Source organism: Rattus norvegicus, chromosome 6 (genome assembly GCF_036323735.1).
Source record: "Rattus norvegicus strain BN/NHsdMcwi chromosome 6, GRCr8, whole genome shotgun sequence".
NCBI lineage: Eukaryota > Metazoa > Chordata > Mammalia > Rodentia > Muridae > Rattus > Rattus norvegicus.
In genome coordinates, this window is record NC_086024.1 from 45732881 (window position 1) to 46021238 (window position 288358).

At 46.0% G+C, this 288358-nt stretch overlaps 4 protein-coding genes and 1 pseudogene across 23 annotated transcripts; 4 read left to right on the top strand and 1 right to left on the bottom strand.

Moving 5' to 3' along the window:
• The first annotated feature begins 58823 nt into the window (after positions 1-58823).
• Positions 58824-76067, top strand: Pdia6 (protein disulfide isomerase family A, member 6). Its single transcript, NM_001004442.1, is given in 13 exon segments — positions 58824-58875; positions 62279-62420; positions 65758-65815; positions 66225-66351; positions 69267-69373; positions 70608-70738; positions 70998-71112; positions 71779-71919; positions 72569-72653; positions 72757-72829; positions 73112-73270; positions 74867-74963; positions 75634-76067. Coding segments are annotated over 13 exon segments (1338 nt in total). The 5' UTR covers positions 58824-58841; the 3' UTR covers positions 75703-76067.
• A 321-nt stretch (positions 76068-76388) lies between these two features.
• On the bottom strand, positions 76389-140034 carry Atp6v1c2 (ATPase H+ transporting V1 subunit C2). 17 transcript variants are annotated; one of them, XM_063262165.1, is made up of 18 exons: positions 139896-139992; positions 137540-137678; positions 122139-122251; positions 116285-116388; positions 114913-115045; positions 114506-114678; positions 112528-112595; positions 99996-100150; positions 92847-92941; positions 89491-89582; positions 86815-86913; positions 86227-86295; positions 82801-82893; positions 82612-82705; positions 80194-80325; positions 79290-79387; positions 76804-76936; positions 76409-76635 (listed from the first exon to the last, which is right to left on the bottom strand). In XM_063262165.1, the coding sequence occupies exons 6-18, from the start codon at positions 114632-114634 to the stop codon at positions 76546-76548; spliced, it is 1347 nt and encodes a 448-aa protein (XP_063118235.1). In that variant the 5' UTR covers positions 114635-114678; positions 114913-115045; positions 116285-116388; positions 122139-122251; positions 137540-137678; positions 139896-139992; the 3' UTR covers positions 76409-76545. The 17 variants fall into 17 exon arrangements, with proteins under 17 accessions (NP_001014221.1, XP_063118235.1, XP_063118239.1 ...); XM_063262169.1 differs by lacking the exon at positions 114913-115045 and having other exon boundaries at positions 99996-100081; positions 139896-139985; XM_063262175.1 differs by lacking the exon at positions 80194-80325 and having other exon boundaries at positions 99996-100081; positions 139896-139985.
• Nol10 (nucleolar protein 10) lies at positions 128893-221187 on the top strand. 4 transcript variants are annotated; one of them, XM_063261889.1, is made up of 23 exons: positions 128893-129334; positions 132843-132876; positions 133096-140239; positions 142311-142356; positions 144351-144449; positions 147335-147412; positions 148915-148952; positions 150055-150191; positions 150866-150931; positions 152810-152870; positions 154526-154611; positions 160020-160098; positions 161177-161326; positions 165110-165176; positions 171333-171385; positions 193204-193330; positions 196251-196330; positions 196536-196634; positions 197974-198063; positions 206954-207127; positions 207680-207927; positions 215769-215871; positions 220387-221187. In XM_063261889.1, exons 3-23 carry the CDS (start codon positions 140174-140176, stop codon positions 220504-220506), a joined length of 2067 nt encoding a protein of 688 aa, XP_063117959.1. In that variant the 5' UTR covers positions 128893-129334; positions 132843-132876; positions 133096-140173; the 3' UTR covers positions 220507-221187. The 4 variants fall into 4 exon arrangements, 3 of the variants coding, with proteins under 3 accessions (XP_063117959.1, NP_001014098.1, XP_063117960.1); NM_001014076.1 differs by lacking the exons at positions 128893-129334; positions 132843-132876 and having other exon boundaries at positions 140101-140239; XR_005505511.2 differs by lacking the exons at positions 128893-129334; positions 132843-132876; positions 171333-171385; ... (3 more) ...; positions 215769-215871; positions 220387-221187 and having other exon boundaries at positions 140061-140239; positions 196536-196564.
• Positions 221188-250502: 29315 nt separating this feature from the next.
• On the top strand, positions 250503-251703 carry Cfdp1l1 (craniofacial development protein 1 like 1). The gene has a single exon (XM_039078182.2). It carries the CDS (start codon positions 250611-250613, stop codon positions 251496-251498), a length of 888 nt encoding a protein of 295 aa, XP_038934110.1. The 5' UTR covers positions 250503-250610; the 3' UTR covers positions 251499-251703.
• A 14312-nt stretch (positions 251704-266015) lies between these two features.
• Positions 266016-267072, top strand: Psme3-ps2 (proteasome activator subunit 3, pseudogene 2; annotated as a pseudogene).
• Positions 267073-288358: the final 21286 nt, after the last annotated feature.

Here is a 288358-nt window from a genome sequence, read left to right on the forward strand (position 1 = left end):
TAGAAGAGACAATCTCAGGAGCAGAAGATTCCATAGAAATCACCGACTCAACTGTGAAAGATAATGTAAAGCAGAAAAAGCTACTGGTCCAAAACATACAGGAAATCCAGGACTCAATGAGAAGATCAAACCTAAGGATAATAGGTATAGAAGAGAGTGAAGACTCCCAGCTCAAAGGACCAGTAAATATCTTCAACAAAATCATAGAAGAAAACTTCCCTAACCTAAAGAAAGAGATACCCATAAGCATACAAGAAGCATACAGAACTCCAAATAGATTGGACCAGAAAAGAAATTCCTCCCATCACATAATAGTCAAAACACCAAATGCACAAAATAAAGAAAGAATATTAAAAACAGTAAAGGAAAAAGGTCAAGTAACATATAAAGGCAGACCTATCAGAATCACACTAGACTTTTAGCAAGAGACTATGAAAGCCAGAAAATCCTGGACAGATGTCATACAGACCCTAAGAGAACACAAATGCCAGACCAAGTTACTGTATCCTGCAAAACTCTCAATTAACATAGATGGAGAAACCAAGATATTCCATGACAAAACCAAATTTACACAATATCTTTCTACAAATCCAGCACTACAAAGGATAATAAATGGTAAAGCCCAACATAAGGAGGCAAGCTATACCCTAGAAGAAGCAAGAAACTAATCGTCTTGGCAACAAAACAAAGAGAAGAAAAGCACACAAACATAACCTCATATCCAAATATGAATATAACAGGAAGCAATAGTCACTATTCCTTATATCTCTCAACATCAATGGCCTCAACTCCCCAATAAAAAGACATAGATTAACAAACTGGATACACAATGAGGACCCTGCATTCTGCTGCCTACAGGAAACACACCTCAGAGACAAAGACAGAAACTACCTCAGAGTGAAAGGCTGGAAAACAACTTTCCAAGCAAATGGCCGCAAGAAGCAAGCTGGAGTAGCCATTCTAATATCAAATAAAATCAATTTTCAACTAAAAGTCATCAAAAAAGATAAGGAAGGACACTTCATATTCATCAAAGGAAAAATCCACCAAGATGAACTCTCAATCCTAAATATCTATGCCCCAAATACAAGGGTACCTACATACATAAAAGAAACCTTACCAAAGCTCAAAACACACATTGCACCTCACACAATAATAGTAGGAGATTTCAACACCCCACTCTCATCAATGGACAGATCATGGAAACAGAAATTAAACAGAGACGTAGACAGACTAAGAGAAGTCATGAGTCAAATGGACTTAACAGATATTTATAGAACATTCTATCCTAAAGCAAAAGGATATACCTTCTTCTCTGCTCCTCATGGTACTTTCTCCAAATTTGACCATATAATTGGTCAAAAAACGGGCCTCAACAGGTACAGAAAGATAGAAATAATCCCATGTGTGCTATCGGACCACCATGGCCTAAAACTGGTCTTCAATAACAATAAGGGAAGAACGCCCACATATACATGGAAGTTGAACAATGCTCTACTCAACGATAACCTGGTCAAGGAAGAAATAAAGAAAGAAATTAAAAACTTTTTAGAATTTAATGAAAATGAAGGTACAACATACCCAAACTTATGGGACACAATGAAAGCTGTGCTAAGAGGAAAACTCATAGCTCTGAATGCCTGCAGAAAGAAACAGGAGAGAGCATATATCAGCAGCTTGACAGCACACTTAAAAGCTCCAGAACAAAAAGAAGCAAATACACCCAGGAGGAGTAGAAGGCAGGAAATAATCAAACTCAGAGCTGAAATCAACCAAGTAGAAACAAAAAGGACCATAAAAAGAATCAACAGAACCAAAGGTTGGTTCTTTGAGAAAATCAACAAGATAGATAAACCCTTAGCCAGACTAACGAGAGGACACAGAGAGTGTGTCCAAATTAACAAAATCAGAAATGAAAAGGGAGACATAACAACAGAATCAGAGGAAATTAAAAAAAAATCATCAGATCTTACTATAAAAGCCTATATTCAACAAAACTTGAAAATCTTCAGGAAATGGACAATTTCCTAGACAGATACCAGGTACCGAAGTTAAATCAGGAACAGATAAACCAGTTAAACAACCCCATAACTCCTAAGGAAATAGAAGCAGTCATTAAAGGTCTCCCAACCAAAAAGAGCCCAGGTCCAGACAGGTTTAGTGCAGAATTCTATCAGACCTTCATAGAAGACCTCATACCAAAATACTATCCAAACTATTCCACAAAATTGAAACAGATGGAGCACTACCGAATTCCTTCTATGAAGCCACAATTACTCTTATACCTAAACCACACAAAGACACAACAAAGAAAGAGAACTTCAGACCAATTTCCCTTATGAATATCAACGCAAAAATATTCAATAAAATTCTGGCAAACCGAATCCAAGAGCACATCAAAACAATCATCCACCATGACCAAGTAGGCTTCATCCCAGGCATGCAGGGATGGCTTAATATACGGAAAACCATCAACGTGATCCATTATATAAACAAACTGAAAGAACAAAACCACATGATCATTTCATTAGATGCTGAGAAAGCATTTGACAAAATTCAACACCCCTTCATGATAAAAATCCTGGAAAGAATAGGAATTCAAGGCCCATACCTGAACATAGTAAAAGCCATATACAGCAAACCAGTTGCTAACATTAAACTAAATGGAGAGAAACTTGAAGCAATCCCACTAAAATCAGGGACTAGACAAGGCTGCCCACTCTCTCCCTACTTATTCAATATAGTTCTTGAAGTTCTAGCCAGAGCAATCAGACAACAAAAGGAGGTCAAGGGGATACAGATTGGAAAAGAAGAAGTCAAAATATCACTATTTGCAGATGATATGATAGTATATTTAGATCCCAAAATTTCCACCAGAGAACTCCTAAAGCTGATAAACAACTTCAGCAAAGTGGCTGTGTATAAAATTAACTCAAATAAATCAGTAGCCTTCCTCTACACAAAAGAGAAACAAGCCGAGAAAGAAATTAGGGAAACAACACCCTTCATAATAGACCCAAATAATATAAAGTACCTCAGTGTGACTTTAACCAAGCAAGTAAAAGATCTGTACAATAAGAACTTCAAGACACTGAGGAAAGAAATTGAAGAAGACCTCAGAAGATGGAAAGATCTCCCATGCTTATGGATTGGCAGGATTAATATAGTAAAAATGGCCATTCTACCAAAAGTGATCTACAGATTCAATGCAATCCCCATCAAAATACCAATCCATTTCTTCAGAGTTAGACAGAACAATTTGCAAATTCATCTGGAATAACAAAAAACCCAGGATAGCTAAAACTATCCTCAACAATAAAAGGACTTCAGGGGGAATCACTATCCCTGAACTCAAGCAGTATTACAGAGCAATAGTGATAAAAACTGCATGGTATTGGTACAGAGACAGACAGACAGACCAATGGAACAGAATTGAAGACCCAGAAATGAACCCACACACCTATGGTCACTTGATTTTTGACAAAGGAGCCAAAACCATCCAATGGAAAAAAGATAGCATTTTCAGCAAATGGTGTTGGTTCAACTGGAGGTCAACATGTAGAAGAATGCAGATCGATCCATGCTTATCACCCTGTACAAAGCTTACGTCCAAGTGGATCAAGGACCTCCACATCAAACCAGATACACTCAAACTAATAGAAGAAAAACTGGGGCAGCATCTGGAACACATGGGCACTGGAAAAAATTTCCTGAACAAAACACCAATGGCTTATGCTCTGAGATCAAGAATCGACAAATGGGATCCCATAAAACTGCAAAGCTTCTGTAAGGCAAAGGACACTGTGGTTAGGACAAAACGGCAACCAACAGATTGGGAAAAGATCTTTACCAATCCTATAACAGATAGAGGCCTTATATCCAAAATATACAAAGAACTCAAGAAGTTAGACCGCAGGGAAACAAATAACCCTATTAAAAAATGGGGTTCAGAGCTAAACAAAGAATTCACAGCTGAGGAATGCCGAATGGCTGAGAAACACCTAAAGAAATGTTTAACATCTTTAGTCATAAGGGAAATGCAAATCAAAACAACCCTGAGATTTCACCTCACACCAGTGAGAATGGCTAAGATCAAAAACTCAGGGGACAGCAGATGCTGGCGAGGATGTGGAGAAAGAGAAACACTCCTCCATTGTTGGTGGGATTGCAGACTGGTACAACCATTCTGGAAATCAGTCTGGAGGATCCTCAGAAAATTGGACATTGAACTGCCTGAGGATCCAGCTATACCTCTCTTGGGCATTTACCCAAAAGATGCCCCAACATATAAAAAAGACACGTGCTCCACTATGTTCATTGCAGCCTTATTTATAATAGCCAGAAGCTGGAAAGAACCCAGATGCCCTTCAACAGAGGAATGGATACAGAAAATGTGGTACATCTACACAATGGAATATTACTCAGCTATCAAAAAGAATGACTTTATGAAATTCATAGGCAAATGGTTGGAACTGGAAAATATCATCCTGAGTGAGGTAATCCAATCACAGGAAAACACACATGGTATGCACTCATTGATAACTGACTATTAGCCCAAATGCTTGAATTGCCCTAGATGCACAGAACACATGAAACTCAAGACGGATGATCAAAATGTGAATGCTTCACTCCTTCTTTAAAAGGGGAACAAGAATACCCTTGGCAGGGAAGAGAGAGGCAAAGATTAAAACAGAGACAGAAGGAACACCATTCACAGCCTGCCCCACATGTGGCCCATACATATACAGCCACCTAATTAGACAAGATGGATGAAGCAAAGAAGTGCAGACCGACAGGAGCCGGATGTAGATCTCTCCTGAGAGACACAGCCAGAATACAGCAAATACAGAGGTGAATGCCAGCAGCAAACCACTGAACTGAGAACAGGACCCCCGTTGAAGGAATCAGAGAAAGAACTGGAAGAGCTTGAAGGGGCTCGAGACCCCATATGAACAACAATGCCAAGCAACCAGAGCTTCCAGGGACTAAGCCACTACCTAAAGACTATACATGGACTGACCCTGGACTCTGACCTCATAGGTAGCATTGAATATCCTAGTAAGAGCACCAGTGGAAGGGGAAGCCCTGGATCCTGCTAAGACTGAACCCCCAGTGAACATGATTGTTGGGGGGAGGGCGGCAATGGGGGGAGGATGGGGAGGGGAACACCCATAAAGAAGGGGAGGGGGGGTTAGGGGGATGTTTGCCCGGAAACTGGGAAAGGGAATAACATTCGAAATGTAAATAAATACTCAAGTTAATAAAAAAAATTAAAAAAATAGTCTTTAATTTCAACATTTAAAAAAGGTTTGTTTTTTAAAATCTAAATTTCACTTAATCACTCACGTATTTGGAGTGTTAGGGATCAAGCCCTGAGCCTAGCACATGGTAGGCAAGTGCTCTCTCTGCCATGCGTCACGTTGTGTCCTGAACAAACGGAACTCGTTTTTTAAGTTTGGCATTTAGTTGACCCTTCTCTGAAGAAGAAATCTGAGGGGTAAGTAAACATGAAAAGTGTTTAACGTTATTCGACACTGGAAAATACGGGTTAGAGCTACAATGAGAGGCCACTATGCCCATGGAGGGATGGCCACATTTAAATGGAGTCTCGGAAAAGGAGTGGTCAGAACAATGCAGGGTAGCTGGAACTCTTATAGAAGCCGAACTATCAGAAGAAGGCAGAAGATACCTAAAGCTAGATATATAAGTGGTTGTGAGCGACCCTACACAGGTGCTAGGATTTAGGTCCTCTGTAAGAGCAGTGCACACTCTTAACTGCTGAGCTCTCTCTCTAGCCCTGAGAATATTTTTAACATTTCATTTAAAAAAGATAAGACCACTAAAGAGAGATATCCAGTTGATGGCTCCCAGGAGCTGGATGGCAAGAGAGAGATTGCCTTCAAGAGAGAACTGTGAGATACTCTGTGTACATGCAAGAGATGAGGACACATCCAATTATGTATGGCCAATCTCAGTAAACTGTGCCTGGATTTTTCATTATGTGAACTCCATTCAGATCACCCTTAATTTTAAAACTTTGTATCACCACCATCCTATTCAGAACTTACTTGCTTCTCTTTCTAGCAGAAGTTTATTGTTAGATGGAAGGAAAGGGGGCATTATTTATTCCACTTGTCTCTGATTAATACATGACTAAATACCATACTTTGTATAGCAGGAGCTATAAATACTAAGGCTCTCACCCAGCCGCATAGAGCATGGTACACATCGTACCTGACAAGAGCTTTTAAAATCTCGCTTCTATAATAATCCCCGGGACAGAACAAAGGTGAGAAAAGTTGCAGTCATGTCTATTATTATTCTGTTCTTTACGTGCATCTCTAACCACAGCCAGGGCAGGTGGGCAGGGCCAGGATGGTTACCTCTGTGTTCTATGAATATATACAGAAGCCCAAGAACACGCTACAGAAGCTGGAGAGCGCTCAGGGGTTAAGTGCACTGGCTGCCCTTGCAGAGGACCCCTGTGTTGTTCCCAGCACCCACATGGCAGCTCATGGCCAACCATAACTCCAGCATTCCCACGGGGCCTCCATGAGCAACACACACACACATACACACACTCACACACACACACACACACACACTCACACACATACACTCACTCACACACACACATATACTCACACTCTCACACATAAACACACACACTCACACATAAACACACACACTCTCACACACAAACACACACACTCACACTCTCACACACAAACACACACACTCACACTCTCACGCACAAACATACACACTCACACACACAAACACACACACTCACACACAAACACACACACTCACACACAAACACACACACACATACACACACACTCAGACACACACACACACACACACACACACACACACACACACCAAACAAATTTTAAAATAATTAAAGAACCTGCCACATCTCCCACATGAGTTAATGGTAATCCCTGAACTTGAATCCTTGTCCTTTTTTTTTTTTTTTTACCATATTTAAGTTTTCCTTAATCTTTCTCTCTGAAGGCAAAGAATGGGCAGTGGCCAGAGTGAGCCAAAGCAGAGCCCGCTGAGAAAACTGATGGGCAGGAGGGAAACTTGTTTTCAAACCTGTGATCTTTTTTCAGTCACTTGAAAGGGCCTGTAAATAAATCTGAAAAGGCTGTCTATACCTTCAAGCTGGAAGGTGGAGAGATGTGGGTTCAGATGTGACAGGAACCAGGACATGACCTCCACACGCCCATGAGGTAGACAAAGCCCTTTGAAGCTACATGCCCAGAACACAAATTCATCCCCATCCAGCCCATAATAGCCTTTATCAGCCCTGGAGTCCAGGACAACAGGGAAGGGAGGGACCCTCAGGCAGATGCTCCCATCCCTGGGCAGGCAGAAGGTCCTTCCCCTACGGACTGGAGAAGCCAGCATTCTGTGGAGACACTGCCTTCCCTAGGTCACAGGAGTAGACTCCTCTTTGTCCCTTCCACTCCTGAAGCTTTTCCTCTGTGGCCACTTTCCTGTGGTTGACTCTATCTTGATCTTTCAGTGGGGCTGCTTGAGGCCTAGCATGCTGCAGGGTGTGTCAGCCCTTTCTGATGGCTCCAGAGTACTTACTGCCTATAACAGCCACTCTGACAATCCTCGTCCTGGCCCCTGCACCGTCACCTGGATCACAGCCCACAAGGCAAGGAGCTCAGGAAGCCGAACCCTGAGAGGTATACATGCATACAGAGGTCTGCCCAATCATTCCCATGCAGGCTAGGAGAACAGAGAGCATTTCCGATTTCAAGTGTCCATTTATTGAAACAAACCACTTAGATGTTTTGGGACCGGAGCCCACTTAGAAGAAGTACCTGCAAGCCCAGTGGGTTGAAAAGCTGCCCTGATGGCTCCAGGCTGCTTGCTGCAGAAGAGGAAGGTCCAGCCTTTCGTGTATTGTAGCTGCCTAAGTTTCCAAACCCATCTGTAGCTAGAAGCCACCCATGGAAACATGCACACAGCAGCTTCACCACAGGCTCTGCAGAGGGGAAGCTCCTTCAGATTAAGGTGACAGACACCTATAATCCAGCACTTGGGAGGCTGAAGCAAGAAGATCCCTGAGAGGTCAGCCTGGGTTAGAGTGAGACCCTGTCTCAAGAAATGAGACCCTGTCTCAAGAGAACCTAAAACCTTAGTTAAGTACTAATGGTTAGAACAAGAATGTTTCTGAACTCGATGGAAGTTTGTTTTTCTCTTATGAAAACAATTCAGGCACTATTCCACAAAGTCATTCAGGGAACCCCACTACTCCTTTATAGTATACCCATTACTCCATACAAGTAAAATGCAGAACCTTGACAGGCTAGTTCAGGGGATCTGTCCATCCATCATCCACTTTCTTTTCTCTCCTCCTTCCCTCCCATTTCTTCCTCTCCTTCACCAAGAGTAACTAGTTACAAGGCACTGAACCTCCTTCCTCCCCATCCCTCTGTCTTCCTGTCTTAGTGATTTTCACGTTCATGCCCTGGTCTCCCTTCACTCATGGCTTTGCCTCCATATTCAAGCCTGTAAGAAAGCAGGGAGAAGACACATGGGACAACAGAGAGGCCTGGAGGCTGTGCACTGTTTCATTCCATTTGGCAACTCTGGGTCATGTGACCGTGTGGGCTGCAGGATATCAGGGGAAATCCTTTTAACAGGGCATCACATGTATCTGAAGACTTCATGAGGCTCTGTTATAAGAGAAGTGAGATGAGAATAAAAACCAGGACTGCAGAACAACTGAAGTCAGTGCCCAGCATCCACACCAGAGAGCTCACGGTCACCTACAACTCCAGCTGCAGAGGACCCAACACCCTCTCTGGAATATCTCGAGTACCACATACCTGTTGAAAAACTCATGTAATAAACACGAGTTTTCAAACAAACATTTTTTTAAAGACTTATATGTTGCTAAATTTCAACTATTGAAGAGGAGGTAAGGATCAGAACATAAGAGATTTAATAAACTATCCAGGAAACATGTTTACATTTCTATTCCCTTAAGCCCACTCCCAAGTGCAGTGTCTGCCCCAATAATTCACCAAGTAGCACATTGAGGATGCCCCTTGTGACTTCCTTCCCACAGGTGACAGTTCACCAATGAGGCCCAGCTGGGTTGGGTCTAATTCTGAATGAGTTATGGTTTCTTCAAAGATTTTATATTCTAAATTATTCATTTATTCATTCAATGAACACTTTCTGAGCAGCCACTCTGCCTGAATAAACAACAAGGGTGCCACAGTGAGCAAAAACAAAGTGAAATTCCTGCTGCCCAAGAGAGCACTTGGTGGCATTTAAATGCAAGTGGAGGGGGCAGCCATTGTCCTGGCTTCATTTCTGTTCCTGTGAATATATATCCCCTGACAAAAACAACCTCTAGAAAGGGTTGGGGACTGGAGAAGTGGCTCGGTGATTAAGTTAGAAGTTAGGCCTGGTTCCGCCTCCCAGCCCCATCTCCTCAGACTCAAAGTATATTCACATAGAGCTGGGTCATATGATAGATAGGCTCCACTCTGACTAGACCATAACTAAAGATAACTCACGTATTTTAACCCACATTCTGCCACATGCCTGGTTACCTCTACTCAGGTACTGTGTGTCTGTCTCCTCAAATCTTTCTGGGCAGATCTCCCTGTGCCTGGCTCTATCCCATAATTCTTTCTTCTACCAAATGCTCCACCTCCTGTTTCCTGCCTAGGCCATAGGCCATCAGATTTATTATTGACAGGCATCCCATCCAAACAGACATAAGATATTCTCTCTATAGTTAAGAGCATTTGCTGCTCTTACAGCGTACTGAATTCAGTTCCCAGCACCCATATGGTCACTTACAACTAACAGTAACTCCTGTTCCAATGGATCCAGTGACCTCTTCTGACATATTCAGGCAGGCAGTGCATATGTGTGGTACAAACATATGTATGTAGGCAAAACACTCATACACATAAAATAAAATAAATCTTTAGGAGAGAGGAAAGGTTGGTGCTGAAGAGATGGCTTAGTATAGTTAAGAACAAGTACTGCCCTTTCAGAGGACTTGAATTTTCTAGCACCCAGGTCTGGTGATTCACAACCACCTGCAACTCAAAAATCTAGGGGTACATGACACCTCTGGCCTCCATAGATACCTACACACACACACACACACACACACACACACACACACACACACACACTGAGAGAGAGAGAGAGAGAGAGAGAGAGAGAGAGAGAGAGAGAGAGAGAGAGAAATTATAAAAAATAAAACAGAGATACGGGCTGGAGAGATGGCTCAGCAGTTAAGGGCACTTGCAGTCTTCCAGAGGGCCTGAGTTCAATTCCTACCAATCACATGGTGGCTCACAACCATATGTAAAGGGATCCAATGACCTCTTCTGGCGTGTCTGATGACATCGACAGTGTACTCATATACATAAAAATACAAATAAATAAATAAATCTTTTAAAAATGAGAAATAAAGTAGGGCTTAAAATTCCAAATTATAACCTACCATCTCAGGTAAATCAAGGCCTAAATTGGAAGCAGCTAGCTATAGTCACAGAGCAAAAAGCAGATGAATGTGTGCATGTGTACTCATGCTCAGCCTCTGCTCCACACTTATATAGTCCAAGAACACCTCCCTAGGGAATAGTGCCACCCACAGTGGGCTGGCTCTTACTATGTCAGCTAACCCTAGTAGTAGTCAGTCCCCCACATACATGTTCCCAAGTCAGCCTGATCTAAACAGCCTTGTTGAGATTCTATTCTCAGAGGAGTCTAAATTCTATCAAGTTGACAATTAAAACCAACTATTACTGATATTAGTCAAAGAATGAGATCAATCTGTGGCTTCCTGTTCCAAAGGAAAAGAACACGTTGCCTAGGGAGCAAGACAGACAGCTGGAAGTAGGCAGTGATGGATGAGGCCTCTCTGGGGACTAGTGAGTAGGCTGAGGACGGATGTGCTGCTGCTCATGCAGAAGAGGGTCATGGTCACTGTGTGTCCTCTTCCTCCTCCCTCTGCTGGAGACAGTCAAGGCCAGCTACCCCACTCACTGACCAGCAGCAGGAACTAGGTGGAGAGCTCTTGACAAGGGACAGAGATAAGCATAAAGGTTTGCTGTTCTAGGGAAGGGAGAGAAGCTGAGTTAGTAAGAGACTCTTCTGTCAGATTCTATAAACCGAGGGGCAGTCAAAGCCCACAAATAAAATCTTTACAGTTTGGCCGAGACACAGCTTTCTTCAGGCAGACTCAGACTTGCTAGGAGAAGGGATTTCCCATGCTTCTGACCCCAGATCACTGAACTTCTCTTCCCTGGGGACATAGAGCACTTTCAACCTTGTGTCCTGGGTGACTTTTCTATTCTTCTCCCTACCTGGAATAGGTGCTATCAACATTTAACCAAAGGAAGGTCAGAGAACTGGGCTGCTCCACTGGGGCAGACCTGAGTAATGAGCCAATTCTGTCTAGACAATCCCAAGGTCTAAGCCCCTGGTAGTTCATCTTTAGATCAACAGAAAGTCTCATGGGGGGAAGGATGACCCTTTCTTTTAAAATACCATTCGAGGGCTGGTGAGATGGCTCAGCAGGTAGGGAGACCTGTCACCAACCTGACCTGAGTTTGATCCCATGACTCACAGGATAGAAGGAGAGAACCAACTTCTTTAAATTGTCCTCTGATCTCCACACATACATACTGTGACATGTACATGCCCACACTTGTGCACCCAAAGATGAATAAAATGTTTTTTAATGTCATACAAGTTCAAAGTCCTCATACTGCCCAAAAAATCTATGTGGAATCCTCGACTCCTTAAACACCAAAGTTATTGGAAATCTACTTTGCACATATACCCATGTACACTATATATATTCATATATATGACTCATATCACATCTATATCTAGAATCCTTAAGCTATTGGCATAAGCAGTAACATCTTCAAGTTCTGTAGCTAAGGGATTCAGAGACAATTAAAGCCTTAAATAAGAATTTCTAAAAGAGGGGTTGGGGATTTAGCTCAGTGGTAGAGCGCTTGCCTAGCAAGCACAAGGCCCTGGGTTCGGTCCCCAGCTCCGAAAAAAAGAAACAAAAAAAAAAAAAGAATTTCTAAAAGAAAGTTCTATTCTGAGTGTGGCCATGCAAGGAATGAGGGGATCTGCTACTGATAAAATTTGTTTTTAAAAAAGAATGTTTATCCCAGCACTTAGGCAGCTGAGACAGGAAAACAGAGTCTGATGTCAGCCAGGGCTGTATAGTGAGTGAAACAAACAAACAAGGCTGGGTGGTGGTAGCACACGCCTTTAAGGCCAGCACTCAGGTGGATCTTTGTGAGTTCGAGGCCAATCTAGTGTACAGTCCAAGTTCCAGGACAGCCAGATCTACAGAGAAACCATGTGGGGGGGGGGGGTTAGTCTCTTTGGAAATGATCCTAAAGGTGCTTATCAAATAAAGAGACATTTAAGAAACTCTATAGAATTCAGCAAAAGGGATGAAAATCTGACATTTGAACCTAAGTTCGGTGCCTTCATTCCAATTCAGCTCAAGGTTGCTGTGACTCTGCTCCCAAGACTCAGGGTTCTGGCCACTCCCCCTCTTTCAATGGAAGCCCCCAGGCCATGGTATCTTCCAGCCTGCCTAGAAAAGACAAGCAGTGTTTCTCATCCTGCCTCGGACCTCTGTCACAGAAATGAGTACTGCAGAGAGGTGCGGCTCCCTTCAAGACCAAGGGTGTTCTTGAATGCAGTGGATGCTGCAGTTCTATGTCATCCAGAGAAGCCTGGCACACTCAGGAGATATTAGTAAGTCTAGGCTAGTGAGGTTTCCTGGGAGAGCCAGGGAAGCAGAGGGTTAAGGAGGAGTCAGAGCAAACCTTAACTGAGCATGGGCCTCAGAAGCTCTCCCCAAAAGCACCTAATGGAATCCATCGCTAGGCTGATTTCAGGGTGAGGTGAAAGGCCAGGCAGTGATTTGTGAACCTTAACATGTGTGTGGTCAAAGAGAGAGATAGTTAAAGGGCACTGCCAAGCATGCACCAACCCCAGACTGCCACGTTCACACAAGGCTCGTGCTGAGCAACTGATGGTTGGGAGAGCCATCGTAACAGTACTTAGCTCCGACATGAACACATCCCCGAGAATCAATACCCAGACCTGTAGATTATCTAAGGGGTTCAATTACCAGATCTGACCAGATCCATCCTCCCTGAGGATGAGCTTTCCTAACAACGAAAGGTACTGTGCAGCTGCCAAAGGGGACTGTCCATGAAGAGATGGACATTTCAAAACGATTCTAAGTGGGGAAGCCTGGGTTGTGAAGTGTAGGCCCAACAATAGACTTCGCTTGGCAAAAGAACTGCCGAACACCGGTGCTGGGGAAACAGAGCCCTTCCTGACTTCAGGTCTCAGCATGGCAGCACAGGAAAACACAATCAGCTTGAGGAGTTGTAACAGAGATTATGCAACTTGAAGAGAAAAATGAATGTGGATTGTCTCCCCGCCCCTGAAAAGTGGGTTACCATTCATTATAGCAGCCGACATATAAAGGAATTACCAAAGAGAAGAAAGGGGGATAAAATATTCAAGTAAATAATGCCAGGCTGGAACAATGGCTCAGTGGACAAAAGCAGCTGTCACCAAGCCTGACAACCTGAATTCCATCACTGAGACCCACACAATGGACGGAGAACTGACTCCAAGTTGTTCTTTGATCCTCACACATGTGCTGAGGCACACAAACATGACTACACACACACACATACACACAAATACACACATGCACACACACATACACACATACACATACCACATACACACACACACACACATACACAGACAATTAATACACAAATGTTGAAACATGTTAAGGAAATGACATCCCTAGATTCTCCAAACTTGAGAAACATTAACTGACATATCTGAAAAGCTGAGTAAACTGTGGGATACACAGAAGATCCACAAACAAACACAAGAATAGAAGATGCTTCAGGCTGGAGCAAGAAGACAGCCTTAAAATCAGCAGCAGAGTAGAGAAAACCTCAGAGGGGGACCTCACTGTGACTTCTTATTAGAAACAATGGCGACCAGGCCACAATGGAACAATACTAAAAGCACTCAAACAAAACAGCGTCACCCCTTACACGCACGCGCACACACACACACACACACACACACACACAGAGAGAGAGAGAGAGAGAGAGAGAGAGAGAGAGAGAGAGACAGTAGTTTAATCAGCAAAGCTATCTTCCAAAGCCAAAGACATCAGCAGATGAAACATAACGCCTGGTTTACAAGAAGGATCAAGACAAGTCCTTCACACTACACACAAGCAACCCAAAGAGGTGGCTCAAATCTGCATGAGGAGTTAAGCACACGGGCAGAGATAACCCAGTCAGTATGAGAAACAGTAGAAAGGCCCTGTTCTCTGTTGCACTCACTGCCCCAGCTTGCATCTTTATAGCTACACCGTAAAGACGTGAAATGTACCCAGCAGCAGCACAGGGAGCCAGCTAGTGAGAGCAAAGACATGCTAAGCGAGGAAAGCAACTTCACGTGGCAACACCATTAACAGGAACAGACAAAGAGAACCAGAAATAGGGAACGTGGCAGTTAATATAATGAAGGCTATAAACATATACTTATTTGCTCTTCTTTCTTCTCCCAGACTCTTTAAAAGACATTAAATTATATAACATAATAATATAACCTCACATTATAGGGTTTGTAACGCATGTAGGTGTAACACTGTTGAACAGTAATGCCAGGAAAAGATGAATTTGGTTGAATTATACCAAATGAAATTCCTACATCTGTCACCAGATTGTCTAATAAAGTAGACTCTGATTGAATATCTTACACACACACACACACAACACACATACAACACACACAACATACACACAAACACTCACATACATACACACAACACACATACAACACACACAACATACACACAACACGCAACACACATAGACACACACAACACACACATAGACACATACAGAGACACACACATTCACAGACACACACACAACACACTCACACACATAGACACATACAGAGACACACACACATAGACACATACAGACATATACACACTCATACAACACACAACACACACACATAGACACATACAGAGACACACACATACACACTCACACACATAGACATATACACAGACATACACACACACTCACACACACAATCATAGACACATACAGAGACACACACATACATACTCATACACATAGACACACAGAGACACACATACACAGTCACACACACTCACAGAGACACACACATGTACACTTATATACATAGACACATACCCATAGACACAAACAAAAACACATGAATGTACACAAACACACAGCATACATACATAGACACACACAGAAACACTCAGAGACAGAAACATACACATATAGATACATTCACACATACATACATACACACATACATACATACACACATATATACATTTACATATACATACATACACACATACATACACACATATATACATTTACATATACATACATACACACATACATACACACATACATACATTTACATATACATACATACATACATACACACACACCCCACACCCTGACTGCTAAGGAAATAACTTCAGAAGAATTTATAGGAGGAGGTCATAGATTAGCTCTGTTCTCACCTTGATCAAAGAAGCTTCTTTTGTAGCGGGCAGCAGTTAATGCCAAGACTTATAACTAACTGCTCAAAGTGCTAAGACTACATGACTGCATAGTTCTCAACCCCAGTGGCCAATCTACATCAACCCTCAGAGGAAGGAGTGAGAAGAATGTGAGGCAGGAAAGAGAGCTATGGAGTGCCGATCTCTGGACATGACATGGCTGTCACATGCATGAACTCACAGCAGTCCCCGTTACCTGTGCATAAGACAGAGCTGGACAATAGTTCCAGCATGGACAGGGGCTGTCACACGAGGCTCTGACCATAGCTGAGGAGTCTTTGGGAACTGATGGGCTTGGAGGAGAGGGCAGGTCATTTTTCTTCAGGGTCATGGCCATGCATACCCCTGAAGAATGTGGTTGTGCATGCTTATGTGGGCAGCACTAATTAAATTCAACGGGTCATAGAAATTAAATCAAAGGGCATGGAAGTGGGAGGCGCATTTTGGGGAAGTCTGGGAGAATTGAAGGGGGAAGTTAGGATGGATGTGATCAATATATATTCTATATATGTGAATATATGTATGAAATTGTCAACAGAGAAATTCGAACTTTTTAAATTTAGGGGCAAATAATTAAACTACCAGATTGAAGAATATTCACTGAATCTAAATGAAAGATATCCAGGAATAATTGAGCATGAACAACTTGAGACAAATAGAAAACCAAAAGTACAATGTCAGAGAGGGGGCTTACTACAATCACCTGGTCAGGAACACCACTGGTCCTGTCAGATCACAGTGGTGATGACAATGTCCTTCCTAGTAATGTCACAGTCACTGTGTCATTGTAAAGTGACACATTCTTCTTGAGTTTGGGGCAATGCTGGTGTAAACAGACCTACTGTGCTTCATCTTCTAGAAACCCAGACTGTACTCAATAACATGTACACAATACTTGATAATACACAGCTATGCTTCTGACTGTGTAGTAACTGTAGTGTACTTCATATGACTGGTGGGTATGGTGCTCTCTCTTTCTCTCTCTCCTCTGTCTCTGTCTCTGTCTGCCTCTCTGCCTCTCTGCCTCTCTGTCTCTGCCTCTCTGTCTCTGTCTCTGTCTCTCTCTCTCTCTCTCTCTCTCAAACACACACACACACACACACACACACACACACACACTTGCGTGTGAATACAGGTGCATATCATAGACTGTCAAACCTTTCTAATCATTTGCCTGTGCCACCTAGCAAGTCCCCAGCAAAGCTGGGACCAGATGGTTTTCCCATCCCTTAGTGCAAAGCACCTTCTGCTACAATGCAAAATGTATCAACAAAGGAGGCTCCTTAGTTCCCGTGAGCATGTTTGTTACAAATGGAATGCCCAGTCCGGGCTGAGGCTTAGGAAGTGGCTCTGTGACTCATGGAGACCTGAGCAGGCTGCCTCGAGGACACCAAAACAGGAGATGCTCTGAGAGATGCATAGCTAGAAGTTGAGCTGGCATTTGATGAGATGCCAGGGACTTAGGCAAGAATTCCTGCACACCCAAGTTGGGGCACCCCTCCCAGAGGGATGGACTGGCAGGCGCCAGCAGGGCCCAGTGATGTATACTGCTGTGCAACAGCAAATCTGCAGAGGCCCTCCACAGATATGAGCCCAGCATCCCTTAGAAAGCCCCCATCCTCATTCTCACAGGTCTGGAGGTGAGGTCTCTGGGAGCCAAGCAAGGCCCTGGAGCCCCCAGTCTGTGTGGCTGAGCATTTTCCTTTTTATAGATGGTGATCAAGGTTCCTGCCCAGGTTTTTGGAGATGAACAAAATAAAATCACGCATAAAAGTCCCAATAGGTTGCTGGGCACAGCTGACTGCTTCAGGGACCTCAAGCACACAGCAGCTCCAAAACCCAACGACAGGCATTTGACTCAGTCCATCCAAGACCACAGCTTCCAAGGCTGGCTTAGGGGGAGCCAAAGACAGAACACCCACAACTTTTGGCTTTTCTTAGATCAAGAGCAAGATGGAGAGCCTGAGAAATAATCTGTCCCGGATCTGTGAGTCTGAGAAACACTCCTCTGGTGAACACAGCATGGCTTGGGCTAAACCACATGTAATGATTTCTGAGTCCTCATACAGCTTTTGTCTTATTTTAAAATCCCCCTTTTTTCTTCTTCTTCCTAATTATTCAAAATTATTCAGTTTTGCATTCAAAATTGTCCTTCATAATTATCCACTAATGCGCCCTTTCTTCCCTAATTCAAAGTCCCTTTAAAAAAATGGGACCGTGGGCCAGAGAGAGATACAGATTGAGAACATGTATTGATCTTGCAGAGGACCTGGGTTCAATTCCCAGCACCCACGTGCCTGCCCAAAACCATCTATAATTCCAGTCCCAGGTATCTAATACCCAACTCTGGCCTCCACAACCACCATTTATGCATGTGGTACACATTCATATCTGCATGCAAACATTCCCACACATGAAATAAAATCTTTTGACTAGAGTATGCACTGTGCCTGTCTAGTCTCTGCTGTATCCCCCATGCCTGGCACACAGCAGGGTTTGCTGAGCGTTTGGTGGCCCACATCTTCCCAAGCCTGCTTCCTCCTCTGTAGCTGCAGACATAGTACAAGAACCAGGGCCGAGCACCATGTCCCAGAAAGACCAGGATTTCTACATAGTGTATCCTTGTCGGTTTACTGAGCTTTAGAGCTAGGGACACTTAACCTTACCAGAGACAGAAACCACTATGCTGTGACCTTACAAACACTGAGTCCCAACATGGAGGAGCAAATGTGGGACCTGAGACCGCCACTTTCAGCCTGTCCAGGACAAGCACAAACAGAAAGCTGTTCAGCCGCAGAGGGGAATAGTGCTTCCCCCTGTAGGTCAATAGCTATAATTTTTGGTACCTCATCGGTTGGTGTTAACCCTAATACACTAAGATGGTGAGCCTTCTCCTCTTAGGATCAGAAAAATGAACACGTCGTTCCAAGCATCCCCTCAACTATAGGCAGCAGGGAAGGTTCTGAACGTGGAGCACTTGAATCCTAGACTCCAGATCCATTCACCTTTGCAGTCCTGACACCGCACCTCTTCTGGGAGGGACAGTGTCCCAAATCCTTATTATGAAGCTGGGGCATCTTCTACCTTCAGACTGTAGTGGAGACAGAGCCTCTGAGGAGGAGATTAGTGTGGGAAAGGTCGTGGGGTGCAGCCCCCACCTAGCAGAATTGGTGCCCTTTTAAAAGGTGGTGCTGAGGGCTGGGGTAGTGGTTCAATAGGTAAAGCGCAGACCCTGCGTGCACAAGGAGCTGAAATGAAGTCCTGGCCACCCGTATGAAAAGTCAGGTGTGGTGGCATGGACTTGCAATCCCAGCACTGAAGTGGCAGAGACACTAGCTAGGAAATTCACAACAGTGGTTCTCAATGCTGCAACACTTGAATACATTTTCTCATGTTGCCGTGACCCCCAAACCTCAAATTACTTTTGTTGCTACTTTATAACTATAATTTTGCTACTTTTATGAGTTGTTATGTAAATAAATATCTTTTCAGATGTTTTTAGATGGTCTTCAGTGACCCCTGTAACCTTGCCCCTCCTCCCTCAACGGGTTAAGACCCACAGGTTGAGAACCTCTGATCTAGACAATCGGTGAACTACAGAGTCAGGAAGGAGACCCTGACTCAAAAAATAAGAGACTTAATAGAGAAAGGCACCCAGTGTTGACCTCTGGCTTCCAAACACACGTACATGTACATGCATGTGAGCTCACATGTGCGCTCGCGTGCACACACACACACACACACACACACACACACACACAGTCATTCTCTCTGTCCACAGAGTGAACACACATTAAGAAGGTGGCATCTGGAATCCAGATGGAGTCTTCATTGGAATTCAGACACGTTAGTACCCTGGTATCAAACTTCCAACCTCCAAAACTGTAAGTATTCAAACCTCTCACATTATTATGACAGCCCAGGATAACTAGCACAAAAAAAAAAAAAATTCAAAACCCAAATAGTTCCGTGTTGCATGAACAAGCTCTCTACTCAGGAGACCCCCCCCTTTCCCTATTGCTCAGTCTTTTAGAGAGAAAGAAAAAGGAAAGCTTAATATCTCCCAAGGACATCATAGAGTTTACAAAGGAACTGGGAACTGGGGGCCATTGGTTTAAGTGCCTCGTAAAGAATTAATGAGGCATTAGTGCTCCCAGGAGCTGTAAGAAACCCTTAAAGCCATTCTTCCCAGTCTCATGGCTCTGCCTCACCAATGTCTAGGCCCTCTTCAGCCCTGTCCCCGAAGGCTGGTTTCTATACCATTACACTGAGTCTTGGGGTGGGGGTGGGGGGTTCATCTTCCCCTTTCTCACAGTCAGGAAGCTGGGGCAGAGGGTCAGCTGACTTGCTGTTCAACATCTGTCTTTGACTTCCATCCATCCCTTCCTCTAGTTTCCATATCAGCCCAATAGTGAGCAATACAGGGGCACAGTGTAAACATGTACATTTGAATAAATTTTGTTAAACAAACGAATCCATTTATGGGCAAACAATTAGCTGAAAAATGACAACTAAATAATTAGAGCTATTTGAACAACAGCCAGAAACAGAAATAACCCAAAAATAAGGAGGAAAGTGGGGGAGAAGCAAGAAGGGGGAACTAAAGGGGGAGAAAGAGAGGGTTTTGCTCTCTCCTATTGATCAGTGGCTCCTGGTTTTTTGGCCATTGATCAATTCTATTCTACTTGCAATCATTGGCAGAAGACTGATGGACACTCACTGGGCTACTGCTAAGCCTCAAAGATGAGTTGGCCAAAGTCTCCTGAAGACTCACTATGCTTTATGGCAATTCCACTAAACTGTGCTAATTATCTAGGCAGAACCTGTGAGTGGGAAGGCACAGCTGCCAGGGAGGCAGGGGTGCAGGGAACCCCTCTATCACCACGAGGCTGTGGCCTGAATACAGAGCTCCCCAACATTCCCATCCTAACAACCTCAGAGCCTATGAGGAGTCCTGGAGTGTGTGCAGCATGCCTCGTCGTGTACAAAGGGCCTCTACGATCTTTGTCATATGGTTGCCTCAACACACACTTGGGAAGTGGTGCAGTGTGGTAGTCGGTGTTCACTGTCAGCCTCACAGAACCTAGAATCACTTGGGAGACCAGGTCACAGGCAGGTCTGGGAGGGTTGCTTTGACCACCTTGATTAACGTGGGAACATGCTCATCTTAATCATGGGTAGGATGTGGGCTATGGAAGAACAAAAAAGCACTAGCTGCACTCACTTTTGTGCCCTGTTTCTGATGATGGATTTGGTGTGGCCTGCTTCCTCAAGTTCCTGCCACTGTGGTCTCCTTGGTACAGTGGATTGTAACTGGGAACTGTGAGCTGACAGAAACCTTTTCTCCCTTGATGCTTTTGTCAGCATCCTATCACAGCACAGGAAGGAAAAGAAAAGCTAGTACATATGGTACCTGGGTCTGCTTGCAGAGGTAGGCCATGATAGTTAACCCTCACTGTCTACTTGACTGGGTTTAGACTCACCTAGGAGATTGGTGAGGCACACTTCTGGGTTTAGAATCACCTAGGAGATTAGGGAGATGCATTTCTGGGTGTTTCTGTTTCTAGACAGTAGTAGCTGAGTGAGAGACACTGAAGTTGAGAATATGACACACCACCCCAAGGGCTGGTTGTCCATACTCTGTATCCTCTCCACCATGATGTGAACTGCCCTGCTCTACCATGCTATCCCTGCTGTGATAGCCTGAACTCTGAGCAAAATAAGCAAAGTAATACTTCTCTTAGTTGTCTGTCAGGTACCTTGGTGGCAGTAAGTAAAAGCTGGCTAACTCGGACAGTGTGTCTCCCAGATATCAAGGAACTTGCCCAAGGTCACATAGCTAGTAAGCTAGGAGGTCTGAATCCTCATCTTCCTGATTCCAAACCCACGCTCTTGCCAAGGGGCTCCTGAGTTTCCTGGCAGAAACTCCATCTATCCCTGGACACATATGTCCAGCCTGGCACATCATCTGGGCAAATTTGGATCTAGACTCCTCTTACATTCACCCTGGAACTGTGAGCAATCCGTGTCCTTTGAAGGAAACTATTTGCACCTGTCACTGCAGGCCATCTGAAACTGGCAAATGCCGGAGATGAGTCCTGCAATCTGCTGAACCACGCAAACATGGGCCACTGCCAAGGGCGAGATCACCCTGTGCCTGCTGACCAGCAGGAAATCTGTACACGGAGTCATGGAGCAAGGCCTACAGGGATCTCTCCAGATGCTACCCAGTGAGCCTCCGTCCCGTCCCTGCTGTGGCTTCACTGCAGCCAACGCCTCTGCTTCTGTCTCAGCATAGGTATAACTTACTCGATGCTTCTCAGCAGAGAACAGAGCGGACCCCAGCCCCTTGTCAGGGGTCAGTACCTCAGGAGCATCATACACTTCTCCAAATCGAAAGCTGCTTTTAACCTTCTACATAAACATGAACACAGCCATAGAGTTGCAGATCTGCCTTCCAGAATGTTTCTGAAGGCAGTCTGATGGAAACACAAACACTCTTGCTGCTCCCTAAAATGCGCAGACAGCCTCTTCATGAGATCTGAGGCGTCTCGGGTTCAGGGGAGCATGGTGCGATTTACATGGGACCCACTTACAAATGTTTCTTCCCCAATATCTAATTATCCCATTCAAACCCCAGTACATTGTCTTCTAAATTTCTAAGTGGTTTAATAATAGAATTGCTTCATTAACTCTGATATGTGCTTGGGAATCAGGCAAAGAAATTTAAAAACAGCTAAAAAAACAAGCAACTGCAGACACGTGCATCCGTGAACTTCAAACATTTATGGACTTGGCAGCGGGGACTGTTCTAAGAACGAGCTAGGGCTTTGACAGAGTGGTCACACAGGATGCTCCCAACCTCTCTGCCCACCCCCAATCAGGTCTTGCTTCCTCACAGAAATGAGTTACGGGGCAGGGTGGGGTGCAGGTGGGCACGCACTGTAAGGAAGAAGCTAAGCATCCCTCAGAGCCACGTGGGGAGCAGGAAGAAAGAGGAATTATGAAAAAAAAGCCTTATTTCTAGCCCCTGGTTGGTCTTCCAGTGGATGTTGGTGATCTTATTTTGATGCCTACTCTCTGGATTGGGTTGGGTTTTGTTTGGTTTGGAGACAAGTTTCCCATAGTCTAGGCTGGTCTCAAACTTGCTATGTAACCAATGCTGCCCCTGAACTCCTGATCCTCCTGCCTCTACTTCCTAAGTACTGGGACTACAGGGATGCACCACCACCAGCACAGTGCAGGTCCTGCAAACTCCCTCGAACCACTTACTTCCTCAGAGCTCTCGACATCCCCCCAATCCTCCTGAACTCAACATCTTTCCCATCACTCCAGGTCAAACAAGAGCCCGACTTCTCCCCTAATGGCCTGGTACTTAGGATCCAGACTCACTCCTACAGATCTCACCCAGATGCCTTCTACCCAGCTACCTCCTGCCTCCTCCAGTCTCAGAACATCCATCAGCAGTTGCTCCTGATCACTGGCCATTCCTTCCCCCTACACCACAGTTTCAGATCCCCCTAATGTGCGTTTTTGTCACTGAGGGTCCCTCTGTACCACACTGTTGAGCTCAGGGTGCAGAGAGTTAGCAGCCACATCATAGCTACTTCCCGGGATTTCGGTTCCAAAGCTTACTCAACACCATTGTGGATGTCCGTGGGACAGAAGCAAGACTCCACATCCTTCCACACCTTTGCTGGAATTATTTCCACACTGCAAAGGGGTTTCGTGTGTAGAACTCCACAAGCCCAGCCTTGACGACTTCAAGGGATACGAGGGACGCTGTCATACTTCTGCAAAGTAGGACACTGGGAACTTCCCAACAAACTTCACGGGGTCCCTCTCGATGGGGTCTGGAAGCCTCCCACCAGAGACCGCTAAATGTTTGGAGAACCAGCCCAGCTCTCAGTGACCTTTCTATGCCTCCAGTTATGTAAAGACTAGACTAGGGGAAGCGTGTGAGGAACAGACGGCCAGAGCCGAGAGGCTCCTGGCCCAATTCGAAGTGAAGGCCACGGTTGAATAGAACTCTGGTGGCCTGCAGGAAGCCACCGGTGCAGCATCAGGGACCCAATGAGACACTGTTAGAGGAAGGGATCCTGACTTCAAAGCCATCTCCACCTCCACTTAGCGTGACCAGCAGTGCTCCTCCTCGAGACCACCAAATAGGTGACATCGCTCACACAAAGAATCCTTGCTGGGGAAGGAAGTTGTTCCTGGTGATGCCTTTTACAGAGAAATGCCAGTTCCCCCTGAAGATCAGCTCCCACCTCCTTTGGCTGGGGCCCGTCACCTGTGTACTAGCCAGAGGAGAAGATTTATCATTATAGTTAGTCCACCTTCACCTCTGGGCTAGGAAGGGTCCTAAAAACATTCACCCCTCTGCATCTGTAAGAACCTCAGCTTTTGAGTCTAGAAGATGAAGATGGCACCCACTGGAGTCTGGAGGGTGGGATGGCACCCACAGACAAGCAAAACCTCAATACAGCCCACCCTAGCCACGGGGCCAACTAGATTCAGCACTTCCTCCTATGATAAGAAAGGCAGGCAGAGTTGGGAGAAGGCAGGATTCTGGCCAATGATCTCAGGGTCTGGGGGGGGGGGGGTTTGTTGTTGTAGTTATTGTTGTTGTTGTGCTGGTGGTGGTGCTGGTGCTGGTGGTGTCTATGGCTGCTGCTTCTCTTTCACTTCTGAGACCGGCCAATCACCTGAGCAGGCCCTTTCTCTCTCCCTGAACCTATGTTGTTCTCACCTGTGAGGCAGAGACTAATCCTTCACCCGATGCTTCTCAAACTCAGGTGAGGAAGGGTACTGTCCACATTGTGTAACCTTCAGTGATGTAAAGGGGCCCCTTCCCTTCTCCTCAAAACATGTAAAAACGATTGTGCTGTGGATGCAGATCCCTGGCTGGCACCAGTCGAGGCTATTTTGGGAGGCGTGGTTACTAAGAAACAGTAGGCTCTGGTTGCCTTGGCAACCATGGGTAAGATGGAAGCATGGTACACCAGCCTTCTGTATTCTATCCTTGTCTCCTCACAAAGTGGGATGCCTGGTGATTCATTTATGAGCAAAGGTGTCTCCCAGCAGGGCATTAGCCTGGCTAACCTGCTCCTGGCCAAAGGATCCAGATGGGCTCTAGAAGAACGTAGTTCCTGAGTCCTATGGTCACTGCGAGAAAGTTGGAGACAGCCTCCCGGGGAGCCTGCTTTCTGCTTCCCTCCTTGGAATGGCCCTGTTATAGTGATACAAATACCATATGTAGAAATAAAGGCTGGAGGATAGAGCAGTTGTTCTCAACTTCCTGATGCTATGGCCTTTCAGTGCAGTTCGTGTAGTGGGAACCCCAAGCATAATTCATCGTTAACTTCATAAGTGTAATTTTGCTAACATTACGGATTGTAATATAAATATCTGATATGCAGGCTATCTGACATGCAATCCCAGAAATGTCGAAACCCCAAGGTTGAGAACCACTGCAATAGATCAAGTGGGAGAGCAGTTACAAGAGGTGGGCAGGTCTGCCCAAGGACCCCCCAATCGCAACGCGCCCTTCCAGATGCAAGTGCTCGAACCACCATTTGTATTGAGTAGATAGAAATGATATTACTAGGTGTACAAAGCAGGGTATGGCTATACACCTGGCAATGTCTGTCTGTCACAGGAGTCTGTTGTAAAGGCAAGTGAGAGATTAAAGCCTATTACCACAAAACAGGAAGACAAAGATCACTTCAAAAGGAGTGATAATTCAACTAAGATTTCTCCTCTCCTTTTACAAATACACACACACACACACACACACACACACACACACACACACACACACACACCCATGCGCTGAGGCTGAGACAAAGTGTGCGAGTTTCAGCCTGGCTTGGGGAGGACCCCCATCCCACAGAAAAGTGGGGCATGGTGAAAACAGACGCGGGCACAAATGGCAGTTCTAACATTTGTCTCCAGTGAGTCTTCTTGCGCATGCCCACTCAGGAGGCGGCATCCTGATACTATACCGAAAGCCCCTTTCATCCTACAAGGAGCACTCTCCATGCAGGATTATGAGTGAGCCCAGAGCCTAGGGTAGAGAAGGGGTAGCTCTGGGGACCCGTTATCCAGCCCAACTCTACATTCTGTTAGGAAACGCCTGAGAACTATGGCTCAGTCAAGGCCTCTTGGACATGGAGTTCTCAGCTTCTCTGCCCGCTTACTTTTAACTAAGCCACACAAACGTTTCCCCTGTAAAGACTTGGTCACAGTCAAGCAGGTCTTTCCTGCTGAGTGGGCCCCACATTCTCGTTTTAGGAACAGTTGCAGAAGCTGAGTTTCCGTAGTCCTATCTCCTTTGCCATAATCCCTATATTAGAAATATCCCTGCTTCTGTTTTGAAAGATTATTCTGTATTATGGGATCAGCCAGGTAAGAAAGGACATCTCAAGTCCTTTCCGATGGTGTTAAATTTAACACACCAATTCTGCTGATCTTGATTGATCCACTTCGATCAAGGAGACAATAGTAACACACCTCATTTTGATAATCTTGCTACAAAACAGATCCTAGCACTTGAGGGGCTAAGACGGGAAGATACCACAAGTTGGAGGACAGCCTGGGCTAGCTACAGAATGAACACCAGGCCATCTTAGGCTATAAAGTGAAGATCTCATCTTAAACAAAAGGTGGGTCTAAAAATAGGCCTTGTTGGTGAAGAACATTTACTGCTCTTCCAGGGGAGCAGTTGGATTCCCAGAACAACATATATCAGACTTTCATGGACACACACACACACACACACAGCATATATAAACACACATATACACATAAATAAAAATAAATATTTAAAAGGAAGTTATTTCAGAAGGAAGAGGGAGGTAAGAAAGGAACCAAGGGAGAGGTGAAGGAAGGAGAGAGGGAGAGGTGAAAGGAAAAGGGGAGAGAAGAGAGGAAAGGAGGGAGGTAGTAGAAAGGGAGGTAGAAAGTGGGGAGGGGGAAAAATTATAGATATGGACCAGAGCCCGTAGGGCACCCACTGAGATGTCAAGGTTCTTGTGTACCAGGAAAAAAAATCTCTGATCTAGGGACACATGGATATTGATGGAAATTAAAAGTTAATTAAGAAAGAGAAATACTGCACACACATTTGTACGAAATGTATGTAGACATGAGTGTGTGCCCATAAAGGTCACACATGCACACGCACACACACACACAAACACACAATAATTTTTTAAGAGAGAAAGAGAAAAACACTCCTGACAGTGGAAGTGGGCCAGAGGACTGGGAAAGGTCTGAGGCTCACAGACCTGGGCTATGGGTCTCTGTCCTTTCTGACATTTCCAACGTGGCCAGTCTTTGGAGAAGGACCTTTGTCCTTCATACGCTGTTTGGTTACGTGGAGACCATGGTCAGAAGGGCTCCCAGCTGTCCTCTGACACTAGGGGCTTTCCTAGGTGTTACTCTTGATGCCTCTCTCCTACATCAAAGAAAAGGAGTGGGGAGAGGAGAGGAAGGCCTAGTCAGATCTGTACTAGAGGAAGGTAGGCACCTGAAAGTTGCAAGCCTTGGTTGGCAAGGCCTGTGGTAATGGGCATGGCCAGAACATGAACCAAGCTCTTTAGCCCCAAATCCTCACTGCCCTCCTCCCCTGCTGGCTCTACCCCAGGGTCAGGGCAGCAGCAGTGACTCAGACTCTAGCAGGAGGGATATTGCGGGTGCTATCATAGCCCGTAATTACAATACAGAACGGCTATGACTTCAATACCATATTTAATTTTTTTTGCAAATACTTGGCTTTTTCATTGCATCTGAATAAAAATGCCCATTACCCTAACCAGATACCTAGAATTAGAAAATAAGACATTTTTTTAAAGACTTGAAACATCTACCAGTGTATAATTACTCACTGCCTACAGACTATACTTTTAAAAATAGTCGCAAGGCGCATGAATAATTGAGCTGGCACAACTGCTCCTACATTAGAGCAGCATTGTGTCTCATCCCGCAGTTAACAAATTCCCTTCGTGATTGAAGCTGGAGTGCCCATCGGGAGTAGCTGGATCCCAGGGTCAGTCACAGGAGAAGGTAACTAGAAGCAGGGTTTTGATTAAATAAAATGCAGGGACTGGCAGCATGAAAACACTGTCGTGGACATCCACAAGGTAGAGTGTGAGTGAGGGGAAGCACACTGGGGGGTGCAGGCAGTCACCCCCTTGAAGCAACATGAAAAATTTCAAAGAAAGAGAAACCCTAGGACAAGAACAAATGGCAAACGTGAAGCAGGCTGCCTTAGGCAGCATCTGAAGCCAGGCCTCCGGCGGCTAAAAACACAAAGCTGGCACATTCCCACAGCCGAGAACTTTACTCCAACACCGGACAGGGCCCCAGACACAAGCCATGACCAGAACGAGATGGGACTAGGAATGTGGCTCAGTTCAAGCACTGCTACACATGTCTAGGGCTTAAGTTTGGTCTGGTGGCACACACTGTAATCAGGTCCTGGGGAGGCAAAGACAGGTAGATCTCTGGGGTTTGCTTGCCAAACTGCCCAACTTAACTGCTAAGCCCCAGGCCAGTAGGAGACCTTGGTACCCTGAGGACCTCTGACACACACACAGGTGCACATATACCTACACATGTATATACACAAACATGTACACTTGTACACACACACACACATATACATACATACATACCACAAACATATACACAGACCACACACATACACACACACCACACACATACACACACACCACAAACACACCACATATACATACACACTATACACACACACCACACACACATACACACACCACACACACATACACACACCACACACATACACACATCATATACACATACATACATACACACACACCACACACACATACACACCACACATACACACACCACACACATACACATACCATGCACACATACACACAGACCACACACATACACATACCATGCACACATACACACAGACCACACTTAGACTATACACACATACACACGTACACACCACATACACACCACACACCACACACATACACACACACCACACACACATACACACACACTTACACACACCACATACACATCACACATACATACACACATCACACATACATACACACATCACACATACATACACACATCACATATACACACACATACACACACACTCACACACACCACATGCACACACACACACACACGTACACACACACCACACTCATATACACACATACCACACACACATACACACATACCACACATACACACACCACACACATACACATACCATGCACACATACACACATACCACACTTAGACTACACACACATACACACATACATACATAACACACACACACCACACACATACACATACCATGCACACATACACACAGACCACACTTAGACTACACACACATACACACATACATACATACCACACACAGACCACACACCACACACACACACACACACACAGACACACACACACGGAAAGTCAAAACTGATTTAAGTTGGGTCTTTCACATATGGAAAACCCCATAGGCATTAAGTAGCAGCCACAACAGCCACAGCTGATAGAAACATCAAAGTAAGGTTGAACTCAAATACAACCCACTGATATTTTCCATTGAGCAGTCCACCAACTGTTCTTCCTGAAAATCTTGGGAGAACCATCAGAGCTGTGCTGGGGAGTCTGGAAAATAAAACTATTAAATGACCGGAGAGTAACACCAAGGTGCTTACTGTGAAAGCTGACGGTGGTTCCAGTTCCGATGTTGGATGATGGCCTAAGATGCTGCAGCCTAAGGGATAAACAGTGAGAAACATAGAAGAGAGGGCAGAGGAGTGGCTGTGTTCTCTCTCTCTCTCTCTCTCTCTCTCTCTCTCTCTCTCTCTCACACACACACACACACACACACACACACACACACTCACGCACACATTTCCTTTTATTTTATGTGTGTGGATGTTTGCCTGCATGTGCATGTAGTGGCCACAGAGGCCGGAAGAGGGCACTAGACCGTAGTTAAACACATTTGGTAGCCAGCGTTTGGCTGGGAATCAGACCCAGAACCTCTAGAGGAGCACGGAGTGCTTTTAACCACGAGCCACCTCTCTAGCCCAGGAGAGCAGGGTGGGGGAGGCTCTTAATTTGGATCTGTCCCTTGCTACTATGAGCCTTTGTTCGGTCACTTCCTGACTTTCCTGAGAGGCTACTGCGTCTAGAATCTGAAAGGATAACAAATAAAAGCAGGGGCCTTTCTGGGACCTGACAAAAACAGGTGATGACGGAGACCCTACACCCACCCACAGGCACCCCAAGGTGCAGCCACACAGCTGAATCATCTGAAGGGATGGCTGTCCCAAGTTTTCTCTTCCCTGATGGGTCAGAGGTACAGCATTTACCAGAGCAGGGGTCACGCAGGAAGATGACACACAGGAGAGGCTCCCAAGCCCAGTCTCCCCCCTACCCCTGTGCTCTCTCTATAGCACTCTCTGACCAGCAGATGTTCCACCCTAGACTCTGCCTACCAATCTGAGCTGCCTGTACACGGAATAACGGACTCCTGAGCTCACAGGTTAAAGCAACCAGAGTTCCAAAGAGGATAGCACGGAAACCAAAAGAGTCTGTGGGCATTGCTCACTGGTGAAGCAGATGTATTGTAAGGCGACATGTTTGATGGAGCGGAATACCAAATGTAGCCAAGATGATGAAACCAGGTGTGGGGCCATCCACTTGTAAGCCCAGCCTTTTAGTCTAATGCAGGGGATAGTGACTAGAAACCCAATCCGGGGTTACAGTATGAGGCTCTACCTCAAAACTGCAAACAGATTAATCAGTGCCAAACGGTCAGCCTGAAAACACATCCAAACAATGGGTTATAATTAGGAATATGTCTGTATACACATATATGTGCATGAGAAATCAACAAAAAAAGAGACCATGGATTTGACGGAGAGCAGCAAAAGTTAATACGGAAGCATTTGGAGGAAGGAAAGGAGAGAAATGCTGTAATCATATTATTAATATAATTGCGATTGTAATTATTAAACATTGAATAATTAATTGCTAATTCTAATTATAGACTCAACATAAAGATAAAATAACAGCAATAATGATAATTCATAAAAATCAAGGAAGAATTAATAAGAATCATTTGTAAGAGTATGAAATTCTTTATTATTATTTGTGTGTGTGTGTGTGTGTGTGAGAGAGAGAGGGGGGGGTATATGCATTTCCAAGTGTGCAGAGAGCTCGCAGGGAAAGCGCTTGCCATGCAAGCCTGATCATCAGAATTCAATTCCCAGAACTCACTTAAAGGTAAAAGGAGAGGACCAGCTCCATAAAGCTGTCCTCTGACCTCCAACCCACAGGCCCACACTCCCACGCCATACAGACACGGCAATAATTAAAATATGTGTTTAAAATGAACAAAACACATTTCTAATTTAATTAAGCAAATGAAGGGCTAAGGACTTGAACTGACGTTTACCAAAGCAGGTGTACAACTATGGCCAATGAGCGTAGGGAAAGATGCTCAACGTCAGTTGTCACTAGGGAAAAGCAAATCAAAGCCACGATGAGAGGGCTGGAGAGACGGCTCAGCAGTTAAGAGCACTGGCTGCTCTTACAGGGGACCTGGGTTTGGTGACCCAGAGCAGCCTCTAACTCTAGTCCCAAAGAATCCGATGCCCTCTTCTGGCCTTCAGAAGTACTAGGCACACCCCGGTATGTATACATGATGCAGATCTACACACATATGGATTTAAGGAAAAAAACTGGTGTCACTACATGCCCAGTCAGTTGGCTGTTACTCTTAAAAATTGAAAGAGCAAGTGTGAATGAGGATGTGGAGAAGTTAGAAACCTTTGTCCTTTGCTGGTAGGAGCCATCACAATACAACTACTATGGAAAACAACCCTTCAAACCCTGAAGAAAGTTTAACATAAAATTACCACCTTTAATCCCAGCACTCCAGAGGCAAAGGCAGGTGCATCTCTTAAGTTCAAGACCAGCCTGGTCTACAGATCAAGTTCCAGAACAGCCAGAGCAACACAGAGAAACCTTGTCTTGAAAAACAAAGTGGAAAAATTTTAAATGAAAGATTATCACGTGATCCAGCAATCCCATGTGTAAGCGGGCAACTAAAAGAAACAGACGCCATCCCATTCCTCTCCTCACCTCCTCTCCTACACAGTTCCCTCTCTCCATCCATCTCTGATGACGATTTAGTTTCCCCTTTTAAGTGAGATCCAAACATCTTCTCTTGGGACCTCCTTATTAGCCAGTCTCTATAGTCTGTGGATTTCGGCATGGTTGTCCTCCACTGTATGGGGGGAGAGGCTGGGCTTAACACTGCATGCATGTACATACTGCGTGTGTGTGTGTGTGTGTGTGTGTGTGTGTGTGTGTGTCCTGGAGATTTTGTTCCTGTTAGGATTCGAAGTGATTCAAGAGATGAGATTAAAGGCATCACTTATCTCTGAGCCTTCTGCCAAAGTGCAGACACAAAGGGAAGGCAGAGGTGGGCAGCTTCCTCCTGCTTTAATTACCTCATGGGTCTGAGTTAGGGGGTCACGGCTTTTTGCAAAAGTGGCTTTTAAGAGCATGTCTAAACTATAGTGAGTGAGTGTCTAAATGGAATGCAGTGGCTGCACACCTAGCTGGTGTCTAGAGAATCAGAGGACTGGCTGTTGTTGTTGTTTGTTGTTTGTTGTTGTTGAAGACAGCTCCTCCAACCCCAGTTGATATCAGAAGCATTTTGTGTAAAGAGAGACCCCAGTGTGAGGTTGACTAGGTTTCAGAGTTTTACCCACCACATTGTGTTTCTTTATTCGTCTGCTAGTGGACCCAGGTTATTTCTACATTCGATTGCTGTGAATAATGGTGACGTGAGCATAGACGTACGAATAGCTGTTTAATTCCTGGCATCTGTTTCCTCCCTTTTTTTTTTTTAAATTCACTTTACTTCATGATCACAGTCCTCATTTTTTCCACACTTACAAGTTACTTCCCCCATTGCCCTCTCCCCTTCACCTCGGAGAAGGGGGCTTCCCTTGGGTATCACCCTACCCTGAGACATCTAGTCCCAGCAAGACTAAGAACATCCTCTCCCACTGAGGCCCAACCAGGCAGGCCAAGTAAGGGAAAGGATCCAATGGCAGGGAACAGAGACGGAGACAACCCCTGCTTTACTTGCTAGGTAACCCACTTGAAGGCCAAGCTGCACATCTGCTACAGATGTGTAAGTAGGGGTCTAGGTTCAGCTCCTGTCTGCATTCTGGTTAGCATTCCAGGTTCTGTGAGCCCCCACGGTCCCAGGTTAGTTGCCTCCGTGGGTCTTTTTGTGGTGTCCCTGGTCCCTCTGACACTTCTATCCCCCACTCTTCCACAAGATTCCCCGGACTGCGCCTGGTGTTTGGCTGCGAGTCTCTGCATCTGCATCCATCTGTTGCCTTCCTCTGCTGCCTCTCGGGAGACAGTTATACTAGGCTCTTGTCTGTAAGCCTAGCAGGGCATCATTAATAGTGTCAGGGGTTGGCTCTCTCCCATGGGATGGGTCTCAAGTAGGGGCGGGCATTGGTTGGCTGTTCCCCCAGTCTCTGCTCTGTCTTTATCCCTGCGCATCTTCTAGGTAAGACAAATTTTGGGTTGAAGGTTTGATGGATTGATTGACATCCCCCTCTCTCTTCTGGAAGTCCTGCCTGGCTATAGGAGGTGGCCACTTCAGTCTCTATATCCCCCTCTGGTAGGAATCTCAGCAAGGGTCATCCCCATAGACTCCCTGTATCCTCTCCCATCCCAGGCCTTCAGCTAGTCACCAGAGATGCTTTCCCCTCACTGATTTCCATTCTCACTCCCAGCCCTCTCCTGCTCACCCCCTTTCCACACCTGCTCAGAATACATTGGTACAGGAGACAACTTCCTGAATAGAACACCAATGACTCAGGCTCTAAGATCAACAATTGATAAATGGGACCTCACGAAACTGAAAATCTTGTGTAAGGCAAAGGACGCCATCAATAGGACAAAACAGCAGTCTGCAGATTGGGGAAGGATCTTCACCAACCATACATCTGCAGGAATTACATCCCTTTAAACCCAGCACTCATGGATGGAAATACCATGCAGAGCATGACTACATTTGGTGAGTTCTAACCCTGCCTTCATGAGAATCCAGGACAGCCCTACGGTCTTAGCCACTTCCATATGAAGGCTGTGGGGAACCAGGGCAGACAGACCTTATTCAGGATCACACAGGCTGGCCAAGACCTGAGCCCAAGGTCCTCTCTGGATACTTTCTCACCTAGCAATGCCACCAGGCAGCATGGCCCCCCTCCCCCAACAGCAGAACTTCTGCCCCCACAGAGCCCTGTGATCCACTTCTAATGAAGTTCACAAAAAAACTTCCTGCAGGGAAATTCTAACCCAGTGATTAGCAGCCCTGATTGGCGTTAATTGCCTGTTAGTTTCCATGGTTATGTCTAACTTTGTTCCCTCTTGGGGCCCAAACAGGAACAAACCCCAGCTATTCCCCCACTGGTTCAGTGGGAGGAAAACAGCCCAGCAGACACGAGCTGAGCTGTTTGTAGAACTGGTCTGGTATCTACATTTCCGAGAAGGCTCTCACTCAGAAATAGATACCAAAATGCCTAAGGAACACTTTCCTAGTATCCTGAGCCACAAGCCACTTGTGTGTAGGGCTAGCAATGGGCCAGCTTGCTTTCTGCTAATGTTTCCCATAGAGACCGATGTGCCATCTTGTATTGAACATTACGTCTCAAATATCTCAAATTAAACTGGTTTTGTTTCTGTTCAAAACAGGTTAGCTGGGCCTGGTGGTGCATGCCTGCAATCCCAGCTACTTAGGAAGCTGAAGCAGGAGAACAGAGAGTTCCAGGTCAGCTTGGGCTACCTAGTTTCAGGCTAGCCTATGCTACACAGTGGGACTCTGTCTCAAACAAAATAAAACACCTGACCATCACTTCACTGCAGCTTTCTCATCTGAGGTTTCCCTGAAATCTCGGTCATCTAGACCACGAAGCACAGTCCGGAGTCAAAAACCTCAGAGTCTTCCCCAAGTCTGCCATGAAGTCGCCCTCAAATACAGATCTTCACTGTTCGTTTAAACTCAAAGCCCTGAGTTCATACTTGAGGCCAGTGTTTCTTCTTGGAGCCAAATCAGCAAGTCTCTTGGTATTTCAGCTTATATAGAGAGAAATGCAGGTTACACTGAGAGTCAGTATTAACTGGTGCATGTGTGCGTGTGCGTGTGTGTGTTTGCACATGTGTGCTGCTCACACATGCATGCATCAGTGATTATTGTCCCAGAATGAAGAGTCAAACTTGCTCACTTTAGCATGCGCTCATTTGCATACGTGAGCACCCCTCCTCCAAAGACCATGCAAGTGCCTTTGGCTAATCATACGGAGTGGCCTCAGTCTCTTGGCCAACAGCTCCTGTAAATGCACCATCAAGAGCTGGAGACTCTTCAGCCACAATGGATAACCCTTTTGGGTCAGCGCCATTGCCTCCTGGTATGGACTCTCAGAGTTAGAGGTGCCAGCCATTGTACGCACCCGGGACACACGCATCCCTGGCTGGTGAAGTCTCTGGATCCAGTTCCGCCTCTCCTACCTTGACTACCTTCCTGAGCTCACTCCTCCCTCCTCCCCCGCTCTCCTGCTACCCCATCTGAAACTGGGGCTGTCTTCCTTCCCTACACACCATTTGAGTGCCCGCCTACCAGAGAATTCTTGCTTTTTGACAGCAGACCTCAGTGGTCCCTTATGCCCAGGAAACCTGAAACATGGTTCCATTTTCCTTCAGAACAACTGCAGTCCAGTGTCCTATTTCATGAGACAGAATACTCAAATCCCTTCCTTCCTGGGGCAGCGAAGTTTCACATTAAAATAGACTGAACATTTCTGTCTTGCTATCACTTTTTTGAGCGCCTACTGTGTGTATGCTAGTTGTAGGCACTCAGCCCAGCCTCTCTCCCCTTCTCCCCTACCCCCCCTCTCTCTCACACACACACACACCACACCATACACACCACACCATACACACACCACACACACACCACACACACACCACACACCACACACACCATACACCACACACCATACACCACACACACACCACACACACACCACACACACCACACACACACCACACACCACACACATCATACACCACACACCATACACCATACACCACACACCATACCATACACACACCACACACCACACACACCACACACACCACACACACCACACACACCACACACACCACACACCACACACACCACACACACACCACACACACCACACACCACACACCACACACCACACACACACCACACACCACACACACCATACACACACCACACCATACACACACCACACCATACACACACCACACACACACCACACACACCACACACCACACACACACACACCACACACACACACCACACACACCACACACCACACACACACACACACACACACCACACACCACACACACACCACACACACACACAACACACACACACACCACACACACCACACACCACACACACACACACACACACACACACCACACACACACACCACACACCACACACACCACACACACCACACACCACACACACCACACACCACACACCACACACACACACCACACACACACACACACCACACACACACACCACACACCACACACCATACACCACACACACACACACCACACACACACCACACACACACCACACACCACACACACACCACACACCACACACCACACACACACCACACACCACACACACACCACACACACCACACACACCACACACACCACACACACCACACACACATCACACACCACACACCATACACCATACACCACACACCATACCATACACACACCACACACACACCACACACACCACACACCACACACCACACACACCATACACCACACACCATACACCACACACCATACCATACACACACCACACACACACCACACACACACCACACACACACCACACACACACCACACACACCACACACCACACACCACACACCACACACCACACACACCATACACCACACACCATACACCACACACCATACCATACACACACCACACACACACCACACACACACCACACACACACCACACACACCACACACCACACACACCACACACACCACACACACCACACACACCACACACACCACACACACACCACACACACCACACACCACACACACCACACACACACACACACACACACACACACACACACACACACACTTACATAATCCAGCCCTCACTCCTAGATAGTGCCCTGTGCTGGGGAGTTACTGAAGTCCTAAGGTTCCAGCAAGTTTGTTGTCAGTGTAGCAACTGGAATGCCCGCCCAGACAAGCAGAGAGAGATGCAGACATGTTCATGAGCCTAAGACTGTCGTGAGGGTATCATACCTTGTGACTAGGTAGAAATTGTACTAGAAAAAGGTGGGTGTTCTACAAGGAAATCAGAAGGGGAGGAGAAACCAGGATATCCTGAGACAGCTGGAACTTGACAACCACTTTAGGTGGGACCAAGGGCCTGGCTATCAAGACACAGATGGAGAAATAGCCTGAAGATACCCTGACACTCAGGGGTCACCTAGCACTGTCTAGAGCAGTTCTCAACCTTCCTAATGCTGTGACCCTTTAATACAGTTCCTCATGTTGTGGTGACCCACAGCTATAAAACTATTTTGTTGCTACTTCATGATTATAATTTCCTAGGTATGAATTGCAATATAAACATCTTATATATTACCCCAAGGGAGTTGAGAACCACAGGTTGACAACAGCTGGCATGGAGGCCTTGAGTTACAGCCATAGCAACTGGACATGGGCCAAAGGGGCCTCAGCTTTCCCATGGATCTGAACAGAGCTGGGGACTCTGTGATACCCAAGAGACCAGGCAATGAGGTGTGTGGAAAAGACTTGGAAAACAGAACAGCATGAAGAAAGAGGTGAAATTAGAGCCCTCTGGGGTTTTTTGAACATCAGAAAATGAACTTGAGTTAAATCTACCACAGGTGGGGAGGACTCCAAAGGGGGAGAGAGGTGCGCATTGTCAACGTTCTCCAGAGAACAGTGGGTGACACTGTGTAAAAGGTTCAGATGTGTAGACATTCAGCTAGGCTCATCTCGTTTTACCCTGTCTACCCGGCCTGACTTTGATAACAGCAAAGCCCTTAAAATCTATTACCGCTATGTGTGCCTGCCACCGGCTACCTGGAAATGTAAGAGGAGAGAGGGTCATGGGTAATTTCACTTAATCTCCTGAGTAAGAGAGGGCCAGATGACTTACACCGGCATTCTAGAACACCGTGTTCCTGTATAATTTGATGCTGCATCTAGAACGTTTACCCTGTTGTGAGCACACTGGTGCTAGGAGACAGCCAATGAGCAAACGCCCTGACTTTCTATTATTGTCATTGCGGCATAGACCATCTGAGTCTCAGTGGCTATAAAGCCACCAGCGTTATACCAGCGTGATACCTGCGCTATACCAGCGGCCCCGAGGTGCCAACTAATGGTTACTTGTTAGTTCAACTAGAACATTCTTAGCCTACACTGACCACAACATCTCCCTCCCAGGTCTTCCTTCACCCATTTCTGCCTTCTGAAGTCCACCTCTCAGCCTGTTTCCCAAATTCAGGGCTGAACCCAACATCCACCACCAACAAAGCTGGGATGGGGTAGGGTAAAGCAGGCTTCAGCATCAGTAAAATGAAGCCTCAATTCAGGTCTGTTTGAGGCCTCAGACTAAGTATTCAAATTCAGACCTCGTGTTCAGGTGCTGCTCCACCCTGCCCCACACCCCAAAGCTCCTGGTATGTCCCAGCCCAGTCTTAGCCCTGCCGCCTTCCTAAGTTCCCCCACAGATCTCAAGGCTGCACCCTCCACACCCACCCACAGGGCTTTACTAGCTTCTGTCTGCAGCCCTCAGCTGTTCCACAGTGCCACTCCTGATTTTTGGATCCCTCCACCTGGTTCACCTCCTGGGTACCATCCTTGTCACCCCAACAACCCTACCTACCTCCTACTCTGCTCTCCCAAGCACACCTCACAACTGATGTATCAGCACTCTGCTCGAGTTCCCATAACTGCCTAGTCAAACATGGTGGCTGTCTTAGGGTTTTATTGCTGTGAACAGACACCATGACCCATGCAAGTTTTATAAAGGACAACATTTTATTGGGGCTGGCTTACAGGTTCAGAGGTTCAGTCTATTATCATCAAGGTGGGAACATGGCAGCATCTAGACAGGCATGGTGCAGGAGGAGCTGAGCTCTACATCTTCACCCAAAGGAAGTCAGGAATAGACTGAGCATCCTCAGGCAGCAAGGAGGAGGGTCTCCAAGCCCACCCCACAGTGACACACTTCCTCCAACAAGGCCACTCCCTGGGCCAAGCACATACAAACCATCACAGTGGCACATGCATCTGGAGTGGGAGGTCAGAGGATCTGTAGTTCAACCATCCTCAGCTACATAGCAAGGTTGAGGCCCTTCCACTCAGCAAAGCCATTTCAGGAGGTCCATTCTACCAACACATTTCCCTGCATATAGGTATCTATTGTGCCATTGTTGTCATGGTGAGAGATTAAAACCATCTCAATGTCTACAGGTAGGGAAGGTGGTTCAATATGTTGGATCCATGGAGCACATTATGAACAATAAAAAGATTGAGGCTGCTCTAGGGCTCACGAGTATAGAAAGGCCTTTGGGGACCACAAATAAAAAGCAAGGTACAGAGAAGGGGAGAGATACAAAATTAGAAATCAGATATAGGTGAGTTCTTGTGTTCTGACTGGCCCAGGATTTAAACTTGTGATAATGGTTGCTTCTAAGAACGGGACCTGGGCTTCCTCCATCAGGAAAAAGGGGAACTGGCTAGCCTATGTGTGCTTTTCTACCAGCTCAGTTCTCCGTGTGGAGCACAAATTATCTTTCTATAAAGATGCATTTGAAAAGCTTGTCTTAGTTAGGGTTTCTCTTGCTGTGATAAAATACCATGACCAAAAAAACAAGTTGAGGAGAAAGGGTTTATTTGGCTTATGCTTCCATAACATAGTCCCATCACTGAAGAAAGTTGGAACAGGAACTCAAACAGGGCTGGAACCTGGAGGCAGGAGCTGATGTAAAGGCATGGAGGGGCGCAGAGTACTGGCTTGCTCAGCCTGCTTTCTTACAGAACCCAGGGCCACCAGCTCAGGGATGGCACCACTCACGTGTGCTGGGCCCCATCCATCAATCACTATTTGAGAAAATGCCCTACAGGGTAACCTGCAGCCCAATCTCATGGAGGGATTTTCTTAATTGAGGTTCCCTCCTCTCAGATGGCTTTATGTTGTGTCAAGTTAAAATGAAATTATCCAGCACAATTGATCCCTTGTCAACACGAACACAAACACATCACTGTTAAGCCACAACCTTTCCTTTCTCATTCATCCCCCAAGATCTCACACTAAGACTTTAAAAATCCCAGTCTTTGCAAATTCAAACACTTTTAAAAAGTTCAGTCTCTTTACAATAGACCGTCTCTTTTAAAAATCCAAAGTCTATTAAAATTCAAAGTCTCTCCACTATGGGCCTCTAAAATCGAAACAATGAGATATTTTCTTAGTTCGAGAGGGGAAGAACCAGGACATGCTCACAATCAAAGCAAAGTAAATCCAAACTCCAACAGTGTAAATAACTAAGACCCAATGTCTGGGATTAACTCACCGTCCCCTGGGCTCCTCTGAGGGGCTTGGGTCACTTGGCCAGCTCTGCCCTCTGCAGCATACACAGGTTGTCTCCTAGGATCTGGCTGACTCTACTCCATAGCTGCTGCCGTTCTTGGTGCTCACCCCATGGTACTGGCATCTCCAAAATGCACAGGGTTTTCTGCTGTAACTAGGCTTCACCAATAGGCTCTCTTCATGGTGCCAAGCCTCAGCTTCTCTGCAGGATCCCTTCAATCCTGGGCCTTCAACTGCCACTGAGGCTGCACTTTCACAAAATGGCCTCTCCTAGCCTCTCAGTGCCAAGTCTCAGCTGCTCTTCATGCCTTCAAAACCAGTACCACTGGGTTACTCTTTTGCTACAAGAAGCTGCCAGCACAAGATACAACCTTGGCTACCTCCAGAACACAGCTTCTGTGAGCTGACTCTAAGGATCACTTCCCAGGAGATTTTACAACATCACCACTGGTCTCTTCTCAATCAACTTCATCAGCTCCAGCTGACAGGCATCAAGTACCCTAGCAAAGCAAAGGTTTCTCTTTAGTGGCTAATCACAGCTGATTCTTCAGCCCCAGCTAGCCAGAAACACAGGGTCTTAATTCACAATAACAAATGGACCCATAGAGTTTTAAAACTCCCCTCTGAAACATCACAAGCCAGGCCTCCAGCCACACACACACACACACACACACACACACACACACACACACACACAAGAGAGAATAAACAAATGTAAAAACAATGTGCATTCCATTGTCTTGTTGCTATAAGCAGCAACCTTAGAGAGTAAATCCCCTCAGGACACCCCCCTGCTTTACCTCCCCAGGGACTCTATATAAGGATGTCTCAGGGGGGCCACAGTTTATATAGCTTGCCAGAGCAATTAATACCTGTTAATTATTTTTTTAGCACCTTCTTATTTTCAAAAGCATCCTGGTGATGACAATAAATTAAATTTCTACTCTCTAGTGTCCCTCCAGATAAAATCCACCCACCTCACCAAGGACATGCCCCGCCCACCCTCAGAATCACCCTATCCCAGCCCTGGCCAGCTCCAACAGCCCCAGGCACACTAACCTAGGGCTTGCCTGCATACAGTCTATTTCTGACCCTTCAGCCTTTGCTTACTCCGTACCTTCCTCTTGGAATGCCTGGCATACCTGCCCAGTCCCAGCTCAGGAAACACCCTGCCACATGCCCTTCAGAACATTGACATTACCTTGACACCTCTACCTGCCCTGCTCAGAAGCCCCCCCCATCCCCGCCCCAGTCCTAACAGCCAGCACACCTCTTATAGAAGTGTCACACACCCATTTCCTCCCTTCCTGTTCAAGTCACAATGGCGTCTTGCTTGAAATGGAAGGAAAGAGTGCACTGAATTGGGCTAGCCTGGAGGTCATGGCCCTTGGCTTTAGACCCTGCATCTGCCACTTACTCACCATGCAAACTCAAGCCAGTTCCTTAAACTCCCTGAAGCATCCTTTCTGCTGATCTTAGTTGTTTCCCTATTGCCATGATAAAACACCCTGGAGTAAGCGACTTAAGGAAGAAAGTTTTGTCTTGGCTCATAGTTTGAGGGTGCACAGTACATCACAACAGGAATTCTCCGCACAGGAGCGAGAGGCAGCTAGTCACGTGACATCCGCAGCTAGGGAGCACAGAGGGATGAACACCGGGGTTCTGCTCGCTTTCTCTCATTCAGCCTAGGGCCTCAGACCATGAGACGATATCGGCCACCTTTAGGGTGGGTTGTCCCACCGTGATCAACCTAATGAAGAAAATCCCTCCCAGGCACATCCAGAAACCCCGTCCTACTTCTCTCTAGGTCCTGTCAGGTTGACAATCAATACAGACCGTCACACTGCAACTCTGTCATTTTATATTACTAATGCTGTAGTTGTTGTTTTGGTCTAAGAATGTACGCGCACACGGGAGGGGTTGGTTTGTTTTGCTCAGTGGTAACAAACATGACTTAACCAGGATTCTGGCTGTTTCCCCTCTCAGGTACTCCCATCCTGACACGGTCACTGCATATCCACAACTCACCCTTCATCCGACATGGGTGTGCTTTCTTCTCTCCCTGACTTTTGCACTGTCTGCTTTTCTTCTCTTCTTTCTCACTGCGTTATCTCAAATGCTTTGGGGTGAGGCAGACTGACATAAGCAAGCAAACACTACCAAATACCAGGTGAGATCTCCGAGATAGTGGCGCAGAGAAAGAGGTGATGAGCTGACCAGACATCAGAGGTGACCCCTGGAACCTTTTCCCTTGTAGTTTGTATGTGTGTGCACGTGTGTGTGTGTGTGTGTGTGTGTGTGTGTGTGTGTGTGTTGAGAAGTTGTCTTTTTCATTTTTTTGGTGTTTTATTTTAGTTTTGAAATATCTCACGGTGTTAAGGCTAAAACAATCCTCCTGTCTCAGTCCCTCACACCCCATGGATGAGTACATACAGCTATGCCTGATTGCTTGGGGATTACTCAACTTCCTCAGCTTCTTCATGTTGAAATACGGATGCTAGCCATGCCAGCACCATGGAGCTGTTGTGATTGAAGAGTCCATGAAGCCCAGCCCCTAGCAGGTGCAATGCATATCAGCAAACATAGTGATGACTGGGGAGCTGGAATGATTCTTAAAGGTCTCCTGGATGAGACTGGCTCCACTGACCTCAGGGTCCAGGCAGCAGTAGGAATGTCCCCCAAAGGGTACAGCTGCAACCTTGTCTTCTGAAGCCGTCACATCTTACACAGGCTCTCTCCACAGAGGGCTGGATCTCTCCAGAAGGGTCAACTCTCCTCCTTCCCAGAGGCTGGGATATCTGACCCAAGACTCTCAGCCAGACCCTTCTGTACTTAGGACCAGTCCATCCCTGAACCTTTTGGGTCTTTTTCTAGCTGCTGACCAGAAGCCAAATGGATCGTGTCCTTAAGGACAGGATACCGGGGATGCCTCCAACTACTTTCCGAGGAAACACCCTTCCATTATTAAGAGGCGAATACCCTTGTGGGTAATCATGAGAAGTGAATCAGACCCACATAAAGCTGTGGCTCCCATTCCTGTGTTCCTGACCCTGATCCTGAGCTCCCAGAACTTGTGGCAGGCTCTGCTCTAGCACTGTGCCGTGCGGTGTGCCGTGGGATGGCAGGTGTCAGAGATCCTCTAACCTCCTCAGCTATTGGATCCCCTGAGCCTAAGGGTGAGAGGCCAGGGTCCCCACTGGTTAGGCCCCATGTGGGCAGCAGAGAGGGCCATGCCACAAAAAAGGGACAAAGTGAAGGCCGCAGGAAGTTCTCAAGATAGAGTACCAGGCCTGGTGGCCCTCCATGACAGTGACATCAGGGTGCAGCAGAAAGGACAGAATTTCCAAAAGCAGAGAGCAGTACCTTAGGAATGACGGCATGACTTCGAGCACACCATTCAAGGTCTCTGTGCCTCTCTTCACTCACCCGTATAGCGTGAATAATAGTGATCCTATGGGGGAAAAAGACAGATCAGAGCAGGAGACATATAGTGGGGCTAAATACTACGTAGTTCATCGTACCATATTAAGTGTGCGCAGCCATGAGAACAGCACGGCTCTTGCCCTCTCATTTGTGCTCCTCACCTCTCTTGTCACCTCTGCCAGTTGTCACTTCATTAACCCTTCAAATGCACCCTTTCTTCACCTGCTGTAGGATGCTGGAGTTGGGTCCCTTGAACCTTCCCCTTTGCCTGCCGGTGCAATGCTAGGTTTTGTCTGTAGAGGGCGGTGAAGAGAGACCACCCGGTCTTGGAGGAGGGATGAGCGGCTCTCCCTGGTGCCTGGTAGGAAAAGCCACAATTTCTCCCCAGCACAGGGGCTAGCAGGATGATGCTGGAGCACTAGCAAATCTGGCAAGTCACTCCTTCCTCATGGTAACCCTTCAGATGGGGACTGCTACCATCTCCACAGGACAGACCACAAGGTGTGTAGGCACAGGAGAGCTACAAAAGCTGCCGGGGGCTTCCTGATCTTGAGTAAAAGAATTCAGGGCAACCTGGTCTTGATTGCAGGCTCTAAAGTTTGCCTGACCTACAGAAAGCCCCCATGGCTTTCTGGAAGTCCTATTACCTGAGGGAACTCACCATCCAAGTGGGACCGACTGCTTTCGGTGCAGCCTGGGAGGCTAGCTGAGGTGGACCCCTGTGGTTCAACAGAATAGACACAAACACATTAGAATTGGCAATGTTCCTTGCTGTCCTCCCACAGGGCGAGTTCACACTATAATCAAACAGTGTAAATTTAATTCCCTTATCTCTTCTAGAGTCTGCTGTGCAGGTTATGTTTAAAGCATGGCAGGAAGAAATCCATCTCCTTTGTGGTTTTTTAAAAAGACAGCCTTAGGCCAAGGGAATGTTGTCCATCATCCAGTGAGCCTATATTTTCAGACGCCCTGGGTCCTGGGTCCATGACCAGCATTTGGGAACTGAGGAAGACTTCACTTCTCAGAGCCTGTCTGAAGGAATGAGAGACAAGGCCATAGGGTCAATGTCTACCAGTGGTCCGTTATAGATTATTGTGTGTGGAGTGGGGCGGGGAGATCCAGAAGGCTCCAGAATGTTCCCTGCCAATTACGAGTATTTTTTTTTCTCTGAAGCACAGTGCTGAGGGCAGCGTCCCTGGCCCACATAGAGCACTTGCTTTTGATCTAGCATGAGATACTTTTACATTTTAAATCACAGATCACAAGTGGAGCCCCAAAAGCACCCGGAGGAGCTAGCTGTCTTGCTTTGAAAGCCTGCCGCCCGAGGCTGCCAAACATAGACAATTCAGTGGGGACTTTTCTCCCAGATCTGTGCTGTGCTCGCTGTGTAAGCTGCTGGGATTTTGGGACAGTGGGTAGAAAATTCCTAAGCTGCTGGAATTTTGGGACAGTGGGTAGAAAATTCCTAATGCCCAGTTTAATCCGCCTTCAGAAGTGTGCGGAGGTTGGAAAGGGGGAGGAGTTTATTTTGGGATTCAGTTTCCCTGCGGCAGCATCAAAGGGTCATGAAATAGACGCTCTCATGAAAACTTGAGAGAGCAGGTGTTTCTACAAGTAGAGAGACCCAGGTGTGACAAACCAGGTCCTGACGCCTGGTGGTGTCGCGCCTCGGGGATATCACTTCACCGGTCTAACCTTCATTCCCACGTCTTTTATGCCACGGAATACATTGTGTGCCAGGCACTCCACCCAGGGACACACGTGAGTGTTCTGCTTACCCTTCCTGAGCTCTGACCATCCATTCCTGTGAGAAGGGTGTGTCTACACTCATGGGTGCAGGTACACCAGCATTCCTGGAATTTCTAAGAGACCGAAACATAGCCTAGATGGTGGTGACCTTGTCCTCTCTTCCCGACGGAATTAGAAGGACATGCCCTCTGGGGTTCCTGCAATGACCAACTAGAAGTCCCAGGGTGAAGTGGGAGTGGAAGTGAGCGCGTGTGTGCGCGCGCACGTGCGTGTACACACACACACACACACACACACACCAGCTAAAAACCAGCCTGGTCTCATTCCAAGGGGAGGTAACTGCAGAGGGAGAGGATGTGGGAGGAGAAAGTTGCTTCTGAGTGTGTCTGGTGCAGCTTGATGTCTGCCCCTCTGTGAAGCTGGCCTATCAGAAGCTGAGTGGGTAGGGCAATAGCCTCAGCTGTCCTAAATATATAGCCAGGGTCTGCGTCTGACCTTGCCCCAAGAGGGTGAAGGGGATGTCTAGGGGTGCTATACCCCGGGAGAATGAGGACTCCTGGGTTCTTTCCATACCCTCAAACCACCCATGCCCTCACTCTCTTGCTGTATTCTCTCCCCTCACCCACTCTCCACAATCTTACATGAAAAGTTACCCAGAGAGCTGGTGTTCTGGGAACACCTCTCCCCCAGGACTCTGACTCCCATGTCTCTGGGTTTCTGTAACTACAGGGGGTCAGATAAACCCTAGATTAGAGTCTACCTTACATTTCCTGGGTCCCCAAGATGGCCCTGGACATCTCAGTTTCTCCTCACAGCTCCTTGCTCTATTCTTGACCTTTCCAGCCACCCTCTCCTCCTGACAGGATGCCTCATCTCCCCTGGACCCAGCTTCCAGATCCTACGACACTGAAGAAGATGCTGACAATAGAATTCAGCCAAGCCAGGACGCTGAGGTTGAGACCACACTGTGTAGCATAAATGGTTTGAAATCTCTACCACAGCATCTATTCTATGACGTAAATATTTTATTAAAGCCTGGCACGCAAAGAAAAATGTGCACCAGTCATGGGCAGACAGTCCAGTTTCCACAAGCAGATCGGGCTGAGTAACAAAGCAAGCGGAAGCGCCTCCTGGTGGTCTGTCCCCGTCATTACTTCCTCCAGGGTATCTGCTTCAACTTCTCAGTTCGTCTCTGCTGGCTGTTTTGAGCACACGATTTGATAATGTTTCGCTGTCTGACTATCTGCTAACTTGCTAGTTATTCTTTTACCCTGGGCTTGCTATATACTTAGTAAGTTCACTCATTCAACACCGGAAGTGTGACGATTGAAGATCATTCTCGGGATTGAACAGAACACCCCCACATCCAAGTCTCCCGAAGAAGGTGCCTGTGTGGGAAGGAAGCCTTCTCTGAAAGAAAAGAGGCTGTGTAGGGAAGGTCAAAGATGTTCCGTTATTAAAAGCTCTGAGTGGCTCCACAGCCGGAGGAGACAAGTTTTCCTTCTGCTCCTGCACAGTTAGACAGTCAAGGGGACACAGGGTAGCAGCCCCCTTCTAGCCTATTTGGTACAGGTGTGTGCATGTGGCCAGGTTTGTAGGTAGACCCTCTCAGTGGCTGCAGCACGAGTGGTGTGAGCCTCGTAAGAGCAGAAAGGCCAGCAGTTTCTCCCTAAGAGACACCCAAGCTAATTTCTCCCCCTTAGTGAACCGAAACGACTCTTAACAAAACCATTGTCCTTCCACAGGCTGGATGTGGGGTTCGAGATTTTAGGAAAAGCTCCTGAAATCAACCTAGGAAAAATCATTTGGAGAGGCCGATGAGATGGTTCAATCAGGACAGTGCTTGCTCTGTAAGCATGAGGCCCTGAGTTACGTCCCCAGAACCCACACCAAAATGCTAGTGTTTGTGTTGCATGCTTTGAAGCCCAACTCTGGGGAGACCAGAACAGATGGCTCACAAGGGCTGGCTTGCCTGCCAGTCTTTGATGAACTGGTGAGCTCCAGGCCAACAAGAGATAGTATTTCTGAGGACACTAGAGGTTATTCTCTGGACTCCGAATCCACACACACGAATACACATGTGCCTGAATTTAGAAGAAGGATGTGGGGCCGTGAGGTAGCTCAGGAGGTAAAGGTGCTGCAAAGACCTGAGTTCAATCCCCAAGACCCAAAAGGTAGGAGAGAATCAACTCCCCAAAGTTCAAAAGTTGTGCTTCAACCTCCATGCACATTCTCTGGCCCATGTGTACCCACACACACATACACGCAAACAAACAGGCAAGCAAGCAAGCAAACAAGTATAATTATGTTTTAAATGAAAGAAAAGGAAAAATCAACTGTTCTTCCTAATGATGTTCCCGGGGCTCTGCAAAAGGCAAGGCGTGAAACTTTCCTGCATAGGGTACTTGGCGCCACCTAGTGGTCTTTATGATTATACCACCAGTGCGATACCTCCCCCAGCCGGTTCCTTTCCCTCCTCCTTTGAGAAGGGAGAACCCCCGCTCTAGGTATCACCTCCCTATCCACACCCTTCCGTTCCCCCAGAACCCCCCAGCCCTGGCTCATCAGGTTGCTGCAGGACTAGGTAAATACTCTCCCACTGAGGTCAGGAAAAGTAGTCCATTTAAGGAAACGGGCTCCGCAGGCAGGCAAGCAAGCAACGGATTCAGGGAGAAGCCCCGCTCCCGTTGTTGAGGACCGAGCTGCTTGTTTGCTACATATGTGCAGGAGGCCTAGGTCCAGCCCGTGCTCGCTCTTTGGTTGGTGATTCAGAAGGAGGGACGCTTTCTGAAAGAGGTGACAGGTTAACATCTGGGCTTACATTTAAAAGATTAATGAGAGTCAGCCGAGGGCAAGGAGGGGCCCAGCAGCTATATTGGAACAGACAAAGAGGGCTTCCTTTCAAGACTTCAGAAGGACCCTTGGCTGAGGTTGGCAGCTTTCCCTCAATGAAGCAACCAAGCCACAGAAAATGGTGTGTGCCCTTCCAGATGGCCTGAAGGCCCATTTAGCCAGACTTCTCAGCTTCAAAAGACTCCATGGTTCATCTGTTCCAAGTGAGAGCGTGGAAACACAAGGACAAACTGGCAGAGTGGAAAGAGGCCAGTTGACTGTGCTCCTATGGATTGGTGTCCCCGGCAGGTCACCTGGTTTGCTTTCTGCAACTGTCTTTTTTTTTTTTTTTTTTTTTTGGACTGGACACTCAGATAAAAAACCCATCCCTTTCATTTAAAGAACCGATTCTGCTCAAAATAAACACAGAATCTATCATGGGACTGGGTATAGCTCAGCTCTTGCCATGGGTTTAATCCCCAGAGCACAAAATAAAGCAGTCATAACCTTTACCATACTTTGGCATACTTTTAGTGATTAGAATGTTAAAAAAAAAAATAAAACAAGGGTAGGGCAAGGTCTCCCTCAATCTCCAGAAAGTCCCGGGGAAGTTACAAGGGAAAGAAACAGAAATGGAGGAGGGAGCCTTTGAAGTGTCGAGGCTAGAAATGTCAAAAGATTTATGAGGTTTGTGGTGATTTGGCTTTTGTTGTTGTTATTGTTTAGAAGTTCTTTCTAATTACATGTGTGTATATTTGTATTGTTTATGTGTATGAATGTGAATATGTGTACATGTATGTATATGCGTGTGTGTATGTTTTTGTGTGCATATGTATGTGTCTGTGTGTTTTGTGTGTATATGTATGTATATGCATGTAGGGATGTGTGTCTGTGTTGTGTGTGTGTGTTTTGTGTGTTTGTGTGTATGTACGTGCATGTACGTGTGTATGTGTGTGTGTGTGTGAGAAAGAGAGAGAGAGAGAGAGAGAGAGAGAGAGAGAGAGAGAGAGAGCGCATGCCTGTGGAGGACTGAAAATAACTTTCAGGAGTTCTCTCCTTCCTTTCTGAAAGCCCCAGTTGAATAGCCTTTCAGAAAATGCTTTTGCTCTTTGAGAAGTCCTATTGGTCCCTGTTTTTGTAATTTTTGTCTTTTTTGAGACAAGGTCTACCTATGTAGTTCTGGCTGGCCAGGTACTGAATATATAGACCAGTATGCCTGGCTCAGTTTTTGTTTTCTGTTTTGTTTTGTTTTGTTTTGACAGGATCACAGATAGCCAGGCTAGCCTCCAGCTTACTAGGTAGCCAAGAATGACCTTGGAGTCCTGATCCTCCTGCCTCCACCTCCTGAGTGCTAGGATATAGGCATGTGTCACCCTGCCTGGGTTTGTGTGATGCTGGTGGTCCAACCCAGGCCTTCCTGCATGCTAGGCAAGCACTCTGACAACTGAAGCAGAATTTGTCCGCATAGGAAGGAGAAAGATCTGCTAATGTTTCAGCTCTGTGAACAGGGAAGAAAATGATGTGTAATGCACTGTATCTCTGACACGAGTTAGATCCTGATACATCAGGATCTTTTGTTTGCAAAGCTCAAAGTCAACATCCTGGTTGTTGTGGCTTTTGGCAAAGATCCAGGCCATGGCAGGGAAAACAGGTGTGTGTATGTGAGCTCAGAGGACTGGGGTTCTGGCTGCTTGGCCAAGGGGCACAGTTAGACATCATAGAAGAACCACTGTCTTTGGTGCCCTCCAAAAGAGGATGTGTTGATTATTTTACTTGGTACTGTGACAAAAGCAACTGGATAAAGGAGGGTTTATTTTGGCTCACAGTTTGAGGGCACCGTCCATGGCAGGAAAGGCATAACGGCATGACAGCAGGCGTGTGCAGCAGCTGGCTGAACTGCATCGCAGTCAGGAGTAGAGAAAGTTGATGCAGGTGCTCAGCTTGATTTCTGGACTTTATCCCAACCCCAGGGGATGGTGCTGCCCCCATCGAGAGTGGATCTCCCCACATCTTGTAACCCAATCTAGAAACTCCTTCACAGACGTGTGTCCATGGTGATTCTAGATCCTGTGGACTAACAATATTAACCAGTACACACACACACACACACACACACACACACACACACACACACGTCACACACACACCACACACACCACACACCACACACACACACACACACACACCCCACACACATAAACACACACACACATACACACACAGTTTTTAAAGAAAAATAACACACAAATACAAACTAAAAACAAAACAAACAAACCAAGTCAAACCTGATAGCTTATACTTGTAATCCCAGCACTAGAGAGCATGAGGCAGGGGAATCACCAATTTAGTTTGAGGAGAGTCTAGGCTTCTTAGCCAGACCCTATCTCAAAATACTGAAAGCTAGAAAGAAAAGGAGGGAGGGAAGAAAGGTGGGGGAGAGGGAAGGCAGGAGGGAAACCAGTACAAATATTCCATTGTAAACAAAATCTTTATTTAAAAGCAGATTTTTTTCCCATTAAAAAAGGCCAAGAGGCTGGGGAAATGACTCACTAGGTAAGAGCATTTTGCTTCAAAAGCATGAGATCCTGAGGTCTGATCATCAGCGCTCTCATGAAAAGTTGAGCAGAGCTGCGTGTACTTGTAATCCCAGCAATGGAGAAGAGAAGTGGCCAGAGACAAGAGGACCACTGGTCCTCTCTGGACAGCCAGCATAGCTGGAAAACCTGTGTGCTCTAAGGTTAGTGGGAGATTCTTTCTCAAGGAAACAATATGGAGGGCAATGGAGGAAGACACTTGACAGCCTGTTTCCCTGTGGGTATTAGTACATAGGAACACATGCACACACACTCTGTGCTGGTTTGGATAGGTTTGACTCCATATAGATTCATGTGTTTGAGTGCTTGGCCATAGGGAGTGACACTATTAGGAGGTGTGACCTTATTGGAGGAGGCGTGTCCTTGTTGGAGGAAGTGTGTCACTCTGGGGGCGGGCTTTGAGGTCTCCCATGCTCAGTCTGCCCAGTGCAGAAGAAAGTGTCCTTGCTGCCTGAGGATCAAGAGGTAGAACTCTCAGCTCCTCCAGTACTATGTCTGCCTGCACACTGCCATGCTTCCCACTGTGATGATAGTGGACTAAACCTCTGAAACTATAAACCAGACCCAATTAAATGTTGTCGTTTATAAGAGTTGCCTTGGTCATGGTGTCTGTTCACAGCAGTAAAACCCTAACTAAGACACACCCATACAACTTTAAAAAACAGAGTATTACTTTTCCTTTTATCCTTTTGGCCCAAACTCTGCTATTATTTCAGAGAGCACTGCAATGAGATTTCAAGCTTGTTAACAGCCTCACAGATAGGATATAATTATTACAATATTTACTCGGCAGCTATGGAAGCTGAGGCCTAGAAAGTCTGGAGTCCAGGGGGCCACTGCTGATGAAGAACAGAGTCAGCACTGGAAGCAGGTAGTCTAACAGCAGGACCTAGCTGAGCTCTTTTTCTGTCAGGTCCCTGAATGAGTTCACTCATCCCCCCAGAGAAGAAGGTCGCTTTGCCTGTCTCTTGCCTCCATAGAAGGCACTGTGCTTCATCAACCTCAGAGTCCACATGCCGGTATGAACAAGAGGATCAAGGCCAAGGAGCCCTGTGCATTCTGTAGGGCCAGAATGAATGGCGGACCTGGATACAGGAAGGGAGTAGAGTCTTGAGGTGGTGGCCTCACGTCACTCCCCTTCAAGGGCTTTCCATGGTGTGAGACCTTATTGGTGTCCTATTCATTGTTCTTTGCTGTGAAGAGACACCATGACCACATTGACTCTTATAAAAGACAACATTTAACTGGGGCTGGCCTACACACACAGAGGTTTAGTCCATTATCATCATGGCAGGAATCAGGGTAACACACAGGCAAACATGGTGCTGAAGAAGTAGCTGAGAGTTCTACATCCCTGGTCTACAGGCAGCAGGAAGAGGGAATGGCACTGGGTTTAGCTTGGGCTTTTGAAACATCCAAGTGCACTCCCAGTGACGTGCTTCCACCAATAAGGCCACACATCCTAATCCCTTCAAATGATGCCACTCCCTGGTGACCAGGTCTTCAGATATGTGAGCCTATAGGAGCCATTCTTATTCAAACCACCACACTTGGTCAGCAAATTCAGCAACTCAAAGGTCCGCACTCTATGTGTCTCTGTTGATGGGCACTTGGGTGGCTTCCCTAACCCATCAGCAGGCTGGCAGAGCAATGGCAAAAGGCCCAGACACACAATCTTCCTGCCCATCCACAGGCCATTAGCAAAGAGATGCATCATGCGTGACAGACTGTTTGCCTTCCAGCTTAAGAGGCCCAGCTCTGGCAATACCTTCCAAACACACCACAGTGTAGGAAAACGTATACAAATCCTTAGCCTGGGGCCATTGATAAATGATTGTCTTTATCAGGGTTTCCACTGCTGTTAAGACACCATGACCAAAGCAACTCTTCTTATAAAGGACATTTAATTGGGGTTGCCTTGCTGGTTCAGAGGTTCAGCTCATTATTATCAAGGTAGGAGCATGGCAGCATCCAGGAAGATGTGGGGCTGAAGGACCCAAAAATTCTGCATCTTGAGCCAAAGGCAGATAGGAGAAGATTGTCTCCCATGTGGCTAGGAGGAGGGTCTCAAGGCCTACCTATACAGCAACACACTTCCTCCAACAAAGCCACACCTCCATATAGAGCCACTCCCTGGACCAAGCATATTCAAACCACCACAGTGACTACCACAGCAAAGGGTTACATTAAATTATGACAGAAGTGGCTGAATCATAGAAGGAGACACATTGGCTGTTCTGCAACAGGTATGGTTCTAGATGCTATTGGAAACGTGAAAGAAATCAAAAGTTTCTACTAATACTTGACTATAATCTAGAATGATCAGGTTCTTTTTAAACAAAGCCTTTGCATCTGAAAGTTGAAATATAAAAGAGACTTTGACTACAAGTACAAAAGAAACCCCTTACCCATGAATTACTTATCTCCCTCTGTGATTAGGAAAACTACCAAACTGACACATCCTAAAATCCCCTGAGAAGAGAATTTCAGTGAGGTATTGTCTGTATCAAGGTAGTCTGAGGGCATGTTTGGGGAATTATCTTGATTGTATTCTTTTTTTTTTTTTTTTTTTTGGTTTTTTTTTTTTTTTTTTTTCGGAGCTGGGGACCGAACCCAGGGCCTTGCGCTTCTCTAGGCAAGCGCTCTGCCACTGAGCTAAATCCCCAACCCCGATTGTATTCTTTAAGGTAGGAAAACATGCCCACTTTGGGTGGCACCATTCCCTATACAGGAAATCCTGAACTGTATATAAGTAGAAAAAGTAAGTTGAATGCAGGCATGAATGTATTTACTCTCTGTCATTATTGAACAGTACAGAAAGTATCACAAGAAGAAAGAGTGAACTTTTTACAGAAATCTTTAACAGAGTTTACAAGGGACTAAGTCTCTGATTCCAACTGACCCAAACAATAAACAGTACTATAAAGATCATTATTTATCAACCAATATCTATAAATGAATATTCACAATAGAAAAATGGCTTTCAAATGTTTCATGCTATTTATGCAGTTCTGGAGACCAAACCCAGGACCTCCTAGCAAGTGAGGAAAGCACTCCATCATCTGAGCTATTTGTCTCATTTGTAAAGTCCATGAAGCCAAACACATGGTGCAGAGCACAGTTGCGGTGCACAGCAGGCATTCAGGAAATCTGTGCTGAGTGAAAGAATCAATTCTAGTGGGAAGGAATGACCACATCTCTTTTATACTTAAGAAAAAAAGAATGGGGTGGGGCTGGGGCTGGGGCTAGGGATGCATCTGGTATCCCCGAGCCTGGAAGCTCAGATGCAACAATAGTCAGGATGGGCTGAGGTTTGCTACAGTAAGCACAGAGCCAAACTTTGGTGGCTTATTTCTCTGAAAGGCGTTTCTCTCCCATTTAGTGTGTCTCTCGTAGCCCAGCTTCCACTCAGCTCCATCGGGCATCATGGGGCCTGGGGATGGAGTACTCCCTATGAGAGAACTGCTGATCTCATGGAAGCGAGGAAAGACACCCACAGCCCAGCCCCACACTGGTTCTCAATCTGCTTAGAGGCCACACTTGACTTCTACTCACAATGATGTAATTAAGCAGGATACAAATTATACGTTGCCAGCAGCAGTATCAAGTGTAGCCACTCCTATGAAAAACATTGTAACAATGTCTCTAACATAAATCACAGAAATACCACAGGAATGGGCAATTGCATTCCTAGTTATATTCTCTAAGAACTGAAGATACTTGACCATTAATGACCACAGGAACCTTAACACTGAAAGAGGAAAAGGCCCCAAATGTCTATCAACAGAGGAATGGGTAAAGAGAACAGGGTGCATCTCTGCAACAGAAAACTATCCAGCCTTAGAAAGAAATTAAATTCTAACACATGCTACAACATGGAGAGACTTTGAAAACATGCACGGCAGCATGCATATGCCATTTGGATATAAAAATTAGGACAGAATCTAAAAGGGCAGAATTGATCTAGCCTGTATGAAGCATTTAGATTGGGCAAATTTTTTTAAAATGAAAAGTATGATGACCAGGACTGAGGGGGAAATATGAAGTTCCTGTAGTCAGAATTTTGTTTGCAACAATGAAAACTCTGGATGTAGATATTGGTGGTGGCTGCATAGCATTGTGAATGGAGGCTGGGGGTGTGGCTCCAAGGCAGAGAGCTTGCTAGCATGTGTGAAGCCTTGGGTCTGATCCTGGGCACTGTGAAAAAAAAAAAATCCAAAGCAGCAAATTGTATGTACATTTTACCACAGTGAGGAAGCAAACAAAAAAGAGATTAATTCTGGGTTCCATGGTACCAAGGTCTTCACTGAATCGGGACCCAAGAAGCACAGCAATATAATGTGCCTTTGTCTCCATGTCCTCTGTGTAGGCTGTGTGCTCCCTGGCAGCGGCTGTGCCTCCGAAAGGACCTAGCACAGTTAGGCTGTGTCTCAGGTTTTTGTTTGTTTGCTGGGGGTTTGTTTGTTTGCTTGTTTTCCTGTTGTGATAAAAACTGACCGCAAGCAACTTGTAAGGAGAAGGTGAATTTGGGTTACGGTTACAGTTCATCCTCAAGAGGCACAAAGGCAGGAAGCCAAGGGCAGGAACTGAAGCAGAGAGCACAAAGGAACTCTGCCTCCTGGCTTGCTTCCTAGCTCAGGTTCAGTTATCTTTCTTCTACAATCTGGGACCACCCACCCAGGGAAGGCTGGGCCCTCCTCCATGGATTAGCAATTAAAAAGGAAAAAAGAAATGCCTTTGCAGACATACGCACTGGCCATACTGATAAAGGGTTCCCTCTTCCCAGGTATCTAGCTGGGGTTGGGATGACAAAAACTAGCGAGCATAGACCGTTAATACATGCTTTGCTTCTGATGAAAGGGAATGGACCGTACTTATTCTGGTACACATTTGCAAGCCAGTCTCTGTGTACAGCGTGCTTCATGGGAAGGTCCACATTCGTCTTGCTCCGGGACAGATTGGATGGGGACCTCCTGAGTCATGAAATGCACCAAAAGTATTTCGACTGACTGGACTGTTTCAGAGTAGGACTACGGTGTTCACACCGCAGGCCTGAAGAGGTAGAGTCAGCTAGTAACGTCAGAATGCGTGCTCCTTTTTAATGTGCCGTGGAAGCTTGGTGGTCCATGTGAGGAGGGGGGGGAGGAGGAGGAGGAGGAGGAGGAGGAGGAGGAGGAGGAGGAGGAGGAGGAGGAGGAGGAGGAGGAGGAGGAGGAGGAGGAGGAGGAGGAGGAGGAGGAGGAGGAGGAGGAGGAGGAGGAGGAGGAGGAGGAGGAGGAGGAGGAAAGGCAGGAAGGGGAGGAGTCTGGGTTAAGGAATAAGAAATGAGGGGACTCCCTGCAGGTGATCAGAATTAAATTCCTACATCTGGATGAAAACGAGATTTCCCTTACGCCTCAAGCAAGGGGAAGGATCGCACCGGAATTCTGCTCTCCACAGCTGCATATTTCAGGGGGAAATAGAAGGCTGAGGCCGGCCTCAGGAAAACAAATAGCATTTCACCTCAGGGCCCTCCAGGAGAACACACTGGCCCAACTATGTTTCTCCACAGACCTCACGCCTCTGCTCTGACCCCACACAGAACTCTGTGGTCACTGGTGGGTGTTCTCCAAGCACCCTCCCACAAAGGTGGAGCTAACCAAGGTTCCAGAGGGACTTCCTGTCCCAAATAAGCATTGTGCCTGCTGTGGATGGAAAAGCTTGCCTATGGCTTAAAAGAGTCAACCTCATGGTTCTGGTGCTCCTCGGAGCTTCCTTTGCCTGCCAGTTTCTCCAAAGGCACTTCTAGGGCTACATCTTCCAATTGGGTACCACTTCGTCTGGAACCCTTTGCCCACCAGAGTTCTGGCCAGGGTCAGCATTGTTTTGGTCATTCAGCAGTACAAAGAAGCTGGAAACAACAAACTACCAGAACAACAAAGAGTATTGGGGTTGGAGAGATGGCTCAGTGGTTAAGAGCATTGACTGCTCTTCCAGAGGTCCTGAGTTCAATTCCCAGCAACCATATGGTGGCTCACAACCATCTGTAATGAGGTCTGATGTCCTCTTCTGGTGTGTCTGAGAACAGCTACACCGTACTCATATATAAAATAAATAGATAAATTAAAAAAAAAAAACACAAAAAATGAAGAGTGTTCACAGCCACTCCAAAGATCTGGGGGGAAGAGGGTAGTGTCAGAGGGAAAGATAGTGGTTTCACTATTATTAATATTATTATCATTATTATTAAAATTTTTGTTAGCATTTTAAAAATGTAAACAGGACCTCATGTAGGCCAGGCTGGCTACAAATTCATGACATAGTCAAAGCTAACCTTGAATTCTTGATTCTCTTGCTTCCTTTTCTTTAGCGCTGGGACTACAGGTGGGTCACTGTTTTAGTTAAGGTTACTATCATTGTGATGAAACACGATGACCAAAGCAACTTGGGGAGGAAAGGGTTTATTTGGTTTATGCCCCCAAGTTTATTCTTCAAGAAAGTCAGGGCAGGAAGGCAAACAGGGCAGGAGCCTGGAAGCAGGAACTGATGCAGAGGCCATGGAGGGGTGCTGCTTACTGACTTGTTCCTCATGGCTTGCTCAGCCTGCTTTCTTTTTTTGTTTGTTTTTTCTTTTTTTCTTTTTTTCGGAGCTGGGGACTGAACCCAGGGCCTTGTGCTTTCTAGGCAAGCGCTCTACCACTGAGCTAAATCCCCAACCCCTCAGCCTGCTTTCTTATAGAACCCAGGACCACCAGCCAGGGATGATACCACCCACAATGGACTGAGCCCTCCCCTATCAATCACTAATTGAGAAAATGCTGTACTGTTGGATCATGTAGAAGCACTTTCTCTTCCTCAACTGAGGTTCCCTCTAGCTTGAGCCAAGTTGCTGGAAAACTAGCCAGCATAGTCACCATACTGTGTTCCTGTGGTGCCAGGGATCCAACCCAGGGCTTTATGCATGTTAGTCAAGCACTCACACCAACAGAGAGACATGCCCTGCCATTATTTTTCGATTGCTTCTTACTCTATTAGTTTTAAACGCCTTTGTAAATATTGCAAAGCAATACATTTTAGAACTCATCCCCAGAGCCAAGAAGGATGTTAATCCTGAAGTTTAAACTCTGAGGGTCTAGGGGTCACATGAGTGACCAATGCTTTGCAGTAAATTTAACAAAATAAAGAAGTTTGTTATGATGATATGTACAGAATAAGTTTGGCAAATGATTTTCACTGAATATTGAGTCCACGTATGAAAGAATAAATAAGTCTCAAACACACTGAAGACCTGGTATTCTCCCGACATAGAGAGACAGGTTCAAGGTATAAGGGCTGGAAAAGGGAATGAGGGTCTGGAAGAAGTGAAGACCCCTTAGCTCTGAGTTTTTTCAGCTAACCCAGAAAAAAATTAGGGGAACAAGGGGTACCCCACAGGGACAAGGTCGGAGGTCCTCTGACCCCGCCCCTTCATTCCCGCCCATCCTCGCCCTGCCCCGCTCCGCCCCGTTCCACAGCTCACCCCCGCCCCCACAGAAAAAAAAAAAACAAACCGGTAACCTCTACCCGGCCACTTTCAATTGGCCGTGCACATGAGCGAAATCCACAGAGACCAATGAACGGCGGCCACGGCGTGGCGAGCCCTTCCGGCCCGCCTCCGCGCGCCGGCGCACCGCCCGCTAGAAGCAGAGGGCGGGACGTGGGCGCGGCAGAGCCGAGGCGGCGGCGGCTCGGGCAGAATGCGGGTGATCAGCATGGCTCGACTAGTGCTCGGTAAGTGCGGGCCTGCAGTAAGAAGCCGGGCGGAGGTGGCCTGAGGGGCCAGGGCCGGGAAGCAGACTCGAGTGGAGGAGCGGGATGCCGGACCAGCTTAGGGACTTGGCGGCGAGCTAGGTGGAAGAGGCCAGGTCCGGCCCTCTAGAGGAGGCCCCGGGGAGTCGGAGACTTGCAGCCTCTGCTCCCCTCGAGTGCGCTCCGCCACCGTTCCAGCTCAGCCTTCACTTTTAGGGCGAATAGCAGAGGCCGGTCCTGAAGGTGTCTTAGAAGTGGGCAGTGCCCTCTGAGGGAGGCCTCACATCTCCTGAGCACTTCAGATGCTATTGAACGTCCACCCAGTTGTCCAGAATGATGTTTAGCGATTCGGTGGGCGAATTTGAGGATCCCTTTATTTCCCGGCTTGCCTCACAAGTGGGCCTATAGTTTCTGACATTAGTTAACTCAGCCGATCCTGGCTAAAAAGTAGGAGAGGGAGGTGGTCCCTTCACTCCTCCTCCCTCCGTTTACTAGTTGAGACCCGCAGCATATTTTCTCACCTCTCTGCCAGTTTTTTTTCAACCGTGTTCACCCCGTGACCTGTAGTACATATTTAAAGAGAGTAAGCAAGAAAAATACTACTTTCTGGGTTACTGTAGAGAGCAGATGAGAGGGAAAGGTTTAATCTTTAGTTTTCAAATGAGTGGCTATGAAAGAGTGATTCTATCAATTAACTCATTATTTTAATAAGGTAGGGAGCTTTTTTTTTGGCCACCCTGCTGTGGCCGGGTGCCAGGCAGAAATGTTACTGGTGTGAATTTATAACACCCTTAACTGCTACAGAGATTGAATGGGAAGCCACAGATGGCAAAACCATCTGCACGCATAGATTGTGGACCCTGGGAGTTCTTTTTTTTCCCCCAGTAGTGCTCATTATCAATGTGTAGAGTGGCCATGTGAATTTTAGAAGCAGGATTTGATGGGTCAGCATTGACCTATTCAGCCATAATAAATCACTCACCCCCTGGGGATGGGGGTGGGATTGTTCCTTGGGGAGCAAGTGCAAAGAGCAGTGTATTTGAGTCTTCCTAACCCTGTTAAGTCATCTTAGAGCCATCGCTTGGTAGACTTAGGCAGACTGGGTGGTTCTGCTTCTCTTGGCCATTAGGGCAGCAGGAGAGCATGCATGGTCTCTGCAGGCATCCACAGGGATGGAGGGAGGCTCCATGCCTCAGGAAGGCCTCTCTCTTCCCTGGACAATTGTTTTCCTAGATATTGTGGTAAGTGTAGACATCCTACACTTTTCCTAGTTCTCTCAAGAGCTTCCCTTAACAGATGGCTACCCAATAAAAACACTCTGTCAAAGGTCTAAGATGCAAACACCTTAAAAGTTAGGATGGCCATCAGTCAGGTAGGTTGCACAAAGTTACATGGGAGGTGCTAGTCCATAATGACTTTACTTACAAAGTCTCCATAACTTTTTACCCACCTTTGAATCTTCATAAGACTCAAGTGTATTGAGCAAGTATGAATTCGTAACAGTTTCATAAACCAGAGGAACCTACTGGGTGTAGTAGCACATGTCTTTAATCCCAGCACTCCAGAGACAATCTCTGTTATTCCTTTTACTGAGCAGCACCACCCAATAGAAATACAAGGCAAACTCTGCAATGTCCTAAGTTTTGTAGGAGCCACAAATAAAAAGGCAAAGCAGAACAGATAACAGTGCTTTGAATTAAGCTTACATAGAAACTGCATTTATGATGGCAACTCCATTGGATTATATCCCCCAAATGATAAGCTAGCTGTCCCTCTTTGTGGCTTTGACACAGTGGTGCGAGTCTCCATGCTTCTTTGCACACATCCTTTCTTTAAGCCACACTCGTGTACTTAACCATCATGATTTCAGGGCATAATTGGTATGAAAATATTAATAAAATTGTTTTTGTTTTTCTTCAAGTCTTTGGAACCAATATGAGTCCTTACCATTGGAGAAGCTCTCGGTTTGGGGTGGCCACATGTGGCCAGTGGCTCTCATGAGGGAGAGTAGTTTGAGGGGACAGCCCCACTGGCTGAGCCAGCATCTAAACATACTCATCCTGTCCCACCTAGTGAAGTAGATGGAAGCCTTGCCGAGCTCCTGACTCGGAGCTGTTTGCTCAGATCCTCCGTGTCCTCAGCCTCTCCCACTGTGCATACATATCCACACAACCACTCGCATCTCTAGGAGATGCTCCCTCCACCCCACACAGCTCATGCTCTTCCCAGTCTTCATAATGAAACTCATTTAAGCAGTTGTCTGTTCTCTAGACTTATTCCCTCCACTTCTCCAATCCTCTGCCCTCGGCTCCTGGCTATTTTCACTATCACATTAGCTCAGGTGCTCACAGACAACGTTGCCATTAAATGCCGTGGCAGCTTCGGCCTTCCCTGCTTTGCCTTCTGGGTATAAGCTAGGTGTTCAATTCAAATGCAGCATACTTCTTAGACGTTTGTAGTAGCATATGCTCACTGTACAGAATGGTAGATTTCCTTGTGACATTTTCATACATGTACATGGTGTACTTTGACTATATTTACTACACACAACTCGTTACCCATTGTCTCTCTGGTCCCATTTCCCTTTCTCAGTAGTTCCCTTCTGTTACGTCTTTGTATTTGTATGTAATGTGGGTGGGCGTATATGGCATATTCTCTGAGTGTAGAGCTGTATACACCCATGCCTGAACCTGCAGAGACCAAAGGGGCATGCTGAGTGCCTTCCTCTATCTACCTTATTCCCTCGAGAGAGGGTCTGTAACTGAACTAAAAGCTCACCTTTCAACTCTGTTGGTTGGCCAGCAGACTTTCATGATCCTCCCACCTCTGCCTCTCTCCTCCTCCACAGTGGTATTACAGACATACAAGCCATGCTCAGCTCTACGTGGACACTAAGGATACATGGATGCTAATGCTTGCCTAGCAAGTGCTCTTACTCACTGAGCCATCAACCCGGCTTTCACATCTTTAAAACAAAAGGGGGGGGGGAGTGGTTTCCATCAGATACAGTGTTCTTGACTAATGTATCTGTTTACTCATGCCAAGACATACTGAATCAACATCTTGGAAACAAGTTAGAGAGTTGCTCTGCCACTTGATGTATTTGCATTGAGTATACATAGGCATTTTCTTCCTGTGTTTGCTTATTTAAAAACAGGATGATGCCTAGATTCTAGCTAGCTGCGAAGAACCAAGTGATTTCACTTGGAACTAGAAGCAGCAACTGCCGTGGTCTTGAGCTCCATGCCCATCATGCTCAGCACTGCAATGGGAAGAACAGAAGAGCGGGAGGCAGGGCTGGCCATCCTTCTGTGCGGGCTTTGGTTGGGGAGATCCCTGTGCTGTGGACTGTGCCATCACTGCTGCCTTTCTGTCATTTGTCCAGGTCTGGTGAGCTGTACCTTCTTTCTAGCGGTCAGTGCTCTCTATTCCTCCAGTGATGATGTCATCGAGTTAACGCCATCAAATTTCAACAGAGAAGTTATTCAGAGTGATAGTCTGTGGCTTGTAGAATTTTATGCACCATGGTACGTATTATAAAATAGTTACGCTTTTTAAAGACTTATTTTGTTTTGAGACAGGATCACTAACTGTGGCTGACCTGGAACTCACTCTGTAGACCAGGCTGGCCTTGAACTTGCTGAGATCTGCCTATCTCTGCCTCCAGAGTGCTAGGATTGAAGGTGTGCACTACCAGTCCTGCACATGAGTGCAGGTGTTCTGTGTAGTCTAGGTTGGTCTGGAACTCCACTATGTATCCCAGGCTGGCCTAGAACTTACTACATGTTCCTGAGAACTGAGATTACAGGTCTATACCACTATATCCAAGTAGTGAGGAAACAGAGAATAGGAGACAGCCCTGCACATGCCAGGTCTCTTGGAAGCCATGGAGACTGAGTCAGTTGTGGGTGGTCTGGGAAGGGGTCTGAGTGGGTAAGGTGCTGCCGTGCTTGGTGGCCTGATTTTACTCCTTGGGACCCACTTGGTGGAAGGAGACCTGGGGCTTTCTGCATACACAGTCTGTAAACATACAATGTTTCCATGCATAGTAAACTGTTGCATTATTTACTAGTTAAAGCACTTGATGAAATGATGAGTGGAAACTATGAAATGCTCAGGGTTGTAGTTGTAAAGGAACAGACTGTAAGACCCCTGAGAGAAGTTAGTCTGTAAACTGCATGCCTCTGAAAATGAGGTAACACAGGGGCTTGGATTCCCAAAAGTGAACAGCATCTTGTAAGCTTTGGAAAGTGATGTTCTTAGTTACTTTTTTATTGCTGTGGTAAAACACCATGACCAACCAGCTTTTAAAATAAGGAATTTGTGTAGACTTATAGCTCCAGAGGGTTAGAGGCAGCACAGAAAAGGCATGGTACTAGAGCAACAGAGAGCCAACTAGAGATGGTCTAAACTTTCAAAGCCTGCCCCAGTGATACACTTCCTCAAGGCTGCACCTCCTAAGCCTGTCCAAACAGCGTCACCTACTGTGAACGGAGTATTTTAGTGCCAGAAACTAGGGGAGGAGTATCTCATTAGAACCACCACAGCATATGACATGGATTTTGTTTAATTTCAAGGCAGGTTCTTACCAGGTTGCCTAGGCTGGCCTTGAACTCACTTCCAAATCTCGGGGAACCCTTGAACTTGTTCCTTTCCCTCAACCTCCCAAATTGCTGGCATCACAGACCTGTGCTACATGACCTGGGCTCACATGAAAATCTTACCAGTGAATTGTGAAGTCCTGAGTGGGTGTATTTTTTTTTTTCTTTTTTCTTTTTTTCAGAGCTGGGGACCGAACCCAAGGCCTTGTGCTCGCTAGGCAAGCGCTCTACCGCTGAGCTAAATCCCCAACCCCGAGTGGGTGTATTTTGGGATGTGCCTGTTGAAGGTTCTGTGGTGGTTTCTAAAATAGCTCTAGAAACTTAGCAGTGCCTCCCAGCAGATTATTTAAGGGCCAGCGTAGAAAGTGGAGGTGTGGTGTCAGACATTCATGCCAACATATTGCAAATTTGGCTCTTTTTTTAATGCTTTGACTATCTTATAAAGGTACTTAGGCTTTTAAATCCAGTTGTTGGTTTCCGTGGTAGCCATCTATATTAGTACAGGCAGATAACTACTTGTATAGGCTGTTGATAGTTGGCTCTATGAGATGTTTTTCACATTCAGCTTCTTATCCCTCATGTTGTGGGTAGTTGATTTGTTTCTGAGAGCTGCAGTGCAGTTTTCCTGGGAAACTTTACCTGATGGTATGATTTTGAAGGTTCTGGGTGTGGTGGGTAATGATTATGCTGGCAGTTTATGCATAGTATTCTAAGTAAGAAATGTCTAGTTAGAACAGTCACTTCAGCCTTTTTATGTTTGCATTCTTATCATCATAGTGCTTCTTTCACAGAGTAAAGGCTTTAGACATTGAGCAGAGCATTAGAGTCAGGCACCGTTAGTTCTAGCTCTCTGGAAGCTGAGGTGGGAGCACTGTAAGTAGTTCCAGGGCTACACAGCAAAGCCTTTTCTTAAAAAAGAATTTAAAAAACAAAGCAAAACACTTGGGAGGTTTAGGCAAGGGAATCAAAAGTTCAGCATCAACCTCGGGACCATATGAGACTCGAAAAAGAAAGAAAGAATGGAGAGACAGCATACATGATAGAGTGCATATTGATCTCCTGTCCAGAATGCCTGGGGCCAAAGGTGTTGGGAGCTTCCCAAATTTTGAAATATTTAGACAGATTTTACCACTGAACAACTGTAATCTAAAATTGAAAGCCCAAAGTGCTCAGAAGGTTTCCTATTTGGTGGTTTTGCTTGATTTCACTCTTTGCAGTGTTAGGAAGAGAACCAAGGCCTTGCTCACACTAGGCCCTGAGCTACATCAGAAATTACAATTTCAGCATGATGGACACTTCACTTGCACTTCTCTTCTAGAGTAACAGATGCCAGTAAGTCTAACACGATGTAGTTCTAAAGTTGTCTGTATGATAATATTAGAATGTCTGCAGCAATTGTTATTGTTTATGATAAGAATAGCTGTGGTTTTTATTCATGGCAGCCATTAAGTAGTAATTTCATCAACTGTGGGATGTTTACATTTATACTAGAAAGAACTCCTACGTTTTCTATTACAACTTAGCAAAAACAGATTCCTTTTTATGTAGTCTTGGCTAAGTAAGCCTTATGGAAATTTGACTTCTGGATTGCAAGTGTCTCACCCAAACAACAAAGCATAAGTAAGCATGTCGAAGCACCAGTTCAGGGGATTGCCCCAAAGTGATCTTACATAGGTCCAGTGATGTCCTTTGCGAAAGTGAAGGTAGAAGAGACTAGTAAAACCTTTTTAGAATATGCACCGTATTGCCTATAGATAAACGATACTGTCTGCATACAGTGGGCATTATACAGCAGTGAGAATGAACAGCACAGTTGCCCATGGCGTCATTGAATAATAGAAGTGAGTTTCTGGCTGTCATATAGTATGCTTAGCCTTGAAGAGGTCCTCCTGCCTCTGCCACTTCAATGCCAGCATGACTGGTGTGCCACCCTGCCTGACGCCTGGCTTACAGTGAGTTCTGTTTGGTAGTTGTTCACAGTCAGTGCCTACAAAACAAAGGCCTTTCCCCTGTGTTCTAATAGGCCTGTCCCAGGTAGTGGACAAGAGATGGACTCTGCTTAATGGTTATGGCTTACTAGAGCTTTTATTAGGTTGATGAAAAGCCAGTGTCCTGTGTCCAGTCATTGGGTACCTTGTACTTGTCTTCCTTGCAGGCTTCCAGCCCAGGGCATCCTCTTGGGAAGACCCTGGCAGCTGTTTTAAGAGCTAAAGGCCAAAACAAAGGGTTTAACTGTCATTGTGTTTGTGTTTTATCTTTAAAGGTGTGGTCATTGCCAAAGGTTAACACCAGAGTGGAAGAAAGCAGCAAGTGCACTGAAAGTGAGTCTCTGAGAGGGTCTCTCTCACCTGTGTGTGTTCAAATTTGGAGGTGGTTTAGTTTACCTTGGGAAGGTAATTTGCATAATCAAAATCCTGAATGCTGGTGGTGTTGCCTGACACCATGCTGGGGAAGGGTGTGGGGCAGATGCTACTGCTCCAGTTGTCTGGCTTTCTCCTCTCTGTATCCAAACTAAATTATGTAGTTATCTTAGCCATGCAGGTTCTGAAGGCTTTGTGCCCTGTCCTCCACAGTTTCTCTCCTGACTAGACTTGCCCTTCTCTCCTAGTTGTCAAGGCCAAAGTCTGCAGGGGTCCTTACAACTGTACTCAGCCCTTCTTTACCTGTATACTTGAATCTGATGAGGTTGTAGTAACAGGAAAAGGAGGTGACCTTTCTGTATTATTTCAGGATGTTGTTAAAGTCGGTGCAGTCAATGCAGATAAACATCAGTCCCTGGGAGGTCAGTATGGTGTCCAGGGATTTCCTACCATCAAGATATTTGGAGCTAACAAAAACAAACCAGAAGATTACCAGGGTAAGGATTCTTCCCACTCCATTCCCCTGTAGGCATTACCTTCTGAAACAGTTAGCCAGGCTCCTGCAGTATCTTAACATTGATTCTGTAATTGCATAGAACTTAGTACCTCCTCCATGTTTTAAGCATTAACTTGTAGGTAAGGTATGTGTGCTTGACTTATTTAGGGTAGTGGAGACCCACACCTTTTTACCTCCCTGCCTTTTTCATTACAGCTGTTTAATATTTGATGAAGATCCGTTTTCCTCCCTTTACTGTAAGGCTAGGGTCTGGCAAAACATGCATGGTTTGTCCCATAATCTGTATGCCTTATGTGCATGTGCAGTTGACTACGAAACTATTATTAGTGTCAAAATCTATTGGCAATAGGTACTCAATTCTCCCTGTTCTAGAGATGCAAATTTATGAATGTCTGTTAGGAGTCACAGAGGCAACCAAGGAGAGTGCTGGCCCTGAACTCTGGGGAATAAATGTTGTTTTAGTCACACTGCTCTTCCTGAAGCATCTCGGGACTGTGGTGGCTGAGTGGTAAGCTGTGCTCAGACATGCAAGGTCCTCCATTTGTCATTAGGTACATCCACACAATGTCTAATCAGAATTGTTGGATTGGAGCAAATTGTGGTCCTAATGAAAGTATTGCATAATCTTTATGGCAGATTTGGGGGCTTGTGGGCTGAGTAAGAGAATCACAGTTAAACACAGGCTGGGGAAGGCTGAAGGTTATGAAATCTGAAGTAAACTCAAGGCAGCAAACTGCCATGACTGCCCTACCTCTCCGTGCTTAGGCCTCTGGTCCACACAGCACTTACTGCTCTGCCTTGCTTCTTTTTTCTGTAAACAGAGTGGTAAAGCCTGCTCCAGGCTACCAGAAGTATAATTAAAATAGTACATGCAGGGCTGGAGAGATGGCTCAGTGGTTAAGAGCACTGACTGCTCTTCCAGAGGTCCTGAGTTCAGTTCCCAGCAACCACATGGTGGCTCACAGCCATTTGTTATGGGATCTGATGCCCTCTTCTGGTGCGTCTGAAGACAGTGACAGTGTAGTCACATACATAAGATAAATAAATTAAAAAAATAGTACCTGCCAAGGATGGAAGACTCATACCTGGGAACAGGTACCAGTCTGCTTGGTAAATCTCCATACTTGGGAGGTAGAATCCTTGGAGATAATGCTTTGGGTGCATCATTTCTTCTAGATGCCCAAACTGCAAAGAGCGTGAAATAATGAAATGTTGTTTTCCAGAGTAAACATCCTGTCTTTTTTCTTTGGGGTGATAATTGGTTATAGTTTTGCCGTTTGACAAAAATAGAATGCTTAGAGCATTCTTCTACTGCCATATTTACTTGTAAATGAGGTTGTTTTGTTGCTTGTATTCATTGGTGGCGTTTATGGACTTCAGTGCTCACATGAAGGTCATAGGACCAGTTTCAAGAGTTCTCACCTATCATGCAGGTCTCAGAAATTAAACTCAGCTTGTCAGACTTGGTGCCAAGCACCTTTACCTGCTGAGCCATCTCATCTGCCCTTGATAAGGTGTTTGGGACCTGGCTGTACCTGGAGCTTTGTGGATTTGCAAGGTTGCTTTTGCGCAGAACAGCAGGGCTGAGTGGCAGCAGGAGGTAGTGTGTCCTCAAAGCTGGAGAGTACTTGCATGCATGTGGCCCGTTATAGGAAAATCAGGTCTATACTAGTGCACAGTGGGAAACCCTCTTTCCCTAGATGAGCTCTGCTTCGGTATATTCTGTACAAAAGGTGGGACAAGGACTGGCTGGGACATAGAGCTGTGCAGTCAGAGTGCAAGACTGCTCTCATACTGGCCCTTCAGTTAGCTGAGCACTTCCTGTGAGTGCTTCCTCTGTACACTTGGTATAAGACTCCTAGTAGATGCCTGACCACAGAAAGTCTGTGTAGACTTTTCCTATCCATAAATTAGGCAGTAGGAGATTAACAGCAATAACAGTAAAATAGAGCAATAAAAGTCAGTGACTGGTCTCACTTGAAACCATAGACAAACCATATTCTTGGACTGTGGTTAAGTAAACCATAGAAGATGGGAACTGTGGATCAGGGTGGCTCCTGTAGTGTTTTCCTTCTAATGTGATGTTGGAAAATCCATTAGACCTGGGCCTTTGAAGATGGCTTCAAGGCATGCATTGCCCTTGCTCCTCTGGGCCAGTTAGCAGCCCTGGGGTCTTTACCAGCCCTGGGGTCTTACATCTGTAGTTTTGGGCAGACTTCCATACTTACTGCATTCTTGTATGGTTGAGGTTTGGTTTGGTTTGGTTTCTTTTTTTTGTTTTTCGGGTTTTGTTTTGGTTTTGGTTTTTTGTTTGTTGTTGTTGTTGTTGTTGTTGTTGTTGTTGTTGTTTTTGAGTTAGGGTTCCATGTAGCCCTAGCTACTTACTGAGTTTTAATGAGGTTGTCACTTAGGATTGAGTTGCTCTTAACAGCCAGCTAAACTGGAAGCAAAAAAGAAGAGAGGCCTTGAAAGTTTTCTCATGACTTGGCTTCAGAGATGTCTCCTGTTCTACTCTTCCTACACATTTCTGTCTACTCTTCATGTCTTAGAAAAAGGGTTGTTGCCTTCCCCCCGCCATGTATTTGGGAATTTTCCCCATTTTTCTGTCTAGAATCTCAGCTTCTCTTCTGTGTCTGTGCAGTCTGTGCAGTAAACATGACATTTTCTTATTAGAAGATGTTGTTTTCCAGACAGAGAACAGAAAGGTCTCGTTCACGTCAGTAACAGTAAACTAAGGAAAGAGCACGCTGCAGTGAGTGTGTACAACACCTAATTGCCACCAGTTGCCTCTGACAGATGTATAGTTCCGAGTCTTCAAGGCTTCAGAGGGGCGCTCGTGCAGAAGCCAGCCTGAGGTGGCCTGCCTTTACCTCCCCGTCTTTTGCTGTCCCACAGGTGGCAGAACTGGAGAAGCCATTGTAGATGCCGCCCTCAGTGCTTTGCGCCAGCTTGTGAAGGATCGCCTTGGTGGGCGAAGTGGCGGGTACAGTTCTGGAAAGCAGGTAAGGCTGTACAATACCAATTTCAATGTGCCTTGCTTTCTGCCTGGATGTGTGTATATTCCTTATACAAGGTGTCGTGTAACCTAGGCTAGCCTTGGATGACCTGAAACTCCTAATTCTACTTTTACCTCCCACGTTCTAGAATTGCAGGAGTGAACAGTTCCTGTCCAGTTCCCCCTGATATTATAAATTGGTAAACTTTCTATTAAAATATTATTAAGAATGGTTCACCAGATCTCAGAGAAAAAAAAAATCAGCCACCCAGCCTGTTCATTGCCGTCCATACAGTCACAGGGCAATCCCTAGTCAGCCCCAGAACATCTTGCCACAGTCTGATAATGAGGTTCCCAAGCAGGTGTCTGGGCCCTGGGCTGGATTGGAGAGTTGGAACTACAGAGAGTGAAGGTGCTCCAGGCCAACGGCAGCAGGCTCTGAGATCTCGTGACCTTCACAGTCCCAAGAGGAGAGTCACGACTCACTTTCCAGATTGCCTCTGCAGGAGCTCTGGCCTGTCTCTGTAGCAGGGAGTCTGAAACACGTGGGGCATTCTGTAGGATAAAGAGAAAGAGACTCTCCTGTTCTAGGGGTTGCTGTTTTCATGCTTTCGTATAAAGCATGAAGCTTGTCTGTGATGCTGATGCATCCTTAGAAGTGCAGTGTTAAAGTTCTTTATAAAACGGCTCTCCACTCCCTCAAGAGGCCAGAAAAACTAGCTTGGGACAGTTTCAGCACCATCCAGTGGTGACCCTGTTGTCTTGCCCCTGCCAAGGCAGTTAGCCGGGTGACAGACACAGCACAGCAGAGCGGACGGTCCCATAGGTTCAGCTGGAGAAGACTGAGGTCTGAGGGTGTAGGTTCGTGGCAGAGCTTTTGCCTGTCATGTGCACAGCCTGGGGAGGAGGAGAAACATGAGGTGAAGCTATCTCCAGTGACCTGGCCTTGAGACTCGAACACGAGAAAAACAGTTGTGTTCACACAGAATGCTCTGTCGGTGTCTGCATTCATCCCTGCTGTAGGATACTTGAGCTTCCAGAAAATAGCAGATGCAGATCATAGGTTGTATAAATGTAGCGGGAACTGTTTAAGACTGTTATCGAGCCTCCGGTGCAATCATATTGAACAACGATTTCCGTTTGTTGGTGAACAAATAAAAAACGTGCTTACCTTGTGGAATGACTGTTTTGTCTGTACTTGTAGTAGGAGAGGTGTTCATGTTTGTCATGTTGTATGACAGGGCAGAGGTGATAGTTCAAGTAAGAAGGACGTGGTCGAGCTGACGGATGACACCTTTGATAAGAATGTCCTTGACAGTGAAGACGTTTGGATGGTTGAGTTTTATGCTCCATGGTGTGGACACTGCAAAAAGTAAGTGCCTTCTACCGAGTAGTATGGTCACTCACGGCCCTGCCCACGGTGTGGCTGTGGAGCTCTCCAGTAAGAGCTGCACTGTTCCAGATACGGCCAGGAGACTGGCTCGTGTCCAGACTTGGTATGAAGAGCATACTTGGGATAGCATCATCCCTTTGGTGAAGCTACCATGATGTGTTTGATTTGTGACATAAAACATGGATTAGGCTGTGCAGCTCAGGATAAGGACCTTGCTATGAGTTCACTATCTCTACAGCTTGGAGCCAGAATGGGCTGCTGCAGCCACAGAGGTAAAGGAGCAAACGAAGGGAAAGGTGAAATTGGCAGCCGTAGATGCCACCGTGAATCAGGTTCTGGCCAGCCGGTATGGGGTGAGTGTGTCTACAGCTCATTTACTTTGAGAAATACTCAAGATTTTCAACAGCTACTTGGCTCCTAGCCTCTCTTCAGATTAGGCAGGGAGATGTTCAACTGTTTTGTGAGGAAGTTGTGTCCCTCCCTGTCAAGTCGAGAACCCAGAACTTGTGAGTTCATTCGCCAGCACTCACTTGGCATTCGACGCCCTAGATTTGACAGATTCACTCACAAGGCTCTGAAAAGTTGGTCCTCTTGCTCTGGAGTACACACACTGTATCATTAAACACGCAGAGCCTGAACAGGGTTCGCCTGAATACCACAGTTAGTAAACCTCTGACTGCTTCCAGCTGCGATCCCCCCCATTTTTGGTGATATAAGCCATGTCTGACATGGTGGGCAAAGTGATCTACCGCAGAGCTATGGTCCCTATTCCCACATACTTGTTTTTGAGGGAGGGTTTCATTGAGTTGCTCAGAGTGGCCTCCAACATGTGGCCCTTGCTTTAGCTTCCCAAGTAGCTGGAATTACAGATGTCATGTTGCTTGGCTGGAGCATACTTTTGTAATAGTGAAATATCTATGAAGTGGTTTTAGAAAGCATAAAGATTGTGGGGTTTGGGTTGCTTTTTTTTTTTTTTTTTAAGTTTTCATTTAAATACTCTAATTGTTGAACTTTGATAGATTAAAGGATTCCCTACAATCAAGATATTTCAGAAAGGCGAGTCTCCTGTGGACTATGATGGTGGACGGACGAGATCTGACATAGTGTCAAGGGCCCTGGATTTGTTCTCTGATAATGCGCCACCCCCAGAGCTGCTCGAGGTAGAGCATTTTCCTTCCCCCGAGCAGTGAGGACGCTTTGGTCAGCTGACTGCAGCCACTGCAGCACTGAACCCCTTGCTCAAAGGAACTCTTCACTTTTTAGACAGTTTGACTGTGTAGCCCAGGCTAGCCTTGAATCACAGCAATCTTCCTGCTTCTGTCCCACAAGGCCTAAGATTATCAGCATGTACCCCCAGTAATTGACTCCTTTCCTCCTTTTTTAATTGACTCCTTTTCATAACTTTCTGGCATTAAAATACTTAGACTGTGAGCTAAAGCTCACTGAAGCTGCTTAAAAGTAAGTGTGGATTCAGTCATACTTGAGCTGTTGGAGCATGTGGTATGGCCGCCGCTCTGCCCTGGTGTATGCAGATGTTTTCAGTTCTTACAGCAGCACCAAAGGGGGAAAGACTTTTGGAGAAGCAGACAGCCAAGAGCCTCATACTGTGTAAATAGCCGTGCACAGATGTGTGGGCCGTGTGTTCAGCCGTGGCAAGCCAGGCTGCTGGGACAGAGCACTGTAATTACAGAGACTGCTAGGTGGCATAGGAATGAAGTGGCACTGTGTTGTAGCCGGTTCTAGATGGCGTGCCTGTACTAGGAGGCATCATGTGGAAGGAGTCTGAGAGTTGTGTTGTCTTCTGTGCAGATAATCAACGAAGACATAGCCAAGAAGACATGCGAGGAACACCAGCTCTGTGTGGTGGCCGTGCTGCCTCACATCCTGGACACCGGTGAGCACAGGCTTTTTTTCATTGCTGTCACTGCCGGCTGCTTAAAGCTCTTCCTAAGTGAACTCATGTTGTTTCACCTTCAAAATATTTTATTGTAACCCAGGAGCTACAGGTAGAAACTCTTACTTGGAAGTTCTTCTGAAACTGGCTGACAAGTACAAGAAGAAAATGTGGGGGTGAGTTCTGAGGCCCAGCTCACCCCTGAGAATGGGGCAGGCCTCGTGACTGCTGTGAGTGCTGCTGTAGCTTGTGCCTGAGTCTATCTGCTTGTTGCTCACCAGTCCTGAGCCTCGGGGTGCGCACAGTAACTAAGTTCAGGTGACACGGGAAGGAAGATGCAAGTGGACACTCTCGTGGGATCCGAGCACTCCCCATGCAACACTCCTTTCTAAAGGTTAAAATGTATTTTAGTCTAGTACAAAAAGCATCCTTACCCTAAAGCCAGTCTGCTTTCCCAGGTGGCTGTGGACGGAAGCTGGAGCCCAGTATGAGCTGGAGAACGCACTAGGGATCGGAGGGTTTGGGTACCCTGCCATGGCAGCCATCAATGCCCGCAAGATGAAGTTTGCTCTTCTCAAAGGCTCTTTCAGTGAACAAGGCATCAATGAGTTTCTCAGGTAATTTTTTTCAGTTGTTTATTGTTTTATCTGTTGGGCTTTGTTGGTTTTCATTGTCATGTGTAAGCCAGGGAGGACGTTTATAAAATTGAGCTTTTAAATCTTCCCTGTGGCAGTTGTTCATGTGCATGGTGAGGCTGTTTGTCCTATTGCACATTATCCCGGCCTCACTGGAACTCTCACAAAGCCTTAGACATGCTCAGGGCAGCCATGTCTCGCCCATTCCCACCCTCACCATGTACTTGGTATTTGTATGTGATCCCCTGGTGTGGGCTAACATGATGGATTCTTTAATTCAAAGCCAGTTTGCAGAGCTAGCTCTCCAGTCTGCCCTCTTCACCTCTTCCTCAGACTCACCCCATCAGTTCTTGGGCAAATACAAGGCACAGCATTGCCCTAAGAGATTGGGTTTCCCTGTCCCTGCTTTCTTCCTTGTTCATTTCTCGGCCGCCATGGGGAAGATGCCTGGCATAGAGGATACTTGAGAGCTCTGAACTTCTGTCTGACAGAGAAGGTTAGGGCTGCCTCTGTGCATAAACACACTGTCCCATGGTGTGCCGGACCAGGGGCCACACTGAGCATAAACACACTGTCTGTCCCATAGTGTGCCAGACCAGGGGCCACGCTGAGGTCTTTTTAAGACCCCACACTGTGATTATCAACACTGAGGGATGTTGCATTAAGAACTTTCCTGTAAGCCCTCTAACATCAGTAAAACATGAAATGAGAGTGTATACTTTCCTCAAACATGGTAATAAATGAACCCAAGTTAATGTTTTAAGGTTTCGATTGCTTGTCTGTTTTTGTGTGGTCTTTGTTTTGTTTTGTTAGCTGTCTTCAGACACACCAGAAGAGGGCATCAGATCTCATTACAGATGGTTGTGAGCCACCATGTGGTTGCTGGGAATTGATCCTCTGGAAGAGCAGAGAGTGCTCTTAACCACTGAGCCATCTCTCCAGCTCCTAGTTTTGCTTTTTGTTGTTGGTGGTGGTGGTGGAGTTTCTGCAAACAGAATAATCTCACTTGAATTTTTTGTCCTTGGCAGTTGATGCCACCTCAATTCTTGGCTTCCTTTCTTGCTGTCACCTTGTACTTTTGTGGGTTAGACAGACTGTGTATTCTGATAGTATTTTTGGTTTTCTAGTAGCCAGATTATAAGTTTTTTATGGATAGACTTTTGGGTCTCACTGCTAAGCTGCTTTGTGCACCAACATTCTCCTAGCACCAGGCTAGGTTGGTTAAAACCATTCACCTCACTGGAGATGCGCTCTTCCAGCACTTGGGCTGACAGACAAGGGTCATGGGCAGCCTTTCCAAGGATGAGCTTGGATAACATGTTCTCTTACGATGCACTTTCACAGTGCAGGGGTTTGGCTCTAACTTAGCAGCAGTGCTTTCTTTATCAGTGAGAGGCCTGAGACGTCGCTCCTGACTGATGTTACCAGTGGTTGAAAAGGCTCTTCAGGAGGTTATACTACAGCAAGGGGCAGTGCCTCCATGTCTCCATTCCTCTGTTCTTTAAAGATGCATTTCCTTTTGACAGCTTGCTCATTCATTGTTTACATCTAAATGCGTGTTTGGTATTTCTTCCCAAGGGAACTGTCTTTCGGGCGTGGCTCCACAGCACCCGTAGGGGGTGGTTCCTTCCCTAACATCACTCCCAGGGAGCCCTGGGATGGCAAGGATGGCGAGGTGAGTGGCTTCGAGGGGCTTTCTCCCCAGTTTGTGCATCTCTGGCAACCAAGTCCCCATCAGGCTCCTCCTGTCCTGCCTGGGGCATTGTCAGCATGCGTTTTACCTTTCCTTTAGAGAAAGAGTGTTCTACTAAGACCACAATTTACAACTAGAGAGGGGGCCTAGCACTAAAGAACCCTGGATACTGTTTCAATAGGACCAGGATTCAAGTCCCAGCACCCACGTAATGGCTTACAACGCTGTGTGACTTCAGACCTGGCAGGGACCCAGTGTGCTCTTCCAGCCTTCTAGGGCATCGAATGCACGTGGCGCACACACATACATGCAGGCAAGACACATACATTTTTAAGAAATCACAATTTAAAGGTCAAGTGAGCTTGGCTCTATGTCTATAATTGCACATATGCCACTTGAGGCTGAGGCAGGAGGATTGCCATGAGTTTGAGACCAGACTAGACTGAGCTAAAGAATGAAGCCCTGTTTTAAACAGAAAGCCTAGCTAGGTGAGGTACAGTCAGCTGTGGGAGTCGGGTGGTTGGATCTCTGGATTTCCATGGGGTTAGAGTTTGGTGCAAGAGCCAGGCTGGAATGTGGAACCCCTCTGGAATTTGCTTTTCTATTGAAACCTTTAGTCGTCTGAGGCTTTAACAGTCGTTCTGTGTCCTAGCTTCCTGTGGAGGACGACATTGACCTCAGTGATGTGGAGCTCGATGACCTAGAGAAGGACGAGTTGTGAGGGCCACAGCCCGGCCTTCAAATGTCTTTCCTTGGGAATGAGCAGTTTTCCAGCAGGAAGTTCTTCCGGTCAGCTGTCTGCGCTGGCCTTTCCGAGCAGTACTCGCCGGCCACTGGAAACTGCCAACAGTGAACCTCAGCGTCTCAAGAAAACACTGAAGAATTCTATGAATTGTAGCAGTGAATTGGATTGTATTCTCTGGCATATTTTGAAGAAAATTGGGCTATTGAAACATTTTTCCCTCCTGACTGCTGCTTGAATGTTCTTGGAAGCTGTTTCGTATGTATAGGGTTTTTAAAATGTGATTCCTTTGTTTGAATATTAATGGCTTTTTCCATTAAAGAATAAAATGATATTTTGGACAATGCTGATAAATGTATGGAATTAGTAGCACATCATAAAACCAGAGTCTGAGGTTTAGGCTGAAGACTACTAGCCCTGTGCCCTGACGGCTTACATCCCCACCTCCCTGTAGAAATGTCTCTTAAGTGGAAAACCAGACCTTTTGGCAAGGATGTGGTTCTGTGTAGGAAACTTAGTACCAAGTGAGAACAGCATTTTATGCCCCAAAGTCTGTCTTCAGTGTCACTGGTGACTGTTAGGCTCGGGTTTTCAGTGTGTTCTCATTATCTCCCATTAAAAACCCTAGTGGGCTGCCAAGTTATAAAGCACTTGAAAGTCTGGAGTTAACATTAGAACACAAGACTCAGGACTGAGTACTTTATTGTATCTTAAAAAAATAAATACACTCTAACTAATATCTGTGAGTATCTTCTGAGTCAGAATCCGGCAGGACTCAGTTGTCTGACAAGGTCTGAGGCTTGAGTGAAGCAGGCTGGCCAGCTAGTCAAGAAGGCTGAGGTCGATGTGGAAGTACACGTAGGGGAAATAGTCCTGGTTGCTGAGCTGCAGGCCAGGGATCTCCACGGATGCCTGCAGAGCAGCAGCGAAGATGGTTCTTGTTTTTAAGGGAACTCTTTTGGGCTCTGGGCATACAATCTGTCCTGTGCAGTTGCCCTGCCACCACACACATCCCCATGCTTAAAACTGACACCATGCAACCCTGTGGTGGTGGTGCATCTGCATCCCCATGATACCTACATCCAGTATGCTTGCTGCAGCAACTTCATCCAGGTGCCGGAAGACCGAATTGAGCACCTCTCTCAGGCGTTTGGTGGCAGACTTTTTATGGGGCTGCAGGAGCACAGCCTGGAAGTTCACTGGAAGTCCATACCTGCTCAGACAAGACAGGCCGGTTGGGTGCTTAGTGTAAATACCAGCCAAGAGGGTCTGGCCAAAGTCGAGGAGCAACTCAAGTGACATTGGATGGAGAGATGGCTCAGTGATTGAGTGCTTGTTCTACAGGGCTCCAACTCGGTTCCCAGGACCCATGTCAAGTGACTCAACAGCCTGTAACTCCAGCTCCAGGGAATCCTACAGCCTCTGACCTCTGAGCACCTGTATATGTGTCACAACACATTCACGCACACGTTCATAAAAATAAACCCTAAAAAATGAATGAATGGCCTGTAACCACAACTTAGAAAAGCAAAACTCTATATATATATATATATATATATATATATATATATATATATATATATCAGGCCAGGTAACGAAAGGCTAGAAATGATACTAACTGTATCAGGGTCTCTGAACTGTACAAACCATTTCTGAAGGTCACAGCTATGACAAGAACCAAGAGCTCATGGCCCCAGCCACCTGTACCAGAGTTGCAGCGGGTCTGAACTTTACAAGTCTCCATTATTTGTTATTTCCCACTAAAGGAGACAGCAAAAGTCCTGTTAAAGTATATTCCTCTTGCTCAGTTCTTGGGTGCATAGCAAAGAGCTTAAATCTGACGAATCATTTTCTCAAGAATCACTGCTGGGGTGTCCACTATTCCAGAATAGCATTCAAGTGCATCAGCGATCCAAGGTTCGACTTGCATGCCTGGCCAGTGTGACTGTGCTAGGCTATGCCTCAGATGAGTGTCCTTGGTGCCTGCTCTTACCTCGCACAGAATCTCCTAACCAGAGTGTGCTGTAGAAATGAGTTGGGCAAATCTGTGGATAGCATCAGCATGTCCATGGATTCCTCCCTGGTTCCTAAACATTCCCAGTCTTCGTTGTGGGCAAAATATTCCTGGGATATGACGGATGCTGCTCTTCCCACTATGTCTGCAGGGGCCACTGGTGCTTCTGCTTTTGTTGGCCAGAGAGGCCCCCTTGTACTGACTGCCCTTCCTCAAGGCAGCCAGCTGATCATAACAAATCCCAGGTGCTGACAGCCCAGTTGATTGTTTACAGACAAGTGATTGCTCTTCCAGCCCAAGTTGACCAGAAACATTAAATGATCTTCTTGCCTTGGCTGATTACAAGCATGAGTACAACATTTGGCTTCAGGGCCATCTCATCCTCCTAAGTCCTTACAGCTCTCTTGGCTTTTCTGTCAGTGACATCCAACCTGCCAACCCTCCTGTCACAGCTCTGAGGAACATCATCCCACCAGGACATGATTTCAGCCAGGCTGACCAGTTCTCCCATTGCCTGTCCTCAAGGCCAAAATACTCCCTTAGACTTCTCCATAGAGAAGCTGTCTCTAGTGAGGTCAGCACTAGATGGTGTCTTGCTGCTTCTGGGTGCAGGCTCCCCAATACCCTAATACCACTCCATCCCACTATGATTTAACACAAGTCTGCACACCCAATGTCCTGTGTCATTCATTCTTCAACCATTGCCCTCCTTGAAAAGCACTTGCTGTTTGATCCCCTTTCCATGAAAACACTGAGAATGATACACGTCTAAACACTAAATACTTGAACTGGGGGAACCAGAACCATAAAAACCATTTAAAAAAAGGGTTGGGGGGTTGGGGATTTAGCTCAGTGGTAGAGCGCTTGCTTAGCAAGCGCAAGGCCCTGGGTTCAGTCCCCAGCTCCGAAAAAAAGAAAAAAAAAAAAAAAAGCACACACTAAGATGTGTTGTTCTTAAAGCTATATATGCTTGGTTTGGTTTGCTCTATGACACTGGTGACTGAATTCTGGGCTCCATGCATGCCAGGCTGGCACTCTGCCAACCACTGAGCTACACTCCATCCCTGACAGGTGATTTGGATCCACACCTGCGCTAACCTATGGCTTCCACATTTTCCACAGTGGCTCTGTCTTCCTTTTATTTCAACATGATAGAAATTAAGACAAGCGTTTATTTGGGTGTAGCTTTCTTATTTTAGTGGAGAGCTACCTTGAAGACTCCCCTTGGAGAGTGGAGAAATAAGCAGCCTGGGAATGTCTCTAGGAACCACTGCGGCCCTGCAATAGCACAGAGGGTCTGTGTGGAGTACACAGGCGAGGGAGGCAGGTAGAGCACATGGATAAGTGGTAGGAGAGAGTGAGTCCTGAAGAGCAGAGCACATGTGGCCCAACTGCGATTCCTTTGACAGAATGGAGACAGTTGCTAAGACGCAGCCACGGAAAGCCACGGAAAGCAAAGGGCAGGAGGACGAGAGGTGGGAGCAGAGCATCCGAGCTTCCCCTCCAGGGCTTACCCCTCAATGCTACCCAGCCCAGCATCCCTGCCACGCACCTGAGCACAGACTCCACAAACACTCTCAGGGCCTTTATGTGGATCCAGGCAATAAAGGCCTCGCTGAAGTTCACCTTGAGCCAGCGCAGCAGAGGTCCCTGCAGAGATGGGAAAACTGCATGAGCCTCTGGACACTCGACTGATAAGTGCTATACACAGAGCAAGCCCTGAGACCAGGAGGAAGGCCCGGGAGCCAGCGGAAGCAGAGATGATTGGAAGAACCTAGGGAGGCTCAGGACCACTGCATGCAGGCACTGGACACTGGGGAAGCTCTAGGGACAGCCACTGGCACATGCGAGAGGCCACCTCAGACCAGCAGTGGGAAGCTAGGTAGCTCTTGACCAGCCTGTCACTGGCATCTGAAGGCTCTTGTCTGACACTGAACAGTAAAGAAGCCCACCTCATCAGAATATACTGTCCTCAGAGCCCAGCCCAACCACCCATGAGTTGCACCTGACAGGGCAAGAGCCCTGTCTAGGCCACAGCTGCTGCTGCTGCTGCTGCTGCTGCTGCTGCTGCTGCTGCTGCTGCACAGCCTGATGTGGTTGCTCCTAGGGGCAGCCCCACCTGACGTTTCTAACTGCGGGCGAGGCCAGAGATGGCCCTGCAGGACAATCAGGAGGGATGCTGAGCAACCGAACCACCCACCCTCCAGCCAGAGCCCTGCCCATCACCAGTCACCAGCACCAGCCACCGTCAGCCAGGGCACAGGCTCCCTGTCAGATGACAAGCCCCGTTCCCTGCCTAGAGAGTCAGCTCCAGAAAGTCCATGGATTCTAGGCTCCAGTTCCAGCCCTCACAAGCAAGAGGAAGCAACACCAAATGCATAGGTTTGATCCTTAGAAGAGCCTCAGCTAGGGGGAGAATTGAGCCAGGAACCCCCAGGGTTTCCTGGGGTGCTTACCTCACCCTCGCCCTCACTCTCTCTGTCGTTCTGCCCCGCAGTAGGCCTAGTAGGGTTACCTAGCGGGGTTACCTTAACCTTGTGGTCACGGTAGGTGGCTGATCCCTTTTTAAGAGCAACACAGGAAGTTTGCTAAAGGTACAGAAATGATTTATTAATCGTTCAGCAAGCATGTATCATGAACACAAATAATTCTCATGACCCGGAGAATAATATGCAAGCAAGGTCTGGAATCCCTGCTCACAGAAGGGTGTGGCAGGGGTGCCTGCTTGGATCAGGACCCCAGCGCAGCAAAGACAGTGCCTGGATGTACTATTGAGCTATTCTGACCTGGGGAGCTCATTTATCCGGCCTCATAACACTCAGGAACAACTTCATCTTTGTCATTTATAGAACATTTTGGCATATTGCATACAGGACACTAGAAAAACACAGCCAGGCCACTTCACCCTTTATCACCCTGCCTGCAGTTCAACCTGTGTTCCCAGAGCAAGCCAGCCCTAGCTTCCAGTGGGTCAGTAACTAAAGGATTTGGGACTCTTGGCTTCATCCACTCCCAGCCAGACCAAGTGAGAGAGATTCTCAGAGTGCTGGGGTGGGGTGGGGTTCTCACTAGCCCTCCCTGAAGCTCCATTCACCAGTGGTTTCTGAGTGTCTCCCAGGAACTCTGTTTCTCATATACATGGAAACTCTAGAAGGTTCTCTGGGGCAGTTGGGGCCACAGAAGTCTATGGGTAAAGACACCACCAAGTGGCAATCTAAGCCCTGAGGTGCAGGTGGCAGTTTCACTTGTGTCACTTAAACACACAGGGTGGGTAACAAATGTCCTACTTCACCTATAGGCAGGATCCTTGTAATCTGGCCCCATCCAGGGATACTGCAGGGACTCAATCAGGAGAGCAACAATCAAAAAAGCTCCACCTAAGGGCAAGGCTGTGGTGGACAGGGTTCCAGGAAGCTGAGGTCAGGCAAGGGCACCACTGGCTTCTGTTCTTATTGGTGATAGCCACTCCTGCCAGAATGTGCCATGTCTATGCCATTGCTCCAAGGAGCTGAGTACCCTCAGAAGCTCAGGGGCCAGGCCTCCGGCCATGTCTTCTGTCTTCAGGAGTCTGGGCTAGGATCCAGTTAACTCTGGATCTGGCCACTGTGGGTGTGGGCTCAGTGCATACACATGACATGTATGTGTACATGCATGGATGTGTGTGTGTGTGTGCGTGCGTGCGTGTGTGTATCCACATGGGCCTGAAGGTGAAGTTGTCATACTTGTCTATCCCACGCTTATAATCTCAGTACTTTGTAGGTGGAAGCAAGAAAATCAGAAGTTCAACACCATCCTCAGTTACATATCAAGTTAGAGAGGCCAGCCGTTGTCACATGAGACCCTCTCTCAAAAACAAACGAAAAACAACATAAAGTCTCCTGTGAACTACCTCCAGCTGCAGTTTCTGTTTGAGAAGGAAACAGTAGGCAGGTGGGACTCCAAGAACTATTTTGGGGGGACTCACAAAGCCTCTCACTCAGCAAGGTTAGCCTAGATATGCTCAAGCTATCTGCCCGATGTGTGAGGAGGCATGGGGCAAATGCCAAGCCACATGGGAAGCACTGCATCAGCACAGCAGCTCTGCTGTCCTCAGACACACTTATAGCTGTGGGTACACCGGCTTTCCTCTGAGGACTCAGGGACACTCTACTCACTCCTCCCACCTATCGCTGAAGTGCTACTAGAATGTAGTCTGATGAAGTCTCCCTCTGCAGAGGCTGGGAAGGAACCAGAAAATGGCCACCTAGACAAGTGCCCTGAGAGTGCGGAACTGAACCAGGCCCTGCCATCGCAGGACACCAGAGCCTTGGACACACTTTTGTAGAGCACTGGACTGATAGTCCCAGAGCTACAGGTTCCCAGTTTAATACAAAGCTCTCAGTTTTGCCCCAGTGACAGAGGCTGACATTTCCACAAAGTGTCTGTGGCCACAATGTCTCAGATAAGCACCCAGGCTCCTGGGAGCACATAGGTGGTAAGTACAGGCGCCAGGGGCAGCCTGAAGTCTATAGTCAGGATGAGGAAACCAGTGGCTGTGTGATCTCTGAGGCAGTGGCACTATCTACCCTGGGCACTGATGCTTCATCCTAGGGCCCCCTGCTCTGGCTGGTCTGTGGCAAAGTCCAGGGTGATCCCCTGGCCAGAGTTCACTTCAGCATCTCAACTCCAAGCTCTTCCAAGACAGTGACAGTGATCCTGGAGGCTGTGCGCGTGTCAGGGAGTGGAGCTCAGTACATACTCCATCTGAACTCACATGTACCCAGCATGAGCTCAGGAGATGGGAACCGTCAGACTGAGGAAGGGACTCGGACCTGCGGAACATTAGGGAGTGCATGCCATCCATCTAAAGAGCCCTCCTACACCCCAGTACTCACATACTGTTGTTTCTTATCAGACAGCAACCTGGTCATCTCTTCCCTCTCTCTTTTAATTTCTTTCTCATCATAGTAAAATTCCCGGACAATGAACCTTTAAGAAGAGCAACTAGAGCTGTAACTGGGCAGAATCTGGACTACCCAGGGATTCAGACCAATCCTGGGAGAACCCATGGCCCACACCCTTACTTGTTTTCTTTGGCTTTGACTTTGAAGTCTTCAATCACTTTTCGGAAAAGAGTCACTGTGAAGAGACCACCTTCATTGTCCTCAGCGATCAATCTAGTAAGGAGAAGCATTGTTAGCTGGATGATGTAGGATCACTCTCCCAAGCTCGGAGTTGAAGCTAGGCTCAGAAGAGCTCCTTGTCAACCTCAGGAGGCCATCCCCACTGGCAGTCAGGTTCCCTGGGCCTGATGGCCTATGCTTCAGTCCTTGGCTGGAACCAGGACCTGGGAACCAAGGGTGCCCTGATAACTTCCCACTACCCACTCCTTCAGGCTCAGTCTGCCTGCAAACTCCAGCAGAGACTGCTTGGGAGCAGCAACTTGTTTTGTCTTGTGCGCCATAAATGGTTGACTAATCCAGCTCCCCACAGGGCCCCAGACACTGTTGCTGGCTATGCAGGTTCCAGTAAAGCAAGTGGCAGAAGCCATTCCACATGGCTAATCCACTTCTGATACCATGAAGCCCTAACCGGACACGCCATTGCCAGCATGTGGCACAGGCTTTTGGAGTCAATGTCCTCAGCAACTCTGAGAAGTTTCTAGTCTTGAGGGCCTAGGCATGCCTTGTTTGACAGGTCACCTCATTTGTACTTCAGAGTCCATGCCCATAGGAACATTCCCTAAGCTTCAGACCTTTCCAAAATGGATTGGTGCAGACTTAGGTACTTTCTCAATCATGAGGAGCCTGAAGTCTCTGCTCTGTGTGGCCCAGCACCCTGCTGAGCTGGCCCTTTTCCGGAGGCAAGCCTCAAGAACAGAAGACACCTCTGCCTGCCAGGCACGCCATCTGGTGCTACCTGCCCAAAAAAAGATGCACCTCTTCAAGCTCTGTCTCTCCCAAGACCTTAGGCTGTGATTAATTTGTTCTTTGCAAACCCATAATGTAGCTCCTGGTGGCTGTGTCTTGGGAGTGAGTGATGTGCTCCTCAAGGCCAAGATTTCAGGAATGAATGGGTTGAGACAGGAAGTGGGGCTAGGGTGGGATGGGATTGGGGGACTGAATAAGACAGTATGGAGGGGGGGGGTTGGGGATTTAGCTCAGTGGTAGAGCGCTTGCCTAGGAAGCACAAGGCCCCGGGTTCGGTCCCCAGCTCCGAAAAAAATAACCAAAAAAAAAAAAAAAAAAAAGACAGTATGGAGGGTAGGGTGTGATGTGATAGAGGGGGGTGGGACATAGTAGGATGGGTAGGATACAAAGGGATGGTAGGGGATGGGATGAGATGGGGTGGAGTGAAGTAGATAGCTCTGGGTGTAGTGTGGTGGGGCAGATAATTGAGCTCATGTTACTTGTGGCTCATTCTCAAATTTCCTTTATGGAATCACAAATAAGTTCCATATGGTTAAGAGTCCCCTAGGCTCTGCCCAATAAACTAGGCTGGAGACTCCTGATCTCATCACCCTGCGTGTGGTTTTTTTCATCTCCACAGTCCCTGTGACTCTGCTGTATTTTGACCCAGGCACCGAGACATTCTTGTCACGTGATTTTTTATTCTAGATAAATTACATGGTTCTGTGTATACCTGCTGTGGTAATAGAGATGGCCCCCATAGGCTCGTATTACATGAATGCTTAGTCACCATAGAGTGGCACTGTTTGAGAAGGACTAGGAGACACGGCCTTGTTGGGTATGTGTAACCTGTTGAAGTGTGTCACTGGGGTGGGCTTTGAAGTTTCAAAAACCTGTGTCAGGCCAGTGTGCCTATGTTCATATTCTCCCTTCCCTCTGCCTGCCTGCCTGCCTGCCTGCCTGCCTCTCTGCTTATGGATAAGTATGTATCTCTGTGCTATTGTTACAGCACGATGCTCCTTGCCGTGATAAAAAATGGACTAAGCCTCTGAAACCATAAGCGAGCCCCCAATTAAATGCTTTCTCTTATAAGAGTTGCCCTGGTACTGCTCAGCTATTAAAAACAATGACTCCACGAAATTCTTAGGCAAATGAATTGAACTAGAAAATATCATCCTGAATAAGGTAACCTAGTCACAAAAGAACACACATGGTATGCACTCACTGATAAGTGGATATTAGCCCAAAAGCTCAGAATACCCAAGATAAAATTTACAAACCACATGAAGCTCAAGAAGAAGAATGACAAAAGTGTGGATGCTTTGGTATTTCTTAGAAGGGGAAACAAAATACTCACAGAAGGAAATACAGGGACAAAGTGTGGAGCAGAGACTGAAGGAAAGGCCATCCAAAGTCTGCCACACATGGGGATCCATCCCACATGCAGTCACCAAACCCAGATACTATTGCAGATGCCAAGGAGTACATGCTGACAGGAGCCTGATATAGCGGTCTCCTGAGAGGCTCTGCCACAGCCTGACAAACACAGAGGTGGATGCTTGCAGACAACCACTGGACTGAGAACGGGGTCCCCAATGGAGGAGTTAGAGAAAGGACTGAGGTAGCTAAGGGGGTTTGAAACCTCATAGGAAGAACAACAATATCAGCCAATTAGACGCCCCAGAGCTCCCAGTGGCTAAACCATCAACCAAAGAGTGCACATGGAGTGACCCATGACTCCATCCACATATGTAGCTGAAGATGGTGTTGTCAGGCATCAATGGGAGGAGAACCCCTTGGTCCTGTGAAGGTTTGATGCTTCGGTGTAGGAGAATGCCAGGGCGGGGAGGCGGGAGGGTGTGTGTGTGGGAGCACCCTTATGGAGGCAGGGGTGGGGGAATAGGATGGGGGGTTTCCAGAGGGGAAACTGGGAATGAGGATAACAATTGAAATGTAAATAAAGAAAATATCCAATAAAAGAAAAGAAAAAAAAAGGGTTGCCCTGGTCACGGTGTCTCTTCAGAGCAATAAAGCAGTGACTAGGACCTGTCCACAACTAACGCTTTGCCCATTCTCAAAGTGAGCTCTGATTGTGTGAAGCTGAGTTGTTGGTTTTCCATGGATTTCCATGACCTACACAGGTTCAATCCAGTCCTACACTTCATTTTTGCTGTACCCTCCTGACGTTCCTGTTCTGACCCAATTGGCCACAGTCTGAGACTGTCCTCCCTGCTCAGACTGTAGCTGGCCGCTGGGCTGCTGCTCTGTCCAGACATTTGCTGAACAATGTCTGCATCCTCCACTTAGGAGAGCAGAGTGGATATGAAGAAGAGAATACAGAGAAGACAGGCAGAGAACACATGGAAAGGCTCTGCTGAATGCAGCCAGAGCCAGAACAGCCTTCCCAGAGAAGGGACAAGGAAGTGGAGCTTTGAAAGACAACAGTAGAGAGGAATCCACCAAGAAGGGATTCCAGGCCACTTGGACTCAATGCACAGGTATGGTGCTGTGAGGTGTTCTGCCCTTGGCACGTGTCTGCTGCTCCATGAACATCTACACGTTCCTTTCTGGGAGCATAGACTAAGCTGAGGTCTCACTTACTTGGTTGACCGAGGGACCACCATGTCCGATAGGGACTCATATGTCTTCTGCCACTGTACATAGCTTGACCTGTGAGGACACAAACTGTGAGATGCTTTGGGAAAACAGGTCTCAGGAAACTGTCTGCACCTTCTCCAGAAGACTGAAAGTCATGAGATAGAACCAGGAAGTGTCCCCAACATCCCTAAAGGTCCTGCTGTGGCCGGGTGCCATGCTGAGCCCAGTCTGTGTGCAAGGGCCCACAGGACTTCCCAGAAGGTCGCCAGGTGGAAAGCCCAGGTATTGGTATGTTTTGAAGGTCACTAATTATTTTCTGATCCTGGTCCAGGTCACCTGGGCCCAGGTGAATAGCCCTTCTAGCTTCAGGTCAAAAGAAACAGTAGAGCTTAAAGTTCTTCTTCTGGGCACAGCACAAGAAGTACTCAATAAATGCTTTGCCATTGCTACCGTCTCCTTACTTCCGTGGAGACACTGGCCCTCTGTAGACCCTGTGCAGGAATGTCTGCTGACCTGTGGGCAGCAGGGCACAAGGGACCCACCTCACTTTCTATAAGAGCCAGGCACCCCAGAACCTTTCTATCCACATACTTGGGGACGATGACCAGCAGGGTTATGAGATATTCAGAATCGAGTACGAAGTCTTCCTTGCTGACAATATCACTCAGTGTCCGAGTGAAGAGGTTCCCCCTGGAATGTAGAAGGACAATGGATAAGACCATCAGAGAGAGGATCATTGACCCCATATGTCCTATAGCATCCAGACAAACAGCAGGAAATGGAGCAGGCTCAGGGGATATTTTGAACCCCGTCTGCCAGAGCCAGGTACAGCCAAATCGAAAGTGAGCTAGTACCTCTTCCCTCAGGGGCAGGGAGGTTGGCAAAGCCTCTGCAGCTATCGCCTGTCACTCAAGGGGCTGCTGAATTCAACACCTCAGTGACCTGCACTCTCCCCAAAAGCAAACCCAAGTGCTGGGAGGGGAACTCAGGTGGCAGGCAGCTACAGTTATTCAAGTATCAAGACAGCAGCCAAGTCTCTGAATTGCAGAGGACAGATAGGCCTAGATAGAACTAGCTCTGTGTCACTTTACACTGTTCAGTCCAGCAGCTGGGGACACTCGCCTGAAATAGCTTTGTCTATGCCACCAGCCCTGGATAGGATGAAGAGTACGGTATTATTATCATGCTGTCGCATGGACAGATGTGCCTACCAAGACATGGTGGATCCGCAGACTGCAGAGTCCTGGTCAGAGAGCCCAGAGAGCGTGGGGACTGCAGTGTTAGTCCATGGCTTCCCACTTCCCAGGCAGAGCCAAAGGCAACGCCTCAAAGGCAGTGTAAAAATCCCATCCTCCAAGGGCGTCTCCTCTCCTGCCTGGACCAACTCCACACAGCTGTGTGATCATGGACAAATGCCAGTGGATCCCCTCCAGAGATGCAGCCACCCTATCATCGCAGCACACACATTAGCCTGCTAGGAGACTTATCTCTGATTTATACTGCACCCAGCTCAAAGCAACAAACCCACAGGCCTGTTGAATGAGTAACTGTGACTTTTCAAGAGTAGAAACTGTCTCCACATGTTTGGTGAAGAGGTCGGAAGTAGAGACTGTATGGGAGAAGAGAACATGGACCAGTCATCTTTAAGATCCCAATTCTCTTTTTTTCTCTTTGGTTTTCTCAGACAGGGTTTCTTTGGGTAGCCCTGGAACTCACTCTGTAGACCAGGCTGACCTCAAAGTCTGCCTGAGTGCGGGGACTAAAGGCATGCACCACCATTGCCAGGTTCCTGATTCTCTTTCGAATTACACTTTGTATTTATTCATTCTCTCTCTCTCTCTCTCTCTCTCTCTCTCTCTCTCTCTCTCTCTCTCTCTCTCTCTCTCTGTGTGTGTGTGTGTGTGTGTGTGTGTCCCACATGTGCCTCAGAACATGTGTAGACGTCAGAAGACAACTTGCAGAAGTCAGCTCCCTCCTCCTATCAGATGGGCCCAGGGGTTGAGCTCAGATCATGCAGGTGGTAGGCATCTTTACCCACTGACGCATCTTGCCAGCTGACAAGCTGTCACAACTTGGTGAAGTGAGTACATGCCCACCATGGTCTGGACTCCAGCCTCAGGAGGGACCAACTATCCTGAGCTCAAGGTAACTTGTGCTCACCTAACAACTAGTATCCACCTTTCTCATGTCCAGTTACTCCGGGATGGACAGAGTCAGACAACTGACGCTGACCTTCTAACTGCAGATGGACAGCCTTCAGCACCCCTTCTGTTTGGACTTGGGGTGGTTTTGGACATGTGGGCGTTCTATTGGAGGCAGGAGGTAGTGTAAAGCAGAAGCCGACTGGTGTCATCTGTGCTCACACAGCAGGTGCAGGCATACATGGAGGTTTACTCTTTGTGGGGTGGCTGTGGCCAGAGCCATGAGGTCAGGTGCACAACTTTGCATTTCAAGAATCATAATGATGCTTAAAACTTTCCTCCTTTTGGGGGAAATTTTGAATTTTCAGATTAGAAATGGTCAACTTATGTTTTCTTTTGTGACTAGCAAATCTGGCCTAAAGAGGGAAGCTTAACTGGCGGAACCAAACGGAAGGAGGGACACTGGCCCTGAGCGCCTGGGCCACTCTGCTTTCCTGACCTTAGATTCGGAATCTAGGGGCAAGGGTTGGGCACCACTTCATGCTAATTGACCCTATTCATCCTTCCCTTTCACAAAGGAGCTTGCCTGGGTTCTTAATGTAACCATTTCTTCCAAGGTGCTCACTACCATCCCCAAGATAGTCCCTGCCATGATGGCCCTGAGCCTGCTTTTCTACTGATTCCACCACCTTGGAGCCTGGTCTGTCAGGAACCTGAACTATAAGACCAGCAGACACTTTTATGACCGAGTCCCTGCAGCTGTCCACCCTGGGTGGCTGCTAATCCTATCTTCCCCTTGAAGACGTTTGGGCTCTAACATCCCACCCTACCTGCTCCCCTGGGAGAGGAGGTGCAGTGAGAGGCCTGGGAAGGCCCCTCAGAGCCATATAAACTGAGTGACGAGTGGGGAAGAAGGAAAGAAGGAATGAGCGAAGAAACTTCATGTTCCTCTCTGTTCACAGGCAGGGCAGCCCCCTGCCTCACTCTGTTCTCTCTTCATCTGCTCCAGGGTCCTAGTGCATGGCCCCATCTGTCCACTTGGCTCAAGAGCCACAGCCATGCGGATGTTCCCCACACCAACCCCACCAGCTACATGTACAGAGAACGCAGTGGGCGCGGTACGCACGTGGATTTCTTCTCCAAGTTCTCCAGGTTGGCCTTCAGAACACTGTAGGCGGCTGTTCGCGACTTCAGGTCTGTCTCGATTTGTGCCAGTTGCTGGGAGGGAGGGGGGAGAGACGCTCCTGGTGACCTTGAAGAGTTAGTGAAACTCTTCAAACATCTCACCAAGCATCCGTGGGACACTTAACAACAGTGACCAAGCCAGCCATGGGTGCTCATGGCCACCACTTGGGAGGCAGAGACAGGAAGATCAGTTCAAGATCATCCTCCCCTAGATAGGCAACTTGAGGCCTAGGCTACAGGAAACCCTATCTCGGGGTAAAAAAAAGAAACAAAATGAAAAACAAAAAAGAAAAGAAAACCAGCAACCTGCTGACTCACCAGAGTGGTCCCATTTGTCTCCCTCTGACTCTCCCAACTCCCAAGCATCTGGCTCTCTTAGTCTCCACATGCGGAAGCAGAAGGGGACCAGACCTCACTTTATAGGTGCTCAGGTACCAGCCACACAGCTTGCCCAGCAACACTAGCTTGGGCTCCTTCCTAGCAAGCAATGCTGAACTGCCAGATGAGCAACCCCCACACAAACCTTCTTTGGCCCTGTTAGAGGGCAGCCAGTGATCTCTCCTGTCTTCTATAGTGACCCTCCATGGTCAGGTTCCTGACAGACCAACCTCCCAACCGTTGACCTCTCCAGGCTTGACTGCAGCCTCCTCATAAGCTGCAGAGGCACAATAACGGAGCGCCTCTGTTCCCTGCCTCAGGCTCCCATCTACCCAACAGAGGAGGAATGCCACCTTTAGAAGAGCCCCAGAACAGTTGGCCACAGTGAAGAGCAGTTCAAGAAGGCTATGGTAACTAAGCTGAGGCCAGAGGGCAGCAAGTGACTCAAAGCCACAGTGAGTCCCTTCCACAGGCTGAGCTCTGTGGTAATTTAAAGAAAGTCTGCCTCCCCAAGGGCTCTCACCTCTGTGAGCCGCTGGCCCTGCAAAGACACACCATGACAGTGAACAGTGCCCCGTAGCCATAACTACAAATGGGTGGGTGTGTATTTAATAATGCATGGATGTGTGTCAGCAGACAGACAGTGGTGGGTACTTCAGAACTGAGCATGTAGCCTGGTGGTTTTCAACCTATGGTTGTAATGCCTTTGGGAGTTGAATGACCCTTTTATGGGGTCACATATCAGATATCCTGTATAGCAGGTATTTATGTTACAATTCATAAAGTAGCAAAATTATAGTTATGAAGCAGCAGTGAAGATAACTTTATGGTTGGGGTGAGGGTGTCACCACAACACGAGGAACTGCATTAGAGGGCAGCAACATTAGGAAGGTTGAAAACCACTGCCGTAGCCTTAACGCACAAGCCATCTGCATCCCCTTGCTATTGTTCAGCAGTGGGCTGGGATGAGAGTGTGTGTCTATGCTATAGGGTAGGGCACGGTGCTGATGCAGGAGATGCTGAGATCATGAGATGAGACGCATGGCACTGTGGAAGCTCTGAGTTTAAATACTCAGAATAGACATCCAAAAAGGAGGGTCCTCTCTGAACCTTAGGCCCTGGTCACTGTTAGAGAGGGAAAGGGAACAGGAGTTGAAACAGTAGCAGACTTCCAATGTTCCTGTCTTTACCTTGATCATGGGGCTAGGGTTTATTTTTCCTTGCATTTTAAACACATTTTTCTTCAGAACGATGATGTTCCCAGGACATCACAAACACGAATCACCGAGACCCATGTGCCTTGTGGGGTTTTCTTCACTGATGGCATCCTACTCATCTGCACACTAGCCTACACAGGCTGCACGGCTGTACTGTACACTGGATCATACCACATGCCACACTCAAGGGTCAGCCACACCAACTGACTACAAAGACTGAAGACCCAATCTCCCATCCTCTGTCCAGCTAGCCTACAGGTTCCCTGTGGTGGACAGTGGAGCCACACACACACACAGCACAATTCGTGGGATTTGCTTTCTTAACCACATCCCCGCCCCCACCAGTTTGATGTTTCAACAGTTGTGCATTTGGGAACCCTGGACTAGAGAGGAGCCAGTACTCTTCTATGATTCTACTACTCTCTGACTCCCCCAAGCCAGGTCTAGTGCCCCAGGGACTCAAAATCCCAAGTTGGCATGCCCACTCATAAAAATGTATTCTCTGGTTCAGTAGTGGACAGGTGTGAGGCTCTCCTGAAAGCCATACCTGGCACAATGCCCAGGCTGCTCCTGTAGAAATACCTTTGAGAACCTCTGCCTGATTGTCTTGGAAGGGGATGTAAGCCCAAGGAGCCACACCCAGATTCCCAAGAAACCTGAAGAAGAAAAGGATTCAAAGCCACCCTTCCTGCCCTGCCCTGCCCTGCTCTGCCTACCACCCTCAAGGAAGCTCAGCTAGTTAGAGAACAGGGCAGCTTTGTTCAGAGTAGAGCTGGGATCTCCCCAGCCATCAGGCCGGTCAGAGACATGACACAGACTGGGTTCTGTATACACTGGGACCAGGGCAGGACAGTCTCATCCATGGTGAAGGCACATAGAAGCCACCTTGGCAATGGAATGCCCACAGTGTCCCTGCAGACCTCTCTGTATGGGGCTTGTACACAGTGTGGCAAGCTGGAGACCATGGCTCTGCAGATGGCACCCTTCATGGGGCTGCCTTGTCATTATCACAAGACACTTAGGGGATGTGTTGGCACAGCGTGACTGAGAGGTGGGGGTCCTCAGCCAAACTGTCTTCTAAAACAATGAGGTTTCTTCCCAGGGGAGCCAGGCTTGGCACCAATGCCTGTAATTCCAGCACCTAAGGAGGCTGAGACAGAAGGATCACGAGTTTTAGTCTAACTTGGGTTACAAAGCTGCTTTGAGGCCAGATTGGTCAACTTAGTGAGACCCAATTTCAAAATCAAAATTAAAAGGGGGCTGAAGTAGAATGCTTAGTATGTGAAAGATTCTGGGTTCCATATCCAGTACAACAAAATCAATCAATCAGCCATCAATCGATCATCCAAGGGGCACTAATGGCAGAATGAGGGAGGAAGGAGTAAGCCTTCCCATAGTGTTTTTAAAAGAAGTAGGGAGTGAACTGAACTGGTGTCTGGGTCTGAGGTCAAAAGTCAAATGCCTCAGGCCCATCCAGTGGACTGTCCTGTGAGACTATGATCAGCTTTCTGGGTGACAGGGACAGAGGAATACACACAAGTCTCTCCCGAGTTCTAACCTTACCTGGAGCATGGTAAGAGAAGACCTACCCAGGCTCACTCAGGGAGCTAATATCCCAGCATTTTGCCCTCCACCTTGTAGAGTCCCAACTCCATGCCCATCATCTTGGATGGTCAGAAGTCTGCAAGCAGACTCTCCTCACCTTGGCCAGTGTATCCACCACGCTCACCAGTGGCTGCTTGGCAGGATATTTGGCCATGTCCCACTCGAAGTGTGTCACAAAGGATGTCAGGTCAACTGGAAGAGCAAAGACAGCTTGACAAGTGAACACAGCCTTCCCACTTCCCAAGACTAAGACCGGAACCCAGAACCAAGCCGAGCTGAGACAAATTGAGCTTGTTGCTCACACTGAAGAAGCAGTCAGAGAGAAGCTGAGGAATAGGCAGGGACTCTGGAAGAGCAGAAGCTCCATGAGGGAGCCATCTGATTGACATCAAAACCCTCAAACGCTGAGGGAAGGACACTGAAGCAGGTGAACTGAGTCCCATGGTCTCCCTCTGCAGCTTCTGCCTCAAGTTTGCTATGAAGTCGCTCTCCCTAGAGGTTGAAACCAATAAGGTAACATTCTGTGGCCACTGGTAACTTTTCCACCTTCGAGGGTTGTTTGGCCTACCCTCCCCAGCTGGGTCAAAGCTGTTTTATGGCATTCCAAAGGCATACTGGAAAGCATTAAACTAGCCCCCTAAACTACACAGCCATGGCCTGTCACAGGTGCCACCTGTTTGGGGGATAGTCTCCCTGCTTCTTGAGTCTCAACAAGAGCAAGACAATGTTAACCCACATCACCTACTATTCAGAAGACCTCTCACAGCTCAGCCACACATTGGAGTTTGTGCCTCATTCAGTGTGTGTCTGTTGTGTGTGTTCACTAAAACCCAACAAATGCCACTGTAAAGACAGATGTTCCTGCCTACCCTAGCCAGCTGTGCAGAAGAGGAATGAGAGGAGCTGATGGTGGTCCAATTGAACTGATGAGTTTTAGTCCAAGAAGCCTGACTGATTATGATATTTAGGGGTATTTTGTTTTTATATGTTTGATTGTTTGTGACAGAGTCTCACTGTGTATCTCTGGCTAGCCTGGAACTCAATGTATAGACCATGCTGTCCTTGGACTCAAAGATTTGCCTGTCTCTGCTTCCCAGTAAGCCACCATGCTCAGCTGTGATACTTAGTTTCAATTGTTAACCAACACAATATAGAATCACATGGAAAGAGAATCAGTGAGGGACTGTCTGGATCAGGCTGGCCATGTAGATCTTCTTGATTAAGTAATTGATGTGGGAAGACCCGTCCACTGTGGGCAGTGCCATTCCCTTGGTTGGGGTCCTGGACTGTATAAGTGTGGAGAGGGAATTGAATTTAAGAAGTACGCATGAATTATTTTCTCTCTATTCTTGACTGAGGCTAATGGCTAGCTAATTCAAGTTTCTGCCTTGACTTTCCTTCAGTGTTGCACTGTGACCTTTGTCAGGAAAATAAACTTTCTCTATTAAAGTAGCTTTTGTCAAATTTTTATGATCACAAATTAAACTAGGACATTGATTTAAGCCCCAGACCCCAAGCAAGAGAAAAACTGAGTCACTGTTTCTCCTTGAGAAAGTGGTCAGATCACTCACCTCTTAGGGGCTTGCTTGTTTTGTTTTGAGACAATGTCTCACTATACAGTGCCAGCTAGTTTGGGACTCACTATGTAGATCAGACTGTAATCAAACTCCCAGAGAGCCACCTGTCTCTGCCTACCAAATGGTGAGATTAAAGGCATGCACCACCACATTTGGTCTAAGGGATTAATTGTTATTATATTCTGTAGATCCAGAGAGAGCTATGGGACCTTGTAACTTCTCCTTCCCCCTTTCTGTTCTTCCTGTCTCTCCTTCCTTCCTTCCTTCCTTCCTTCCTTCCTTCCTTCCTTCCTTCCTTCCTTCCTTCCTTCTTCCTTCCCTCCCTCCTTCCCTCCCTCCCTCTCTCCTTTCTCTTTATTTATTCCTTTTGACACTTCTTTGTGTGGCCCACCCTGGCCTAAACTCCTGGGTCCGAGGCACCCTCCTGCCTCAGTCAGTCTCCCAAGTAACTGGAATGACAAGTATGCAATACCACCCTTTGCTCTACATGTGGGGGATTCCCACCACAGGGTCTGTACATGCCAGCCCTTCCCTGTGTGTGCTTGTTCTTAAGCACATGGAGAGAACCTGTCATCACCCTCTGAACTTGTGTGGAATATGGCTTCCTGCTCTTGGGAATCCAGGGCAGACACCCTTTCCTCCCACCCCCAAGTGCTCATAAGTGTGCAGGGACAGTTAGGTAGGCAATGATAAGAGACAGTATCAGGTTCCCAGAGAAGCCACCATGGCTACAATTGGACAGGAACCCAAAAAAAAACCTGACAGACAGAGGCTGTTGTGTGTGGTTGTGAGAAGGTCAAGGGTCAGAATGACCATGATGGACACTTGAGAGGGTAATGTTAGAAGTCTAGAAGAAGCTGCTGGAGCAGAGAAGTGGGCAGGAGCTAGGCAGGAAGACAGACCAGGTATGAGGTCACATCTGTACCTTCATGTCTGGAGCTGACATAGAGAAGGAGGACAGGACTAAACACAGTGGGAGAGTCCATGCTTGGAGTGGACAGAAGCCAGTGGGGGTGTGGGAAAGGAAAAGCCAAGAAGGGCAAGAGAAACTCTGAGAGTAGAAAGGAGGAGACCCATTCAGATGGATGTAGGGCCAATGACACACATGGCATTAAGTAAAGTGATACCCACATTCCTAGGCTGGGTGGTGAGGGAGGGACACTAATTTACCTGGGAACCACAGAGCAGTGGAAGGGACAGGGTAGAGAGGTTAGATTCAGTTTGGGGAAAGTCCAACTTTGAAGATGGAAACCAAAGGAGATTCAAGAGGGAAGTGGTCCTGGTACTCAACAGGCAGGAATGCCTTAAAATAACAGAGATGATGGTGCTGACCAGTAAGGAGATGTGGACTGAGATACATGAATCATCTCATCTAATTTACTCTTCAGTCTTATTGAGAAATGACACTGTCTCCATGGGGAAACTCCATGAGTAAGCTCTAATACAGCAGGAACAAAGGAAACAGAGCACCCAGCACCCTGTCCATTATGAAGGAAGGTCCTTGATTCCTCTCTCCATCATGTCCAACTCCCCACCCTCACTGTCACCTCCAGCATCAGGGTACAGCTAAGTTGCAGGAGGAAGGAGGCTCTCCCCTCATCAGTCCCTGCACAAGATCCACACTCTTGATTTTTTTTCTAGAGTGGCTGGACTTGGCAGAGGCTGTGAAGAGAATCTCTGTGGGTAACCACACTGTAACCATTCAGTAACCACACTGGTGTTAGAATTTACAGAAAATCTCTAAGATGCTGGGGAACAGAACACCAATGGGAGTCATGTTCTTGAAAAGGGGACATCAGAGAGCTCTGCCCACACTCACTGCCTTCTGACACACAGCCAACCAAGGAAAGGCCATGAGGATACAGACAGTGGCCGCCCATAACCAGGAAGAGTCCTCATTCAAACCTGAACCTCCTGGCCAGGGGTGGTGGTGCACGGTCATAATCTCAACTCTCAGGAGGTTAAAGCAGGAGGTTTGCTTTGAATTTGAGCCTAGCATGGTGAGTTGTAGGCCAGTCTGGACCATAGAGTGAGAATGTGTTCTGGAAGCCTCCCGGTGTGAATTTTGGGAATGGTGATCAAATTAGACTGACAGATATTAATCTAGGCCTTAGCATTAGGACAAATTTTGTCCCTACCATGACCCAAAAACTAAACAAGGTCATAAGAAGCCTCTCTAGAGACAGCAGCGCTAATTGTGGGAGAGTATTGGGCAAGAGAAAGACCTCCCACTGGTGATCTTAAATCTTTCCTGGAGGTGAGGAACAGATGTCACAGTGATGTGTTTTCAGAGCCACTCCCTCCCCACCCTCACTGTCACCTCCAGCCAGGTCATCCTTCCACCCAGGCCATGTAGTGCCCAACCCTCACTCCTTCTGCCAGCTGCTGTGATCAGTCAATGAATGCTAAGATTGGGTCTGCTGCCTTAACTGACCCCTTCCCTCAGCGTCTCCAGAGCCTATCACAGGACCCCACAGAACCAAGCACTCCACAGCATGCTCAAGACACCAACAGCCATGCTCCTCCCAGCCAAGATAGCCATGGGAATTACACTCCACAGGACGCTTAGCAGAGACACTTCTGAGAGAGCTCTGTTCTTTATGCTTTGCCACCAAGTCTAAAGCCTCTATGGCTTTCACATTCTACTGCAGTGTGCAGGGCACTGTGGGTCTCTTTTCCACCACTTGTGAACTCCCAGGGACACTCTGGTGGAGGACATGAGCTCCTGCAGGAGCTCAGTGGGCCTCTGGGTTGGTGGCTTTACTCTCTTCATCCTTGATCCTCTGCCACGTCTCCCACTCTAGTGCTATGTCTGGACACTGACCTTTGCTCAGGATCACAGCCTGAAAATCCTTTCCGTCTATACCTTGGGCAGGAATATTGTTCCAGAGTGGCTTCTGCCACCTCAGCCTTCCTGCCCTCTCAAAACATACTCCCCACAGGCGGCTGCCTCTTGAGCAACAGTGACTTCATCTGAAAAACTGAGTCAAGGCCCTGCCAGCATATAGCATTCTGACTACATGGGCAGCAGGCCAATCCCTGGCTAGCCTGACAGGTCTTCCACAGCCCAAGCCACGCTGGTGCATGTCTGCTCTGCTTCTTCTGGATTCACATGTGTCTAGGGCTTACCATGCTCACACTTAACTGGTAGCCAAGCGAACAAAAAATAAAGGCTAAGGTCCTGGAATGTGACTGTTATTAGGTCCACTGCAAGTGAGAAAAGTAAGTCCCAGGGAGTTGACCAGCCAAGACCAGGATGGACAGCAAGACATGACCAGGTCTGACCACTTCAGGCCTCCATGATATCAATCCCCTAGATTCCCACTAAGGACAAAGGACTAAAATCCCATTTGCAGAACAACGAAGAACTCTAAGAAATTCTATCCCCAATTTGAGGGTGCCCTGCAGAAGAAACAGCTTCTGGGAGATTTTGGGTTGAGTGAAGTTTAAAACTTCTCTTGACCCTAGCTGGACTTTTTGGGAGGCACTGATGCTCAGATGTATGGTTAAGGTTGGGCTGCTACTGTAGGCACTGTCTCATGGTGCTGGTAGGCCTTTGGCAGGGTTGGTTCACAGAACATGCTCAGAAACAGCTTTGCAAGTGACTGGGACTAACCTACAGAGGCCTGGCAGGAGGTCTGGTGACAATGATACATGCTAACCAAGCAACAAAGACCAAGGTCCCTCCGTCTCTTAGTGCTGTCTCTTGGAAACAGTGTACCCAGACAGGGGCAGATCCCACACAGAACAGTGAAGTGGCATTAACTTTGAGGTGAAAGCTAAGTATATGGGCTTGTTTGCTTTCCATGGTTTGTTTGGTTTAGTGCCCTGTTAGGGTGGAACTCAGGGTCTGGCACTTTGCTAGGCAAACACAGATCATGATCCCTAGTCCCAGCCCTGGACCGTGCGAGCATCTTGATCAACATTTGAGTGGATGCTTAAATCCTGACTCTTCCTTCTTACTCAGAAGACCTTTTGCGATTTTAATGCAGAACAGAACCGCCTGGGCCTCTCAGTCTGCAGCCCTTCAAGTCGCCTGCTGGAAAACAGGATCAGTTGGTGAACTTCATGGAGCCTTCTGTTCTTAGGATTCTTACTCACTCTGAAACAACTTGCCTGGCCTTCGATGTAGCTCAATGTAGCCTGGCACGTACAAAGACCAGGGTTTCATCCCCAGCACCACGAGAACCGTAAGCCAGGTGTAGCGGGCATAGTTGTCAATCCCAACACTTGGGAGTGGAAACACACGGATCACCCCGAGCTACATAGCGAGTTTGAGACCAGCCTTGGCCATGTGACATTGTCTCAAGAGGTAAAATGAAATAATATTACTTGCTCTTCATTCTGCCAGTTACAGCAGATGAGAAAAAAATACAAAGTCAACAGTTCCTTCTGCCACACCAGGGGTAGCCTAGTCTAGAAGACTCATGATGTATGCAAGCCTCATTCAGGCCACATGAGCAAGGCCTGGCATCTGAGCTGGCATCCTTAGAGAGCAGGTGGGACACCAGAAACAGGCTTGGAGACCAGAAAGATAACAAGCAAAAGGACGCTGAGGTTCACCCAGACCCCACAGAGTTGATGCAGCCCAGTTTCCAGGTAACATGCAGGTTGCTCAAGAGAGGCAGAGGGGTATGGGAGGGAGAGGGAGATAGGAATGAAACAACTTCGAGCTGTATCATCTAGGGAGGGTAACCAAGCAGTAAAGTTGTTGCTTGAGAAACTGTTGGGGCCTGATCATGGTACCGCCACAACCAGCCTGAGGCCCCACCCTCCCAGGGACACGCAGCACCACACTGAGCACGCGCACAGCAAACAAGACACAACCTACTCTTCAAACATTTCATCTTTTCCTTCAGACCTGAAACATAATATGAGACTGGGTTATTAAACCAAAAAACATGCAAGCCCAGCTTCAGGATGGGGAGAGTGAGTATTTCCATTTGCCGATTTAAGTCAGTAAATGTAGAAGCCTTTTAATGTTAACAGGGGCATGTGTGTGTGTGTGTTCATAAATGTGATATTTATCCCAAATGATATAATTGCAAATATGTTCTCATTCTCATGTAGAGAGTCAGTAAATTGTCTCTTCAGATATGTAAATATTTAATTTTAGAGTTTTCAAAGTGTCCAGGTTTTTGCTGTGTGTGTGTGTGTAGTGTGTTACTTTTATATACATTCTGAGACAGAGCCTTACATAGCTTGGGCTGGCCTTGAACTTACTAAGTATCTCAGGATGACCTTGACAGCTTGATCTTCCCACCTACACTTCCCCAGTGGTAGGATTACATGTGTACACCACCACAACTGGACCCCAAAGTCTCCAAGTTATTGCTGCACATTGAAAATACAGCCCAAATGGCATGTGCACATTTAACAGCCAAAACATTGGATGGTATGGAATGTGTGTCCAGCAGCAAAATTTTGGAATGGGAACCCTCGGCAGGAAGTGTTCTGAGGTAGCCCTGCCCTCTCTGGCTGGAGGCAGTGCTTGGCACTCGGGCACTCCTCACACCTTGTTGGGTAAAAGAATGACAAGTAGGCAGAAGTGTGTGAGCGTTTCTATAAAGGGGACAGTTAGGGTTAACAGAGCTGGATATTCAGAGCTTCCATTGTGGCCATGGTGAGGGAAATGGCTCCATAGAAAGAAAAACCTGTCGTGGACCTACCTCCATTAGCCAGGAGGTTCTCGTGTACTTTTCCCTTGGAGTCTTCCATGACCTCCACCACACTCTGTGCCATTCTCTTTATGAGGCTTTGGGGAGAGAAGAAAGAGCCGGTGAGGCGAGGCGTGGAGGCTGGCAGGACCACTCCGCCCATCTTGCTGGCAGAGAAAGAAAAGAGTCCTCACAGCCGCTGGGGGCAGCAATTTAGCAATCTGTAAGGAGAGACTTAAAACATTAAGAACCTTTGAACCAGTCGTTCCACTTCTGGGAAACCATTTGAGGAAACAGGAAAAAAAATACAGAAAAGCTTTCTGAATAAACCATGTCCTTTGCGGCCCAGCCGCTGACAATAGAGAATTGTTTGAGGATGGTCTCTCCAGCAGAGGGATTATTAGGCAGACACTGAAAATAAGGTTCACAAAGAATTTCAAATACCGTGGAACAAGGCACGTATTATGATGTTAGATGGAAAAACACAAGACAGAAACTTAGACAGTAAGACGCTCACTGGCTGTGCTATGGGCAAATATTTCTACTTGATACTTTTTTTTTTATTATAATCTGGTAGTCATTTTATAAAAAAGCCAAACCTTGGGCCTCTAGTAAACATACTAAAAGAACCCAAGCCATATTTGATCTGATCATGGACAAGGGATGCAATACATTCTCTTTCATTCTCTCTCCCTCTCATTCTTTCCCCTGCTCTCCTTCTCTCTCACCATACTCCAACTGATACAAGGTTTCCTGTACCGCAGGATGTCCCCAAGGTTACTATGTATTTAAAAATGACCTTAAACTTCCCATCCTCCCGTCTTCACCTCCCCAGTGCTGGAAAAGCAGTCATATATCCCTATGCCTAGTTTTTGTGGTGCTGGGGATTGAACCCTGGGTCTTGTACTCTACCAACTGAGTTATGTCCCCAGTTCCAAGTCTTCCATCATTGGCAGGCACAAGTCCCACTGATCACTCATAGAAACTGAGGCAGAGGAACACCTTGAAAGACCCTGTTGTTGAGAGCGAGAAAGGGAAAAAGATAGGCATGTTCCCTTGACCACAGGAATAAAGCTGATGGCTGGCAGAAACTGGAAGACACAAGTAGAAAGTGGTTTATAATGAACAACCACAGCACCTGCCTAACCTGTGTGAGGCTTAGGATTTGATCCTCAGCGATGCTTAAAAATATATAAACAATCAAACAAACAAAAAGTAGACAGGTCTAGAGATACAGTTCAAATACTTGTCAGCAGATACAAAGCTCTGGTTCAGTCTCCAGCACCGTAAAGCATATGCAATGCCCGCACTCCAGGACTGGAAGCAGGAGGATCAAAAGTCCAAAGTCATCCCTGGCTACTTAGTAAAGCTGAGGCCAGTCTGAGCTACATTAAGACCTACTCTCAAAAATAAGTAAGCTTGGGCTTGGTGCTGTACTCCTTTAATCCCAGTATTTGGGAGTTGGAGGCAGGTGAATTTTCAGTTTGAGGCCTGCCTAGTCCACACAACAAGTTTCAGGCCAGCCAGGGCTGCATAATGAGAACTTCCCTTTAAAAAAGGCATATACATATGCATATGCATACACATACATATACATATAGTCAACCATTGTCCTCCAAGCACAGGAAACGCACCAGTTATGCATCCTTCCAGAGTCTACCTCCCATGTGGGTCAAGTGTGCTCAATGCTTCTCTTAATATTGACTCTCATCTGTAGATATAAACAGGTGTCACTTTTGCAATTTCCCTGTGATCATTGTTTTAGCCTCACGAGGTTCCTGGGAAGTTGAGTATCCCCCCCCTCTTCCATGAGGAAACTGAAACAATCCACTCACCCTCAAGTGTCTGCAAGTAGGCTTCAAAGACAAGGTTCTTGGCCACTATGTCATGCTGCACTGCAGACACTGTAGCCTGCCCTGCATTTAAATGCCCACCTGCATGCCTGCATCTCTTTAAATTGAGGTTAACAGTCTTACTTCTGACAGCGCTGGCCATGACCCTAGCTAAGCTGCTTTCCGGGGTTTAGTCTGGGGTGGTACCAACAGTGTCAAAGGTTCTTTTCAGAGAAAAGCTTGTGGTCTCAGGGTGTTGCTGTGAGAGACCAAGAGATGAGCTCTGGGCTCCTGGCTGACTGCTCTGGGTTCTCTGCCCGCTGGCTCCCAAGTGGGTTCAGCAGATCAAAGGGAGACCTAATGTCTAGTCTGCTTCCCTCCAGCAGAGCTCTCAGCTCCTGCAGCCTCAGGGTTGTCTCAGCCCAGGTCCCTTCATTGTCCAGTAAGACTCTGCTACAGTCCCACACAACGCTGTGTCTCTTGGTCACAAGAAGACCTCCTTCAGTTACCCTAAAATGAGTGTGCCTCCTGTCATCTGCTGGGACTCTGATTCAGTAAGAGATTTTTTATACTAACTTATCAGCTACTGTGCGCCAAGCACTATGTAGGTGCTGAGACTAAGCAAAGTCCCTGCTGTCACAGAACCTCAGCTTCAGTGCTACTGAAATCCTTTTTCTTTTTTTTTTCAAATCACCATAGTAACACATGCAAGTTGATCCTATTACTGCAGCCACTGCAACACATCCAGTAATTACCTATTTACATGCATGTGGTAAGACTCTGGCGCTACCATGTCACCTGGCTCAGCAGTGCTCAGCTATATCTGTTGGATGAATAAACAGAACCAGCACGTCACCTGTCCATGATTTTCGACCGTTCTCCATCTGGGCCCCTTTGAAGTGTCTCATTGTAGCAAATGTGGTCCCCCAGCAGGTACTTGAGTTCCGGAACGTCTCAGAATAGCATGCTCAGATGAAACTCAATGGCTAGAAAAGTCTCTTGTTCCACAGAACAAAAGCAACTTGCTGTCATCAGAAACTGCGGTCACCAGAGAATTACTATGTCACCTAACCAGAAGATTGTTTTTCCTAGCAAAAGGAATGTAAGGGTCTCGTGCCATTTTCAAAGTTCCTCTTCTCCTTTACACTACATATGTATATATCCTCTTCATGTCAGAAACGAACAGCTTTCTCATCTACACTGTAGAATCCCATCTCCCTGCAAGGCATTCCATAACGCTAGGTTGCTTCTCGTTTGAATTGATGTTGCAATGATCCATACATTTTACCCTCTTGTACAGGTGTGTGTGTGTGTGTGTGTGTGTGTGTGTGTGTGTGTGTGTGTGTGTGTGTGTGTGTGCATGTGTGTGTGTGAGAAAGGGGTTCTAGAAAACAGAAACTACTGGGATTAAAAAAAAAGAATGGTCATTTATAATGGCAAGTAAAGCCAAAGTCACCTCTAAACAGCACACAAGTGTTCATTCCCCCTGGGAGTGCAGAAGCCCGCCTGTGTCCCTAAACCCTCACCAACACTAGCCTTACGAATCCTTTTAGTCTCTGCCCATCTGATAGCTGGAAACCTACACCTCATTGTCATCCCAATTTGCATATTTGTGATCATCAGGGAGGCTGCAAGTCCCTCCCTCATCAGGCCTGCTGAATACATAAGGCTGCTTTCTTCTGTGAATCCCAATCTCTCTTGTTCTGTTTTCCTCTCTTGCTTCCTTCATTGATTTGTATGAGACTCCATGCTTTGGAGACCTGATTCTAATGACATAACTTTGCCACCTTTCCCTACAATATCCAACCAAAATGAATATTAAGGGTGGGAGGCATGGCTTAGTGGCCAAAGTTATCTGCCACCAAGCATAGAGACTCAATTCCTGTGAGACCCTCATGATAGAGGGAGAGAAAGAATTCCTTCGAGTTCCCCTCTGGCCTCCACACATGAACTATCACACACACACACACACACACACACACACACACACACACGCACACACACACTAAAATATAATTAATTTTTAAAAAAGTGTAGTGAGTGCTAGCCCACATGGGAAGATGTACAGATAACATTTCTAGTGAAAATCAACTGCAAAAAAAATAATGATTTTACTTGATCACATGAATATATATTTGTTAAAACTCACCAGTCTGTTTACTGAAGATGTACACATTTCACTGTATATAACCCTTCTCTCTCTTTTATGTGTGCATATGTGCATGCATGTTCATGTATGCTGTGCATATTCATATGTGTGCCTGTGTGTGTGAGCAGGCACATGAGAACATCTGGCCATATGTGCAAAGGACAGAGGTCAACCCTGGGTATCTTCCTCAATCACTCTACACCTTGTTTTTTAAGACAGTGTTTCTCACTGAACTTGGAGCTCAACTACTCAGTGAGACTGGTTGATCAATAAGCCCAAGGTCCTCCAGTTTATGTGCCATCCTTTGAAGTGTGATTACAGGCTTGAACCACTTACCCTGCCTGTATAAGGAAAAGGAAACCAAAATAATGGACAGTACTGGGGAGTGTGCCTGTAGCCTCCACAGGCACAGACGTCCACACACACGCACCCACAAAAACGCACACACATACATTCAAAGCTGCAAACATTTTTTTAAAGATACAAATCTGTTGAAAAGGAAAAGGAAAGGTGGACTGTTTTCAAAACATAAAATAGATTTTAAAACAATGTGTAATAATGCAATAATGCAGTTTTCTATAATTTTATTTTCAATATTTAGTTTATCTTTATTCAAGTGTCTGTATATATATATGCCTGTAAGTATAGGTGCCCACAGAATCTAGAAGAGGTCAGATCCCCTAAAGTTGAAATTACAGGGAGTTATAGTTGTGAGCTTACCTATGTGGGTGCTGGAACTTGAACTCAGGTTTTCTGAAAAGAACAGCAAGTACTCTTAACCATTAAGCCATCTCCCCAGATCTTGGCTTATTGTTTTGTTTTTTGAGACAGGGTTTCTCTGTGTAACCCTGGCTGTCCTGGAACTCTCTCTGTATACTGGGCTGGCCTTAACTATAACATCTGTCTGCCTCTGCTGAGTGCTGGGATTAAAGGCATGGGCAACCACCCTGGCTTATTTTAATATTCTCATTTGCACTATATCATGCACATTTACTGATTTATGACAGGATGTTTGTTTTAATTGTTGAATGATAATTCTACCAGTAAGAGTACACAGACACAGACACAGATACAGACACGGACACACACACACATATACAAAAACTAGATTATGGCCCCCAAAGTAGTTCATCCTCCCCAGGGGTACAAATGAACACCAGGTGGGAGAAATCTCAGCTCCCTAGCTTCTGTAACCACAAGCCAGGAAATTCCTGCTGTGCAGGGATGGGTCTGCTCAGGCCCTGTCAGTATGTAAGAGGGCAGAGGCTGCAGACTGGATGAATCTGGAAGGGAAGGCTCACACCTCAGCCCCTGAGTCACAGTTCCCAGGACCCAAGCACAGAGCAGATTCTTCCTAAGTGGCCTTAAGACACAGTGGCCCCAAGGGATCTCTCTGTGTATACTTTACAGCACAGTCCCAGTGTCTGAGCAGCTCTGCTAGACAAGCTGTCCTCTGGAACCCTGCCTGCCCCAGAAGCTGCAGCCCAGTCCTCTACCTTCTGGTAGGAAGTGTTAGCCTGCTCCATCTCTCAGGGTGGCAGATGCAAGATTCCAAGCTTCTGAGGGCAAATCTGAATTGCAAAAACCAGGCTTCAGAGTTAAGGACATGGTTCCTTGCCTCAAAGATCCCCAGAACCCATGCTAAATATAAAATAAACTAGTGTGATGGTGCATGTTTATAATCAGTACTGGGGAGGCAGAGGCAGGCAGGCTCCTCAGACATCCTGGCCGACCAGCCTAATGTACTTGGTGAGACAGACCCAGGTCCCAGTGAGAGGCTCTGTCTCAAAAGAAAAAAATGTGTATCTCCTGAGGAAGGAACACCCTGTGAGGTTGTGCTTTGGCCTACACACACACACACACACACACACACACACACACACACAGAGAGAGAGAGAGAGAGAGAGAGAGAGAGAGAGAGAGAGAGAGAGAGAGACCCTCTTCCCTCTCATTTTGGAGAATTTTAGCAAAGCAGGATAGAGTTGGTCTGAAATTGCCCAGATGCCCAGAGAAGAGAAAACAGGTTACAGGCCCCGAACCTTCTCAGGGTTTGAAGCACCAAGAACAAGTTCCACCTTGGGAGCCTTCTTCGGTCCACCAAAGGGACACTGCATAGCATCACCTGAATCCTCACTGAGCAAGACAAAGCCCAAGAATTGAGAGAACTGAGGCAGAGAGCCAGGAAAATTGACCCCAAGTTACACGTGCCCTGTCCTAAGCTCCATGAGTCTATCACAGAGACAGGTCTCCCTCTGCTACAGGTGCTCAAGTGTCCCCAGGGCAACCAAAAGCTCCAAAGGTCCCCTGTGTCCCACTCTTTCCTATGTCCAGATGGGGAAGGCCATACAGGAGAGGTGCCTGGCCCAAGAAGTGAGCCTAGAAGCTTCCACGGAGAGTGGGATGTGTGATTCACCCTAGTCTGTCTCTCTGCTTTCACCTTTGCCAAAGGACAACGGCATGCAGTCTCTAGCAAAGACTTCAGGAACAGGTAGCAAAGAGTTTCTTGATATAAAAACAAAGATCAGGGGCTGCAGAGATGGCTCAGTGGTTAAGAGCACCGATTGCTCTTCCAGAGGTCCTGAGTTCAATTCCCAGCAACCACATGGTGGCTCACAACCATCTGTAAAGTGATCTGATGCCCTCTTCTGGTGTATCTGAAGACAGCTACAGTGTACTTATATATAATAAATGAATAAATCTTTTAAAAAAAGAAACAAAGGTCAAAGGAAGCTTCTAGAGGTGTCTAGAGGTTCTCTGCTCCAGGGAGCTCTGGGCCCAGACACACCTTGCTTTAATTCCAACCAGCTTCCAGACACTGAACTTCTAAAGACACTGGAGATTTAAGGATGCTGGCTTTGGAGGGGCGTGCCTGTGATCCTGGCTACTCAAGAGGCTCATGGTAAAAAGATGGAGACCTCAAAGCCTGCCTGGATGTAAAGTGAGTTGAAGGGCAGGAAGTCCAGACAACTTTGTGAGATCTTCTTTGAGGGGAAAAAGGGAAAAATTCTGTGGACAGTCCTTCTCAGTGTTTGCCTAGTAAGCAAGCATGAAGCTGTAAGTTCAACTCCAGCGCGCGCTCTCTCTCTCTCTCTCTCTCTCTCTCTCTCTCTCTCTCTCTCTCTCTCTCTCACACACACACACACACACACACACACACACACACACACACACAAATAGCTTTTATAGAGATGCCCACCCTGAACACTGTAGAGTTACTCAACAAAATTGTCTTTGCCATGCAAAACAGAATTTTTTTTTTTTTTTTGGCTAGTTGGCATTCTAGAACTTGGATACAATGGCTCAGCAGAGTAAGCTCTCAGGATGTGGGGGAAGGAAGATCAGGAGTTTAAAGTCTTCCTTGGCTGTTAACAAGTTCAATGCCACCTGGGCTACATGAAACCTTGTCTCAAAAAGTAAAGACAAAAGAAAGTCAAAGCACCTTTGTTTGCTTGCCTCCAGAGGAGACACAGGCAAGGAAGGCTGCTAGATCTGAACTCAGCTCCCAGAGGACTGTGGAGAAATGTTCTGAGGTCCCAGGGCCTTTTAAGAAGAGTTTAGCACCCGCTAAACATCAAGAGAGGAAAGGGTCTTTACACAGACATTTATATTTTGAACACCAACCAGTACAATCACTGTGCCTTGACCCAGGGTCCTGTTCCCCTAGAGTTGGGCTCCAGGACACCCTAGGTGAAGGGCACCCTGGGGAGGTGCCCAGGGGCTGCATGAACAAACACAGGGAACAGGTAAAGCAAGAGAGCGGAACTACAGGTGGCTAATAGGCACTTGAAAGTGTTTAGTCTGGCTGGGAACCCAAGAAATATGCACGAAAACAATCACACAGCCTCCTCCTTCTGCCAGGTAAATGCGCTGTCTCTCAAGGGCACTTAGCTGATGGGGTGGGGAAAGGGCCTCTTGCCACACTACAGGAACAGTTTAGCAATGTGTACAAACAGCTTAAATATCCCATGTGGACTGTGTGTGTGTGTGTGTGTGTCTCACTGGGAATCAAACCCAAGGAGGACCTATAATTGCATTCTGAGGGTCTAATTTTAGGGTAATTAAAAACACAGAGTTACATTAATGATAAAAGCAATATCTAAAAGAACAAAGAGGGTTAACATACTCAATGTGTTAATTATAGTAGAATGAAATATGTATTCTATCACAAAGGAAGGAAGGAAGGAAGGAAGGAAGGAAGGAAGGAAGGAAGGACTGATACAAACCTATATAATCCTAGTGCTCAGGAGGCCGAGAGAGTAAGACTAGGAGAGTTCAAAGCTAGTCTGGGCTACATTATATGGGAGGCTCTGTCTTATAAAGCATAAGTGGAGGTTGGAGGATGGCTCAGCAGTTAAGCAGGCTTACTTTTCTCACAGAAGACTCAAGTGTGTTTCCCAGAACCCCTGCCAGGCGGCTTACAACTGCTTGTAACTCCAGATCCCTCCCAGGAATCTGAAGTCCTCTTCTGGCCTCCACAGGCACTACACACACGCACTACACACACACACACACACACACACACACACACACACACACACACACACACACACACGTACGTAAAATCTTTAAAAAAGAATCAGCAGTAGGTCAGGTAATGACAATTTCAGAATCTCAAAGGTAGAAGATATAGCTCTTGATTCATTCTTTAGCAACAAAGGAATAGAATCAAAATGAAAAACAGCAGAAATAACAATGTTAAAAAAATCAACCTTCCAAAGATATAAGGATTAAAAACTGCAGAATACCTAAATTAAAAATGAGACAGCATTTCCAGGCATGGTGGTACACACCATTAATCCCAGCACTCAGGAAGCAGAGGCAGGCCAGCCTGGTCTACAGAGAGAATCCCAGGCCAGCCAGGGTTACACAGAGAATCCCCATTGGAAAGTGAGGGGGTGGGAAGACAATCTAGTACATTGCAGTCGAAAGCATGGCGTGTAATATACAGAGGCTAAGTCTGCTGTGGTGGCTCAGCAGTTAAACCAGATGAACTAAGCTCCATCCCTGGGGCCCACATGGTGGAAAGGAAGAAAATGGCTCCCATAAGTTGTCCTTTCACCTATTTGTGCACACACACAACAAACAATATTGTAATAAAAAATTTAAACTGATCAAGCAATTCAATATGGTTTCTTAGAAAAAAAATAAAAGCACCCAATAAAAGTATCTAAAGCAAGAAGGGAACAAGATGATATGCAAATGTTTAAAAATTTTAGAAGTCATAGGTCACTCAGCCAGAGAAGGGAAGCCTAGAAACCTCTTTAGGAATCTATCCACACGCAATGCAGCATCCTCATGAGAGCTCTGTGGTATCGCTGTGCAGATGCCCACCCTCAGCCATGGAATCTTCCATCAGCCAACTCTGAGACAGCTTCGTGGAGTCACGCGGGAAAAGAAAAGCCACCAGTTAGTCCACATAACAGGTGACGCACCCAGGGGCAAGCGACAGGCAACAACATGTTAGAGGAGCCCACAGGCACAGCTGAGCGGCCGCACGCCTGTGAAATGCAATATGTCAACCAGCAGCACAGAGCAGGCGGAGGGTCTGTGAAGGACTCACCTCTGTAGAAAGGGAGGGAGGCCGTTTAGAGGTAAAATCAGTGGGTTTCTTAAATTATGTTTTAAAATGATTTACAGAGTAAACTAATATGGGCATTGTGAAGGAATAAACCTTTCTAAAACTGGAATGCTCTCTCATAAGAGAAAGCCTTGCAGCTACATGGAAAAACACTCTTGTGCTCAAGTAAATAAATAATAAAAGGATATGGAAACAATACACCTTGAAAACTGTCCCTTCTCTGTTCCCCTGGGCAGAGGCAGTGCTGACAGGTTCCTGCTGCATGACTTACAGGCCCCGTGAGCATTTATTTATCTAGTAACACTTGAGTACCATTCAGATGATGAGGGAGGCCATTCCAAAGGACCAAAGGACTTATGAGTCCATTCTTCTGCCCTAAGCTCTAGTACAGACTCGTAAGGCAAGACTCCTAAATACAGCCTGTATTTGAGGGTGCTCACAGCATACAACTGTCCTCTTTGCCCTGCAGGAAAGTGCCTGGGGATACACACACACACACACACACACACACACACACACACACCAAACCAAAAACAATACACAGTGCCTAGAAACTTCCATTTTTACCACACCTTCTGCCAGCTATTAAAGACAGTCTTACGGCATCTGTTTCCCAGTGACAGCCCTCCTCCTGCTTACATGTGTGTGCTTCTTAAGCGCATGCCGCATTTCCATCAGGGGAGACTTGCATAATCAAAAGGCAGAGAAGCAAGTATTTCCCCTGTTAGTGGGAAATAGCATGCAAACCAGAAAGTAACCGGAGAGTGAGAATCATCCTGCAGCAGAGCTTTAGCGCTGTCTGGGCTTCAGTGAGGGAGGGGGACACTAATCTATGTTCTGAGGGGCAGCTAACATCTCATGGTCTAGAAACAGGAACTGCTGAACACTGCTATTTCTGCAGCCATCGGGGAACAGCCCACGCTTCCTAAGCCAGCTATACATGGCAGTACACACTGCAGCCTGCACAGAGACAGAAAACTGAAAGCTCGAGGCAGTCTACAGCAGGGGGCTGCTCTCGTTCTTCAGATCCTCTGTGCAGATCACCCGTTTGACTGATTAGGACCTAGCCTTCCAGCTAGACATGAGTTATCTGGTGCAGCGCAGCCTCTAAAGGAAATTGGCACAAGGGGACTCTGTTCCTTTTTCCTGGGAGACTGATATGCTTTCACAGGTTCTAGACTGATATTATGTCTGTCCCCTTTGCTCAGCCATGGTAGCAGAGCAGTGGCCACAGTTATCTCAGCTGTTTTCATGGTTCGCGTTGTCTCATGGCTTTGCAAGCTACAGTGCTGAGGGCTGCCTCCCCCTATATGAAGCCAACCTCCCACACAGAGCAAAAAGACTGGTCAAGGATCAGAAAACCCAATTTTCTTGTTTGTTTTTTGAGACAGGGTTTCTCTGTGTAGCCCTGGCTATCCTGGAACTTGCTCTGTACACTAGGCTGGGGACTCAGAGATCCTTCTGACAGTACTGGGATTAAAGGTATGTGCCACCACTGTCTGGCAGAAAGTCCAATTCTTAGGCCATGATCTTCACAAATTTTGGTGAGAGTATAAATGGGATTGACAGATCTTCTAGGAGTAATAGGGGCGTACTTACTATTGTATAGGCATAGACTCTGTTTTCATCTCTTTACATGTACACAAAGGGCCAACGACTAGAAGACATAATCGTCCAGCAATAAAGAGGACAAGCGAGTCAGAGTACAGCAGTTCAAGGTAATGCTTCCAGAAACAAACAAACAAACAAACAAACAAACAAACAAACAAACAGGCAGCCAGTCATGAGCTAACATGAAACTTTCATTGAGGTACATTATTAAGCAAAAGGAAGGAAGAAGTGGGATACACGGTGTATGCTATCATTTACATACAAGCATTCTCAGGCTATCCAGTTTTATTTGTATAGTCTCTTGAGATGGTCTCAAGCATCCCAGGCTGACTTGGCTATGCAAAGGGGATGACCTTGAGTTATGGGCCCTCTTGTTTTTGCCTCCCACGAGTTGAGATTTTAAGCAAGTGCCATCATATCCAGCTAATTTTGTTACTGAAATCTTGCTATTTTGAGCTGAGTGTAGTGGTTCATGTCTTCAATCCCATCCCTAGGGAGGAGGCAGGCAGAGGCATTCAGATCTTTGTGAGTTCAAGACCAGCTTGGTCTACAAAGTGAGTTCCAGGACAGCCAAGGCTATGCAGAGAAACCATATCTTAAACTAAGAAAATCAAACAAATGAACAACAACAACAACAACACCCAAAACAAGAAAGAAAAAGGAAAAGGAAAAAAGAAATCTTGCTGTGTTGACATAGCTGGTTTTGAACTCATGGACTCAAGTAATCCTCTGACCTCAGTCTCCTGAGTGCTGGGCTTCAGGCATGTGTCACTGCACCCAGAAAGACCATCTACATGTATTGACTTGCACTTTCATAGGCTGCCTCTGGAAACCTCAGCTCATAAGTTATGATTACAAAACTTCAAGAGAGAGATAATAAGGAGATGAGGGAACATGGAGGAGACAAACAGATCCAAATAAAACTTAATCTCACTCTGTAGTCTTGTTTTTGATTTTTTCCTTATATTAAAAAACAAACTGTAGGCAGACATGTTGCCTTGGCTAGCACTTACCATGCTGAAGAAGTTTAAAGGCAGCCAGGCTACACAGTTGAAGGTCAATCTAGGCAACTTACAGAGATTCAGAACATAAGAAGGGGAGAAGAGAGAGGAAGGGAGGGAGGAAGGAAGGAATGAGGGAGAGAAAGAGGGAGGGAGGGAAGGAAGAAAGTCGTCTCCAAAAGTCAGAGCAACAAGGGACCCAGAGGACCCAGCACTATTGACACAACATGTCCAAGTGACCCTATGGGTTCTTCTGGCTTCTGAGACCAGGTTTAGACAAATCATACTTTGGTTTGGCCAAAGCAAGAACACTGTGTCCTCTGACAACAACATCAAATTCTTACTTGTATGTAGTAAATAAGAAATATTTTACCTTTCAGCAAAGGTATCGAGTTTCCCCAACTCATCAGAGAGACCAACAAGGGAATCCAAGGTCCCCACCTAGAAAAAAAAAAACATAAAGAAGTGAGGCTCATGTGCTTTCTGGCTAACAAATGTGAGGTGTTCTTGTAACAACTGCACAAGGGACTCTCACTTCACATCAAGTTGGCCATTTTTAGCCACAACCAGACTAAAATGTATAAAAACATTTTGGGGAAACATGTAGACTGAGGACTACATATTTCTATTGTTATCATCTGTGAGTGTGCACAGGTCAGTATGTACGTATGCGCAGATACTTATATATGTAGAGGTCAGAGGTCAACATAGAGTGTCATCCTCACTTTCTTTCATCTTGTTTTTTGGTACAGTCTCCCACTGAAACAGGGAGCTCACTGGGTCAGCTGGACTGGCTGACCAGGGACCTCTGCTTGCCCCATGCTGGAACTAAAGGCGCAGGCAGTGAGCCTGATACGGGTGCGAGGGACCCACACTTGGTGCCTTGCAGTTGTTTTTTTTTTTTTTTTTTTTTTTTGGGAGCTGGGGACCGAACCCAGGGCCTTGCGCTTCCTAGGCAAGCGCTCTACCACTGAGCTAAATCCCCAACCCGGTGCCTTGCAGTTGTACACAGAGCACTTTACTACATAAACTTATGGGGCAGAACGACAACAGAATACTGACATCTCTCTCTCGTAGGAAGGACTAACATGTCAGTGGCCTGACCTCGGGCCAGTTTTAGAGGTCCTTTTTGTATTATCTAAGGTGTATTTCTTACTATAAAACTGAAGGAAGTGTCTAAAGACCTTTTGAAGGGCCTTTTCAGAGAGATGGGAAGAAAAAGTCTGCTTCCTCAGAGCAGGATTACAAGTGAATCACACGCAGATTTCTACCTGGGTGCTGAGGCTTGAACTCGGGTTCTCAACTGACTGTAACCCAAGCTTTTCCCCTCCCTTCCTCTCCCCAGACCCCCCTCTCTGAGAAAGGGTCTCACAATTTAGCCCTGGAACTCCTTTTGTAGAGAAGGCTGGTCTAGAATTTATAGCAACCCTCTAGTCTGCCTCTAGAGTAAGGGCTTGTGGATGTGAGCCACCAGGACTTGCCTGGCCTAATCTTTTTGAAAAAGATTGTTTCTGGGGATGGAGAGATGGTTCAGTAGTTAAGAGTGCAGGCTGGGGGTTGGGGATTTAGCTCAGTGGTAGAGCGCTTGCCTAACAAGCGCAAGGCTCTGGGTTCGGTCCCCAGCTCCGAAAAAAGGAAAAAAAAAAAAAGAGTGCAGGCTGCTCTTCCAGAGGACCCAGGTTCCACTCCCAGCACCCACATGGCAGCTCACAACTGTTTGTAACTCTATGATGCCTGTGGGTACCAGACAAACACATGGTACACAAACATATATACAGGCAAACAAAAACATCGATATAAACAAAATAATAAAGTAATTTTTTAAAAAGATGGTTCCCATCTCAACATTTATTTCATCTTAACTTCCCTGTCTACAAGAGCCTTCTCAGATCTTGAAACCTCCACTGTATCTGCCCCCCCACAACAGAATCAGAAAGACCCCAGATGTCCTGGACTACCTCTAGGTCAACAAAACCATCAAAGCTCCTAAAGTACACATCCAGCTATGCCGTGGGTCTGTTTGGCTGCAGCAGACTCTGAGGACCACCCGAAGGATCAGAGTGTACATACACAGAGCCCTTCCTTCCGCTTCCCACCTGCCCTCTAGCCCCCAGCCTGCCCTGTTCATGCTTCTCTATAGCTTCAGGTTCAGAAAGGCCACCGTTAACCTGGGGCTGTGGCATAAAGTCCTACTGACCCCTCTGTCCATCTTCTAGCTCAGGCTTCCTCATGGTCCCTGTTCGACATTTGCTGTAAGTCCTTATCCCTGGCTTCTGAGAAGCTACCTCCTGCTCAGAAATCCCTGCCCTCCTCCAATCTGTAACCTCCTCCCCCCTCTTGGAAGAACTTACCTTGAAGTCTGGGATGGCAAATTTAGTGTTGTGGGACAGGTTAGACTTTGAAGTTACGCTGTTCATCCTCTCCAGAGCTTGTAAATTTTCCTTATCGCCAGGGGCCGAAATAAGCCAAAACTCGGACATGTTTGTAAGTCTTCTTGTTATCTAGTTACTGACAGGCACCAAGACTAATACACACAAACAGAAACAGGAGCAGAGATGTGTCTGGTGTCTACTTCACATTTCCTTACCTCAGAATTAATCCTCTCTGGGCCCTGTCACTCTTTCCATTTGTCATGCCTGGCTTCCTTGACCTTCTAGTTCATTTTCAGCAGCTTTAAGGACACCCATTTGCCGCCAAGCAATACATTCGTACCCCTGCCTTAGGGAAGCCCCAGGTCATAGGGAAACCTCTCACCTACCTTCCCTAGGTGCACTGATTGGCCCACATTGGTTCCTTGCACTCCCCAGCTCCAGTGTACAGCAGCAGCTCTAAGGTGGGCTGACAGTAAGCTAAGCATGGAAGGCTTCTGGGAGGATATTTTTTCATCTTGGCTTGTTGTATTTTATGAAATCCAGGAAGCGTGGATGAAGGTGGGAGACAAGGGTTTTTTCATAATACATCAGGTAAAGCCCAGATCTCAGCTGGTCAATCTTATGACAGGAAGTAGTTTTAGAAACAAACTTCAAAGAAGCTTTTCAAAGGGCTTCTTGAGTCTTCTGCTGAGGCAGATAGGTCTCGGTAGGACCAGATAGCTGGGCCGGCAGAACCAGCAGTTTCAATGTTTCCATAGGGATGTAGGGGCCTCGATTTGTTCTGCTCATTCAAATGTGTGCACACCCACACCTTCCCACTCGGCGCTCCGCGCGCCTGTCACCTCCCTAGTGCATCCCGTCCTGGGACATCTACAGAAAACTGGAGAATCACCGCGGGATAACGGGTGCCCCCAATGAGTCCCTTTCTCTCTCCTCACACCAGACTTAAGACCCTGCTGGTCCCTGCTAACCTTGCACAAACCAAACGCTGTTCTTTCCGACCTGAGTGAATATCGCCTGGGGACAAACTGGCCAGTGCGCAGCTCCTGGGGAGATGCCACCTGCCAAGCTAGGGAGAGTGCGGCGTGGGCGCCGGCTTCCCATGTTCCCATTGAGAAAGTGCACACCCGGACCACGAGGACCCACGGAAGTACGGATTCGACCGAGGGAACGCGTGTCGCCCCTCGCTTGTAGCGGCCTCGACAGCTAGCTCCCCACCCCTGACTCTTGTCGCCGCTCGGCTTTGATCCTTACCAGGAGAGGCGGGAGACTATCTGAGCTGTGGACGACACGCGGGGACACCGGGTGGGAGGCTCCGCGGGAGCGCACGGCCGGCTCCCGGGAGGCAGCGGCTTCTATGGTCCGGTGCGCGCCCCGCCCCGCCTTTTACCCCAGCAGGAGGAGCATCCCTGGGTCCTTCGGATATTTGCATACCGGCTGCCCGCCTCCCTCGGTGTCCGTGTCCTGGCGCTGCTGGGGACCCGAGACTCAAGCTCCGGAAAGCCACTATGCAGGCAGGGTACAGAGGGAACACTAGTCGACGCAGGGGGTCCCAGGTCTCTTCTGCTCGTGGGTTTAACCCGGAGTTGGGGGTAGCTGGGAGCCTGACCGGATCTCCATCCGCAGAACCGAAAAGCTAGTGGAGCCACCTCCGAGAGGCAGCGACAAGACAGGATTCCCAAAGGAGGGTCCTCGGGTTGCAGCCTTTGCCTCCCATTTCCACTCCACCACGGCCCAGCCCTGTCTCCAGGGAATCACCTGCTCCAGGGTGTTTCCGAAGTCCATGCACGAGAGACCGGGTTGACCCACTGAAAGCAGCACAACAGGTTCACAGATGTTTTCCAACACACAAACACACACACCTGCAGGGAGGAGAGGCTCCTCTACAGTCTGCGTGGGCGCCAGCTTGCCCCTGGTTGCCCAGGAAACACCCATCTCTCCCCACCCATACAGAGGGGATTTAAAGCTGCTGAAGTCGTGCTGAGGGACATAATTAAGGTGAATTGCGTGCCTAGCAGGTGCAAGGCCCTGGGTTCCAGCCCTAGGACAGAAAAACATAATATGGAAAAAAGTTGCATAGGAGTTCAGTGTGACTAATGAGCTCTTACCATCATCCCAGCCCAACGTTCATTTTGGTTCCCAGCGAAATTAGACAGACAGACGGGTGGTTGGATGGACAGATAGGTAGGTAGGTGGGTTGGTAGGCAGACAGATAGATGATAGTAGGTGGATGGATGAATAGATAGGTAGGTAGGCAGATAGATGATAGGTAGACAGACAGACTGACTGACAGACTGACTGATTGACTGACTGACAGATAAATATAGGTTCTACTAAGACCAAGGCTTAAGTACAAATCAAAAAGTGAAGTCATGAGTGAGATGGCTCAGCAGTTAAAAATGCTTGCCACCAAACCTGACAACCAGGACCCCACATAGTGGAACAAGAGAACTGACTCCCAAAAGTTATCCTTTGATTTCTACAGGGGTGCCTTGGGGGACTCCATATCTCTCTCTCTCTCTCTCTCTCTCTCTCTCTCTCTCTCTCTCTCTCACACACACACACACACACACACACACACACACCCCAAACAGATTGAGAGATCTACAAAAATATTTGCAACTGCTGACCTTTAATCCCAGAACTTGGAAGGCAAAGGCAGGAGGATCTCTGGGTTCAAGGCCAGTCTGTTCTACAGAATGAGTTCCAGAACAGCCAGGACTACACAGAGAAACCCTGTCTCAAAAAAACTAAGAAAGAAAGAAAGAAAGAAAGAAAGAAAGAAAGAAAGAAAGAAAGAAAGAAAGAGAGAGAGAGAGAGAGAGAGGAGAGGAGAGGAGAGGAGAGGAGAGGAGAGGAGAGGAGAGGAGAGGAGAGGAGAGGAGAGGAGAGGAGAAGAGGAAAGGAAAGGAAAAGAACGAATTTGAAACTAAAAAGGGGAAAACTCCAGGAATTGACCCATGAGTGTAAAAACAAGCCAAGAGTCAGACATGGTGGCACGCACCAACACTGGGAGACAAGCAAGCAGACCTCTGTGAGGCTGAGGCCAACCTAAACTACACATTAAGTTGCAGACCAGCCAGGCATATATAGCAAGATCCTGTCTGTTACATACATACATACATACATACATACATACATACATACACACATAAATACACATACATATATGCAGATACATTCAAAAACAAGGTAAAATTAAACACACACACACACACACACACACACACACACACACACACACACACACACACACTGAGAATTCATTTTCTAGGCCCTAAAAGAGGAAACTCAGCTTGCCCTTCTCTGCAGACTGACATTGCATCTTCTGGAAGAGATGGTGCTAAAGGGGTTGTTGAAGAAGGCATCTGTTGCTGCCTTGAGAAAGGCTTCTTCTCTCTGCTTTATCACACTAGCCATATTAATCCATTCATGAGAATCTCTTCCCATCCCTGCGGAAAGAATGTGAAGTGTGTGAGACTTGCTGTGACATGTGTTGGATAGGAAGTGCAGATCCAGGGCACTTGTGGCTTGAGGTGAAGTGATCCCACTGCCATGCTTTGGAGCTCTGGGGCTCAGCACCTGCACTGCACATCATGGTGTTGACACTGCTGTGCATTAGTCAGTCCTTGCAACATGTCCTGAGGGAGGACACCTGAAACCGAGGGATGAGGAAACACTGTGTGCACAAGGAGTCTGAGTGTCTATTTCAGAAAAGGAGTGGCTTGGTGAACATTTGTTGGGGTGGTCTCAATCTTAGACCTCAAATCATTCCATTTTTTTCCAGGCCAGGGAAACCAATATGGTAGACCTGGGACTAGATCACACTGACGACAAAGGGGAGGGAAGCCCAGGGAGTTAGATGAATAGCTCCGTTAATAGAAGAACTGGAAACGACCTCCGGCTGGTGGTCTGAAGAGTGTGTCTTCACACTTGCCAGCAAGCCTACAGGACTGTGACATCACTTGAACCCATGTAATTCCTTACAATCAACATTTTCTACCCTCTATTGTTAAAAGCCACTGACCTAGCTTCCCTAAGACTGTGGTGGAGTGTTAAGAGTGCCTTTGACTTTATAATACCATTCTCCCTATAAATCTGATTTCCCTGAATTTGTTGTGATTTAAGACACTGCTGGGGTGTTGTGCAGTGCAGAACACTTTCATGGTGTGTCTGAGGCCCTGCTTTTAATTATCAGCACTTCAAAATAAATAAACCAGTTACTCAAACTGGTTGTGGTACGGCACACCTGTGTCTGGGATGCTGAGACAGGAGGATTTTGAGTTGCAGGTGATTCTGGACTTTACAGTGATGCCCTATCTTAGGCACACACACACATACATACATATGCACACATGAATAAATATGATTGCAAAGTCAAGTAATTGAGAAATCTGAAGGAGAAACCAATAAAGAACTATGAGCTCTATGTTTTCTTCCACATCCTTCTAGCCTTTTATGGTCAATTTCTTTCTTTAAAAATTTTATTTTGTTTTATATGTATGGGTGTTTTACTTACATGCATGTTTGCACCTCTTGAATGCAGACTTTGGGGAATTACAGATGGTAGTTAACCTATATGGTGCTGGGGATTGAACCTGTGTCTTCTGGAAGAGTGGACAGTAGAGGTCCATTTCTCCAGCCCCTATTATCAATTTCTTGCTCAAAATCTACATTACAATGGAGACAACTGCTGATTTCGAGGGCAGCTTGACTTTCTCCATGTAAACTTTCTTCTGTTTTCTGTTTACAAAGACATTTCAGGGCTTACTATAAAGAATCTGGGAATTGGGCAAAGTGGTGCCTATCTGTAATATCATTACTCCCAAGGTTCAGGCAACAGGATAGTAAATTCCAGGTCGGTTAGGGCTATGTAACATGACCCTGTCTCCAAATACTGAAACAAAAATATTAAAAAAATAAAAATAAAAAAGAAAAGAAAAATATAAAGAAGGTAAAAATACTCTATAATTCTGTGATCTGAGAGTCACCACTGTTAACATGTAAATTCTGTAAGTTCTAATGCATATTCATATATGCAAATGCAGAGGTTTTGTATAGCTAAGTTTGCATGCTGTACTTAAATCTCTCTCTCTCTCTTTCTCCCTCTCCCTCTCCCTCTCCCCCCCCCCCTCTCTCTCTCTGGACGGCATCTTCAGGTGCCATCCTGTTGGTTTTGAGACAAACTCATCACTGATTCTGCTAGGTAACCTGGCCAAGGAACCCTCAGGATTCTTCCACCTCCATCTGCCCAGTGCTGAGATTACACCACAACAGGCTTTTCTTTTCTTTTTAAATGTATGTTCTGGGAATTAAGCTCAGGTTTGCAAGACAAGCAGTCCACAGATTGAGCTACTTCATGAGCCTTGATGACTGCTTTTTTTTTTCTTTTTCTTTTCTTTTTTCCCTTTTCTTTTTTCGGAGCTGGGGACCCAACCCAGGGCTAGGCAGGCGCTCTACCACTGAGCCAAATCCCCAACCCCGATGACTGCTTTTTAAAGCTTAAAAATTATCATATGTCTCTTATTAGTGAAGGATAAGCAATGCCATCAACACTTTTCACAGACTTGTATGGGGTGGGGGTAGGGAGATCTTGGGGCTTTGACTTGTTAGAGGACTGATGGGATGGGGTAGGAGCGAGTCTTTCTCAACAGTCTTTGGCTTGTGGTTCTCAAGGGCAAACATGTTTGTATCCACTAGTTTCCCTATCACCTTAACAGAAATAAGAAGCCAAAAAAAAAAAAAAAAAGAAAAAAAGAAAGAAAAGAAAAGAAAAGAAAAGAAATAAGAAGCCAGCTGTGGGGCTTGCCTCCTCATTACATGAAGAGCTTGCTCTGTGAGTCTTGGGTCCCCAGAAGCCTTTCTGCTCTACAAGCAAAGTGTTTCTCTTCTATGCCTGCAATGGCCCTTTTCCTCTCCCTTCCCCACCCACCCCTAGAGTATCTGAAGTCTATTGCTAAAGCACTGAGAGTTCACGGTCACTGCTTTTACAACACTCCCCAGGATGTAAACAGTGAAGAGCACAGACAGGGCTTATGAAAACCATGGCTCCCTACTTATTCCTGGGGCATTTCAATATGTTAGCCACAGTCACCCACCTTGATCATCTCCAGCCTGCTATGAATTTGGCCTTGGTAAGATATTCCTGAAACGTTGGCAAGGATCATGCATTGAAGCAGCTAAAGTCTGTGCAAGATCGAACAGTCCCTTCAGGTTTAGGAACCAGAAGGACAAGGCTGGCCTATTTAGTCTGCTGTTCTCCAGCCACTCCCAGATGACAGGCTTGGGGACTTCTTTATTTCCTCATACGGATCTGAAGATGTATTTTACAAATGCACAGACAGAACTGTGTCTCAGTGGGCTTACGGACTTCTCTAGAAAGTTTTGTCTTGCCCTCTCTTTGGTGGGGAAAATGGAGGGATGGAACAGGAGCAGATCTGGTGAAAGAGCTTACTTAGGCTTTGGAATCCGACAATGGCATAAACTGCTTACCCATGCTGCGGTTCAGATTTCCCACTCGAAAAAGGAGTTTGGTTACACCCACATTTTCTGCCTATCATGGGGACTGTGAGGGAGAGCTTATTTCTGCTGAGAACACCTGAGGCTCAGTCCCCACGCTGATCAGTCTTCTACACTCTTATAAGCTCAGTAGTGTATTACACACTTTGTGTGGAGCAGTGTGATTACAATAGAAGTAAAGGACTTGGCTTTGGTCTGTGTTTTCTCTCAGCTGAAATCCCTCTTGGTTCTGGGAGCTGCCTGCTATGTTTGCTGACAGTTGGTGGTGTTTCTCTTTGTTCTTCTGGGGCGGTGACTCATTATGCAGCTGGCTTTGAACTCACTATGTAGACCAGGCTGCCTCAAAGTCACAGAAATTTCCCTGCCTCTGTCTCCCAAGTGCTAGAATCAAAGGCTGCCATACCTAGTGTCACTTCATCTTCTCCTGCACTACTGGGGACTGAGACCAAGGGTTCATTTTTGCTGGGCATCACTCTACCACTGAGCCATATCCCCAGCCCCAGTGCCACTCTTTGTCAGACAAAATAAAGCTTGGAGGAGAGTCTTTGATTTCTTTTCCCAAGCATCAAAGGCCTCCTCTCCTCAGATCCCCATTTAACATGTTTTCCTCCCTCGCATCTGAGGCAAGCAAAGATAATTCAGCTTTTAGACCGCAGCAAAGCAAAGCAGGCATGGTAACGAGTAGTGAGCAGCCCCAGCCCTCTAAGGTATGAACGCTGAACACCAAGTAGGAAGTGATATCTGCATAAAAATGAGATATAAATATTCGAGAAATGCCGTGATCCTCATTTCACAGATGAGGAAACAGGCTCAAGGAGATTAAGAGCTCTCTCAGATCTGGAGCACGGATGGTGCTTTACCTGGGACCTGAAATTCATCCTTCTACCTCCTAGCTCCTGTTGTTCTGCAAGAACCAATGGTGGTACATGCCTTTAATTCCAGCACTTGGGAGGCAGAGGCAGGTGGATCTCTGAGTTCAAGACCAGCCTGGTCTGCAGATAGAGTTTCAGGACAGCCAAAGCTACAGAGAGAAATCCTGTCTGGAAAAAACAAACAAATAAACAAACAACAACAAAAGAGCTAAAGCACCCACCTTGGCCTCGTGCAAACACCCAGTTATCTGCTTCTATCTACGGTTATGTGCCAGCTCTTCCACATGCTCAGCAGTTCTCTCGACGTCAGTGGACTTTTGCAGTGGGTTCTAAACTGTGGAAGATAATCAACACCGGTCTATTATCAGTACTTCTTTTTAAAAGATGCTGTTTTATGTATGTGTGGCTGTGTGTGTCTGTGTTTGGATATGTGCACATGAGTGCAGAGGCCTGTGGAGGCTGAGAGAGGGCATCAGAACCCCCTGGAGCTGCAGTGTCAGGTGGTTGTAAGCTAGCCAACATGGGTGCTCAGTACAGAACTCAGGACATTTTCAAGAGCAGTGCATGCTTTTTTGTTTTGTTTTGTTTGTTTGTAAGACAGGGTCTCTCTATAAAGCCCCGACTCTCCTAGAATCCACACTTACGTTTGAGCACTATATGGTTTTAAGCACTGTGCAATCTCTCCAGACCCTGATCTTTATTCTTAAATGTCAGCTTAATTGGATTTGAGATTCCTGGGACATTAGTGAAGCACACCACTAGGTATGTCTGTGGTGAAATTTCTAGAGACAAGTAGTCTTAATGAATGGATTCATCCTGCTTGGATTCATAATTCATTGGCATTGTTGGGGCATGGTGAGAAGGAGGTGGAGCCTAGTCGGAGGTGTAGGTCCCTGCTGGGCACACCCTTGGGGGACATAATCTTGCTCAGGCCCCCTTCTGTATTTCCCCTTTTCCACTAATTGGCTCTACGATGTGAGTGGTCCTGCTTTCCCTACCATGATGGACTAAAACTTTTGAAATTACCAAACAAAATAAACAACTCCTTTTCCATTGTTCTCAGTACTCCAGTGACAGATATGTAAAAATAAGTCATTAAAGAAAATCAGTGGCCAGAGTGGTTGCTGTGACTAAACCTACCCATGTGCTTCTTGAGCTGTTGGAGCTGGTGTGAAGGGGGAACCTGTAAATGCTAGGAGATGTGTGCTATAGAAGTCCTGAAGTACTGCACACACATTAGTGGTTGAAGCTCAGAAGCTACAGGCACCTACAGGAAAGGCAGAGCTGATGAAGGTCCCTGCAGACTGCTCCACTAGGAATAGACTAGAAGCCACCTCAGCTTACATTCTGACAAAGATTTTAGTTACATTTAATCTGTGTCTGGAGGCTTTGTAAGGGTGAATTTCAAAGTAAAGCCACTGGGAATGTAGCTCAGCCTAGCATGCAGGAACCCTGGGCTTCAGTCTCTAGCACTGTATAAAATGAGTGTGGTGGGTGTATGACTGCAACTTCAGCACTGAGACAGTAGAGGGGGGGGGTCATTAGTAAAAGGCCATCTTTAGATACAGAGTGTATTTGAGGTTCCCCAAAGACAGAAGAGGCTATTTGATCACCTAAAGTTGGAGTAGCAAGCTGTTGTGAGCTACCAGACATGTGTGATATTTTACTGAAATATTTCTCCAACCCAAGAACAGAAGGATTTTTTAAAATTGCTGTTTGAGGGGTTGGGGATTTAGCTCAGCGGTAGAGCGCTTGCCTAGCAAGCGCAAGGCCCTGGGTTCGGTCCCCAGCTCCGAAAAGGAAAAAAAAAAAAAAAGAAAAAGAAAAAAGAAAAAACAAAACATAATTGCTGTTTGAAGCTGGGAAGATGGCTCATTGGGTAAAGTGCTTGCTGTCAAGGCTAACTGCAGACTGAGTGATCCTCAGGACGACATGGTGGAAGGAAAGACTATATTCCCACATGTTGTCCTCTGACCTCCACACATGAACAGTGAGACATTCACACCTGTACCCATGCGCATGCACACTCTACTAAACAAATGCTTTAAAACCTCTTTAGATTTTTATGTATTTATTTGATCTGTGAGTGCTCTGTTGGATGCACACCTGCTTGCCAGAAGAGAGCATCAAATCCCTTTATAGAAGGTCTTGAGCCACCATGTGGGTGCTGGGAATTGAACTCGGGACCTCTGCTAGAACAGTCAGTGCTCTTAACCATTTGAGCAATCTCTCCAGCCGCACAAATAAATATTTTAAAAACTAGCATTTTAGCCAAAAAAAAAAAAAAAGGATGAATATAGATAGGAATGGCATGCTTGTGAAAGAACCTGGGGCCTTTGAAAAGGAGACCAATGAATTTGCATTGAGGCAATTAAAAATATGCCTTGAGGGCATCTCAAGTATCACCACCTTAGAGCCCACTTAGGGCAGGCTCCTGGGTATGAAAGAGAAAGATCAGAGCTGAGAGATCCAGTGGACCCTGCTTTCTCAAGTTTTAGCCACTTAGGCTTTCAACTCCAGTCAAGGTCCAAAGGAAGACTGACAGACTACTGTATCATACATACAACGCTTGTTTTGCAAACTTGCAAAATTCATGAGTTATGAGGTTATAGAGGCTCTTGTCCTGCTTCAGAGGAAAGCCTAGAGGTCAGGCAGCGAGTGACAGAGTCAGGATCCTAGAGGCAGTAGCCAAGAGAAGCTGTAAAGCTGTGGATGTGAATGAAGCCTTAGCTAAAATGGAGACTTGGTGATACTGGGATGTCAGGAACATATGACAATATATGGACAAAAAATAAAACCAGGAAATGAGTGGATTCTGTCTGCAAGGAAGGGCATAGGTACTGTAAGTGGCAAGACCACATGCATGGCTGGAATGAGAAATCACATCATGATGTCGTGTGGTCCAGGGCCAGACATGGAGCTACTGGATTTAATATTTGTTTTTCAAGTTTTGGTCTTTCTTTAGTCAAAGCATTCTTCTTGGCTTGAATGGGAACACTTATGCTGCCTTATTGTATATTGGGTATATATAATTTTTTAATTTTAAATTTTTATTGTTTGTACAGAGGCTTAAAGCCAATGTTGCCTTGCGTCTCAGAGGACATTTGGACTTCATTTAGTTGGTTTTGTTTTGTTCCCTTTCCACTTTATTTATCTTATGAGCATGGGCATTCAGGGACCATGCTGTGTGCAGAGGTTAGAGGACAGCTCTTCCCTCTACCACATGGGTTCTGGGGATCAAACTCCAGTTGTCAGGCTTGGTAGCAAAAACCTTCTTTGCAGAGCCAGCCCTGGACTTGTGTTTTTGACTAATGCCAAGCTGTAAAGATTATGGGAATTCTTGGAGATGAACTAAGTACAATTTGCATTATGAGATGGAAATATCATAATAAATATATTATGGTTTTGGGGAAGACAGCAGCGAAATGTATAAAGAGCAACATTTGGATGTCAGACTCACAAAAGGACCAGTGATGGTTGATCTTATTGTCAACCTGAGTATCTTGAAGAGTACCCAGAAAATTAGGGAAACTGCTGTGATTTATGCTTCTCTGCTCCACCTCTGAAACCATAAATCAAAATTAGGCTGTGCTCCCTGCTTAAAGTGTTTATGTTGGGTAGTTTGGTCATGGAATGCAGAAGTAACCTACAAGTTACCCCCTGACATTTCCTAGGGAACTAAATAAAACCCAGTGAGCCATTCACACTCAGCAGTGAACAAAGGCACTCTTAGCAGACACTTCCTGAAGAAGCTCTAGCCTTCTGGGTTTCTTTTTCTCCTTTTATCTCTCATTCCTGCCTTCCTTTCTTTCCTCTCTTCTTTGCCTGCTCTGGTGTAAACATAATACATGCTTGACTCTTAGGAATCCAGCCACTTCAACTATCTTTGACAGCTGTCACTTGGAAGGTTAACCAGACCTTTCAGGACAATAGTGAAGAAAGGAGGCCCCTCAGGTCTGAGTCCTGGGGTATAAAAAGCCATACCTCATCTCAAAATTATCAATCAGTAAATATTTTTAAAAGGTATGGAAAGACAGACAGACAGACAGAAGGAAGGAAGGAAGGAAGGAAGGAAGGAAGGAAGGAAAGAAAGAAAGAAAGAAAGAAAGAAAGAAAGAAAGAAAGAAAGAAAGAAGAAGATAAAGACAGAAAAAAAAAGAAGAGTGAGTGAGGTTATCAAGGACCATTTTTGTGGGCACTGATGTTTGCAAAGCCAGGTCTGAATTAGTGGAACATTTATGTTACAGCTAAAGAGTTGCTTCTCCATTCTTGCAAGCAGAGCTGTTTGCTGATGCCCACCCTCCTGGTCCCCACCCTCCAGCTCATTACTTTGTTTTTCTGTACTTTTTATGTGTGTGTGTAATGCATGTGAGTGTTGAATATGCATACAGAACCCAGAGCAGGACATTGGATGCCTGCCTCTGTCATTCTCCACATTATGGCCTTGATACAGTTTCTCACTGAACCAAAAGGCCACTGTGTCAATTAGACTGGCTGGCCTGGGCCTCTTTGACGTCTGCCTATCTCCACTCCCCTAGGGTTACCAGGATACATAGTCATGCTTGGTATTTTACACGGGTCCTGAGAATTCAAGCTCAAGCTCTCATGTGTGCAGAGCAAGCACCCTCACCTACAGTTGGCCTCCCTCTCCACCTTGAGGCCACCACAAGAAGCTGTAGATACTAGTTCCACTACCAACCATCTCAGACCCAGTAGGACCTAAATTTATCCTTCCACAGACAGTCACCCACCTCATGCCTTCATTTCTAGGACTTCCCAAGTATGTCAGCCTAATCTGTTTTGTTTCATGGTTTATTTCATGAGCAAATAGCCAGCTCCGGGGGGAACCTGCCCATTGCCTGCCTCACACTGCTATCAGGCAGGCTGCCTGCAGCCAGGGGACTCTAACTCTAGACTCCCTCATCTCCTTTAAGCTTTTGATTTGGGATTATGTCCAGCCTTTGCTACAATTCATAAACAAATTACACAGAATTTCTCTGATACATTCTATTTCTGCCCTCTGAAGTCCCCCTCCCCTCCTCTCCTCATGTAAGCCACACCTCTTCTCCATCTCAATTTTCAGTAGAGAACTTTGATCACCAACTCTAAGTCACAGTAGACCCTGTCCAACATAATCATAATTTGAATTGTTAGAGTATAATAATAAAACTTTTACAAAAGCTATAGAAATAAATAGAAATAAATATCTGTGACTTTGAATTAGGAAATAGTTTCAATATGATGCCAGCATTCACAAACAACAGAATCAAGATAAAAAGAACTTCATTCAGAAATGTTTGTTGGGGCATGGGGAGAAGGCTTGGTGGCTCCATAAGCATGAGGACCTGAGTTCAAATCTCCAGTGCCCATATAGAAAGCTAGGTGTGGCTGCACATCTGTAACCCCAGTGCTGGGGGTGCACAGGAAAATTGTCTGGGGCTTGCTAATTTAGCTCAGGGTTCAATGAGAGACCCTGCCTCAAGAAATAAGGTAGCATGTGAGTGTAATGGGATGGCCACATGGCCACTGATCTCCCATCACTGATCTCAGTCTTACCTAGTTAGGTCATAATCATGCCTGGCCCAAAGCTGGTAAACAGTACATGTTTGCTTAATGAATAAATTCTTGTGCTTATTTTGCTGAACAGTGCAATATTGAAAGATTTAATAACTATATAAATTAATCAATTAAGTCTATATTACTCACCACCCTAATGATGTATCTTTAATTTACTATGGCTGACTGTGTTGGCTAGTTTTATGTCAACCTGACACAAGCTAGAGTCATCTGAAAGGAGGGAACCTAGATTGAGAAAATGCTTCTATAAGATCCAGCTGTAGGGCATTTTCTTAATTAGTGATTGATGGAGGAGGGCCCAGCCCATGGTGGGTGGTGTCACTCATAGTCTGGTGGTCTGGCTTCTATAAGAGAGCTGGCTGAGTAAGCCAGTAAGCAGCACTCCTCCATGGTCTCTGCATCAGTTCCTGCTTTTATGTTCCTGCCCCACTTGATGAACTATGATCTGGAAGTATAAATGAAGTGTGGTGGTTTGAGTAGGTTTGACCCCCATGAATTCATGTATTAAAATGCTTGGCCATAGGGAGTGGCACTATTAAGAGATGTGGCCTCATTGGAGCAGGTGTGGCCTTGTTGGAGGCAGTATGTCACCACGTAGGTGGGTTTTGAGGCTAAGCTCAGGCTTCCCTCAGTGTGGAAGAGAGCCTCCTCCTGGTTGTCTTTGGATCAAGATGTAGAACTCTCAGTTCCTTCTCCAGCACACACATCTGCCTGGATGCTGCCATGCTTCCTGTCAGGCTGATAATGGACTAAGCCTCTGAAACTGTCAGCCAGCCCCAATGAAATGTTGTCCTTGATAGGAGTTGCCTTGGCCATGGTGCCTCTTCACAGCAATAGAAACCCCAAGACACCAAATAAAGTCCTTTCTTCCTCAACTTGCTTTTGGTCATGGTGTTTCATTGCAGTAACAGGAGCCCTAACTAAGACACTGATAAACATTGCTGGAACAAAGATTCTGGGAACAGAGAATAACAACTTCAGAGATTAGGAATATTATAGTCTCTAAATAGGTGGCCAACATTTCTAGAGAGCATATGGTCAGCATGAAGGTGCTGAAATAGCTAAACCTGGCCACTGGGACCTCCTGTTCCCTTTCCAGTTTACTCCCTGCAGTCAGCCCTGTGCCCTGGTGTTGGCGCAGTATCCCACATGGAGCAGGCTCTCCAGAAAGGTGCATGGTGTGGGTTGTTCCACCTGGCCTAATGGAAGAAGACATCTACTTGGCCAAAGTCCAAAGGGAGGAAATCTATGGACAGAGGCCAAGAACCATGGAGGGGAGGAGGTGGCAGGTCCTGTCATCCTTGTCCTTCTCTTCCACTGAGGGGGAGGCCACACCCCCTCACCCCAGCACCTTGGGAGGACAGCTCAGGCAGTTCCTTAGAGTGCTGGATAAGATATATTCATTCTCTCTCTCTCTCTCTCTCTCTCTCTCTCTCTCTCTCTCTCTCCCTCTCTCTCTCCCTCCCTCTCTCCCTCCCTCCTCTGTCTCTGTCTCTGTCTCTGTCTCTATGTCTCTCGCTGTGTATGTTCATATGTGGCATACATTTGTGTGGCAATCAGAGGTCAATGTCAGGTGTCCTCCTTGATTGCTCTTAAGATAATCTTGAAATCTGGAGCTGGCCAATGCAGTTATACTGACTGGCTATGGAGCCCAGAATCCTCCTGTCTCTGCCTTTCCAGTGCAGGGATTACAGGCACATGCTGCAGAGCCCAGCTTTTTAAGATACAGAACAAGCACTTATGGACAGAACCAGCCCTCCAGCTCTCTCACTATTTCCTTGAAGAAGTTGCCAAGATCCCCTTTAGAACTGCTGGAATCACCTGTGAGCATTTATCTAAGGTGAGCAACCTCTCTTCTCTGTTAATTCACTTAGCATAGCACTTGGCACCCTACTGCATGACTGCAGCTTCTCTCCCTTTTCAGGGGTACTCTTTCAGAAAATCAAAGCTGACAATAGTGAACTTTAGATATAGAGGTTATAACGAAACCCACATATAACTATAATCCCAGCATTCAGGAGGCTGAGGTAGGAGGAATGTGTAGGTTCAAGGCCAGCCAGAGCAACACAGGAAAACCTTGTCTCAAAAACAAACAAATCCCACAAAACAAAAAGCAAATCCCTAAATTTTTTGTGAGAGCTGGGGATATAGCTGTGTGACAGGATGCTCTTACCTAGCACACATGAAATTCTGGAGAGAGAGAGAGAGAGAGAGAGAGAGAGAGAGAGAGAGAGAGAGAGAGAGAGAGAGAGAGGATGAAGTCATGGAGCAGCAACTGTTTCTTATTCTCTGCAGTGGGTGTGGGCAGGTGACTGTTGGAAGCACACCAACATTCAAAACAGACTACCTGAATGTCAGTGAAACAGGAAAGCTCTGCTGTGGGAGTAAAAGGTGTTTGGAATCATACTGGTTCTGATCCTAAGCCCTATCTACATCTTCAGCTCCAAGGCATGGAGCTGGTCCCTAGGCCTGTCCAGTCATCTGGTTTCCAGACATCCCTGCCTTTGCCCCACTCATTCTTCCCAAGATCAGGGATCTAAGGACTAATTTCCAAGTCAAGTAGACTCCATTATCTCTCACCTGCCTCTGCTTCCTGGTGAGGCATTGCCTAAGCACCGTGGGGACAGCACCTCCTAGCCCCATCTCATCTCATAACCAGATCACCATGATTCCTCCCATGCTCACACAGAAGACCCTGCTCGGCAGGAATCTTGCCATCTCCTTATCCACTGTTGCTGCTAGGAAGAGATGAGAGAAAACCAGTGTGTCTCTGTGAAGACAAGTTCACAGGGAACGTACACAGAATAGACCCATGGCTGCCTGGTTCACTGTGGGCTGACGTAAGTGAGCAATACATGCTTTCTGGATGAAGAAATGGTTAATGGAGGAAGGAAATGTTTATCCAGTCACTTGCTCTGTTCATTGTAGTCTCAGGCACTAATCAATTATCTCTCCAGCCCAAGAAAGGGAGGATGTGTGCTCCCACAAAAAAACACCTGGCCCCTCTACATTTGAACTGCATTCTCCAAGAACCTTTCCTTCTGCCCACTCCTTGTGGCCACACCCTGTGCCTCATCATCAGTTGAAACTGCTCCACCTCTGAAATCTTGAGTTCCACTATCCCACTCTCTCACCACAAACTGCTGCTCCTCCCACCCTCTGCTTGCCTGACCCTGCACCTCCTCTCATTCTGCTTTGCATTCTGTCACCTTCTACTTGTCTCTTCCAGCTGGGACTGAGCCGTGGCTGGCTGACCCACTCTCAGTAGTGGATTCCATGCATCCACCTCCCCTGCTAGTCACTATGCCTTGGTTCAGTAAGGGCCTCTTATTTAGAGCTCTCCTCCTGCATCTTGGCCATGCTGGAATGAACCACACTGCTGTGCCAACTAGCCCCACTACTGACACAGGACCTTTCCCTAGCTGTCTCTGTCCTTTGGCTACTTGGCCATTCATGCATTCAGCAAATACATGCTGCACACTTGCTTTGGGTCAGCACTGAGACTGTGGGAATATAGTTACTGGCAACACAGGCCCTGATCTTGGCACTGACCTCTTAATGGGAGAAGCGGTAAACAGATGCATAATCATAATCAAGGGGCAGAATTAAGGGATGTAGTTCAGGGGTTATCATATACATAAGAAAAAGTTTGAAAGGAACTTACAACAGGAGAGGAGCTCACCATTTCAGAGATTTAGTCTATCACAGTGCAGAAGGCATGGTGGCATGCCTGGGTGATAGTGGGAGTCTGTGGTTTCTTTTTACAATTATTTTTATTTTATTTTTAATGTGTCTGGGTGCTTTGCCTGCATTGATATCTGTGAAGCACATGCATGCAGTGCCCGAGAAGACCAGAAGGAGGTGTTGTATCCACTGCAACTGGAGTCACAAATGGTTGTGGCCAAAATATGGACGTTGGGAAACAAACCTAGTCCTCTGCAAGAGCAACAGACGCTCTTAACCACCCAGCCATCTCTCCAGGCCCCAAGGTTCCTTTCTTGTTGAAGACCAGAAAGCCTAAAGAGCTGACTAGAATCAGGAGCAGGTCCCAGCCAGAACAAGGCAACTTTCAAAGCTCAGGCTGCAGTGGCCTAACCCTGCCAGCCAGTCCACACCCTAGAGGATACAAAACTAATGCCAAAGCTAGAGACTATGGCCAAACCACAAGCTTATCAGGGAGGACATTTCAGATTTGAATATAACAATTTCTAGAACTCCTGACCTCCCCCCCCCCCATTTACTAAATACTGGAATTACAGGCATGAGTCATGAGGCCCCAAGTTTGATCTCATCATGACAACAAAATAGTGGCCTCCTGTGATTGGAGGTTTTTGTTTTTGTTTATTTGTTTGGGTTTTTTTTTTTCAAGACAGGGTTTCTCTGTGTAGCCCTGGCTGTCCTGGAACTTGCTCTGTAGAACACAATAGCCTCAAGCTAAGAGATCCCCCTGCCTCCTGAGTGCTCGGATTAAAGGCTTGTACCACCACCACTTGGCTAGGTTTTTTTTTTTTTTTTAAAAAGCTGGCTTAAGTTTTTATGTGCATGAGTCTTCTGCCTACATGTACATATGCATATTGCAATGTCTGGTGTCCAAGGCAGCCAAAAGAAGGGGCTGGAAATCCTGGAACTGGAGTTAAGAACAATTAGAAGTCTCTGTGTGAGTGCTGAGAACCTAACCTGGGTCCTCTACTAGAGCAGCAAGTGCTCTTAACCACTAAATCATCTCTCCTCTCTAGACCTGTTTTGAGACTGGGTCTCAGGTAGACCAGACTGGCCTTTAAAGTGTTAACACAGAAGATGATGACCTTGAATTCCTGTTCCTCTTGCCTCAGTTTCCTAAGTGCTGCTATTATAGATGTCAGCTGTCATGTCAGGCCAAAGCCCTGGACTTGATCCCTAGCACTGCAACAAACAACAGAACAATGGCTTCCTGGAATTAAGAATGTTTAATTTAATGTTATTACTATTGCATTTATGTGATTTGTGCATTGTGTGTGTGTGTGTGTGTGTGTGTGTGTGTGTGTGTGTGTGTGTGTGTGTGTGTGTGGTGGGGTATACATGCCATTGTCATGTAGAAGTTAGAGGGCAAATCTGTGCAGTCAGTTCTCCAGGGGGTTGGTTCTGGCAGCAATACCTTTACCACTGAGCCTGCTCACTGGCCCAGAATGTTTTTATTTTAAACAACCAGATATTTATGTTTGGTTCCTACTTTCCTGATGTAGCCGACATCCACGTTTTTATTGGTCATAAAAATACTATCGTATATTTTATTAGATTACTTTATCTTTATTGAGTACTAGGAGTTTCTGTTTGGTTTTGATTAGAAATTATATTTGTTTCCTTTATAGTCTTGGAGATTGAGCCCAAGATCTTATATACTAGGTAAGTAAGTGTTCTACCACAATTACAGCCATTTTAATTTTATATTTTTCAGTATTGAGGCAGTATCTCCCTAAGTTACCTAAGATGGCCTTGAACTTGTGGTATATATCAGACTGGCCTCTGGGTTGTTGGGGTTATTTATAGAGGGGGTGTCTATGTGGTCAAGGCTGGCTTTTGTTTTTAATTTAAAATTTATGTTTTTATTTATTTTCCCTACAGAAAGCACTCCCACAAACACCTTGAGACAGGATTTCTATGTGTAACCCTGGCTGTTCCAGAACTCACTCTGTAGACCAGGCCAGCCTCAAACTCGGAAATCTGCTTGACTCTGATTCCTGAGTGCTGGGATTAAAGGTATGTACTACCATACCCAGCTAATTTTTTTTAAATTTCTGTATGCTGTGTGCCTGTGTAGGAGAAATGTGTGCCTAAGTTGCCCTTTGAGGCCAGAAGAGGACATCAGATCCCCTGGAGCTGGAGTTCCGGTTGTGAACTGTCATATGAAGTTGCTAGGAACAGTAGGGCAGCAGCATTGTCTCTCCAGCCTTGCCTGGTGACCTAAGTTAGCCATGGACTCAGAATCTTCTTTCTTTAGCCTCCCGTGGGCTGGGATTACATGGGTATACTCTCATGCCCCTTCACAGATCCCAAACACTAGTCTGTTAGATGTGTCTTGATATATCTTATTTTCTTAAACGAGTCTTTTAATTATCACCGGCTACCACCTCTTGATACAGCAATAGTGATGGGAAGTGCTAAGACATGTGTAGTAGGCCTGGTTATCATCTCTGCTTGACTAAATCATTCACAAAAGGGGTTGTGTTCCTAAACAAGTGTATTCTGTCTTTTAAATTCTTTTTTTTCTTTTTTCTTTTTTTTGGAGCTGGGGACCGAACTCAAGGCCTTGCGCTTGCTAGGCGAGCGCTCTACGGCTGAGCTAAATCCCCAACCCCATATTCTGTCTTTTGTCATAGTCTGTTCACTATGGTTAGTCTTGTTAAGTTAAACATTCACAGTACTGTGGTCCAGTTACTCAGACCTGACCACCACAGTTAAATGGAGACCATGTACCAGTGTTGTGCACATTACACAGTTAAATTGCCAACCGATGTTTACATTAATTGAAAGCTCACCCTGGGAGCAAGGAGGACTATTGTTGTCTCCATCAAAATTCCATGTCCTGGGTCAGGCTGACCACCTGACTCTGAAAGGGTGTAGAAGAAAAGGAAAACAAGCACCTAAGAGAATTTAAAACATTTTATCAGGCTGGAGAGAGGATTCAGCCATTAAGAGTACAAACTGCTCTTGCAGAGGACCTGGGATTGGTCCAAGCACACACATTGGGCAGCTTACAACTGCCTGTAACTCCAGTTCTGCAAGACCCAACCCCTCTAGCCTTCACTAACACTCACATGCACATACCTAAATACAGGCACACCATAACTAAAAAATAATAAAACAGTTTAAGGAATTTGTGAGTGGAGAATAGCTACAAGGTAAGGTATTTCCAACAGATGTTACTGTTATCTCATCTACAGAGGGAAAAGGGGCCCAGAGCTCATCCATGGTGAGTTCAGTGGAAAACTCCAGCTGACTCCCTGACCCTTCTTAGCTGACTTCTGTTGGAGATGTTTATAAGCTCACAAACATGGTGGGGCTCCTCTGACAATGTGATGTATTACTCTCCCAACTGGGCCACTCCAGTCATGTCTGCCAAGTGTTTTTAACACCCAATTTGATGTTTTCTTGTTTATCTGCTGCTTCTGTCTGCTTACTTGATATTTGTTTTAATTTTGCTCACTTTATATTTAATAAACTCACTCATTCAAAACCCAAAGTATGGCAATTATAGGTCATCTCCTGGGCTGTGCAGAACAGGCAGTGAGCCTCTGTGGTCAGGCTCTCCAAGTTTTCAGGGAATAAATTCAAACATGGTCACAATGTCAGGCATCAATTTCATCATAAAGATGGGTCAGGACTGGGAAAAGCACATGCATAGTAGTCTTGTGGCTAGACTGTAGACCTCAGATGCAATTAGCTAGCTTACACTTGTTCTCAGTGGATATTTGACACTCTTTAGCCAAAGGATCCTGTTAAATACATATTAAAGCATTTATAAAAGGAAATGGGGAGACAGATATGTGGGGTCAGAGGATACTTTGTTGGGCTCAGTTTATTCTTCCTACCTGGGGATCAAACTTAGGGTTGCTAGGCTTAGCAGCAAGCACCTTTACCCTGTGAGCTACTTCTCTGGCCCTTTCTCAAAGGATTCTACAATTAAACAGCTCGAGCCTGGTGTGGCGTGGCCCACACTTTTAATCCCAGTATTCAGGAATCTGAGGCAGGTGGATGTCTGTCCAAGGCCAGCCTGGTCTGAGTGGCAGACTCTGAAGTCACTGACTTGCAGCATTTAACTTTCACAAGAGCCAGCTGCAGTAAGCACAGTTACAAGCCTCATTTCCTCAAAGGAGGAACCAGAGACAGGGGATTAATTCTCACTATGCAGCAGCGCATTAGAGCCAGCAGTGAAGCCCAGTAGTCTAGCTCAGAAGTCTGTGTTCCACAGCCCCTCATCAAAGTTCACCGCCCACAGGGGGTGAGGGGGGACGAGGAGGGCTGGGTACCTTGTCAGACAAGATGCTGCAAGCACTGGAGCAGCCACTCTCTGAATCCAGCTACTCCCTCAGTGGCTGTCTGCTATGTGAAGTGGGTCAGTCCCTTGGGGGTGAGTGTGTGGAGACTTTGCTCAAGTTGAAGCAAAGCCTGTGTTCTCTTGTGTGCAGCTGCTGACTCTCAATTGCCCTGTTCTTGTTGGAGAGACAAGTGGATGTGGTTGAATAAAAACCATCTTTGTGGAGCTGTGTGGTATGAACACAGGCTAAAGCGTATCAAACACTGAAGGACTTTGGGTCAGGATGACTTTTCCCCTTTCTTTTCATGTGTGTGCTGGGATCACACCCATAGCCTTGAGCTTGCAGGCAAATACTATACCACTGAACTAAATTCCCAGCAAAGTGTGCTTCTGTATGTATCTCTTCCCTTGGATTTGTATGTTGAAATCCTGTGCCTCAAGAGGATGGCATTAGAAGAAGGGATCTTGTGGGGGCCGGTGTATATGTGACCAGTCAGCCTTCTGCAGCTGTGACTAAACACCTAAGAAAACAACTTAAAAAGAGGACAGGTTTGCACTGGTTCTTATTCTTAGAGGTGTCGGTCCCACGGCTGCAAGGCTCCATTGGCTTCAGGGCTGTGGTGAGAAAGAACACCGTGGTGGCAAGAACATGTAGCCCAGGACAGGTATGTGCCTCAAGATGTCAGGAAGAGTGAGATAGAAAAAGGTAGAAAGGGGTTGGGGATTTAGCTCAGTGGTAGAGCGAGCGCTTGCCTAGCAAGCACAAAGCCCTAGGTTTGGTCCCCAGCTCTGAAAAAAAAAAAAAAAAAAAAAGAAAGAAAAAAAAAGAAAAAGGTAGAAAAAGGTAGATAAAGAGGAAGAGGGAGAAGTTTTCATAGACATGTCCCCAGTGACCTACTCCTCCAAGCTGCCTTTAACTTAAAATTTAAAAAAATCCTTTACATTATTTCTTTTTTTTTTTTTTTTTTGGTTCTTTTTTTTGGAGCTGGGGACCGAACCCAGGGCCTTGCGCTTCCTAGGCAAGCGCTCTACCACTGAGCTAAATCCCCAACCCCACATTATTTCTTTTGTGTGGGGGTGGGTGCACATGTGTCTGGAGGCCACAGAACAGCTTGCCACAATTATCTCTCTTCTTTACTACATGGGTCCTGGGATTAATCTTAGATCACCAGGCTGGGTGCAAGGGCTATTACCTGTTGAGCCCAGGTCCCAACTCTTTTTTTTTTTTTTTTTTAAATTCATTTATTATATATAGGTACACTGTAGCTCTCTTCAGATACACCAGAAGAGGGCATCGGATCTCATTACAGATGGTTGTGAGCCACCATGTGGTTGCTGGGAATTGAACTCAGGACCTCTGGAAGAGCAGTGGGTGCTCTTAACTGCTGAGCCATCTCTCCAGCCCCAGGCCCCTAACTCTTAAGAGCATATTCAGCTATCTATCGATCAAGTTGGAGCTGTTATAATCCAATCACTTCTCAATATCACCATCAGCTGGGGATCAGTGTTCAACACATGAAGAATTTTAGGGAGTATGACAGTTTATAAACAAACCATAGTGAGGGATGATAGGGTTGAGGGCAGGGTTCTTATGAATGTGATTTATGGGTTTGTTGTTTTGTTTTCTAAGACAGTGTTTCACTATGTAGCCCTGGCTGTCCTAAAACTCACTCTGTAGACCAGGCTGGCCTCAAACTCATAGAGATCCGAATGCCTCTGCCTCCGGAATCCTGGGATTAAAGGCATGTGTCACCACTGCCAGGCTGTGACTTGAGTTCTTATAAAGTAGGTTTTAGGAAGCTCCTTGTCTTTTCTACCATGTGTCTTTCTTAGCAGTAAGAAAATGCCCATGAAGGAAGTCAGTTGGACTAGAGTCTGAGGGTACCCTGATTTTGGACTTACTTGCCTTCAGGATTGTGAGAAATTTCTGTTGTTTATAAGCTCCCCAGTCTGAGGTGTTTTGTTATTGCATTCAGAGTGACCAATTATTTCATCTTATCAACAAATATTTACTGAAAGGGTCCTATATACCTGTATTGGCTCAGGCAGGAGCCATGAAGATGTCACTGACTGAGGATGAGGGAGGTGGCCAGAGATGCTAACATAGGTTTCCTTCAAAGTATCCAATAATCCAAGGATGCTGAGGTGCCATGGTAGTGGATTGTTGAGGCTTGGCGACATATAGAGGATCTAATACATTATCTAATATTTAGTGACAAATACCTAAAAATAGACCCATCCTAAGATGAATAAAGACTTGTGGGTTCTCTAAAGAGTTGGGTTTTTGGAGTTGGGAGAAATGGCTTAACGGTTCAGAGCACTTATTGCTCTTCCAGAAGACTCGACTTTGGGCCCTAGCACCCTCACAAACACCTGCGACTTCAGTTCCATGGGATTCGACGTCTTTGGGTATAGGTACCTGCACTCCTGTGCAAATACATACATACACAAAATTTAAAATAAAAAAACAAATGAATTTCATTAACTACGATGGACTGCTATCTTAAGGGAATTATAGTCCCTATAGAAAAAAAGCCAAGTTTAGAAACAAAACACAGCATTACATTTGGCTCAATACTATCAAAGCTGCAGGGTATGTTAAATAATCACACATTTTGCTCACGTAAACCTTGAATCTGCTGTTAATGGCATTTATACAGCACAGGAAAATAAGCAAAATATTTAACAGGTGAGTCTTGATAAACCAGTAGAACTTGGGTATAAGGGTATGGGAGGTGTTCTGAAGTCTAACTCAGCAAAGCTTCAGATACAGAATGACACCAAGTGCTCAAACATCTAGGGGCTGCAGGAAACAGAACTGAACTGAAGCAAAATGGCCTAGAACCTTTAACTGCAACATTAGAAATAGAACACATCAATAAACTGCCCAATACTCTTGCTTCAAAATTCTTTTTAAAATATTTATGTATTTACTTATCTGTCTATGGACATGAATATGTCACTGAGGACATACGGAGGCCAGAGAATGATTGGCAGAAGCCTGTTCTCTACTTCTGTCACGTGGGTTCCAAGGACTCAGGCCATCAGGCATGGTGGCAAGCACCTTTACCTACTGAGCCATCTGCCCAGGGTGGCCTTGAATTCACTATATAGGTATTACTTTCAATGCCTCATCCTTTTGCCTTCTCCTCTGAAGTGCTGAGACTGGATGCACACACCACCATGCCCAGCCTTTTTTCTTCCTTTTTAAATACAACAGAGATGCCAAGGTTTAGATCATCAATATGGGAACCAGAGGCAGGAATGGGCTATTCTACAGATTTAGCCAAGGTGGCTATGAAGCCAGCATTGAATTTAAAAAAAAAAAAACAAAAAACAACAACAACAAAAAAAGCATGGTGGGACACTGAATTAAGGAATCTGGTTATGGATGAAGGAAGGCTGGCAACTGTGGTGACACAACTAGGGTCTGGAGGTCAGAGAATATTCTAGTTTTGAAGATGTGAAATGACTTTTGGTTGAGTTATTACATGGTAAGTTTTGGGATTCCAACCTTTATACATTTATTTATTTTGTTGAGACTGTAACCCAGGCTGGCCTTGGTAATTCTACAGTCTCGGCCTTTCAGATACTTGAATTTTAGATGGGGATTACTATGCCTAGCTTTAGAATCGGCAATTCTCCAGTCTAATTTGGAAGAACACAAGTGTAAGAGGGTACTCTGTCTCAATCACCTAAGTAAAAAATTCTTGAGCACATCTGCGGGTGCTCCCAGAGGAAAGATCAGTTGTCCCAGAAAGGAGTTGAAGCAGCTGTTTTAACTTCAAGAGACTGACAGGGTCTTGCAACTGAAGCACGAGGTGGTCTGAGTGGAGTCTACATGGCTCCATCTTAAGAACTGGGAGTCCAGAGCATGTGCCAACACTACTTGGATGGAAAGCTGCACAGAAAAGTCCTGTAGCTGATCCGCTTTGCTCAGAAAGGTCTCCACCGAGAGTACAATCCTTCCTAAAGCCAATAGAAACTAATGAGCCACAGCCCAAGGGCAAATTTAGATAAAAGTACCCGACTGTTGCTGAGCGGAGGACTAGAGGGGGCCTCGAGTATGATAGCTTAAGTGCCTACCAAAGATTCTCGAGCCAGGATTTGGTAGTGGTTTCACATGACTTTAGAGAAAACATTACTTAACCATTCTCTCCTTCCCAGATTCGTCTTTTCATAATGTGTTTGGAAGAGGCTAGAAAGACAGGAGAAGGTCCTCTCTAGCAGACAGCCTCTGCTGTTATAAAGTCACCCAAAGTCCTCAGATGTGGTCAACAGAGGCAGCCTGTACTGAAAGAGCAGTACAATTTACGAACTTCCTAAAAACCGTAAGAGGCTATAACTGTTACATTCTAGTCTCGAACGATATCAGGTTCAAACTCACTTCCCCATCTCATGCTTTCTCGTACGATTTTTCTTTTCATTTTCGCTTTTTCCAACCCCAGAGCAACTGCACATCTCTCTGGACTCGCTCTGCTCGTCTCTAGTGTTTCCGCCCTCGGGCGTCCAAGTGGGCGTGCACTTCCGGAGTCAGGAAGTGCGTCATCAACTCGCGCTAGTTCCTGCACGTTGTGCCGGTTCGCTTAGGATTTGGATTCAGGCGTATTCTGCTGGGCCGGCGTTCTGTGACTGCGTGCCGGACTCCGGCTTCTCTGCGCCGCGATGCAGGTCTCCAGCCTCAACGAAGTGAAGATTTACAGCCTCAGCTGCGGCAAGTCTCTCCCTGAGGTGAGTCCTCATCCTCTCGCCGCCGCTACTCCTCTCTTTGCCCTCTTTATATATCTATAATTTATTATTGGCTGACTGTGCTGGCTGGTTTTATGTCAACTTGACACAAGCTAGAGTTAACTGAAAGGAGGGAACCTCAATTGAGATAATGCCCCCATGAGATCTAGCTGTAGGACATTTCCTTAATTAGTGTTTGATGGGGAAGGGCTTGGCCGAGCGGGCCAGTAAACAGTATTGCTCCATGGCCTTTGCATCAGCTCCTGCCCCCGGGTTCCTGCCTTGTTTGAGTTTCTGCCTTGAGCTCCCTCAGTGACGGACCTGATGTAGAAATGTGACTGATATAAATTCTTTCCTCCCCAAGATGTGACAGCATAGAAACCCTAAGACAACACCTTTGTTTTGCCTGTAATAGATTCATGTAAGATCATGCTGACTGTCTAGAAACTACTCTACATCCTTTAATTGAAACATTATTGCCTGAAATACAGTCAGAGCAATACAGTCACAGACTGTAAGGCACTCACTTACTGCAGAGAGAAGGAAAATTATGGCCCACCCCTAGGCTCTTCAAAATATCATGTTCCAAATGCAGGCTGCCTCAGTGTATACTTAGGGTCTGGAGACCGCATATCTAGAGACTTCAAAAGATTATTTTGCTAGTAACAATAGTACATTGGCTTTTCCCTTTTAGAAAATTTTTTCCCATGGGGGGGTGTTTAACCTCAAATTTATTGACATTTTAAGCTGACAGTTCCTTGCTGCTGGTGTTGTTTTATATAATGTTTGCCAGCATCCCTGGTCCACACCTAACCAATTGGGATGACAGACTAAAACTTAAAAGTTGCCATAAGCCCTCTGGGAAGCAAAATTGTCCCAGTAGAGACCTGTCCACTCAGTGTCACTGTAACTGACAAGTGCTTTTTCATTGCTGTTCATTCTACTGTTGCCTGTAGAACAAAATTGGCTCTCAGTGAATGTGTTATTAAAAACCACTTCTTATCCAAGGTCAGCTGTTAGGCCAGTCCTATGTCTGTTCCTACTCTTTGTGAGAAATATATTTGTCTGGCAAAGAGACACATTTATAATCCCATTGCTTGGAAAGCTGAGGCAGGAGGATTGCGAGCTTGTGTTCATCCTGGGCTACAGAGCTACGTAGTGTGACTCTGTCTCAACACACGAACATGCACACACATTGGGGGCACTCACTCCATATAGAAATTAATTAAAACCCATCATTTCGAGAATTTGCATTCTCTTAGCTTAGATGGATTAGTTTTATGCTTTTTAAATTTTTTTAAAGAGTTATTTATTTTTTATGTATATGAGTAGTACGCTGTAATTATCTTCAGACATACCAGAAGAGGTCATCGGATCCCATTACAGATGGTTGTGAGCCATCATGTGGTTGCTGGGAATTGAACTCAGGACCTTTAGAAGAGCAGTGAGTGCTCTTAATCTCTCCAGCCCAGTTTTACACTTTTAATGCTTTGTAAAACAGATGTTTTAAAAAATTGTTTAGTATATGTAAATATATTTTCTTTTCAAAAAATCCAGAATATGAGGGCTGAAGAGACGGCTCAGCGCTTATAGCACTGACTGCTCTTCCAGAGGTTCTGAGTTCAATTCCCAGCAACCACATAGTGGCTCACAACCATCTGTAATGGGATCTGATGTCTTCTTCTAGTGTGTCTGAAGACAGCAACAATGTACTCACATGTATAAAACAAATATGTCTGTTTTAAAAAGCTGGAAAGATGGCTCAGTGATTAAGAGGACTTTCTGTTCTTCCAGAGGTCCTGAGTTCAATTCCCAGCAACCACATGGTGGCTCACAACCGTCTGCACTGGGATCTGATTCCCTCTTCTGGTGTGCAGGCATACATGCAGACAGAGCACTTATATACATAAAAAAATTAAAAGTTCAGAATATGTGTTATCATGGAGTTAAGAGTATAGAATACTCCCACTTCCCATTTTATTCCTGTAAGCTTACATTTTCTAAAGTGAACATTATTTTGCAAATAAAAGATAATTTAGGTGTGTTTTAAAGCATGCCATCTGTTTTCTTGTAGTGGCTTTCCGACAGGAAGAAGAGGGCACTGCAGAAGAAGGATGTCGGTGAGTATGCAGGGTGCTCCAGCTTGTCAGCTTCCTGTGGGGACAGTATCCTCAGCTCTCTGGCTCTCAAGTGTGGGAAATAAGCCTTCTCTCTCCGACATTGTTGGTTCCTGTCCCCCTGGTGGTATGGAGTCTCCCTTTCAAGTTAACGAGGTAGCCTCTCCTTCTTTCAAGGATGGCAGCAAGGCTCCTGGGTCAGAGGAGACTTTAGTGTTCATGACATGGCACCATGGCAGGAATATTAGCATGTTTATCTCAGTTGCCCCTTGGGACCCTCAGGAGGGCTTTAGCATGGCTCGGATGAGGCCTGTACGCAGTGGGTGTACGTTTCAGGGAAGAGCCCAGAGGTGGGAAGCCCACTGCTCAGATGAAAGTGGTCAGACTCTTGCAGGACTGCCACATTCAACAAGATGGCCCAAGGAAGACCTTCTTTCAAAACAATTCCAGAAGTGCTTTGCTCCTAGTGTGTTAGTAGAATCTCTTTTGCAATAGAGAGACAGTAAACGCTTTCTTTATAAACAGAAGAACTTTGTGTGCAGAATGTCTGGATGTAAACAATGAGGTCCGTCTGTAACTCACCTGGCTTTGATGGGTTTATTCCCATTGAATGCTTTCCAGTTCAGGTTGCCGATCGTGAAACGAGGCTTACCTTCCTGTAGATTTCAGATTTTAGCCAAGTCTCTAAAAACGGAGCACTAGGAGGGTTTCGACTGTGAGATTGAGATCTTTTGGCAAGCTTCTTGGAAAAATGGGCTCTATGTAGTTCTGAGTCAGGTAGAAAGTGAGATTTTTAACTCAGGAGGAAACACATGCTCAGAACCTACAGACTGGGTTTTTATCTGCCCCCCTTCCAGGGCGCTCATGTGTAACAAAATGGAGTCAGGTTATTTATGGGAAGAAACTGTTTTCTGGCCTGCTCAGGACTAATATGTCTAGCAATTCAAGTGGTTCAGTATTTGAATTTTTTGTTCTTTGTGGTGCTGAGGATTGAACCCAGGACCTTGCATGTGCTAAGCATGCTGTCTAGCACTGAGCCACACCTACAGGCCTTCCTCTGATCTTAATGTTTGGGTTTTATACACAAGGCATAAATATGTCATAGAAAAGTCGTGTTCACAGTAGTGACCAGTCAGAAGAATTATTACCTTTTTTTTTTTTTTGAGAGTAGCTGTTAGTGTTGTGGTGCACAGAGGCTGCACTAGGTCTTCCTCTAGACTGGGTACTCTTGGCCACAGAGAGGCAGAGCTTACAGGCAAACATCAGCTCTATGCTAATCTCCTAGATGAGCCTGAGATTTTGGAGGCGTATGCCTAGAACTGTTTAGGTGAAAATACTGATTTTTGTTGCAGAAGTGACTAATGATAGGTTAGTGTTCCTCCTTGACCCAGATCTTTAAACTCTTTCTGATTATTATTGTGAGCTTTTTCTTTTCAGTTAAAGAAGATGTTCCTTTCTAAAAAGTGAGGGAAAGAAAAGTCAGTTTTCCATTACAGTAGCAGAGTACCTGAGATAACTCAAAAGGAGGAACGTTTTGTTTTGCCTCATGGTTTTGGAGGTTTTGTCTGTGTACAACTGGGTTTGGGGCCCGTGGTGAGGCAGCACATGCTGGTGGGAGCTCATAGTGGAAGGGGCTGTTCGCTGTTTAGCATCTAGGAAGCAAAAGGAGACGGAGCAAATGTATATCCTCTAGTCTCCTTTGAGGGCCTGACTCCAGTGGATAAGACCTCACTACCCCTCCCCTAGAAGTTATATACCTCTCAATTAAAATATGAGCCCAGGAACCAGACCTTTGGACACTTGGGTCCCTGGGGGAATTCAGATCCACTGTTAACTGGTAGGAGCTAAGAAGAAAGCTGTGTTGGGGTCGTTCTCAGGGCTGGAAGCCATTGGGTTGTATACTGTTGCCTGCAGTAGCTGTTTTGTCCTGCATGCTCTGTCCTCCCCTGATGCCCACGTTGAACTAGTTTCCATCCCACCCCCTTTTCTGTTTGTAGATGTTCGTAGGAGAATTGAACTTATCCAGGACTTTGAAATGCCTACTGTGTGTACTACTATCAAGGTGTCGAAAGATGGACAGTATATTTTAGCAACTGGTAAGCATCTTTGGAGTTACAATTCGCGTGTGTTCTATAACAGGAAGTGCTCTGGTAGGAAAAGTTCACCCCCTTGTTTACCTCAGTGTAAACATTTTCAGACATACAGAAATACTCAGAAGAATTAAATGAGCAACCATTTAATTTGACCTAAATTCCCCACTGAATAGTTTACTGTGTTTATCGATTATTTTTTTTTTTTAAATGAATTATCAGAGTAAGTCACAGATAACAGCTCTTCTAGGTCCAGAAATACTGAATGATGGGTCCAGTGCTCTAGTGGGTAGATCAAGTGGGAGGGTTTTGTTATGGTTTGTTTTAAACAGATTCACACTATGCAGCTCTGGCTGTCCTAGAACTGGCTGTGTAGACCAGGCTGGCCTAAAACTCAGAGAGTTCCACTTTCCTCTGCATCCCAAGTGCTGAGATTAAAAATGTATCACCATGCCTAGCAAGAGCGGTTTAATATTAAATTACACTTTTTTTTGTTTTGTGAAATCATTCTCTACACTTGACAAGATTAATTGCTTTCTTACTTAGAATCCTTAGGTTTTACTTTTTTGTTGTTGTTGTTTTGTTTTTTCGAGGCAGGGATTTTCTGTGTAGCTCTGACTGTCCTGGAACCTGGTCTATAGACCAGACTAGCCTCAAACTCAGTGATTTACATACGAGCCTCTGCCTCCCAAGTGCTGGGATTAAAGGCATGTGCCACCACTGCCAGTTAGGTTTTACTTTTACCTTAAAAAGACTTTATCTGTTAATATTGATGGTCTCAGAACTGAAGTTTTGATTGTAACTGCTTTTCATTTAAATATCTCTGTACAGCTAGTGGTGGCTCTAGGACTGTGGTTGGGTGCAGGGTCCTCTGTTTACCTCCACTCTGGCCCTTTCCTTGAACTTATAGAGGTGGATTTAGGGAGCCTCCTGCTGTCTGCTTAGGGCAGTAGAGCTGGTCCCTTCATTTCTGGCTTCTGCCACTGCCTCCATGTTTGTCACTGCTCTGGGACTTGTGACTAAAAACAAGATGGATAAAATTTATCCCTGGAGATAATTTTAGTCAAGATTGGGAAATTGACTACCTTCGGGAATCAGACCAGGGCATGTACAAACTGTGGTCTGTCACAGAGCAAAGCAGCCTCTTGGTTACTTTTGGAAGCATTCAGTTTAGAGTCAGGCCAGATTCACACACTCCTTTCTTTCTCATCAGCGCTGGGGACCAAACCCAGTGCTTTGAGAGTGCCTTGCAAGTGCTCTCGAGACTGAGCAATGTCTCAGTCACCTTCTTAGACTTTACGATACGTAGGGATGGAAATGGAAACAGAGGTGCTGATTTTATCCACATGCATGTTTTTGTCTCATTTCCTTTTCCCTGAGAGTCAAGATGATGCAAGTGAACCTTGTTGACAATGCAGAAATAAAAGGAAAAACAAACTCAAATTCAAAGCCAAGGCCCTGCATATCTTAGTAGTTTTTCCTAAGGCCCATCACATAGATGTCATCATCTATCGGTGGGCTCAAAGTCTGCATGCTTTTCTGCTCTGGGAGGACTTGCTGTCCTGTTACTTTGGGAAACAGGATGTCTTCTCTAGCCTGAGATCATATGCCTTCTGCCTCAGCCTCCTAGTGCTGGGGTTATAGGCGTGCATTACCATGCTAGGTATATTTTTTTGGTTTTTAAATTTTTCTTTTTTTAAATGAAATCCTAAGTTTTGATTCATGCTAGAAAACTATTTCCTGGTCCCCAGCTCCAAAAAAAAAAAAGAACCCCCCCCCCCCAAAAAAAGAAAAAAAGACAACTATTTCCTTTTGTTTTGTTTTTTTATAATGTTGTTTTGGTTTTTAAAAATGATATTTATTAGGGGCTGGGGATTTAGCTCAGTGGTAGAGCGCTTACCTAGGAAGCACAAGGCCCTGGGTTCGGTCCCCAGCTCCGAAAAAAAAGAACCAAAAAAAAAAAAATGATATTTATTTTTCCTCCCTGCAAGCATGGTACATTTATTTGGAATGCAAACATTATAGAAGAATGTGACATAAGATGTGAGCATCCCCAGATAGTTGCTGTGTCTGCACTTACTCTGCCCACTGTCCCTATGCAGCCTTTAGCTTCACAGAATTGGGATCATACACACTGTGTTGCAGTCTTCACCTCTGGTCTTTGAACTCACTTCCCTTATCATTTTGGGGGCTGCTGAGATGGCTCAGCCGGTAAAGGTGCTTGCTGAGAAGCCTGAGTTCAATCCCTGGAGCCCACGTGGTGGAAAGAGAAAACTGACTGCATAGTACACTTTGGGAGCATGTTATTGGTGCTACAGCGCTGCTCATCTTTGTGAGCTACATGTTTCCTGGTGGGGGTAACCACCGTTTATTTAAGCAGGGCTCTATCAGTGGAGCCTGTTTGCTTTTAATCTTTGGCCATGTGTGGCACAAGTTGCAGCAAACATTCTTCCTGTAACTGTTATGCCTGTGGCTAGGTTTCTGTAGTCCAAAATTGGGGTGAGTTGAAATATAGTTTCAAGGTGAATTTCCATCACATACCTTACATGTATTGGACATTATCAGGGAAGTTGAATCGGTTAGTGTATGAATAATTTTTTAACCCTTTCACTGACACAAATATTAAGCTTCTTTTTTTGTCTCATTAAGCTGTTTGATTGTTTCTGTCTTTTACTGGATTACTGTAAATCTTCTAGGGTATTTATATTTCATTCTCCATGGCTTGCTTGTTTTCCCTTTGTTGTCCTCTTTGGGATGTTTGTGTGGGACTATTCTTTGATTTAGGGATAACTGTCTTATCTCAGGACAGAAAGGACATGCACCAGTTGTACAGGATGTGGCTACATAAATTGTAACCTTTGGTTTTGCATCATGCTGATTTTCTTTTATAGGAACATATAAGCCTCGAGTCCGGTGTTATGACACCTATCAGTTATCCCTGAAATTTGAAAGGTGCTTGGATTCTGAAGGTAAGAGGCCAACTCTAAGCTCATAAATAGCTTTTCATAATTGTCCATTGCACTGCTCTTTAAAATGGGGTGGGTTGTATGGTAGAATGGGGTGGGTTGTGCAGTGGTTTTGGTCGCTGTAGATGAAGTAGTTTAATATGGTGCTGCTCTTAACAGACTGCAAACTGCACAACCATGCTCTGGGCTCTGCACGGGGCTACCCTTGAGGTCGGCCAGGTGGGCTCTTCTTATCTTTAAGGCTGGTATAAAGTAGGCTTCCAGCCTCACAAAGGTTATGGTTTCTTGCTGGTTCTCAGCTGGACTTCATTTGCTTTGTAAGGCTGCCAGCATTCTGCCCCAGCTAGAGACCTCAAATCCTCTTCTTTCTTTCTTGCTTAGCCATTCAAAAACACACACACACACACACACACACACACACACACACACACACACACACACACACAAACACCCTTATGTGTATGGGTGTGTTTTGCCTGCATATTTATGTATGCACCATTCATTTGCCTGATACCTCAGTAGGCCAGAAGAGGTCATCTGATCCACTTGGACTGGAGTTACAGATGGTGAGCTGCATGTGGGTGCTGGGACTTGGACCTGGGTTTTCTGGAAGAACAACAAATGTTTTTAATCACTTCTTTTAAGGGATTCATATGATTAAACAAATCTTTCCCCTTTGTCATATAGTATAACATAATCTCAGAGAGCAGTGCATCAATAACTCACAGCTCCACCCTTACTCTCACCAGGGAGCATTGCACCCTGTCAAGGTCACAGGGGCCATTTCCAGAATTACATTGACAGCAAGTTAAAATGGCAGCTTTGGTCAGTTAGCCCAGTGTTTAGGATCAATGGAGAAGACATAAATGGGATACAGCGCTGTGTAGAATTACCAGCATATCGCCCTGGTCTCGTCCTTGCTTCTAGAGAACATAAAAACTTTGTACGCCATTAACAAGTGCTCTTTCACTCTGTTTTTGAGTAGAGGTACACTCTACACAAAGAGTAAAAGAACACCGTTGCCTTTTTTCTTTCTTTTTGTTTGAGACAGGGCTTCTCTTTGCAGTCAGGGCTGGTTCAGAACTCATGTCTAGACCAGACTGGCCTCACACTCATGGAGATCTTCCTTCCTCTGCCTCCCAAGTGCTAGGAGTAAAGTCCTGCGCCACCAGTTGAACACCCAGCCTTTTAAAGCAGCATTTTAAAGGCTGCTCTTTAGTTTATATTTGAAAGTCTAAAATACTACTATGAACTTCTCAGCAAAACTATGGCAAACATTTTTAGGAATCATTCTAAATTTACTTTAATTCTGTAAGAAACTTTAGACGATAGTAATGACTTCCTATTTAGTATCAGTGGGAATATTCCTCCTGGCGTACGGAGAAGTAGGACAAACAGCATTTGTGTATAATTATTCACCAGTTAAAACCAGTTAGAATCCTCACACGAAGTTTGTGGTTTTGTTAGAACACTGGTGGATAATTGCATTTTTTTCTATTTTTCAGTTGTCACCTTTGAGATTTTATCAGACGACTATTCAAAGGTATGTTTTGTAGTATTGGCTCGTACTTGCTATGCTCAAGAATTGAGTGGGAAGTTACTTTCTAAAAATATATTTTTTTATTTTTATGTATATGTGTATGTGTCTCTGTCTGTGTGTGTACAGTTGTCCTTGGAGGTCAGAGGGGGCATCAGATCCCCAGGTGATTGAGAGCGGCTGATCTGAACCCAGGTCCTTTGAAAGAGCAGCAAGTGCTCTTAACTGCTGAATTGTCTCTCCAGCTCTGGAACTTATTTTTCTAATAAATAAATATTACCTGTGTTAAATTAAAAATCACTGTGTAATAATAGGTAGTATATCGTTTTCTGTGCAATATCTTTAAAAAAAAATTGGGAGCGAACTTTTGGTCAACCTAGTGTCAAGTTGGTTCTCAGCATCTTGGGGCCTCCCCTTTATTCTAAGGGATTGGTAGCAGTCACCCTTTGTTAGGTACCTATGGTCTTGATCTGTGGTTTTGATTATTGATGTTAGCCTAGGCATGTTTGCCTTCATTTCCTTATTGATACAAGAAAAGGAAGCCAACAGTTTGTTCAGTTCTTGTCGTGTGCTCTGGTGCAGGTTTGAGCACAACTGAATAGACTTTTTCTGATACCATTGTCCATCTTTGACTTTTCGTGGTCATCATCAGTGGTTTTCAGTTGTTAGGGAAGCCTTTCTCAGTTTAAAATGGGAATGATGGGAAGTGTGTGGCGCCTTTAATATTCCCCAGGTAAAAGGATTTCAGCAAAACAAACTTTGTAATGTCACTCGCATCTTAGAAGAAAGTTGAGTTCGTAGCTGAAGTGGCTTTTCCTTCTGGCTTCAGTTCCTCCAACTGTGAGGCACAGATTGTTCTTTAGCTGTTGTAGCTGCTTATCAAGGACTTTGGTGATTTTATAACTTTTTCTGGTATTGATAGGTTTGCATTTAAATGCTATGCTAGCTTTTCATATACACCTCTGTCATATGCTAAATGTGCACATGTGTACACACATCTGTATATTTGTACAGAGTGAGCAGGGGGAGAGATGAGAGATTTTCTTGCTTGGGTAGTTTTAGAGATGACGAAAGTTAGGCAAACAAGCTTTGATTGTTTCCTTTTCAGATTGTCTTCTTACATAACGACAGATATATTGAATTTCACTCACAATCAGGATTTTACTACAAAACCAGAATTCCCAAGTTCGGCCGAGACTTCTCTTACCACTATCCATCCTGTGACTTGTACTTCGTAGGTGCAAGGTACTGATGAGATTATTTTTACTTTCCCCTTCCCACCTCCCACACAGCTAGCTGGCTTCTCTTCTTAGATTACTTGTAGACTTTATCTATGCAAGTGCTCTTAATAGAGAAAGTGATGTGTCATTACTGTGAAAGGGAATTACTCTTAGAAAAAGGGATTAACACACACACACACACACACACACACAGAGTCTATGTGTTACGTACGTAGTTTCTAGTAGGTGGTGTTATAATATAATTTTGTCTTGTTCAGTATCAGTGATGAATTTCTCTGTGGGCCGTTTTGTCACTAATGGCATATGTAGTTGTAGAGGTGGGATGTGGCTCAGTGGGTGGAATTCTTTCTCTGCAAGCATGAGGGCCTGAGTTAAGATCCTCAGCCTGGCCGTGCAGGCCAGTAAGTTCACTGCTGGACTATGGAAGGTGACCCTTGGAACTTGGGTTACAGATGGTTGTGAGCAGTCTGAGGTGCCGAGAACTGAACTCGGGAAGTCTCAGATCTTAACCACCAAGATGTAGCAAATTCTGAGCAAAGTGTATAGATTTCGAATAAGTTTTTATCAGCTTTTCAGGAGTGATGACTTGTGAGTGAGAGCTGTGCATGAGCTTCTGAAGTTTATACTTACTCCCAGGAAAATGCATGTAGTTCACCAGATTGTCTTTGTCCCTTGCAGCTCTGAAGTTTATAGATTAAACTTAGAACAAGGGCGGTACCTGAATCCTCTCCAGACGGATGCTGCGTGAGTACCTCATTTCTACTGCTACACATATTTTGCCCAGGAGATGGAGCCAGAGGCCCCTGTTGTTATCAAATGACCTAGTTGCTTTAAACCAGCAACCTGTGCTGTCTTTTAAAAGAATATCATTAACTATGTTCTTAATCAGAACTGAAGGTGTTGTTCAGTTTCTTTTCTTTTCCTAACACCACCACCACCTGAGCCTATGATTTCTTAAAAGTTTAAGTTCTTATAGAAAAAAGAGTTGTAATTTAATTCCAGCACTCAGGAGGCAGAATTGGTTGGCTCTCTGAGTTCAAGACCAGCCTGATCTACATAGCAAGTTTCAGGCAAGCCAGGACAATGGAGGGAGACCAGGCCAGCCAGGATTTTATACAGACACCCTGTCTTAAAACTACAACAATAAAACTTAAAATCAACTTTTAAAACTCAGTTTATTATTTTTACTTTCAGTATTAAGTTTTGATCTATCATTTGTTTTGTGTCACTTTTTTCTATTGATTTCTTTTTTGAAACAGGGTCTCTTCCTGTGTAGCTCTGGCTGTCCTATATCACTCACTATGTAGACCAGGCTGGTCTTGAATGCCAAGAGATCCGCCTGAGTCTTTCTCCCAAGTGCTGGCTTAAAGTGTACACTACCACACTCAATTTGTGGAAATTTTAAAAATTTTATTCTTGATGTTTTTATTAGTAGACATAAATTTTTAGTTGCTTTTGCTTTTTCCTTTACTACATATTTTAATTACTTTTCCTTTTAAAAAAAAGCTTTTTGGTAATTTTATTGTTTTATACTTGCTCTTTTGTGTATAGTTTGCTTTCTGTTTTGAGACAGTGTTTCCACGTATCCTGTGTGGCTTGGCATTTAATATAGGCCAGCTGGCCTCCAGCTTGTGGCAGGCCTCCTGTCTCTGCCTCCACAGTGCTGAGGTAACAGTCATTGCCACCATGCTCAGATACACTTTTATTCAAAAAGGAATTCTTCAGGAGTGACCCTACCCTCCACCTCCTTATAATGATGAATAGCAAGTGCGCAGCAGAGTGGGCGCACTCCATGCCCAGTGCTGTGCAGCCTTCTACCTGTTCAGCTAACAGTGACAGCAGGTTCAGGCAGGGCCCATGCTGTCTCCATTCACAGAAGGCAGCCGCACTGGGGTAGGTGGCTTGCCCAGAGCCCTGCAGCCTGGAAGCTGGAGTGCTGCCCATCTATACATACAGAGCTTACCAACTTTGCTTATCTCTATGAGGGGATTCTGAAAGGAGAACATGGAGTGATAAAAATCCCGAGCTGGAGAGATGGTTTTGTTCTGCCCTGGTTTATTATGTTTAAAAACTTGTAACTTCTTAATACTTTATTACATAATGGAAAATTACCTGCTCTTCAGCTGTTTAATTTCGTTCATAACCTCTGTTATTTATTACATATCCTTTATACTCTGGACTGGAGCATTTTGTTCTTTGATTTAATCCTCACAGTAACCTATCGAGGTAGGTCAAAATCCCCAGCGAGTAAGAAAATGAAGCTTTGTTTGCACATCCAGGTCTTGAGATTGCCATAGTGATGGCCTGTGTTCCTAAGAATGCTGCCTTGCCTTGAAAGAAAATAGAAGGGCCTTTCTTCTCACGGTGGAATAGTATTTCAGAAGGAGGGCCTCTTACCTGGCATCCAGCAGGTAGTGTCACCCTGGGTATCAGTGTTCTGGTAACTGTGAGCCGAGCCTTTAGCTCACCCAGGCCTCGATGTATTTCATTCATGGATGAGAGTCTGCATGTTTCTGTCCACAGGATTTGGACGTGCTGCAGACTTAGACTGTTCATTGAGTGTCTCTTCCTGTGAACTAGATGCTCCCTAATACTTTTTCCTGTGTTTGTGTTACTCTTTAGGGAGAACAATGTTTGTGACATAAACACAGTGCATGGCTTGTTCGCCACAGGAACAATAGAGGTTAGTGGGTGTTCACACTGAAACAAACACGGTTCAGATTTTCTTTAGTATGTCTTTTTCTTGTTATATTTATTTAGTGGGTGTGCATTCCACCCTTGCCACTGTGCTTATATAGAGATAAGAAGACAACTTATCGCAGTTGATTCAGTTCTTCTGGGTAATTCCTGGAGATTGAACTTAGGTTGTCAGGCTTGGCAGCAAGTCCCCTTACCCACTGAGCAATTTTTCATTTCAAAAAAGATTTTCTGAGGCTGGAGGGATGACTCAGCAGTTACGAGTGTATTCCTCTTGCAGAGGACCTGAATTTGGTGTCCACCATCCAGGTAGAGCAGCTTACAACAACCTATGACTTGAGCCCTGGGGGACCTGAGGTCATCTTCTGGCCTCTTTGGGCACATGCACCCACAGACTCATACCAACATACAGACATACATGTATACGTAATTAAAAAATAGAGACTTGCCTAGCATTGTGAAACCTAGGTTTGGTCCCTAGTGGTGTCTAGATACACAAGCCAGTCAGATAATCAGTCAATTAATTAGTCTTTAGCTTTTAATGTATTTAAGAAAATTATGGGCTGGAGAGATGTCTCAGCAATTAAGAGCACTGACTGCTCTTCCAGAGGTCCTGAATTCAATTCCCAGCAACCACATGGTGGCTCACAACCATCTGTAATGGGATCTGATGCCCTCTTCTGGTGCGTCTGAGGACAGCTACAGTGTACTCATATAAATAAATCTTTAAAAAAAGGAAATTACACCTTTAGGTATGTAGAAAACAGTTCAGCAATAATATTCTACACATTCCTTTTTAAAATAAAAATGTTTTTTTAAAGGTTTTCTGAGCTATTTGAAAGTAAATCACAAACATTATGACATTTCATGCTTAAGTATTTGAAATGTAATTTTTAAAAACAGGACTGAAGCTGAGAATGGTAGATCATACCCCAACCCTTGGTAGTAGGTATTAGAGAGGCCGAAGGCTAGCCTTGTCTACACAGTGAGTGCAAGCTGATCTTGGCTATAAAAGTCTTTGTCTCAAAAAAGCCAAAACATAGCTAGGTGTGGTGAAGCATGCCTTTAATCCCAACTTGGGAGGCAGAGGCAGGCAGATCTCTTGAGTCTAAGGCCAACCTGGTGTACAGAATTGAGTTCCAGGACAGCCAGGGCTACACAGAGAAACCCTGTCTACAAGCAAACAAACAAAAATCTCAAACTAAAACAGTAAAAAGTAATACAGATAAAAGCAAAGATTTATCCTGTGGTCTTAGCTACTCTGGAGACTGACTCAGGAGGATCGGTCACTTGAGCCCAGGAAGTCAAGGTTAGCCTAGATGGCAGTGAGATTATCGATTCAAACAAACTGACGAAACCATAAAGAGCTCTTTCATAAAATAGAAATGTCTTTATTGCTCCTTCCTCCCATAGGAGCCAACTCAAGGGTCATGTATATAGTTGGGACTTTTTATCATTTTTCTTTTCTTAATAATGAAAGTAGATCACCTTGTGGTGAAACACCAACAACTGCCAGGATTACAGGTTAAAAGCTAAGCTTTGATTCTGCATGGAACTAGTGGTAGCAAATCTTATTTTTGGCAAATGTTCGCTAGTTTTCTAGTTGCAGCTTTTACTTAAATGTGTTTTTCCTCTGTTCAGGGTCGAGTGGAATGCTGGGATCCAAGAGTAAGAAAAAGGGTTGGTGTGTTAGACTGTGCATTAAACAGTGTCACAGCAGATTCAGAGTAAGTAGCAATCAGTTTTCAGTAGAGCTGTCAATCAACCTTCTGACTTAAGTCAGTGTGCCGGTATGAAATTAATTGCCAGAAGATGGAACTCTTCCTGACTCGTGTCTGAAACTGGTGTTTCCTATAAAGCCATGGGCAAGCCAGGGAGATTCCCGCTCTCCAGTTCTTCTCAGAGCAGCGTGGGTTTCAGTTTTCAGTCCCGCAGGATTGGTGACTGGGCAGGGTGAGAAGGTTTGTTTTGAATGCTATGATGAAGGAGGCAAGGGTGACTTTTTCTTTTCTTGTTCTTATTGGTCAAATTCCTATGCTTAAAACATTTAGAGAGAAGTACATACTTGGAGAGAAAAAATTTGTTACACAGGTAGCAGCTTAACTAAGAAGGACGTGTCTTTATCATCCGCTCACCAGTGTGGGCTGGCAGAGGTTGGCAGCACTGCCCAGGTGTTGGCTGTAGGATGAATAGGATGAACAGGCAGACCACCCTCAGGCAGGTCTTCGCTCCAGGCTTATCTGTTGCAGTCAGTTCAGAAAAGCCTTTCTGTGGGCTTGGAGCATCCACTGCTTCTCCAGCAGTCCACATGTACTTCAGGGAGAATTTACACACCATCATGGATGTCATGTGGGAGGGTGACGTGACACGTCTGATGGTGGCAGGCTGCAGTGAAACCGAGGGCCCTTAGATTATTGCAGAGTTCTGTATGATTCCTTTTGGGTGGGACTTCATAACTCCTTTGACAAGATGTTTATGTGGAGCATCTTTGATTAAAAACAATTAAGACTGACTCAGCTGACCGGCTCAGGAGGATGAGTGTCTGAGGTGCGTGCAAAGCTGCAGGGACAACCCTCGGGACCACAGGAGCAAGCAGTACAGTGTAAAACAAACTAGGAGTGACAGGATTAGAAAGATTCATCTTTCCAATATGTAAATCTTACTCTGGGTTAAGAAATAAACTTGTGTGTTTGTTTGTTTTAAACTGCTACATTTAAAGTGATAATAGAAACATTTCTTCTTCTTGATTACTGTTTATTTTAAAATGATAATCAGCTTCACTAATCATGACATGGTGTAGAGAATATTAAGCAGTTTTAAGCCAGGAAGTTCACTTCCATGCAGAATAAACTAATGCAAGAAATGCATATTAAGGTTTTTTGGTTTTGTATAAGGTGTGTGCCTGTGCATGAGTCAGGTGCCTAAAAAGGCCAGAGGAGGGCACTACATCCTAGAGGCAAAGCTTGAGTCACAGGCAGTGAGCAGCCCAGTGTGGATGCTGGGAACCACATCCTTCTCCTCCTACAGCAGGTTGTGCTGTCCCCTCAGAGCCAGCTCTTCAGTCGCCACTTTGTTTTAACTCATCAGCATTAAAAAAGAATCGGAAAAATTAGTACATTTAGGAAATATACTAATAATAAGAAAATAATACTAAGGAAATCAGTTATGTTAAAGATAATTTACTCGTTCTATAGGAAGCAGAGAGATATGTCGAGATGTGTGCTCTGTGTTCACTGTGCCCTTAGCATCACAGCGGCCTTTGTTTCTCTTTTTTGTTGTTTCTTGTTTATTTTCTTTTTGTAAAATAGTCTCACTCCAGCCTACTTGGCCTAGTACTCTGTGTACACCATGCTGATCTCAAATCACAAAGATCTACCTGCTTCTGCCTCCTGAGGGCTTGGATCAAACAAAGGCGTGTGCCCGATGACTTGAGTTCAGTCTCTGGAGCCCCCAGAGGTGGAAGGAGAAAACCAGCTTCATTGAGTTGTCCTTTGACCTCCACGTACACTCCTGCATCTTCACACGATTCTTTGTTTTGTTCTGAAGCAACCACAGATGTGTAGGAGTCGATGATCATATATCTTAAGGCTGTTTCAAGTAGAAGTGCGATAACTGTAGGAGATGGGATACTACATAATCTGAGGGAAAGGACAGAAAAAGGCCATCTAACTTTGGTCTTTAGAAATATGGGAGTACTTTTTTTTTTTTTTTTTTTTTGAGACAGTATTTCTGTATCCCTGATTGTCCTAGAAATCATTGTGTAGATCAGGCTGGCCTTGAGCTGGGAGATTGCCCTCCTCTGCCTGCTAAATGCTGACATTAAAGGTGTGTACCATTATATATATCTGGTTGAAATACTAAGTGAAAATTGATTCACATTCTGAACTGAATTTTTTTGTTCTTTAGAGGTAAGGGATTTTCATCTGTTGTGATAAAATATTTTGAAAATAATTATATTTAGTGTAACAAAAGATGCTAAGCAGTTTCTGAAACAGAAGGAATAACAGAATGCTATGTAGCAGAATTTGGCCAACCAGAACCTCCAGGAGTATATCCAGTGTTTGCAATTCAGTGATTATTTCCCAAGCATCTAGAACCTAAGTTTCTGGGGTTAATGCTACATTGTTTTACAGAAAACCTAATACAAATAAATGTAGGTGTCTACCACCTCATTGAGTGGACACTGTCTCCCTGTCTTCAGCTGAGGCTCCTCCCTAGCACGTCCTCACCACTCTTTCCTCCTCTCTTTTCAGTTTATTACATTTGTTTGTTTGATTGATTGATTGATTTTCATGGGCAGGACACACCCATGCACCTTCATGTATGTAGAGGTCAGAGCACAACCTTGAGAAGTCTCTTCTTTCTTTCTACCTGTGGGTCAAGTTGTCAGGCTTGGGAGCATGGCTGGCCCCACTGAGCCCTCTCTGGCCCTGGTTTGTTCTTTGAGCTAGGCTCTCCCTTATCCATGCAGGCTGTAATCCCTGGGTTTAAGGAGCTCTCCTGAGTATCTGGTACATAGTAGACATACAAACACCACACCCAGTTTACTGTTGTTAGAACAGAGGTAGCAATTAACTAAAGCTATGTGACTGCTTAACAGATAGTGATTTTTTTTTCTCTTTATATTAAAGCATAAGCTTCAGGCTGCCCTCAAACTCACTGGGTGACTGAGACTGGGCTTAAGTTCCTAATGCTTTTCCCTCAAGTGCTGAGATTACACCATCCCATCCCTACTTTAGTACTTTATATTTACCAGAGACTTGGTGAGTTCTTTATACAGAAAATGATGTTTTGTTAGGTACTTTAATTTGATGTATTTTGTAAAAGAAAACTCTCCATCAGTGACTTACTCAGTGTTCAGCGTTTGAGAATTCTGTTTCAGAAGTATGTTTATGTAGGGAAGGGTATATAAATACACATTTTAGATACACCTTTCAGTGAGAAAAACATACAGTTGTTATAGAGGTTTTTTTAAAATTTTTGTAACATTTTTTTATAAAAGAACAATGACCATGTCTGTTTATTGTCAGGGGAAAACATCCAGAGGCATAAATACCAAAATGTTAAAATCATTGGGTTTTTTTCTGCTGATTCAGTTTCAAGTGATTTTATTGTATTTTATTTTTTTTAAAGATCTATTTTTAATTATAAGTGTCTGTATCTGCACATAAGTGAAGCCCAGAAGAGGGTGTTGGGTCCTCTGAAACTGGAGTTATGGGTGGGTTCTGGGAAATCAGACCCTGTTCCTCTAAAAGAGCAGCCAGTTATTAACTTCTGAGCCATCTCCCTAGACCCAGTATTTTTTTTTTAATTTAGTTTTATGGTTTTCCTACAAACCTTGCAGCCTGTCACTTGTGTTATTTAGTAAATTCTAGAAAGTGGAGAAGTTAGAAATGGTCACTAGAGTAGACTGTTGTTCTTTTCCATGATTGACTGTCTGCCTGAGGAAGTCAGCAGGCTAGCCTGGAAATCAGGAAGAACCAACAGGAGAGTTACATAGGCTGGTTAAGAAATAATGTGCAGGGGTTGGGGATTTAGCTCAGTGGTAGAGCGCTTGCCTAGGAAGCGCAAGGCCCTGGGTTCGGTCCCCAGCTCCGAAAAAAAGAACCAAAAAAAAAAAAGAAAGAAAGAAATAATGTGCAGAAGTCAGTGAATTTGGTATTTATTAGCAATTCCCCAGGAGGAGGAGAAAGCGGTAGAAAAGTTCTCATAACATAAACCGTACAATTATTGAAGGATTCCTTTACCTGTCTGAAGACAGTGATAAAATTGCATTATGAAATAAGCCTCGGAGGAGTAGGAAAATAACTGTGTATGACGTTATTCTAAAGTTCATTTTGAAGAGGAGCAGCAGCCTCCTTTCCAGCCACTGCTCAGTGCAGCTCCAGGCTAAGGCTGTAGGTGGCAGGAGAGCCTTGATAGTGCTCCAGGCATCAGTCTGGCCTGGACTCAGGGCTGGTAGCATGTGGCCCATAAGGAGCGGAAGCAGAGCTGTTGTCTACTTCTTTTTGTGGGACATGACCTCACTGTGTAGCCCTACCTTAGCCTCCTGAGTGCTGGGATTGCAGGCACGCATCAGCATGGCCAGCTCTTGTCTACTTCTGATCTAATCTCTCTTTTTTTTTTTTTCCATCTCAGTCTTTTGGTACTAGTGTTTATAGCTGGTGCAGAGGAAGTATATTTTAGAATTGTAGCCATACTTTTTGTTCTTCAGTACTATAGAAATTTAGGTCTTAGTCTTTTATTTTAGATGAATGAAATTGATCTATTTTATTTTTTAAATTATGAGTATGTGTGTGTGTGTGTGCCTATGAGTGCAGGTGCCTACAGAGAGCAAAGGTGTCAGATCCCCTGGAGCTGGAATTATTATAGGTTGTTGTGAGCCACCTAACTTGGATGCTGGGACTTGAATTTGAGTTCTTCGCAAAAGCAGCACATGTTCTTAATCACTGAGCTCTCTCTCCTGCTTCCATGAAATTGATTTACATCAGAAGTAAGCATACCCACCCACATCCCAAGGTAAATTGTTTCTCTGAGTAATGATAGGGATGTTTTGGGGCTGGGAGGATGGCTCATTCAATAAAGTGCTAGCTGTGCAAGACATGACTTAGTTTACTGGGCTCAGGGCCAATAGCATGTGGCCCATAAGGATCGGAAGCAGAACTGTTGTCCACTTCTTTTTTGTGGGACATGCAAACCATATTCACTAATCCCAGATCTGGAGAGACGCAGACAGGAAGATCCCTAGGGGTCCCTGACTAGCAAGCTCCAAAATCATTGAATATTCTATTCAAAAGCACATGTGTATTACAGATATCTGATGTTGACCCCCTGATGTTGACACACACACACACACACACACACACACACACACACACACACACACACACACAGAGTACACACATACACATATCCTGGAGAAGTTCCTGAAAACACTGTTCTATTGTCTGAATAGAACGGAAGATGAAGGTGGGTTTGGGGTTCCATTTGTATAGGAAGTGTCTTTTTTATTATGAAAGTTTGGATACAGACTGTAAACAAATAGCTGGTAATATGATTTTCCTTGTTAGATTTGAAGTGAAGATAAATGATGACTCTGTTATTTAGTCACAGAGGACAAACTCTTGCCTTTCAGGATAAACAGCTTACCCACCATCTCTGCGTTGAAGTTTAATGGAGCCTTGAGCATGGCAGTTGGAACATCCACAGGGCAGGTAAATGTCACTTGTGAGCATGTGAGCCAGTTTTCTAGACATGTATTGGAGGCACCTGGGATAGTGAGTGAGGCTCTTCTCTTTTGGCTGTAGTGGAGAGGGTACTCCAGAATACCAGATCCTTTTAGCACCTCAGAAGATTAGTCTTGTCCTTTGGAGTTAGAGTTGAATCGAGGTAGTCCTCAGACATTCATGATAGGGGTTTGGAATAGCATTTTTAGAGTGTGTGGCCCAAATTTGGAATTCTACCAGCCCTCTGTTCTTGGAGAGTCACAGTGAATTTAAGTACATATTTTGAAGACCCTGGGAATCCTGCACGTAAAAATTGTGTTCACTAAATATTTCCAAGATGTGTGCATGCAAGGAGATTTTTTTTTTTTTTTTTATTTTGAGACAGGATCTTGACATACAACCATAGCTGGCCTGAAACTTTGGGTAGAAGCAGCTGGCCTTGAACTCACAGAGATCTGCCTGTCCCCGCCTCCCAAAGGTGTGCACCACCATGCTCACTCAAGGTCACTTGTTGTAGCAGTACCTGCTGTGTCCCAGGCCACAGATTTGCTATAACAAGTGAAACATTCTTAGGAACATCTGTTTCTTAGTATAGATCACTAATTGTCAAATTAGTGACCCTAAAAACTACTCCTAGGGTTAAAGTTGTCAAACTGTTCCAAGAGCTGACTTTAGTGTTAGGCCCTAACTGAATGTGCTGTTATGTTCATAGAAGGTTATGGAGTAGGTGGCAGTCATTATTCCAGCTCTTTTATTTTTTTTCTTTTTCTTCATGTGTATGTCTTATGTGTGAGGAGGGGAGGGGTCTCCTATACTCCATATTGACTTCATTCTTGGTATTTAGCCAAGGATGACTTTGAATTCCTGATTTTCTTGCTTCCATATCCCAAGTGCTGAGACTACTGGCATGTGCCGCTGTGGCTGGTTTTGCTGGGCTGGGGAATGAACCTTTTGGGTATGGGGTCAGCACTCTGGTAGCTGAGCTGCCTCCCACCTTCCAGTAGTCTGTATTAAATGTGTTGTTTGAAAATTGTTTGTTTGACTAGAATTAACTTTTCTCTTTTAGGTATTGTTATATGATCTTCGCTCAGATAAGCCATTGCTAGTTAAGGATCACCAGTATGGACTGCCCATTAAGTCAGTTCATTTCCAGGACTCACTAGATTTGGTTTTGTCTGCAGACTCCAGAATTGTCAAAATGTGGAACAAGGACTCCGTACGTACTTTCTACTGAAATTGCTCCCTGTTTTCCTTGCCTGTTCCCAGTGCTTCTTCTCTTTCCATGTGCTTCTGGGGCTTCTGTGGGTCCTTGAGAAGGGGGTTCTAAGTAGCCATCTAGGAAACAGCAGGTCAGTAACCTTAGGTCAGAGCATGTCTGTGTTTGGGTAAAGCTGACTCGAGCCTGTCTCCAGTTAAGGAGCATCCTGATTTGTATGCACTTGTCCATGAGGAGGGATTGAACTCAAGTCATCAAGCTGGTAGTTAGGGTTTTTACCCCCTGAGCCTTGTTGCCAGGCCCCTGGCACACATTTTATTGAGCATGTGTTAGATGAAGAGAAAAATCACTGTGAAAGGGAATCTGCCTCTGAAGCCTTTGGTCCTGCCACCACTATCTTGATTTTATTACTACTGCCTGCAAGGATGGCTGTGTGCTATATGGAGGTCAGAGGACAGCCTGGATATTATTCTTCCACCGAGGGTTCCAGGGTTGGATTCAGGCAGCACAGCAAACACTTTCCCCTGCTGAGCCAGCTTGCTGGCTCCTTCCTGGGACCTTTCAGCTCACTTACTTCCCCAGTAGTTCTGGGAGTTGTTGATTTTCCTCCAATCCAGAGTCAGTGCATGTCCCAGGTTCATACCCTGTCCCCATCTCAAACAATTTTGTATGCTAGTCAGTCTGTCTGTCTGTCTACCTTTCTTTGGTGGTAGTTCTAGGGATTGAACCCAGGCCCTTGTGTATACTTAGCCAGTGTTTTACTACTGGGCTACATCCTTGGTGGTCTTTCTACTTTTATTTCAAGAGAAGGGCTTCAGTAATTTCCCAAGTTGGCCTTGAGCTCACTCTATCCTAGGCAGACCATCAGCTTGTGATTACCCCTGCCTCAGTCCCCCAGTTGGTAGTATTACATGCCTGTGTTCAAGGCCCAGCTAGCTATGTTTCTTTTTTTTCAAGTAGTGTTTTCTTAAGAATATTTTAGTGTTTTCTTTCAACTTCAAATGTTATTTTAAAAGTAACACAGTTCTGTATTGCTGATTTTAATCTGCCTTCTGCTTTAATTGAATTTAAAGGTTTTTTTTAAAAAAGATTTATTTATTTATTTAATGTATATGAGTGCACTGTAGTTGTCTTCAGACACACCAAAAGAGGGCATCAGATCCCATTAACGATGGTTGTGAACCACCATGTGGGTGCTGAAACTTGAACTCAGGACCTCTGGAAGAGCAGCCAGTGCTCTTAACCACTGAGCCATCTCTTTAGCCCCACCTTCTACCTCCCCCACCCAAATTTTTTTTAAAGACTGTTTTATGTAGCACAGGATAACATCAGATTTGCTGTGTGTTCCACCTTACCTAGGCTCAGTTTTTTCATTTTTAAAATCTAAGTATTAGCAGATGTAATGGCTCATGCCTGTCATCTCAGTACTTATGAACTGAGGTAGGAAAAGCAATTCAAGTTCAAGGCTAGCCTGGGCTATGGTGAGACGTCTCTCAAAACCATTTTGAGAGAACTGAAAGTAACTTTATTACATCAGTAAAATGAATTTAGTACAGTAATTCTCTTATTCTCTTTTAAAAATGAAAAAAGTTTTATTCATGTATATGTGTGTATCTTATGTGTTTGCTGCATTGTTCAGGTGACCTTCTAGGAGCAGGAATTATAGGCATTTTGTGAATTGCCCTAACCAGGGTGGTGGGAACTGAACTCAGGTCCTTTGGAAAAGCAGTAAGTGCTTTTAACTGCTGAGTTATCTCTTTAGCCTTACAGACTCTTAATAATTTTGATTTCAATATATACATTAATTCTATAGCCTCAAGGGTTAAATTAAAAACAATGCTGAGATGACACTGGGCAGAAGGCCTGTGCCCTCCACACTCACTGCCTTGAGTGGGCACTGGATTCTATAGGCAGCTGTTGTGTTTGCTGTAAGGACACTGGTAGGTCAGGCACAGTCCAGCTACCTGTCACTCTGGGTTTTCTAGCCAGTACTTTGACTTTTGTTTTTGTTATTTTAATATTGCATTTTGGGGCTAGAGAGATGACTCAGTGGTTAAGAGCACTTGACTGCTCTTTCAGGACCCAGGTTCAATTTTCAGCACCCACATGGCAGCTCACAACTTTCTGTAACTTTGCTCTCAGAGGATCAGACACCCTCTTCTGGCCTTTTCAGGCACTGCACACACATGTTGCAAAGCCATACGTTCAGGCTTACACCAATACACATAAAATAAAAGTTCTCAAGATTTTATTTCTAAGAATTGTGTTTTAATCTCCGGAAGTGGTGACCTTGCTTTATCCCTCTGCTCTGCTTGGTGTTCATAGCCTTCCTTGAAGTGTAGCCTTCCCAGGTACTGTTTAACTTAGCCACAGATGACCAATTCAAGGTGTTCCCAAATCCTTGGAAACACTACCCTGATGCTTGCAGGGGTTAAACTTTCTGCTTTGCAGGCTTTGAGTTTGGGGGTTTTGAGGGCTCCTGGGAGATTTTATCTGTACAGGGTGTACTTATCTAGGCTGCAGGAGGACTAGGACTATGCAGTGAGACTATACAGTAAGATCAAAATAATAATAATAATAATAATAACAACAACAACAACAATAGCAATAAGTAGACGTATTGATTATTTTTAATTGTATAAGTACATACACTTTATTTATTTAGAGATAATGTCACTGTGCAGATAAGCTTACCTGGACCTCACTCTGTAACCCAAGCACACCTCAAAGTGACTCCTCTGCTTTCTGAATGCTGGGGTTATAATTGTGTGCTACCACACTGGCTCTTACTTCTGAGAATGCCCAAGATACTGTAAAGAAGGTGTTCCTTTGATCTGGCTCCCATCCTACCCAAGCCAGAGACTAGTTCCACTTGGATGTGTCCTTCCAGACCCCTTACTGCTGTGTTTCCTGTGCCGTGGTCCTCTGGGACCAATGGCCCCTTTTGTCTCTGTTGGTCCCTGCTGTCATAGTTCTTGTTCTCTTCTTTTCCTTGTCCTCTCCTTCCCACTTCAGTGGGAGATAGCTAAGCAAGTTTCACTGTGTTAAATGAGAACTTGGCTACTGATTTTCATCAACCTTGAAATGACCATCTTGCCTGGTTATTTAGCCATCTTTAGCTCCACCCACTTCTGCCCTGGGAGCACCACATCCTGGTGTCAGTCTTCTGCAAGAGCTGGCAGAACTTGTCAGCATCCCCATCGGAAGACATCATGCTGTAATTACAGCAATCAATTTTATTTTGGTACTTTTTGTTTCTTAAGACTAAATGCTTCCTCTTGACTAACAGATTACCTGGCTTTGTGTGACCTGCTTTCCTTGTTTCTCTTTCTCCTTGTGTTTTTCCACTCCTGCCTACTTCTGGGCCTTCTTAGTTTTCAGTAGTGCAGTAGATGTCTCCCCGCACTTAAGGTGGAATGTTGGAGTCTCACAGTACAGTGACTGAGGCTCTGGCCTCACAGGATTCTGGGTTGTGCTTCGTTGTCTCTTTGGTGGCACTGCTGCACAGCCTCCCTTTGACCCTGACACCTTCTACTGTGCACTGGCACCTCTGAGACTTTGAGTCTTCTGTTTTGTTTTGAACAGGCCAACTCTCTGCCACAGTTTCTTCACTTCTAAAACAAGCACTTGGTATGCTGACAAGACTAGTAAGATTTTCCCATTTAGGTTCTTTTTTCTATGTGGCACTATCTGGATTGTGTCTCCATTTCATTTTCTCTATGTGCCATTGCTAAAAGCTGTCTTTGATAATTTCAGTAATTCACTTTTTGCTTACGGTTCTAGGGGAAGATATTTACTTCGTTGGAGCCGGAACATGACCTTAATGATGTTTGCCTCTATCCCAGCTCAGGTAGGCTTACGCGCGTTCCTGCACTGGAGGTTAAACTGCATTTGCTTCATAAGATAACACTCGGATTGGTCAGAACAGTTCTTGCGTTTTTCATCTACTTGGAAGAAGACAGAACAGGAAGTGGTCTGGATGATTCAGAAAGGGCGCTCTTATGACTCAGTGCTCAGCCCGCCTAGCTATTAGTAGAAACTAGTAACAAATGCAGGCAGGTGGCAGGTGAAATGCTATTTTGGTGTATTCTTTTATGTGATTAGTAATGGCATGTGGAAATTGAGGTTAGAGATTTGAAGGAGGATGGAGTCACCTGGTAATAAAGGTTTGAGGATACTCTGCATCAGGTACTGTTCAGCAAATTATATGATACGTTTCAAGATTGAGCAGCACCTTCAGGGCAGATCCCAAATGGGGTCTGAGAAAAGAATGACTCTCAATGTCCTCTGAGGACAGACACATGCAAATAATTCTGCTGACAGGGTATAAAGGAAAATCTGAAATGTCCCGCTGCATATACACAAACACTACTGTTCTAGTGCGTTACAGGGAATCATGAGCCAGAGTTGGGGGTGGGTCTGAGAAGCAGGGGATGCTTCAGGGGCTTGTGTGGAAGGCAGTCATTGAATGGGATTAGAGTGGCTTTGTGGGTAAGGTGATTCACCAAGAAGACAACATCAGAAGAGTAACAGGGTCATAGGAGGGCCGAAGTGAAAGGACAGGTGGGTGCAGGTCATCACCTGACCAGCTGGGCTCCGTCTGTCACCAGAGGCCCCACACAGGTAGGAAGTGGACTGGCTTAGAACTGCAGTACTCAAGAAGTAATGTCCTGAGTTGAGCAAGCCAGCACATGTGTGTTTCTGGCATTTAAGTATCAGGCAGTGGCTATGAAGGGATTGTTTGCCACAGTTCAACGCCTGGTACACCATAACATATGTGTCTAGGTAAGCAGGTAAGAATGTTCTTAAGTGAGTACAGATTGATCACTGAAGAAGCCAGAATGCATATGAACACCCAAGGGGACATGGGAGACTGGAAATAGCAGGAGCCATTCCATTTAGAGCAATGGGGGAAGAGCAAATGGAGACCCTTCCCAGGATTGTATACAGCAGTATCGAAGGACCAGGCTTCACTGATGCTCAAGTAGAACCTGACACAGAGCTTGTGGTCTTGTAGCTGGGGCCTGGAGGAAAGAGCAGACTCACTCACCGCACTGAGTCTGAGCGAGAATGGCAAGTCTGTCACTTACCATATTATGACCCTCTGTTGTCAGCGACTGGCCACAATTATCCTTTCTATCTGGCTTTTGAGTTTATTTATTTATTGTTTGCTATTTATTTTTGTTTTATTTAGAGTCTCCCTATATATTCCAGCAGCTTCCCTGAAGCAGTTTCTAGCTCAACCAGGCTTCGAATTCATGATCCTTCTGAGTACTGCAATTGTGGGCTGGTGACAGCATGCCCAGCTCTCTGTCTTTCTCACACCATGAGTGGTCGTAGGAGCTGGGCAGTTTATCAGGGTTAGTTACCTGCCTGGTACACACAGGGCCTTGGTTAGAACCTTCTGAAATGGACTCAGACTACAAGCTCTTAGGGAGGAGAGGCAGGCAGTGGAAAACCTTGTCATTTTATTTGTAAGAGTTGTGCTGTTTTGTTTTTTTTTTTCCTTTTTTCTTTTTTCTTTTTTTTTCGGAGCTGGGGACCGAACCCAGGGTCTTGCGCTTGCTAGGCAAGCGCTCTACCACTGAGCTAAATCCCCAACCCCGAGTTGTGACGTATTATGCAGATGGGTGTGTGGTCACTTCTGCAGAATTTAGGGACTTATTGAAGGAAAGGTGCTAAGATATTGAAATACCCTTATATGGATTCTGGACTACATAGAAGGTGAGTGAGGCCAGTGAAGGAGAGGATGAAAAAGGGGGAGAACAAAGAATTGGTAGATGAGAGAAGATTGAACATATTGCCAAAGTTAGTATGAGACCAAGCAGAGCAGTTTAGTAAGAAACTAAGAGAAGCTAACAGTCTGAAAGGATGGCGGAGAGTGATAAGCGGACCTCACTCTGGAGTATACTTCCTCCTCTCCCCTCAGTGCACCCCACGGGCACACACACACACACACACAGACACACACACACGCACGCACACACATATCCACACACACACACACACACGCACACACACACACACACACACACATATCCACATACACCCACACACACACACGCACGCACACACACACGCACGCACACACACACACACGCACACACACACCCAGAATTTCCACTCCCTCATGGAGTTAACTTTCATAAGGTCAGGCCAGTCTTCTGGTAGAGTATCTGTCTCTTGAATATGTGTGGTTGTTCCTCCTAGTGTCACTTAGCTCGTTTTCTGTCCCTTGCTGAACCTAAAGTAGCAGTGAAGGATTGACTGAATTTATCCCCCAACTTGATAGAATTTAGTGAGGTCCACCTGCTTGGTGAAGTGTGTTTAGGTCAAGGATCATGGACAAGCCGGTTTGGTGGCATGCACTTTCAATCCCAACACTTGGGAGGCAGTATGTTGCAGAATATTTGATCACACTGTGAACCCTGAGAGTGTGATATTTACTGGAAAGAGCTTTTTCTAGTTGTACTATGGCTCAACTCTGAGCACACACCTTTAATCCCCTTGGCTGGAATACAGACATGCCCTTAGTGCTCACCTTTAATCCTAAACAATGAGGATAAAGTTAGTTTGTAGACAGAACAACCCACAGTTGAAAGTGATGTCTAATTGATTGGCAGACAAAGTGATGAATCGAATAGGATATGCCCAACTCTAGTGAGAAGAGGGAGGAAAGGAACCTACTTAAGAGAGAGTGCAGAAGAGAGGGCAGGCAGTTTTACTGGAACAGTAATAAAGAGATAGGGTGCAGACAAAAACAGAAGATTATAACATATTGCCAAAGTTAGTATGGGACCAAGCAGAGCAGTTTAGTAAGAAACTAAGAGAAACTAGGCAAGCTAACTGAATCAGTCAGCTTGAGGTGGAGTTGAGCCAGAGCAGCTGAGTAGGACCAGCCAGCCAGAGATCAGAAACCACTAGAAAGGGTGAGCTTATTCAGCAGTAAGTCTCAGGCTGAAAACATTCTAGACCTAGATTAGATTGTACAGAGGCTAAAAGCTTCCAGGCCTAGGCCTAAGTTAGTACACAGAGACAGTAAGCCTCCAATATGACAATTACACCAGGAAAGTAAAAATTATTTTTACAGAGGTCAGTAAACTAGGTCTACAGACCTAGTTCTAGGTCAGCCATGGCTACACAGAGAAACCTTGTATTTTGGGGGGAAAAAAGTCATGGCCTCACCTGAAGCCAGACTGCAGGCCCTGCATGTCAGGTCTCATTCCTGCAGATTATCTGTGTGGAGAGGTAAAGTTGGTTCAATGTGTTCAGGAATCTTTTATCATGTGTGATTTGGAAAGGAATGGCCTTTTTCTCTGAGAGGAGTATGCCAACCAGGCCAATAATTGTTTCACAAGACGATTGTAGTGTATGCTGGCCTCCTGGTTGGCTTGGGCTCCTTGCTGTGCTCAGAGGTTGTGCTCTGCGCTGGCTTTACCCATCATCCTTCCACTCTGTGCTGTGTCTTTATTACTGTGTGCTTAATCTTAGTTTAGAGAAGGTAAAACCACCTTCTTTTTCACACACTCATTTTTGGAGTAATTCAGACCTAATCGTGACACTCGTTTAGTAATGTTTTTTGTATTTGCAGGGCAGCTCAGAGTATTGAGAAATGATTTTGCCTTCTGAACCTTACCTGGCTGCTCAGGCAGCCAGCCCTTTACGTGGTTTCCATACACGGAGCATCCATTCTGCAGGTCAGGGCACTGTCAGAGGCAGCACAGCTCTGGGACCCAGTGTGTATGACACGATGACACAGGAAGCGTGTAAAGAGGATACACATGTGAGTCCTGCCACTGCCTGCTACAGCAGGTCCAGAGGTCCAGAGCCATTGGTAGAAAGGGAAGAAGGTGGGCTTTGGACTTGAGAAAGACCCACTTCGGGCTTAGTTATACCCATTATGACTCTCAGCTTTCTCACCTACCACAGAGCTGCAGGAGACCAGCTCAACTGTGGGAAATGCCATAGCTCTTGTCTCCAGCAGCATCCTCTGGCACGGTGGTGTGAAGAACAACCATGGGACATTTGTATATAGTGCTCACAAAGTGGAGTTTCTGTTCCCCATGTCATTGAGAAGCTGAAGGTCAGACAGATGTGTCCCTGCTGCCTCTCTTCCCAGAATGTCTGCCTTGAGCCATTTAGAATGCCATCGAAGCTGTCTGTTTTAGTGTAGTGTTTTTTTTTTTTTTTCAAACAGGTTGGCTAGCCACTGGCCCATTGCCTTCCTCTTTTTCTCTGTGCTTTTAACCTTCTGACCCTTTGCAGATTGGTACTTTTGTACACCACAGTAAAGATGAATAGCTATCAAAGCGATCTCACATTGGGATATGCTTGTGGTTTTGTTTTGTCCTTTCTTGACACTGCTGTGTTGAGCTGCCTACAAGCAGCTCTGTTTTCTGTACTTTATCTCACAGCTTGGTAGCAAGTTGCAGATGGTGCAGGGAGCTCCCCCGAGCATACCTGCCATAAACAATTTCTGGTTTTGTGTTTTGAGTGTTGGTGAGCCTTTCCATGACATACACCCAGATGAGTTCTGATGTGGGCGTGTGTCCCAGGGGGGCTGCTTTATCAGATCTCTGTCAGCACTTAACGTCAGAGGAGAGAGGCTTTGACTCCAGTTGCTGGGCTCGTTTCCTTCTCTGTTTTGTCTCAGGAACAATAAGCAGTAGCATTTTGAGAAACTGAGTAGAAATGCTGTCCATAATGCCAGTCTCCTCAACAAAACACTACTGCTCATTAGAGAAAGTGGCTACAGGAACTCCAGGGTCTTAAGTTTCAAGTGGCCTTTGTGCTGCTCTTGCAGTCAACTTTGCTATTTTGACATTACGTTAGAAGCAGCAAGAAGGCGACCCAGCAGATCCCATGTAGAGGGTGGGATTCTTTTTCATTTTGTTGGGTGGTATTTATACTAATTAATGGTTTATTTGGTGACAGAAGACGCCTTTTCATTTTATCTGTTTTGAATGGAGTTTATGCTCCACATTGTATGGGGCTGGTGATGTTTATTTTGAAGGAGCCCTGCTTGCTGAGATCATGTACAAGCCTATGAAGGGACCTGCATTACCTTGTTAAGGGTCGGGACATGCTGGCTGATGCTGGCTGCTGTCGTGAGAGCGTTGGCTGTAGAGTATCTTGCCACCTTGGAGGTGCTTCAGGACACTTGGGGACACTTGCTGGCAATTGAACTGTCTAATACTTGACATGAAGTAGCAAAATGTCAACAAATTATGGATTTCTGGGTTTCTGTTATAGGAACTCCTTTGTTGAATGATAGAGTTGCCCTCCAACCTGGTTTTGCTTTCTTGAAATGTGGATGCCATGGAGACTAAAATTAATTTCTCTAATGGTTCATTCTTTCAAAATTCCCTAAAATGATCATAGTGACATATGAGTCTTAAAAATATTTTATGTGTGTGAATATTTTGCCAGAATGTTATCTTTGTATACAACATGTACTTTTGGTGCCTATAATGGTCAGGAGAGGGCATCAGCTTCCCTGGAGCTGCAGTTATAGATCATTGTGAACCATCATGTGTGTGCTGGGAACTGAACCTGGTTCCTCACAAGAACAACAAGTGCTTTTAGCCACTGAACCATCTCTCCGACTCTGACATGGTGTCTTTGGGGGAGTTCTATATAATACTCGTATAATCATTTTGGTCTGCAGTTGGCTGTGAAGTTTAAGTCAGAAATTCCAATGTTGGGCCTTTTGCTTCCTTGACTCCTGATTCCAGGAGGGAAGCCTCTTATTTTCACACTGTGTATCCTATGCATGAAGCTGGAAACTCCCCAGACCTAGTGTAGAGCTGAGTGCCTCCCTGGAGCCTGCTCATGGCTTTAGCTCATAAAGCCTGGGTAGTTACAGACAGGGAGTCAGGAGCTCCTACAGCAGAGGTCTCTTGCCTAGAAAGGCAAGACTGACTAAAGGGCAACTCAAGCATTTTACATTTTGTAGAGATGGGTACTTCTCTTCATTTGTTTAACTTGTTCATTGTATTATTTTTAGGAATGATTCTTACTGCCAATGAATCCCCCAAGATGGGCATTTACTACATTCCGGTAAGAGTCAGCAGGGGCAGGCACAGAGAGAGAGTTTCTGTGTTTGAACTGGTAGTGTTGACAGCTCTGGGCTCTGTGTGGCTTTGCTGCACTGTAGATTCACTGTGAATTTAGGGTGCTCTGCGGCCCAGTAAAGTATTGTCTCAGTATTCTGCTGGCCAACTGTTTCGTGCTATTTAGCGTGGGCTTGAAATCTAGTAGTCTTCAGATGCGCTTTGTTGTTTGTTTTGCTGGGGAGTATTTCAGAATCTAGAACTAAGCAGAAGTGAAAATAAAAACTAAGAGTCTAGAGCAGTGGCTCTCAACCTTCCTAATGCTATGACCCTTTAATACAGTTCCTCGGGTTGTGGTGACCCCCAACCATAAAATTATTTTTGTTGCTACTTCATAACTATAATGTTGCTACTGTTATAATGTAATATCTGATATTTATGTAGTATAAATATCTGGTATGCGACCCCTGTGAAAAGGTTTTCAATCCCCAAAGGAGCTGAGACGTACAAGTTGAGAACTGCTGGTCTAGTGTTCTCATCACCTCACTGTAGTTTGCATCTTTTAGAAATAAGTTGCACACTCAAGAAGCTGGATCGTCAGGATTATCAGTGATGACATACAGTTTAAATTATCATATTGTCATTCTCAAAGAATTGTCCTACACAGGAACTTCCATGTCTTACCTTTTAGTCTATAGAAGGAAAAAAAAACCAGGGATGTGTTCTCTTATTCAGTAAGGCAGCCTTTTTGTAGAGCTGGCACAAGTGACGGGTGTTACTGACAGGGGAACGTGAGAGCAGTGGATGCTCACTGCTGCCGGCCTCCCTCAGAGAGCCTTCGCTGGAGCAGCACAGCTGTCTTGGGTTGGTTTTCACCGGCCTCCACCTGCTACTGCGTTTCTGTTGTCTTAGGAGGCTGATTCTTCAGCACTCTGTAGTTGGCTCTGAGTGATAATAAAGTGAAGACTGTCTAAACAGGAAGCTGCTGTTCTCTGTATTGTCATATGCTCCACTTCCCAGCCTCACGGATGCCAGTTCACCCATGCATGTTTCCATGGCTTAATAGGCATTTGTTGCATAGGCTGTGTCAGGCACCATGCTGGATGCCTGCAGTATTACAGTACATATTACATTACCATTGCTCCATTCTCAGGGTTAAAACAGGAAGAAAGATGGCTTCAGGTCTGCACCATGAGCTGTAGGAGGAAGACTCTGAGAGTGCCTGGGAGGAGAGACCCTTCCTGCAGAGTGGGCTAGGTGCCTGTGAGAAACTCAGTAAAGTGCCCAGAGGGACTTAAGGGAGATTGGAGCTTGAGGCTGTAGACTAAATGGAGAGGCGGGGTGAGTCACAGAATGGAGTCGCAGCAGGAGAGTGCCTGTGGAGAGCTCAGGGAGCCGGATCTCATGGAGCAGAGCAAGTGCCAGATTGGGAAGGGTCTGTAACTGTGTGTGTGTGTCAGGGGGAGAATGGGTAGGAAGACAGACTTGGTAATAAGTTTAGATATGGGTTATGAGGTCGAGGAAAGAAACAAGGGTGACACCAGGACATGTGTGTGCATGCTGATGTCATTCCTGTCCAGGAAGACATGGGTGAATAGTAAAAATATTTTCCTTTTGATGTTTTTTACATTGTGAAATGACCTTTTGCAGAAATGGCACAAATGTTTTAATTACACAAATAATGTTATCTATGTTCTTATTTTCAGTATTTTATAAAGTATGAGGTGAAAAAAAATACATATTCTGCCCCCATAGATGCTGTTAATATTTAGAAACATTGTCTTTTCTGTTATATTGTTAAATATGTGGATTTTATTTTATGTTTTTAATTTTCAATTTTGCTTTTTTGTGTGTATGACTAAGTCTCATGCAGCCCAGGTTGGTCAGGGATATGCTATGTAACCAAGGATAACCTAGAGCTCTCCTGAGCTTGGCTTTGCCTCCAAGGTGGGGAGATGACAAGTGTGCTCTACCAAGAATGGTGATGTGGTATTTTATAAGTAAATTGTATCTAATTGTATAGAATTAATCTTAGGTATATTAACTCCAAAATAGTAAGTCACCTAAAGCTAGTATTCACAGGCACTGGGTTCAATACCTAACACTGTAATTAAAAAATCACCTCAAATAGCCAGGCACAGTGGATATATCGAAGACTACAGAATTCAGGAGCAGAGGACAGCCTAGGCTACATAGCAGCCATTTCCTCTATATTTCTCCCTTTTTCTTTTTGAGACGGGATCTCACTGTCTGGCCAGGTTGTACTAGAACCTGAGCTGTGTAGCCTCAAGCTCTTGCTCTTCCTGCCTCAGCCTTCTTTGCTTTCCTTTCATTTCTTTTCTTTTCTTTCCTTTCCTTTCCTTTCTTTTCTTACTTTCTTTTTGGGTGTTAGTGGTGGTTTTGTTTCATTCTTTCTTTTGGGGGTAGTGTAGTGGTAGTTTCGAGACAGGGTTTCTCTGTGTGTAACCTTGGCTGACCTCAAACACACAGAGATCTTCCTGCCTCTGCTGCCCCCAACCTCAATGCTGGGATTAAAAGGGTGAGTCACTACTGCCCATTTCTGCCTTGGCCTTCTATAGTAAGTCGGATTGCAGATGTGTACCACCTTGGTTTCTCTGTTGTATTTTATTGCTGGCCACGTATGGGCTATTTTAAAATTGAGGAGACCTCTTATTCACATGTAATTTTTTGGTTTACTGTTTTGGGGTTGTTTGCTCCTTTGCTGTCCTTTCCTGCACTGGGCATCACACCAGGGCTTTGCACCTCATTCTGGCCAAGCACTTTGACCCCAAACTGCACTGTAGCCGACACTGGGAGGTTTCACTTTTGTTCTAAGTAATGAGGACTTTGAGCTGCAAGAGCAAGAAGCGCTATGGTGGTTGGAAGCTGCTATCTTGACTCACAAGCCTGCCTCCCAAGGCCTCTGAGTCTCAGCTTGGTAGCTGAGATTTGACAGGCAGATATGAAATGGGCCCAAAGCCCTCTCCCAGGTGCCTGCCTGCACACGAGGGACCAGTGTGCACAGAGGCCTAGCGAGGCCAAGTGCTGAGCTGCAGCTTGGCCTCTGCTCTCCTTCCTGACCCCGTGGTCTGCCCTGCCGCTCTTGCACCAAATCATATTCCACAGCACCATTGTCTTCACTTGGCACCTGCTTTTTTTACTGCTCCTTCAAAGCAGAGATCAAGCCCCAGGGCCGAAAACTTACCATTTACCGGAAGATTATATCAAACCTAAGGAGCTGCACTCGGCTCCAAGGCTCATTTGAGGCCTATAGAGCCAGAGAACTGCGAGTTTAATACGTGGCTTGTGCCAAGTTTAGGAGGTCTGACCTGCGATTTGTACGAACATCTTATAAATCAGTACAGCCGTCCCACACATCCCTGCAGGCTGTGCTACAGAAAAGGCAGCATGATGTTCTCTCTGCTTGTTCGCTTTTGCCCTTCTAACTGATACCATCTTTCCTGAATACTTAGACTCTCTGGAGACTAACACAGTTCCTGACTTTAGCGCCCCGCCCCTTACCTATGCTAGGGAGACCAGGTGGGTTTGCCCTCATCCTCCTCCCACTTTCCCAGTCCTGTCCTTTGTTCTCTCTCAAGGGAGTTGTATTTCTTTCCCCACTTGCTTCAGCATCTGCTTTATCAGTAGTTTAGTGACACAGGACGAGAACAGCTCTGACTCAATTTCAGGCTAGTTCTGCATAGTGAACACCTTTGATAACTGCAGACTCCTGAGGGAATCCAAGTGGTCTGTGGCACCCACCTCAGAACCCAGCCCTGAAGTTGATAGTCCAGTGGGAATGCTCCTGATGTTCAAGGCTCTGTGTACACCAGGCTCCTATAAATTCCTGGCTCCACAGCCAGGAACCCCTGCATCCTTAGTTGCCTGCATGTTCCATTATGGATGTGCATGCTTATCAGAGGAAAATGTTTTATTACTTGTTTTGAAAGCTGTTTGATTTAGAAAACAAAATAAGGTATATGTTTTCAATTTTGTTTGAAACATAAATGTAAACTGCTATAAAGATTATATGAAATGCCATTTAACCTACCTTTCAAACCTGGCAGTTATTTTATTTCAAGATAGTTTATTAGGAAGAAACATTCTATATTTTCTATATTTTTGATTGCTTATTATAAATCATCAAATATAATGATTAAATATTTTAACACTTACTATTTAGTTTAAGAACTGGAAGGTATTTTGGGAATACTTAGTCCTTATAAATAGGGCAGAGTTAAAAGCATGAAGGATGGGGCAGGGGTGCTAGGGAGATGGTTCTGTTGGCAGATGCTTGCTGTGCAAGTATGAGGACCAAAATTTGGATCTTTAGCAGCCATATAAATGCCAGGCGCAGTGGTGTGTACCTATAACTAAACCTGCTGTCTAGCTGCACTACTGCCTCTGGTAAGAAATGACATTTGAACTTGATCCAGACTGGCTTGGCACGTAGAGGAGACAGAATGCTCAGCAGCAGAACCTTGTCTCAGTCTCTGTTGTACGCGGATATTAATAATATTAACCCCTGTCCCTCTTATAGATAGTATGCGAATATTTTAAAAGTGGTATCTCCATTTTCAAGTTTTTAAGGCCTGAGGCTTGATCTTTGTCTGTGATCACAGCACAAACCTGGGTCTGTATTGTAGATGCCTGGAAGCATAACAGTAGCATGGTGAGGGTGGCCAGGGTCCAGGCTCTGCTCTTCCTGCACTGCCTGGTGTACTGGCAGTCAAATTCCCTCTGCTTTGATGTGCATTCACGTGCACATCAGCTGTCTTCCATGGTGACCAGTGACTCCATGCAGCTTTGTGTCGCATGTAACACTCCGTTCCCGCTTGGCCCTTTCATTCTCTACTGGCTCTGATCTCCACTGATGTGTCCTGGGGCTGGGGCCGGGGCCTTGACTGGTCTCCCTCCTAAAGGTTCAGAGACTGCCTTTCTATCTGAATTCACTCCCTGGCACCTCATTGCCCCATGCTATGACCAGCGACCAGATTCCTCTTCAGCCTTCCTCTCACTTGATGTGTCTCCTCTGGTCCTCTCCCGTCTTCCACGAGGATGTTTCAACTGCATATCCTGTGTCCATGCAGAACCTGTGCCCCACAGGCTTGCCTTGTCTTCTCAACCCAGGTTTCTTCCTGTACTTTTGTCCCACCTTTGGTCTGCCTGTTGTTTTTGTTGCTGTTGTTTTGGTTTTTTGGGGTTTTTTTTTTGTTTTTGTTTTTTCTTGTCTTTTAGCTACAGTCTTCCTGTGAGATTTGAGAAGCTATTACACCCTTGGCCTCCAGTATTCTGGGATTGGATGAGTGCACTCCCATAGCTGGCTTTGCAGTGTTTTTCTTACAACATCTAGATTGACTTAAGCAGTAAAAATACAAACAAGTATAAATCAGTCCTGCCATCTGCTTAAAACTGGTTCAGTAGCCTATCCATTTGCCCAGAATAATAACTCCTCACAGTTTAAGATGTTCTGTAAAGTAGACAGAAAAGGCTAGAGACCAGATTCTCTGTCTCCTCTCTTGTGAAACCATTTCTACTTACAGGGGTCACCAAATGGTCAGACCCAGATTGCCAGCTAAGCCAGCCGTATATTAATCAAAATGAAATTATTAGAGGGAACTTTGTTTTTGGAGCGGGTGATGGCTACTGGTATGCTGATTAGTTTTTTTGTTAACTCGACCCACTCGATAGAGTGATGGGAAGTGAAAACCTTTATTGAGGTGTTAATTGCCTTTATCAGGATGCCCATAGGCAAGGTGGGTATTTTCTTGATTACTGATTGGTGTGTGTTGACCCCATGCTGGGCTGTGGTGCCCTCGGTGGTCCTGGGTAGTGTCAGAAAGAAAGGCGTGTGGCACATGCCTTTAATCCCAGCACTTGGGAGGAAGAAGCAGACAGATGGATCTCTGTGAGTTCAAAGCTAATCTTGTTTCACAGTGAGTTTTAAGCTAGCCAGGGCTACATAGTGAAACCCTGCCCCAAAAGAAAGGAAGAAGGAAAGATGAAGGCAGGGTGTGAAGAAAGGAAGGAGGCAAGCTGAGCAAGCTAGGAGAAACAGCCAGTAAGCAGCAGTTCTCCATGGTTCCTGCCCTGACTTCCTCAGAGGTGGACTGTGCTTGGGGCATGTAAACTCAATAAGCCCATTCTCCCCAACTTGCCTTCAGTCATGGTGTTTATCACAGCAGTAGAAAGCAAACGAGGACACCCGGGTATTATACATAGGGCCTGTGTGTGCTAGCCAAGCACTCTACCTGTGTGCTACATTCCCAGCTGTCTGAACAGAAAACAAAAGTTGAAATACTGAGCCAAGTTCTAGGGCTTCTCCTGTGGGAGCCAAGGCACATGGAAGCTGGACAAGGAACGTTTACTCATGTCTGTCTGTGGGGCGTCTCTGAGAAACCTCCAAAACTGTTAAAGGATAACTTTTTTAAAAAATCTGTTGTTTGACTCTTGCAACATACTACAAAAAACTTTTTTTTTTTTTGGAAAATTTAACAACCTATAAATTAAACGAGGGAAGCAGACGTATTTCATAACCAGATCCTAAGAGAAGTCTAGAAAGATAGACGTTTATATGGAATAAAGTTACATTGAGTGGAGATGTACAGAGACACAGGAAGCTTTTCCAGAAAGGGGTTGGGGGACTAACTGGCCACCAGTCAGCTTTTGGCATTCGTTTGGGGCTGCTCCTGGCTTCCTGTGTCAGGTCCCGTCACACCGGAATCAGACTGTCTTGGTGCTGTGCTGTAGACCAGGGACCTGGTGAGCACCAGCACCTGTTTTGTAAGCAAGGCTTTATTAGAAAGCAGTGTGCCCCAGCATCTCACTGATGACACAGCTGAATAGCTGTGATGCAGACCATGTGGCTGAGAGCCCTCTCATACCCCGCTGTGCTTATTTACCTGCTTCTCTGTGAGTCTCCCACCTCTACATAAAACATGGGTTGAAGGGAAGCTGTTACTTTTCCCCAGCACCCAAAGCAGTTTTGTCTCGCTTTGGATCCATCTGTGTTGAAAATCAGTGAACAAATAGCGTGTGAGACATCCGATGATCAGATGTCGGGAGCTCTAGTCAGTGGATGTATATTTTGACAAGGATGGTTTGCAATAGCCATCTTTACACCAGATTGACATTTTGCAGTAGTTTTCCTTTGCTACCATATTAAAATTCAGAAGTGGGGCCTGTGGTCTGTGCAGCCTGGGTGCTGGGCTCTGGAGCCACGTTCTGATCAACCAGTGCAGAGCAGCTCACTGTGATGCGGCACCTTTGTTTGGGAATGCTGACACATTTCTACAGCTAGGACTTTATTCCGAAGATTTGATGGTGACTCTGATTGTAGAACAGATTGGTTTAATCCTTTCCCTAAAAACTACGAAAAGAGATGAAAGCCAGGAATATGGAGCTTATGCTGTAATTTTATTGACATTTCAGCAAAGTTGCTTTGTGTGTAGGGCATAATTGCTGCTGTGGTACACATGTGAAAGGCCAGAGTCTTTGCTTTTCTTCATGTATGGACCCGTGCTGTTCACTGGGGTTTCTGGAAGTTCTGTTCAGTCCCCTGCCGGATGGGCCCTGTGGAGTTGCTTCAGCGCAGGCTCATCTTGAGCACTAACTGATATTGCAGGGAGCTCCCTAGATGAGCTATCTATTGGCACAGTACTATGTGCTGAATTGTTGTTACTCTAGTATGCACGTAAATTTTGGAAATGATTGATGTCATTTTCCTATAAAAGGCTCATTGAATCCGAGAACTGTTGGATGCAGTAATTGTGTTAGAAATCTCTATTTTATAGGACTAGTAGTAACATATTCCTTTGGTTTGGGGAAGTAGTGCCATAGGCCAAAAAAGAAAGAAAAAAAAAAAGGAAAAAAACCCTATCCCCCAGGGCCTCTGCCAGCAAGCAGAGGATATACAAGACAGAACACAAGCTCAACAAGTAGCTGCTGAGTGCCCTCCCCACTACAGGAGCGTTGAGTGTGCTTTGAAGGGAGAGGAAGCTTTTGAAGCCCAGAACAGAGAGCAGGAAGGAATCTGAGGTTGGCTAAGCCAGCACCTTGATTTATAGCTGAGGCATCTGATTACTTGCTCAAGGTCAGATAACTGCTTGTTAGCAGAGTTGGATGTAGGGTGTCTTTCCTTACTCTGTCGCCCAAGGGAAGGAGCTTAGATTTCCCAGTCAGGTAGAGCTGAGTGAGTACTGGCCTTGCCACTGACTCACTGGCCTTTCCAAGTCTGTTTCCTGGACAGGGTGAGAGCGAGCGAGGAGCCAGAGCATGTGCACACCTCTTGAGTGCTTTCAGTCAGGGCTTGTCTTTTGCTGCACCCTGAACACCTGTCTTGGACTAATCTTGAACTGGGAGCGCTTTTCATTGGAGAGTGGTGACTTCTCTCAGCTCTGATTCCCAGGTCCCTTCCCGTTCCCATCTAGGACGGACCTAGAGATGCATCGTTCTTGGGAGGTTGGCATAGCAGCTGTGCAGTTCTTTCTGTTGTGCTCTGTGGTTGATGAGCAGCAGCACCAGGACAAATGGTGTTGTTTCCCCACGATTTCAGTGACTGCACACTGAGAGAGCCCCTGATCACTTCAGATAATGGGCTTCTGGGCACCGCTCATCACTGGGTGCACGTCATCTGCTTGTGTAGTGTTGCTCCAACAGAGGGAATGCACCAGAGGGTTTTTAAGATTTGATTTGGTTTGGTTTTGGGACTAAGGATGGACGCTGGGCTCTTATGCATGCCAAGGAGCCTGCTACCTCTAAGCTGTGCCCCAGTCATTTTTGCACTTGATTTTGAGATAAATTCCTAATAAGTGTCTAGGCTAGCTCTGCAATCTAGCAACCAGGCTTGCTCTGTAGTTCATGCTGGGCTTAGCATTAGTTAGCCAAGTAGCTGGCACAGTAGTGTTGCTGGTCTTTGCTACTTTGTAGGTTCTTCTTTTTCCCCACCCTGAGCTCTGAATCTAATTTCTTCACGTGTCTTCTTTGAAGATGACTGTTAACAAACCACTACCAATCTCCCTAAACAACCAACAGCTACCAACCCCACATAGTGAGACTCTAGCATTTATAAACCCTCTGAAAATTTCCCAGAATTCCAAATGTCACACAATCGCAAAACTCTGCAGTTGGCAAAGCCAAGCAAGCCTCTGCTGTAGCACCAAGGCAAGTCATGGTCAGCTGCTCCAAAGTAGCCTCCTGTCCTCACACCTGGGATTAATAGGAAACATTCTTATTATATTTCTATGTTGTTTTTGGAAAAAACCAAAATTCTAGAATTCTTAACATACAATAGGTCTATGCTACCAGATTTTTCTTTGTGAGACAAGGTCTTATCACAACCCTAGCTCTAGAGTCTCCTGCCCCCACTTTCACCTTCCAAGTATTGAGATTACAGGCATTTCCCATGATATTTTTAAGTTCTGTTCCATTTGACTCTATTCACTTGACTTTAAAACCCGCTGTCTGTATAAGAGTTTAAAGCAATGAAATTGAAGTTAAGAAGCATTAAATATAATGACTAGAAATCAAAAAGCAGGGAGATTTATAAGATATAGTTAGAAAGTTCAGAATAGGCAAGGAAGACCTTAGCAGCCACATCTGTAAAAGACGGCAGAAGACTTTGGTCAGCTGTTGAAGTCTAAGAACTTTTGAGACACCCACGTACACGGGATGTATGACAGGGGACAGTGAAGGGTTCTCCTGAAAGCCTTTGTATTCATGGAGAAGTTTTTCTGGTAGTTATGGATTGGCAAAACTCATAAGTTCAGGAATTATCAGGTATAACCATTCTCAGAAAGCATGTTTTCAAAATGTAAGGAAAAGTGAGATCTTAAAAGCAGCAGGTGTGAGGTGAGGAAACACCAACAAATTGGACTAAAGCAGAAATCTTCCATCATTGACTGTGTAGGAAGAGTTCTCGGGCATGAGAGGAAGAACACCTTGGAGCTGCCAGAGCAAAGAGAAGATGTGGTGCACTTTAATTACATTCAAGTTTGTCTGAATGTTTTCACTCACTTTTCAACCAACAAAAGCAGAGGAGTGGCCTTCCATTTTCTTGTTTGTTTGTTTGTTTGTTTGTTTGTTTACTAACCCAAGCTCACAGTATTTCTTCATAAGTGAATTTTATCTGTGCATGAGCTTGCTATCCAAGGCAATGCTCTTGTTTGGTCCTGTTGTTCATTTATGTTTGTAACTGGGAAGTGAGAGGAAACACACAGTGTTAGATTGCAATGTGTGCTCTGTTTTCAACTTTCCAAAGAGGAAATGGGAGCTTCCTATTCTAATCTAAACACTCTTGGGCAGTAACATTATCTGTGGCATTTTTCTTAACAGAGGAAACTCTCCACTTCCCATCACAATTATTGGGCCACAGAAATAGCAGACATACCTAAGGCATTAATATGTGTAAATCAGGAAGTAATTTTCTGAGCATCCTGCCACATTTTCAAACATTAATTTCAGTTCTGGTTGGTTTAAAAATATGTAATTTACATGTGGAAATATTTGATACACATATGGCCTATCTTACATTATGTTAATGTAATCAAATGATTTTTGTTTTTTCTTAAGTGGGCACATGTCTAATGTTCATTCTTGAAATGAATGACTTCCTGTCTGACACTAGTTTGAATCTAATGATGGCCCAAGGCCTTGCCTACAAACTGTGTTCTCCCTCTATCTTGGGGCTTTCCAGGCTGATCTCTCTGTCATTCTTCTTTGGAAGTAAGCCTGTAAACAGTTTCCTGTGAGTGATGTCACTCAGATGGCAGAGGGAGAGGACAGTGTTTGCAGAGTGGTTGGATTTGCCTCAGGACGTCAGACTGAAATTGGAATGCATTATCTTTTATTAATATTCCCAGTAGCTATATTTTCTTTTCTTAAACATAGAAGGCAAAGGGCCAGATATGTAGCTGAAAGGTGGAGTAATTTGGGTTTACAGAATAAGTAAGAGAGCTGTTGGATGTGTACTGCCTGTCCTTCTGTTGTCTGTGCTTCCGCAAATCTGACTTCTGGGCCCCTTTACACAGCATTATTCCCCACGAGGGAACAGCTTTGTATGGCTTTGCTTTTTTATTTTTAGTTATTTATTTTTAAATTAATTAAGTTATTTAATTTTTTAAAGGCAGGGGGTCTTCCTGTACAAGCTGACTGACCTTGAACTCCATGGTCACTTGCTTTCTTTGACATAAGGTCTCAATTGTATTGCCTAGGATGATCTCAAACTCTAGCTCTGTATCAGCCTCCTATGTAGCTGTGACTAGAAGTACACCCTATCACACCCAGCTTAGTATGTTGTTACCTTCTTATGGAGCACAATGGTATTCCTGACTGGGATTCAAGTGACACGTGGTACTAGGACACGGAAGGAAAGGTCAGTGTGCCTGTCTGTTCCTCGAATGTCTGCTCATGACCATATACCCTCATTCATCCGCTTATCACGACAGTGTCTGGATCACTTTCTAGCTCACAACAGAACAGTAAAAGGACATCATTCTCATGCCTGCCTGCCTGCCTGCCTGCCTGCCTGCCTTCCTATCAGGCAGTATTCTGTACAAAGTAGCACATCTCTACATTTGCTGAAGCCGCGCTGACTCACCGTCATCAGCCTCAGGCTACAGCTTGCATTAGTTGGCCACTCAAGGTGTACATTGGTGAATTTTCACAGATGACTGTGCCATTGTATGCCATGATGGTGTCCTATCAAAACCCGAACCTTTCTCACTCAGCCTTTCAGGCTCCCAAAGCCCTTGACCTCTTACTTGTCTTATAGGTTTGCCTTTTTTATAGAATATCCATCCACTACATAGTCTATCCACTACATAGTCATTTCAAACTGATTTTTTTCCCATAGTAATTTGCTTTTAGGTTTCCTGTATCCCTTCTAGTGGCTTACTTACTAGCTTATTTCTATCTGTTATGTCAAGACTGATCGTGTAGATGTACAACAGATTGTTCTACCTGCTGACAAATTCCTTATTTACCCATTGCTGTGACAATAGACATTGTGTCCACAGTCAAGTCCCAGATTGGGGTCTGCCCTGAGCCTTACAACCGGGATGCCTAAAGGACTACATTTTTAAACTTGTTTTCATTTTAATTTTTCTTTAAATAGCCAGATGTTACTAGCAGTGGCCATGTTAGAATGTTGCATCATTAAATATCCCAGAGTCAGTCTTGGCCATAAGTGGTGTAACTTAGACTACTTAGCTTCAGTCTTCATAAGTTCGAGTTTTGTAAAACTCTCTGAAAGGGTGCCCCACATCCTGACAGGCCTGTGGTAGTCTGCTTCAGCTCTGTTTCAGTTGAGTTTCTCCTCCTGAGTTACTGCTGTGCTTCCTGCACCAGGTCCTCTTCCTTTGCTTTGGTTGCTAAGCACCATGGGGCAGCTGCTTCCCACCAAATTGCATGGTTCCTTCCCTGCTCAAAATCTCTCTCCCTCTCTGCTTTTCCTCTTCCACATTCCTTCCCACCACCCTCCTTTCTTTCCTCCTTCTACTTCCTCTCCTTTCTTTTTATTCTGAGATTATTTATGTAAATCTTTCTTCACAGCCATGATAATGGTTGCTTGGGATCTATCTTGAGACATCACTAAAAAAGACTCTTCCCTTTTCCCAGCTTTGCACACACATTTACTATCTTCAGATCCTTGATATGGTCAGTGTGGGAGTCTTAGTTGACCTCAGAGGGAAACGAGAGCATTAAAGTCTCTCTAGCACTTTTGAAGTTGACATTTTATCTGATTGAATCCAGATTGGTGTTTTTTGTTTTGGTTTGGAGGGTTTTGTTTGTTTGTTTCCCATTTCTCCTGTGGCTTTATTTTGAGACGTAGGAAGTCTTTTGCTGGGTTTGAAATGTCTCCTTCAGGATTTCCTGGTCCCCATGCATGCCCCCCCCTGGAGGTAATGAGTAGCCAGTAAGAGGCAAGAGAGTTTTTGACCTTCCTAGGATAGCACTGATAAAATGTACAACTTTGAGAAAGTGTCATAAACCTTTAATAGTTTTATTCTTCCTTTGTTTTTGTGACGTTTCCTTCCCTGGGTGTTTTTGTGTGTTATAGTGCCCTTGGTTTTACATAAACTTCAGACTTGATTCTGAAAGCACAGAGACTGTGCTGCAGACGTAGTAGCATATCCTTTGCTAGCGGAAGTCAAGTAGAGCGGAAGCAACTGGTGTGCTGACAACCAAGGACAACTACTAAGCCATCTGTGATTCTTGGCAGAATAAAACGACAAAGCAAGATTGCGGGAGTGCTCGCGTCCAGGTGCATGATCAAAGAGATAACTCTATTCTCCAGTGGTAATGTTGGCCTGGTGCCTCATGTCTGTGGGGCCTGGAGGTTGAATTTAGCAGTTAGGAAGGTGTAAGAGGAAAAGGCTGTAAGCATAGGACGTCGCTCAGCATCTTGTTACTGCAGGCTCTGGTTGTGAACTCTAGGAAACGCTCTGGGATTCAAGTGCAGTATGATGACCGACATCCAACTGTAGTCTATAGCCGAGATACAAGGCCAGGTTCCTTGGGAAAGTGGATGGGAGAACGTTAAAGAATCTGTGCTTCTCATTTAGCCAACAGAAAATGAAACCATGGTAACATTGCCCTCCTCCTTGTTTGGTTTTTCAATCAATGCTAACGGAAAATGGAGTTTTTATGTTATTTAATATGCCGTTTGTGGGGCTGACGCGGTGGCTTGGCAATACTGTTAGTTTGATTCCCTGCACCAATGCAGGGCAGCTCACGGCCACCTAAAATTCAATTCCAGGGACTCTGATTCTTCCTTCTCTCCTCGATGATACTGCATGCATGTGTGTAAACCTATACATAGACACACACACACTTAATTAAAATTAAAAAACCTGTATGTCATTCATATTTTTAATGTAAAGCAGACAGAGGTATGTTTTATTTTTACCTCGGGAATTAGGTTTAAACTCTCTCTCCCTCCCTCCCCCATTTTTTTTTTTTAGATGGGGTCTATTTAGTAGGCAGTCTTCTCAGATGGGGTGGGACCTTGAGAGTACTTGGGTCTTTCTGACCTCTGTGACTCAGCTTTGCCAGGAATGGCTTCTGCAAGTTGGCTCCCAGAACCAACTTGTTGCCTCCAACTCAAAATTTGGAAACAAATGAAAAGATAAAAAGATTGATACAAATATAAGACCCAGGAAGCTGAGCACCTAATGCAGACAGTGTTTCCATGGTAATCTTGGCACATGCTCCCTGAGACTCCTGCCAGAAATGTTAACTGGATCTAATTAGAGGAGCAATCTGTATGATCTCCTTATGAGGAGCATACTTCAGGATAGGAAACTGGACAGTTCTGCTGGTCCGAGCCTTCCCCACCGCCACCAGAGAATGTCCCCATCTGAAAGGCAGGAATCTTCCAGATAAGTACAACATGTGGTCCTTAATTTGATTTTTAAAAAACAACTTTGTCAAAAACTCTAGTGTCTGTCCTTTAAAGGGTATAATCTAGTGGCTTCTCAAGTATTCTGAATCATGTCACCACTGTCTAACTCGCTGGTCCTTCACAACACAAGGAAGTCCCCTGCTGCCTCTCTCCTCTCGCCTCGCACAGTCCCACCAACCACTCTATCGCTGTAGCGCTGTTTTTTAACATTGTGTGCAGATGGAAGGCTCTTGTAGATGCTGTGGGGTTTCCCCTGTTTGCAGGGTCCATCTATGCTGTGTTCATTTTTTCCCTTTCTACTGAGTGACAGATTTAGTTCTTTCTGTGTGAACTACACCCCTCCCCCATTTGTCAGTTGCTGAGCATCTTTAGGACTAAATGCAGGAAGCTAACCGTTCCTAAGGCAGATTCTATTATTCCATCTCCAGCACATACAAGGTGCCCCTCACCCCCTGTGCCCCTCACCCCGATGTGTCCCCTTACCTCTGTGTCTTGTCATTTTTTTGTTGTTGAAAACCAGAAACTTTAGAGATAATGTGGAGATTTGGGACAGCTCCCCACACCCAGAGTTTGTTGCTTGTGCAGTGTTGCTCCTGGACTAGCTATACATCTGAGTTCTTTGTTATACGGAGCTACTGAAGTCTTCTTGTCTTGCTCGGTTGTCAGTTAATGATTGAACAGAATTTCTTTAAATACCTGGAATCAGCAAGTCTCCCAGCCTCTTATCAGTGATCTTGTAAATGCAAGTCAGATCATGTCAATCCTACGCCAGAGTCCTCTGATGGCCTCATTTCACTCAGTACAAGAGAGGTGAGCAGCCTGCACGAAGGCCTCTTTTGGCTGTACCAGGCAGGTCTTTTTGCTGACCTAACACAGTTCTGAGCATACCACCTTTGCAGTTGCCAGATATGCTAGTCTCTAATCCGTCTTTGCCCACAATGCCTGTTAACAGTGGAACCTTTTCTTTATGGTTCCTGGAGGGCAGGATTCTGCTTAGCTTTGCTCACTTTCTCTACGATGGAAGGTGTTTTTGTTTGATGGTCTTGGTTGGATAAGTACATCTTTGGCAGTCTGTTCTTGCTTAAGAATGAGGCCGTGGAGTACTGCCTGTAGATCCTCTGTAAGAGTGAATCAGTGTTGCTAAAGATTATGACCATGAGCAGGGACTGTTCCTGGATCCCCTGTGAGAGTGAGGCAATGGACTGCAGCTTCGAATCCCATTGCACCTTGTCTTGTCCCTGGAAGTTTTCCTTTTGACCCCTTAAGCCACTGTTTCCAGACACCAGTGCACCAGTGCACCAGACACCTTTGGTTTTCTGCAGAGAATACTTCCTGGGTTCTTCCTGAGGGGGAAGCACAACAGTGCCCACTTGGCCTCTGGCATTTAAAGGACTGGGACAAGGGAACCCAGGATCTGATGTCTAGACTAGTTGTCATTTTAGCCCCACAGCTTGAGTCACTTCCACCTTTGTTCCTTCTGGCCCCAAAGCCATGTGGTCAGCTTGGGTTTTCTAGAGATTTATGTCCTCTGATCTCCTTAGAGATGGTGGAGATTAGGTGTTCCCAGCCTGTCATCTCCTTTCTCATGCCATGCTTCGTCCTGTCTGCCCAGATTCACCATGAGGGCCTCTCTCTGTCTTCCCACTCCTGTCTGTGCACTTGCTGACGAGCTGTGCTCCCTACACCACTGTACCCTGCTCTGTCCTAAGGTCCTTTTTATATTTGTTTACTGTCATTTTAACAAGGCTTGGGGGTAGAAAGCTGCTATTAGTAACTGAAAGTTCTTTGTGGGTGTGAATATCAGCTTTAATTTTGTATTTAACTGTTTGCTTGGGATGTCCAGTCTCCCTTGGCTCTTAAAGTAGACATGCTGTGTAATGCTCATTTGTACTTGCAGAGCCTTGATAGACTTAACTGTTCCTGACCAGCTGACAGGGAGAGAGCACCATAAACAGGGTTTGTTTGTTTTATTTAGCCTTGTTTTTCTTATTTTTAATATCTAAACTATTTCTAAACTAAATCAAAAGTAAATCATGGCAGATAATTTTTCCCCGATAATTTTTCCCCTTTTCCAAAGTAAACACTGCTGCATTGTAGCACAGCCCATGATCCCAGCACGGGAGAGACAGAGGTAGAAAGATGAGTGAGTAGTCCACAGCCATTCTGAACGTGGTGAGTTGAGACCAGCCTGGGCCCAGATTGTTCTCAGTGGGTGTAAGCACTGAGATTAAATTATAGTAATGCTAATCTGAGTTTTAGGAACGGGACAAAAGGCTACAGCAGAGCATTGCACCTTTGAATGACTCATAATTACTCAGGCTAATGCATGTAAACTTGGATGTGCAATTAGGCAGCTCATTATGCTGCAAATGCAATTACATGCTAAAGACAGCTCCTCCCTTTGGCTCACCCAGTCTGTGATCACTCATTATAAAGCCTCAGCTGTCAAAATTGGAAAATACATGCTGGTGCTGGTGGGTCTTATAGTCAACATGGAGTAAGCTATAGAGAGAAATTTTTATATTATAGTTTAGCTGAATTTGGTATATATTTGCTACAGGAAGCAATATATATATATATATATTGGTTCTTTTTTTCGGAGCTGGGGACCGAACCCAGGGCCTTGCACTTCCTAGGTAAGCGCTCTACCACTGAGCTAAATCCCCAGCCCCAGGAAGCAATATTTAACACACACACACACACACACACACACACACACACACAGAGAGAGAGAGAGAGAGAGAGAGAGAGAGAGAGAGAGAGAGAGATTGAGATTATAATACCATCATCTCCTTCTTGCCTGTAATTTTTATATTTAAAAATGTATTGTTTTCTTTTTTAATAACTGACCTGATCCCTTAGGACTCAAGTTTTACCTGGATTGATATTAATGAGGCTCTTTCTTTTTTTTTTTTTTTTCTCGGAGCTGGGGACCGAACCCAGGGCCTTGTGCTTCCTAGGCAAGCGCTCTACCACTGAGCTAAATCCCCAACCCCAATGAGGCTCTTTCTTATCTTTGTCTTAAGTCAGTGATAAGAATATATGTGATTCTGCTATAGACATTCTTAATGTGTTTAATAATGGGCCACTAGCCCAGACTGCACCTGACATTTCATATAACCTATAGTATATTTGCTCTATTATTATTTTTAAGGTGCCAAATTTTCTGTGCTGTAACGCATAGACCCAGTTATTTCTGATGAGGATCAAAGGCTTCATGGTGAGGACAGCAGCTTGCTGTTTGGACCTAGGGTTAAGGCCCAGGAGTCTGGCTGTCCCTTAGAGTGGTCAGTCACTGGCCTGGTCATGGAGGTGGCAGCACAACAGTGTGCACTCGGCCTCTGTCACTCCAGGGCTAGGAATGGTGGTGTTCTATTGCTGAAATCCCACAATTTATATTTCTGGTTTTTTTTAGAATGTCCTGAAAACAATTAAAATAACTTAATAGTTAACTCATGTGGCTGTCAAGTGATAAGATTATTCTGTCACCTGCATCAGCATTGCTAATAGTCAGCAAATAGAGTTCTTTTTTATTTTTTAATTAGATTTGTTTACTTATTTGTGTATTGTATATGTATGTGGCTGCTTATGTATTGTGGTCAGAGGACAACTTTTCCCACCATGTGGGTCCCAAGGATGGACTTAGACTGCCAGGCTAGGCAGCCGGCACCTTTACCCATCCTCTTAGGAATGTGTTAAGTGCACTCTCTGAGCTATAGCTCCTAGCTCAGAAAACATGACATGGTTGATGGAAAGTTAACAGATCATCAGCTGTTTAAAAAAAAAGTTTTCCTCAAGTTATAAAAGCAAAGCTTAGTAATCAGTGTGTCTTTAAGGATTATCAGACATGTAACATTATGCCTTGGAAGACAGCAAGGGACTTTGACACAATATGCAGTCATTATAAACATAGCAAGTCCATGACCACAGTTTTTGCAACTTACTGGTAGGCCTATGAGCAAAGCCCTGATGTGCAGAGGTGCACAGTTACTACCTTCAGTAGCTCTGCTTCCTAACAGTGACTGTGAGGTCTCTCTGGAAAGGAAGTGTGAAATATGCTCGGTCAAGTCACAGATAGGTTTAATTTTGGATTTGGTGGAAAATTTATTGGCCACAAATTTGTTTGTAGAGATTATTTATCATAAGTAGGCCTGTCTCCTGAGAGACAAATTAAAACAATTCCTTGAAAATCCAGGTAGGTAATCAAAAGGAAAGTCACAAGACATTATGAAAGAAGCCTGGTGGCTCACCAGGTAAAGGTGCCTGCCACTTAGCCTCACAACCTGAGTTTGATCCCTAGGACACACATCGTGAGGAAGAGGGCCATTCCCTGACAGTTGTCCTCTGACCTCCATATGACACCTTGCCGTCCCCCACCATTACACTGATAAATAAATGTAATAATATTTTTAAAAGAGGCTGTGGAAAACTAAATTTGCATTTGCATCTGGTCTGACATTTTGTTATTCCTATCACCATTTCTAAGAGAAGTCAGAGCATGAAGTCCATTCTTGGTCCTACAAGTTCATGTTTATAGTTGCCTCGATGCTAAGATTCTATCTGGCCTCATCTGTGCTTCTCTCACCTACAGTCAATGAGCTACAGATTGAAAATACTTGTAAAAATATGATCTACGGACTGGAGAGATGGTTCAGTGATTAAGAACACTGATTGCTCTTCCCAGAGTTCCTGAGTTCAAGTCCCAGCAACCATATGGTGACTCACAACTCTCTGTAATGAGTTCCGATGCCCACTTCTGGTGTGTCTGAAGAAAGCAACAGTGTACTTATATAATAATAAATAAATCTTTTTATAAAATATGATCTACATGCTGAGTATATACAGACTTGATGTTGTGTGACAAAACTTTTCCTGGGAAGATGTAACACATGTCTACTCACCCAAATAGGTATCCCATAACAAACTAAAGTACGAATACCACCAAAGTCCAGCTTGGTGAACCATGAGTTTATGGGTTACTTACAGGAAAAGAAATGACTCAAAAAACAATTGCATCACCAGAGTCTACCCCACCAACTCAAAAAAACTGGGAACCTAGAGCACAGTACCCAGCCTGTAGTCAGCTCACAGGATGAAGAATGTCTCCCAGGTAGCTCAGCTCAAGTGGTCGAAGCCTCTTCCCAGTAGCTGCCTGGTCTCAGTCTTCTTTGCAGCTTCTCTTGAGAGTCTTATTTGCAGCTCAGCTTATTTAAGAGGGGCTCTCAGCTTCTATTGCTTATTCTGTTAGGTAAGGCCTAGTGAATCTGGTCAATAACAGGGACTTCCTGAAATTGTTTTGAGTTGTAGAGCGTCCTACAGAGTGAAATGTTTCAATCCTGGAGGAAACTGTTACACACTTGGGTTTTGGGTTTTTAGATTCCAGGACTTTGGAGGTCACTTTCCTCCAAGCAATTTATTGTAATAGTTATTTACATAGCACTTAAATTAGCTTTTAAAAGAACTTGTTTTTGTGTGTGAGGGGGGTCGAGTGTGGTGTGTGTGTGTGTGTATACCATAGAAGACTAGAAAAAAGTTGGGTTCCTTAAAACAGGCAATTGTGAGCCATCTGATGTTAACTGAACCCAGATCCTCTGCAGGAGCAATAAGCACTCTCTAACCCAACCCTAACTCCCAAAATTATTAAACAAATAAAATTAAATTGAAGTACTTGGTAAATAATATAGAGATGGTGTTTTGCAGTGATGGGGATTAAACCTAGGCCCGCACATCTGTCAGCCAGTCTCGCACTGTGATTTAAACCACATAGGAGGGCTTGTCTCATTGACAAGCAAAGGCTGTGGTGTTCCGTCAGCGCCTGCACACTGGCATGCGTCTCAGGACTGGTCTCCTGGTGATACCAGGGTACACCTTTGTGCTGTTTTGCTGTTCCGTGAATGACAGTCCCTTGCTTTGGAGTCAAACTAGACCCAAATGTGACTTTATAGCTGATAGTTTTGTAAGCTACATAAACATTTTTATCTGAATAAGAAAAAGAGACCATTTGGAAATAGTTTTGCCAGGGACATTTTAAACTGTAATTTCCGTGTGTGAAGCCTGTATATGCTTCTTACAACTTGGAAGACTGTCCTAGGTACCATGAATTCAGCATTAACAAAACTGATGAGGGTCTCACATCTTGATATCTGGGGCCCTGTGTTATAGAAAAGTAGCAGTGAAGCACTTCTCTGTGTCGAAAAGAAGAAAGATGGCCTCCGGGAAAAGCTTTACTCCTTTAGGTTCCCAAGTGGCGCATGCTCTTGGCTCTCCCAAGGGACGTCATGCTTTCTGACTTGTCACTGTTTATTTCAGCTGAAGTCACTTTGGATTTGGTTCATTGCTTTGGTTTCATGTGGTGTGTGTGTGTGTGTGTGTGTGTGTGTGTGTGTGTGTGTGTGTGTGTGTGTGTGTACATTTGCATGCCTTTTCTCTAGGTATGGAATTTAAACTTTAGAGCGATCATGGCCAAGAAGTACTTCATGTATTGTAATGTTGAATATAGGTACTCGTTGATTTTAAGCCCCTACCCACAATTAGCTAAAACCACAGCCGTTCCTTTAAGAGGATCCTTCATGAATTTTTTTTAGGCACCTTGCATTTTTTGAAAATCTATCTGTGTTTGAAATCAAACCATTTCATTTACCATTTAAAATAGCATAGATTGTAGTACTGGGAAACTGATCTGTAAGATTCCTCTATGCTCAGTAAGACTTGTTTTCGTGTCATAGCCCGGTAGCCTGTTCAGTAGTGCATTGGCTGCTCCTGCCCCCCCTTCCCCCTTTAATTGAAGAGGCGTTAATAGAGGCTATTTTCCTCTGCTGCGCCTCTTCCTCTTACCTTCTCAAAAGAGGTTAAACGCAATGTCATAACTTTCAGTATGATTTGCTTGCCCCCCATCCCCCATAATTACTGCTGAAGTAAACAAGTAGGTTATTGTTGGAAGTTCCATTATGCTGACCTTGGGTTCCTTTGTCTGGGGTATTTTCTAGGAATGAGCATTTTTCCTTTGAAGTAAGCACTGACTTCAATGGATGTGGCATGGTGCAGAGAAAGAGAACTGTTAACAATAAAAAGCTATCCAGAAGTCACAAGCTAAATATACGTTATAATATATTTATGATAAATGTATGTTATCAGATTCTAGTGCTCTTGAGTGAGGGATGATGAGTAACTGGATAGAAGCTGTAAGTGTCTGCATTGCTTGTTTGTATTTTGGTGGTTGTAACAGCAGAATACCTAGTACCTTGGCATCTTTATCCTTTCCAGCCTAAATCTTCTACTTTGTTTATTCCCTCCCTTATATTCTCCGCCATGTTGACATATGTCCTAACTATCTTTCCCCTGGTTGAACCAAATACTGGCAACTATGGTTAAAGAATTCTGGCTGCAGGGTGAGTTGTGTTTGATCTTTTAATATCTCCTTCCAGGTTTTGGGTCCTGCCCCCAGGTGGTGTTCCTTCCTGGACAACTTGACAGAAGAATTAGAAGAGAATCCAGAGAGCACAGTGTATGATGATTACAAATTTGTCACCAAGAAAGACCTTGAAAATTTAGGTAAAATGTGATAAGAATGTTCACGAAATAGTCTTATTTTCACGTTTGTGAGTTTTGAACATTAGAATCAACTGGGCCATTTTTATCTGATCTTTCCAAACGTTCCATTTCTGCCAAATCAGATATCAAAATGTTCTAAATGATCAACTTTATAATCTCTGCTCAGAAAAGCTTTGGTAAATTCAACTGGCTGAAGTTTTTTGTGCCTTAACTGGGGCAGACTCCCTTTTAGCACACCAACATCCTATCCTGAGAGAGTGGTGGCTCTCAGAGGTATGTGATTCAAATGCGACTTTGAGGGAATGATAAATATAAGTAAATATTATACCTTGAAACTCTCTCCGACTGTAAGCAGATGGTTCTTAGATCTCTTACATTTATTCATAAAGGACCTAATCCAAAACTTGGGATTCAAACCTTTCAGTAGAAAGGATTCTTTTTTTTTTTTTCTTCCCCGGAGCTGGGGACCGAACCCAGGGCCTTGCGCTTGCTAGGCAAGCGCTCTACCACTGAGCCAAATCCTCAACCCCAGTAGAAAGGATTCTTAATGCAGGCTGAACATTCCAGCCTGAAGTCTGAAGTGCCCCGAAGGTCAGAAGTTTCAAAAGTTTTGAGTCCGGATTTTAGAATTAGATATGCAGCTTCCCATCCCTGTAGCAAACACCTGACTTAGTTTTCACAGAGTTTTATTTTGGATCAAGGTGTGTAGATTTTGCGTTCTGTGCCTGAGCACACTCACGGCTTTTAGACCTGTAGTGAGACCCATCACTAACGAGCAAGACCCTCAATTCCTAAAGACCTTCAAATGACATCATTAACAAATACTTTTATATTGGGTAATTAATCAGACCACATACTTTAAGAAAATTTTGGGTGCTAAGTCCATGCAGACACATGAATAAATTGTATGTTAGCTCCTGTAGTTACAATAGAAGAACACCCTAAGATTAATTTTTCTCTCTTATTGTTGTTGTATGCATATAACTTTAAACTGCCATGTGATTTTCTTTTTCAGTCTAATTTTCAGGTCTAAATATGGAAGTTAATAGTGAACAGCAGCGAAATAGCCTGTGACCTATTGTCTCACCCCAAAATCTGAGGTAGAAAGATTACAGAATCAAAGCTGTCTGGGATACTTAGTGAGACCATAACTCAGAATTAGAAGTAAAAGGCTGTCTCAGGGCCAGAGAGCTTGCCTGCCATGCACAGAGCTCTTCTTGGTTCAGTCTTTAACACCACCAAGAAAAGAAAGGGAAGGAAATGACTTGGTACTACACCAAAGCTGTATTTCACGCATCACACATGGTTTCCTTTGAAGATAGATCGTTTCATGACATCCATGTTTTTTCTCTCTGAATATTTGCGCCTCAATAATTTCTAGAGAGTGGAGAGATGGCTCATCAGCTAAAAAGTCCCTACTACTCTTGCAGAGAACCCGAGCACCCACATCAGGCAGCTCACAGCTACCTATAATAACTCAAGCTACAGGGGATCCGACATTTTCAACACAGGCACTTGCACTAACACATGTACAAACACATACACACATAAAACATGTTCTTAAAAGAGCAAATTTCTGTGACACAGCAGAGAGTTCATATGTGTTCCCTATATATGTATGTCTACAGTTAATGTGTTCCTAGTCTAAATTTTTTATTGTTTTATTACTACGTGTGTGTGTGTGTGTGTGTGTGTGTGTGTGTGTGTGTGTGTGTGTGTGTGTGTGTGTGGCATTCATGTGGAGGATCAAGGAAAGCTTTATAGAATTGGTTCTCCTTTTCCTTTATGTGGGTCCCAGGGTTCGAACTCAGGTCATCAGGTTTGCACGTCAGTTGCTTTACCTGTTGATCCTCTTACTAGCTAGCCCTTGTATTCCTATTCTAAATGTAATCATGTAAACATGAGAGAAGATTCCCGAGCACAAACTGATACTGAGCTCCAGTATTGCACTGGCAGCGATGTAGACGTAGGTGATGCTGAGACTGTGCATGCTGTAGAAGTACTCCACCTGACCTGTTCTGCAGCCGGGGATGGTCCTGATGTGCATGAGCATTGTGTATGTGAGTTAAGTTTGTCAGCTTTGTGCATGGGAAGGCCATGCTATGACATTGTCTTTTGTTTCTGGAAATGTTGACAACACTGCCTCAGTTTTTGCTTCCCCATTCCCACCTAACTGTATAAAGCTGGGAGCCTACTGCTGATTCCCAGCACACTGCTTTCAAATCAAAGGGCTCCAGCCCTGCAGGTGGTGCCAGCCTTTAGTCCCAGCACTCAGCAGGGGCTAGGGGTGGGGCAAAGGCAGATCACTCCGAATTAGAGTACACATTAGAGAGTAGAGTTCCAGGACGGACAGGGCTACATGCAGAGTCCCTGTCTCCATAAATAAATGAAGAGTCTGTTTCAAAACCTAAGAACCACTATTATAAAGAACCCTCTTTACCATAGTCATAGTTAATAAAGACTTTTCCTTCTTATTTTATACTTAACATGACATTTAAGACAAGGAGAATGGTATTAATGGATTTACTTGAATATTCTCCATGAATATTCAAGATTAACAGTCCTTAATTATATTACTCTAAGGGGAACCGTATCTTAATTAAATTGTTGTTTGAGAAAAGCTTAAATTCTAAAGCCTGGAGAGAACTCCATGATTAAGAGCTGCTTAATCTGCTTAGTGGGCTCCTGTAGGTTCAATCCCCAGCGCCCATTGGCTACTCACAACTTTCTGTAATTCCAGTTGCAGGAGTTCCAACACCGTCTTCTGGTCTCCACAGGCACTGCATACATGTGGTACACAAGCATACATGTAGACAAAACACCTATACACATAAAATAATTATTAATAAAGAAGGAAGGGAGAACTTAAATTTTAATGAAGACGTCATAAAGACCTCCCTCTTCTGGTTAACTTTGGCAGGGCTCACACATCTCATTGGATCACCTTTCCTCCGAGCATATATGCATGGGTTTTTCATGGATATCAGACTCTACCACAAGGTAAGTGTGGGCAACGGGTATTTCAGGTGTTGGTAAGCCGTCCATAGATGCTTCTGCCTACTTTTGCCTTCATAAAGCATACTACTGCATTGTGAGGGATCCGCTTTCTTTGGTACAATAGTCATGGCGCATATATATATATATATATATATATATATATATATATATATATACTGATTCTGATAATTTCTTTTGTTTTGAAAAGGTGAAATTGATGGTCAATCCATTTGCTTATGAAGAATATAGGAAAGATAAAATTCGACAGAAAATAGAAGAAACACGTGCACAGAGAGTCCAGTTAAAGGTAAAGATTCTACTCATCATTGTGATTACCAGAGGAAAATAGTTAATCTTCATTTGGTGTGTTACTCTGAAGAAGTCTGCCATCATATCCACGAATTTCCATCTTTTAGTTCACACCTTTTGCTTTCTTGGTGTACTTTGTCATGAGGGTGGGTGGTCAGGTGTTTGGGTAATAAAATGTACTTGATAATAATGAACAGGCAAAGACACTGGGTGTTAGTGCTTTGATCTACAGCAGCTGCTGTGGGCTGCACTGAGAACTCCTGATTGACAGTTCTGGCAGTTTTCAGTTTGACAGATGTTAGAAATCTGCCCATGTCCATTTCCTCCTAGTATGCTTGATTCTCAGGTTCTGTGCATCCCAGGATGCTAGTGGACAGAGTCAGGAAACAGCCAGCACTAGCTGTATTGATGGAGAGAATTTAGTGTCTGCCAGGCATAGAGCACCCAAAAGACAGAAGCACTGAAGTAGAAGGGGGATGGTGACTTAGGCCCAGGTGGCAAGAAAGGTGTGGGAGCAGGAGGATCCAGACTCCTAAGAGATTTGAGGGTGATCCTGGGTGTGTTGAGAACTGCACACTGGTGAATACCACTGCTTCCAGAGCCACCTGCTATTCCCCCGGTAAAGAATTGCTGTTGGTTATTCCAGTCAGACCATGAGCAGACAGGGAGGAGCTTCCTGTCTGCCTACTCCTGCCTTCCTGGCTCTGTAGCATCCCACCCATTAAGTCAAATCACTGATAAAATATTTATAACTGAACGTTGGCTTAAAATGTGTATGTGATATACACACTCTCAGCAACAAAAGGACTAGCCTTTCCTGCGATGACCTCAGTGCTTGTTCTATTTCCACAGCTTATTCAGAGTTTATAGCAGCAGAAATGGTGAGTGTGCATCTGCCCGAGTTACAGTTTACTTAGTACAGAAATGAGCACAGTGTGAAGGAAGACAGTAGGCAGCCCATCGCTTATCTGAGAGTCCTTCTGCTCCCATCTAGACTCCAAGAATTCATTACAGAGCAGGAAGCGTTTCAGAGGTTCCCACAACTGCAGCAGAGAGCAAGCCAGGCAGGTGGCTGCAATTCCAAGGGTCCCAGGCCCTCTGCAGCCAGCTTCCTGGTGATCTGGGAAGGGTGTATGCTCCCAGCACCAGGCCAGGCTACAGTTCTGTGCCATTTGGCCCACCTGCTGCTATTCCTTGCATAATTCTTTTCCTACCATGGACACTAAACTAAGAAATAGGACTGAGCTGGCCTTCGTGAATTTACACCACTCAGACCTGCTGGCCTTTAATGTCAAGTGTACTTATCTCAGTGTACCTTATTTCCATCTATTTACCAGAAACTTCCAAAAGTTAACAAAGAACTGGCACTTAAATTAATTGAAGAGGAAGAGGAGAAGCAGAAATCGACACTGAAAAAGAAAGTTAAGGTAAGATGTTGTAAGGCACAGAAAGTATCAGTAAGTTTCTTTGCAGTTCAGTTCATGGGTAGTTAGTAATGTGTATCTTTTTATTACTGGGGTTCCCCCACCCCTATACTTGCTCAGTATGGGAAGTTTGAAAATTTGAAGAAAAAAGAAGAAAAAAGTTAAAAGCCAACCCCCACACTCTATAGAGAGAAAGCATGATTCCTCTCTGCCAACCCCTTAAAGGTTTACACTGGATTAGCAAGGTCACCATGTGTATGTTGAAGATAACAGTGATAGTTTCCCCTTTTGTTAAATTCTTTGTATTTTAAATGGCTACATAATCTGTGTTATAATTTAATCTTTTTGTTGCTCAATTGCTGTTGCTTTTTTCTGTACTGACTAGGTTTATTGTTTCTTTTTTTTTTTGCTTTTGTTTCCATTTGTTTTATGCTGAATGTATTTCTGTGCTCAGGAACAGTTTGCTTCTTTTGGTCAGGATCCCGTGTGTATGGCAGGGAAGGCTGGCGTTTGGGTTAACCCACCGTGAGCTTTGGACGGACAGTCAGCGATGCATCTGTTAGCTCAGTGTGGTCAGAGACTAGACAGTCTACGGCAAAACTGCTGCATTCAGCATTACTCTACCCACACCGTGTGTACCACCAGCTTGTGTCCATCCCACTGTGGCCTGGGCACCCTCATGACTCCACCATTATGTCATGAACAGCACACATTGCTTCCTTAAAGTGACACCCTTCAGGCATGTGGTGACTTTTCAGTTGACCACATGAACACCCTTGATGACCTGGACAGTTTCACTGATGTTCTGAAAATGAACATGAAAATTTGAACCTCTTGATTTACATGATTTTGTAGGATTTTCTGGTTAAAAGTTTTTAAATTCTAGAAGTAACTGCCTTTTGTTTTTGACATGGCATTATGGGAGGGTACATGTTGTCCTATAGCTCCTACTTGCCTGCCTTTTCTGAGGTAATGGTAGATGGGGACCAGCCACAAAATAATAAAAGAGCGAACAGGGCATAATATTGTCCTGAGATGAGAAGCTGTGCCTAGTTTTTCCAGATTTATGAAGACTCTGGGGTCCTCCCCAGTCCTGTTTCCTCATCTGCTGAGAGCAGACATGCAGAGAACCAGTGTAGTATTCACTGCCTCCAAACCCTTCCCAACAGGAGAGCATGCAGGACCAGGAGGAGCCTTGGGCCAACCAGGCTCCTCGTCTGGTAACCTATCCTTACTCTCCAGTCAGGTGGGTGACAGCAAGCTATAGTTGCATGAGTTGGTTCCTTTGAATCCAGCCTCTTATTTAAGGCTGGCTGTGCACTGTCTGTGATGCTAGATGGCTCCCTCAGCTTCACTTCCACCTGTAACCCATAAGGACAGGGAGGGTCCATCTTGGTACTGTCACTTCTGTGGGGTTTGGACCAGATGCTTCACTTTGCTGCCTTCTCTTCCTTAGCCTCTCCCAGTAGCCTTTCATCCTAGCCTATTATATTCTTTAAGTAAATTATTTAAATCCTCGAAGCCCCTTTAAAGTAAAATACATGGATGGTTTTCTGTTTCCCTGTCCTTTACATAAATAATAAACCAATCTGAGCAAGCTTACTCATTTAAATTCACATTTTTGTAATGTAGCAGTGTATGCCAGTGTGTGACCAAGTGTGCATACTCTGAGTGTGTGTACCTACAGGGTGGAAATACGTGGCTTCCTGCTTTGCTGACCATCTCCCCAGAGCACTTACATTGGTCTTATTAGCTGAGTCTGAAGATGATTAGCCTATGACTTTTTCAGCCTTATAGTGTCATTTTACAAGCCATGTAGAAGTGATCATTGTACTGTTTTCCCGAAGCTCCTAGAGGAAGAGAGTAGAGCTAATTTCGACTGTAGATGAAAGCATTTCAGGTATGCTTTGTCTCAGAATCCTTGGCATAACCATGCTATAGGGTACTAAGCTCAGTTTTGCTGTTACAGGCAGCATGGCATATGACAGAGCCTTCTTACAGGTTGTAGTGACGAAGGTGTGGAAATTGGTACATTCCCTTTGGGAAACACTGTGTGTTGGAGAAAGGGTCTTTGTATGTGTGTTCATGTTTATTCCTGTAGTCCTCAGGTGCTGGCCATACTGGTTTTTGAGACACTGTCTCCTGGTACCTGGGATTAGGCTAGGCTAGGTGGCCAGTGAGTCCTGAGTTTTGATTGTCTCTACCTCCCCAGTGCCCAGATTATAGGGACACATTACCATACTCAGATTTTCATGTTGGTGCTGGGGACATATTTAACCAACTGAGCCATCTCTTTCAGCCCTGCAGTTGGGAGACTTTGAGGTTGGATGGAGGCAGGGTAGTATGGAGTGGTAGAAATGACCTGGAAAGCTGGACGCACACACAGCACTGCTCATTTCAGTGAAGAATTACCATTGCACCTCCCCTAACGGTTTTCTCAGAACTTAAGGAACTCTTCCCTGGTCTAGGAAAATGAAAATCGGCAATCGAAGCCTTTTAAATGTACTGTTAATCAAAACAGTAGAAAATATCCTAGTATTTTACTTTTTTACTGATTTGTAAAGACTGTCAAGAATAATTTGAACAATGCCTGCTATCTTCTCCTCCCACACTTTTTTATACGGACTCAGTGTTTTCCTTTGCCCTAGTAAATTGTTGCTTTTCAAAGTCTCGTCCATGGCCCTACTCATGTCATTAACTATCTCCAAGAGCACATTCATGTCTGCAGTGCTGAGATTAAACCCAGGGTCCCATGTACGCTGGGAAAGCTCTGTGCAACTCAGCCCCATCCTAGCCATTCTGAGAGTTCCTTTAGAGGAAGGGCTTTGCTGGTGTCACTGCAAGTGAGATATTTACCTTCTGTTACTATTTTATTTTGAGACATTCCCTTCACACTGTTTCTCAGTTTGTATCTATGAAGTCCTAGCCAGTGGCAGTGTCCCATTTCCCACTCACAGCTCTTTCTTCTGTACCTCCTCTCCTCCTTGCCTCCCCCCTCCGTCCCTCTGCTACATTGTCACCTTTTTCTTCATTAATTACCAACTTGGTGAAGTAGGTTTAATTGGGGCTGTAAATGCTAGCAATGCCATACTCCTGCACTGTGTAAACTGGTGACCACAGGGGCTCATCCCTGAGAGCACTGAGAGAAGCACCTTGGTGCCGTGGTGACTGCTGCTTGTGAGCTTGGCTCCTGTTCACATCAGAGTAGTGCAGGTTTATACTTCATGTTGATACCACAGTTGAGTCATTTCAGAAGTCACTGAAATTTGAGTCCTGTTGTTAAGGGCAGTAGTTTTGCAGTGTCGTGACTGTGTAAGTGCTATTTGTAGCCGGGTCATCTCACATGATTTTGATTCCCCTGCAGTTTGGAAATCGTTTCAAGTTTCCATGTCATGATCACTGATCAGCCCCTTGTTCGTACCATAAGTCTGGACCTCATGGCAAGAATCTGTGTAGCTCAGATATATTTGTTTGTGCATTGCTGAAGAACTCACTCCTAAGTCTTTGTGGGCTGCTCACCTTCAAATCCTGGGATCTCCCTGCTCTGTTACATGGAATGTTCTCTGCATAGTCAAAGAATTAGAAAAACCCCGGGTTTCTGAAGGAACGTAGTTTCTCCCTAAATACTTTCCATTCACCAGATGAGTGCCCAGTGAGGCTCATGAGGGTAAATACAAAACACAAATTCTTACAGCAGCTTCACACTCCGTTGGCCTGCACCCTCCAGACAGCAATGAGAGAGAGGATTTACTCCTGAAGTAGGAGAGGCAGTATCTTGGCAAAGCTCTCGTGACCACCGTGCCATATACTAGGTGCCTTCCTGGCTGCATTCTGGTCCAGATACATGGATCACTGGCTGCTTGCTGAGCCACTCAGCCTAGAAACCTAGGTCTTTAGTGTAGAGGGAATTCTCTTGGAAGAAAAAATTATTATTTTCTGCCATGGTCTTGGTTATCTGATCATAGTCGGGATAGGGAGCTAGAGAGCTACATGAGAATACAGAGGAGAGGACAAGCTGCGGTATTTGGGGGAGTACCCATGTCAGCACTGTCAGGTCTATGCATCTTCCTGCTGGAAGGTGGGGTTCCAGCTCAGCAGCCTGAGGATTGTCACCTGTAGGCTGGGAGAGCACCTCCCCCTGGCACACCAGCCTTCCTGTTACTGTTCACTTCCCTCTCTTACAACCTGCCCAACACCCACGAGACCTCCCCTCCCTCCTTCTGTAGGCTAAGATGTGGGCCTAGAGAGTCAGGGTTTTAAGTAGCAGATAGTCTTTGTATGTTTCTATATTGGGACAAGATAATAATAAGTGTCTGCTCGGAGCTACAGAAGTGATGCTTTGAGGTAGTGCTGTTCACATGTTTTCCAAACACTGAAGCAAGTGGTAAGCATGTGTGTGTGTATATTTATAAGACAGATCACTAGCCAGACACTTGTAAACCACTTCAAGAACATACTATCTTATTCCTTTTTCTTTTAAGATAGCTGTGAAAATAAGCAATTAGACAAGCAAAGTCCCTAGGGGAAATACTTTTACAGATGGGTCAAAGGAGTTTTTATTTTATAATCATTCATCTAAAGCATTCTTGTCTTTAAGCAGGATAATTTATTTGTTGTAAATTAATGGGAAGAAAAAAATTTTAAATACCAACAACATATCTTTGTTATTTTTAAATTTAATAATTTTAATAAATATAGCAAGATATTAAAATTTTTTCTTCTTTGTTTTTTAACCTAATAGACCCATGGCTTTTGACCTGAAATATTGATTAATTGCTAATAACACCTTTCTCACATTTACAGGTGACTCCAAAATTTCCCTGGTAGCCCCCTCTTCTCCTGAGTCCTTGTGTGAAATACTACTCCCAAGACACCTACTGGTGTCTGTTGGAATGTGGATGATGTCTATGTCATCCGTAGTCTTAAATGAACAACATCATTCCCTGCCCTTTGCTCTAGCCCACACCTTTTATCCTGATGCCCTAGTGTGACTCTAAGCTCATTCCCAATGTCTGCCCACTTACCAGGCAGCTAAAAGCTGATTCCAACCCCATGTCTAAGCCTTAGCTCTCTCATCTCATCCCGCTGCTGCTGCTGCTGCTGCTGCTTTAGTTCCATAGAAGTGTGTTTCACAGGGATTGCTCCCTGGGTGGAATCAGTCCCACCCTTTGATTTCCATCACTCTAGTCCAGGCCCCACCTCTTCATCACTTCCTAGGATGCCTCTGAATCTTGTAATAGCTCTAGTCTGTTCTTAGCCCTGTGCCATGCACCATGTGGCTGCTACCTCTCCAATTTATCATCATGTTTGCCTCTCCTGCCTCCTTCTCTGAATAGTGGCACCCCCAGGTCTTCGGAAGAACAATCATAGAGTACTGAGAATGTTTATAGTCTGCCTTGATTATTTTTAATTTTTGTCTTTTAAGATATCTTTCCCAAATTGCCGGTCTGCTCTTGTCAGATGATTCACTACTCCTCAGTCAGTTGAAATGCTGTCTTCATATACCTTTTTTTTTTATTAAAAAAATGTTATTGTGTGTGTGTGTATATGCACGCGTACACATGCATGCACACACCATGCATGCATGTGTATGTGCGCGCGTACACATGCATGCACACACCATGCATGCACACACAGAGGCAAAAAGATGTGGATCCTCTGGAATTGGAGTTGCAGATGGTTAATTGTGAGCTGCCTGCCTAGTGTAGGTACTAGGAACAGAACCTAGCTCCTCTGCTAGAGTAGTACGTGCTCTTAACTGCTGGTCATTCAGCCCTTCTCTTCAAACTTCTACTTGTGGAAACCTATTTGGTTTTAGGTCTCCTTGGTGCTGTCTCCCCAGGATACCATCTTGGATATTTCTATTAGATTCCTTTTTTTTCCTCTGAGTTCCTTCATGCACCTGACCATCCTTCATACATTCTGGATGCCCTTTATATATTCTGGACATTTTTTCATACAGAACTTTATAACAAACACATTGCGTATTTTTCTCCTCTCTGAAGCTGGGGTCAGACACTAGGACTTTTCTTTCCTTGGTCTATTTTAGAAATGATATTTACTCAAGGATGACTTTTGAACTTGTATCTCTTGGAATTTTAGTTAAGAGATTATCAGTTTATAGTTTCATACAAGTAATAAGCAGGCCATACTTCACCATGGCTTTATGTAGCGCTGCTACACAGATGCAGCGTTCAGAACAGAGGTCAGAAGTGGAGCTCCAGCCAGTGAAATAAGGTCTGTTTGGTGAAGCGAGAGCCATCTCAAGTAGGCTGGTGCTTCCCTGCTCTGTTCTAGGCTGTCACTCTGATTTATAATCATTCTTGGGTGACTGGTTTCCACTGGCTTCTAGGCCCTGAGTGTGAAATGACCATCATCTGAGTCAGTGAGCAAACGTGTTTGTTATACGTGTTAGGAAGCTCGCTACCTAAAACAGTACAAATAAAAAGGAATTTAATGTCAGTTCTGAGCTGTACAAATGAATCTGAATAGCCAAAGCTTTGCTATGTAGAGATTGTACTGTGTCTGTGAAGAATAATCCCTGGTCCAAGGCAGAAAACCAGCGGGTTATCCTTAGAATGCTTCCTAGTCGAGTTCCGTAGTTCCTTAGTTGGAGACAGTAAACTGCACCTGCCAGCCACACCACCACACTGACTGACAACTTACAAGTCCTTCCACGCGGAGGTGGCACTGGATAGCTTTCTTAGTCTACTTTAATATGGTAGCTAAGCCATATCCTAGCTTGGTGGTGGGGTACACTCCTTTAGTCCTCATACCTGGGAGGCAGAGGCTGGTAGATCTCAGTGACTTTGAGGCCAGCCTGATCTATAGAGAGAGTTCCAGGAAAGACAGAGCTACACAGAGAAACCCTGACTCAAACAAAGCCATATCTTAAAATTTTATGTATTTCCTTGAAAAATACTGGGTTATTTGTGTTTGTTTTGCAGTAAAAATATCAGTTGAAAAAAATTCTTTCCTATATAGTAAGCATAATATTAGCTCAAAGATTCATTTTTAGATCATTATATGTAATGGCCAAGAATTATCAATCAGAATGTATCAATAGAATTTGTTTTGTTGTTGGAAAGTAAAACCTAGAATCAATCAGAAAGTTCTAGAAATTGATTCTAAAGACATTGTGAACATTTTATAATGTTAATAGTTATACCTTATGGACTAAGTATTGTAAAACCATTTTCTGATGAGAGTGAGTTTGTGTGCATGCGTGCATGCGTGTACACATATGCAGAATCCCTCTGTCTTAGTTAGGGTTTTATTACTGTGAACAGACACCATGATCAATGCAAGTTTTATAAAGGACAACATTTAATTGGGGTTGGCTTACAGGTTCAGAGGTTCAGCCCAATATCATCAAGGTGGGAGCATGGCAGCATCCAGGCAGGCATAGTGCAGGAGGAGCTGAGAGTTCTACATCTTCATCTGAAGGAAGCCAGGAACAGACTGACATCCTCAGACAGCTAGGAGGAGGGTCTCCAAGCCCACCCCACAGTGACACACTTCCTCCAACAAGGCCACACCTTCTAATAGTACCACTCCCTTGGCTGAGCATAGGCAAACCATCACACTCCACTCCCTGGCCCCCATAGGCTTGTTCAGACTATGGAGGCCATACCTAAACATAGCATAATAAAAAAGTACGTTTAGTCCAACTTCCAGAGTCCCCATAGTCTAAAGCAGTCTCATCAGTGTTAAAAGTCCAAAGCCCAAGATCTCTTCTGAGATTTATCCAATCACTTAACTGTAATCTCCAAAGCAAGACCGGAAACCACCTGGGCAAACTCCAAACTCTGCATTTCTATGTCTGATGTCAAAGCAGTCTTCAGATCTCCAGCTGTTTTTTCATCTGTGTTGACTGCAACAAACTTCTTTCACGTGGACTGGTTCCACTCCCTGTTACCAGATTTTCTCAGTAGATAGACCTCAACTCTAGCATCTCCAACATCTGGGAGTCTCCAAGACAACTTCAGTGTTGCAGCTTCTTGTTTTAATGTTTGAGAACCACACATGATCTGGGCTCCTCCAAAGGGCTGACCTCACTTCTCCAGCTCTGCCCTCTGTAGCACTCTAAGCTCAGGTTGATCCACTCCACTGCTCTTCTTGGTGGTCATCCTATGGTACTGGCATCTCCAATATGCTGGGGTCTTCCACTGCAACTAGGCTTCACCAATAGCCTCTGATAGGCTTTCTTCACGATGCCAAGCCTCAACTACTTTGCATGACCCCTTCAGTCCTAGGCCATCAACTGTAGTTGAGGCTGCACCTTCACTAATGGCCTAACGTGGCCTCTCACAGTGGCAAGCCTCAGCTGCTCTTCATGGCCCCTTCATGCCTTCAAAACCAGTCCCAGCCAGGTGACTCTTCCACATTATGAAATACACCCTTGGCTATCTCTGGAACACAGCTTCTTTATGCTCTCAGAAAACACTTCCCAGAAGATTCACCTCAGTGATGCTGGTTTCTTCTTAATCACCACTAATTTCTTAGCTCCAGCTAACCAGCATCAGTTTTCCCAGTCGCCCCCTTTATTCTGGACTCTAAAGCTAAAGCCATGCGGCCAAAGCTATCAGGTTCTGCTGCTTGCTGGGGCTGGAACATGGGCCCCTTGTTCTATTACATTGTCACCAGCTTTCTGTTTTCCAATTCCTTCATTGCCTAAGCTTGGCTGTCCTGGAACTTGCTCCATAAACTGATTTTGAGCTCAGAGATCTGCATGCCTGTCTCCTAAACACTGGGATTAAAGACGTGGGCCACCAAGTCTGGATTTAAGTTTTCCTTTACCTAGAACTTTACCTGATCTTGAGATTTTGGTTTTTTTTTTTTTTTTTTTTTTAATTCTGATACTAACTTATACTGATCCCTGTCTTTCCTGCAGAGCCTCCCTAATATCCTCACGGACGATCGATTTAAAGTTATGTTTGAGAACCCCGACTTCCAGGTGGATGAAGACAGTGAAGAGTTCAGGCTTCTCAATCCACTTGTCTCGAGGATTAGTGAGAAGAGGAAGAAGCAGCTGAGACTCTTGGAGCAGCAGGAGCAGCTCAAGAATGTAAGGCTTGCCTGTCGGCCAATAGATGGGGATAGCTTCTTTCTGTTTGCCTGTTTTAAAAAACCTTTTATTCTGAGGTATACATTGCACTGTGTTGCATAAGGACACTTTGACACCAGTCTACATTGAGCTGGGACCCCCTTCCCTCCACTCTGTCCCCTCTCCTCCTGCTAGTCCTGTTGTTCCACTGGACACTCTTACTTCTACTCTGATGTCATAAGTGCACACATGAGTATGTGTGTGCACATGTGTATTCTGTATAAAATCTAAGAGCCTCAAATGAGGAAAAACATGACATTTCACAAAGCCAGATACTGTGTGTTTCGGCTTCTTGACATACAGTTTCTGTGAATTACAAAGCCTCTGATTATACATGAGAGGTAATTAGTTTCATACTAATTGCTTGACATTCAGCCCGGAGTGTATCTTATTAATTAAAGGCATTTCTTCCGATGCTCCATGGAGCAGCTGTCACGTACTCTGATGGGCTGATGCCTCTAATAGTCCGTGTTTGGCTGGGGGAAGAGCTCTTTCTGCTATTTTTGATTTCAGGAAGAGGAGGAAGAACCGGAAGGAAAACCCAGTGATGCAGAAAGTTCAGAGAGTTCAGATGATGAAAAAGATTGGGTTGAAGAAGTCAGGAAGCAACGCAGACTCCTGCAGCAGGAAGAAAGAGTGAAGCGGCAGGAGCAACTGAAGGAGGACCAACAGACAGTCCTGAAGCCCCAGTTCTACGAGATCAAAGCAGGCGAAGAGTTCAGGAGCTTCAAAGAGTCCGCCACCAAGCAGAAACTGATGAAGTAAGTAGCCTGTGGAATCCAGCCATGCTCCCTCCTCACACACTACCCCGAGATGGCACCTATTCTCTCTGGGTGTTAGGTACCAGAGGAGAGGGTGGGGATACGCCCCACCTCCAACCCAGCAGGAAAGTCATGGTAAAGCCACTGGCCCCTAGCTGCTCCTTAAATAACTCTTTGAAGTCTTCATATATTAACATGTGTTAGAACACTTTTAATCTCTAAAAGCCACACTCTTGTCCCGTGTTTACTATTGGGCTGCCCAGCCTTTAGGTACTTGCTTTGTTCACACCCTGCAGGTCAAACAGCATAGCAAAGGCCTCTGAACAGAAGTGGTGTTTAATTCATTAGTTTGTTCTGAGAAGGTTTTGTTATGAAGCCCAGGATGCATCGACTTTCCAGTCTCCTTCCTCACATCACTTTTGAGGCCTGGAAGTATAGGTAACAGGACCTCTGCTTAACAACCAGACCAAGGACTGTGGGATTCCTCAATTGGTAAAGTGTTTGCTGTTCCAATGTGAGGGCCTGAATTTGATTCCTAGCAGCCATGCAAAAGAGCTGGATGCAGTTGATCCTTTCTGGGAATACACTGATCCCTGGGACTTGACCAGTCAGTCTAGCCAAATCAGTAGGAAATCATGTCTCAAGAAAGAAAAAAAGGAGAAGCTGGGTGGAGTGGCACACACCTTTAATCCCAGCACTCAGGAGACAAAGGCAGGAGAGTTACAAGTTCAAGGCCAACCTAGGCTCCTAGTAAATTCCAGGGCTATACAGAAAGACCCTGTCTCAAAAACGATTAATTAATTAAGTAAGTAAGTAATTAATTTTAAAAAGTAGAGAGTAATTGAAAAGGGTACTCAACTTTGGCCTCCGGCTTCTGCATACATGTGTGTGCGCGCGCGCGCACACACACACACACACACACACACACACACACACACACACACACACACACACACACACGGCAAACATGCCAAACACCTTACCCTAGCTCAGTTGCCTGATTATTAGAAATTTACTCAAAAAATTTGCAAGAAATTTTATGTCCTTTACAACTGAATGGAGAGATGGAAGATCAGTAGACTAGTCAAATGCAGGGAGATAGGAGGAGTGGGATAGGGCCTGGGAGAGAGGAGAGGAGCTCGTTCTAGTGGGTGCAGAACTTCCATGTGAAACAGCATGTTCTGGAGATGCTGTTGCTTTGATGGCTGTGGGATGCTTGCTGCTCTCAGGCGGTCCACCTCATATGCTCTATTGACATGGTTCAGTAGAGACTCATACTCAGAGTATCAACAGATACTCACCATAATGAAAGAATATCAGCCCTCAGAAAAGTCGTACTGTTTTACACTGTTTTCAGTTGTCAAGTATCAGATGGTGCCTCTTCCCCTTGAGACTGTAACGTTGGACGCTCTAGGTGGTGTGGGGAGCAGCTGGTGGGGCTGGAGAAGTCAGGCAGAGCCAGTGCCACTCTGCCTCTTGAGCTTCTTTCTCCAGCACCCAGTTTTCCATTCAGGAAAAGGTGATTTTTACAAAGGTCCAGGGGAGAAGGTGGGGTAGGGAAGGCATCAGTGTTGCTTCTGGGGTTCAGACATGTCTTTCTCATCTTCACACTTCAACAGCTAACCTGACACATGCTGGGTGCGGCTCCTTCTACTCAGAGCCTAGGAACACATGTGTTCTAGCTAACCAAAGGTGTGTTATAAAGAAGCTAGAGAGATGGGGTTGGGGATTTAGCTCAGTGGTAGAGCACTTGCCTAGCAAGCGCAAGGCCCTGGGTTCGGTCCCCAGCTCCGAGAAAAAAGAAAAAGAAAAAGAAGCTAGAGAGAGAGAGAGAGAGAGAGAGAGAGAGAGAGAGAGAGAGAGAGAGAGAGAGAACACACAGAGAGACAGAGAGAACACACAGAGAGACAGAGAGAGAGAGAAAGAGAGAGAACAGAGAGAGAGAGAGTATGTCATGGATAGAGTTTTGTCTGGGGCATCCATTTGGTTAGTTTTGGTTTCTTAGAGACAAGAGTCTCAATCTAGAGAGCCCAAACTGGCTGAGGCTTAACCATAGCTCAGGCTGACTGTGTTCTCACCTACATGTGAGTGGAATTGCAGTCCTGTTGCCACTCTGTCCTTAGCCTTTTGAGAAACTGCTAAATAGCTTTGCAGGGTAGGTGCACCATAACTGTGCACCTTGCTTTGTCCGGTGTTACTCTCGGGCCACTGCTGCAGATTGCTTTTCTTTATGTATTTTCTGCTGCATTTGTCTTGCTTCATGTGCTCCCAACTAGTGCTTGGGATGGAGAGACTGTCAGTTACCCCTTCACGGTCTTCTCCAGAAAACATCATTTCCTGGTAGAAAACTGCAGTGGTTGTTTTCAGTGTAAACATAGGAATTAGGCCACTGGAGGGAGTGGGGTGTGGAAGTATGACTTAGCTCACTGGCATTCTTCCTGTGGGCTGGAGCTGGATATTGTGAAAAACAAACAGGATAAAAGTTTGTATTTAGGGTAAAGAGATGCTCAGCAGTTAAGAGCATGTGCTGTTTTTTGTTTTTGTTTTTTGTTTTTCAATAAGCAGGGTTCAGTTCCCAGCAACAAAATGGTGGTTCACAACCATCTGAAACACCAGTTCCAGGGGACTTGATGCCCTCCTCTGACCCCCACAGAGCCAGGTCCACACATGATACATATACATATATGAAGATGAAATACTCATAAACATAAAACACAATTTAAAAATGTTTTTAGGGGTTTTTAAGATTTGTATTCAATAGAGCAGAAGAAATGGCTCCATGGAGAGAGAGCTTACTCTTCTTTAAGAGGACCTGAGTTTATTTCCAGCACTGACCATCAGAAGGTTCACAACCATGGGTAACTCCAGATCCCAGGAAACTTGACTCCCTCTTCCAGCCTCACTCTCATACAGCACACGCTCATGCAGATTGTCTGTGTAATTTTAAAAATTTTAAGAATAAACAGCAGGTCTAGCAAGGTGCCTTGTGGGTAAAGACACTCGTTGGCAATCTGCGTTTGGTCCAGGTCCCACGTGGTAGAATGAAATAGCTATAGAAGTTATTTGACTATCACACATGCTCTTCTCTGCACACTAATAAATGAAATGCAATAAACTAAACATTTTTAAACAAAAATAAGCTACAGCTGAGGGAATCCTGCAGGACAGCACTCTCAGTGAGTAAGAGTCCCTTTGAGAAGAGCTAAGTGCTTGCTCCTTAAAGGGCTATCCCAGTGGGGCTGGCTAGCATTGGCAAAAGCATTTTCCTGAGTGCTAGTCTTGACTGGATTATTGTGGCAAATCCTGGGCTTGCAGATTTTAATACTGCTTAGTAAAGCATTGAACCATTATCCTTCAGAGAACTGAAATAACTCCTTATGTTTATCCCATGAGTCACCACAAGGCAATCCAGAAAAGACACCATCAAAATGAGATGTATTGTGTTGAAATATTCACTCAGACTTGCCCAGCTTGAAAATTATTTTTGTAACAGAGAAAATAAACAGTCAGTAGTCAGCAGGTTTTAGATAAATAGTAGTAGTTTATGCCCAGTTCCTTTTTCAATACAAACTTTCATGCTTTGTACCCTGCTAACTGTATTTCTGAGTTATTCACCCACTATCCATTCATCAAATATCCAAGGAGTGCCTGGTATGAATGAGCTAAGACCCTCCTAGACCCTGAGGACAGGAAGGAAGGACACATATCTGTTACTCCTATACTAGCAGATATCCTCTGAGTCAGAGAGGTGTGGAAGAGAGAGAAAAGAAAGGGGCTTGATTGAGGGAAAACTCAAGAAACTGTTTGTGAGAGTCTTGTTGGAACTGGCCTTTTGAAAGGTATAGTATTGAGCACTCAGTGGGGTGGGGACAGGTCCCACAGGGCCCTGGAAAGCCATGGAGAACTGTCCAGCTGAGATTAACATCATCACATCTGTCTTCATCAGTCCTTCCCTCAATACAAACACTTTATATAACAATACTGTGTGTTTATTGTAGAATTAAGTCATAGAAGCAGAAAGGGTCCTGTTCAGAAACCCATAGCAAAGTATCTCAGCTTTAAAACAGTGGTATGGGAGAGACTGTACTCCCAAGTACTCAGACTGTCAGAGAGTCTGAGAAGACAGCTGCCACCACCCCTCACCCCCAAAAAGGTCCAGGTGCCTAGACCATACCCAAGGCCAAAGGCTAGTGGAGCTGGCAGACCCAGAGCCAAGTTACCACCCAAAAGGCTATGCAAGGGTGGGGGGAAGGCAGACACCAACTATAACACTGGCTACTGATTTAAATCCAAAAGCAGACTGAAACAGTCGAGGGTAGCCTTGAAGTGTCTAGCATGTTCCCTGTGAAGTGAAGCAAATCTGACATTCAAAGTATAGAGCTGGGTTTTCAGCTTATGAACTCCACAGAGCCTATGTCTTCCCAGTGTATCCCATAGACAAGTGGAGACCTAAGTCTGGGCTTGTGGTATGTGTTGATTTGAAAGATGCTAGCCCTTTCGTGTGATGTGAAAGACTTCAGTGTGCTGAAGATATGTTTAGTATGAAGATATGTTTAGTAAGAAGTAGAATCCCAGGGAAAATATGTTTGTGAGTCAGATAAAAGCCATACATCTGTTTGGTTAAGTGTGCTGAGAGCATCACACTTTTTTTGGCTGCTTAAATTAATCACCCTCACTGGAGCTTTTGAAGCTCCATTTGCAAACTAGTAATATTGAGAGCATTGAAACTTTTATAGGAAAGAGAAAATTTTGTCAGTTACTTAAAAGACTTACTTAGTATATATGTACATGCGCTTACCTGAGTTTATGCACATGATTATGTGCATACCTATAGGGGCTAGAGAGTGTCAGGTACCCTGGAACTGCAGTGTTAGATGTGAGCTGCTGATGTGGGTGCTGGGAGTCAGACTTGGGTCCCCGTCAAGGACAGAAAATGCTCTTAACCAATGAGCCCCCAAAGTTGGTTATTTAGGAATACCTAACATTGCACTTTTAAACACTGAAGCACTGTTTACATCTTATATTTGGATTGCATTTGCCTTGTAACTAGAGTCTGTCCTGAGGAACAGTGAGGTATACTGCCTTCTGCTCTTTAACTTGCCCTCCCCTGCAGAGGGATTAATAAAAACTGGTTGAGGAGTGATTTTTTAATTAAATGTTGCTAATTAAAGAAATTTTAAAGTGTGTATTTTAAGCCTCAAAGAAGTAAGTCATTCTCCTTTCCTGGGGCAGCTAATAAATATCTCATTTGATTTTTTTCCCCTTGTAGTTTATGCCCAGTTCCTTTTTCATATTAAGGAATCCTTACTAATCGTGTAGGCTCTTCCCTTCCTGTTCTACCCTGGATAGCTGGGTGTCTCAGCTTCTAATCTTTATTTCTCTGTCTTCTCTTTGTAGTCACCATCATGTTTTTATTAACTTGTCCTGTTTACATTTTTTCCCTGAAATACATAATTGTACCAACTAGAAAATGTCATGTGTTGTCACCTTCCGCCCCAGACCTGAAGCCTGGGGTGGGGGATAAGGAGAGCCTGAGGTAAGAAGGGAAACCAGCTGCTGCTGCAGTTCTCTCTGACCAGTCACACTCAAGCAACAGACGATGACCTGCCGGGTGGCAGCCACACACTGACTTTCAAAGGGAGAGGAGGGGAGCTTGCTTTAATGTAGAAGTCTGCACACCATCCCCAGCTGTCTCTGATCTTCTGCCATGGCTCGTCCTAACACTCAGCTTGCCTCTCTGAGCAGCCTAGACAGAACAAGTTTTTACAGGCACAGGAGGAGAGAACATTGGGAGAAGGCAGTTATGTGCCCTACTGTGGAGGAAGTCAGGGCGTTCTTAAAGAGTAGTAATTTCCCACAATTGACTTGAAAAGTCTTTTACTTCCCAAATTAAGGTTCTCTGTGGCCCACTTTGTCTCAGTGGCTCCATAGTTCAGAATTCCTGTTAACTTTGAAGCTCACATTGAGAGCAGCCATGAACAGGCTAAGGAATCTGCCTAGGTGGACAGTTTGCACTGCAGTTAGCTCATGCCTCACTTTTGAGTTATTTAAAACATTGCAACTGGATTTTAATTCCTTCCAGTTTGTCATGTGGGAGCTTGTCACTAGGACCACTTGATGGACACGTCTTCTGAAGAGAGGTGTAAATCCATGGTCTCACACACACCTGAAAAGTAAACTCCCTCCTGGAACCCTGGTTTTAGACTTGATCCACATACTGCCTGGGGCAAGTCATTTAACATTTACCTCCCTTTTGCCATCTATAAAGGATAAATACTTCTGTCTCAGGGATGTTGAAAGGATTAATTAGTTAGTCTGTAAAGAACTTTGAAGATGAAAAGTACTTTAAAAGTGCTTCTTAATAACGTTATCGCCTAGAAAAGAGCGCCACTTTTATGCTAACCACTTATGCCTCAGACTGTGCAACGAAGGTGTGCTTAGCATGCTACAGATAGCTAGCTATAAAGTGAAGTGAGCTTCTCATGGTGTGAACATCAAACATTGGTTTCAAAATCGCAAAGGAACTTCACTGTGTAGCAGCTTCCTCAAGAGTGGGGATCCACTCATAATTAGTTACAGAGATCATTCTGGGGAACAGAGGACAGAGGATGTCTCTCACAGTCGCCCCTGCTCCTAGTTCTATCAGGTTTTTGGGTCCCTCAAGGGAAGGTGAAGATGGAAGGTCCTTGGGCTTTATTTTGTTCTTGTGCACTCCTTGATTTGCAGAGGGAAGAAACAGAACTGCAAGGCAAATGGCGCTCTTCCTTTCTGGTTCCTTCTCCTGTGCTCTAGGATCTCATCTGGGGGTAGGCAAGCATTGCAGCCATCCTGGAGCAGGCAGATCTCCAAAACAAGTTAGTGGGGTGGGGATCTAAATGTCCTGGCTTATGATAAAAACATTTCAGTAACATGCAGGTAAGTTTTAAGTATCAGTGCTATTGGAATTTGAATGGGATATCAGTCCCGGATGGGCATATGCATTCCTGTAGTCCCAGAACTAGGAAGGCTGAAGTAGCTTGCCTAGAGTTTAAAACCAGCTTGCACTATAGAGTACAAAGTCTTCCTCTCAGTACGGGCGTGCGCTCTGGAGTGGAGTGTCAAACCTGAAGATACCAGCAGATGTCTCAATGGAAAAGGTATCAGGTGGAATTTACCCAACATTCAAATTGTTTCTGTTCCCTGTCAGTGTGAACAGAGGGATTTGTGTTCAGTTGTCCATGCAGAAGATGGGGATTGACCAAGGCTGATGTAGAAAACCAGAAGTGTCAGGGGACCCCTGTGACAGGAACTCAGCTTCCACCCAGGTGCTTGTAGGAAGTGAACGAGGGGCCGCATGTCCACCCACCTCAATGGTTTAGATACAGAGTGACCAAGAATCACCATCACTGCAGACTATCCCAGGAGACCACAGGCCAGAAACACTGTTTGCATTTTGGTTTTAGAAATATAATCCAGGGGCTGGGGATTTAGCTCAGTGGTAGAGTGCTTACCTAGGAAGGGCAAGGCCCTGGGTTCGGTCCCCAGCTCCGAAAAAAAGAACCAAAAAAAAGAAAAAAAAAGAAAAAAAAAAGAAATATAATCCAGTGAGCTCAGTGGCAGCCATTGAGGTTGAGGTCCATAACCATTGAATTAATTAGTGTTTGTGTCAGCCACTGTTTTTACAGTGCGCTTATGGAAAATGACAGTTTGAGGACAGCTGACTCTCTGGGCTCTGTTAAATGAGTGTTACTGTTTACCATGTGCATGAAAGACGTGTTCATGTGATCAGCCCTGATTAAACCTATCCCAAATAGTCAATCAAAGCATGTTAATGAATATGTCATTCTTTTAACCTCCTACAGCAAAACTCTGGAAGATCGCTTGAAACTTGAAGCAAAACATGGGACCTTGAGTGTGTCAGACACCACTGTTGGCAGCAAGCAGTTGACATTTACTCTCAAGAGGGTAAGTAGTTTCACAATTGTCACCTCCGTCTCCGCTGAAAGGAGCAACACCACAACGTTCTTCTCAAAGCAGTTTATTCAGGAACCTTTCTTTCTGCATGCAAGCAGCAATCTCTCTTTTCTTTTCTTCTCCCTTTCTTCCTCCCCCCCCCCCCAGCACACTCCCTTATATCCTCCCTCAACTCCGCCTCCTCAGTCCAGACTGTGTAATCTCAGTTCATAGGTCCACGTCACATGACCTGATCTTGCGTCATGGTGCACCTGCACAGCTCTCACAATGAACATGGCTAGTTTCAGGTGTATGAGGAAGTCAGGTGCTAGTCACGAGACTTAACTGCAGTCCCGGGCGCCATTTTGGGACTGCCGCCACACCCGCTCCCCACATCCTTTGTGACTGTATAGCTAAAAATGGTTCCCTACACACAATTTTATTTTAATCCACACAGGAAAGCTCTAGGTATGCATATGGCTTTGGGGCCACTCTCCCAAGCTTCTCTCATTGAGGAAGCCTTGTTTCCTACCCCAGTGCTTCCCTATAGCCAGAGCCCCAGCTGGGTGACAGCTACAGAAGAGTATTCATGGGAGAAAGGCCTCATGCTGGAGTCAGCCCTGCTTGGCAACCTATGTTCCTCTGGGTCTCTGTGGCCCATTGTGCAGTCCAGCTTCACAAGAGCTCTGTCTGAGCTCTGTCCATCACCCAGTACTTACCTACAAAGGACTGTGAAGTGACTAGCTTTGCGATGGTCCCATCTGGCTTGCCCAAATACAGGCATTTCCCAGAGTGATTTCTCAGTCAGTAGTAATCTGTTTTAAATTGTCTTGAAGATCCTTTTCTTCTTTCTTCTTCTTTCTCTCTCCCTCTTCCCCTTCCTTCCTTCCTTCCTCATTTGTTTGTTTTGGATTTGTTTTGTTGTTTCTGCTGTTTTGAGACAGGGTCTCTGTATATAGTCCTGGCTGTCCTGGAACTCACTCTGTAGACCAGGTTAGCCTCGAGACCCGCCTGCCTCTGCCTCCTGGAATTGCAGGTGAGCACCACCACTGCCAGGCAAAGAGCCATTTCTGAAGCACGATGTAGTCCTAATGCCTTTTGCATATTGTGGGAGGGACTAAGTTGCTTAAGTATCTGCCATTAGCTAACAAATAACACAACATGGTCTCTTTTCTCAAAAAGATAATTTTTTCCTTCCCAGTCATATCCCTCAATGAAGTCATCAAGTAAAAAGGGCGACTGCAAAGACAATTGCCATCCCCTATGGCTCCTTCTCTAAACTGACATGTCACTTACATGCTGTAAAATCCCCCAAGGTTTTCTTTTTAAGTGTATGTTCTTCACTTTTTAACAATATACACAGAAGGAGCTCTGTGTTTCACACAGGAACATACACTTAGCAGTGGAGTTCTTGCAGTTCTGTCAGTCTGTGATTTATTCTCTTAAATAGGTCAGAATTTTTACGCTAAAACTACTTGATGTGTTAGGCTTTTTTTCTGAAATCAAATGAGCAGAGTATAACTTGTTAACACAAGGCTTATTGTCAGCTTTACTGTCTGTAATCTATAAGGAACACGTTTATGTCTCCTTTGAAACAGGAGCCGTCTCTAGGAACAGACCCACAGTGTCTCTGCGTGGCTCTGTCCAACAGACCGTAGTGCAGCACTGCTCTCATTCTATAATCATAGCCACTTGTCTCCCAGAATGAGACAAGCAGGAGCCCTGAGCTGTCTGAGTGGCTGCTCATCTGGTCAGTTCTTTCAGCGAAGTTGGAAAACTTGACAGGAGAGGACTTGCACACCCCCTCATGCTAATTAATCCCTCACACTCTCTTTTTTTTCTCTCCTTCTGATGCTTACTATTGTTTCTCCAGGTCCGTGCATATGTAGGTAACACTCTGCAGCTAAACTCCACCCCATACTCAGCAAGACTGGCAGTGACTTCTAATAACATTCACTAGGTTTATAACTGTCCTGCTCGAAGCTTTTGTATCAGAGCTGGGGAGATAGCTCAGTGGAGGAATGCTGGTCACAGACCCCAGCTCTGGCAGTGAGACGGCTCAGTCATTCCCACCCCACAGAACTGTTAAGTCAGAAGTCACAAAGTTGAATGTCACTTTGTAAATTTGTGGTAAAACGAAAAGATGAGGAGATACCCTGAGACTTGCTTGAAGTGACACCAGCGCTGAATCAAAACCCTTTGGGAGAATATACTATGTCAATTAATGATTGATTTATGAGTTGTATTACTTGATTGGCATGCTCTTAATCATTTAGTTTATCAGTGTTAAATATATGTTTAAAGATATATTTGTGTATTTGTTTATAGAAGTTTCTTTTTGTTCTATATTCATTGTATATGATACATTGAGGCAAATTGAGGTGCTTTCTGCAGTGCCCGTTGAGTTCACGGGGAGGCTGCGTGTGCTAACGCTGGAATCAGAGCTGTTGCTTATGTCATCAGCTAGCATCTGTCCTCTCCCCTTCCCCACAAGGGCTTCAGGCTGCAGCTGCACAGGAACAAGGAGAAAGAAGAAAAGCTGACTTGGAAAAGAGCTAATTGCCCTGTAAATCTTGATGAGTGGGTGACACGGTGGTATGGTCTTCCAGTGCAGCCTTGGGGAGAGAGGCTAATGATAGACCTTGTGTGTGGGGAGCTTTGTCTACAGAACAATAGAGGCCTCTTCCAGAACTGCCCCCACAGTCCTGCTTCACACTGTAACGACAGGGCCACACTCGCACATGAAGACTCCAGAAATCCTCACAGCTCCTAGCATCCTGTCTGTCTGGGTTCAGCATATCTAAAGAAATGCATTTTATACACCAGACATGGTAGTGCACACCTACATCAACCTTAATCCACACTTGGGCTGAAGCGGGAAGATCATGAGTGTGAGGCCAGTCTGGGCGACACAGACACTGTTTAGGGTGGGGAGGATTTAAGGGAACCTTAATGTGTAGGGCAGAATATTCTCCCCTCTTCTGCCCCTGCCCCCAAGTACTCACTGAAACAAACCCAGAGCCTTGTTCATCAGAATTAAATAGTTGTGCTAACTCTGAGGGTCTTGATGATGTGCAGTGTGGTCTACAGGACAGGTGCTGTCCCCAGGTTCCAGGGTCTCCCTTTTAACACAGAAAACCAGTGCCCTGACTGGCCGCAAGGCTCAGTCCTTTCTCTCTGCTAAGGAAACAGGGCAAATGACACATTTACAAAATTAGCCCAAAGTAAGAACTCCGGTGGAGGAAGTGCCTGCGAGCCCACGGCAAGGCATCTAGTCAGTGTTTTAGGAAGCAGAGGCTACACTGACATACCACATCTTTTTATACATTTTATTTATTTTTATCTGCACAAGTGTCTGTGTGTACACAAATGTCACACATGTGGAGGACAGAGGGCAACTTGAGTTATTTCTCTCCTCCACCATTTGGTCCCCAGGTGATCAAACTCAGGTCACCAGGCTTGATGGCAGATACCTTCACTACTAAGCCACCTCACCAGCCTGACGTAATGTTGACCAGAGGAGTGAACCAGGAGGCTGTGGTTGCATCTCCATCCCTACCCCCGCCCAGTGAGGGAGGGAGCCCCAAATCCCAGAAGGCTTCCACCTGAGTTGGAAGGGCACGCTGGGCAGGGTTTAGTTTGAAAATGCACAGGATGTACTGATCATCAGAAATGGACTGGGTGTCATATAGGAACCCCAAGCCACAAGAAGGCAGAGAGTCAGAGGGGCCATGAGGTCACCAGTTGCTTTCCTACCCTTATCTCCCAACACCCTCTCTTTAAACTCACATGGTTTTTCCAGAGGAACATACTGGTGAATACCTGCATTTTATCCACGTGCCAACAGCAAGCATTGGTGTAGATTGCAGACTCCTTAGCTCCTCTGTTTGGTGGATTCTGCACTGATTGTCTGCTGAGTAGGGGTGCCATTGGGAAGAAAGTGGGGTCTGGGAACATTGGCGCCTTTCAAGAAAACTCATATGGAAACCATCCCTGCCAGCCTGCCAAGGGTTAATAATAGCAAACCTGTTGAGTCCAGTGAGCTTCCATTCATCAACCCTTCCCTCCTCCTCTCCCTCCCTCCCTAGCACCCAAAAGCTTGGAACCGGTCCTAATGAGTTATCCAATCAGGTGTAGGTCATAGTACATTTTGATATGTATGTGATAAAATACATGTCTGATTGGTATTTGATAAAATGCAGTATTTCTTTGTTTGCCTTTAAGTCTGTGTGAATGAACTCACAGTTTTCAGTGTGCGTGCAGAAGAAGGCATGAGTCCTCTAAAGGCATTCCAGGTTTCTACTTTAAGGTCAGGCTGGTGTATGGACGTTTCTCCTTTTGCCCAGAGATTCAGAATTTCTCCTTTGCCAGTGAAAACTGCTCGTTGTCTGTCTGCTGCCCCCAGAGCGGGCTGTCATCCAGTAGCCAGAACACGATGCTGAGTGCATAGCACACTGACTGGCAGCCCTGTGCCCCACCCTGGGGTCATAGCAAACCCTTTCCTCTACTCACCTCACTTTCTTTTAGTCTGAACAGCAAAAGAAGCAACAAGAGGCTGAGAAACTGCATCGTCAGGAAAGGAAAAAGCTGCGTAGGTCTGCCAGCCACCTGAGGTCCAGACCCAGAAGAGGCCGGCCCTTTCACTGACCAAAGGAGTGAGCCTACAAACAACTTGGAAACTGTTTCTCCCCATGGATTCTCACAAGGGCATCACACCCAGACGAGGGAGTGTGGTAGTTAAAACTACACGTAGATGTGTGTGTGTGCATGGTGCTGGTGGTCTGACCGGCCCACTACCCGGCTCCAGTAGTCCCTGGCTCCGGGAGCTTTTTCCAAGTCACTGCCCTTTTGAATATTGTCTTCTCTCCTGCTGATGATCAGAGAAAGCAGTCATCATTTCTAATATTGGAAAGGTCTACATAAAATGAAAAGTTTTATTTCTGCTGGAAACAACGGATTATCATGTTATAAGAATGGTTTGGTTTTTTGGTTTGGTTGGTTGGTTGGTTGGTTTGAGACAGGGTTTCTCTATGTAGCCTTGAGTGTCCTGGAACTCATAAAGATCCACGTGCCTCTGCCTCCTAAGTGCTGAAGTTAAAGGGAGGCACCACCATGCCAGCCAGAAAGTCTGTCCTCACTGTCTTCTGCCCCTCAGGACTGAGTGAAGTCCTGCCCTTATTTGCCCGGTATCTGCTGATTGGCCCTGTCTGTGTGCATGAGTATGTTTGCAGGCTTACTTGCTTGCTTTTGTATTCCTTTGGTATACTGTTTAAACTATTTTTATATCAAGAGTGTAAATCAATGGTAATAAATAATAAGTGAACTCTACTGGCTGTTGTCTTAGCTTGTCACGAGATTACATAGTTATTTTCTGATGAAGTACTATTTGATACAGGCAAGGCCTCTAAAAGGGGATGCTTTCATTTGGACAGTTTCTCTGAGGACTGCTACCTGTGGAAATTTTAAAATTTACTTTGGCTTCCATGCTCAGGAGTTTCTTGTGTAAACAAATGGAATGGGAGCTCTTTGAACCATACCTGTGGTGAGTCCACCAGGCAGGACACAAGGACACGTTAGTTAGCAGTCAGTGTTGTAGATTTGTAGATTTGGCCACTGTCTTCCTACATGCACACATACACACACACACACACACACACACACACACACACACACACACCCCTACCTATTAACTCTTAAGCAGATCCTTCCTGGGGCTGAGCCCCTGGTGGCCCCTCTTCCCTTTCTCAAAGTTTCCCATTTTAAAGTTGCCGTGCATACTGGGTCTCCTGCTGTGTCATTCCTGTGTTTCTGTTAGTTGCTTTGGTACAGCTGTCACCAACATACTTAATGTAGACTTAAGGGATTCCTCTTGGCTCTTGGTTTCAGAGGGTGTCGTGTGTGCAGAGGCTGTTCACATAGCTACAGGCAAGGAAACAGAATCCCAGCCTTGGCCTTAAAGGGCTTGCCTGGGCAACCTGTGGCTGACTTCTGCCAGCTAGCCCTGCCTCCAAGAACACCCCTACACCTCCCAACTACTGTCTGGGGACAGATGTTTAAGTTAGAGGCCTGTGGAAGACCTTTCAGGCTTAGACCCTCACCCATGATTGTTAGTCACCAGCATTAGGATGTGGTCAGCAGTTGTCCTTCTTGGTGTCATTATCAGCTAGTTTGAGAATTGCAGCCCCAAAGCCAGGCACTAGGCCCTGGGGGACTGGAGTTCCTGAACCATGTGTCTTCTGCTCCCTCTCAAAGCTTCCGTACCCCCATGCCTAAATCTTTTGTTTCAAGTAGTTTCAACGTGACCTTTGGAGAGAAGGAGGCATGCTGGGAGAGACATGATTGACACAAACCAGCAAGTAGAAAGTACAGGCCCAGGAGTGAGGGACTAAGAAGGGCTTCCAGGAAGAAGATTAAGTTCAGATCCTTTTCTCAGAATCCTCCAGTGGCTCTTCTCATTCAGTAACATCACGAGTCCCTGAAGGACCCTTGCCTGGCACAGAATCCTTTTGTTTGCTGTCACCACACTGACCTCCCTCTTTCTAAAACATTCCAGGCATTCTCAACCTTTACCCATTCCACTCCCTGGGCTCCCTCTGAATGCTCCCCAGGCCTCTCAGGTTACTTTCTCTCCCTGTCTGGTCAGTTCCGCCCCATTTAAATCGTCACATTCCAGTGCCAGCATGCCAAGTTTACAAATGATACTCCATCTAAATATGCTTTCAAAACGTCACCAGTGGGGACCACTGAGATGGTTCAGTGAGTAAAGCCACAAGCAGACTTCCTGGGTGGAAGAAGAAAACCAAGTACAGTAAGTCCTACTTTGACCTACACACACGTGCACACACGAGTATTAAATAAATTTAGAACCTTACTGTGGGAAGTGTCAGATGGAGAACAGTTGATGTCCTAGCAGCACGCAGGTTGCTCTCCGTGAATGTTCTCAGCTAACGTGTCCAGTGTTGGCTCCTGTTTCCAGCATGTCAGTTCAGTAAGGGTTGGGGAGGATGTTTTAATTAGTATGTTTTGTTTGTGGCTGTGTAATCTCTAGAACAGTCTCTGCCACATGGTGTATATTTACTTAAGCCATTTTAGGGTGCCCACCAGAGAAAAACACTCAAGCGTAGTCCATAGCCAAATGGAAGTCTTCTTTTCCAGCCAACTATGGCTACACTCAGGTATTTGGGACCCAAGCGTAACACCAAGCTTTTAGCATAAGGGGTTTTTAAGGCAAAACCACATCCTGGTATCTCGCTTGGCAGCCACAAGGGAAGACCTGTGCAAGCAAGCAGTTTAACAGAAGCCAAGATAAATTAGCGGGAGCATCTTGACCTCTTAGAGTTGGGTAATTATTTTCCACAGGATTCTCCATCAAGGAGATCAAATTCTAGTTAAACCTAAAGTGGCCTCAGCAAGAATAGAAGATGGAGGAACCCTGTGTCATCTTGCCCTATCACAAATGGCTGAATTGAGTGGAACTGAACAATAAACTTTCTACTTAATGTCAAGATGTTAACCTCATGCCTGAGGCGTGATGCCCACCTGAGCTTTCAGAGAGGGCAGGATGCAAAAAGATTACATTGGAAAGGTTGGCAGAGGAACTGGGAAAAGGAAATTGAAAATATCCATTATCCATAAATAACCCTTGGAGGAAATTGTAACATAAGGAAACAGAAAATAGGGTGTATGAGGTCGAGAGAGTCTGAGAGAAGTGTCAGTGTGTCAGTTAGGGACTGGCTGGTGAAGTGTCTCAATAGGTAAAGGTCCGATGACCTTGAGTCCAGGCCTGAAACCCACGTGGTAGGAAGAGAATTGACCCGCCTAAGATGTCCACTACATGTGTGTGCATGCTGCCACACATGCACACAGCTCAAATGAATGTTCTAATAAAGTTTTTAAAGAAGAAAACATGACATTAGAGAAGTCGGTTCTGGGCTGGTATCTGTAAATGGATGGAGTGCTGCCTAGTTTTCTGTTAGCTAAACACAGCTAGAGTCATTTCCAAAGAGGGAACGTCGGTTGAGAACGTGTCCAGCAATGGCCAGGGAGTGGACTTCTATAGAGGCATGGCAGACACACACACACACACACACACACACACACACACACACACACACACACACACGCCACCATATGGAAGAGGAAGCTCTTTGATGATCCTTGCTCCCAGCCCAACCCAAATACGACTTCAAAGCTGACAGGTGGGAAGGAGTCCAGCTATGTACTTCAAGTAGCCTTGAGTTTCTTTTAGATGTAGGACAGAATGATGAAACCTAGGCTCAGGATTTGAGGGGTTTTCAAGTCCAGCTGGCTGGAACACCTTCCCAGTTGGATTTCCCTATCCGGCTGCCCTCAGTTCACTGCTCAGTTTCTGCTCACACACCTGACTGGCCCAGGGGCGGCCTTCTCTTCCTCTAACCCTTCTTGAGTTCTGCAGAATGAGTGTAACTTTGGAATCTCTCCTCCACAGGGCCCCACTCCTGCCATTGTACCCTTATTCCCAGTGACCACTGTTCCTCTGTTGGAGCCCCACTGTGTCCCTCCAGTCTTGCCCAACTTCCCTTGCCTAGTTTGTGGTGGCCCCTTTCTGAGATTTTTCCTTCTGGACTTTGTGCACCCCCCCCCAGCTCCCTCAGTTCTCCTTCATATGGCACTCAGACAGGTTCTGGGGTCCCTTCCCCAGCCTTCATCATTATTATCATCATTACTACTACTACTACTACTACTACTACTACTACTACTACTACTACTACTACTACTCGTCCTTCTTACATAGTATCTGTTGTTTCTTAATGTTCTAGAGCCACCTACCAAATCTGTTGCCCTCTGGTCCCTCATACTCAGAATAAAACTCATCACTGCCCCCTCCCTAATGCCTTCCCTCCTCCTTCACTGCCCCCCACCCCACCCCATGTCACCCTTACTTCCTCCTCAGGCCCAACAGCAAAGCCGTGGTTTTTGTTCAGTTGATTGACTGCTCCTAGCAAGTGACTAAACAGACACCCGGCTCTGGTGCAGCTTCTGTTTTCACCGGAAGGCAGAAGAGTCCCAAGAATACAGGCAATACAGCCAGGCAGTTGTTCCAGCACTCGGGAGGCAAAGACGAGTTCAAGGACAGCCAAGACTATACAGAGAAACCAAATGAAGCAAACAAACAAACAAACAAAAAAGTTTAGGTCTGGTGAGGTAAGATAGCTCAGATGGTTAAGAACACTTGCTCTTCCCGGAGTCCCAGGTTCTACCCCTAGCACCCATGAAAGAAGGAGAGGTTTGGGGAGGAGGAGGGAGACAATGAGTAGTATGGAATAAGGTTGAATGAAATCAGAATAGGCCCCAGAGCATGCAGCAGAATGTAAACCAGTTCCGGAGCCTTAGAGCCTAACCTAGGAATCCCAGAGCTACAGTGGAAACTCAAAGGTGAACTTGGCTGTGATGCTCAGGGAGGACGGTCTTGGCCACTGTGACTGGCACAGGACAGAGGACTTCGACTAGAACAGGTGTGGCTTGATGTCATCTTTGTGTCCCCTGCAATGTCAGGATGGCTGGTATCTTAGGTCCTGTCACTCTCACAGGTGGGTGTGCCCTCTGCAGATCTTCTCATTTCTGTGGTCCCACAGCCGTGTCCCCTGCTTGCCCTTTTTCCATAGCACACAGATCAGTGTTTGTGCATAGATGGCAGAGTTGGGGATCCCCAGACCAGGCTGTGAGAAACTAATCCTTTAATGATGGAAGGCCTTCCAAAGCTAGCATGGAGTCTGTTAGCAAAGACAACAGAGGAAACGAGAGGAGTTCTGGGTCTGGTCTAGACTTGCTCAAGGCTAAGTTGCCGGTTAGTGGCACAGCCATTTAACCTGCTGTTCCTTGGTGTTTGCATCTGTAAAATGGGTTTAATAGTATCTGTCCCCTGAAGACTTCAGAGAGTGTTTGTGGAGCTTAATGAGTGAGGTCCATTAAAGCCCTCAAAAGGAAGGTGGAGCTAAATACAAAGCACTATTGTAATTACCCTTCATGTTCTCTGAGCCAGGTCGCATCTTGTTTTAAGAGGGTTACCATGGCGATAGGTTTGCTTTAAAAACTTGAGTTTCAAAGGCATAGCTGTAAGTCTCCAGTAAGGAGTGAATTTCATTTCATTTCATTACATTTTGTCATTGGGGCGGGGAGGGGGGGGGTTGACTCTCATGGTTACTTAGGGACTGTCTTGGCATGACAGCTACTGTTGCTGCTGAGTGGCAAGGACCTTTTTACCCCCTCCTGAGCACCTAGTACTTTAAATAAAAAGAAAGATTTATTTCATATATGTGAGTACACTGTCGCTGTCTTCAGACACACCAGAAGAGGGTATCAGATCCCATTACCGATGGTTGTGAGTCACCATGTGGTTGCTGGGTTTGAACTCAGGACCTCTGGAAGAACAAGCAGTCAGCGCTCTTAACCACTGAGCCATCTCTCCAGCCCCACCTAGTGCTTCTTAATGAAGGTTACTCAGTCAGTAAATCCACAACGCACCCAGCATGCCACAGGCTGAGGGTGACTGTTGGCTACATGGAGGTGACACATGTTTTTGTAGAAACGGAATTTGCTAGAAAGTTGTTTCATGGAGTTCTGAAAGGTGGAGAAGCCTCCAGGGTCTGCAGTTGGCAAGCTGAGATCCAGGACAGCTTATCACGATAGACACTGCAGTCTGCGGGCCACGGGTGGCAGACCTATGAAGAGCTGATGTTTCAGACCCATTCTGCCTACAGAAAGTGCCAGTGGTATCCCAACTGCAGGGCATTCAGCAACACCCTTCCCTTCCACTCAGGCCCTCGATGGGTTGGGTGAGACAGGTCATAGTCATCACTTTGATCAGTGTGTGGTTGGGGCCCTGTCAAGCTGACATAGACTTCCTGTCACGCTCACGTGTGCCAAATCCAGTAACGTGACAGGAATGAAGCTAAGTGGTTTCCATGCCATCTCATCTGAAGTTGGATCATTTACCTACTCACTGGTCTGAGGCTAAGTTCTTTCCTGTCTGGACCTCCATGTTCTCACCTGTTGGATGGGACTAGCAACCGTATCTACCTCACAAGTCATGCCCAGTCAAGGTGTCAACAGCAAGTCAGCTCACCACCCTTGTGTGTCACAGGAGGTCCAGACCCTTGCCTCAGGCTCATTTCTCCTCCACAAATCAAGATCCACTGGCCCCTCTAAGGCCCTTTTGGATTATCTTTGCCAGTAGAGACCCTGCCACCGTGGGCCACCTAAGGCCAGATGAGTTACCCTTCCTTCTCAAATATTTCAGCAGCCTCCCTCCTGCTGTGGTAATATGGTAACAGAGACTGGGGTGGAGGGTGGAGCAGTGAGCACACAGTTGATGGGGCTGAGCTGAAGTAGGTGGCCCAGCAGCCTGCACTGTTGGTGTTAATGGAATGTGGGTGTACGGAAATCAGAGACTGGAGGTGTGGCTCAACCCTGTTTGAGCCGTGATATCGACTAAAATAAAAGGTAAGGAAGGAAGTCAGGGAACCACCCATGGAGGCAGTTAAGAGTCCTCCCAGCCCACCTTTAAGAGCCCTCCCAGTCTACCCTTAAGAGTCTTCCCAGTCTACCCTTAAGAGTCCTCCCAGCCCAGCCCCATCAGTTTTAGGCCAAGTCTGAAAATAGTTAAGAGCTGTAAAAAACAAACTCTAGGTGTCATTTGCCTTCTCTGAGCACTGTTTCCGGAGGTGACAGTCCTATACCACAGGGCACCTGGCGGGCAGCCTGCCTATCCTGAGCAGCAGGACGTCAGCTCCCTTCTGCACCTTCTCTCTGGTCCTGTGCTAACTAACCCAGGGGAGAGTGTCAGACAGTGAATTCTTCCTCTACTGAGGCTCACAGAATGTGTCTGTGGATCAGCAAGTACCAGCACTTTGGCAGCATTTGGGTCAGTGAAGAAGGTTTGGAACCAGCTGTAAGGCTCGGGAGTCAACACCGATTTTCAGATTAGAGAGCATCCCTTCTCTCTTTTTTTTTTTTTTTTTTTTTCCAGAGCTGGGGACTGAACCCAGGGCCTTGCGCTTGCTAGGCAAGCGCTCTACCACTGAGCTAAATCCCCAACCCCGAGAGCATCCCTTCTTAACTTGTGACATTGAGGACAATGGTGAGGTCGGGATCACAGATAAGGAAGGATCACAGCTCATCACCCACTCAGCTCCTGGTGTGGCCTAGGCTGAGAGTTTCTTACCTCATTGCTATGGAATATTTTCTGTGTACCTGAACTTAGTAGGGATACATAGAGTCCTCCCAAGCCTGAAAAGCTAGAGCCTTAATCACAAGCCAGTCTGGAGCACTTTACCTCAAGCAGGTTTGCCTCTCTGAGCTCATGAAGCACCCAGAGAGGCTGCTTACTGAGGCTATAGGACTATGCAAATAGCAGTGGGGCTTGGGCTCATGTGTGTGGGGCTCACTGAAAAGGAGGGAGGGCACCCAAGCTTGTCTGTGCCTGCAGCACCCCTAGGGACACAGATCTGTGGATAAAGGTCCCCACTGCACCTTGGGAAGATCTTACATGCCACAAACTGTGGGAGATTCAGAAACTCATGCTTCACAGGAAAAAAGAGGAACAGGGTAGATAGAGCTGGGACCCAGTTGGCTGAGCAGTGGCCTTGATGGCACCTGGCACAGTCTATGAGGTGACTGAATTCTTATGGGGGACAAAGAAATAATTGGCTAGGGTTTGAAAGCAGTAATTGGCAAGTCCTGGGGACTGACAGAGTCCTGGCAGGAAAGTCCCCTTGTGTGGCTAGGACCCACAGAGAAGGTATACTTCAGAGACAACTGACTCTGAGGATTCTGAGGCCAGCACAGAAGCCTGGGGCTCCCTAATAGAGCTTTCCGCAGAGGGGAGAAACAGAAGCAGAAGCAGGAGGCCTGACAGGGTTGGGCTTCACTGGAGAGGTCAGATGTGAGAGCCTCCTTTATTAGGGCACTAGCTGACGAAGAGTCTCAAGCTTGGATTGTTCCAGACCTGTGAGCTTCTCACCATGGAGGGGATGAGAGCAAAACACTCTTTGAAGAGTCACTGAAGACATTTCTGCTGAAAAATGGTGATTTCCCCCTCAGGGTTTGACCTCACGAGTAAAGAGCCATTGCCTTTAACTGTAACCAAGCAGAGCTCCCCATGAGAAGTAGGGAGAGGAGCAGGACTGTGTGCACTGTGTGACTGCTTTGGCTTGCACCCACATCTCCTCTGAGTACCAGCAGCCTGAGAGTTCTCAGGGCCACATTCAGTGCATAGGGCACCACCCTAGAGTGGCCCATCCCCCACCGCTCTTAAAAATCTTAGCTCACCTCTTGACAGGCCTGGTTCTTGACTTAACCCTCGCTTTAGCCACTCCCAGCGATGGCAGGTTCCAGGAAGAACACTGTGTGTGCTTGGCTCCTGGCCAAGTGATCCTAGGTGACCACGGTGATAATGGGCAAGGCCAGGAGTAGAACATGTTCCCTTCCTGGGGGCAGAGTGTTCTGAAAAGCCATCAGCCTGCCTGAATTAGGTGAGGGCTACCAACCATTCAGACTAGGTTTCCCAGTAACCCGTGATCCCATCGGCAACTCCACCACTGCCACGCCGTGCCCTCACCCACAGAGCCCCAAGGACCATGATGACCATACACACTCCAGAGAAATGAGCAGGTTTAATACCAGGGTTTGTATTTAACTGAGGGGAGCAGAGGTACCAGTGGGATACGTCAGAGGAGACAGCTGCCCATCTGGAGATTAGCCTCATCCTTGCCAGTCAGGGCCCCAGTCAGGCACATCACATCTGTGGGCTTGGAAATGCTGAAAGAGAAAGGAGCCGGGAAAGTGGGGCAGTGAGAACACTCCACAGGGGTTGGGGCAGAAGCTGGCGCTTGCTGTAGGCCTTCTGTGCTAGAAGACACATGCTGGGGAATCCTGTGGGTGAATCTGTGGGTTTCTAGGCACCCGGGAAGAGAAAAAGGAGGCTGAAGCCCAAGCAAACACAAACAGGATCCTGGGGGGGAACGAGGCGGGGGTGGGTGGGAGGAAGAAATGGGGAGGTGTCTTGATTTTATTGAGAGCAAGAGGAGTGAGCACCCTTTGGGACTGGGTGACCTTCTCCATTCTGCCATTCTTTTTTCTCTCTCTTTCTTTCTTTCTTTCTTTCTTTCTTTCTTTCTTTCTTTCTTTTCTTTTCTTTTCTTTTCTTTTCTTTTCTTTTCTTTTCTTTCTTTCTTTTTGCCCAGAAAGCAACCTAGGAGACCCCAGGCTTCCTGCCAGCTTCAGCCTTTTCCTGTATAAACCCTGGAGGCAACCGGGCCCCAGAGCTGGAGCATGGCCCGCTTCTCCCGGATGTGTTTGCGGAAGTGTTCGCCAGCACGCTCCATTTGGAAATGTCTTAAGATGAAACACAGTTGTCCCTGATGAGCAGGCTAGGTGACAGGAGAGGCTGCAAAACAAGGTCATTTCCTCTGAGGATGCCAAGTTTGGGGGTCCTGCCGTTACCGCCTTTGTACATCCTGCAGTGATGACTCAACTTCAATTTCCCTCCCAACGCTTTAAGTGGTTTCCATGCAGTAGGCCAGTGCCTGAAGGAGCCACATCTGCAGGCCCAGAGAGAGGCAGCATAGCCAGCCTTCTGTTCCACTGCCGTACCCTTTCATTCCGCACCCGGGCCCTGCGCTACAGCTTCGCACTGTGAATTGTGACAAAAATAACAGAAGCGACTAGAGAAAGGAAGGGTTTATTTTGGATCACGGTTCGGGAGTACAGTCGTCATGGCGGGGAAGGCACATGCACGGCAGCAGGGGCACTGCGGAGGCACCGGACCTCATTGCATTTGCAGTCAAGCAGAGAGGTGAATGCTGGCACTCAGCTCTCTGTCCCTTTGATTCAGTCCAGGACCCCAAGTCCAGGGAATGGTGCTGCCCACGGTGAGGGTGGGTCTTCCCACCTCAACAATTGCACCTAGAAACTCTCTCTCAGGCATGCCCAGAAGTTTGTCTCCTAGATTCTAGATCCTGTCAAATTGACAAATGAGCCACCATTTGGGGGTGTGTCCCAAATGGCCTTTTAAACATTTTTTTAAAATAATTTTTAAAATTTTGGGGGTGGGGGGTATGGGGCTGGAGAGATGACTCAGCACTTAGAGCACTGGCTGTTCTTCCAGAGGACCTGGGTTCTATTCCCAGCACCCACATGGCAGCTCACAACCGTCTGTAACTCCAGTTCCAGAGGATCCGACACTGTCATGCAGATGTAAAGACATATGTGTAGGTAGAACCCCAGTGCACATGATATGAAAATAAATATTTTTTTAAAAATGTGTGTGTGTGTGTGTGTGTGACTGTGTGTGACTGTGTGTGACTGTGTGTGACTGTGTGTGACTGTGTGTGACTGTGTGTAGGTAGTCTATGTGTGCCTGTGCCTTCAGGGACTAGAAGAGGATACTGGAATTACTTGAAGTTGTGAGCTGCCCCCATGTGGGTGATAAGGACTGAACGTGGGTCCTCCTGCAACACAAGCTCCTTTAACTGCAAAGCCATGTCCCCAGCCCGACGTGAGCAACTCATTAAGCATGAAATTCAGTGGCACTAAGTTTGTGCACACTGTGGGGTGGCATCTCCACTGTCCACTTCCAAAGCTTTGTTACCTGGTGACACCCTGTGCCCCGTGACCGCTAGCCTGCCCAGCTGCTGGTGACCTTTGCTCTAGCTGCTGACCGTGAAGTTGCCTCATCTCGTGGGACCGTCCAGTCTTGACCTTTTGTGTCTAGCTCATTTCGCTAACTATGTGGTGTTCAAGGTTGATCTCTGTGGTAGCATGTTGGCATGCCACTCCTTCCTGTGGCTGCGTAATAACCCTGTTGAATGGGCGCACACCACATGCTGCCTCTCTGTTCCTTTGTTACCAGGGACACTGGCTTGCTCCCTCCTGTTTAGCATGCAGTGTGCAGCTGTGAATACTGTTCAACTATGTAAGGAGTTACAATGCTCCCCCACATCGTTGTAAACAAAGATTTAGTTAGTGTGCATGTCTGTGTGCCCATATGTAGGTCAGAAGACACCTCTAAGGAGTTGATTCTCCTTTTTCACCTTATGGGTCCTGGGGATCGAACTCAAGACAGGCTTGACAGCAAGCACCTTCACCCACTGAGCCACCCCATAGGCCCCTCCTGTGTCTTTGATTTGCATTTTCCTGTCGCCACTTGGCATCTTTCTGGGTGTGTAGGGACCATCAGAAGCCACTATCCAAGACCTTGTCTGTTTTTCAGTTGGGTCCTATTTTTTTATTTGTTTATTTGTGTGTTTGTTTTGTTTTTCAAGACAGGGTTCCTCTGTGTAGCCCTGGCTGCCCTGGAACTCGCTATATAGACCAGGCTGGCCTACAATTCAGAGATCCTCCTGCCTCTCTGTCTGTCCAGTGCTGAGATTAAAGGTGTGTGCCACCACTGCCCAGGGGTCCATATTGTTATTATTGTTGCTGCCTTAGGGAAATTATTTACATACTCTGGACACTGTCCCCTGTTCTGGTATTTAATTTCTACCTACGCGTGCATTTATAGCTGCAACAGGAAGTCAGATTTGTGAGTAGTGGACTGGAAGTCTTCTTAGCCACTTCCTGCTCCCAGTGTTACTAGAGGGAGTTTCCGGGGTGCCCCACAATCAAGGTCCGGGTTCTCTGTATTTCAGGCAAATAGTCCAACAAGAGCAGAGTAGAATAAAAAAAAAAATACAGATTTATTAGAGGTGAGCATAGAACCAGAGAATACGGTTCACAGAATGGGAGTGCACTCAAGAGCCCCAGTCTGGGGTCCAGAGTCTGAAGGGTGGACTCTTCTTTGGCTTCTGTAGGTGATAGCTTTTCACTGTTTGCTGGAGGAGGGCATCTAATCATGGTAGTGGTCTAGGGTAGTCTGAGTGACAGGTCGTTTGAATGTCCTGGAGTTAACATTTTTAATGCCTCATAGCCATGTCTTGCTAATTCTCTCTTCCTGCCTCACAGGGAAAAGAAAGGGTTTTCAGTTAATGGGGTAGCTGGAAGACTAACCTGGGAACAGAAGGGGCAACATCAGAGTCAAGTCCACCCAACTCTTCTACGTCCATAGCAAGCGATGTCTGTAGTGCAGTCTGGACAGACCTGTCCTGACAGTTGTATGTTAATTGGACATAAGCTAGAGTCGTCTGAAAGGAAGGAGCCATTGAGAGCTTCCTTGCAATCTGTGAAGCATTGTCTTAATTAGTGATTGATTGTGGGGGTTAGGGGGAGGCAGCCCATGGTAGATGGTGCTATCCCCTGGCTGGTGATCTTGGATTCTATAAGAATGCAGGCTGAGCAAGCCAGTAAACAGCATTCCCCACCCCCCACCTCCATGGTCTCTGCATCTGCTCCTGCCTTTAGGTTCCTGCTTTGTTTAAGTTCCTGCTTTGACTTCCTTTGGAGACAGGCACACTTTCAGTGCCGGACCTGGAACCTGCTTCTTTGCAGCTTCCATAGTGGATACATCAGTATTCCCAAAAGTGACAGCATGCCCACTAAAGCCAGCAGGTCCTTGGGTTGTCCAACCCAGGCAGTCCTGGCATCACCCAAGAGAGTTACTTACAGAATTCCCCTGGTAACCCTAGTCAGGTCGGTTCCCGGGCAAGGGTCACCATGAGTGGCCTGTTCCTTCTTCCAACCTGACCTCTGGCTGGCTGCCTCCAGGCACAGTAAGCTGCCCTTGTCCTGTTTCCACAAGGAAGTGCAGAAGAGGTACTAGGTAAGGTACTTTAGGCTCAAAGCTACTAAGACAGAGGGCCTGTGAGTCTCTCCCCATAGGTAGACTTGTCCTGGGGTGTGTACCAGCAGGCAGGAATCTGGCCCTGGGAAGTAGCTGTCTCTCGTGGAGGAAAACAGGACACTGTATTGAGTTAAATGTCAGTTCTGTGACTGAAGTCTTCTGCTCTGTACCCCCAAACCAAAATCAGCATGGCGAATGAACATCTGAGGGGGAACAGTCTGTTGTCTAAGAGCCCTGCTTCAGGCTGACAAAGGATGTGCTTATCCTGAACCCACATATTTGTATGCTAACATGCACCAAATGAACCTTCACCCAGCTAGATTTGTGGGTGGTTTTCAAGGCTGTGAGGATAAATACAGATTGTTAAACTCCAGCACAGTGGTGCGCCCAACGTATCCCAGGCACACATGGAAACCCCCTCCAGTAGCTCTTGAGACAGAAGCAGGAGTGGAAGTTCATAGGCTACTTGTCCAGACTGGCTGTAGTTACAATCAGAATTGGGCTGGTGACATGGCCAATGGTGGGGACCATAATGTCATTGGACAGCACTTTAGGTGGACACAAAGGACAGCTGCCCCTACGCTGAGATTCCCTCTCTTACACACCCAGAGGACAAGGGGGATTGTGTGTCCTGGTCTCGCCACAGAGAAATGTGTCCTGTCCTCATGCTGACTCAGCAGGGAGTCCCCAGTGGGCCACAAGCACAGGGACTGGTGACAAGAGGTTCTTCCTCAAGGTGACAGTGTAGAACTTCCCTAAGAGCTGGGGCACTGGGATGGCTTCTGCAGGGACATGCTGCTGTGACTTGGGGCTGCACATGTTTTCCTGAGAGCTGGGCACACAGGCAGCTCGTTGTGAATGGAATGACCGGGACTTGCCACCAAGCCTGACAACCTGAGTTAAAACTACATTCCAGTTAATGCATAGGATCCCCACATATGAACTAGGAGCTGAATTATATCCTGTCCGTCCCCTCTCTCCGGCAAATTTACACGTTAAGTTCAGGTCCTCTAGAATCTCCAAATATAACCTTACTTCTCAATTGGATCTTAATTTATTCTTCTCTCATATATCACATCGGACCTTTACAGAGACAATCAAATCAAGATTCTATGATTAAGGTGAACTACAACCCCATGTGCCTGGTGTCCCAAAGGAAGTAAAATTTGGACACACACACACACACACACACACACACACACACACACACACGGAGGATATCATATAGATATGGTAGCAGAAACCAGAACAAGAAATCCATAAGCTGAGTCATGACATCACAGCTGTTTAGCAAAGTGCTGACACCAGGAGAGAGCTGGGGCAGACCCTTCCTGCTGGCCCAAGAAGGTGCCACCCCTGCCACACCAGGGACCCTGGCTTCTAGCACCATAATAAGCTGGTGTCCAAGCCACTGTTGGTAGAGACCCATTACAGCAGTGACATTGAGACAGCCAGCATTTTGGAGACCCCAGTCATAGCACTTGGGTTTGCTGAAGGGGACCTTTCTATCCTGTCCACACCCTTATAGGTCCTTGTGGCATTTATTGTTTCTCCCCCTCAATCCCTCAAGGGTAAAGGACAGTAAAAGGACTTGGTCCTGTGCAGCTGAAGTTCCACCCTGTAAATCAGGCTGGAAAATAATGTTCTAGAGGGGGGGGGGAATCCAAAGCCCCCCCCAGCAGCAGGGGAGGGTGGCTGTGGGTGCACACCCCTGAGGAGTGTGCTTGCTGGTGCATGGAGAGCGGTATCCCAGGGGACTCAGTGTTCATGATCTGCGGGCAAGGCCTGCCGCCTGCCATGCCTCTCTCTCGGGGCCTGAAAGCGAGGTGGGATTATTGCTTCCTTGATGGCAAGGGTTAGGTTTCCTTCCTGTGACCAGCGGCCCCCAGCCTAGCAGCTCCCTCCCTGGAAAAAAGCTCCAGACACGTGTATCCTGGCCATCTGGGGCCCAGAGTATTTCCTCTTGATTGTTTAAAGGAAAGTTCACGGGTAAATATGGAAAAAGCCAGCAGAGCTTGGGCAGGTCACCTCAAAGTGTAACCCACCTGAGAGTCCGACCCCTCTGCTGCATCCCTGACAGGCCCCAGCCCTCCACGCCACCTCATAGCACTGATAGCCCCACCTTTGCAGCAGGAGAGTCCACGGGTGTCTGGTAGGACAAAGGGGCGGGAAGGGGGTGTCATTCAGAGTGTGGGGCTCCCCACTGCCTGCAGCAGTGTGTGCTTTTGTAGAATTTGAGGGTTGTAGAATGGGCAGGGCCAGAATGGGAAAACTGCAGAGTAGAGCTCTCCCATGGAGAAATGGCCCATGTGTTTAAGAGCAGTGACCCTGGAAATCAACCCTTAGCTGTCCTGGATGGCACCAGCCACCCTTACGCTGCCCCCTCGCAGCCTCACTTTCTCTATGGGTTTCTGTCCTTCGCCACACAGAAGGGTCTGCTTTTCAAGGTCTTACCCATGTGCACACCTCAGAGATGGCAAAGATTTATTTGCCACCTGTCACCATTCCTTGGACTTAGAGTGACACTGATGGGAAACCCCTCCTCAGTCCCCCAGCTCCTCCCTGCCTCGCACAAAGCAGGCTGTGTCTCATTCCCATGAAGGAGTGTTAAGAGCACCCTGGAGATCAAGCTGAAGAATGAGGCAGTGACGAGCAGGTGACAAGAGCCTGCACACAGATCTCTTCAAACAGGAGATGTGAGGACAGAGGTCCTCGTGAGTGGAGATTCTGAGAGTCCTTGTGATGAAGCTCTGCAGGCTAGTCTGCGTTAGGCCTCTGTGCATGGACCCAAGTATAGTCAGCTTCTGCCAGCTCACGCCATGCACGTGTGTTTCCTTGTGTGTCCTGTGGTATGGATGGATGGCCTCCTTCACAATGCTTACACCCCAGCCCTCCTCCCATTCGCCCAACACATCCTGAGCAAAGACTGCCGGCCTCTATTCTTTGTTGTGTACAAGGAGACATGAGCCAAAATGAAGTGTCCCCACATCTGGAGCTAGTATCCCTTAGGAAGTGAGGACCGCGCTGCCAGACACTGGTGGTGCACACCTTCAATCCCAGCACTCGGGAGGCAGAAGCAAGAGGATCTCTGAGTGTGACGCCAATATGGCCTACGGAACTAGTTCCGGGACAGCCAGGGCTACACAAAGAAGTTACCCACATGGCAGCTCACAACCATCTGAAACTCCAGTCATAGGGGGATCCTAAGGACCCCTTCTGGACTCCATGAGCACCATGCACACACGTGAGATGTACGTGAAAGCAAAACACCCATACATATAAAATACATCTTTAGTAGAATAAAAGGATCCTTTCTGGTATCTTCTTCCTTCCCAGTGGCTGGAACTTCAAGGTTATGGATCAAGGTCATAGTGCCAGCCGCTGTATTGGGGCAGGACGAGAGCTGAGGGATCACACAACCTGGGAACTTGTAGCCAGTACTGAGAGGCTACAGACTAAATGGCTTTCTCCTCTTCCTCCTCCTCATCCTCTTCCTTTTTTCCTTGACTTTATGGCAAAGTCTCCAAGGCTCTGGGCTAGATTTGAACTTGCTTCATAGCTAAGAGTGACCTTGAACTGCTGACCCTCCTGCCTTCACATCTTACGAGCTGCAATTACCGTCTTCCGACTTCACGCCTGGGTTTTTACGTGGTGCTGAGAGTTAAACCCAGGTTCGGGCATGCTTTCCAAGCACTCTACCAACTAAACTACGTCCCTCAACCCAGTCCTGATCTCTTGAACATGAGATGACTCGAGACTGCCAGACCTAACCACTGGGACTGGTTTTCCTTGGAGACACGGTGCCTTGAGTTTCCTTTCCCTCCCTGTAGCAAATAGTAAGGTCTTTGGTTTGATTTCGATGTGTGCTTTTAAAATCTAAAGCATGACACAATTTGCATGACTTCCTGCTATCTCTGACAACCCTTCCTTTTTCCTCCTGAAAACTGCCTTGACACAGACAGTTCCTGACAGGCTTCCTTGGAGCTCCTTTTTGACCCAGTCCCTGCTGGTCATGCTAAGCCCAAATGACCTCACTTCTTAGATCTAATCTTCCAGATGGAGAGGCCTGAGCAGGGGAGAGGAGCTGCATGGAGCACTGGCTACGTGTCGAAGGATCATTTGAGCAAGGCCACACGTCAGGCTGCAGAGGGAGCAAAGAAAGGCTTCCCGGAAGGAAGGGCTGAGGTCAAGACAGAGGCGCAGCCCACAGTGGTCTGGCCCTCCACACATGGGATGACTGCAGCGTGAGGTCCTGTGAGCCACTGAAAGAAGCTGAAGGGGCGGCACGACACTTGCTCCTGTGCAAGGCGTTTGCAGTGACAGGAATAAACAGGTCACCATCTATCAGGGCCATAGGGTCACTTTTCTTAGGGTCTAATCTAGGGGTGAAATAACTGGAGGATGTTTTTCTCCACCAGCCAGAATCTCACCCTGGTTGGACCTCCTTCCCTGGATACTGGCAAGAGGTGAGGAAGTTGGAATGCTTTGGATTTTTCTATATACACACATCAGTATTGTTCATATTTTTTTAAAAGTTTATTTGCTATTCCTGCCACTTAGAATCGTTTCAAGTAGACTTTCCAGTAACGAGTAAAATGCGACCCCTGGGGTCCAACCACTGTCTTCTCTGAGAATGGGACTTGACAGCCTTGTGGTTCATCAGACAAAATGTCACTGGCAAGAAACTCCAGTCACTTGAGGTCATCCCATTGGAGCAAAATGTTCGCATCAAAACAGGCATCAGGGCATTGGGGATTTAGCTCAGTGGTAAAGCGCTTGCCTAGCAAGCACAAGGCCCTGGGTTCAGTCCCCAGCTCCGAAAAAAAAAAAAAAAGAAAGAAAGAAAAAAAGAAAAAACAGGCATCAGATGGCTCTTTCCTCTGATCACAGGACTGTCCCAGCTCTCAACATGTCCCGTTTGTCATGTGTCCAGGAGCCAAGCTTCCTCCTGGTTTTCTTTCCTAGGAAACTGAGACCTAGTGGTAGGGGTGGGTGACGGCTTGGGAGTTAGGTGATGGTGGCAGCCCATGAAGACCCATCTGTGCACAGGAGAAACAGTGTGGTTGGGAGTTTTGAGGGCAAACTGATTATCTTATTTCTATGAGTTTTTCTCACAGCCAACTTTAAGGAGAGCCTCCTGCCTCAGAGCTCTAGGAGTTACTTCCTGGTGAGGACCCCAGATCCAGGTTTGGGTGGGGAGGGAAGTGTGCCTTCTGCCATGTCATATATCTTGGGGACCTGACTCGACGAATAGATTTCCCAGGCAAAGCAGACCAGTGGAATGTATGAAAACATCCAGAAAGAGGATGACCATTAAAGAAGCTGGTTTGTGCTTAGGGAAGGCAAGAGGTCCCAACATCCATCCAGGGGTCTGGTCTGAATCTAAGGACCTGGGAACCTACAGCTTCAGCATCCAAGGACAGAAGATGGATGCCCCAGCTGAGCAGAGAGCAGGTTGGCCCTTCCTCAGCCTGTCTCTCTGTGGTTTGGTGCCCACCCACTCTGGTGAAGGTAGAGTGCATTTGAATCAATCCATCTGATAATTTAAACGCTAGTTTCTCCTGGACACCTCTTCAAAGGCACACCAGAAGTAATATTCAATTGGCTCCCTGAATCTCCCTTAGTCCAGTCAAGTTGACCCATAAAATTAGCCAATATCCTAACCCAAGAAAGCCTCTAACAGCTATACATACTATACGTACTGCATATGATCCTTCCTACTTGGTCTCTATCAGTGTCCCAAATGGCCACTGAATGGCCCAGAAAGAATGTGACACCATGCCCATCAGTCCTCCAATCTGAACTGTATGTACTCCAGGGTCCGGGCTGACTGAATGGACTGGCAGGTACTCTGTGTGCCTTAGCACTAACTAGGGTGTTAAAATGAAGGTCACTCCTGTTTCTACCCTTCATGTTCACTTACCGCTATTTGCTGTGTAAAGTCTCATAGCTCAGCTGAGGTAAGCGAGAAGTGACACCAAGTTTTCATCCCAGGAGCCGGCATGTGGCTGGGAAGCAGACGTATATGAAAGATAGAGAGGCCCCCAAGAGACAAAGAAAGCCATTCTGGGGACACAGCTGTCATAGAGGGAATACTTGCTGTAGGAAACTGGGCCGGAGCTGAGCTGTAACACACAAGTGAGGCTTGAGGGGGTGGAGAACATTCCAAAGGGAGTCATGGAATAAGCAAAGCTCAGAGGCAGGCATTGGCAAGGTGTACTGGGGGAAGGGGGAGATGACAAGGAATAGCCTGCCCAGAGCGACAAAGTTCGAGGCACAGCAAAATGAAATATGATTTAGCCTTTAAAAAGACAGAGACTCGGGGCTGGGGATTTAGCTCAGTGGTAGAGCGCTTACCTAGGAAGCGCAAGGCCCTGGGTTCGATCCCCAGCTCCGAAAAAAAGAACCAAAAAAAAAAAGACAGAGACTCAGACACCCACAGTGGCTTCCCTTTGAAAACATTAGGCAAGGGAAAATAAGGTACTCAAAAGGACAATCAGGTACCCGAGATCCCTGGAGTGGCCAAATACATACAGCCAAGAAGCTAAATAGCAGTTGTCGGGGTCTGGTAGGAGGGGGGATGAGGTGTTGGTATTGAATAGGTTGTGAGTGTGAGGTCGGGATGAGAAAGTTCTGGAAACGGGTGTTGACCACGGCTGCACAACAACCTGAAAGTAAGTACACTTATGAACTACGCACTCACACACGGTGGGGACACCATGATGTAGGCTATGATTGCAACCCAGGAGGTTGAAGCAGAGGGGCCATGAGTCTAAGGCCAGCCTGGGCTACACATTGAGATCCTGTGGTGATCAGTTTCATGTGGTGCTATTGAAAGGCTAAGTGTCACATGCTAAGGAATTTGCACAGCAAGCCATCTCAAAGCCTAATGTCTCCCAGTAGCTACTGTTTCAGCAACCACAGTTCGGCAGGTCTAGGAATCCGGGCAGGGCTCAGTAGGGATTCTTTGGGGCCGCGTGTCGTTTGCGTGTGTCCTAGCTGGTTTTTAACTCAACTTGATACAAGCCAGAGTCATCAAAGAGGAAGTCCTCTTAGTTGAGAAAAATGCCCATAGTCATCAAAGAAGAAGTCCTGTCACTTGAGAAAATGCCTCAGTAAGGCAGTAGACAGCTGGAGGGCATTTTCTACATTAGTGATGGGGCAGCGCCGAGCCCACTGTGGGTGGGGCCATCCCTGGGCTGGTGGTCCTGGGTTCTATAAGAAAACCGGCTGAGTAAGCCATGGGAAGCAAGCCAGTGAGCAGCACCCCTCCGTGGTCTCTGCATCAGCTCCTGCCTCCAGGTTCCTGACCTGCGAGTTCCTGCCTCACTGCTTTTGATGATTAACTGTGATGTGGAGGTGTAAGCTGAATAAACCCTTTCCTTGCCGAGTTGCTTTGGTCATGATGTTTCGTCACTGCAATGGGAACCCTGACTAAGACAGGTGGGGTTGCTATCATCTGTAGCCTGGGGCACCCAAGACGCTCTACTCACGTAAACTCAGATTGACTGCAGGGATGATTGAAGACCTGCACCTGTCTCTGCTCACTGGCTGGCTAAATCCAAATGTGACTTCTCCTGGTGACTAAGGCAGACCTCGACTATCCTAGAGCCAGAATTTTATAAAACCATAGAATATGAGTCCATCACCTTCTACTGCTCCACACAGGCCCAAGTTCAAAGTGAAGTGAGGAACTACCCACTAAGGGGAGAGGTCAAATCACTTTGCAAAAAAGCAGACATGGAGAGATGGCCCAGGCCTGGGTTTGGTTCCCAGCACCCACACAGTAGTTCACAACCGCCTGGAGCTTGAGTTCCAGGGGATCCTATTTCCTCTTCTGACCTCTGTAGACCCTGCACATGCGCACATGCAGGTATATGCAATCAGACATGCTCACTCAATTAATTTTTAAAAAAATAAGTGAGATAGAGATTATTACGGGCCAGAAAAGAATGCCTTGGAACAATGTTTATCTGTGTTTCTTTATTACAAACTATGCACATGAGTTCTTGCTCTCATATCTGTTTATGAAGTTTACACTAAAATGGAGAGGCGTGTACGGTGTGAGTGGTAATGCCATTCTATCATTCTAGTGTGTGTCTCCATTAACTGCACGAATCCTTCACCCTCAGACATTAACAGTGATGTGTTAGTGGTGGGACACCACCGCAGGGAACAGTCCCTTCCTTAGAGAGACACCTGCCTTGGTAATTTGCTTAAAGAGCTGAAGGTATGCTTCTAAGTTGTTGATTTATTTCAGATTTGGTTGGGAAAATACCTAGTCAAAGATACAGATGAGGGTCTCTCCTCTCTCTCTCTCTCTCTCTCTCTCTCTCTCTCTCTCTCTCTCTCTCTCTCTCTCTCGTATGTTTTGAAACAGAGTCTCTCTATATAGCCATGGTTGTCCTGGAACTCACTATATAGACCAAACTGGCCTTAACTTCACAGAGATTTCTCTGCCTCTGCCTCCCAAGAGCTACAATAAAAGATGTGCACCACCATGTCCAGGTTCTGTTTTACACTTTTAATAGCTGTGTTGAAAGCTCACCTGCTCTTTTCATTGGAACAGATTCTAAGTCAGAGAATTGTGCTTGTCGTCATCGCTGGTCTCAAGTTTTTTAGGTGTACAGATGTGAATTTTTCTTACTGGACACTGATTGTTAATTGTTTACTTAGTCTGGTAATGTTTCTTAACAGATTTTTCAAAATGCTCAATTGTACAAATAAAGCAGTTGCTTTCCTCTACATAAAAGTTATTATGGTGCTGGAGATTGAACCCAGGGTTGAATGATTACCAGGGTTGAACCCAATGATTACTTTCTTAAAATGATCTCATCGCTTTTCCCTGAGGGTACTTTTGTGTGTGTGTGTGTGTGTGTGTGTGTGTGTGTGTGTGTGTGTGTGTGTGTGTGTGTGCCTATGTATTTTCAGAATCTAGGGAGCTACCCACTAACCATGCCAACTACCATCAGAGGAAAGGTCACTGGGTCCAGAAGGTTAATCTTTGTTTTTGAATTCACTGGATCTTTTTAATGTTCTGTCCTATGATCATCTGTGACTCTTTGGAACAAAAGATTCTATTCCCTCATTCCCTCATTTCAAAGCGTTGGAAAAATTCATGTCTGCTTTAAGTTCCTGTTTTTATCGTAGGGACAGCCCCATGGAGTGCTTGTCCTCCCCTTCCCCCTGCCGTAGGGACAAGGCCATGGATTCCTGCCCTATCTCTGTAACTGGAACCTGATCTTTTTTTTTTCTTTTTAAATTCCAGGTCAAATGCCATTTCAATGGCTCTGAGTATTTCAATAACACATTGTTTTTACCTGGAGAGGTCAGGTACAGTTGAGAAAATACTCTGTCTCCCTATGTGTCCTCAGTGCCTGGAAACAAAAGCAAACCCTGTCAGCTCCAATTGCATTCCCAGGGCACAGCAAAGCTCCCGCTGGACAACCACTCCTCTGACTGGTCCCCTTTCCAGGAGTTGGTTGTTGTTTCTTTTCAAAAAAAAGAGGGTCTCACGGAGCTCATGTTGACCTCAAACTCCCCACGTAGCTAAGGATGACCCTTGAATTTCTGGTCCCTCTGTATCCATCTCCCGAGCTTTGGGGTTTCAGGTATATACTCCCATAACCAGTTTTATGTAGTTCTGGGGAGCAAACCCAGGGCTTTGTACATATTAGACAAGTACCTACCAACTGAGTTACATCTCCAGCCCTCAATAATAGTTATCTGCTAATCTTTCTAATTAATTAAATTTTAACGTATTGTGTATATGTGTGTGGTATATGTGTGTCTGAACACTCACCAGTGCCTGCAAGTATAGAGGCTGGAGGCTGATGGTAGGATGTCAGTCCTCAGTTGTTCTCTTTGAGGCAGTCTCTTGCTCAACCCGAAGCTTGCTATTTCAGTTAGACTGGCGACGTCAAGCCCTCGGATCTACAGACTCTGTCCTTCAACACTGGGGTTACAAGCTCACACGGCTGTGCCTGGTTCCCACGTAGGTTCTGAGGAATCTGAACTCGGGTCCTCATTTTTGCACAGTGCGTCCGATAGTTTTATGTCAGCTTAACTAACATAGGCTAAAGTCATCTGAAAGGACGTAACCTCAACTAAGAAAATGCCACCATAAGATCGGGCTACAGACAAGCCTGGTATTAAAAGCATGTTAAGTACTCCGCCGTAGTTATTGTCTCTTAAACACTTTCTATTAAAGCGACATAAAGCCAAAAACTCACCAAACAAATTTCTCAACAATTTTCACTAAGTGCTCACGAGTTTATAAAAGAGCTCGATTGCACAGCGACAGCGGCCACACTGAGTTTGTCATGTTCCATTCTCTGACAGAAGTGGCTCCTCCCGAGAGCCAGTCAGCTCCTCAGGCACCTCAGCAGCTGCGACGCCATATTCGACATCTGCACGGTCTCTGTGATTCACAGCGCAGCTTACACACTTTGCTGAGTTGTGTCTGTTCTCACCAACGGTCAACTTCAACACCAACTTTATGTCAGGCAGTTTAATCCAATCCTGACACTATCTACCTACAGTTACCCCCACCCCCGACTTCAGAAATGAAAGGCCTCAGTCCAACAAAGACTACTCTCTCAGGTCACTTGCCAGCCATAGCTGGGGTCACCAGAGTCCAGTTCTCTTACCCGGTTAATGTCGTGTATGGCCCCAGTCCCCACCCCTCAGCTGTGGTGGGCTCTTAGGACTCTCAGGGCTCAGGGAAGCACTGTGTTTCCTATCACCATTTATCATAGAGGATGAATGCCAAAGCACAACCAGGCGAGGAGGTTCATCAGCAAGCCTCGCACATCATTTCTGGCACATGGATGTGTTAGTCAACCTGAAAACACCCTGAACTCTGTCATTTACACGTTAATTTTACCTATCAGTCATCTCACTTTATTTTTAGACATTTTACACGGAGTGTGTATGTGTATGAGTTTGTCTGTGTGTGTGTGTGTGTGTCTGTGAGTATGCCTCTGTGTGTGTATGTCTATGTGTGTGCTTGTCTGTGTCTGTGTGTCTGTGAATGTGTCTGTGTATGTATCTGTATATCTGTGTGTGTGTGTGAGTATGTCTGTGTGTGTCTCTATCTGTGAGTGTGTGTATGTGTGTGTGAGTGTGTGTTGTGTGTGTGTGTTATGTGTGTGTGTCTGTGTGTTTTTGTGTGTGAAGATGCCCATATGCACCAGGTACCATGACATGATGACATCTTTGTAGATGTTACAAGACACCTATAGGAAGTTGGTTCTCTCCTTTAACCTGTGCATCCCAAGTCGTCAGGCTTGGCAGCGGGTACCTTTATCCCCGGAGCCAACTCTCAGGCCAGGCTGGTCCTCTTCTCTATTTTAGTTGCTTTGGCTACAGTTAGCTAATATAATCTATTATACTCTCCATAGAGAATCTTCTTCACAAGACACAGGTGATGATAAATGTCACATGATGAATCAAAGAGACGGGGGTGGGTGGGTGGGTGGGAGTCTGTGTCCTCTTCGTGCAATGTTAACTTGACCTCTGTCCCTGAGGGTGCTGGCAACAATCCATGTGATAAACATTTGTAAATCTTAGTTTGTTGAGAAAGAACCTGAAGCGTGGGGGATCCTTGAGAGAGGATGATGACTCATGGGGCTGTCCACCCCTTGAACATGCCCTGGGTGAAATCACAGGTTGGATGATAGCACCCTTGCCCTTGAGAAGCCCACTGTTCAGCCATCAAAAGACAAACCAAAAAAATTCCATCACAGGACACAAGAACGGTCTGGGGGCGGGGGGTCGGAGATGCTGGGGCAGGGGAAGTGGCTTTGGGTTGTTCCTGAGTCACAAGGAAAGGGTCAAAGATAAATTTCCTGGAGGAAGTGAAGCCTGTTGCTTAATTTTGAGGGTCAAAGTGGAGCTAGGACCTATGTTGTATCAACAAGGTTCAGGAAGCTACTATGGAAGACTGGAGTCAAGGCTGAGGCTGGCCTGGAGGAAGACAAAGGTCAGAGGGCAGGTCTTCACATGCAGGGCAAGTAGTTTTGACATTACCCAGGGACTGACAGGAGTTATTCAGAGGCCAAGGGTATCAGACTCTGTGAGAGTGTTAAGACAATCTCTCTCTCAGTAAGTGGAAAGAAAATGGCAAGGAAGAGCCAAGAGGCACAAGACCAGTCAGAGAGGTCAGCATTGCTCTCTGAGACAAAGATGAGGTCTCCAGAGAGAAGGTGCTACCTAGAGTCAGCCAAACTCAAGGGTAAGGACAGGCCACACAAGGGCGGGCAATGGTCTCAGTCCAATGTCCAAGGTCTCAGGCCACCTCACTTTAGTGCAACTGACTAATTGCAAAGGTCTCCACAGACTCCCTCAGTTTCTAGAATCCCTTAGAATGACTCACAAAACTCAGGAAAGCACTGTTATCCTGAAGGGTTAGTTTAACTTTAGTTATTGTTATTGTAATGATGTAGTATGTGGGTGTGTGGGTTTATGCCATTGTGTGCATGGGGAGGTCAGAAACCACCTCCTGGGACTGGTTCTCTCCCTCCACCTTTACGTGGATTCCAGAGATTGACCGGGTGGTTGGGCTTGCAAGGTCATTGCTTTACCCACTAAGCTATCTCCTGGCCTTGTCTGTTCTTGTTTGGTTGGTTGGTTTTTGTTTTGTAGCAAATGGGTACAAATTAGAACTGACCAAGGAAAGAGATTGGGGAGGAACTAGTAGGCTCCCAACAGGAAGCTTCTGTCGTCCTCAGTGTCTCATCATATTGAAGAGTGATGTGCAAAGACAATCGCCACTCAAGGATGCTTGAATGTCTGGCCAGAGCCTCCATGTCTGGGTTTTTTCAAGGGTTCCATTACACACAGGTATAGTTGAACTCAGTTACCAATCCCTTACCTCAGATTCCACATTGCTTTGACCTCTTACGGTTCAAACACCAAAAACCTTCTAATGACACACTGGTTTCTGTGTCATCAATCCTTACCCTGAGTTCCTAGTTAGCTTAGTTTTCTAAAAAGAATTACCTTGTTAGTAACTGTTAGCTGTGGTCCCAAGAGCCCACCACGAATGACACTTGTGGCTCAGGGAATCCATAGGGCTTAGAGGCCCACCACCCCAGGCACCGGCCGGTGAGGTGCTTCAGGAGCTGAGGTGAGAATGCAGAGTGAGGGACATGGGAATGCAGAGTCCTATAAGTCAGGTGAGATGGATTGTGGGATATGGAGGCTTTGAGTATTGGTGGTAGGCTCGTTCGTTGCTGAGCGGAGAGCTGCTAGGGAAGTGGAGCCTGTCATTCTTAATGTCGTCATTGGTTGAGGAGTTCTTGCTGTAGTGGCTCAGCCAAGCACAAGCAGGCAGATGCAGTTTGGACTTGATCGGGCAAGTTTCACCTCACTTCCTTTTTCCGTGTCCTTTCTTTTTTCTCTGGCTTCAAACCTGTCCGTGTGGTGCTGCGACAGACTGGTCCTGCCCTTCACATCACTTTATCCGTCCTCCAGATGAGGGCCTTGTTTTGGTCCTTGGCCCCTCTTTTTGCAGACACTACAGGTATGTAAGCACGAATTCACAGAGGGACAAAACCTTTCTTCTGACAGTCATCTGATGATCTCTACCCTGAGAAGGAGCCTGTCAGAGAGAGAGAGCAACAAGAAAAGGACAAACTAGTTTACCATCAGGTTCATGTGTTGGCTTTTAGAAGACACTCGGGCAGATGGCTTATACACATTATCCTGGTTTGACTGATAAATGTTCCCATGGTCTACGGGATTTGAGTACTTGGTTCCCAATTAGGGGTTCTGTTTGTGGGAGCTTGGGAAGTGTGGCCTTGCTAGGGCAAGTGTGCTATGGGCTAGGCATTGAGGTTTCAACCATTTCTGTCAGATCTCAAAGAAACACTTGGGGGAAATGGCTAGCTGTGGTACCTATTAGCATACAGAAGCGCACAATGGCTTAGTACCTTCGGCCCCTTTCCCCTCTCCTCACCCTCCACCCTAAAACCTCTCACACCCAGGAGCTTCCCTTTCTATCCCAACCCCCAGCTTCTCTTTCTTATATAACCCTGTACTCTCTTGGTCCTCTTGGCTTTCTCTCATCTCTCTTCTCTTCCTCACTTCCTCTCTTGCTCCCCATTTCCTCTCTCCCCCATGGCCCAGTTCACTCTGCCGATCATTTCTAGTCTATTGTTTTCTCTTCCTGCTCTGGATTCTTCCAGATGCCTCGGGCTATCCTCTCCCTCATATCTACAATAAAATCCTTCTCCGCAACCAAACCTAGAGCGGGTCATGTCTTCATCTTCCGTCAGCTCCCAGTGTGCTCTTTCTGCTTTCTCGTGTGTGTTTTAAGGTGTGAAGTGTAAGCAGCTCCAACCACCATGCCTAGCCTGCTGCTCTGCTCCCCACCATGACGGTGATGGGCTCCCCACCATGACGGCGATGGGCTCCCCACCATGAAGGTGGTGGGCTTTTGTCCCTTTGGAACCACACACCCAATTAACTCTTCCTTCTATAGATTCCCTGTCACGGTGTTCTGTCAATAGAAAAGTAACCATTACACACCAGTCATCCCAGCTAAGCCAAAGGGGAGGAGCTTGGGCGCCAGGAAGGGAAGAACCAGCCTACCTCCGTCTTAGGCTTGAAAGCCATCTTAGAGTAAAAACGCATTAGGCTCATTCCCTGTTTATGATTGATCTGTTTCTCAAAGGCTGAGCTGTAACCTTAACCACAAATGGCTCTATACTGCCTGGTTCAGGGGTGGAACTTTGAGTGCCTTTTCTAGTGATTCTCGGTGGCCTTGAATTCCAAGCCATCCCATTGGGCTGATTCTGGCCCCTCAGCTATCCTTTTCCAGGAATCTCCTGGATTCTCCAAAATGGCATACAGGGCTCTGATGACAGTTCTAGATATGGTGAGGCCCTATACCCCCGACCCAGTCAAGTTAGCACCAGCTATAAGAACTCGAAAGTCCATTACAAAATAAAAACACGGGGCCTTGGTTCAACGGCATTCGAAAATTTCAGGGTGCAGACAGCAGGGTTCCTATGGCTGTGTCAGCTGTATCCTGAGGGCTGGGGAGGAAACACTAGGCAAGAGCCCTGCCTCTGCTCTACACCTCCAGCCTCATTTCCAGATGTTATGTTTGTTGTCTGTGGAGGGGGGAAAGTGCTGTTTTTTATGACTCACCTCGTGTGTGGGGGGGTGGGGTGGGTTCCTCAAGATATATTGGGGGATGAGAGACTCGAGGGGAAGAGAAAGTCAGAGACATTCAGAAGGCCCACCAGAGACACTGTGTTCTTTCCATGTTCTAAGTGAGGGGTTTGTCTGCTGATTGGCGAGCCTGGCATTCTGGACACAATTTAATAGATTCTCAAATGCCTTTATTTACTGATATAGATAGCAATTATCAACGTGTGCCTCCTGGCACCTGGCAGGTGTGATGGATTCATTAAACAAGATGTCGAGTCATTCTTTCTTGAAACTTATACTCTAAAGGGGACAACTGGGGCCACTGCCACTGATTTATGAGAGGGAGGAATGTAAGGCAAGGCTGAGTAGAGCCTGAGAGCTGCTGTTACACATGGACAGGAACTCCGCAGACCCTGCCAGGTCCCCCACAAACAGCACATCTTCTAATTCCTTCTGGCTGTCTTATCTTGCTTCCTGAACACCCATAACCAAAGCCTCACAGGTTTGTGACATGAACAGTAGCGGGCTTTTTTTTTTTTTTTTTTTTTTTTTTTTTTTTTTTTTTTTTTTATGCTGGCACAGACCTCCCAATATTTGGAGTGGCAATGACCTGGCAGAGCCAGTGGTGGCTCCGAGTGTCTTCATTAACCCAGAAGGCGTTGCAGGTGCTAAGGGACCTAGCAAAGCCATGAACTCTTCAGAGAACACCTATGTCCATTTGAAAGTGGATCCATGGCTGGATGGATCCACTCAAGGATCACAGTGTTCCCCAAACATGAGCCCCTCCCAGAGCTGACTGTGGCGGGAGTGAAGGAGCCACAGATGACAGCTACTCCCTGGGGAGGTGAAAGCTGGGCTAGAGAGGTGCTGAGGGCATAGGTGATTTGAACAAGCCGGTGGCTCGCACTCCCTAGCTCTAACTAAGCCTGTATCCCAAAGAGCGGCGTCACAACAGCCGCTTGTGTGGCTCTCTGGGGGCTTCCAGAGCAAAGCGCCACAGTCTGATGACTTAAACGACAAAATGCGTTCTCCCACAGCTGTGGAGGGTGGAGGTCCCAGGTCACCGTGTGGGCAGGGTTGCATTCCCTTGGAAATCTGTGTGTGCGCGAGGGGGCGGGGTTCTTCCTGTGCCTCCTAGCTCCTGCTGGCAGAGATTTTTGTGTTTCAGTGTGTGTCTGTGTCCCCTGTGACTTCTGCTCCCTTACTGGAGGCCTCGCCTGTGCTTGGCTCTCCCTCCTTCCTACCCAGATCAGACTGGATTAGGGCTCTGGTGTGTTCCGGGAAGGCAGTAACGACTTCATTTACAGACAAGGTTGCAGTCCAAGGTGTTGAGGGCTCAAGACTTCAGCCTGTCTTTAGGTGAGATACATGTACACTGGGGAGAAACCTGGCCCTGGTTTAAGGGTGATTTTACACGATCAGCCGACATGATGCCTCCCATTGTGATCTCTTCTAGTACCGCAGAGCCCTTAAGCCCAATTCTGAGGGTATTAAGCAGCCCACCTGGTGGTCCGCATCCACAATGACCCCAGAGAGCATCCACCCAGATTTGCTCTTTGGTCTTCTGGAAATCAGACACCTTGCAAGAAACATCTTCCCCTGTCAAATATCAAGAGAGGACTGAACCACAAGGCGGGAGGGAGTTACATGGCGTTCCTTGTGTAGCTGCAAACAGCAGCATGGAGGGAGGGGCTACTGTGTCACTGAAGAAATAGATAGCTCCCCTCTAGGGCAGCCCTAGCTGCTGGTCCTGTACCTCTATGGTCTCACCTAGAGCTTCGCTATTTTGGGGCAGTGGCCGCAGTCGTGTTGGTAGCAGGCCCCAAGTGACAGCAGCATGGGAGAACTCGACTCTGAAGACTTCTCCACGTCGGATGAGGATGAGGACTACGTGTCATCGGGTGGCGAGTACAGTGAAGATGATGTCAATGAATCGGTGAAGGAAGATGAAGTGGATGGTGAAGAGCGGGCTGAGAAAACCAAAGGGAAAAGAAGGAAGGCTCAGAGCATTCCAGCCAGGAAGAGAAAACAAAGTGGCCTCTCGTTAGACGAAGAGGACGACGGCAGGGAAGACTCTGGAGGTGGCAGTAGTGAAGAAGATGAAGAGGAGCAAGAAGGAGGCCTCGGGTCAGAGAATGCAAGGAAGAAGAAGGACGATGAACTGTGGGCCAGCCTCCTTAATGATGTAGGACCAAAGTCAAAAGCAGCCCCAAGTTCACAAGTCAAGGTAGCAGCGGAGACTGAAGGGACTAGTTCAAGTGAACCATTGGTGAAAGCAGGTGAACTAGAGAAACCTAAAGAATCAGAAAAGGTGACGATTACCACGGTGTTTGACTTTGCTGGCAAAGAGGTAAGGGTGACTAAGGAAGTAGATGCCACATCTAAGGAAGCCAAGTCTCTCCTCAAGCAAACAGAGAAAGAAAAACCACAGGCTCTTGTCACTTCAGCAGAGACACCACTCCCTGCTGGGTCAGGGATAAAAAGAACAAGTGGGATGAGCAGCCTTTTAGGAAAAATTGGAGCCAAGAAACAGAAAATGAGCACCCTTGAGAAATCCAAATTGGACTGGGAGAGCTTCAAGGAAGAAGAAGGGATTGGTGAAGAGCTGGCCATCCATAACCGAGGGAAAGAAGGGTACATCGAACGGAAAGCTTTTCTGGAGCGCATGGACCACAGGCAGTTTGAAATTGAGCGAGATCTCAGGCTGAGCCAAATGAAACCTTGACGTTCTGGGGAGAATTCGTAGCAGCTTAATTCTGTTAACAACGTGAGCTCTTCCGTGTGTCTGTGAAATCTCCAGTGATCTTCGTCGTGTTTCCAGCAAGTCCATTTTTCTACATTGCAGTTTGGTTAATGTATCTTAATCTCACCTGGTTTCATTTTACTTTTTAAAATTTGTTTTTAAATAAACAAATAGAAGCCCTCTGTGAGGTTGGTGAAAGGGGAAGAAAAAAAAGAAATAGATAAGGAGGAGAGACTAAATGGGCAGTGCCCTGGGCTGGTTGCGTACTGGCCTCTCCGTTTTCATCTAAAGACTCTATTAGGGCTGGGGGGAGGGGAGGGGAGAAAAAAAAAAAAAAAAAAACCACGGACAGGGGATTGTGGCCTCCAGGAGAACAGGAGATAGAAACTGGTCTAGTAGGTCAAGGACCCCAAAGCAGCAGCTCTGGAATGTTCTTGCTAGAGGCCAGGATGCAGAGAGAACTGGTTCCTTGTTATCTCATATCCCTGCCTGGGAGCTACAGTGAAAAAGTCTGAGGAATCCTGAGAGGAAGCAGCTGGACAGCTCATTGGTGCGGTGCACCAGCTGCACAGAACCCTCCCCATGCTTTGCCCCAGTTTCTGCCATCAATCCCACAAACAGCACCGTACCACTAGTATCTTGAGGGCATCCCATATTCGGGGACCAACATTAAAACTCTTTTTCTGTGGCCTGTAAATTTCATTCATTGGCTCGGGGCAGCTATAGCGGCTGTTGAATTTTCTGAGACCCATCCCTGCTCCAGGCTCAGCAAGAGGCGAGAAAGGCTCCTTTGAATTCAAATACACCCCAAAATATCCTGTATCATCCTAGGCTCTGAGTCCTACGTTTGGCCTCTTAGCAGGAACACTGCACGAAGGGCACCGGTCTCAGGAACTGCTCGGTGACAGTTGCCAGGAAACGGAGACAGGGTGGATCTGGGTTTTCTGGGCCCCGAGGGTTATTCTGTTTCTAAATCCCTGTTATTTTTTTAAAATATAAAACACAATTATGAGCACAAAATTGCTATCTCTAATTTTTGCTATTGTTCCCACAATAGCTGTGTCCAATGGGGTCAGGGGTCCATTGGGAGAAGCCTCGTCAGGACCCCTGAGGGAGCCTGAGTGGGACTACTGATGGAGGAGCTTGGGCTGCCGGAGCTCAGAGGGCCCTCAGGGATTTGAGAAGGAAGGAGACAGAAAGACTCCTGGGAGGCTGTGTGGGGAGTCATCCTGTGATTACAGGAGGCTCAGGAGCAGTTGAGTAAATTAGAGGCCTGCCGTGAAGGGTGCCCTGAAAGACAAGGCAGGCAGCGTCCAATAAGGGGGGCATTCTGCTTCGGCACTGGGGAGGCAGGGTCTGCTTGCAGCTGGTGGAGCCCAAGGCTCTGTGCCACAAGACCCAGATCAGGGAGGAGACAAGAATCCCACCCCAGGAGGAAGATGGGGGAAATTGTGAACCAGAACATCTGTAACTGAGGTAGGAGAAGAGAGGAAAGGAAGAAGAGCTCAAAAGAGGCAGGAGGTTCATGCCTGTAATCCCAGCACTTGAGAGGCTGGGAGGAGGGAGGACCTACTGTGAGCTTCAGGCCAGCCTGGGCTACAGAGGGAACCCTGACTCAAAAAACCATGGAGAAGAAGAAAGAGTAGGGGGGAGGATGACAGTACCTCGTCTCTTTCCTGCTACAGCCTCTTCTACCGTCTTGCCCACTCCCACCCCTTCACTGCCTCAACCAGAGACCAACACACACACACACACACACACACACACACACACACACACTCCACAAGTTTGCCCCTTCTATTGCTCAATGGTAAAGACCCTAGGTGTGCGAGATTGGGGCAAGATTGGCTACCAGTAAATTTGAAAGGAGACTGTAGCAACTGCTCTGGTTAAAGAAAGGTTTCCCCAGAGTGAACGTGGCCTGGAGGATCAGTGGATTGGCGTGCTGAGCAGAGAACCTTTGCAGATCTAGCCTTAAGAGCTCTGAAGCCCAAGTCTCCATTGTACCACTTAGGAAGACTGAGGCCAGAAGCTGGGACCAGAACCCAGCCCTCCCGTCCCTGTCCCCTGCCTAGCTCCCTTCTCTGAACTCTGTCTTCCCCTGGGGCAATAGCACAGACACTCACCCCAAGCCAAGGGAGAGAGGAGAGCAGAGGTCTGTGGAGAGGCTGTTCAGTAGCCATCTTTAGATTCTTTGTAGTGTGTGAGAGCAACTTCAGGGCCAGGTCGGGTGACGTATGCCCTTAATCCTAGCACTCAGGAGGCAGAGTCAGGAGGGTCTCTGTGAGTTTGAGGCCAGCCTGGTCAGTTCTAGGCCAGCCAGGGCAACACAGTAAGACCTAGTCTTAAAAAAAAAAAAGCAACTACAAAGGTACCATAGCCAGGTCACCTATGGCTTTGTGTATTGACTTCCTTAAAAAGAAGGCTATAATAGTGATTAAATTTCTCCACATCAATAAACATTATCCAAAAGCAAAGTTGCTAAGACTTTTTTATTTTCTAATTTAAATGTTTAGTGGTTAAGACGTCCATGCTCTCTGGCTCACATTTGGCTCCCTGTTGCCAAATAATCCATGAAAGAAAATCCCCCTGTCCCCACTCTCACTCCACACCCCACACTCCCACCCTCACCCTGAGCTGACCCTGTTCCCCTGTGACTTGGACCGGAGGTTCATAGGAAGAAACTCTTTGGAAGTCAGGCCTGCCTAGGACAGAGGGGAAAGCATGGCTGAGCCCTTTGAGGGTCGGGTGCTCTGAGGAATTCCATGCCCATCGTCCCTCTGTCCGTGTATCAGTCTGTCACATGGGGCACTGGGGCCGAGGCAGATAGCTTTTCCCCAGTGATAATCCCTTCCTCAGAGAGAGGATCAAGTGTAACTGTTCACATGGCTCCTGGAATAGACACCACACTTCCCAGAATGCCTTGATACCCCGGAAAGCCGCATGGCCGACTCAATCCAAAGCTTTGCAGGACAGTGCATGTCTAACTTCTGGGCCATCCCTTCAAAGAGAATTGGTTAGCCCCACCACACACCTTACTCCTTCCTGCTAGCTGGAAATGGGATGCGGTTGTTGGAGATTTGCAGCCACGTGAGACCATGAGATGGCAGCTTCCTGCTGAACTTGACAGAACGGCAAGTATGGAGAGTCCTGGGTCCCCAGCAGATTGTGCAAACTCAGCACGAGCTCTGGTGTGTTTACCTCTAGGCTTTTACAGGCAAGAGACAAAAAAAACTGGGTCAGCGAGATGGGGCAGCATGTAAAGACACCTGCCACCGAGCTCGGGGACCCGAGATTGACTTCTGGTTCCACTTGGTGGAAGGTGAGAACCCAGTGTCACAAGTTGTCCTCTGACATCTACATTCTCATTCTCTCTCTCTCTCTCTCTCTCTCTCTCTCTCTCTCTCTCTCTCTCTCTCTCTCACACACACACACACACACACACACACACACACACACACACACACTCTACAGTGAGCATTTAAAGCCCTGGGCTCTTTCCACAGAGCATCCCTGCTATTAGAGAAGGCTGCTAATATTTATGGATTGTCTCCGACTTGCCAGACATGTACACATACTTTAATTAAACTTAATGCAATGCAGCTTCATTTAATTTTCCTCCAAACCCTGAAGCGTTAGTATTATTAGTATCCCCATCCTATGGATGAAGAAGCCAAGGCTCCCAGGGGCTGAGGAGCAAATACACACAGTGAGTGCCAATCTGGTGGCCCCTCACCTGCTCTCCCCAACTTCACCCAGCATCTTCCTGTCTCCTGATGCATCAAATTCGCTTCGGAGGACAAGAGTCTCACCCGGTTCATTTTGTTTCTCACCAACCTCCCACTGGAGATGAAACCCAGAACCCAGGCCATTTCTTAGGGGTTTTGAATGAAAACTTAAATCAGACTTTAATATCAGTAAATTCTTTTCTTTCTCAAGGAAAAAAAAAGCCCATCGTCAGCTATAATAAATCCGCTCATTACCTTTATTACAGTGATTACCGCTCCCGCCACTGTAATTGGCTTCTCCGAGGTTTTAGGAGGAACTGTGTCTTCAAAGGTCTGTGCTTAGACACGGCCTTATTTGGAGCTGAACTTGGCTTTTGTGGCCAAATTAGGAGCCTGGGTCCTGGGAGAGGCGAGGGGTGAGGGAGGAAGACCCCACAGCCCAGGAGTCTGTGGCCACTACATAGCCTTGTCCGTAACATCCATCCCAATTGCACATCGTCTACTGTACACAATGGTGTCTTCTTGGACAGGCCTCAGCTTGTCAGACAGAGAAGGCTTCTGACGGGTCTGTGTGCTCTGCAAAGCCCATCCCAAGATGGCCAGCACTCTGCAGGTGCTCGGGCTGGTTATGGGACACAAGAGAAGAGGTGGGACAAAGAATGCAAAGGCCTATGTTACGGTGCTCACTCCCCAATGACCTCTGGCAGAGGCATTTCCTTTTGTCAAAGGGATGAATAAATGTATTTGGCAATTAGTGGTAGATGCAGCTAAATGATGAGATGATGAAAAAATAAAAGTCTCTGTACGTTGCTGGGGCCTCAGTCTCCCCTTTCTCCCATGGGTAGTTTGGACAGGTTGGTGTTCTTATCCTGTGGATACAAACTCCTGTCCACCCTGCCACTTGGAGTCTTACTGACACATGTGACCGCCTGTGCCTCTATTACACTAGCTCATGAGTGACAGAGAAAGGCACCCTCCTTAGACTACTGTAGGTTGGAATCCTGACACTCTGTGTGACTCTGGGCCAGGCCCAGCTCCCCACAGTTCAAAGGTGATAAGTGTAAGTCACTAGCAGTGCAGACAGGCTCCTAGCCCAGCAACCTGTCAGTATCAGCATGAAGCACTTCGCAAGATTCAGAGAAACCATAGCATGGAGGGTAAGTAGCCAGCTAGCAGCCTGTCTGTCCAGTACCTTGTGAGCCTCAGTTGAGTGCTATGAAGGAAAAATAACCCCTGTCCCATGCAGGACAGACCTCCAAGTGGCTATTTACTTGGCACCCCTGCTTGGGCCACTTGCCTGGGATCCTCCTGGACCTTCCACTCTTACCTTTGTAGGACCCACCTACTGCATCCCACTGCTCATCCCACCACCATTGGAGGTGCCTCTCTTTCTGGAATTGGAACAAGACAGAGCTGCCCTTGACCATGGTGTTTGCGGACTGAGAGTAAAGGGGTAGCCCAAGCCAATGTCTAGGAAGATTCCCTTCTGTGTAGCCAAGATTTGGGGTGGCTCCTGGGGACAGTAAAAATGGGAGCCACAAGCTTAGCTTTTGCTCCAGTGTCTTAGGCATCATATTCTCTCTGGGACTCTGTCTCTGTCTCTGTGTCTGTCTCTCTCTGTCTCTGTCTGTCTCTCTTGTCTCTTTGTCTCTCTGTCTCTCTCTCTCTGTCTCTCTGTCTCTCTCTCTCTCTCTCTTACACGTACACACACACACACACACACACACACACACACACATAAACTTTAAGACAAGACAATGATGCTCTTCTAACAAGGTTGTGGTCCACAGGAAGCTGTGTATACAGAAGGCTAAGGCTGCACAGTGCCAGGTATGCAGCAGGTACTCATAAAGAGGGCAAAGGCAACAGCTCTAATAATCAATAGACTATAGTGATCATGGTGACCCAGTCAATGTCACTGTTTGATAGGCCAGAGATTCATAAACCAAGGTCCAAAGACAAGGCACGGACTGGCCTCAGCCTTGCATCTTGCCCACCCCAGTCACCTCCAGTCAGCTTCTCCCCTCAGGGTCACAACTACTTGTCTTTGTCCTTAGCTCTTCCTTTCTAGCATCTTTAGTGTCCCCACGCCCAACCTCACAGTTCAGTCTCTACCCATCCTGTGCCCTGCACAATCCTAAATAATATTGAACTTAGTGGCCCCTGCCTCACGGTAACTCCCAAGCCGTATGTCCACAGTCTCTTCAGCCCCAACCACGGGCTCTTTCTGGCAGAGGGACACCTCCTGACACCCTTCTACCTCAAGCTGTCTATGCTCAGGACTACACTTCTCCCTCATGTCCCTACACGGGCTCTGGCTTCTGCTAAGCTTGGATGCTCTCATGCACCGCAGCCCAGTGTGAGCTATTCCTCCCGGTCTCGCTTTTTTGGTTTGAGAGGATCTTTCTGTAGCTCCTCTTCCCTGGCTTCCAGTCTTCCTCCAGCTACCCAGTCCACATCAGAAGCCATCATCTCTGAGGGTGGTGGCACGCACCTGTAACCTCAGCCTAAGCATAGGGACTGAAGGTTCTCAGCTAACCTGAGCTACACAGCGAGAATGGAGCTCAACAAAATAAAACAGAACAAAGGTCCACTAACATCCGCCCTGACTTGAGTGCCTGGCTCCCTGCAGTACTCCACACCAAAAGGACTCTGCTTCAGTCCTTTGCAGAGTCTCTAGACTAGGACTTCGCATTGGCTGCCTCCCTCCCAACCATGCCTCAGGACTGGCCCTCCTTCAGATGGAACCCTCTGCCTGCCTGGCCCCACCTGCTCAGCTGTTATCCTGGGTCTGTAGAGTACTCCGTTCTGGGAACCAGCTCAAGCCTGAGCACTTGTCGGGGTTTCCCTATCACCGAGGCAGAGAGCTTTTGTGCCTTTCACTACATGGGCCCTGCTATGATTAGAGATGACTAGTTAAGTGTGTGTGAAATGTGTGTACCCAGTGTATAGCATACACGTGTGTGACAGCAAGTGTGCCTACCACATATGTACAGAGGCCAGAGGAAACCCAGAGATGCCTGGCTCTACCATTGTCCCGCAGAGTCTTTTGAGTCAGGAAGGGTCTCTCACTGACACTAGAGCTGGGCTGGCAACCACAAACCCCAGCCTCTCTGCTCTCCACCTTCGCTAGGGTTACGGTGCAGGTACACATGTGACCGCAACCGAAGCCCCTCCAGCACTGCAGTCTGCACTCAGGTCCTCACACTTGTGAACCCAAAAATCACTTTTGCCCACTGAACCTTTTCTCCAGCACCAATTATGGGAGGTGATATAAATATTAAGTCCTCTTGTAGTTAATCCCTAATTAATTATGCATAGTGTTCTGTTGTGTTTCCTTCTTTTCTTCCAGTATTTTCCTATGGGTATAGTTTTCATTCCAAAATTGTATCATTCGCATATATAATCTGCATCCCTCCTTTCTCATTTATGTGTGTTTCTTTTCTTTTCTTTTTTTAATTCCTATTGATTTGATTTGTTTTTGTTACACTGTGTGTGTGTGTGTCTCTCTCGGTGTGTCTGTGTGTATGTATGTCTCCATGTGTGTGTCTGTGTGTACATATATGTATACATGTGGCAGTTAGAGGACAACCTGCAGGAGTGGGTTCTTTCTTTCCACAGGCTGTAGGGATACAACTCAGATCCTTGGGTTTGGTGAGCGTCTTTAACCATCAGTACCTTTACCTGCTGAGCCACTTTACCCAGCCCTACACTTCTTTCATCTGTTTATTTTACAGTGTGAGCATTTTCCTAGGCTGTGAGCTCCTCACCCATTCAGTGGATGTGTTTTTTTCATTCCTCCGTTTGTTTAACAAATATGTGTCTGAGGTTCCGTAGGACATGGTGGCTCCCCCAACACTGACCAAAACAGGTTTAGCTCCGGCCCTGGCATGGGCTCCAACCTACTAGGAAAGCTGGGTCATCAAGATGAACAGGATGCTGCAGGGTTATCCAGAGTACATGCTCACAAGAGTCCACAAAGGAGTGGTGTCTGCAGAGATTAGAAGCCTTCACAGAAGGACCCAAGTCAGGCCGCGGCTGTTGTGGGTGTGAGGTAACATTTTAGGTGGAATTGTAGCTTCCCTGGAGAAAATGCATGTTCTCTTTGCACAGGTGTCAATTAAAAATACCATCTTGGTTCAGGGTGGGAAACTCCCATTGCTGGGACCCCACCTGCCTTGAATCTCTAGGTTTGTGTGTGTGTCGCCACAGTGTCTGTAAGTTCGTCTGTCCATCACTGCTCTGTCTAGGAGACACTGTTTCCTTGGAGTCATCCACAAGCTCCACTAGCTCTTACCCTCTTTCCACCTCCTCTTCAGTATGGATTCCTGAGTATTGGTTCGACCAAAATGTTCTATTTATGGCCAAGTCTCTCACTCTCTGCACATTGTCGAACTGTGCATCTCTGTGTTAATTTCCAACAACTGCGAGAAGAAACTTGTCTAACGAGGGTTGCAAAAAATACACTGATCTGTGGGTACAGCAGTGCCATTGGGAATAGCTTACCGCTGTGTTTCTTTAGCTGAACAATAGTAGTAGATTTCCCCTGAGGTCCATGACCTGTTGTTGAGTCTCAGGTTCTTGGCCACTTTAGCCATGTCAGGTTCCTGCTCACAGAGTAAACTTTAAATACCATCAGAAAATGACTGGTTACTCCCATAACATTTGAACCACTTGGCACCAGTATATCTTGCAGACAGGTCAGTGTTGTAGGCTGCAGGGTTTGTTACAGGGTTATATATATTATATCATATATGATATGATATCATAATATATATCATAGCACACACACATATAATATAACTAAATCACACATCTATATCGTGTGTGTATGTGTGTGGGTGCATGTGCATACACACGCATATATGTATTCAGACGCTTCTACACTATTAGGTTTTTGCATGGTTTCCACATAGTCTACAGTGTTAGTTGTTCCTCCCCACATCACCTCCTTTACCCTCCTCTCCCATCCCCTCCTTATTAATACCCCATTCTAGTTTCCCATTTGTCTCTCCATAACAACATATTCTATTTCTCCTTCCTTAGGAGATACTCTCCTCCCCCTGGTACCTAGCCTCTGTGGTTATTTGGATTTTAACACACACATCAAAAATTTAAAGGCAAATGTCCACTCCAGGCAGTGATGGTGCACACCTTTAGTCCTAGCACTTGGAAGGCAGAGGCAGACAAATCTCTATGAGTTCTAGGCCAGCCTGGTCCACAGAGCAAGTTCTAGGACTGCCAGGGCTACACAGAGAAACCATCCCAAAACCAAACCAAAACAAGCCAATATCTACATATGAGAGAAAAGTACAGTATTCATCTTTTCTAGTCTGAGCCACCTTACTCGAGATAACTTTTTCTAACTCTGTCCATTTATGTGCAAGTTTCATGATTTTGTTTTTCTTAACAGCTGAATACTATCCCCTTGTGTAATGTACCACATTTTCACTATCCACCCACCAGTTTCTGGATATCTAGGCTGCTGTCTAGAGCATCAGTGAGCACAGATGGGCAAGTGTTCCTATAGCAGAATGCACAGTCCCTTGGCTGTGAGCCTAAGAGTGCTATAGCTGGATCTTAAGGGAGATGGATTCTCAGATTCCTGAGGAGGAACTGCCAAACTGATTTTGACTGTAGCAGCCATTAATCTTGAAGAAGACAGGCCAAGCACTTTCTCTACCTGGAAGGGTAAGACTGCACAGTACCTAGCAGAATCCACCATCAAAGTAGGGCAGGTGCACCCTCTTGGACCCAGCCCCATCTGATGCTCCTACTGGAGAGCAAGTGCCATGGGTGTGATTTGCCCACAGGGAGGAAGCTCCTCTCACTCCAGTATCACTGACGACGCCTCTCTCTGGCACGGAGAGAGGAAAAGCTGATGGTTTCATCACCCAGAAGCCTGGCCTGGGAACTGTCTTTGCCTACATGCCTTCATCTGCATCCAAGAAGAAGCTTTTAAGGCCAATCTCCTTTGGCAGAGGTGGGGAGGGAGACAGAATTGAGAGGAGCTCTGCAAACTCAGCAGAGTCAGTGGACTCCATGCTGCATTGCTGGGGCCAAGGTGGACTCAGCCAGCTCCCAACTGTAGGCTGTGATCTGTGTCCTCTTGGTGTTTTCAACCCCCTGCCTCCAGCAGAATCCTGACTGCAGTCAGAATGGGAGCCTGCCCAGTGCAGGTTAACTCTGAGTTGAGGCTACCTTCAGTGTGAATCCACCCAGCAAAGGGACTTGTATTTCCCCGGGGTTCCACATAGCCCGGGCCAGTCACGCACTCAAATCTTGGACAATGAGACACTTTAAAAGGGTTTGCTACTGGGGGACTTCTGGGAGAGAAGAGACAAAGGTGACTAGTGCTCTTAGGTCCCGCTTTAGACTTGGACGGGGTGTCTAGAGTGCACAGTGGCCATTTTGTAGCTGTGAGATGGGAAGGGCAGAGGTGATAAGAGACGTTTAAAACAACCTAGAAGCTGGGCATGATGTCACATGCCTGTATATCCCAGCCCTTGGAAGATGGCAGCAAGAGGATCAGGAGTCAAGGCCAGCCTAGACTACATGAGACACCCCCCACCCCAACAAACAAACAAGAGAGAGCCCCAAAGCCCTGCCTCTTCCCAAGGACATGCTGAGCATATAGCCCAACATTCCTGACTTTTACCTCTGAGTTTTCTCATTATTTTTCATTATATTTTAATTATCTCTATATCTGTGTGTATGTGTGTGCACACACATCACAGTGCACTTGTGGAGGTCAGAGGACAACTTTCAGGAGTCAGTTCTCTCCACTTTCAGCCCACAGGTATTGTGCCAGCTCCAGACTTTTTTCTTTTAATGTAATGCTAAGTTCTTACTTTCATGCTTTTCTACTCAAAGGGGTATCTCTAACCAGTTGTGTCTCCCAGATCACAGTGGGAGCAAGTACTCTCTTGTTCTGACAGGTGTCATGGTCACCCTTTCTCTGGAGAGCTCAGTCATAAAATAAATGTGCACACGGAGTAGAGAGGTGGAAAGAAGCAACAAACTGAGCCCCAGATATTTCACACAATAGAATCAGAAATAACAAAAGCTAAAACTGTTATGTGAAAGACAGAACAATCTCCTTCTTTCTTTCTTTCTTTCTTTCTTTCTTTCTTTCTTTCTTTCTTTCTTCCTTCCTTTCTTTCTTTCTTTCTCTTTTCATTTTTGTTGTTGTTTTTTTGTTCGTTTGGTTTGGTTTGGTTTGTTTCAGGTTTTTCTGTGTAGCCCTGGCTGTCCTGGAACTCAGTCTGTAGACCAGGCTGACCGCAAACTCAGAGATCTGCCTGCCTCTGCCCCCTGAGTGCTTGGATTAAAGGCATGCACCACAGAACACAAACTTTAAAGTGTATCCAGGTAACAGAAAACTAAGAAAAACTGATTTAAAAAAATAATGATAACAAAATAGAGCTGTTTTTGCTTCGTGTGAACACGATCTCACTACGAGTCCAGGATACCCTCAGACTCAAGACCTTCTTCAGCTTCTTGGCTGCTGGAATCACAGATGTGTGCCTTCGCACCCACCTGAGATTATATAGGAAAATAAATATAAATATAATTACCAAACATTGAATTTAATGGATGAATTTAATAGCTGATTAGATACAGACAAAGGGAAAATCAGTGAACCAGAAGATAGGCCAGAAGAAATTAATCAAACAATAGTATAGGAAGTCCAAAAAGAAAGCATATCAGAGAATCAGAGAGAAGAAAAGAGAGTAAGCAGTCTAGACAGACTAGGATAATGTAGTGGGGAGGGGGAAACAACAGATTTCTGCTAGACTCCTTACAAATAAAATCATCTAGCCCAGGGGATGTTGGGAATGGAGTTCCCATCACTTCCTCCATTCTTTTTGTGTTATAAATGACAAACTGAAGGCTCAAAATGCACTGGTGCCTCCAATGCCATTCTGACCCCTAGCAGAAATGTGTTGTTTCTCCCTCCCCACCACATTATCCCAGTCTGTCTTGGAATTTAGTCTCCATATCCACTTTGAGTTTGATGGAAAACATCAAATTTCCCATCTCTGGGACCTTTGCTAGACTCCTTAAGGAATGTCAATGATATTATAAATTGCTTGCGTGTCAGTGTTTTATATAGTTCATCTCACTGAAGATGGAAAAACTAAGGTCAGAGAAGATGGGGAACACAAATGGTGTCTTCAGTCAATCCAGGCCTAGTAAGGGGTCTCCTGGCTCTAAGCTGGGCCTTCATCTACCACCCAGATGCTCACTTCCTGGAGATGGAGGACGCAAGTTGTTTTGTTCTCAAGTTGTTGAAGATATTTCAACAACTGTTTGTTACCATGGACCAAGTTATGTAAAAACGCGAGCGTCTCCGCAGCATCACAGAGGTGACATAGAAATAGAGATAGAGACACCCAACAGATCAAAACAGCCCCAGTTACATAACCACGACAGCACTCGGTGAATCACTGCCGTGTAATGGGAAAATCAGATTGGTCACTAGGAAAAGTAAAAGGATCTAGAGTGAGTCACGGGCCCACCCTCCGGTGGAGTCTCTGAAGGGCAGACACCTGCCCGTTGATTCAGAGTCTACCCTTTGTCTTCCTCGCTTCCACATCGGAGTCTTGGTGTTTCACAATGGAGCCTCGCTAGGGATGTAAATTTCCAAAGAGGGATGGGCTGAAGGGGAGCCCCACACTCTGTCTCTGGGCTAGTCTGGAAGGTGGGCTCTGCGTCAGTCAGTTCCCATTTAATTACTGGTGCCATAGCATCAATAATGCCACCTGCCTTTCCAAAGAGACCTGGGCTCCTCCTGATGGGTCCTGGTGATGACTCAATGCAATAAGTGTCATCCCCTTGATGGAGGACAGACGCCACAAAGGTTCCCAATGTTGAGCAGAATCTCAGAGTCAGGAGGAAAAGATTGTGGCTGAATCCCCGGGGCAAAGCCACTTTAAGGCCCGCTTTCTTCTAACTTGCCTGGGAGGCCTCCTTTCAGACTTTTGACTGCCTTTGTGCATAGTGCGGTTCTCCCAGGGAAGAATGAGTCCAGAGAGAAACATGTGCTGGAGCCCACACTCATAGCACAGCCGCTGCCGAAGCCGGTCGCTCCTTATCAGAGTGGGACAGGAGAGTTGAGATGGGAACCAAACATCGATTTTGAGAGGAGACCTGATCCCTTAAAAAAATTTAGAGGTAAGCAAGGCTTGAATCTACCTGCTACTCTTATTTTGATTAACTTTTTGAGACCCTGTGGATAGTTCTAGAAGGCAGCCTTGTACTCAACACCATTGTAGAGTACTCTGGAGAGATCTCCCACAATCCTTTTCTCTGGTTTGTGGTGTATGGTGGAAACTCACCTGGCATTTTAGAGACTCTTGTTCCCCTGGTGGATTTTCACATCCCTGACAGATGCCAAGTCAACAGGGGATCCACTGAGCCCTGAGGAGAAACTAGCAGATACTAGTCCTCTTGGAACTGGAGTTGTAGGAGGTTGTGAGCAGCTATGTGGGTGCTGGGAACCAAACCCAGGTCATTTGCAAAAGCACCAAGTACTCTTAACTGCTGAGCCATCTCTCCAATCCCCACTGCACACCTTCTGATGGCCAGGTTCAAGCATGTGCTCAAAGAAGCTGGAGGAGAGGTTAATGCTGGAAAAGCTAGCAACTTAGCAGGGAGAGCCAAGGGAGCATCTGGGATGTTCTGATCTATGAGCTGTTTTGTTGTTTGTTTTTTGTTTGAGTGTGAGCATGGGGGCGGGGAGGGAGTTGGTTTGGTTTGGTTTGATTTTTCAAGACAGAGTTTCTATGTATAGCCCCGCTGTTCTTATTTACTCTGTAGACCAGGCTAGCCTCCAACTCACAGAGATATGCCTGTCTCTGCCTCCTGAGTGCTGGGATTTAAAGGCATGCACCGCCCTCCCCCAACCTGTGAGCTGGGTTTTATGAAAATTTATTGAGCTGTCCCTGACACGGGCTCTTTGATGACCTGTCATGACAAAGATTCTTTCCTGGGCCAAACGTGAGCCAAGGTCTAACTAAGCCTTTTCCTAGGCCCAACTATGCATTTCTTTGTAAAATCCAGTATTAGTAAAGATCTTTGATGAGTTGCTGTGCTTAATACTCCCTAACCTTGACCTCCAAGCATCCTTGATATCTGATGGGGTCCTCATTCTTGATCATATTCACAGAGGATGTCTGGTCACTTAGACCCACCTGTAATGGGATCCCTCTAAGTCTGACACATTTCTGCGTGTGTCTGGGTCTGTGGCTCTACATTCCCATGTGCCTCAGCAACTCCCTAGCCCACCAGAGCGCTCTCTATAGAGGTTCCTGTGCCTGCAGAACAGAATAGAATGGACAGAGTAAAGGCCCCAACACTGTCTTAACAAATGTCACCGCACAGCCTAATTATTTCTTTAATAGCTATAATCAATATAATTTCAGGACAGTGTCTAGCTATGTAGCCCAGACTCTCTTTGAACTTGTAATCCTCCTGCCTCAGATTCCCTAAAGCAGAGGTTAGAGGCATGCACCGTCATTTCAGGTTAACACTATTTGTTTAAAATATATATATATTTTTTTTTAAAAAGGAGTCAAGAGAGAGCTAGCAGGCAGCAGGTGGGTGGGTGGCCGGCTGGCACGGAGGGAGGGAACGACCAAGCGGTGAGCAAGCCAGCGAGGGCACCTGGGTCCCAAGGGCAGCAGAGATTCCTCAGCCCCCTCCAGTGCCCTCCCCGGAGCCCACAGCACCTCCAGCACCCAGCGGAGCGAACTCGGTCTGGCCAGCCATGGCCTGGTTGCTGAAATTGGATCAGGAAGTGAAGCTCAAGGTTGATTCTTTCAGGGAGCGGATCATAAGTGAGAAGACTTGGTGGCAAAGAAGTTATTAGAACTTGATAGTTTTTTGAAGGAACCAATCCTAAATATCCATGACCTAACTTAGATCTACTCAGACATGAATCTCCCAGTCCCTGACCCCATTCTCCTCACCAATAGCCACGATGGACTGGATGGTCCCACTTACAAGAAGCACAGGTTGGATGAATGTGAAGAGGCCTTCCAAGGAACCAAGGTGTTTGTGATGCCCAACGGGATGTTGAAAAGCAACCAGCAGCTTGTGGACACTATTGAGAAAGTAAAACCTTGGGGCTGGAGATATGGCTCAGCGGTTAAGAGCACCGACTGATCTTCCAGAGGTCCTGAGTTCAATTCCCAGCAACCACATGGTGGCTCACAACCATCTGTAAAGAGATCCGATGCCCTCTTCTGGTGTATCTGAAGACAGCTACAGTGTAATCATATATAATAAATGAATAAATCTTTAAAAAAAAAAAGAGAAAGTAAAACCTGAGATTCCGCTGCTGATCGAGAAATGTAACACGGTTAAAATGTGGGTTCAGCTCTTGATTCCCAGGATAGAAGATGGGAACAACTTCGGGGTGTCGATTCAGGAGGAAACAGTTGCAGAGCTAAGAACTGTCGAGAGTGAAGCTGCATCATCTCTGGACCAGATTTCTAGATATTATATTACAAGAGCCAAATTGGTTTCTAAAATAGCCCATGTGGAGGGCTGTCGCCACACTGTCACAGAGATCGACGAGAAAGAGTACATCAGCCTCCGCCTCAGCATCTCAGAGCTGAGGATGTCACGCTCCATGACATGATCCTGAAAAACATTGAGAAGATCAAACGGCCCCGAAGCAGCAAAGCAGAGACACTGTACTGAGGCCAGGGCCAGGGCCGGGGGACTTTGTGAGTCTGGATCAAGACCGACATTGCCTTGGTTTGTTATATGACTGATGGGGAAACTGGCTGGAAATAGTAATCACACCTCTCTGTTTTTAGTTAGAGTCTAATGAAACTCTCATCTAGTTCTGTGAGGGAAAAAAAAAAAAAAAAAAAAAAGGAGTCAAGGCCTCTCTACTTCTAAGGTTCCTCTCACTGTTTATAAGTTTACCAGCTGTCCCCATCTCTGCCGGTGACGCAGTAATTTTGCAGTGCAAGAGATATTTTTGGGGACAGATGTCTGTTATTCTTCCGTCTCCAAGGCCAGGGAGGCCAGTGGAGGGGGTGATGAGCTTTGCTTTTCCTGTTGGGGGCACATCCTGTTGGAAACTTGGCTGTTACAACCTCTCAACCAGAGCAAACAAACAAACAAGTCATACCTCACCTGCATCCTGCTGCACAAACACATACACACACATGCACACACAAATGCATTGATACACATGCATAAATACACACACATGCATACACACGCACACGCATATATACATACACATGCACACACACACTCACATACAGGGACACCCACACATGCATACACACCCTACTGTTTTCCTAGGCTCCTCTCTGTATTATCTGTAGTACTGCTTTCCATCGCTATGATAAAATATCTGAGATAATTAGTTTATAAAGAGGGAAAGAGTCTTTTGGCCTACAATCCCTTGGCCTTGACTGCTTTGGAGATTTGAGGTCGTCATGGCAGAAGCTAGGAGATGGAAAAGGATACACAGTCAGACTGCAGTCCCTCAGTCTTTGAGCCCATATTCCTGGATCCAACTCCTCCCCTGGACCCCGCCCACTCCTAAAATTGTCGTTGTCTCCTGATACAGAGAGCTAAGGACTAAGTTTGTAACCTGCAGGCCACTGGGGACACTTGAGACCCAAACTGTGGCCATGGTTAAGAATGGCAGATCTGGGGTTGGGGATTTAGCTCAGTGGTAGAGCGCTTGCCTAGGAAGCGCAAGGCCCTGGGTTCGGTCCCCAGCTCCAAAAAAAAAAGAAAAGGGAAAAAGAAAAAAAAAAAAAGAATGGCAGATCTACTCCAGAACATGAAGAAACTATAGAAAAGAATGAAAGAAAAAAAAGATACCATGTGTGACCCCATGGCCCACACGGAACAGAGGCTTTCATTTTGACATACTTTGTGTATATTCTTTATATTATAATATATATTTTTAATATGTAGGTTTAAAGCAGTATTATTGAAGTAAAATTTCCATAACATTTCACGTCTTTTTTATTAATATTTATTTAATGTATATAAGTACATTGTAGCTGTCTTCACACACACCAGAAGAGGGCATCGGATCCCATTACAGATGGTTGTGAGCCACCATGTGGTTGCTGGGCATTGAACTCAGGACCTCTGGAAGAGCAGTCAGTGCTCTTAACCATTGAGCCATCTCTCCAGCCCAAATTTACCTTTTGTAAGTGGCTATTACAGTAACCTGGGAAACTCTACAGCTCTGTGCAAGCATTAGAGCATCCCTGTCACCTCCTCATGCTCACTCCAGTCCATCCCATGTCACAATCCTAGCTTCAGAGTGGTACTGACCCAATGGGTTTGCTTTCTGGGACCTTCACAGCAACTTCAGGTACAATGACATTGTCTTTTGTGTCTGGTTCCATTGTCCGCATGATTTCAGGTGCCACGGTGACTTCAGCTCATCCAGTGTAGCACAGGTACTCACATGGTCTGTCACGATGTGGGGATCAGTCATTGTGAACCAAAATCTCTAAACAGATGAGCCAAGCAGGCCTCTCTCATTTAAAATTTTTTTCAGATTATTTTATTCTGCCTGGGGAGTATATCTCCTGCATGTGCAAAGCCTCAGGAGGTCAGAAGAAGGCGTGGAATCGCCTTAGTGGATTTTGGATGGTCGTGAGCCACCATGTAGGAGCTGCGACCAAACCTGGGTCCTCTTCAAGAAAAATAAGTGCTCTTAACGACTGTACCATCTCTCCAGCCCCTTCCTTTCCCTTTTCTTGAAAAAAGTATATTTTGTTTATTGTTTGTCTCTGCATGTGCGCACACACTCGCTGTGGTTAACAAGTGGAAGTCAGAGGACGACTGTTGGGAGTCAGTTTTCTCTTTCCTGCATCTGGGTCAGAGGGATCAGACTCAGGTCGTTGGGCTTGGTGTTGAGAGCCTTTGCACGGTGGTGAGCCACCGCTAACTCATCCTTAAAGCTGTTATAGTAACAGAAAGCTTGTTCTTTACCATTGTTGAAGACCATCCCAGGGTCAGTTAAAACATTTCTGTCCATTCATCGCCTGTAGCCAGTTGCATTTTGTTCTGTTTGAGGGCTGTAGGAAGCAATGCTGCTTGGAGGCAGAGGTGAGTGGATCTAAGTTCCAGGCCGGCCTGGTCTACAGAGTGAGGTTTAGGAGAGCCAGGGCTACACAGAGAAACCATGTCTTGATAGACCAAAGAGAAAAGAAGTGTCGACAGCTTTGCCTGTGCCTGCTGCTTTATCGTTTTTTTCTTGAATTGACTCCCAGGGGGAATTTTTAGAGTATATAATAAAATTATTGTTAACTTTTAACTTTTTCCTTTTTTTTCTTTTTTCTTTTTTTCTTTCTTCTTTTTTTTTGTTTTTTGTTTTGTTTTTTTGGGGGGCTTTTTGTTTCTCTGTCTTGAGACAGGGCTTCATGTAGCCCAGGCTGGCCTCAAATGCACTATGTAGCTGAACATAACCTGAAACTCTTTGTCTTCCTCCAAGGATTATGGGTGTGTGTCCTAATCTGTGCTGGTTAGTTTTAACTGTCAGCTAGAAGAGCCTTAAGGAGGACTCTTTCAGTTCAAGATGGTCTGAGGGCGTGTGTGTGTGTGTGTGTGTGTGTGTGTGTAGGGCATTGTTGTTGTTGTTGTTATTGTTGTTGTTGTTGTTGTTGTTGTTGTTGTTAATTAATATAGGGAATCCCAGCCAGTTGTGAGTAGCTTCCACTCTTTGGATAAGGGGAGTCCTGAACTATATATGAAGAGAAAGCGAGATGAAAAAAAAATTCATGTGTCTGTTCTCGACTGTGGATGTCATCCTTTGAGTTTCTACCCTGAATTACCTGCAATAAAACACCATAACCTAGAGTTCCTCCCTGGGATGCTTTCTGTGAAGGTATTTTTCACAGCAATAGGAACACAGAACACCACACCACCAATTTTTTTTTTTTTTTTTTTTTTTTTTGGAGCTGGGGACTGAAACCAGGGCCTTGCCCTTGCTAGGCAAGCGCTCTACCACTGAGCTAAATCCCCAACCCCCACACCACCAGTTTTTAACCTTTAACTAAACTAGCAAACTATTCATTACAAGGTGGCCATGCCATTTCACATTTCCACCAGGAACTTGAACATAGAAACATGGGAAGATGGGACATTCTCCATGTCCATCACAAAGATGGTGGCTTTACACCCTGTGATAAAGGCAGGTAAAGGCGTTAAATATCTGATGGATTTACTTCATCAATGTTTTGCAACTCACAGCAGGTTTCAGAACAACAACCCAAAGATCTTAAGAAAACTGTCCATTTTCACTCCCACAGCTAAACAGATATGGGACCTAAGGTTATAGACTACCAAGGGAATCCTGCAAGGCTAATGATTAGCTTTGGATTCGTCCAGGCTTCTCTGTGTAGCATTCCTTACTTCTAGATTTTATGGCAGGTCCCCACGCAGAACGAAGATCTTTACTCCTACCGTTGAATAAAGTAAACTGGAGAATGTCTCCAGACCCAACTATGGCATAGAAAGGCAGAGGAATGGAAAGGCCATGTTTCTGGATTTAAGGCTGGTTTTTGTGGAGAAGGTTCTGATTTCTATGACTCATCTTTAGAGAAAAGGATTCTAGTTTCTAAGGCTTATTTTGAAACAGAGACCAGCAGGAAGATCAGAGAGACCTTGATCCTTGTAGATCTCACCAGGTAGACCAGTTGGCCTCTAGTTCCCCAGGGACACTCTTCTGTATAATTGCTTCTGGTTCTTGAATCCATGTGTTTATAGTTAGGAAGTATGGGGTTTTTTTTCTGGTATCTCTGTGTGTGTGGTATGTGTGCATGCTTGCATGTATGTGAGTGCACATGAGTAGCAGCCTGGAATTGATATTGAGAGGATTTTTTTTTTTTTATTGCTTTTCAAGCTTCTACAAGACCTTGACTCTTGAGGCAGGATCAGACTGACCTCAAATTCTCTACAGCAGAGGCTAGACTTCTGATCTTCCAGCCTCCACCTCCCAAGTGCTGGCTTTATAGCCGTATGTTCTTATATCTAGTTTTTATGTGGTTCCTGGGCTCAAACCCAGGACTCTGTGCAGGATCACAAGCAAGTGCTCTACCAACTAAGCCACTGTTCAGTGGCTGACTGCTTCTGAAGCCTTATCCTGTTGTTTAGCTGAAAGTATTCTGCATATCCAAGTGCCATACTTAAGGGTTAAGGTTTTTGGAGCTCCAGCAGACATTTAGAATTGCAAATCTTTAAAAATCGCTGCCACCCTTGCTAGTGTGGAGTGCCACCGCAGCATGGATCTAATTTGCATTTCTCCCATGACTAATGGTGTTGAGGATCTATTATGCATGTGAAGCCACTTGTCTGTGAATTTATGTTCAAATATTTTGCCTATTTTAAGAGTCTCGAGCTCTGCTGAATGAGCAAAGCGGGGTTATCCCGCCTCTGTTAAAACCAGTTGTCTGCCTTCTGCTGTTAAATTGGAAAGCTCTTCACATCTTTCGAGCATTTGTTGATACTGTCTACCAGTTTCTGTTTTGTCTTCTCACCTCTCCCATCATGCCTTCTGAAGCACAAAGGTGTTTTATTCTGACGGAGTTCCATTTCCCCAGCATTGGTTTGTTCTGTATCTATGAACTCTTAGTCTTAGCTCGCAAAGATTTTGTTGTTGCTTGTCATGTTTTGTGTTGTGTTGTTTGAGATGGGATCCTATTGGGTAGCCCTGCCTGGCCTGGGACCTACTGTACTGACCAGGCTAGCCTTGACTGCCTAAGTTCAACCCCCAGGAGAGAACTGGCTCTAGAGAATTGGTCCACATGCTTGCTCACAATCACACACACACACACACACACACACACACACACACACACACACACACACACAAAGGGAAAAAAATGAAATCAGGAAGCAAGAATGAGTCCTGAATTTTCTTCTTCTTTTCCAATTTGGTTCGGTTATAGGGATTTTGTATTTCCACATATACTTTAGGGTTAACTAGCCAATTTCTTGGGGCGGGGGGAATGCCTCCTGGGACACAGATAAGGATTGAGTTGAGTGTGCGGCTCTGTCAGTCAGTGAGCATACTGGCTGTCAGTGTGTGAGCAGGGACTGTCTCCTATTTGATTCATCTCCAGCTTCTCTCAAGAGTGACTGTAGTCTGTGGTAGCCGGGCTTGGACGACTTCCATTACATGGATTCCCGAGTACAACAACTGCCATAAGTAAGATTTCTTTCTTTTTTCATAATTGTCTTACTTGTTGATTAAAAAAAAAAAAAAAAAAAAAAAAAAAAAAAAAAAAAAAAAGGTAACACTGACTTATCCCTGTGACCCTGATAAGCTTGTTTAAGCTTCTAAGAATGCAAACATGCATGTGGGTGTGTTTAAGGCCTTTGTACATATGAGATCATATTGTCTCTAAGAAACGCAATTCCAGGGGCTGGGGATTTAGCTCAGTGGTAGAGCGCTTACCTAGGAAGCGCAAGGCCCTGGGTTCGGTCCCCAGCTCTGAAAAAAAAGAACCAAAAAAAAAAAAAAAAAAGAAAAAGAAAGAAAGAAAAAAAGAAAAAAAGAAACGCAATTCCGCTTCTGGGCCTTGCATTTCTTTCTTTCTTCCTTCCTTCCTTCCTTTCTTTTCCCCCCTGCTTTTCACAGACTGTAACTCCCATTACAATGCTGTGTGAATGCCTATGGCCAAGTCACCCCAAAGGTACTTAAATTGTTGTGACTTGGGAAACTGCGAAGAGCCACTCCTGGTTAATACTTAGATGGGAGAAATGCTGAATGAAATTATTGAGCATGAATGGATATTCCTTGTGAAAAACCACATTAGCTATTGGTGTTCAGTGAACACTTAGGTTGAAGAAGTTTCTTTCTATTACTAATTTTGTGAGAATTTTACCAAGAATATCTATTAGACTCTATGAAATGCTTTTTTTGTTTCTGATGAGATGTTTTTACTGTGTGCCCTTTCCCCATTTTGCCTATTGATGTGTATTAACTGCTTTTCGTGCATTCCTCAAATAAATCTGAGTTGTTCATAGCATATAACTTTCTCGTGTCATTGCATTAAGTCAGTTAGGTGCTTTTATTTCTTTTCAGAGTCTTACTCCCCATGGCTTGCTTAGCCTGCTTTCTCATAGAACCTAGGACCACCAGCCCCTGGGATGACTGGGCCTTCCCCTATTGATCACTAATTAAGAAAATTCCTTACAGCTGGGATCTTAGGAAGGCATTTTTCTCCATAAGGTCTCCTTCTTTCAGATGACTTTTGTGTCATGTTCACATAAAACTATTCAGCACAGAGGCCATCCTGGGCTATAGAAACAAAGACGCAAATATGTGTACAAAGTCTGTGTTGTGTGTAAGCTAAGCCATGAATTTCAGGACATCTTAATGCTGCCCAAGGAGTCATGGAGCCCTGAGAAGGCTTCCAGGGAAACATTCCCCAAGAACAATGTCCTCCTCCCTCCTACATCAGTGGGGACTCAGCACTGAGTCCCCATATGTTAGAAACACTGAGTAACTGATACTGAGCAAAAAGGAAGCTAGATGGACAGGCCAGGATTCTGCACATGTCTGTCTGAATTCAAGATTTATGCTGACTGCATGTGAGGTCAGGGACTATAAGAACCATAAGAGCCTCTGGCCCAAAGTGTCCATTTTACAGAGATAATAGACTACAGCACAAAGCCCCAAGCAGATCAGTGGAGTGGACTTGGGACTCTAGGCTCCCAATCCAGAAAACTGCCTTGTCTGCCACTGCCGAGTAAGACAGGGCATCACGGCTTCATGGTGGCTCTCCATCCTGCCTGTCTTTTCTTAAACTGCATGTGGCCAGATTCTTCAAGAATGTCCCCATGTTAAGGTGGAGCCCTGGGTAAGTTGTGGAAGAGTCTTTTGCAGCCTCTCAGCTCAGCTCAGTTAAGATTGTCTATATAGGGACTGCATATTTCTCCTCCAACTTGATACAGGCTACAGTCTCACAACCCTAAGTGTGGCCTGGGGTTTGGAACTTCCCTTCCAACTGTACAGTCAAACTCTAGAACACAAAGAAATCGGAGACATGGCATCATGACACCCCCAGAAACTTGTCTGTACCTCACTCTCCGTGTGCTTCTGCGTCTCCTTGCATTTCTTAGCCTTGGTTCTTTAAGGGGGAAATTAGGGTGCCCTGTTGGGAGCATTTGGGCTCACCTCACTCTAAAGATGACGCAGAATTGAAGCCTGGCTCCCTCCACAGTACCTCTTCCCACACCTTCCACAGTACTTCTTGGGAGTGGAAGGAGGAGGCGGGAGTGGGGGGCAGAGCAATGTAGAACCCAGAGCTCTGAGTGTCTTCCTTCTCATGTGTAGGTGAACCTGAGCCCCGAGCACAGCCACACACAGGCACTAAAGCTCCAAGCTCCAGCCTCAGAGCTTTCTCTAGACAGTGACTGCTCCCTTCAGTACTACCACTTCACGGTCTGCCTGCTGTCTGGTTGTGACTGACATCTGCCTCTGTGACTAGGAGCTAGGCCTCTGTCTGAAGGAGCTGAGGAGAAAGGAAACAGAGGCCCCCACCAAGTCCCCCCCCCCACAAAATACTGCCATTTGGGGCCCTCGGCCTTTTTAAAATCCCAAAATATCGCCTTATAATTGCTTCATTTTCTGTGTTCATTCATTTTATTCAGACCAGCCTGGGGCTCTCCAGCCTGGCATATTAGGGAACTGCTTACTTTTTAATAATAATACTTAATGTTTATATAGCGTGTTTCATGTTCAAAGTACTTTGACAGAGTTCGCTAATTAATTGGAACGCTAACTGCTGCCCTGGGCAGGTTTGACCACGTTCTCAGGCTCCTAATTGTAAGAGGTGGAATTCTTTCTGCTGTCTGACCCCCTGTTCTCATCCAGAGCCTAGATTCTGGGTCAGTACTCTCAGCTTGCCTCTGTGTGACAGATGCATGGCCACTGCTATGCTGGGAGCCCTTAGATCAGAGTGCTTCTGATGTCAGGGTGTAGAGGAGCAGGGGCTGATGGGAACACAGAGAAGTTAATGCTCACTGGCCTTGACTGTGATGAAAAGGGCTCTGAGGAATGATAGGGTGGTGTCAGGACAGGAAGGACATCCTCAGAAGGGGCCAGTTGAGCACAGTGGAGTTTCAAGGGTAGAAAATCAGTGTGTCCAGCGTCCAGGATCCAGTGTAGGGCTTAGGGTTAAGCAATAGGCTTTTGGGGCACGCTGCATGGTTAAGATCATTCTACAGGGAGCATGGGTCTGAATCCAGAATAGCATGAAGTGAGGCCTGAACTAGGCTAGATGAAAAGCAAGCCAAACCCAAGGCAGATGTACAAGGTAACAGGATGGGTAACCAGTCCAGTATGAAGGTTGGGAGTGGCAGTGGGGTAGCCTGAGAGTCCCAGCATAGTAGTGAATGAAGGTCCCTGGAAGGCCTTCCTCCTGGTGTAAAGACAGCCTGAGTGATGGTGCAGGGACCTTAGAGATCAGTTGGTATTTGGAGACAAGATCTGGAAAGAGCCAGACTTGGGGTCACCTGGGTTTCATGATGCCTGAAGCCTGGGAGTATCTGATATCTGTGCATGTATGCATGTGTCTGTGTATGTGTGTGTGCCTGCCTGTCTGTCTCTGTCTCTATGTGTGTCTCCCTCCATCAATTTGTTTTGAAATTTCAGTCTTTATTTACATGTGTCCCTGTGCTCTCTATGTCTCTGCGCACATGTGTATAGGTACCCAAGGAAACCAGAAGAGGGCGTCAGATCCCCTTACATATGACTGAGAGCTGCTGAGTGGGTGCTAGGAACCCGGCTCAGGTCCTCTGCAGGAGAAGCAAGTGATCCATCCCTCTCCATCAATTTTCAGGGGTGTAAGTTTGTGTCAGGGACTGACACAAGTGGCTGAGTGAGGTGACTTTGAGATTGGGGCAAGGAGAGATCAGGGAACTCATAGAGGTCTGGCCTATACACATGTATGTTATGACTGAGTAGTTTGGCATTTCTGTGGGACTCCTAACGTGGGAGTGGAGGCCTGTCTGGATTCTTTTGCCTAATTGTGAGACCCTTTTCCTCCTGCTGGTTTTCCCTGTCCGGCTTTGATGTGATGGTATGTTCCTGGTCTTATTGTAGCTTGTTATGCTGTGTTAGCTGATGTCCCTGCTCTTCTCTGAGGGGAGGTGGGAGGAGGGGAAGCAGGGAGGGAAGGGAGGGGAACAAGATTGAACCAAGGTCACCATAGGGTCCTTTAGTCAGGCAGAGTTTCTGAAGTGGGAGGGAATTCAACACAGGAACTGAATGACAAGGTGGGACAAATGAGGCCTGACCAGAGCTCGGTGCAGACCAGGAGCGCGCTTGTCTGAGGGCGTACGAGGGTGTTAGAAGGCTTGGGAGTCAGTGAGGATTTGCTGGCCTGTGTGGTACATGTGCACGGACAGATGTTGGGCAATGGCTGGGAAGAAAAGAAGCTGCCTGCTGACGTCCGTGGCAAAGGGAAAGCCCTTTGTGTGATAGCAGGATCCAAGAGCCAGCCATGGAAACTGCCCTGGTCTGTGCAGCTGAGAGACTGGTTTGGGGGTCCTAAAGACTACCTGTGCCAGTGGAGGGCCCCAGGATTCATTGCAAAGCAACCAGGAGGGTCCTGCTGGTCCAGCTGTGGCTACCCATCCTATAGGCACCCGCCCTCTGGTAACTTCCTGTCAGGTCATGGCTCAGCTGCCTAGCTGAGGAAGGGGTCCAAGAGCCCTTCCACCCCAGCCATCCTTCATACAGGACTGAGAGCAGAGCAGTTGGCCTGCCTGGTTCATCACCCCCACTTCATCCTCTGGTTTATCATCATCCAGGGAGAGCCAGAAGCCACGGGCTTGAAGGGAGCAGCTGCATGCAGAGTAGTATGTCTCCACTTGCTGCACGGACCGAACCTGGTGTCTCTTGTTCCAGAAGAATAGGACAGTGGAGACATGTGAAAGAGGAGAGAAGTCGGAGAGAGGACAGAGAGAGGGTCAGAGGTACCCATTCCCCACTGCCCTGGGCATCTTCTGTGTGCCAGGGCTGAGGTGGACTCCTCTACCGTGAATCCATCAAAAGCAGAGTGGAACAGACATGATATGAGAAGAGCAAGATCCCAGGGAGGGAGGGAGAGAGGGAGGGAGGGAGGGAAGTAGAGAAGGAGGGAGGGAGAGAGGGAGGGAGGGAGGGAGGGAAGTAGAGAGGGAGGGAGGGAGAGAGGGAGGGAGAGAGGGAGGGAGGGAGGGAGGGAGGGAGAGAGGGAGGGAGGGAGGGAGGGAGAGAGGGAGGGAGGGAGGGAGGGAGAGAGGGAGGGAGGGAGAGAAGGAGGGAGGGAGAGAGGGAGGGAGGCAGGCAGGTGCCTCTCCCACCCATGATTGTCACAGACACAACAGCACAGCTGGGCAGGAAGGAGGCCGGTTGTCAAGGTAGGGCAGAGCTGGGGCCGTGCCAAGTGTGTGGGGACTCTGGACGTTGCTGCCCTGGAGGGAGGGAAGAGACATTCAGGTTTGGAGTCTCCACTCGGGCCTCTGACTAATGGAGTGCTCACCATCCAGGCCTAGCAGCCTCCCAGCTGGTAAGTCCCCAGGGCTGGGAAGGAGAGAAAAGTTAATTGAACATCTAATCGGGAACAGGCCCTGTGCCAAATAATAATAATTAATTTTTATTGAGCACTGTGCTTGGCACTCCCCTAAACTGTTCACAGAAATTATCTCATTTAAGGTTCACCACAGCCTTATGAGAGAGGTGGGGTGAGTGTGGCCTCCACATTGCAACTGGGGAAACTGAGGCACGATGCAGTTAAGTGATGAGCCAGAAACCCCGGTGCCAAGATTTTAACTCGACAGCCAGCGCCTTCCTGACAGCTGAGCTCAGAAAGCTACTCTGTGCCTGTGCAAAAGGGACTTGGAACCTGGGGACACCCGGGAGATGTCTCCAGTGTCTTATCGTTGGTAAACAGTGCTGAAACAAGCCTAGCTACACCTTCCAGAACTCCACCTGTGCCGTACACATCGGCGTAGCCAGGAAGAGACTGGGTAGTCAGAAATCAACGTCTGCCCTCATCTCATACACCTGCCCTAACCAAATGCAACGGGGGGGGGGGGGGATACCACATAGCAAACAGGCGGATCTCATAGTGACCATCAGAAAGACCTCCCCATGCCAATCTGAGGTCTACAGTCATTCTGTCATTCTGTCTGTCTGTCTGTCTGTCGAATCTTGAGGATAAGGTGCTAATCTGCTCTGCCCACAGGTGATTTTTTTTCTTTCAACATATCTGTGTGTGTGTGTGTGTGTGTGTGTGTGTGTGTGTGTGTGTGTGTTGAGGTGGCGGTGGGTGGGTGCTTGTGCATGTGTGTTGAGGTTGTGAGTGGGGTGCCAAGCATAAGCAGAGGTCAGAGGTCAATTTGCAAGACTTCCACCAGGTGGGTCCCAGGGATCTAACTGCTGGTAGCCCTTGGCAGCAAGTGCCTTTAGCCACTAAGCCAGCCCCAGAAGTGACTCTTACTGTACAGCTGGGGGCAGAAATTGAACATGTAATCAGGAACAGGCCCTGTGCCAAATAATGCTAATTAACTTTTCTTCAGCACCGGCTGCTTGGTGCTCCCTGAGCTGTTTACAGGAACATCTCAGCACTGTGAGAGAAGTGCCATGAGTGTTGTCTCAGAACCAGCACAAACTAGCTACTGCCTCCCAACCCCACACTCCCAGTCCCCACCCCAACCCCCTCCCCTCATCCCTCTGCCCTGCAGTGGTGTCCTACTGCCTGGAGTAACCACAAGGCCCGATGTAGCTTCCAGCTGGGCCTGGGTATGGACCTCCCAGAGCTGCTTGTAAATGAGCTGGAGGTGACAGCAGGGACTCAGAATACAAGCTTCCTGAGCAACTTCCCTCCAGCCTCCATTTCCTTCTCTTTGGAAGAGGCATCGACATCTGCCCTGAGCAGGCAGTCAGAGGAACCTCGCTATCTTAGACGCAGACTTTTTCTTCTTTCCTTCCTTCCTTCCTTCCTTCCTTCCTTCCTTCCTTCCTTCCTTCCCTCCTTCCTTCCTTCCTTCCTTTTTGTTGTTGTTGGTATTTTTGTTTTGTTTTGGGGGGTGGTTTTGGCTTTGTATTATTTTTACTTATTTATTTTTGAGACAGGGTTCCTCTGTATAGCCTTGGAACTCACTCTGTAGATCAGGCCTAGCCTCAAACTCAGAGATTCACTGCCTCTGCCTCTGCCTCTGCCTCTGCCTCTGCCTCTGCCTCTGCCTCTGCCTCTGCCTCTGCCTCTGCCTCTGCCTCTGCCTCTGCCTCTGCCTCTGCCTCTGCCTCTGCCTCTGCCTCTGCCTCTGCCTCTGCCTCTGCCTCTGCCTCTGCCTCTGCCTCTGCCTCTGCCTCTGCCTCTGGAATGAGAGGCAGCCTTTTCTATGTCTCACTTCCTTTTCCTAGATACTCTTGAACCAGAATTTAGTGAGACACACCCCCCAGCTGCCCCAGGACCCTCAGAGAGAATTACTGGCCTTCCTTCAGAGTCCGTCAAGGACTGACAGCAGGACTTAGGCAGGCCAGTCAAAGCAGGACCTCCATAGGCAGAGTGCTTGCCCGTCTTCCCCTTCAGCAGTATAGGCCCAGAGTTTTTCCCTGTCTTATCTAGTTAGATGGGACCCTGGACACAGTTCACATCTCTCCTGGATTCTTGGTGTGGTTGCTGTTCTTTAAAATCTCCTTTAGGGGTTGGAGAGATGGCTCGCTGGTTAAAACCACCAAGAGCCCAAGTTCAGTCCCCACCATCCAAGTAGGGCAGTTCAAAACGTCCTTTGACTATAGCTCCTGGGGATCTGATGCTCCCTCCCTTCTGGACCCCTCAGGCACACAGACACACATGAGTATACACATACAACACGCACATACATACACTATGTTTTTTAAACCCTTCTTTAGGGTCTGGGGAGATGGCGTCATGGCTAAGAGCACTGTCTGCTTTCCCAGAAGACCTGGGTTTGTTCCCCAGCACCTACATGGCAGCTTGTGACCATCTATAACTTCAGCCCCAAGCAGTCTGATGCCTTCTTCTGCTCTGTAGGCACCAGGCATGCATGTGGTGCACAGACATACATATTAGCCAAAGCACTCCTGCACTTAAAATATATAAAACTAAATAAGCTCTTATTTAAAGGCTAGAAACTTTTATTTTAGTTCACAGAACTAAGGAGCCCTCAAAGGTGACCTGGCTTCCCAACCCCTTGCTAATAACACCTTGGGATAGCAGAACATACATGAGGTTCCTGAGGGCCAGGCTGTACCTGCTATAGGTCATGTGATTTTAGGAGCAGAGTTGGAGGGTTCAGATGAAGAACAGTAAACTGTGACTTTGTTCCCTGGTACACTCTGTAGCCTCCCCAAGGCCTGCCTTCTGACCACACAGAAGAATTTCATCTCAGGGGCTGGATCCTGCTATGGGGAAGTCTCAGGCTCAGCTTCCTTACCTCCGAAACCGCTGTGGCTTCCAGGAGATGCTCATGGTTTTTGAATGAATGAATGAATGAATGAATGAATGAATGAATGAATGAATAATGGTGTTAATCTTATTAGGTAATGACCAGGTTTTGGTGAGATAACACGGGGTGGGGGGCATACACAGTGCTTGGGTGCTTGGGTCCAGCATGTCCCCTCCTCACCTTCACGGCTTGGACATGGAAATTACTCCCTGGGGAGGAGTCATTTTATTTAGTGGTGTGGCCGTTAGTTGTTGAAGCTCCAGTGAATGAACACCCCCATATTTGTTCAAACAGCACTAATTAAGCTCAATGGGTCACATACATTTTTTTTTTAAAAAGCATAAAAATGTAAGGGGGACTCGTTTGGAAAGAAAGGGTTCTAGAGGAGTAGAAGGGGCTGGAGAAGGTGAGGAGGGTAAATACAATCCAACACATTAATTACATGCATGTCTGAGATGGCCAAAGAATAAATCTTAGAATCCTGACAGCTTCATTTCTACTTGCGTGCCATGCACGCACATGTGATTTAATGAGCTAACATCCAGAGAACAGCTAAGAGGAAAGGAGGAAGTATCTTGTCTCTCAGAGGCTGGCTTTGTTAGCTCACTATGACAGTCTCCAGCTGCATCTGTCTTCCTTCAGCTGTTGTGATTTTGTTCTTCTTTATGGCGGAATAAAATTCCATTGTGTATAGTTGCAAGGAGGAGGAGGAAAGGAGAAAGGAAAGAAAGAACAGAGGGAGGGGGGAGGGAGGGAGGAAGGGAGAAGCCTTGCTTCTTTCCCTTTTCTTTGTCAGGTAGGACCAACCTTGTCTGACTCACATTTTTTCTTTCTGCACAGAGCTCTGTCTATCAGTCCACCTGATCCAAGGTCAAGGTAAACAATGCTGCCACTTGGTAGTGGACAGGAAGGTCATGCTACCTACTGCCTCCTCCTGCAGAAAGCTGCTGACAGGAGCAGTCACTGTCACCCTGCTACCCAGCAGTCCTGTTACACCACAACTCATACACTGTCTCTCACACTCTCTGCCTGTCACCTGACGCCCCTGGCCCTGGCCCTGACCCTGGCCCTGGCCCAGTATGGCTATGATGAGTAGCAACTGTGACTGTAACTCCATGTGGCCTCTTCCAGGCAGCCCCCTGTCTTGCTCCAGCACCTCTGGTTCCTGCTCTTCCCAATGTCCTTGCTGAAGGAGAGCAGCTCCCAGCGCTGGGCCCCTGGGGCTCTGAGGCCTGTGCTTCCCTCACAGTTATGCTCTGCTGGCCAGATGCCAGAGTGCTTCAGGATCCGCTGCAGACTGTCATTGGTTAAATGATGCCCAGGATCCGCTGCAGACTGTCATTGGTTAAATGATGCCCAGGAGCTGTGCAGGGGTAGGTGTCAAGTCTGAGACTCAGGGCGTGGTCGCTAGGGTCTTTAGCCTCTGTGAAATGGGGAGAGTAAGAACTGCAAGCAAAATGATGTCCTGTCTGTGAAGTTCTCAGCACCACGTGCTTGGGGGAGAGTAGCAGCCAATGGGCTTTACAAGAATGGCCGTTCTTTGCTAGTGGTCACGAAGCCAAGTGCAAGTGCTCTGTGGTTGTTCAGTTGGTTTTCTTGAGACAGGGGCTCAGTATGTAGCCCAGGCTATCTGTGAGCTGGAGGCCATCCTATCTCAGCCTTCTGAGTGCTAGGACTCCAAGTGTGTTACTCAATGGAACCCACAGCAAGAAAAAGCATCACCTTGTATCATCTAGGTCGTGTGAGAAGCACTAAGTTGGGTACAACGAGAGGCTTGAGAAGACAAAATGAAATGGAAAAAGTAGAGAACTAGGGCAGGGTAGTAGGGACTCTTTGCTGTTGGCCTAATGTTCTCTGTGCACTTTCTCACAATAAAATGGCCTGAGAAGGTTCAGAGAGCAAAGTCCTTGCTGCAACACCATGAGAACCAGAGTTCAGATCCCCAGCATTCTTATATAAAAGGCCAAGCGTAGTAGGTCACATCTGGAATCGCGGTATTACGGAGGCAGAGACAGGAAGGTTCTTGGGGCTTGCTGGCCAGCTAGTCTAGCCAGTCAGTGAGCCAAATTCAGTGAGACCCTGTGTCCCAGATGCAACTGCTAGATCCTTGGACTTCCATTCACAGCTGCTGCTGACCATTGTTGGGGAGTTGGACTACAGACTGTAAGTTATCAACCAATTCCCTTCCTATAGAAACTACCCATAAGTTCTGTGACTCTAGAGAACCCTGACTAATACACCATCTCCAAAAACAGGGTGGAAATGTTTTAGGAGGAGTACATTCAAAGTTGACTTCTGGCCTCCACACAGGCATGCACATCTGCACACATCAGACCTGGTGGCAAGTGCCTTACCCACTGCAGCATCTCTCCAGGCTTTTATGGGGGACTTATTCTATGTCTGAATGGAGAACTGAAACAGGAAAGGGGTCTTCCCATAAGGGCAGCCAATCTAATGGGTGGGGCACATAAATAGACTATGTATTGTTGGTGAGACCCAGACAGAGTTTTCTACAGGCCCAGAGGACACCTACTACCTAGCTAGAATTCTGAAGCCAAATTCAGAGCAAGCAAGCGTGTGCATGAGGGAGCCTTATCAGTGGAACAGCCTGGCAAAGGGTGCACAGTGCTGGACAAAGATACTTGAAGGACAAGACCCTGTAGATGGCAGGTGGTCGTGAACACCACCCTGCACAGCTAGGGAGTTTCCAAAAAGCCGAGAAAGAGTGCTACAGACTCCAGAGGGTGCATATTCTTGGTTCAGAACGTTTGTCTTTTGTCTGAAGAGAATAGAGAGCCCAGAAGCCAGGCAGTATACTGTACCATGGGATAAGGCTTGAGTCAGGGGGTTGGGGATTTAGCTCAGTGGTAGAGCGCTTGACTAGCAAGCGCAAGGCCCTGGGTTCGGTCCCCAGCTCTGAAAAAAAGAAAAAGGAAAAAAAAAGGCTTGAGTCAGGGCTGGAGTTGGGTGTGGTGATGAAGAGAGAGGTTGTAAGGGATGTATCAGGGCTAGAGTGTGCAGATAGTGATAGACCTTCCCTTTACTCCTGGCTGGATGGTTTGCAGGATCTGAAGGGGGTGGGATAAAGATATTCCACACAAGGTATGTACCCCAAGATGAAGGACAGCACTGTCCACGTGAAGGCTTACATGATGAACATTCCCAGCAGCTTTCTCTGTAACAGATGGCACTAAAAATAACCCGGGTGTCCACAAGCCAATGAATGGATAAATACACTGTAGCAAAGCTCTCTAAAAGGATCATGCTTAGGACAGAAAGACAGAAGGGAGGATTAGGAGGTGGGAAGGCGGGGAGAGAACATGGTAGAGAAACAAAAAGAAAATGAGTTTACCCAACAAGGATGAATCCCAGTATTGCGCTGACTGAAATAAGCCTTGCAAAACGGACGGCCGTGTGTTGCCACTTTTATAAAGTTCTTAAAGGCTGAGCTAACCTAGGGTTAGAGGAAGTACATCTGTGCTTACCTGGGGCCCAGGGTGGCTCCCGGCAGGGTAAAACAAGAAAAGTTTCCAGAGGCAGCTAGGGAAGTGGGACCCTATCAGTGTGTTGAGTGGGTGGTGGCTTCAGGGCGTGCAGATCTGCAGAGTGTAGGACAGGTAGTATGGCACCCTGTGTCCTGAGCCCAGGATCTCCCTGCTCCCTCACTGACAAGTCTCCCTACCTGTAATGGAGCCTCTGCAGCTGAGGGCTGCTTGGAACACCTCAGAAGCTGCTTCCCAGTTCCTTCCTCTGCAGATTCAGCTCTGTGTCCCAAAGTCCAAGATCACTGGATTCCTTCGTTAATCACTGCCGAGAGTGCGTGGTCCCTGCCTTTAGATCTCAGCACGCCAGCTGCCAGTAAAAGTTCTACGGGCTTGGGCTGGAGAGATGGCTCAGTGGTTAAGAGCACTGACTGCTCTCCCAGAGGACCTGAGTTCAAATCCCAGCAACCACATGGTGGCTCACAACCATCTGTAATGGGATCTGATGAAACAGTGAAACAGTGTACTCATATATAATAAATAAATAAATCTTAAAAAAAAAAAAAGAAGTTCTATGGGCTCTGACAGGACCAGTGGCCACACTGTCCTGTCCCTGCGTTGTATCAGAGGACTCCCTGGCCCTCCTAGATCCTTGTGGGATGGCTCGATTGCATTTAATTTTCAACAGCTTTCAAGTGTGGTCTAAGGGAAGGTCAGGGTCCCCTCTGCTCCCTATGGCCACATCCAGGTCAGGTGGCCAAGGCTCTGATATGCAGCCAGCAGATGTGAGGAAGAAGAGTGTAAGCAGGGAGATGTTTTGCAGGTGGCTGTCACACACACACACTCTCTCCCCTGGGGTGAGACTGCTCTTGGGGCATCAAAGCTACACCTTACTCTGTGCTTAGAAGGAAATGGGGGGGTGGGGGGGCTACAGGAAGCAAAGTTCATGTCTTTTAGCGTCCAGCATGCAGTGGGCACTGAAGACCCTTTTTACATTGCTGTAGCTGTCGAGATGCATATGGAATCAAAGTGAGTGCCAATGTCACTGTTCTTGGGTACAGTGTCATTTCTCCCCCAGCCCCCAGCCCCCGTCCTCTAGCCCACCCCAGATCTCCGTGACCCTGCTGTGTCTCCTGCTAGTGTGCACAAACCTGGTTGGCTTAGCCCCCAACCTGACTGGTCTTCACCCTTAGAATCTCTGTTCCATTTAGGGTCTCAGTTGGACCCATCAGGATCCAGCCTGACTTCCCAAAGAGGCTTTGGTGTCCATTTCTGTGGCTTGACATTTTGGGGCAGAGTTTACTCATTGGGTTTTTACCCAGAGGCTGAACTAGAGTAGGCCTTGACCATCTGCCACCAGCCCACCCTTCTCCAGGGGTACTAACTAGTTTGTCCTGTCCAGAGACAAGTCACGTGGGTCTTATGTCAGTCCCATCATCCCTGAGTTGGTATATTTGGAGGAGGCATCTAACCTCTGAAAGCCTCATTTTCCCCATCAGTGAAATGGACACAGCCCATTCAGACTCCATTCTTGGGAGTGATTGTACATCCTCCGTGCTGAAGGATTCTTAGTACACAGTCCCTCCCTGTAGGGAAATCTTGTGTGCCAAAGGTCAACTTCCATGACTCTGATGACAGCAATCTGGAGTTTGTGAACCCTGGAATGATCTTTGTTGGGTCACAGCTTGTCACCACCCCCACAGGCTTCACCTAGGATGGGCGGAGTTCCAGATATTGCTGGAGCTCATGCTGCAAAAGTAAACACAGCTCAGCCTGCTGGCTCTCTGGACAGTTTCTGGTGAATCAATGGGATGGTTTATAAATCCTCTTAAGTAATCAGCAGCTGTCTTGGGGTTTTCCCCTCTTTCCAGGATGTGACATGAAAGCCTGCTGCTTCCGACGAGACCCGTCCCAGCCCCAGCGTCACCCTTCAGGTTGCGTCAGTCAACAGCCAGTGGGGAGTGAAGGGCTGAGCAGCTGAGGCAGGTACTTCAGGAGGTGACGCAGAAAGAAGAGATGGTCCCAACAGCGCGACTGGGGATTTCCACCCAGGGTCAATGCTTGTTCTTTAGTTGTTACTTGAGTATGGCATTGTCATCCAAGAACAGATGTTCCGTGACCCACAATCATTTCCTGGGCTGAGATGCCTACTTCCTGTGGCTAAAAGACTCAGCATACAGAAAACAGCCCAGGACTCAGGGCTTGGGGGTATCGTTTGACTGGCCAGATCAGTGAAGACCTGGCAGAGCCCCTGCCTGCTTACTATGCACCCAGAGAGGGTCTTTGTTCCAGCCCTAAGTGGGTAGCTTAGGGAATGGAAAGATCATCTGGGGCAAGTCTGCCCTCTGTCTCAGGTCTCCTGGGCACAGAGGCTCAGCCCCTGCTTTATTAAGCACTTCAGTGCTCTGGACTTCATTCTGAGAGGTAGACAGCACTCTTCTGAAAGACGCTCACACCAGGAGAGTTCTAGGGATGTTCCATAACCTATCAGGCTTGCCAGATACCTGCAGAGCCATGAGGCTGGCCTCTACCTTCTGGCTCATGGATGTATGAACACAAGACACAAGCCCACGGCTACACTCTTTCCCTCTTTTTTTTTTTTTTTTTTTTTTGTGCTGAGTAGTGATAGAACACACCTTTAGTCCCAGAACTCAGAGGCAGGGGCAGGCGGATGTCTGAGATGGAGGCCGGCTTGGTCAACAGAGTGAGTTCCAGAACAGCCTGGGCTATACAGCGAAATGGTGTCTCAAAAAACAAAAACTAAACAGATTTATTTTATTTTCAATTGTGTGAGGGCATGCATCTCTGTATGTGAGTTTAGGCACCCGTGATTGCAGATGCCTCTTGAGGCTGGAAGGAGAATGGGATCCCTTGGAGTTACAGTTGTGAGCTGCCCAGTGTGGATGCAGGGAGCCAAACTTGGGTTCTCTGAGGAACAGTAATGTTCTTAAGCGTTGTGCTATCTCTCTGACCCCATTTTTCCTGTTTTTAATTGATATAGAGCTCAGTCCACGAAAGCTCTCTTTCACTATGTCATTTCTGTGGGCTTTATTTAGTGCCTGCAGCCATCACTGCTATTTAGTTTCTATCAGCCCCCAAAGCAACACCACCCCTTAGTACTGTCACTCCCCACTTGTCACCCCAAGTCACTTTCCCCCATGTGCCTCATTCATAAACCTGTAGATTTTCTTATTCTATATCTCACTTAATTTTGGTCCATATATTATGTGGACTCGTCTTGGTCCACCCTTGGTCACTGTCATAATTGCAAGTCACATCGATGTTGTCACAAATACCAATACGCTATTCCTTTTTTATTGGCAGGTAGTATTCCATTTTCTGGACGTACCACAATTTTTGAATTCATCAGGTGGTGGGCGCTGGATTGCTTTCCCCTCTTGTCTGGTACGAGTCATGTGGCTATGGATGCTTGTGAATGTTTTTGTGAGGACACAGGCTGTCCATTCATTTGGGTAATGCGCCTAAGGATGGAACTGCTTGGGTCACGGCATGACTGCCTTTTTGAGCTCTTCGATTTTCAATTCTTTTGTTTATTTTAACCTTTAAAATTATTTTTAAATTTGTTGTGTTATGGGTGTTTTGCCCGTCTGTATGTCTATGAACCGCATGCAGAGCTGGTACCCATGAAGGATGGAGCAACCCCCCTAGGGCTGGAGTTACAGTTATAAGTGGTCGTTATTCATGTCAGTTGTTTTGGTGCTCATGGCTAAGATGAGATCGCCTCCCAATCCAAGCCTAACCCATCGGGGTTCTGATTCTGAAGATGCCGTAGAAGGAGCTGGCTTCCCAGTTGGCAGACACAAAACCACTCAGAGTGTAGTAAGAACCCTGTGGTAAGACAGACTGTAAGCCTGAAGGAAGGGGGACCTATCTGGGATGCCAGCTATGGAGGTCCTCTAGTTCTGCAGCCCCACACTGGGGTGTCTTGCTGAGGCATTGAGAAAAATTGCTGGTGGTGTATGCCTTTAATTCCAGAACTTGGAAGGCAGAAGTAAGAAGATGTAGCTTGATCTACAGAGAGAGTTCCAGGGTTACATAGAGAAATCATGTCCCAAAACAAAAGAAAACATAGAAGAGAAAGAAAGAAGGAAGGAAAGAAGAGAGAGAAGGAAGAGAGAGAAAGAAAGAAAGAAAGAGAGAGAGA

Coding starts and splice junctions, on each gene's coding strand:
- Nol10 (XM_063261889.1), top strand. CDS start 140,174: ATGCAGGTCTCCAGCCTCAACGAAGTGAAGATTTACAGCCTCAGCTGC. Junction 140,240..142,310: donor GCGGCAAGTCTCTCCCTGAG/GTGAGTCCTCAT, acceptor GTTTTCTTGTAG/TGGCTTTCCGACAGGAAGAA. Junction 196,331..196,535: donor ATATCAGACTCTACCACAAG/GTAAGTGTGGGC, acceptor TGTTTTGAAAAG/GTGAAATTGATGGTCAATCC.
- Cfdp1l1 (XM_039078182.2), top strand. CDS start 250,611: ATGGGAGAACTCGACTCTGAAGACTTCTCCACGTCGGATGAGGATGAG.
- Atp6v1c2 (XM_039112600.2), bottom strand. CDS start 114,634: ATGTCCGAGTTTTGGCTTATTTCGGCCCCTGGCGATAAGGAAAATTTA. Junction 86,296..86,814: donor CTGCTGGTCATCGTCCCCAA/GTATGTGGATAG, acceptor GTGTCCTCACAG/GTCAAGCTATGTACAGTGGC. Junction 80,326..82,611: donor CTGATAAGAAACAACAGTAT/GTGAGTACTGGG, acceptor CTGTACCTTTAG/CAAACTTCCTGTGTTGCTCT.